The sequence below is a fragment of the Mauremys mutica genome, chromosome 20 (genome assembly GCF_020497125.1).
Source record: "Mauremys mutica isolate MM-2020 ecotype Southern chromosome 20, ASM2049712v1, whole genome shotgun sequence".
NCBI lineage: Eukaryota > Metazoa > Chordata > Testudines > Geoemydidae > Mauremys > Mauremys mutica.
The window spans coordinates 16,378,272-16,666,629 of NC_059091.1; the positions used below are offsets into that span (position 1 = coordinate 16,378,272).

The 288,358-nt window shown below is 46.0% G+C and overlaps 2 protein-coding genes and 1 long non-coding RNA gene across 13 annotated transcripts in view; 2 read left to right on the forward strand and 1 right to left on the reverse strand.

The window, feature by feature from the left end:
• Positions 1-2,460: 2,460 nt before the first annotated feature.
• Positions 2,461-31,914, reverse strand: LOC123353760. Of its 2 annotated transcripts, none has more exons than XR_006574571.1 (3): positions 31,739-31,914; positions 5,576-5,736; positions 2,461-3,320 (listed from the first exon to the last, which is right to left on the reverse strand). It is a non-coding gene; the product is annotated as an uncharacterized LOC123353760 (long non-coding RNA). The 2 variants fall into 2 exon arrangements; XR_006574570.1 differs by having other exon boundaries at positions 31,658-31,914.
• A 24-nt stretch (positions 31,915-31,938) lies between these two features.
• On the forward strand, positions 31,939-238,966 carry BRD4 (bromodomain containing 4). Of its 8 annotated transcripts, none has more exons than XM_044995162.1 (22): positions 31,939-32,070; positions 104,671-104,765; positions 138,967-139,285; positions 149,506-149,643; positions 157,403-157,538; positions 169,271-169,545; positions 170,860-171,225; positions 172,548-172,628; positions 173,728-173,856; positions 195,149-195,358; positions 196,172-196,371; positions 198,375-198,676; positions 200,431-200,541; positions 213,518-213,570; positions 213,873-214,164; positions 226,589-227,098; positions 230,361-230,473; positions 230,732-230,891; positions 231,150-231,280; positions 235,597-235,808; positions 236,977-237,196; positions 237,532-238,966. In XM_044995162.1, the coding sequence occupies exons 3-22, from the start codon at positions 139,001-139,003 to the stop codon at positions 237,598-237,600; spliced, it is 3,993 nt and encodes a 1,330-aa protein (XP_044851097.1). In that variant the 5' UTR covers positions 31,939-32,070; positions 104,671-104,765; positions 138,967-139,000; the 3' UTR covers positions 237,601-238,966. The 8 variants fall into 8 exon arrangements, with proteins under 8 accessions (XP_044851097.1, XP_044851102.1, XP_044851103.1 ...); XM_044995167.1 differs by having other exon boundaries at positions 198,378-198,676; XM_044995164.1 differs by lacking the exon at positions 31,939-32,070 and adding an exon at positions 32,394-32,415.
• A 45,969-nt stretch (positions 238,967-284,935) lies between these two features.
• Positions 284,936-288,358, forward strand: part of EPHX3 (epoxide hydrolase 3) — a 15,944-nt gene continuing 12,521 nt past the window's right edge. The window contains exon 1 of one of the 3 annotated variants that reach the window (XM_044995352.1): positions 284,936-285,059. The gene's annotated coding sequence lies outside the window, so the exon portion shown is untranslated. Of the gene's footprint in view, positions 285,060-286,498; positions 287,620-288,358 lie in introns of those variants that run through there. The other 2 variants (XM_044995353.1, XM_044995351.1) reach the window with 2 other exon arrangements.

The following is a 288,358-nucleotide window of genomic DNA, read 5'->3' on the forward strand; positions in this document are numbered from 1 at the left end:
GTGCTATTACACAATAGAAAGGGCACTACTCACATATCTACCTTCAAAAATGGAAGAGGTTCCAGATCTGGTGCCAGACCAAGGGTGACACCCCTAATTCAGCCACAAGTGGTCCTAGACTACCTGTTAACCTTAAAGAAATCGGGTCACTCTATTAGCTCGCTGAAGGGTCATTTAGCAGCAGTTGCAACCTCCCACCAGCAGGTAGAAGGCTACTCAATAGTCAACCACCCAATTATGAAGAGGTTTCTTAAAGGCATAGCAAACCTCTTCCCACACCCAGGCCCCCCACTCTCCAATGGGACCTCAATCTAGTGATAAAAGGACTGACGAGACCACCATCTGAACCCATGGCCTCTTGTTCACTAACAATTCCATGAAGACTCTGTTCCTCATCTCCATCACTTTGGCCAGAAGGATAGGGGAGAGAGCAGTTTTGATGGTGCATCTCCCTTTTACTGTGTTCTTCCTTGACAAGGTGACACTCAACCACATCCAAACTTCACCCCTAAAGTGACTTCTGCATTTAACATTAATCAACTTATTCAGCTTCCAACATTTTATCCCAAACCACTTGAGGACAACAGGGAAGCCATCCTTCATACACTCAATGTGAGAATAGCCTTGGCCTTCTATTTGGACAGAACAAAGACCTATAGAAAATCTCTGAGACGCTTCCTCTCCATTGTGGATAGATCGAAAGGTGCAGCTATCTCAGCTCAGTGGCTTTCCCCGTAAGTTGCTGGCTGTATTAAACTCTGCTACCAATTGCATGGGATAGCACCCCTGTCTTCAATATGCATGCATTCCACAAGGTCAGTCTCCTCATCTTCCCCAAGAGTTTCCCTATATCAGAGATTTGCAGAGCGCTAGCTGGGCATCTTTGCAGAATATTATGCTATCCTGGGGGATTCGACTACAAACGCTCAATTTGGTGCCACAGTACTGTCACCTCTTTCAGACTTGACTCTGAAGTCCCAGCCTCCAGCAGTGGGTACTGCTCAGTAGTCACCTACAGTGGCGCACCCATAGGGACACTACTCAAAGAAGTTACCTTGTGCAGTAATGATGGTTCTTTGAGATGTGTCCCCCTATGGGTGCTCCACTGTAGGTGACTACTGAGCAGTACCCACTGCTGGAGGCTGGGACTTCAGAGTCAAGTCTGAAAGACTTCTCACCTCTACTTCAGAGTTTCATTGGTCCCTGGAAAAATCATGGAACAGGTCCTCAAGGAATCAATCCTGAACCACTTAAAGGAGAGGAAAGTGATCAGGAACAGTCAGCATGCATTCACCAAGGGCAAGTCATGCCTGACTAACCTAATTGCCTTCTATGATGAGATAACCAGCTCTGTGGATGAGGGGAAAGCAGTGGATGTGCTATTTCTGGACTTTAGCAAAGCTTTTGATAAAGTCTCCCACAGTATTCTTGCCAGCAAGTTAAAGAAGTATGGGCTGGATGAATGGACGGTAAGGTGGATAGAAAACTGGCTAGATGGTCGGGCTCAACGGGTAGTGATCAATGGTTCCATGTCTAGTTGGCAGCCGGTATCAAGTGGAGTGCCCCAAGGGTCGGTGCTGGGGCCGGTTTTATTAAATATCTTCATTAACGATCTGGAGGATGGTGTGGACTGCACCCTTAGCAAGTTTGCAGATGACACTAAACTGGGAGGAGTGGTTGATACGCTGGAGGGTAGGGATAGGATACAGAGGGACCTAGACAAATTAGAGGATTGGGCCAAAAGAAATATGATGAGGTTCAACAAGGACAAGTGCAGAGTCCTGCACTTAGGACGGAAGAATCCCATGCACTGCTACAGACTAGGGACCAAATGGCTGGGCAGCAGTTCTGCAGAAAAGGACCTAGGGGTTACGGTGGACGAAAAGCTGAATATGAGTCAACAGTGTGCCCTTGTTGCCAAGAATGCTAATGGCATTTTGGGTTGTATAAGTAGGGGCATTTCCAGCAGATCGAGGGATGTGATCATTCCCCTCTACTCAGCACTGGTGAGGCCTCATTTGGAGTACTGTGTCCAGTTTTGGGCCCCACACTACAAGAAGGATGTGGACAAATTGGAGAGAGTCCAGCGGAGGGCAACAAAAATGATTAGGGGGCTGGAGCACATGACTTATGAGGAGAGGCTGAGGGAACTGGGATTGTTTAGTCTGCAGAAGAGAAGAATGAGGGGGGATTTGATAGCTGCTTTCAACTACCTGAAAGGGGGTTCCAAAGAGGATGGAGCTAGACTGTTCTCAGTGGTAGAAGATGACAGAACAAGGAGTAATGGTCTCAAGTTGCAGAGGGGGAGGTTTAGGTTGGACATTAGGAAAAACTTTTTCACTAGTAGGGTGGTGAAGAACTGGAATGGGTTACCTAGGGAGGTAGTGGAATCTCCTTCCTTAGAGGTTTTTAAGGTCAGGCTTGACAAAGCCCTGGCTGGGATGATTTAGTTGGGTTTGGTCCTGCTTTGAGCAGGGGGTTGGACTAGATGACCTCCTGAGGTCCCTTCCAACCCTGAGATTCTATGATTCTATGACTCTGCGATAGAGAAGGAACTGAGGAGGAAATCACTTTACATACCGGCTTGCCTCATGGCAGGTGGGAGTCATGCATGTGCCAGCGGGACAGACTGCTATTGAAATTCTCCAATCAGCAGCACAAGTCTTCACACACAGCTCTAGTGGAGCACCCATAGGGGAACACATCTCGAAGAACCATTGTTATTGCACAAGGTGAGTAATTTCTTGTACATAGCTCATAATGACCAAGTTCAGAACATGACAAGCATTCATAAAAGACCTTATGTGATGTATTTTTATACACAATAATATTGTATACAACCAGTTGCTTCAATTACTTATTTCTTCGGATTTAGAGCCTCTGTTCTTCTTTTGGGGCGTCTGGATCCTGATTGTCACAACCGGCCAACCTGAAGATATGAGTAGGTGAATGCTTTTTCAGCTCTGTTTTTTCTTCCACATTAAACAAGAGTCACTAGGCTTTGAATACTGCAGGGCAATATTTTATTTATCTTCAGATGTTCTTTCTTGCTGTTATCTCTAAAAGGAGGGGTCTGTTTAGTTGGGCTGAGGGTGCTGTTTCGTTGAACATGTATATTTGTAGAACAGGTTAGTAGTTGCTTGGTTTCAGGAGCTCTGGCTTTTCACACTGCAGTGTCTAGATCTCTCACTTGGCCACCTTCGTTAACACTGATGACTGCACAAGATCACATGGAGCAAAGTTAGTCACAGTGGAAAATATGTGCATATCTAATGCAGTAGCATCTTTTTCATGTCCACTTCTCTCCATATCCTTGCCCCCTGTAAGAATACATTATTTGCTACTGCATGTAACTGAAGTACACTTGTCTTTTAAACGTGGCATAAAATCATAGAAATGTAGGGTAGGAAGGCACCTCAAAAACTTATCTAGTCCATTTCCCCCACCCCCAACCTAAAACAGATTAAGTATCCCTTATCCATCCCAGACAGATGTTTTGTCTAACATGTTTTTTAAAAAACAAAGATGGGATTCCCCCAGTGTCCAAAGGTAACCAGTTCCAATACTTAACTATGCTAACAGCTGGAAGTTCTTCCTAATATCTAACCTAAATCTCCCTTGTTGCAAACTAAGCCGATTACTTCTTGACATAACCTAATTGGACATGGACAACAATTGATCATCGTCCTCTTTCTACCAGCCCTTAACATAGTTGAAGGTTATCTGGTGTGTCGTGTCATCCCCCCTTCCCCGTGCATTGTCTCGTCTCAAGACTAAACATGCCCAGTTTTTTAACCCTTCCTCATAAATGGTTTAGAAAACTTGACCTATCACTTTTTTGGTTGCTCTCCTTGATTCTCTCCAGTTTGTCCACATCTTTCTTAAAGTGTGGTGCCCATAACCCTGTGATCCTTTTCTGCAATACTGTTGCCTAGACACTTATTCCCCATTTTGTATTTGTGCATTTGATTTTTTCCTTCCGAAGTGTAGTACTTTACATTTGTCTTTATTGCATTTAATTTTACTGATTTCAGACCAGTTCTCCAATTTATCAAGATCATTTTCAATTCTAATCCCGGCCTCCAAAGTGCTTGCAATCCTTCCCAGCATGAGTTCCGCAAATTTCATAACTGTATTCTCCACTCCATCATCCAAGTCTTCAATAAAAAAACTTGGATAGTACCAGATTCAGAATAGACCCATGTGGGACCTACTAGATACACCTTCCCAGTTTGACAGTGTAGAGTTGACTCATTGAGTATGGTTTTTCAGCCAGTTCTGCTCCCATGTTACCATAATTTAATCTAGACCATATTTGCCTAGTTTTCTTATGAGAATGTGATACCTTTCTCTGCTAGATCAAAGAGCCCATTATTAGATAATTGTATCCCATGTAGGTAATTGCAGCCTGTAATCAAGTCTCTCTTTAACCTTTTCTTTGTCAAGCTAAATAAGGTAATGTGGGACCATGTCAAAAGCCTTACTAAAGTCAAGATATATCATGTCTGTTGTTTCCCTTCTATCCAGTAGGCAAGTTACCCTGTCAAAGAAGGAAATCAAATTGGTTGGTAATGGTTCTTATTTTATCCAGGTGCTTATAAATTGATTCTGTAATAATTTGCTCTAGTATTTTTTCAGGTGTAGAAGTTAGGCTGGCTGATCTATAATTTCTCAAGTCTGTCTTCCCCCTTTTAAAAGACAGGTGCTACATTTGTTCTTTAGTCCTCTGGACCCTCATCTGTGCTCCATCAGTTCTAGAAAATAATTGCTAATGGTTCAGTGACTCCTTCATCTAATTTCTTAAGTACCCTAGGATGAATTTCATCAGGCCCTGCCAGCTTGAATACGTCTAACTTCTGTAAATATTCTTTAACCTGTTCTTTCTAGATTCTGGTCTATGTCTCTTCCCCTTCGTAGTTAATATTAGTTGTGCAGAATGAGAGTCTTCTCTTCATTTAGGTGACAACTATTAGGGCTTGGTGCTCAGTCCTCAGTTGTTCCTAAATTCTGCACTAGTCATACATGCCCACCATGCTTTTACTTGGGGCATCAATTCAAGGAAACACCCCTATTTAGATCCCCATTAGCAAATTAATCTGTAAACTGTTCTTAAAATGCATCCGACGAAGTGGGTATTCACCACGAAAGCTCATGCTCCAAAACATCTGTTAGTCTATAAGGTGCCACAGGACTCTTTGCTGCTTTTACAGATCCAGATTAACACGGCTACCTCTCTGATACTTGTTCTTAAAATGAGACCCTTCTACCTGCTCCTGGGGTACTTCATGTTATAAAGCCAGAAGGGACCATTGTGATCATCTAATCCGACCTGCATAACACAGGCTGTAGCACTTCCTTGAATTAATTTCTGTTTGAACTAGGGCTATACTTAGCAAGCAGTCTGTTTAAAACTTATTTAGTTTAAATTAATCTAATCCTGCATTGCGAGTTCTTGATGGAACTGAGGAATGCTTCTCTGGCTGCCTGGACACCATCAATGCTGAGGAACAGGTTCCCTGGTGCTCCTGGTTGAATTACTTGATTTATTGACCTGACAAAAGGTCATCTGACTTACCTAAAGAGCAGACTTTACCTAGGCAGAAGTAGGGTTGCTTTGGCTCACAGGATGACTCTCTCTCTCTCTCTCTCTATGTTATGTGAATGGCTTGACTAAATCCATAAACTGCCAAAGCATTTGTACTGGTGCATAGAAGTCCAAAACTCTCAGCCTGTTGCCTGTACAGAGCAAATGTTAGTTCCTGATTACTTTGTAGTTGTATTCATAATAGCAGTTCTCTGCCCTCATAGGAATGCTTTCTCCAGACATGTGGAATGCATTCAACTCTGCGGAGGGGAGTTAGCTCAGTGGTACAGTCAGTCTCATTTTCTACTCCTCCTACCTTTATTCCTTAAAATTCCCACAGCTCCCTCTTTTCCAAAGGGCCAGGCAGGCTGCATTCCTTTCCCTACATTATTTTAATTGCTTTCAAGCACCCATCTATTGCAGTTTGTGTACGTGAAGGTTTCAAAGGCTTCAACTCTGACCAATCATTGCCGATCATTACAGAATCAGATACTTCAGGTATGTGTAACGGTCCGACACTTTCTGCAGCTGCTTTCTTCCCCCAGAGCTTTTACAAAACTAACAAGCTGGTATACACACAGGGACCAATGCAGCCATCCCTGGAGTAGAGCAGAGAAGCTATTGTACATCATACACAAGTTCAAGAGAGGAAATGAAGATGACTACTTTTACTGTCAGAATGAATCTCAAAATGTAACTGTTAATAATCTTCATCATAGTGACTCTCCTGATCAATCATCAGTGAACTGAAAGAAAGCATAAAGTCATTGCTGGTAAAGTTTGCATGTGCCAAACTGGTGAATTAGGTGAATAAAAATGTCATTAATACAGAGTGGGTAAGCTTGTGTACAAACAGTATACATTTAAATATATCTACATGCATTGTCATACATCTAGGAACAAAAACTAGGTCATTTTTATGGGATGGGGAACTGTATACTGGAAAGCAGTGACTCTGAAACAGACCTAGAGGTTGTGGTGGAAACCAACTGACCATGATAGAATTCAAGATCCTATGGAAAGGAGGACAGCAAAACAAGGATATTAGACTTCAGAAAGGCAGATTTCAACTGACTCAGAGAAACAGTAGACAAGGTCCCAGGGAAAGACTAATTAGGAAGAAAAGGAGTTGAAGGGGACTGGCTGTTCTTAAAAGATATAATACTAGAGACTCAACATCAAGTTATTCGCCGCAGAGAAAAGATAAGAGCCACTGGAGGTCAATGTGGCTGCACAAGGAACTTTTTATCTATCTAAAAACCAAAAGGGATACATATAGGAAATGGAAGGAGGGGCATTGTTAGAGGACCTTCCCTCAACCCTCCCACTTCCCTGGTTCTTGTCATGCAGACAGCAAGCAGCAAAAGACCAGAAGACTGAAGTGCAGACAATGTGATGTTTATTGGGGTTGGTTTCCAAGCAAGCATATTCCAAAGCCCTTCTCACCAGTCGGGCTTCTCTCTATACAATGATAGAGTCTGTTCCCCAGTGTTCCCTTCCCAGCTCTGATGCTGTAGAGTATTTGCTCCGTGTCCCTCTTCCCAGCTCTGACGTTGCAGAGCCTTGCCTGTTCCCTGTCCCCGCCCCCCTTAGCAAATGTGATTCCAATTTCCCTTCCTCCCACTTCCTGTTTGCCCCCAGTTTATATAGTAATATTCTCAGCTATACTTTAACCAATGATTTTACTGACATTTAACTAACCAATCCTAATATATTGTAACATATTTGTCTAACTAATTATATCCCACTACCCTAATTAATTTACACATAGCAATTACACCTGCGTGGGAGCTAGAGGTGGGACATGCTGCTGCTTCTGGGAGTTGTTCAAGGTAAGCACTGCCTGGAACCTGCACCCCTGAGCCTCCCCCCATGCCCCAACCCCCTGGCCCAGTCCTGATCCTCTTCCTTCCCTCCAAACTCCTAGATCCCAGCCCAGAGCCCTCTCCTACACCCCAAACCCCTTCTCCTCAGCCAGAGCCCTCACCTCCCTGGTGCCTCAACCCCCTGCCCTAGCCCTGATCCCCCTCCAAACCCCTGGGACCCAGCCCAGAGCACCTGCCTACATCCCAAACTCCTCATCCCAAGCCTCACCCCCCCAGCCTACACCCTCAGCCGGAGCCCTCACATAACACTCACACCCCAACCACCCCTGCCCCATCCTGGAGCCCCCTCCTGCACCCTGAACTCATTTCTGGCCCCACCCTGCAGCCTTCACCCCCCCCCCCCCACACCCCAACCCCAATTTTGTGAGCATTCATGGCCTGTCATACAATTTCTACACCCAGATAGGGCCCTTGGGCCCAAAAGTTTGCCTACCCCTGGAATAGTGCAAGCATGTAAGGTCAAAATCAGGAAAGCCAAGGCAAAGAATGAGTTACAGCTGGTAAGAAATGTTAGAAATAACATGAAGGGGTTCTTCAAATATAACAGACAAAAATGAAAGATCAAGGATGCTGTGAGTCTGCTGCTTCATGGAGAAGGTGATCTGGTAACTGAAGACAAAAGGAAGGCAGAACTGTTCAATGCCTACTTTGCTTCAGTCTGCTCACAAAATATAACGTTACTGAATGACTAGTGAAGTTACCGTAGACAATAAAGGGGAAGATATCATAGAATATCAGGGTTGGAAGCACCCCACTCCTGGGCTGTTCACGCACAGCCTCTGGTATGTAAACTGCTCCCAGGTACTTCCAATGGAATAACACTAGCCAATATCTCTGGTCCCAGATGCAACCCTAGGAACCACCGACTTGCAGTGTCCAGTTATGCCTATGCTTATATAAGTTTGTCAATTTAACAAAGAAATTGATATGTTATCCCAAGTGGAGTCTGACATGCTTCAAAGCAAACACCCTGCTTTATTTATTAACTATAGATTTTAAGTGATTATAAGTCAAAGAATAACAAGTCCGATTTGGTCAAATGAAATAAAAGCAAAGCACATTCTAAGCTGCTCTTAACACTTTGTGTCCTTACAAACTTAAATGCTTATCACCACAGGCTGGCTGGTTGCCCTTCAACCAGGCTCTCCCCTTTGTTCAGCACTTCAGTCGCTTGGGCCTGGTCTACACTGGGGGGGGGTTCGAACTAAGGTATGCAAGTTCAGCTACGCGAATAGCGTAGCTGAACTCGAAGTACCTTAGTTCGAAGTACTTACCCGTCCTCACGGCGCGAGATCGAAGTCCGCGGCTCCCCCATTGACTCCGCCACCCCCGTTCGCGGTGGTGGAGTTCCGGAGTCGACGGGAGCGCGTTTGGAGTTCGATATATCATGTCTAGATGAGACGCGATATATCGAACTCCGAAAAGTCGATCGCTACCCGCCGACCCGGGCGGGTAGTATGGACGTACCCTTGGTGTGGTGTCTGTAGATGTAGGTTGAAGAGAGGAAGAACAGGCAAATGTGTCTCTCCCTTTTATCATGTCCTTTCTTCCCTCTTGGCTTTGCCCCCCACCCCTTCAGAGTCAGGTGAGCATTACCTCATCGCAGTCCCAAACAGACCAAAGGAAGGGGGGTGACTCACTCAAGAGTCCAACAGATCCTTTGTTGTTGCCTAGGCCAGTGTCCTTTGTTCCTGTGAGGCTGGGCTGGGTTTGTCCCATACTGCTCTGGAGAGTTTTTGCCTGGGCTTGCTTTAAGCCATGAGGATACATTTTCAGCCTCATAACTATACATTAAATTACAACCTATAACAAACATTACTATAACAACAATGCTCAGTACATCATGAGCCTTCCAAAGACATCTGACATGACAAACTTTGCATTAGATACCACACAATCATATTATAAGGATGAACATGGAGGTGTAGGGTGTTCCCATGAGGTACAGAATGTCCGAGGTCTCAAGTCGGGGTTCCACAGTGATCTGGTGGTGGTCAACATCTTTATTAATCATCTGGGTGGAGGAATAGAGAGCATACTGATCAAGTTTGCAGATGACACAAAGCTGAGGGTAGGGCATGCCAATACTTTGGAGGAGAAAGCTAAAATTCAGAGGGATCTTGATAAATTGAAGAATGGGGCTATAGACACCAAAATGAAATTCATCAAAAACAAATGTAAAGTGCTACACTTAAGGAAGAAAAACCAAACACACAAATACAGAATGAGGAAAACTGGTTTGGCAGCCGCACTGCTGAGAAGGATCTGGGAGTTGTGGTGGCTCAAAACCTCAACATGAGTGAGCAATGCACTGCTGTTGCAACAAAAGCAAATGCAGTTTTTCGTTGCATTAACAGAGATATAGCATGCAATTCACGGGAGGTGATAGTACTGCTCTACTCGGCTCTGGTTAGGCCTCAGCTGGCGTACTGTGTCCAATTTTGCAGAGGGCACACTTAAGTACCCACCTGCCCAGGGCATGGTAACATGCAGGAATGTAACTTAGCAGAAACACAGTATTTGCATTTCACATGCCATGTTTTATTTGGGTCTGAGCAGAGCCTGGTAGACTCCATTCCTCCCGCCTGCACTACTATGGCATGGGCATTGCAAGGAGCATGCAACTGCTTAGTATTGTATGTAAGCACTCCAGGCCACACATGGCTCTAGCAAGCCTGCTGGGAGAGCATTGGGGACCGATTTCAAGCTGTGGATCACAAGACTGACCGTGGCTCCCTTTCCTCAACCAAGGAGAAGAAGGGCCTAAAGCCCCATTCCCTGATCAGGAAGTAGTAGGGGTTAGATTCACGTTTCTGGGGATAGTGCTAACCCCCTCAGAGGGGGCATGCAGGGATTAGCATTCATCTACACACACAATTTTTGAAGCAGTTTGACTCAGATGAGTTTTGATGAGGATGTACTTATTGTGGTAAAATCCACTGGGCAGACATTTAAAATATTTTACAACTGATTTATCTCAATTCAGCTATTGTTGGTGTTACCATAGTGCCCAGAGCCCCAGGACCGCACTGTGCTAAGTGTTGTACAAACACAGAAAAAGACATTCCCTGCCTCCAGAGTTTGCAATCTATGTACAAGACAAGAGACAATAGATGGAGACAGACAGCTGGATACAAATAAAGGTTGGCATGACCAGCAGTGGTCTCAACACACCAGCAGCGTAACCGTTGTCAAGCTTTTTGTAGTCATCACCGCAAAGGAGAGGTTTAAGGAGGGATTTGAAGGAGGACACTGAGGTGGCCTTGGGGATGTTTATGGGGAGCACCTCTCAGGAGTGAGGGGCAGCAGGGGAGAAAGCATGAAGGCACTTGTTTGACAATGTAATAAGTGGGTGATGGAGGCTGCATTATGAGCTGATCAGAGGCATGAGCACTGACACCTTGCTAGCAAATGAGAGATGTTAGCAAGGGCGGGGCTTGACTGCACAGGACCTGTAATGTGAAGAGTAGACAAACAGCTTATGTTTGATGTAATAGAGAAAGGGGAGCCGATGGAGGGCTGCAGAGATGGGGGTGACATGGTCAAAGTGACAGGCTGGGAAAATCATCTTTATGGCATTGAGAATGGAATATGAGCAGGGAAAGCCTGCATTTGTCAAGGCCAGAGAGAGGGGTGTTGCAGTAATTAAGATGCAAGATGCTAGGTGCTTGCATGGGTTTTAGGGATGGGGATGGATAGGAAAGGCCGAAGCTTTGATATGTTCTGCAGAAAGATTGTGCAAGACTTAGGCCTAGTCTACACTACAGCGTAAGGTCAATGTAAGATGCTTTATGGCGACCTAACTCTGTAAGCATCTACACTATAATGTTTCTCCTGCCAATGTAGGTCACCCACTACACTGACCTAACAACTCAACCTCCACGCGAGGCCTAGTGCTTAAGTCAAAGTAGTTGGGTCGATGCAGAGTCGGCATTGTGATGACTGTTCCAGCTGTCAACCCTGGCAACCAACAGATGGAGCCCTGCAACCCAGGGCAGACAGCCAGAGTCCCTCCTCCTTGGGAGCCCCAGGCAGTGCAGCGCTGGCTGTCAACCCTGTGTGGTGGGGCTCCAAGCTGTCAGTGCCCCACAATTCAGGTTACCAACTTTCTGATTGCAGAAAATTGAACACCCTCTTCCCCATCCCTTCTCTGAGGCCCTGCCCCCTGCTCACTCCATCCTCCCTCCCTCCCTCCCTCCCTCTCCCCCACCCTTGCTCACTCGCTCATTTTCACTGGGCAGGGGTTGGGGACCAGGAGGGGGTGCAGAGCTGGGGCTGAGGGGTTTGGAGTGAGGGAGGGGGCTCCAGGCTGAGGCAGGGCATTAGGGTGCAGGTGGGAGTGCAGGCTCTGGGAGGGAGTTTGAGTGCAGGAGGGGGCTCAGGGCTAGGGCCTGGGGTTGAGGTGTGGGGGTGCAAACAGCTGGTATGTCCCTGTGGCTCCCAGGTGGAGATGTGGCCAGGCAGCTCTGCATGCTGCCCCCACCCATAGGCATCACCCCCGCAGCTCCCAGTGGACACAGTTCCCGGCCAATGGGAGCTATGGAGCTGTTGCTTAGGGTGGGGGTAGCATGCAGAGCCTCCCTGTCCGCCTGTGCACCTGGGGCCCGCAGGAACATACCGGACACTTCAGGAAGCCACACGGAGCCAGGCAGGGAAACTGCCAGCCCCACTTCATCACCGACCTGTCAATGGTGGTTGACCACTGGTGGGGAGATGGGGGAGTTCAGGGAAATTCCTGAGGGGGCAGATTACCCCCATCACATGGGGCTTTAAGTAAAAACATCAACTCTCACAAGACTTGTGATAAAACACAAAGAGTTGGCAACACTTTGTGCTAATTTCCTTATTAAATTAGTCTTTAGGGCCCCAATTCTGAAAATACTTAAAACAAGGAGTAGCTTTGCTCATGTGAGTAATCCAATTGAGTTATCTGGAACTAATCCCACAATTACTCTCTTACAGAAGTGTTTCTAGGATCAAACCCATACAGTGAAACCCACCTCTGTGCAGAACAGGCAGCACAAGGCTGAGGCCTCAGTTCTCTCCCTCTAGGCCTAGGCACTTCACCACTGGGCTCAAGCAGGAGTTAAGTGGTACCTAGATCTGGTGCTAGCCCCTCTGCATAGGGGAAGAATTTCACCCTTTATATTCCTGGGTTCCAATCAGCCCTGCTCTCTGAGGCCTTTGGGGCTGCAGTATGTGGTTTAGGCACAAGTCCTTGGACAGCTGGTAAAATCCAGTGGCAGGTCCTTGGGGTGGTAACTGGTCACATCAGGAAGGTGAGGGCCTACTGGCCCAGTTATTATTAGTGTCAGTTGACCTAGGCATATGGCTGTAGTTTTTTTGCCCATGCACTTGCAGGTCATAACAGGTCCCTTTTTATACACTGTTATATAACAGCTTTCATAGAATATCAGGGTTGGAAGGGACCTCAGGAGGTCATCTAGTCCAACCCCCTGCTCAAAGCAGGACCCATCCCCTGACAGATTTTTGCACCATATCCCTAAATGGCCCCCTCAAGGATTGAACTCTCAACCCTGGGTTTCGCAGGCCAATGCTCAACCCACTGAGCTATCCCTCCCCTTTTGAGGAAAGGTTGTTTCGCCATGACTGCTGGAGCAGACATTCAGGACAAAAGGCGCATCGGAGCTAGGACTATTCCCTTGAGTGGCATTTACTATCTCTGAGCCAGCTCTGGACTGGGTAGCTCTGTAATGTCAATGGCACATATTTGATCATTATCCTATGAAGATCTGCTCCACATCTATGCATTATGGTCCCACACAATAAACTGTGTGTATATAAGCACAACAGTTAGGGTTGCTAAAGTGAAAACAATGGAGTCACCTGTTCCATCACCACTAGTAACCCCTAGAGTTTAAAAAAAAAATCATGAGTCAGACCCCCACCAAAATCCTGAGACTGGCTTCAGAATAATGAGCTCTTTCAAAAAATAATAGAGTTTTGAGCCTTTAGGGTGCACGTGGGTCACGTTTTCAGGCTACTCTCTGCAGCCACAATAGCTTAGAAAATTACTTTAAAAATAAAAGCAGAGATTCTCATTAAATCAACTGATTCCAGGAGGTAGGGTTTGAAGAAAAACACCAAATAGAACAAAACTCATGATGATATTGTGAGAGTTGGCAACACTGTAAAACTAAAGAAAATGAGAAAATCATAAATCATAGACTGTGCACATAATAAGAATAACAAGTTTCTATTTAACTCTAAATAAGGCAGATTTCAGCCCAGTACAACAGTATCCTTCGTTCTGATCCATTACTTGTGTTTTTTTTTTTAAATGTATAATTTTTCTTATTCTGATTTCAGGATCTAATTATTTTATGATAAAAGATACAGCTAATAAATGTCAAAGGACAAGGTCTAATAAAGAATATTGTATCATAACAGATAAAAGAGGAAATGATCACAGAACTAAAAATTAATGGTACCTTAGGTACAAGCAATCATAACTTCACCATATTTATAATGTGCTGTGATGCTATCTCACAGGTTGCCAGCAGGTTAATTCACTTCCATGCTCATAGAAATTAAAGGAATGTTAAAAGATCATGGTGTGTTCAAACAAATTCACTTGTAAAATGTAACTGTATTGTTAAGATGGACTATATGCTGTTGTTTATTTGCTATTATGCATACCCTGCAATAAGTAACCTTACATCAAAAGGTGTGTTAGTACAAGGATAAGAATTTACTTAGGCCTGGTCTACACTACGGCATTAGGTCGATTTAAAAATTAATGCATCCACACAACAAGCCCCGTTCGGTTGACCGAAAGGGCTCTTAAAATCGACTTCTGTACTCCTCCCCGGAGAGGGGAGTAGCACTAAAAATAGTAATAACCTCATTTAAAGAGGAAATGAAGGCAGCTATAAAAAATAAAATATAACAAATGGAAGAAAGAGGAAGGTGACTAATGAATATAAATCAGAAGCTAGGAACTGTGGGAAATGGATAAAGGAAGCAAGGGCCACAGAAATCTATGTCCAGCAGAGTTAAGGAAAACAACAAGGAGGTTTTAAAATATATTACAAACAAAAGAATCCTGACATTGGTATTGGTCTATCATTAGATGGAAAAGTAGAATTATCAATAAAATAATACAGAAGAGGCAGAGATGTTCACTCAATATTTCTGTTCTAGATTAAGGAAAAAAAAACCCAGATGTCGTCATCTCAGTCTTTCCATTCCACTAGTGTCTCTGGAGGATGTTAAACAGAAACTACAAAAGTCAGCCATTTTTAAATCAGAGGGGTCCAGATAACTTGCATCCAAGAGGTTTAAAAGAGCTGGCTGAGGAGCTCACTGGGGAAGTTGATTTTCAATAAGTCTTGGAGCACTGGGGAAGTTCCGGAAGAATGGAGGAAACTTTATGTTGTGCCAATTTTTAGAAAGGGTAAATGGGATGAACTGGGTAATTATAGGCCTGTCAGCCTGACATCTCTGGCCTGTGTTATCCAGGTCAGACTAGATGATCACAATGGTTCCTTCTGGCCTTGGAATTGATGAAATTAGCTCAACAGGACATATTCATATTTAATCAGAGGCAACAATGTTTGCAAGGCATATGTAACAGCTGTCGCTTGAGAATAATACTGTATAATTAGTTTAGCACGAAAAGTTAAACTATTGGTTTATGGTAAAGTGATGTATGTATAAGGACGTGCACTGAAGCTGGTCAGATTGGAGTTACTAACAGATATAGAAATACAAACCTTTTTTTGAAGGGTTTTAAGATTAGTGATTAAAAATAGTGTTTGTTTGGCATAAGTAGTGAGGCCCTGCTTTATTCAAGGTTACACTGAGCCATCAAGCTGCAGTTACCCTGAAAGGAAGCCTGGGCAGGAATATGCCTCATAGCACAGTTCTTCCTCAGCTCCTTCTCTTTTGGGAGAAGATGGAGAAGTAAACAACTTTGCTCCTTTTGGTCCAGCATAATCTGTGCACCTAATTAGCTATTCCAGGTGGGGAGGGAGGTAGCAACAGCTCCTCCCACTTCCATTCCTCTCCCCACCCCCTCACAGTGGCCATATTGTAATCCGTGGTGTTGCCCCAGACATACCAGATCCTCCCCAGTTCCTCTGTCCTGCAGATCCCTGAGCAGACAACAGGATAGTTCACATAAGAATCTCAGGACACTACCCCTGTGACGGGTTCCCCCCAGGGAACTGGGATACCTCTGGGCCTCCCTGAACCACCAGCGCAGGCTCCCTTTTACACTGTACTGCTGTGACAAGCTGCAAAGCCCTCTCTAGTCTGCACTTTCACCAGCATACATGCAGGTAGGGACAAACCCAACTCTGGTTACATGCAGGCAGGCTCTTTAACCAGTCCCTGCATGGGAAGGCTTCAGCTAGGGCACCTCCCAGTTCCTAAGGCACACCTCCTCTCTGGAGTATACACCCAAAATTATACCGTCTTGCGCTGCACAGGGAACTGTACAGCGTAAGCTCATCAAATTCACCCCCTCCCTCAATGTGGAAAGGAATATGCAACAGCTTTCTCCCCCCCCCCCCCCCCCGAGTTTTGATTCCCACACACTGGTTTTAGATAAAGCAGATTACCTAGCAAATAAACAAAAAAACACAAACTGAGCTTAATATACTACATAGATTGGATATGACTAGCAGATCCTCACCCTAAGTGATGATACAAGCAGGCTGCAGCTTTTTAAGGGGCAAACTGCACTTGCTTACAGCTTGGAATCCCCAGGTGTTCCATTCACAGGCTAGAAATCCCTTTAGCCTGGGTCCAGCACTTCCCCCAGTTCAGTCTTTGTTCCTCAGGTGTTTCCAGGAATCTTCTTGGGGGGGGGGGGGGAAGTCAGGAAAGAACCAAGATGATGTCACTCCCCTGCCTTATATAGCTTTTGCATATGGTGGAAATCCTTTGTTTCAAAGCTTGGTTCCCACACTAGTCATTGGAAAAATACTGACATCCCAAGATGGAGTCCACCTCATCACATGTCCCTGTAGAGTCACAGCAGCCATTCCCCACTGGCTGTTTGGAGCATTCACGGGAAGGCTCCCCATGTGGGAGATAAGCTTCTCCTAAGGCCTATCGTTTCTTCCTAATGGCTCATTAACCTGAATGGGCCCTTCCCAGCCAGCCATCTAGACTGAGAGCATTTTGTGTAGTAGGCGTTGCCCAGGAATAGCGACATGTGAAATAGATACATAGCCAATATTCATAACTTCAGATACAAAAATGATACATGCATACAAATAGGATAATCATATTCAGCAAACCAAAACCTTTCCAATGACACCTCACATGCCTTATCTTGCATAAAATACATCATCATTATGATATAATTATATTATACTAATATCACTATCAAGAATATGGGGTGCAGTGTCACAACCCTCACTACCAAGCAGGAGCCAGCCTTGCATAAGCACAGCCTCCACCTGGGGAGTCACAGGAGATTCCAGTTCAACCTCCTTTGCATTCCTACTCCTTATCGCCTGATGAGGCGGTGGTCTGGGGCATCCCCACCTCTTCAGGAGTTCCTAAAGAGGTTGCTTCCTCTCTGGAAATCTAGGTTGAAGTAGTGCAAGAGAATTCCCATAGGCTAGTGGATATACTGGGGTCAACACGCCCTTCTCACGTGGCTCTACTCATAAATGAAGCCCTATTAAAGCCCATAAGATTACTCTGGCAAACACCATAATCTCTGCTGTAAGGAACTGCCTCAGATTTCTGGGACACATGACCTCCTACACATGTCATCTGGCATGCCAAACTTCATTTCAGAAAGTTGTAGGGCTGGTTAAAGTAAGTGTACTCCCTGGCTCATCACCCATTGGACATGCTCATTCCAATGTCTGGACAGGTTATATCCTCAAATGCCAAATCCTCTCTCTTCCTGGGATTTGATTTGAGGGCTCCGCTCTTTGAATCGCTGGCTACCTGATCTTTACTTCATCTATACATGAAAGTAGCATTTTTGTACTACCGCTGTGAGAAGAGTGGGGAAAAATACAAGTATTGGTACCCTTCTTACACAGTCTTTTCTAAAGAGCAAAGTTTACTAACATCCTCAGCCAAAGTTTCTGACTAAAGCAATGTCTAAATTCCACCTCAATCAAGTGATAAGTTTACCAACTTTCTTTCCTAAGGTCTTATTCTCATAAAGGTGGAGAAAGCTCCCTACCTTGGATGTCAGAAAAGTATTAGCTTTTTACTTGGATAGAACCAGATTGTGTAGATTGTCATCTGAATTGTTCATAGCAGTTGCAGAAAGGATGAAGGGCCTTCCAGTTCTTCGAGTGCTTGCTCATATCGATTCCAATTAGGTGTGCGCGCGCCGCGTGCACGTTCATCGGAAGATTTTTACCCTACCAACACTCGGTGGGTTGGCTGGGTCGCCCCCTGGAGTGGCGCCGCTATAGCGCCGAATATATACCCCTGCTGACCCAACTGCCCTTCAGTTCCTTTTACCGCCCGTATCGGTCACTGGAACAGTGGAGCGCGGCTTAGCTGACCTCCACTTTCCTAGCTACTCGTAGTTCTCTCATTAATTCTTGTATATATAGTTCAGATTTATATAGTTGTAGTTAACTTTATTCGTTTATAGTATAGTTAGTGTATATAGTTCAGAGGGGTTCGGGGATTATCCTCGTCCCGGTGCCGGGGCCTATGCCCAGTTCACTGGGTTTCAAACCGTGCTCGGCCTGCCACAAGCCGATGCCGACAGAAGATCCCCTGACTCCTGTCTTAAGTGCCTCGGGGAATCTCACCTAACAGATAAGTGCCGCATTTGTAAGGCCTTTAAGCCGAGAACAAAAAGGAGCGGGACTTTCGTCTCAAGCAGCTCTTGATGGAGGCAGCTCTTACTCCTCCGCTCTCGGCACCGAGTGCTGGACAGTCTTCAAGAAGCGCTCCTTCGGCACCGGATCACGCCGGTGCCGGCACCGACGTCCGCTCAGCACCGATCCCTCTCCCTGACGGCGAAGAGGCACAAGACTCCTGCTGCGTCCGCGCCGCCTGCTCCGCAGCCCGAGCGCTCTACTAAGTCGGACCGCCCGGCACCGATACTTGCCGTGGCACTGACAACATCGGCACTGTCGATTCCGGCCACGCAAGAGCCTTCGAGTCCAGTGCTTGAATGCTCCCCAGTGCGAGCCGTGGTCGAGCTCACTATTCCCTCCACGCCGAAGACATTTTCCACGGGGAGGGAGTTGATTGCAATGACTGAGTCTGCACTACCTCAACCCCCGGCACCGCCGATGCGGGTTATACAGTCGATCGGCAAGCCTGCCTTGATCAGACCACCCTCCGTCGGCACTGCAGAGCGGCACCGTTCACGATCGCGGTCCCGCAGACGCTCTCGGTCCCGTCACCGATCCAGGTCCCGACGCCGCTCGCAGTCCCGGCACCATTCTCCATTTCGGCACCGGTCAGCGTCCCGTTCGCCGGCCCGGTACACTCGGCACCGCTCCAGCCACCATGACTCTCGTAGCCACTCCTGTCGTCGAGCCTCGAGATCTCGTTCGACCTCCCGGCACCGCCTCCAGTCGCAGGTCCCGATCTCGCTCCCAGTACCGGTATGCCTCCCGGTACCGATCCCCGGTGCCGCGTCGAGCAACGCCAGCTAGAGAGGGAGACTCTGCCCAAGGCTTTTCAGCTCCTCCATGGTCATCCAGACATGCATCAGTGTCGTCCGACGCGGGCAGTTCATACGCGCAGGACCGTGATTCGGATGTGCCCAACAGAGCCTTCCAGGAGCCCCAGGCCCAGGACCCTGGTCCCCCATCAGTGGTCATTCTGGCAACTTGGGCGTACCACCAGGCCCAAGGTGTACCTGTGATCCCATCCCACTCTGTTCCGTCAGAGCACCGGGTGCCAGAGGCGACTGTTAGCCATCCCCCTCCGACTGGTACGGAGGAAGCCCCGGTTCAGCCACCGGACTCCCAGATCCCACTGGAACAGGAGGTCGTCCAGGAGCACGAGCCCACGCAGGACCCGCTTGTCCCCGGCCTTTCTTCCTCCTCCTCCCCAGATGAGGCGGTGGCAGGAACGTCCTCCTCGGGCCCTCCTCCAATCGACTTGAGGGCCCATCAGGACCTCCTGAAACGGGTGGCACTCAATATAAACCTCCAAGTGGAGGAAGTCTCAGAGATAGAGGATCCGGTCGTAGACATTCTGTCGGCTGACGCCCCCACTAGAGTGGCCCTACCGTTCATTCGGACGATCCAAGCCAATGCGGATACCATCTGGCAGTCTCCAGCCTCTATCCCGCCCGTGGCCAGGGGAGTTGAACGCAAGTACATGGTACCCTCCAGGGGGTACGAGTACCTATATGTACATCCTCCCCCTTGCTCCCTTGTCGTCCAGTCCATCAATGACGGAACGCCATGGCCAGCACGCACCAGCCCCTAAATCGAAGGAGGCTAGGCGAATGGAGTTACTGGGCCGTAAAGTGTACTCGGCAGGGGCCCTGCAACTCCGCGTAGCAAACCAGCAAGCCCTGCTTAGCTGCTACAATTACAACACCTGGGCGGCGGTGGGCAAATTTACGGAGTTCCTCAGGACTCCCGTCAAGAGTTTCCTGCCCTCCTGGAAGAAGGGAAGAAAGTGGCGAGAACTTCCCTCCAGGCCTCATTGGATGCAGCTGACTCTGCTGCCAGGACTCTGGCCTCGGGTGTTGCCATGAGGCGCATTTCATGGCTCCAGGTGTCGGGCCTTCCCCCGGAGCTGCAGCATACTATACAGGACTTGCCCTTCGATGGCAAAGGGCCTGTTCTCTGAAAAAAACTGACCCTAGGCTACAAAGCCTAAAGGACAGCAGGGTCACTATGCGCTCTCTTGGCATGCACACGCCGGTGACTCAGCGCCGGCCTTTCCATCCCCAGCCCCACCGCCCTTACCCTCCACCTAGACAAAGACAGGACTTTGGCAGAAGGCGTGGCCGAGGCGGTCGTAGGCGTCAGTCAGGGCCCCAAGGGGGCCAAATTCAGGGTCCTTCTAAACCACCAGCGGGGCCAAAGCCAAACTTTTGAAGGCACGCCTGAGGACGGCGTACCAGTTATTACACAGGATCTGTTCCCTCCCTTTTACAACCACCTGTCCTTTTTCCTCCCTGCGTGGTCCCATCTATCCTCAGATCGTTGGGTCCTACGCACGGTGGAACTTGGGTACCGCCTCCAGTTTATTTCACCCCCCACCTCCCAACCCTCCATCCTCGTCCCTCTTCAGGGACCCCTCTCACGAGCCATTCCTCTTGCAAGAGGTGCGGACACTCCTCGCCATCGGAGCTATAGAGGAGGTACCAAAGAACGAAAGGGGCAAGGGGTTCTACTCCCGCTATTTCCTAATCCCCAAGGCGAAGGGAGGTCTCAGACCTATCCTAGACCTGCGGGAACTCAACAAGTTCATGATAAAGCTGAAGTTCCACATGGTATCCCTGGGGACCATCATCCCATCCTTGGATCCCGGAGACTGGTATGCCGCCCTCGATATGAAGGACGCGTATTTTCACGTCACCATTTATCCTCCACACAGAAGGTACCTCCGGTTTGTGGCCAACCGTCAACATTTCCAGTTTACGGTCCTTCTGTTTGGCCTCTCTACTGCCCCAAGAGTATTCAAAGTGCATGGCTGTAGTCGCCGCCTCCCTCCACCGCCGTTGGATACATGTTTTTCCATATCTAGATGATGGACCTCGGAGGTCCCTCGAATGAGCCAAAGTTACCCGTCATGTGGGCATCGTCAAGGACCTATTCCTGCGTCTAGGCCTGATGATCAATATAGAGAAATCCACTCTGATTCCCACACACAGAATAGAATTCATTGGGGCCATCCTGGACTCCAATCTCATCAGAGCCTGCTTACCTCAGCCTAGGTTTCAGGCGATGGAAACAATTATACAAGGTCTACGGAACTTCCCGGCAACTTCGGCTTGCACTTGCCTAGGTCTCCTGGGTCACACGGCTGCCTGCACATTCGTAACCAAACATGCCAGGCTACGCCTCCGTCCCCTCCAATCTTGGCTCACCTCGGTATACAACCCGGGCAGAGACAGCCTAGACATGATCGTCACGATCCCCCCGAGCATCCTAGGCTCCCTCGACTGGTGGTCGACGCCCTCCCTGGTGTGTGCAGGGATGCCGTTCCATCCGCCTCACCCCTCGGTGTCCCTGACGACGGACACCTTGTCTCTCGGCTGTGGTGCTCACCTTGGTCAATTTCGCACTCGGGGCCTTTGGTCAGCTCAAGAGCTGGCCTTGCACATCAATGTCAGAGAGCTGAGAGCAGTCCGCCTTGTGTGCCAGGCATTTCAGCAGCACCTACAAGGCCGTTGTGTCTCAGTGTTCACAGACAACACAACAGCCATGTATTACATAAACAAGCAGGGAGGAGCACGGTCCTCCCCTCTTTGCCAGGAAGCCATCCAGCTCTGGGACTTCTGCATAGCTCAATCGATAGACCTGGTAGCGTCCTTTCTCCCAGGGGTCCGGAACACTCTGGCGGATCGCCTCAGCAGATCCTTCCTGTCTCACGAGTGGTCGATTCGGCTGGACGTTATCCATTCCGTTTTCCAGAAGTGGGGCTTTCCCCGCATAGACCTCTTTGCTTCTTGCGAGAGCAGGAAGTGCCAGATGTTCTGCTCATTCAAAGGACTCTCCCTGGGCTCGATCTCGGACGCTTTTCTGATGCCGTGGACGAGCCATCTGCTGTACGCTTTTCCACCGTTCCCACTGGTTCACAGGGTCCTGCTAAAACTCCGCAGGGACAGAGCGCACCTGATCATGATTGCTCCAGCGTGGCCCAGGCAGCACTGGTACACCATGTTGCTAGACCTGTCGATAGCCAACCCGATACCCCTGCCTCTTCGCCCAGACCTCATAACGCAGGATCACGGCAGACTTCACCACCCAGACCTGCAATCCCTGCACCTCACAGCATGGTTGCTGCGTGGCTAAACCGATCCAAGTTACGTTGCTCTGCCTCGGTACAACAGGTACTCCTGGGTAGTAGGAAACCTTCCACTAGGTTAACATATCTGGCCAAGTGGAAGCGTTTCTCCTGCTGGTGCAAAATGCACAATGTTACTCCCACCAAGGTCCCGATCCATTCCATCTTGGACTACCTCTGGTCTCTCAAAACAGCAGGGCCTGGCGGTGTCATCATTGAGGGTGCACTTGGCCGCCATCTCTACCTTCCACCCAGGGGAGAGCGGCCGCTCCGTTTTATCGCACCCTATGGTTTCTAGGTTCCTCAAGGGCTTGGAGCACTTATAACCCCCAAGTTCGCCGCCCCGCCCAAACCTGGGACCTCAACCTGGTTCTAACCAGACTTATGACTGCCCCATTTGAGCCGCTGGCAACCTGCTCGCTGCTATACCTGTCCTGGAAGACAGCTTTCCTCGTAGCCATTACATCGGCCAGACGAGTCTCTGAGCTTCGGGCTCTCACGGTGGACCCACCGTAAACTGTGTTTCACAAGGACAAGGTGCAGTTGCGACCACATCCGGCCTTCCTCCCTAAGGTGGTGTCGGCCTTTCATATCAATCAGGATATCTTCTTTCCAGTCTTCTTTCCGAAGCCACACTCATCGCAAAGGGAGCAACAATTGCACTCCCTAGACGTCCGTAGGGCGCTCGCATTTTATATCGAGCGGACAAAGCCCTTTCGTAAAACGCCCCAACTCTTTGTTGCAGTGGCAGACCGAATGAAGGGCCTACCTGTCTCCTCCCAGAGGATTTCTTCTTGGGTGACGTCGTGCATCCGCACCTGCTATGACTTGGCCCATGTTCCATCGAGCCACCTCACTGCACATTCCACCAGGGCTCAGGCTTCTTCTGCTGCCTTCCTGGCTCACGTACCCATCCAGGAGATATGTCGCGCAGCTACCTGGTCCTCGGTCCACACCTTTGCGCCTCACATTATGCACTGGTCCAACAGTCCAGAGATGATGCAGCCTTTGGCTCAGCAGTTTTGCATTCTGCAACATCTCACTCCGACCCCACCGCCTAGGTAAGGCTTGGGAATCACCTAATTGGAATAGATATGAGCAAGCACTCGAAGAAGAAAAGACGGTTACTCATCTTTGTAACTGTTGTTCTTCGAGATGTGTTGCTCATATCCATTACAAACCCGCCCTCCTTCCCCTCTGTCGGAGTAGCTGGCAAGAAGGAACTGAAGGGCCGTTGGGTGGGCAGGGCTATATATTCGGCGCTATAGCGGCGCCACTCCAGGGGGTGACCCAGCCGACCCACCAGGTGTTGCTAGGGTAAAAATCTTCCGACAAACGTGCACGCGGCATGCGCACACCTAACTGGAATGGATATGAGCAACACATCTTGAAGAACAACAGTTACAAAGGTGAGCAACCGTCTTTTTCTACTGAGAAGGTCCGTTCATGGATTTCCTTCTGTATACATATGTGCTATGACATTACCAACGTTACCCTGCCAGGAAGCGTGATAGCACACTCAACAAGATCTCAAACAACTTTGGCAGCTTTTCTAGCCCAAGTGCCTATACAGGCAAGTCGCATCATACGCGCATTTAACTTACACTAAATACACGCTTGGAAAAAAAAGAAAAACCACAAGATACCTGTAAATAGTACAGGTGATTCCACCCAAGGAGCGTATGCCCCGGAGTGAGTGTGAGACGGGAGACGTGAATCTGCTGTTCGCTCAGTCGGTCTCAGTTCCCACATGACTCTCATAGTGTGAGCATCTCGCTGGGTTGAGTGTGATTCTAGTGTTTAAAGGATACGTATTTTTCATACAACATGGTCCCTAAACGCAAGCCAACTACTTCATCTGGTGCTCAACCGAAGAAACAGTGATCTGTTCCAACACTGGAGGAAAAACTGGCTGTGTTGGACTTATTGAGAGACGGTATGTCGGTCTCCAACGTGGCACGTAAATATGGCTGCAACGAATCTAGCATCTGTGCCATCAAGATTCGAGACAGAGAAATTCGTCAAGCTGTGGCATCAAGTGCTCCAATAACTGCTAAGGTGACGAGCCAGGTGCGTGATAAGACTTTAGTGAAGACTAAAAAGGCATTAAACTTATGGCTGGAAGACATGAATCGTAAACATGTGCCTATCGATGGCAACACGTTGCGAGAAAAGGCTCTTACCCTCTTTGTGCTGTTCAAACCTCCTGCCAAAGAGGGACAGCCTTCTGATGAGAAGGAATTCAAAGCCAGCCAAGGTTGGCTTAACAGTTTTAGGAACTGCTTCAACCTCAAAAATGTGCAGACTACTGGTGAAGCTGCATCTCCCAATGAAGAGGCAGCAAAAGCCTACCCCGAACAATTAAAGAAAATCATAGAAGAAAAGGACTATCTTCCAGAACAAGTTTTTAATGCTGACAAGACTGGGCTCTTCTGGGGGGGGGGGGGAAGCCCAACCGTACTTACATTTTGAAATCAGAAAGACAAACCCCTGGCTTCAAAGCAGCTAAAGACCGTGTGACTGTGTTGTTTTGTGGCAACATGGCTGGGCATTTAATAAAGCCGGGCTTGCTCTACAGGGCTGTAAATCCCTGTGCCTTAAAAGGCAAGAACAAAAATCTCCTGCCTGTGTTCTGGCAATCAAATAAAAAGGCTTGGGTGACGGCAGCATATTCCTGGATTGGTTCCATAAGTGTTTCATTCCGGAGGTCAAGCGGTACCTCGAAGAGAAAGGACTTGACTTCAAAGTGTTGCTGATTGTAGACAATGCTCTTGGCCACCCTGCGGCACTCTGGTTTGCACATAACGATGTTGAAGTCGTCTTTCTCCCCCCAAATACCACCTCCATCCCCTCGACCAAGGCGTGAGTTTCAAGGCCACATATACGAGGCTTACGTTCTCATGGATATGTAGCACTATGGATGCTGATTCCAATCTTAATGTGATGGAGTGTTGGAAGTCCTTCAACATTGCCGATTGCATCACTTATATTAAACAGGCAATAGATGCAATCAAGCCTGAAACAGTCAATGCATGTTGGTGAAACCTATAGAATGTGTGAATGATTTTAAGGGTTTCCCAACTATTGACAAAGAAGTGAAACACATTGTTCAGGTGGTCAGGCAAGTGGGTGGTGATGGCTTTGTTGACATCCTTGAGGAAGAAACTGAAGAACTGATTGAGAGCCAAAGAGAAACACTGACTAACAAAGAATTAGAGGAACTGATAAAATCGTCTACAGAAGACGAAGATGATGATGACAAACAGGAAGAAGGTCTAAAGGTCTTGAAGGTCTAAAGAGTTACGGTGACTATAAACTCTTTTACTGTCCAATATCACATGGTAATAAATAGATTTGGGGGTGGGGAAGTTCTACAAAGACCTTAGTTTACTCAGCAAACACCCAAAAGCATTCATTCATTCTAAAACTGAAAGCATATTGATCAAACACAAGAAAGAACAAGAAATTAAAACAAGCATTTATATTGAAACTGAAACAATCAAATCCTTTAACGTCTCTCTCATTTGGGAGACAAAATAGAGACTTATTTTCGGAACAACCTTTCATTGATTAAAAGAGTTAATTTTACTTCCAGTCCTGCCTTGTAAAGGGTATTTACTTCTCCTGTTTCCAAGACAGACAGACAGGCTCAGGGTAGAGGAGAGAGAGGGAGAAAGGTTGGGGAATACAGATTTTACAGATATCTTCAGAATATTGGTCAATCATGAATGGATGCTTTGGCTGGCAGGTCAAGCTTAGCACTTTCTGCTTGATCCCTGTTCATGCTCTGATTGGGGACATCATCTATTTGGATTCTTGCTCCTTAGACAAGGCACAGTTGTGGTCATCTCATCTTACTACATTAATACAAAAAGCTGAGAGAATGAGAGAGGAGATAGGACAAAAGAGGGAGGAAAGAAAGCAACACAACAAGGGAAGGGAAAATAATACAGGATCTTACATGCCTTTGCAGGGCTGGTAGACAGTCCCACTGGTGGGCTGTTGTGATTGTGTGGTGACTGTCAGCGCTCACAGGTGAAAATAAAGTTCCTTCAACAAGAGCAAGGCCAGCTGGCCACCTCCCTCTGTCCCCCAGGAAGTCCTTAGCCTGGTCTGCTCTGTCTGACTTAAGCTTGAGGAAGCTGAGATGAGTCAAGATGAGTTTCAATGCTGGCAGATTGATGGATGAGCTGAGGGAAGAAAACTATTTTTTCCCCAAAGTCTCATTTTAGGAACCCCGAAAAGGAGTAAAAATAGGTGGCATAGTTTATGCTCATTAATGTGTCCATCATTTAAGTGCATTTCTGTAAGGCCAAACTTGGCATAGGTACCTTTGTTTCCGTATTTTCTTGTTTACCAAGTATAATCTGGCATAGTCCTTGAATTATATCAGTAAGCCCTGGTTGTTTGGACTACTAGAGTTTCTCTGTTGGGTTTTTTTGCACCTGTTATAATATTAGTCATTGTAAACAACTTGACCTATTGATCATGGGTATTGCAACTTTTATGAACTTCCACATACTTTTTACAGTTGAGCTCATGGTAAGTTTGTAGGTCCAATAATCACAACAGGCAACACTTGAATTTAGCTTGAATTAACTCTGCAGTGAAGATGAACCCTTAGACATTCCTCAAGTCTGCTCATTACGGGGCAGTCCTGGCTGAACCATACTTACAGTATACCCTCAGTGGCTTTTGCAAGCTCCAGGAGCAGAGTTAAGGTTGGGTGAGGGCTGCTATGCACCTTACCTCTTTATTTTCTGGTTTTCAGAGATTTCAATCTAGTTGCACTCAACATTCTAGATGGGTACAAGGCACTGCCAGCCAACCATAACTCCTTGTTAGCTAAAGTTTTTTGGTAGTGAATGGAGAGCAGATCTCTGCTCCCATTTCTGCCCCATATTTCCTCTATAACCTTTTCCAAGTCACTTACATCCCCTGTCCTTTGGTTCCCCCACCCAGAAAGCAGGCCCACACACATTCCCCTCAACCAAAGGGTGTTTGGATGGCAAACACAGCAGGAGAAGTGCCAGATCCTAGACCCTCCTTTCACTTTGAAATATACCCTGTGTCGTTCACAGGCCAATGGTAGAAACACCCCCAGCACCAAGGGTGCTTCTCCATCAGCTTTGTTGCACCTAGTTTTCAAACAGCAATTCCTGAGACACTGGATTATTCCTGCCTTTGAAAATTGTCTCTGGTTTGAGCCAACTACCAATCCCACTGTCAGGGTGTCATGGCTTGGTCATGGGCAGTCAGACCTTGTAGTCAGAGTCAAAGTCTGCAGCCAGGAGACGGGAGTCAAGAGCCAACTGGGTCAGGATTTCGGGAGGTCAGTAGCAGGAGACAAACTGGAGATCAGAACCACAAGTCGGGAACTAGAGTCAGGCCAGGTCAAGCTATTAGAGGGTCAGAGATAGGAAACCAGCTGGAGGCCAAGAACCTCAAGTGAGATGCCAGGAGTCAAGCCAGGATATCAAGCAGAATGGGTGGGAAGCACAAGGTGCACAGTCCAGAGCAGGGTGAAGCCCGGTTGTTCAGATAGCTTCCTGTTCCTGCTGCTGGCTTAAGCAGGGCCAGTCAGCCATTCAGCTACTCTGACACTCCGCCAATTAGACCTCAAAGATGGAGCCTCACACGGGCTGGGCTTCATGGGTCCCAGGTAAGCCATTGTCAGCAGGCTGCACCTATGGACTTGAGTTTGATACTGGTGAGTCATGACCCATGGAGTGTTTCCACAATTTTCATCCTTATCTTCAGAACCCCTTCCTTTGTCAACAAGATGGAGCCCTAAAGTAAGGGGGAAGCCCCTTGTCCTCTCCTTCTTGGTTTGGGAGACCTGCACCCCCCAGAGCTTGCCTGTTACAAAAGTACTCTCTCTCTCTATGTAAATAGGGAGTTCAGGTACCAGTAGATGGGGTGCAGGCTCTGGGCTGCGCTACGGTGACCAGATGTCCTGATTTATAGGGACGGTCCCGATTTTTGGGTCTTTTTCTTATATAGGATCCTATTACCCCCCCCACCCCCATCCAGATTTTTCACAGTTGCTGTCTAGTCACCCTAGGCGGCGTGGACTTCAGGTGGTTCCCAGGAAGCGGCATCATGTCTCTCTGGCTCCTAAGTGCAGGGGCAGCCAGGGGGCTCCGCAGGCACCACCTGCCAATGGGAGCTGCAGAGCTGGTTCTCGGGTAGCACCTGCACCACTGGCAGGGGCAGCACGCGGAGACCCCCTGGCCACCCTACACCTATGAACCAGAGGGACATGCCAGGTGCTTCTGGGAGCCCTCCGCTGTGGCCAGCGGTGCTGACCAGAGCTGCCAGAGTCCCTTTTTGACCGTGCATTCCGGTTGAAAACTGGATCTTGGCCATCCTATCTCTGGTTGGCTCAGCTCTCAGAGGGTGCGTAGGGTATCGCCTCCCAGGTGGGTTGCCAATAATGAAAACTTCCTACACTGCCTCAGAAACAGATACTAAGCATGTCAGATAATTACCTAACCTTGTTCTGGGAATTTCTGGGTCCATGTAGCTGAGGTGCCTGCTCTCTGGACATGTGCAAATGGAAAACATTTTTAGGCCCTGTCGAACTAGGAAGGACTCAGACTGGTGATCTTCTGGAGAAAGTCTCTCCCTTTAGGCATCCAGTCCTCTGCTGAGTGTTAATTTAAGATTGGGAGTACATATGGCACTTTAGAGACTAACAAATTTATTTGAGCATAAGCTTTCGTGGGCTGCAGCCCACTTCATCGGATGCATAGAAGTGGGCTGTAACCCACAAAAGCTTATGCTCAAATAAATTTGTTAGTCTCTAAGGTGCCACACGTACTCCTGTTCTTTTTTGCGGATACAGACTAACACGGATGCTACTCTGAAACCTTAATTTAAGATTGGGGTCCCATAGTTGTAATAGGCTTTTGATTACTATATTTTCTTTATAAGAATAATAATGCAGGGAAGTCAACCATTCAGAGGTTTGAAAATGCCAGAATTGAGGTTACCCAGGGAGCTCTAGGGGTGAATTTCCCCATTGCCTGCAGCTCCTTTTGCAGTTCAATCCTTCCTCTGCCTCCTGCTTGGGATCTGTGAGCCACAGTTAATGCTATGGTAGAGATTTCACACTTCTCTTCCTGCCCCCACCACACGTGGCCAACAGACAGCCAATAGCTAACGCCATAGCTTTGGATAGCTATAAGAGGCCACATATTAAAGGTCTCCTGCTCAGATTGGCAAACACATATCAGTCTCTCCATTTCTTCCTCCTGACCACAGGCACAGAACTTGAGCCAAGCAGGACTGACTTTCCCAGTGGCATCACTATATTTGCACTTGAAGATCAGGGGCACAGCTGATCCTCTGAAAGATCATGGATCGTTTTAGGGAGACAGACCAAACAGATGGAGTCCTTCAAATCAGTTATTGGAGCCAAGATGTTAGGGACCAGATTGTAGCCAGCATGAGAGTGGATGTATAATGGGGAGGAGGAAAGGGAGTTCACATTGTGCCCTCAATGTAGATCTCAACCACACCTACAGGCCTGCTCTAGGCAGCAGATGGGGCAATGGCCATCTCCACATTGGCCAGCAGAGGGCATACTGTGCCTGGGCATGAGAAACAGGAGTGGGTAGGGTTGCCAACCCTCCAGGATTGTCATGGAGTCTCAAGGAATTAAAGATTAATATTTAAGATTTTGTCATGTGATGAAGCCTCCAGGAATACATCCAACCAAAACTGGCAACACCAGGAGTGGGTGCTCTCCCTCTTTGCGTCTGGACAGCATGGTCTGCCTGACTCACAGTGACTGCTGGGGCTCCTGATGGGGAAGTGAGGTGCCACCCCATGCTCAGCCTACAGTATGCCTACGCCAGACCTGAAAGGTGGAAACATAGCAGCGCGGCCCTGGCAGCACAAGAAGCTAGCTTCCTCAAGTACAATTCTGTCTGAAATTGTAGGTACATCCTCAGGACACCAAGCCCCTATTGCCACCAGGGCTACACTGCTCAGTCAGCGCTAGTGCAAATATGTCTCCTTGAGCTGGAAATTACACTTTCCAGTTCTGAGAAATTACACTTTCCATACACTGAGAGGTGTGAGTAAGCGTTGGCTACCAGGGGCTGCAGCAATCTGGGCAGTGCTGCATCCAAATCAATGAAGGGGAATTACATGATGCTTGTAGGTGGTCACACCCAGTGCCAGATGAGACAGATATTTCTGCTAAAATGATCAGCAGTAAAACAGTTAATATGGACATTTGTGTACCAGACTTCAGAGTCAACAGACACTGGGGCAGACCCGGAAGTGGAAGGACTAACAATTCTCCAGAGCAAATGATTCAGCCAGCAGTTTTCGGGAGAGGCTCTTCTCCCCATGCAGTGGATGATGCGCTATTCACAGGACAGATCTCCCCTCATCTCTTCATGCAGCATACACTGTGCTGCAGGGAATGCCCCCTACCTGTACAATACCCATCAACTTGCAGAAACTGCCTCCCCATGCAGTGCCCACCCACCTGCACAGAGTCGCCTTTCCCCTCCTTGTAGTGATCAGCGGGCTATAGAGGCTCCTCTCTCCGTGCAGTCACCGCCTGCTGCAGAGCTGCCCCGCACCATGCACGCCCCCTCCTCCGCACAGCTGCCCCTCCCCCCCGCACCATGCACGCCCCCTCCTCCGCACAGCTGCCCCTCCCCCCCGCACCATGCACGCCCCCTCCTCCGCACAGCTGCCCCTCCCCCCCGCACCATGCACGCCCCCTCCTCCGCACAGCTGCCCCTCCCCCCCGCACCATGCACGCCCCACACTCCCCCGCACAATGCACGCCCCCTCCCCCGCACCATGCACGCCCCCTCCCCCGCACCATGCACGCCCCCTCCCCCCGCTCGATTGTCGCACACTCGGCAGCACATCGGCCCCCCCCCCCGCACCATGCACGCCCCCTCCTCCGCACAGCTGCCCCTCCCCCCGCACCATGCACGCCCCCTCCTCCGCACAGCTGCCCCTCCCCCCCGCACCATGCACGCCCCCTCCTCCGCACCGCTGCCCCTCCCCCCAGCACCTTGCACGCCCCCTCCTCCGCACAGCTGCCCCTCCCCCCCGCACCATGCACGCCCCCTCCTCCGCACAGCTGCCCCTCCCCCCCGCACCATGCACGCCCCCACCACTGCAGAGCTCTCTCCCCCACCCCCCGCAACGTGGCTGCCGTGCGGTCCCCAACTGGCTGCAGACCCAAGAGCGTCCGTCTCCCCTCGCGCAATACCCGCTCGGCCGCGGCGCTCCCTCTTCCTCCCTAGCGCAGCGCCCCCCTTGTAGCGGCTGCCCGACAGCAGAGCGTCCTGACCTCTCTTCACTCCCGGCTCCGCCTTAGGGCTTGCGCTCGAGGGGTGGGGCTTAGGAAATGGAGGGGGCGAGGCTTAGGTAGCGGAGGGGACGCACGTAGCCTGCGCGGGATGCGTCGGTTGCGTGGTCTGTTGCGCCGCGACGCAGAGCGTTGCGCGGTGAAGTCAGTGCGGAGCCGCTATCGGTCCCTCTCGCTGCCCCTCAGTCTTTATCTGCCCCGCGGACGCCCCGGCCCCAGCCCCCGGTGCGACGCGGAAGAGACACCTCCCCCCCTCCGGGCCCCACGGCACCCGGTCCGGCGGGAGGGTGGAGAGCGCGCAGCCTGTCCCTCAGGTGAGAGCCAAGTTCGCGCGCGAGGGAAGCGGCTCCCTTGACTGGGGGGCGCGGTCGAGCGGAGGTGGGGGTGTCGGTATTCACCATCCTTGGTTACGTTGTCCTGCTAGCGTAACCCGCATTGCGTAATGCGGCCGCTGCGTCAGGGAGGCTACGCAGTCTTCGCTGGGACGTCTGTCTCAGGCTGAGGCCTGCTGCTCAAACGTTGTATTCCAACCCGCTTTTCTCTTGAGGGGAGTACTACGTTGTGTGCGTAGCAGGAGAGGCCCTCCAGGCCGCTTTTGTGCCGTTCACGTAGCCCGCGTTCTGCAGCCAGCGGTCTGCGTAGGTGGGGTATGAGAACGGGTAAGGGGATTGGCTTTTTCTGCTGTTTACGCATTTGGCGGCTCTTTAAACTGCAGCATGCTACGTGATTTACGTAGGGGCGTCTCTGGCTCTGTTGCGCCGATTGCGGTGGAAAGCGAACGCAGGGCATAGGGTGCGAGTTTGCGTGGGAGAGAGATTTGGCCCCATCTGTGGGCTACGCGATTTGCGTAGATAGTGCTTTCCCCACGCGCGGACTGCGGTTTACGTACGTTGGGTGCGATTCTTCGCTGAGGATGGCTGTTCCCTGGAGAAGTAGACGAATAGCGCTTTAGCGCTATTTGCGTAGCAACCTGAGTAGCCTGATGTATTTTTTTTAGCAGACGCGCTGTTTGCGTAGGAGCGTTTGTCCTCTGGTGAGTGGGGAAAAGCTTTTTGGTACCCGGTCTGCATAGGGGTGCCTGTGTGTGAGGGGCCGTTGCGCTGCTTGCACTGGGGCCGTTGCGCCCCGGTGGGGAACGGGTAGCTCAGTACGCGGATTGCGCAGCGTACGGGAGCAGGGGCCCTGGGGCGGGGCGGCGGAGCTGATGGTACTTCCTGCCGCCGCCATTTTGTCATCTCGCCGGAGGAGGAAGCGGTGGCTCTTGAGTGGAGGCAGCGGCCCGGCCTGGCCCCGCGGCTTGCGGTGAGTGAGGCGGTCACGCACCCCACCCTCACGGGCTCTACACGCCCCGGCTCCTTCGTGGGTCACGCCAGCCCGGGCCAGGCGGCCCCCGAGACCGCCGGCGGGGCGTGGGACAGCCGCGTCTCTCCGCGCCGTTAGGCCGGGCTGCGGCCGCCACCCCCGCGGGGTGGATGCGGATAGATCGAGCCCGGCTCCTCATGGCGTTCAGGCCCAGCCGCCCCCGAACTGCCAGGGTGGCTGGGCCCAGCGCCGACACGTGCGGGTCCTGGTGATTGGGCGGCCGGTCCGGTCTCTGCGGAGGGCCGGGCGGGGATAGGTCATTGGGAAGGGAGCGGCGGCGCTGGTGCAGCAGCAGGAGGCGGCTCGGCGTTAAACCCTGTTCACTGTAACCAAGTGATACAGCTTGTAGCGGCCTGCTGGCACTTTAATGTCCGGCAAACAGCCGCTGGCGGAAGGTCCTCTTTGGGATTGCATAGTAAATGCGGTACCAGCAGAGTCCCGTAAACTGGACTGAGGCGCTGATTCCGGTTTAAACGTGCCTGATTGGAAGGAAGACTTTGAACAATGCGTGCTTTTGATGAACCTTGACATTTTTTTTTGGAATTCTGGTGCACTTCAGAGTATAAACTGATGCCGCTTACTACACTGGCTCTTCAGATTTTGTCATTTTGCAGTGTAGAAAAACAAATGTTCTCTCACGGTGTGAAAGACTCAAATAAGTTGTAGTAACTATACAGTGATAAGAACGAGGAATATTTGTGGCACCTTAGAGACTAACAAATGTATTTGGGCATAAGCTTTTGTGGGCTAAAACCCACTTCGTCAGATACATGCAGTGGAAAATACAGTTCCTACTGTATTTTCCACTGCATGTATCTGACGAAGTGGGTTTTAGCCCACAAAAGCTTATGCCCAAATACATTTGTTAGTCTCTAAGGTGCCACAAGTATTCCTCATGCTTTTTGCTGATACAGACTAACACAGCTACCACTCTGAAAACTGTATACAGTGATAAGTATCAGAGGGGTAGCCGTGTTAGTCTGGTTCTGTAGAAGCAGCAAAGAATCCTGTGGCACCTTATAGACTAACAGACGTTTTGCAGCATGAGCTTTCGTGGGTGAATACTTGCATCTGAAGAAGTGGGTATTCACCCACGAAAGCTCATGCTGCAAAACGTCTGTTAGTCTATAAGGTGCCACAGGATTCTTTGCTGCTTATACAGTGATAGAAACAGTGGAACTGACTATACTGTGTATTTGGTGGTACATTCTGTATAGAGAATTTCTCAAACTACTGGTTTTAATCCTAAATGTTACAAGTAACACTAGTGAATTTAAAAAAAAATTCAGAACTGTGGTTTATTTTGATATGGACTAAAAATGTGTTGACACAGCTGTTTATATATTGTGAACTAGATAATTTGAAGTAGCCACTTAAAAGAAAGTTAAATGCAAAATTGTTCTACAACTCCCCATCCCCTCAAAAATATAGTTGATTGCATCTAAATCACCTGATTCCATAAATAAATAAATCATAGTTGTAGGACTGGAAGGGACCTCGAGGTCATCTTGTCCAGTCCCCTGCACTCATGGCAGGTCTAAGTATTATCATTCTAGACCATCCCTGACAGTATGATTTCTGCTAATATGAAATTATGTGGGCTAATATTTTCTTCCTGCCTGCAGTGCTTCTCCCACTCTGACTGATTTCCCCCCCCCCCCCCGCCCCAATTGTTGCCTAGATTATAGAATGTTCCTTGAGTGTAAACAGTCTGTTCAGAAACAGAACTTCTTATTAAGAAGGCTGGTCCATGTTTTGGGAAGGAGAGTTGGTAGTATGAGAGGAAAAGGAAGCTGACCATGTCCCTACTGACTGTATTGTGTGGAAGAGGGAAAACTGTTCTAACTTCAGTTAGACATGAGAACCAGAATTTGCCTATATAATATGCTGTCATTGCATTGTGATTGACTAGTGAATTCTACTTAAAATATAACCAGAGAAGTTAGATCTACTTGCACTGCTGGTAATGTGGCTAAAATTCCTCTCTCATAGCTACAGCAAAAGTATTTCAGTAATACTTTTATATTTTCATAGTTCCATTAACTGTTTATATAAAAATGTGAAGACTATTTTGCTTATTTTTAATAACTTTTTTTTTTTCTTTTCCTGCTGCTTGTTAATCATGTAAAGTGAAACTATGGTCTGTCCTGGAACTGGATTGATTTCAGGAATGGGTCAGGACACATCTTTATCTTCCTTTAAATACTACTGATGTTCACACTGTGTTCTTTACCTAAATAGTGCCTTATAGGTAGGTGATGTTAAAAACTAAAAAAGGCCAAAAATTATGTGTCACTTAAACAAATAGTTATAAATGATAAACATCAATTAACTCTCAATAAGCCTTGTTAGATTTTTTTTGAGACTCTGTTTCTGTGAAGTTCTTGTTTACCAATGCTTTTGTAGAAAGACTTGTTTTTAATCTAAAGTTTTAGTGTTCAGACTTATTGCACGTTTTATAAAAACAGACTGGGAAAATAGCTGGAAAATGTAGGAAGTGCATGTGCTGTAGATCTGTGTTTGAGATGCATACTATACTGGGATGGAAAGAATTAAACTGGCAAATATTTACCAGACAGCCAAGATCATGAATGATGACCAGTGGTTGTGTATGATACTGTTATAGTATGGATAGATGCATGTAAACTTAATTCTGCAGGCTACTTTGGATGTTGGGTTCTTTGTTGTATTTTTCATAAAAATAGAATGAAATGGTGGAGGGACTTTGAAAATCATCGATTTACACTAGATTTGTAGAGCCCCAACTTAATTTGAAAATTTATGGTATGGCTTGCAATTTTAGGTTTGTTTGATTATGAATTAAGTTTTATAAATTCTGGTTTTAAACTGTTCAGTGTCACTACCGTAGGATATCTTTGAATTGCCTGAAGCAGTTTCATAAAAACAACAAAAATGAAAATTCCATTGTAAAACACTTAAGCACTTCACTGCTTGGCTAGTTTGATTTCAGTAGCATAAGTGCTTTCATAATGGAGCCTTAATACTGTTTTTATTCAGAATTTATAGTCATACAATGTGGAATAAAATCTTCATCACTATGAAAGTTGCGTCATTGTTAACATTGAAAAGCTTAGTATTCCAAGATGTTAAAGTTCAAAATTGTAATTTTTTTTACACGTACAATCTTACAAATATGTTAACTTCAGTAATGTAACATTTTAAACAATTACAGTTCATGAGCAAAAGTCACAGTTGTTACTATTGCATCCAGTTATTGAAATTCACAGCGGGGTCTTGAAGTCATTCAGAAATCAAAGTTGATTTTTGTTTTCAGCATTTTAAGTTGTCCTAATGCAGTTTCTAGTCTGCATTAGGACACCAGGTGAAATGATGAAAATACTAATTTAAAGCCAGCAGAACCCTTAACAGTTAATTGACACTACTTTCATGATCATATCTTTTTCTCTCTGAGTATATACTTGAGATTATCACTACTGAATTGCTGTTACAATACTCAATTGGTGAATATGACTTTTTTTTTTTAAATTGAGGCAGCTGGCTTGCAGTTCAACTATTGTTGGCAGAAAACCTACTTTCATCATAAACATATTAATCTAAATAGTCAAGTGCAGGTGTTGGTTCTGCTGCTGTGGGTGGAACCAGCACATGCAGAAACTGGTCATATATTTTAGAAAATAATTAGGACTGCCACATAATACTTGCAGAACATGCATTTTATCATCAATTGCATTTCAGTAAATAGTTTGTCTTCCTCCACACTTCAACAGCTTCAGCCAAGGAACATGAACTTCTCTATACAAATTCATATGCTATTACTACTGGTTTCAGTATTTTGAACAATTTCTTAGTGATTTTTTTCTGGCCAGTAAAATCCACGCCCGAGTGACACAGTTATACTGACCTTACTCCTGGTGTAGACAGCACTGTATTGATGGGAGGACTTCTTTCATTGACATAACTACTGCTTCTTGGGGAGGTGGATTACCTATGCTGACAGTAGAAGTCTTCCCATTGTTTTTGGTAATGACTTCACTGAAGTGCTGCAGTGGCAGCCTTTTAAGCATAGAGAAGCACTCAGTCTACATTCTTCACAGATCTTTATTCACTTATATTAGTCTGAAACATAAACTTGTAGGCAAGCTGCAAAAGTATTTCATCTTATTACTTGAGATGTGACAAATATGTGCTGCCACCTTTCTGTTTGTATTTGGCAGCTGTAAAGTGGCTGTTGAAAAGTAACTTAATCACAAATCCAGTTGTAAGATCAAGGTCCTGTGTGGGTGGATCCCTGTACTTGTGCAAAGAAATGTTGAAGTCTGTGGGGTTACAGGAGTCCATTGTGTGCAATCAGGAGCATAGATAGTATCTCACCTATCCTTTCAGATCTTTTGACAGCAGATTTAGCATGTGTGCAGAATAGGCATTTACTCTGTCCTGAAAGCTTTCTTAATCTTAGCCTCATTGGCTTTGTTTTTCTTCACGAACTGGTTATGTCTTTTGTCTATAGTGATTGTAGTCAAATGTTCAGATGAATGTGGATGATTACAGGTATCAGTGCAGAAAGAGCTCTGTGTAAACTCAGAAACTTCTGTCCCGCCAACAGAAGTTGGTCCAGTAAAAGATATTATCTCACCCAGCTTGTCTTGAGTATGCAGCGTAAACAACGTAGATTGAAACTCCTGATGAGTATAAATTGTCCATGTTTTCCCACCATACATGAGTGCTGAGGTCACAAGCTTGGTACCACTAGCATTTTGGTCTTGATGATAAGCTTTGAATTGTTCCATGCTCTGTTAGTCTGCTGAAGGTGATGGCAGCCTTTCCAGTGCAAACATTTAGTTCTTCATCCAGTGAGAGGTTGGTGGTCACTGTAGAAATCTAAATAGCTGAACTTTTGGACCACTTCTAGCTGGTTTGTATTTAAGGTAATTGAATAATCTTGTGGAACCCTCTATCCTAATAGAACAGTTTTTGGATGCTGGTTGTGAGAGCAAATGCCTGACGGGTACTTGAAAGGTGGTCCATGAGTTCTTATACTAGACCTTCGTTGTGGGCTATGAGAACAGCATCATCAGCGAATAGAAGGTCCCTGATTAGCACGTTTTTGATTTTGGTCTTTGACTTATGTCAGGACAGGTTGAAGTGTTTCCCATCTGATCTTGTGTGGAGATACACTCCATCATCCTTCTTTGCATTTTGTTAAATCTGCAGTGACAGTGTTCATAGATCAAACAACATGTGCCATGTGAATGCCTGTTTTGACTTTCAGGTGACATTGTAAATAAGAAGCAGGCAGCAGTATCTCCTGTAAATGTAAACAAACTTGCATCTGATGAAGTGGGTATTGACCCACGAAAGCTTATGCTCCAATACATCTGTTAGTCTATAAGGTGCCACAAGACTTCGTTGTTTTTTACCAATCCAGACTAACATGGTTACCCCTCTGATGCTTGTTAGTCTTAGCGATTGGCTGAAATAGGACTGAGTGGACTTGTAGTCTCTAAAGTTTTACATTGTTTTATTTTTGTGTGTGGTTATGTAACTAAAAAACTATGTTTAAGTTACACTTTCACAATAGAGATTGCGCTACAGTACTTGTATGAGGTGAATTGAAAAATACAATTTATCATTTTTACAGTGCAAATATATAATATAAAGTATAATATAAGGAACTGTACACTTTGTATTCTGCGTTGTAATTGAATTCAATATATTTGAAAATGTAAAAAACCATCCAAAATATTTAATAAATTTCAGTTGGTATTCTATTGTTAAAAGAACGCTTAATCGAGATTTTTTTAATCACAGTTAATTTTTTTGTGTTAATTGCAATCCACAGCCTAGTAAATATAATCCCAATCTATAAAAATGGAAATAAGGACAACCCAGGGAATCACAGACCAGTCAGCTTAACTTCAATTCCCAGAAAGGTAATGGAGCAAATAATTAATCAATTTGCAAACACTTAGAAGATAAGTAACAGTCAGCATGGATTTGTCAAGAACAAATCGTGTCAAATCAACCTAATAGCTTTCTTTCACAGGGTAATGGGCCTTATGGGTAGTGGAGAAGTGGATGTGGTATACCTTGACTTTAGTAAGTCTTTTGATTCTCTTTTGCATGACCTTCTCATAAACAAACTTGGGAAATACAACCTAGATCAGGGGTCTCAAACACACGGGCCGCATGTGGCCCGCAAGGTTATTTTCTGCGGCATGTGTGGTCCTCGCGGCCCCCCCCCGCCCTCCCCTAGCGTTTACCTAGAGCGGCTCTGGCCCGGTGTGCACCAGGGGCAGGGGAGGCTTCCTGCTCTGCCCCCGCGCGGTTCCGGGAAGCGGGAAGAACGTGGGGGAAGAGAGGCACAGGGATGTGTGTTGATGTTGCTTTGAGCACCACCCCCAGCAGCTCCCATTGGCCGCGGTTCCCCATTCCCGGCCAATGGGAGATGCTGGGGGCGGTGCCTGAAGCAACAGCAACACACACCCCTGTGCCCTTGCTCCTCCATGTTCCAGCCGCTTCTTGGAGCGGCGCGGGGCCAGGGCAGGCAGGCAGGGAGCCTGCCGGGCCAGATCCCGCCCACCGAGCCCCTCCTGCAGTCGAACCCCCTGCCCTGAGCCCCTTGATGCACTCCGACCCCCTGCCACACCCCTTCTGCACTCCAGCCCCCTGCCGTACCCTGCACCCTGACCTCCTTCCCTGAGCCGCCTGCCACACCCTGCACCTGAACCCCCGCCGCACCCCAACTCCCTTCCCTGAGCCGCCTGCCGCACCCTGCACCTGACCCCCTGCCCTGAACACCCTGGTGCACCCCAACCCACTGCCCTGAGCCCCCTGTCGCACTGCTCCTGCACTCCAACCCCCTGCCCTGACCCCCTGCCTCACCCCTCATCCCTCCTGCATCCCACACCCCAACTCCCTGCCCTGAGCCCCTGCCACACCCCTCCTGTACCCCCTGGGGGCAGGGAGGGGGTGGAGTTGGAGTGGGGATTTCGGGGAAGGGGTTGGAATGGGGTAGGGAAGGGGTGGGAAGAGCCGGGGCCTCATGGAAGGGGTGGAGTGTGGGCGAGGCTGAGGGCAGCAGCGGGGAGGTGTCAGCAATGCGGCCTCGGGCCAATGTACTAGTCCTCATGTGGCCCTTGTGGTCATTTGAGTTTGAGACCCCTGACCTAGATGGAGCTACTATAAAGTGGGTGCATAACTGGTTGGAAAACCATTCCCAGTGAGTGGTTATCAGTGGTTCAATCAAGCTGGAAGGGGTATATCAAGTGGGATCCCACCGTTCAGTATCTTCATCAATGATTTAGATATTGGCATAGAGAATACACTTATAAAGTTTGTGGATGATACCAGGCTGGTATGGGTTGCAAGTGCTTTGGAGGATAGAATTAAAATTCAAAATGATTTGGACAAACTGGAGAAATGGTCTCAAGTAAATAGAAAAGATGACCTTTGAGGGAAGATTGAAAAAACTGGGTTTGTTTACTCTGGAAAAGAGAAGATTGAGGGAGGGACATACCAGTTTTCAAATACATAAAAGGTTGTTACAAGAAGGAGGGAGAAAAATAGATTTTCTTAACCTCTGAGGATAGGACAAGAAGCAATGGGCTTAAATTGCAGCAAGGGCGGTTTAGGTTGGACATTAGGAAAAACTTCCTAGCTGTCAGAGTGGTTAAGCACTGGAATAAATTGCCTAGGGAGGTTGTGGAATCTCCATCATTGGGGATTTTTAAGAGCAGGTTAGACAAACACCTGTCAGGAATGGTCTAGATAATGCTTAGTCCTGCCATGAGTGCAGGGGACTGGACTAGATGACTTCTCAAGGTCCCTTCCAGTCCTTTGATTCTATGGCCTATGTTATACAGGAAGTCAGACTCAATGATCGCAACTATCCCTTCTGGCCTTGGAATCTATGAAGGCCTTCCAAACACTACGTGGTGCAGTGCCTCAGACCTCAGTGGTTCAGGAGCCAAGTGAGCTATTAACATTACTCAAAAGAGCCACAGTAGTATGAATTCATTGTTTCATTTACTATAGTAACTATATATTCATATTTAAACAATATGATAGGAAAATACTTAGTTTATATATAGATATTATTCTCAGATTAAATGACAGACCAAGTATTTTATCAAATACAATTGGTTAATAACATAGTAAAAGCACCCTGATTTGGTTAATAAGTAAATATTTTAATACCAAGTGCTGCGAAGAGCTGCAGGAGACACATTGAAGAGCCATTTGCAGCTCAAGAGCCACAGTCTGAGTATCAGTGGTCTAGATGGGGTACGCAACCTATGGCACGTGTGCCAAAGGTGGCACGCAAGCTAATTTTCAATGGCACACTGCCCGGGTCCTGGCCACCAGTCCGGGGGGCTCTGCATTTTAATTTAATTTTAAATTAAGCTTTTTAAACATTTTAAAAACCTTATATACAACAATAGTTTAGTTATATATTATACATTTATAGAAAGAGACCTTCTAAAAACATTAAAATGTATTGCTGGCATGCAAAACCTTAAATTAGAGTGAATAAATGAAGACTCGGCACACCACTTCTGAAAGGTTGCCGATCCCTGGTCTAGATTGTTGTTCACTGATTACTACTGTGGTATGTGATCCCTTAACTCATTTAACTGGGCTTGAGTTAACACTGCATGTGTGCATAAAATGCGTGTTAGCAGGGAATCAACAAGATTTCTTGACATTTCAATATACTATCTAGCCAAAGCAAAAAGCGTCAAGTGGGCTCAAAGTCACTCAAGATGCTTATCTTCTATAGTAAAATCCTTTACAGTTTTGAATGATCTACACATATAACTTATGTGGAAGCTTTGCACAGTCAAAATTCATTGACTAGCCTATTCAGTCCCCCTTCCCCCCCCCCCCCCCAAAAAAAAAAAGTAATTCTGCACTTGAGCTCACTCCTGTTCACAGGATCATGCTGATGCTGATCAAAAAAAGAAAAAAATCAAGAGCAAGAAAAACAGATACTGCTGTTGTTGCTTTGGATAGCCCTTTTTTTCCGACAAAAGAATGGGATACGCTAAAGTTTGAAGGTGTCTTTTGACCATCCACTATTATAAAATCATAGAACTGGAAGGGACCTCGGGAGGTCTTCTAGTCCAGTCCCCTGAACTCATGGCGGGTCTAAGTATTATCTAGACCATCCCTGACACAACCTACCTACGTAACCACCCAGATAGGAAGTTTTTCCTAATGTCCAACCTAAGGTGCTTTTGCTGCTATTTGAGTCCATTGCTTCTTGTCCTATTCTCAGAGGCTAAGGAAAACAATTTCCCCCCCACTTCCTCCTAACAACCTTTTCTGTACTTAAAAACGGTTATGTCCCCCTCTGTCTATTCTCCAGACTAAACAAACCCAGTTTTTTCAGTCTTCCCTCATAAGTCATGTTTTCTGTACTTTTAATAATTTTTGTTGCTCTTTTCTGGAAACTCTCCAATTTGTCCATATCCTTCCTGAAATGTGGCACCCAGAACTGGACACAATACTCCAGTTGAGGCCTAATCAGTGCAGTGCAGAGTAGAGTGGAAGAAATACTTTTCGTGTCTTGCTTACAACACTCCTGCTAATACATCCCAGAATGAATTTGGCTTTTTTTTGCAACTGTGTTACACTGTTGATTTGGGGGGCAGGGATAGCTCAGTGGTTTGAGCATTGTCCTGCTAAACCCAGGGTTGTGAGTTCAATCCTTGAGGGGGCCATTTAGGGATTTGGGGATTGGTCCTGCTTTGAGCAGGGGGTTGGACTAGATGATCTCCTGAGGTCCCTTCCAACCCTAATAATCTATTCTATGATTCATATTTAGCTTGTGGTCCACTATGACACCTCGCAGTACTTCTTCTTAGGCAGTCATTTCCTATTTTGTATGTGTGCAACTGATTGTTCCTTCCTAAATAGAGTACTTTGCGTTTGTCCTTATTGAATTTCATCCTATTTACTTAGACCATTTCTCCATTTTGTCCAGATCATTTTGAATTTTAATCCTGTCCTCCAAAGCACTTGCAACCCCTCCCAGTTTGGTATTGCCCACAAACTTTATAAGTGTATTCTCTATGCCATTATCTAAATCATATTGAACAGAACTGGACCCAGAATTGATCCCTGTGGGACCCCACTTATTATGTCCTTCCAGAATGACTGTGAACTACTGATGATTACTCTCCGGGAACGGTTTTCCAACCAGTTTTGCACCCACCTTATAGTAGCTTTATCTAGGTTGCATTTCCTAGTTTATGCGAAGGTCATGCGAGACAGTATCAAAAACTTTAGTAAAGTCAAGATATACCACTTCCCCCCCATCTACAAGGCTTGTTACCCTGTCAAAGAAAGCTATCAGGTTGGTTTAACTCTCATAGACTTTAAGGTCAGAAGGGACCATTATGATCATCTAGTCTGACCTCTTGCACAACGCAGGCCACAGAATCTCACCCACCCACTCGTGTCACAATCCCCTAACCTATGTCTGAGTTATTGAAGTCCTCAAATCGTGGTTTAAAGACCTCAAGGTGCAGATAATCCTCCAGCAAGTGACCCCTGCCTCACACTGCAGAAGACGGTGAAAAACCTCCAGGGCCTCTGCCAATCTGCCCTGGAGGAAAATTCCTTCCCGATCCCAAATATGGTGATCAGTTGAACCCTGAGCATGTGGGCAAGACTCACCAGCCAGCACACAGGAAAGAATTCTCTGTAGTAACTCAGACCTCATCCCATATTTACCTGCTAATAATCAAAGATCAATTAATTGCCAAAATTAGGCTATCCCATCATACCATCCCCTCCATAAACTTATCAAGCTTAGTCTTGAAGCCAGATATGTCTTTTGCCCCCACTACTCCCCTTGGAAGGCTGTTCCAGAACTTCACTTCTCTAATGGTTAGAAACCTGCGTCTAATTTCAAGTCTAAACTTCCTAGTGTCCAGTTTATATCCATTTGTTCTTGTGTCCACATTGGTACTAAGCTTCTCCCTCCCCAATATTTATCCCTCTGATATATTTATAAAGAGCAATCATATCTCCCCAAACCTTCTTTTGGTTAGGCTAAACAAGCCAAGCTCTTTCAGTCTCCTTTCATAAGTCAGGTTTTCCATTCCTCGGATCATCCTAGTAGCCCTCCTTTGTTTCTGTTCCAGTTTGAATTCATCCTTCTTAAACATGGGAGATCAGAACTGCACACAGTATTCCAGATGAGGTCTCACCAGTGCCTTGTATAACGGTACTAACACCTCCTTATCTTTGCTGGAAATACCTCGCCTGATGCATCCCAAGACCACATCAGTTTTTTTTTCACGGCCATATCACGTTGGCGGCTCATAGTCATCCTGTGATCAACCAATACTCTGAGGCCTTTCTCCTCCTCTGTTAACTTCCAGCTGTTGTGTCCTCAATTTGTAACCAAAATTCTTCTTATTAATCCCTAAATACATGACTTTGCACTTTTCACTATTAAATTTCATCCTGTTACTATTACTCCAGTTTACAAGGTCATCCAGATCTTCCTATATGATATCCTGGTCCTTCTCTGTATTAGCAATACCTCCCAGCTTTGTGTCATCCACAAACTTTATTAGCACATTCCCACTTATTGTGCCAAGGTCATGCTGACTGTTACTTATTACCTTATTATCTTCCAGATGTTTGCAAATTGACTGCTTAATTATTGCTTCCCCAAAATAATTATCATAGAATCATAGAATCTCAGGGTTGGAAGGGACCTCAGGAGGTCATCTAGTCCAACCCCCTGCTCAAAGCAGGACCAAACCCAACTAAATCATCCCAGCCAGGGCTTTGTCAAGCCTGACCTTAAAAACCTCTAAGGAAGGAGATTCCACCACCTCCCTAGGTAACCCATTCCAGTGTTTCACCACCCTACTAGTGAAAAAGTTTTTCCTAATGTCCAACCTAAACCTCCCCCTCTGCAACTTGAGACCATTACTCCTTGTTCTGTCATCTTCTACCACTGAGAACAGTCTAGATCCATCCTCTTTGGAACCCCCTTTCAGATAGTTGAAAGCAGCTATCAAATCCCCCCTCATTCTTCTTTTCTGCAAGCTAAACAATCTCAGTTCCCTCAGCCTCTCCTCGTAAGTCATGTGCTCCAGCCCCCTAATCATTTTTGTTGCCCTCTGCTGGACTCTCTCCAATATATCCACATCCCTCTTGTAGTGTGGGGCCCAAAACTGGACACAGTACTCCAAATGAGGCCTCACCAGTGCTGAATAGAGGGGAATGATCATATCCCTCGATCTGCTGGAAATGCCCCTACTTATACAGCCCAAAATGCCATTAGCCTTCTTGGCAACAAGGGCACACTGTTGACTCATATTCAGCTTTTCATCCACTGTAACCCCTAGGTCCCTTTCTGCAGAACTGCTGCCCAGCCATTCGGTCCCTAGAGTATATGTTTTAGAAAAACATCCAGTCTTGATGATGGAGAATCTGCAAAGTTACTTAAGGAGGCTAAGTCCCATTTTCAGAAGTGATTTAGGCAGTTAGGAGTCTAAGCCCCATTAACTTTCAATGAGGTTGAAAGCTGAGCAGAGCATTATTGAAATACGTTTAAAAATCTGGGCCTGTGTATTAGATACTTCATATTCACTGCATTTTGAAGGTTTGGATCTCTCAGGAGGTAGCTAGTAAACTCAAATTCTGAATCTTCATTTTTCTTTAGATGTGCTTAGCCTACACAAAGGCTTAAGAGGGGTTATGGTGTACCCAGGAAGTATCCGTTCATATTTTGGTACATTTATTAGTAAGTATTAGGTATGAAAACTTTATGGTCCAAGGCAATAGTTATTCCTATTAACTAGGATTTCTTAGAAGGGGCTGAATTCAGTCTCTAGCATTCATAATTTCAGTACTGTGTGGTTGTATTTTAGTTTGTGAAAATCAAAGTAGTTACCACAGTTCACTAATTCTTGCATGTAGAAGAAAATAGCTGGATGTTAGTGCAGTAACTCCTCACTTAGTCATCCCAACAACATTGTTTTGTTGTTATGTTGCTGATCAATTAGAGAACATGCTCATTTAAAGTTGTGCAATGCTCCCTTATAATGTTGTTTGGCAGCCGCCTGCTTTGTCTACTGTTTGCAGAAAAAGCAGCCCATTGGCGCTAATTGGTGTGGTCTTGGAACCAGGGTGGATCGGCAGTCCCACATCAGCTCCTCTAAGTTCCCTGTGTGGCAGCTGCCCAGCAGGCTATCAGATGCCAGACAGTTCAGCTGTCCCTCCCCCCAGTGCCCTGGAGCTGCTCCCGGGAGCCTCCTGCTTGCTGTGCAGGGGGTGGGGGTGGGGGGAAGAGGGCTGCTAATGTCAGGATGATCCCAGCCCTCTGCTCCTCCGCTCTGCTCCTCCCCCCTGCTCGTTTACCCCATCTCCACAGAGCGGGGAGGGGGACGGGAATGGGACAGGACAGGGCTCAGGACTGAGGGAGCTTGCTGTCAGTAGCTGCTGTCTCAACTTGCTGATCTACTTAAAAAGGCAGTGTACTTAGAGTAGGGTCAGTGTACTTAAAGGGGCAATGCGCATTTCTCACACTCTCACTCTCACACACACACACTGTGTGTGTCTGTGTCTCTGCCATGCTGTCTCCCCTCCCTCCATTCGTGCTGCCTTGTAGAATGTGAGGCTACATTAACAACGTATTAATCCTTGAGGGCTCAGCCAAGTGCTAGTTCATCATTTAGCAGTAAGGCATTCCCTGGGAAATATCCCACCCTCTTACTTCACCACCTCAACCAAGCTGCACAATCATCATTGCTGTGTACAGTATTAAATTGTTTAAAATGTATACTCTGTGTGTGTGTGTGTGTGTGTGTGTGTGTGTGTGTGTATATATATATATATATATATATATATATATATATATATATATATATATATAAAAAAACCATACATATCTATACACACACACACACATACATAGTCTTTTGACTGGTGAAAAAATGTCCCTGGAAGCTAATTCCCCCTCCCTCCGCCTCCCATTACATTAATTTTTATGGGGAAATTGGATTAGCTTAACATCATTTCGCTTAAAGTAGCATTTTTCAGTAATGTAACTACAACATTAAGTGAGGCGTTTCTGTATATACAGAAACTTGAGAGAATGATGTAGTGTTTGTGGAAAAAACAGTGGGTATCTACAAGAATCCATGTTAGATATACCATAACAGGAACTTTTTTTTTTTTTTTAAGTAAAATGACACCTTGGGTCAAGGTCATGGTTAAATTCTTGCTGCAGTTAATCCTAATTTTGACTTCTGCAGGCCAGGAGTTACTTAGCAGCAATGATGATGATTAGTTGTTGACTAACTGCTATTTTGTGAAAGCTTCAGACAGTAGTAGTAGCATTACTAGAGTGGGTGGTCTGCCAGGGCTGTCTGTCTCGATGCTCTTGGGGAACAGTGCTTGCTTCTAGTTTTCTTTTATTTTTAACAGAGTGTTGCTCCATGAAGGTTTTTCCCATCACTGAGTGATGTTTGTTGCAATTAGTGTAACTCCTCAGCTGAATTTATATTAGTCTTCCATGTACAAGGAAGATTGCTAATTACAATTGAAAGGCTCTACACAATACACTTAACAGATGGACTGATGTCACTTAATGCAGCCAGGAAGCCTGAAGGATGAGCAGAATGGCATGTCTCCAGATAAAATATAGAATATATGGGGATATACCTATCATAGAACTGGAAGGGACCCTGAAAGGTCATCGAGTCCAGCCCCCTGCCTTCACTAGCAGGACCAAGTAGTGATTTTTGCCCCAGATCCCTAAGTGGCCCCCTCAAGGATTGAACTCTCAACCCTGGGTTTAGCAGGCCAATGCTCAAATCACTGAGATATCCCTCCCCCCTTAGAATATCACTAAAATGATAAAAACGAAAACAAGAATTGCTCACAGATAGCAACGAAGACTCAGGCAAGGACTCTAAAACCTTGACTTTAAGTGATAATTTGGGAATGAAAATGTAAGACTTCCTCTGGTGAGTTGGATACGTTAAATATTAAACCTATTCTTTTTAAAGCCATCTTTCTGAAACTTTAATTCCATGAAATCTTTCAAGGACTACATGACATTTCTGTATTAATATTTTTCTGCTAGAAAGCATACGGAGATCTGGGTGTGCCTGTCTTGTCTGCAAAGAAATCTGGTATCATATGTTTGTTGGTTGGTCATCGAAGTAGAATGTCGCAGTTTTAAGGAATGTGGGAAGACATCCTTTTTATGATCAGGATGACCGTTAAAGACTACAGTAATCCAATGCAGGATTGAGATTTAATGTGTCAATGAAATGTTTTTTAAAAATTAACTAAAATGAACCTTCCCTTATCTCCTGAGAGGCTATTCTGTGTTCTTATTGATAAGCTGGATTTCAGGTATATGGCCCAAACTTGTCTTTTTGCTAATCTTATTTCTCTTTGCTAATCTCTGAACGACCCTAAATAATTCCTCATGCAATGTTGATCCACTTCAAATAACTGTAGGTAGCTGTCAAATTGCCTCAAGGCATCTTTTAGCAAAGTTATGGATATTTCACTCACCTTGCTTGTAGGAAAAGTCTGTCATGTACTTGTTATCAAATGCTGTATTTTCATTTGCAGCCCATTGTAGAGGGAGACAAACCCTCATATAGTTATGCTGAAAATGTGACATAGAAAACTTGGCATTCACATGTTATCAGAGAGTAGGATTCTTACATTTTCATTATCTTGCCTTCACAAAAGGAATGTGCAAGGAATAGAATTTTTGTTCTTGCATAGCTGGCATATGAATTTTAGACCTACTAGTTTAAATTGTTTTTACAAACAAAATATGTGTTACTGGAAATGTTCACATAAAGGTTGCTTTAACAGTCTACAGTCTTGTAAATAATGAAACTTGGGGACATATTCCTAAATGCATTCACACTTAAAAATATTGGCTGAGGGCCCCATGCCATACACCCAGAATAACAATAGGAACCAACTCCATTGATGTCCACGTTACTGTGTGGGAGCATGGCTTGCCCATGCCTGAACCCAATAGCATTCATGAATACCGTATTGTCCCGAGTATAGGCCGCACTTTTTCCCCCTAATGTGAGTGTTTAAACTAGGGGTGCGGCCTACAATCAGGACAATAGCCGCGGCGGGAGCCCAGAGCCCTTTAAATCCCAGCCGCGACAGGGAATCAGAGGGCTCTGGGCTGCCGGCAGCCGCGGGGAGCCCAGAGCCTTTTAAATCCCAGCCGCGGCCGGGACTCAGAGGGCTCTGGGCTGCCCCGGCCCCGCGTCCCCGCCCCGCCTCGCCCGGCCTCGGCCGGCCCCGCCTCGGCCGGCCCCGCCTCGCCCGGCCCCGCCTCGCCTGGGCCCGCGTCCTCGCCCGGGCCTGGGCCTCGCGCTGCCCAGCTCCGCCGGCCCCGGCCACGTCCCCGCCGCCCGGCCCCAGCCCCGCGTACCTACCTCCGCCGGCCGTGTCCCCGCCGCGGTAATTCGGTGGCGGGGGCGCCCCGCGGCGGGTCTTCGGGACACTTCGGCGGCAGGTCCCGGAACGGATGGCCCCCCCCCCCCCCCCGCCGAAGACCCCGGGCCCCCGGAATTCTCTGGGTGGCCCTGCCTGGCCTCGCGTGTCCCCCGGCCCCGCATCGCCCGCTGGCCGCCCCCGCATCGCCGGCCGCCCCCGCATCGCGCGTCCCCCGGCCCCGCATCCCTTCCCGGCCGCCCTACTCTGGTCGGCCAGCTACCTGGCTCTGGCCATCCGGCTCCCGCCACATCCTCCAGCTCCGGGCTCTGGCTGCGTGACTCCTGCCCCGGCCCAGCATCCCGGGGCTCCTGGCTCCAGCCGCGGCCGGACTGTAGTGCCGCCAGCCACATCCAGGCAGTGCAGTAAGGGGGCAGGGAGGGGGTGTTGGAGAGAGGGCAGGGGGGTTCGGGGTGGGGGGTGGATAGTGGTTGGGGGGGTCAGAGGGCAGGGAACAGGGGGATTGAATAGGGGCAAGGGTCCTGGTGGGGCAGTTAGAAAGGATCAGGGGATGGATGGGGCGGTGGAAGGCAGTCAGGGGCAAGGATTCCAGGGGCTGTCAGGGGACAGAGAGAAGGGGTGGTTGGATGGGGCAGGGGTCCCTGGGCTGGGGGGAGGTGTCAAGGAACGCGGGGGGTTGGATGGGGCAGGAGTTCGGGGGGGGGCCATGATCCCTAACCCTAAGAACATTTGCTAATGTTGTTGATTGTTGTGCAGGGGAGAGGGTGAGAACTGTTCCCATCAGTCTCCTTGTTGTCCATTCCTTTTCCCTTCTTTATTTACAGTATAACTACAAAATAGTTTTCAATATTTCTGAGTATATAACATATGCCGTCAAAAGCAGGACTACCAAAAGTGTTAAAAGTGTTAAAAATACTGGTACATGTCTTCCTATTCATTAAATAAAATACTGTTTTACTGTTCTACTAATGTGTATATTTTCTTTAAGTTAAAAAAAGTTAAAAATTTAATTTTTTTAAAATAGCACCCCACTTTAAGGGTGCGGCTTATAATCAGGAGCGGCCTATACTCGGAACAATACCGTATTCTCTCATTGTGTACTTGACCAGTGCCTGGGGGTTCATGAGCCACCTTTAATGATCCACCAAATCTTGCCTTGTCAGGAAATAATCCTTCTTATTGATGTGCTTGTGAGCACCTGCAGAATCAGTGCTGTCAGCAGATAATGGGTATATGAATACCAACACAGTTTGGCCCGGCCACTGAAACACATCAGTTTTGATATATGAAGCACAGTGCTTTTGGTCTCACAAACCTCCACACAATGGGACCTGTTGACCCCAAACTGGCCCCCAACAAATCTGTAACAGACGAGCTTCTACAGGGTAACTATTGCATACCTCTGTACTGGTATTAGGGCTCTCATCCTGGTGGTCTCACATGCCTGGACCTGCAGTGACAGCTGATCATCTGAGACCCAGAGAACCACATGATCCTACCAGTCTGTGCTTCTTGGTCTAGTTCAAAACTGTTGCTTAATGGTGAATGATGTGCTCACTAAGATACTATGCAGCTACTCATGAACTGGTGCATTCAAGTCCTTTTCTTGTTGCTGGGCTCTCCACTGGTAATGATAGAACACTTCCCACTGCCTATTTGCAGCTGCTTCTGATGTCAACTGTATCCTCAAATCTAGGAAAACTTTCTTCTAGTGACGGTGCTTTTGCTTTGTATGCCACATAAAGCTGTTTCCACAGCTACCGACTGTCATCTGAGGTCTTCATTGCTTCTGGACTTACTCAGAAATATGAGGGGTGGTGATGGTGGTAGATATGAGAGTTATACCTCCGTCCAAAAGTGAGGGTTCCTGATGGGCCATAAGTAGGGCCCTGCCAAATTCACGGTCCATTTTGGTGAATATGATGGCCAGGGTTTTTTTAAAATGTAGTCAGTTTCATGTTTTCAGATCTTTACATGAGAAATGTCACAGTGTAACTGGGGGTCCCGACCCAAAAAGGGGCCAGGGTGGGAGGGTCCCAAGACTATTATAGAGGGGTTGTGGGATTGCCACCCTTACTTCTCTCCTGCTGCTCACAGAGGCACTGTCTTCAGAGCTGGGCTGCAGAGGGAAGGCTTCTGGCCAGGCGTCATAAGTGTATGGGTGGTGGGTTACCATGTGTCCAGTTTTCCCGGCAGTCTCCTGCCTGCATATGGAGGTGATGGAGCTGCAGCCTCCCCACGTGGGTCGGCCACGGAGCTTTCTGTAGCTGTGGGAGAGCTTGGAGGTGGGTCTGACTCACACCAGGAGCGGCACTTGGAGGGGAAGAGGAAGTCTGGTTCCTCCCCATCCCTGGCCAGGACTAGTAGCTGGAACCCTGCGCAGGGTAGGAGCCTCTGGCTGGGCACCAGATTTCACAGTCCATGACACGTTTTTCATGGCCATGAATTTGATATGGCTCTAGCCATAAGCAGTCATTCACAGTACTTTTAGTTTGAAGCAGAGAGGAGACTTCTGTGATATGTGCTTAGAAGGTATTGCTGCTAAAACAATTGGGTGCGGCACTAGCATTGAACATATTGCATAACTGCAATCCCGCTTACCATATGTGAATACTGTGTGCAGATGTAGTGATTCATAACAATAGTTTAGTTACTTGTAATAGTTAACTTAGTAGTGTAGATGCAGCTGCATTGTAGGGGCTTTTAAAACTCCCTCAATGAACCACAGGTATGGCTCCCATCCATGAAAGAGAATAGCAACTAAAATAAAATGCCATGAATTGGGTGGTGGGGACAGGCTAGATCAATTTGGTTAATGATTTTTATTAGAACTGGAAATGTGCCAAAGATGACTCATCTTAAATAACAGGCTCTAGGTTTTTAGTTAGACTTGGTTTTGAGTTTGAACAACAGCCAAGTGGCAGTATGCCTTTTTGAGATTATTTCTTAAGAAAATTGAATAGAGGCATAACAAAAAATGAATCTACATAAATGTTTAACAGTAGTGAACAAGTTTGTGTATAGCATTGTAGTCTGTCAGGCTACCAAAAAGTACATGTGTGGTAGTTGCTGTGGAGAGTAACTGTTAGCCGTTTGGCATTAAAACTTAATGTGGGATACCAGCATTAGAATTCTTTGTGTCACCCTATTGTGTCTGTCTGTCTGTGTGTGTGTCTCTCTCTCTCCCTCCTCTCCCCCCCCCCCCCTTGCAGCTGCAAACAGTGGGTATTGCATTTGAGTACAGAAGTATTCTTTTCTCTGCCATCCTTGCTGTTGAGTGAAAGTGACTAAGATTAGTTTCACTGGAGTGCAGTGAATTCTTCCTATACAGATGCTGATGTCTGACTGTCCTATAGACAGCTATTGATCTGGTTAAGTTAAAATGTAGAATTGGATTAATTATTGGACAAGAGCAAGGGCTTGTGGAACATGTATTTGTAGAAACAAATGTTCTTAAGTTTTTTTTACCCTATATTTATTTATTTTTTAAGGCTTTTGTCAATAAAACTTTTGTCAGTCAGGAGTGTGGGGGAAAAAAACACCCCTGACCAACGTAAGTTTCACCCATAAGTGCCGGTGTGGACAGCGCTATGTCAGCAGGAGACGCTCTCCTGCTAACATAGCTGCTGCCGCTTGTTGGGGGTGGTTTAATTATGCCCCGTCGGCATAGAGTGGCTACATGGGAGACCGTAAAGCGGCACAGTGCTGCTGTAAGGTTTGTAGTTAGACATAGCCTAATGCAGGGGTTCTCACAACATTTTTTGTGGCCTCAACTCTTACTGGTGGCTGCTCTGACAATATTTCCTAAAATACTTAATTAACGTTAGGAAAAACAAATAAATATGCACATATACATGTCCAAAGTATTTATGTAGGGGTTTTTTTCAGACTCAATAATAAAAATAATGTACAGTTGTCCCTATTCTTTACTGGACCTAAGCAGAATAGAAACACAAGGTGCTTCTATTCCAGACAGCCCTGGCAACCCCGGGGGAGGGGCCGCTGTTTTGCGCCCACCCCCAAACAAAACAAAAAACCACCACTGCCCAGGAAGCTGTGGCTGCAAGAAAAGCCCCTTGTGTCCACATTTGAGAAATGCTGGCCCAATGCACTGTAATTTAGGGACTAGTGGATAGAGCACTGGACTAGGACTCAGGATAGTTGGTTTCCCCCCCCCCCCCCCTTCTGCTGGAAGATCTTGGACAAATCACTTCCATGTCTGTTTCCCTGTGCCTTCATTTCCTCATCTGTAAAATGAGGATGATGCTTATCTTCTTTGTAAAGAAAGCACTGTGCGATCTGTGAATGAAGGAACTAATATTTGTTTACTAATCTAATGGGGTGGAGAGAGACATTTCCACCTTTTCGTGTTCTCTGTATGTATAAATATCTCCTGTCTGTGTGTTCCATTCTATGCATCCGAAGAAGTGAGCTGTAGCTCACAAAAGCTTATGCTGAAATAAATTTGTTAGTCTCTAAGGTGCCACAAGTACTCCTGTTCTATTTCCATCTCTGGTTTCATTCGTTCATATGTTTCGCAAGCACTAGTATTGCTAACTGTTTTGTTGTGAAGTGAAATGAGAATGAACTCATGAAAAAGATATGTAAAAAGAGCATTAGTATTATGTGGGTTTCTAATGAAGAACTCCATATGGATATCTTAGTCTGGCTAAAGTATTGTAGTTTTTCATGAAATATATATGAATAGGAATTTGTACCAGTTGGTTTACGAATGAGTAATTTTAACCGATATTTGTAGAAACACTTGAATTCAAGTTGAGTGAGTAGATTTGAATAGAATCTTAAATGTACACGTGTTGTTCAGCTGAATCTTAAGTAGTGGTGTTAAAAGTATGTACCAAAAGCAGCCTGTGGAAGTCTGTAATGTGGTCTGGGTCAATCATCCTTATTAATGTGGAGATTATAGTCAAGAGGCTACAGGTCCCAAGAGGCAGTGATCAAGGTAGCCTGGATGAATTGCATGTTGGGACCCCTGGTCTCAGGTAAGAGCAGCAGTATTTATGCATTTATATGTAGTTTTCCAAATTAGAGCTATAGCTAAGTGCCCTGCTCTAGAATGATAGGTACAAGTATGTCATTCATATCATTAGGTCAAAAATAAAAGTAATTTTTAGTTGAATATTTAGAGCATCCAGGGAATGTTCTATTAATCAGATTACTGCATTAGGTTGAATATTTCCATATTTTTATGAGAAACATGGGCTTTTATAATGGGTTAATTCTGATGCTCAAAACGGGAAAGAACTAAAAATGTTGAGGGATGGTGCATAATGTACCATGTTGCTTATACTTAGTTTGGGCAAGCCGAGAACAGCTCACTTTCACCTCGTATTCCTTTTGGGCTTTCCTAAATTGCTCTTGAGAGCTTTATTAGGAAAAGAGGCAGCTATTGTTTGTATTATCTATGCCAATACTGAAAATTGATTGTGGTGGAACTTGCCTGCAGCCCATTGAGAATCTTTTAAACTTACACATCTGATCTCAATTGCATCTGAGCCTTTTAGGGTGCTCCTTTGTCATTTTACATATACTTGTGCTTTAGTCATAGACTCATAGAAATATAAGGCTGGAAGGAACCTCGAGGTCATCTAGTCCAACACCCCAACTCACCCCATTCTGGGGCAGGAAGGAGCAAGTATACCTTGACCATTCCTGACAGATGTTTGTCTAACCCAGTGGTCCCCAACCTTCTACGTCTGGCGGGCGCCAGACGACGAGCCACTGCGGACTGTGGCTGGCAGATGAGCATCCATCGAAATGCTGCCGAGAAGCGGCAATGTCAATAGGCATCGCTGCCGAGAAGCAGCGTCATCCAGAGGTGTGTCCGCTGAAAATCAGCGGCATTTCGGCAGCGACGCCTCTGGATGACGCTGCTTCTCGGCGGCATTTCGGCAGATGCTCGTCCGCCGGCCAGTACGCGGGTACACATAGATACCCCAGCAGGCGCCATGGCATCCCGTGGGCACCGCGTTGGGGACCACTGGTCTAACCTGTTCTTAAAAACCTCCAATGATGGGAATTCCACAACCTCCTTTGGAAGCCTGTTCCAGTGCTTAACTATCCTTGTTAGAAAGTTTTTCCTAACATCCCTTGCTGTAGATTAAGCTGATTATTTCTTTTCCTGTCTTCAGAGGACATGGAGAACAATTGATCATTGTCCTCTTTATAACTGCCCCTAGCAGAGTTGAAGGCTGTTATCAGGTCTCCCCTCATTTCTCTTTTTTTCAAGACTAAACATGCCCAATTTTTTAACTTGTAGGTCAATTTCTCTAAACCTTTGATCACTTTTGCTGTCCTCTGGACTTAATTACCTCTTGTGTCTTACAGCACCCTATAATGGAATTAACCTTTTTTGCAACTGCATTACTTTATTAGTTTATATTCAATTTGTACTCCACTAGAACCCCTGGATCCTTTTCAGCAGTACTACAACCTAGCCAATTTTCCCCTATTTTGTATTTGTGCATTTCATTTTTTCCTTCCCATGCATAGTATTTTGCTCGTCTTTATTGAATTTCACCTTGTTGATTTCAGACCAGTTCTCCAATTTGTCAAGGTAATTTTTAATTCTAATCCTGTCCTCCAAAGTGCTTCCAATCCCTCCCATCTTGGTTTAATCTGCAAATTTTATAAGCATATTCTCCGCACTATTATCTAAGTCAGAATAATCCAACCTTTTCAGTGATGTGGGCCATGTGTAGTTGTGCGGCACCTCTTTAGGCCACAAATAAAAACAAAATGGTATCCTCCCTGCAGTGTGATCTCGCATGCACGCTGTGTGGAGGACACCATTTTGTCCTACAGCAGACCTGCTCTACAAAATGGTGTCCTCCATGTAGCATGACCTTTCACATCTGGTGTGTGTGAGGGCACCATATTGTAGAGCAGATCTGCTGTGTGGAGGACCCGTTGGGGGGCCGAACAAAATTGTCCTGCAGGCCACGAGTTGGACCAGCCTGATCAATTCATCAATGAAAATCTGAATAGTACTGGATTTAGGATTAACCCCTTCGGGACCCCACCTGATATGTCCTCCCAGTTTGACCGTGAACCATTGATAACTACTCTTGGGAGTACAGTCTTTCAACCAGTTCATATTTATAGTAATTTAATCTAGAACACATTTTGCACATGACATTCTCATAAGCAAACTAGGGACTATCAAAAGACTTAATAAAATCAAGATATATTGTGTGCTCATTCCCCTCATCCACTAGTCTAGGAACCCTATCAAAGATGGAAATTAGGTTGGTTTGGCATTACTTGTTCTTGACAAATCAATGTTGGCTGTTACTATTACTCAGTTATCTTCTAGGGCTTACAAATTGATTAATTTTTTCCAGTATCTTTCCAGGTATCAAAGATAGACTTTCCCCAAATCATTACATGTCTGGTTATGAAATGCTTAGTTTGTGCTCATAGAAGTGGGGGTTTCTTTCCTCTTTCCCCACTTTTTTGGAAAAAGTGGTGGAATTTTTTTTTTAAATATGTCTCTTGGCTACTAAAATCTTTCCTAAAATTAAGCGTTTATATGTGCCTGTTCTTTGTCCTCCCTTTGTCTTTTCCCTATCTCTGAGGATATTCACCTCTCTTTTTGTCTCTACTCCATTTACTTCCCTCAGCATGCTGAATCATGTTGATACTGCTGTTTCAGAATTTTTTTTCCAGAGCAATCACAGAATCATAGAATATCAGTGTTGGAAGGGACCTCAGGAGGTCATCTAGTCCAACCCCCTGCTCAAAGCAGGACCAGTCCCCAATGTGGAACTGATTTCTGCTTCTCCTGCGTCACTCTGGTAATCTGTAGGGGGCTTCATTCTTTGGGGAGTTTCACCTTTTAAGGACTCCCTACACACATACTAGTTTGGCTCAAGAAAGAGCAGTGTGAAACTGACTAGGCTCAAATCACTTTGGCTGTAACATTGCTCCTCTTGCTGGAGGCATACTGCCCCTGATATGCAATGTTGATATAGTCTGTGGAATTGTTCTGCAAGGGAATTTTGAAACAAGGCAACGATTGCAGGAACTCCATATTCCTTTACTGAACTTAAAACCCCCAGACACACTCTTTAATTGGTAAGATTAATGCTAAGAATTACCATCATTCATCATTTACAGGTAGTAATATTGCTTTTAAATTCATAGCCATACAGTCAGACATCAGTTCGCTTAAGTGCACTAGTTCCAGTTAAATTTGCTTCTAGGTATAAATTATTCTGGTTCCTTCCTGAAACTTTCTCAGAATATGTGGGATGATAATCAAATTGACATTTTGAAAATGTGTAAACAAAATTATACTCCCAAAGATCCTTAAAATTTTGGAAAGTCATTGGGGAATTGTTCTCAAATTATACAAAAGCCCTTTATACTGTTCGGGCAGTGTAAAGAGGTGGAAATGGCCTCAGAGGATGCTCCCTGCAGAGAGCTGTTCCACCTTCTATAGAACGGGCATGAAGGCTCTACAACACCATGTCTTCCATCCAGTCCCACAGTTTAAGGAGGGGACGTGTTGTAGGTATCAGAAGAGCACTGTACTATTATTATTCTCTGTTTCCTAGGGCCCTGGAAAGTACTGTGTAATGTTAGGGCAATCATGAAGCTGCCCTAATCTATATTGGTGTCTGGACTTCGTTTCGGAATGCAGGGAGCCCAAAACAGGTTTAAAGCCACCTTTGTGCCTTCCCCCCCTTCTGTCCTTGTCTCAAGTGCAGGAATGGAGTAACTAAATCAAGCCCATGCAGATTTTTTCCTTGTCTTTTGAAATCCATTTTAATTCAGATTGTATAAGTGACAGTGGATTGTTGAACATAAGGTGACGCTTCTTAAAATGTTTGTCTTATCTTTACCTTATTTTTTCAGCTCTGACTTTCCTTGTGTAAGAGTCAGTAGCAAACAGTGGATATTTTTTTTTTCTGTGCACTTCCAGCGATGGGCTTCTTGAATGCTAAAAGAGCCCAGTTTTCAAAACCTTCTGCAAACATTCAGTTACTGTCAAAATGTAAGAGATGAAGTATTCCCTGGGGGGAGGTGTAATTTTCAAGAGTGCAAATTTGCTAATAGGCACCTATAGCAAATACATATACGCTAATAGAAAACATTTGTGAACCAGTCATTCTTCCTTTTAAATATGCTGGTTTGTAAAAAGTGAGCTTGTTTGTAAAGAAGTGGTTTAATAGAACAGCTCCACTGAGATAGAAAACTAATTGTTCAGTGTCACTGCTTGGAAGTCTGTGTGCACAGAGTCCCATTTCACTAGACTGGTGCTTAATAGATGCAACTGGTGTGGACTTAATAGTTCACTTTTCTATGTTTTTGCAAAGCCAGAGCAATTTGAGGTTCTCCATATTTATCTTAATGTTTGAGTAGGTGTTTGTGCAACAGGTTTGGCATTGAGTAGATGATGAAATACATTGCAATAGTACTAGCATTGAAAATAGCGGAGGTAAATCACTTGGTCCCTCTAACAGGCTTGCTGCTAGGTCATTTTAAGTGTTGTAAAAGGTCACATTTCAATATTAATATTAGTGTGTGCTGGGCGGGGGTGGGGGTGAGTGGGTTGGTGAGGCTGGGGAGGTTCTCTACCTGGTTCCTGGGAAGAGGCGACCTTCAACTCCTAGATCCATGTGCTGCCTCCCTCCGCCTCAAGCCCCAGTTCTGCAGCTCCCATTGGCTGGGAACTGTGGCTGATGAGAGATGCGGGGGGTGGTGCCTGCAGGCGGGGGGTGGTGCCTGCAGGCGGAGGCAGCATATGGAGCTAGGAGCTGAGGGCCACCCCCCCCCCAACTCCTGCTGCTGGGTTGTGTGTGTGTGTGGGGGGGTGAGACTGCCCCAGCAGCGGCCAATGACAGAGAGCCTTAATCATGATTCCTACATAGACCAACTGATGGAAGCTGCCTTCACTCCACACTAGATAAATTTAAAGTCAGTGGCATTGAAATCTGGAAGCTTTCCATGAAGTTTGTGTTCAAACTGGCTTCCTAATCGCTCCAGATCTCTCTAGGTTTAGACTTATGCCCACTAGGATAAGTGAATCTCCCCTGACATCCTCTTCCCAATGTGCTGGGAAACCTGATAATCTTACATGTAGTGATGATCCTCAATGGATTGTGATCACCTTTAATGTTAATACTTTAAGGTTGGTGGTACTGGGGAATTAGTTGCCCCAAATCCTGAACATGGTCAAAGGAGGGAGAGAAGGTGTGGCCTGCACAGGTTAACTTTTGAACTGTGGTTGTAGATTTTTCTTTGTGGTCAGTTCACAATGTTCTAGTCATGGCATTTTGATAAACAGGAAGTACAAAATGTCAGTCTGAGCCTGGAATCAGGTCTTTGGCCTTGGTTGGTCTCATGCTACTATCAAGTAGCTTGATTATTTGGCAAGGATTCTCAATATTCCTGTTGATTGGCTGAGTAAATGCGGATTAATCCAGGTGATTGGGAGCTAGTAGTCCAGTCTGCCTGTTCTCTCTGATCTCATTTGTGCTAAAGAAAATCCAAGGTGATAGGGTTTAAATTATTCTCATTGCTTTTGTGCTGTGCTATATAGACCTGCTACTTCAATTTATCATGTTGTCAAGAGTTCATTTGCCGCCCTACTCAAAGTCCAGTCAGTTATAAGCACCTAATAAACCTTTTGCTAGTGACCAGTTCCTTTTAGATTTGAGACTTTATGGCCAAGTTATTGTTATTCTTTTCAAGAGCAAAGAACATTGCACTTTGACAGAGTCACTTTGTCTGGCTTATATAGGGCCCATGTAATCCTGAAAAGAGCCTTGATTTCCTACAGTTTAGGCTTCCTTCAGGTACAAGGACAAGGCCAGTCTTAGTATTGTATCTGAAAAGCTAGACTTGGGAATTATCCATTCCTTATATTTCAGAAGATTTTTTATTACCAACCCAAAAAGGAATGATTCTGGTAGATCCTCAACCTGATCTAGATTCTTTATGTTCTATCAATGCAGAATGAACTTCTTGTGGCCTAGCAAGCTCCAGATCTAGGTTGAAGGCTTACCTTTAAACTGTCCTATAAGGCGCCTAGTATTCTAACACATCTTCCCTCTGTCAGCTAAAGTGGGAGGGGATTTGCAGAAGATCTGTGTAGAAAGGTAGCTGATTCAACCAACAGTTAGATGAGTTACTTTCAAAGTCTTTCTTCCCTAAGTACAATGGGCTAGTGATCCCTTCTACTTAAGAGTCCATTGCTTCATGAGTGGATCAGGTACAGATAGGAGAATTTTTCCCTTCTTATAAATTATTTAACGTCATGGAGCCTACCCTTGCCTCCAGTGTACTTAATATCTTGTCTCTGGTTATTTTGTTAAAATGTTACTTGTTATGGAAGTTTAACTATGCTGCTATGGAAGAACTTGATTGATTCCTGCCTAATCTAGCGAGTAGAACAGCTCTGACAGGCAGAAAAAGCTAAATCTGGCAGTTTGTCCATCTGCCTACTGAAATGATGGGATTGGAGGACAGTCTGTTTTATTGAAAAGGCAGTTGGCACAAACCTAATTTCCATCAAAATCAACCTATTTCATTTTGGTACTCCAGGGAGGTGATGGAATGTGAGCTGTGCCTGTAACATAGTTGGTCATCAGCACAGCAGAATGTTTGGGGTCCTGAGTTCATGGTCCTGGTTGATATAGTACAGATCAAAATGGATGTGGGGAGATTAAGTGATTTTTCCTGAGGTTACATGAGAAGTTTGTGGTTTGTTTTGGAATTTTAACCCAGATTTCCTGAATCTTAGTTAAGTACATTAATCACAAAATCATTCTCCCTGTCTGTAAAATCTAATCTTTCCAAGCCTATATATTTCTTACACTAAACCAGCTGCCTGCTTTGCTTTAGGTGTGAATGTCACCTGTTTTTGTGAAACAAAAAAGTTCCTTAGAAGATAAAAGAAGGAACTGATTTTTAAACCTTTGGTTTATATTGATAACTCGAGACTAAATATGTTCAGCTGGCAATTTGTTAGCTGCAGAAGCCATGTTACTTTCTTTAAATGAAATTATAGTTTGGTTGTTTTTATGTCATACAACCTATGCTCAAAACACCTCATAACAGCATTCAAAATCACACAATCTTCGTATGTGGTGAATCTGAAGCTATTAATTTCACACTGCTGAAAAAACACTGATTTGTCATTTCAGTCTGGGGATGCAGGGAAGAGAATTTACAAAACCAGATGGGTAAAGACACATGAACTTATGTAGAGTTTGATCTCTTGATCTCTAAACTAGCAGAGTGGACAAAGACAGAGAGAGCACTTTCTATGGTGCTTTCTAATCAGTTTTCTAATGGTTGACTAAAAATGATCTCTAAGGCCTTGTCTACACTAGACAGTTTTGTCGACCAGTCTTAAACTCATAGACTTTAAGGTCAGAAGGGACCATTATGATCATCTAGTCTGACCTCCTGCACAATGCAGGCCATACAATCTCACCCATCCACTTCTATAACAAACCCCTAACCTATGTCTGAGTTATTGAAGTCCTCAAATTGTGGTTTGAAGGTTTGAAGACCTCAAGCTGCAAAGAATCTTCCAGCAAGTGACCCGTGCTCCATGCTGCAGAGGAAGGCAAAAAACCTCCAGGGCCTCTGCCAATCTGCCCTGGAGGAAAATTCCTTCCCAACCCCAAATATGGCGATCAGTTAAACCCTGAGCATGTGGGCAAGACTCACCAGCCAGCACCCAGGAAAGAATTCTCTGTAGTAACTCAGATTCCATCCCATCCCAGACCACTGGGCATACTTACCTGCTGATAATTTGGCAATTGATCTTTGATTAATTGCCAAAATTAGGCTATCCCATCATACCATCCCCTCCATTATCTTATCAAGCTTAGTCTTAAAGCCAGATATGTCTTTTGCCCCCACTACTCCCCTTGGAAGGCTGTTCCAGAACTTCACTCTGATGGTCAGAAACCTTCGTCTAATTTCAAGTCTAAACTTCCTAGTGTCCAGTTTATATCCATTTGTTCTTGTGTCCACATTGGTACCAAGCTTAAATAATTCCTCACCCTCCCTAATATTAATCCCTCTGATATATTTATAAAGAGCCATCATATTCCCCTTCAGCCTTCTTTTGGTTAGGCTAAACAAGCCAAGCTCTTTGAGTCTCCTTTCATAAGACAGGTTTTCCATTCCTCGAATCATCCTAGTAGCCCTTCTCTGTAGCTGTTGCAGTTTGAATTCATCCTTCTTAAACATGGGAGACCAGATGAGGTCTCACCAGTGCCTTGTATAACGGTACTAACACCTCCTTATCTTTGCTGGAAATACCTTGCCTGATGCATCCTAAAACTGCATTAGCTTTTTTAACGGCCATATCACATTGGTAGCTCATAGTCATCCTGTGATCAACCAATTCTCCGAGGTCCTTCTCCTCCTCTGTTACTTCCAACTGACGTGTCCCCAATTTATAACCAAAATTCTTGGTATTAATCACTAAATGCATGACCTTGCACTTTTCCATATTAAATTTCATCCTATTACTATTACTCCAGTTTACAAGGTCATCCAGATCTTCCTATATGATATCCCGGTCCTTCTCTGTATTATCAATACCTCCCAGCTTTGTATCATCCGCAAACTTTATTAGCACATTCTCGCTTTTTGTGCCAAGATCAGTAATAAAAAGGTTAAATAAGATTGGCCCCAAAACTGATCCCTGAGGAACTCCACTAGTAACCTCCTTCCAGCCTGACAGTTCACCTTTCAGTACGGCCCATTGTAGTCTCCCCTTTAACCAGTTCCTTATCCACTTTTCAATTTTCATATTGATCCCCATCTTTTCCAATTTAACTAATAATTCCCCATGTGGAACCATGTCAGATGCCTTACTGAAATCGAGGTAAATTAGATCCACTGCGCTTTCTTTGTCTAGAAAATCTGTTACCTTCTCAAAGAAGGAGATCAGGTTGTTTTGGCACGATCTACCTTTTGTAAAACGATGTTGTATTTTGTCCCAATTACCATTGACCTCAATGTGCTTAACTACTTTCTCCTTCAAAAAACTACTTTCTCCTTCAAAAGGAGTATACCAGTGGAGGTATACACACTGCAATGCTCCTTCTGCTGACAAAGCTCTCCTGCTTTACCAGCAAAATAAAACCACCTTGATGAGAGGCATTGAGCTATTTGCTGCAAAGTTATATTGGCTGGTCAGCAGTTTGAATTCTTCTGCCCGGCACACATGTACACAGGCTTTTGCCCTTCCCCCTTTAAAGACCTGGGAATTTTTGAAATCCCACTTCTGTTTCCTTGGTGTGGAGAGCTCACATTGTCTGTTCCCAGCTGATCATGGCAGCGCCATGCATCAATACTCTCTCGCTTGGAGCATATGAGTTGTTGGATCTGTTGGCACTGTGAGGAGAGAAGACTGTGCAGTCCCAGCTCCACTTCAGCTGTAGGAGCGTTGATACCTACAGTCAGATTTCTCGTGGCTTGTTGGGTAAGAGCTACTAATGGGACATGCATCAGTGCCATATGAAGATAAGAGCTGATGTTGGCATACCAGACGGCAAGAGAGGCAAACTGTTGCTCTGGTGCTTCGCTGAAGACCTGCTACTCCTAAAAGGAGCTGGACGCCATCCTGGGTGGCAACTCCACCTCCCCTGCCCAAGAGCCCTTTGGACACTTTGGTGGGGCTGGAGGCGGCAGACAGTGGACTCAACCCAGTGGACGAAGAGGTTGAATTGGAGGACGATGTGGAGCACATGGCAGGGTCATCCAGTGGTGTGGGGAGTCAGGACCTCTTTTCCACTCCGGAGGGGTCTAGCCAGTCCTAGCAGTCCTTCTCTGTCGTTGATGAAACTGTATAGTGTGGACAAGGCCTTAGAGACATTAGGGCTTTGATAATCAGAGAGGAAAGGGGAGGTCTTCAATCAGTCCTGTCCCAGAAAAAGTAGAGTGTCAAGAAAAAAGGTCAACACTGGCTTTTTGTCTTTCTCAAACTCTCCCGCTTTTCTGTCATAGATGGGAAGTTTAATGGGTAAAGGAGACAGCCAGAAAAAGGGTGTGGGGGAGAGGCATTGGAAAAGTGGATTGCATAACTTGAAAAGGGCAGGCATGAGAGTATTCCTGTTAGCTGAATTGGTAGCTCAAAGACACTTTAATTCACATGGAGCAAACGTACCTATAGGTAAGCCACCTCCACTAGGCACAACTTGAGATGGTAGTGGTGTCTGGGACAGTTAAAAGCTTTTAATTGCTTCTATTTGTGGGCATCTAATACTAAACAAAGTGCCCTGACAGAAACATTCTCAAACAGTTTCCTATTACAACAAAGGAACATTGTGTAGCCTTAATTTGAAGGCATATGTTTACAAATGTTGTTGACCTTGTGCATGTTGACAGATGCTTATTTGTACAATTCCATTGTACAGCCAGGTACAGATGATCACAGCAAACAGGAGCTCTGTTTGTTTTTTAGATAAGCAGCAGTGGCAACGGAGCTCCGTGCGGAGCTCGTTCATAACAAAACAAAGAGAGGCTGCATAACAAAACAGAGTAATTTATAAAAGCATTCTGGGATACATCCTTATACCCTGGAGGCCAATCACAGCGCTGGTGTGTGGCCACACTTGATGACCAGCGCTGCAGCACCAGCGCTGGAATCCTTATTCCCCATGCTGAGTGAGGTGTATGGCCAGCGCTGCAGCCAGGGAGTTGCAGCACTGGAAGTGCCCTGCAGGTGTGGCCACTTACTAATTGCAGCGCTGGTGGAGGCTTTCCAGCGCTGCAACTCGCCAGTGTAGCCATACCCTGTAGGTTGTATCCTTTTAATTATGCTGCATAGTTAAATTGGTACAACTTTTGTTTGTAGACAAGCCACAAGAGAATACTGTCACTAGACTTTGTTGGAAGTCCCATCCTTGGTATCTGCCTTGGCTTAGTCATTTGGCTAAGTAAGTATTTGATTAAAATGTTAGAACTCTGCTAGTTTAATATTCTGTATTAAAATGGTGGTTTCTTGGGTGATGAAGCTGTGTTGTGCTTCCCTTGTGACTCTGCAAATAAGGGGAAGAATAAACCATGTAACTTAATCGCTTTTCTTAGCCATCATCATGTTCCTATTACACCTCTGGCATTTAGGGCAGTGACGAAGCTTCTCCACTCCTGTCTGTTTCTCTCAAGTCTTTCAATAATTTCCCAGCTGTGCCCCAGGTTTTTCAGCTCAGCTTCGACAGCTCTTTGCCATGTAGTTTTCAGGCGGCCTCGTTTTTGCTTGCCTTCAGGTGTCCATCTTATTGCTACTCTGGTGATGGAATCAGTTTTCATCCATCGCCAATGCCTCCTGGCAGTGATGGTGCTCAGATCCTCTTGGCTGCACTGTGTCAATAGATCTTGATTGGAGATTGTTCTGGGCCAAAAGATACGGAAGATTTTTCTGAGGCAGGTTGTATGGAATGAAGACAGTTTGGACATGTCATACTTTCTCATTCTCCAGCATTCTGCACTATAAAGTAGTGTTGAAAGTACGCAGCTCTGATAAATCTTGAGTTTGGTTTTGGTGTTGCATTTTGATTTCCAGACTGTATTTAGGCTCCCGAAGCTGTTCCTGGCTTTATTGATTTTGTTTCAGATGTCCAACCACACACATCTTAAATATGTAACTCTTCACCAATAAGAAGGATAAAGTCCTAGAGTTAGAAACTGCTCTGCTTATAACTTCTGACATAAATACTATCTCATGTCCTGGTAGCATCCTGGCATCCTCAAATATGATTTGCCTTTGGTGAGGCAGCTTCTTGCTCTACTCTTTCGTCAGCTGCTTTTCTTCTTATTTTTCCCCTGCTGGGATTATTCTTTCATTTATTTTTGTCTGCAAGTACAGATCATTTAAGTATGCTGCATGTTTGACACCTATCTTCTTTTTGCCCTCATCTCTGATTAATTTCTATTTTTCAAATGTTTCCTTTGACCTGATTTTGGGTTGATCTTTTGTTCCCAGGGTTCATTCAGTTCTTCAAGAAACCTTGCCATTTGGGAGTTGGTGATCTTTTATAGATAATCAATATGATGTAAGTACACAACACTCCACAGTGTTAGTCATAGAATCATAGAATCTCAGGGTTGGAAGGGACCTCAGGAGGTCATCTAGTCCAACCCCCTGCTCAAAGCAGGACCAAACCCAACTAAGTCATCCCAGCCATGGCTTTGTCAAGCCTGACCTTAAAAACCTCTAAGGAAGGAGATTCCACCACCTCCCTAGGTAACCCATTCCAGTTCTTCACCACCCTACTAGTGAAAAAGTTTTTCCTAATATCCAACCTAAACCTCCCCCTCTGCAGCTTGAGACCATTACTCCTTGTTCTGTCATCTTCTACCATTGAGAACAGCGTCCTTGTCCACAAGAAAAGATACAGAAGAGGATGAGCACAAGAATACATTTGGGTTGAGGGAGAATATAATGAGATGAAGCCAGTAGAAAGAGACTAAGTGTAAAATTAGCTGATTATAGAGTTAATCTTAAAATTAGGTCTGGTTTAGAAGCTCTTTTCAGAGTTTAGTAGTTCACTTCCATAGAATCAAAGAATATCAGGGTTGGAAGGGACCTCAGGAGGTCATCTAGTCCAACCCCCTGCTCAAAGCAGGACCAATTCCCAACTAAATCGTCCCAGCCAGGGCTTTGTCAAGCCTGACCTTAAAAACCTCTAAGGAGGGAGATTCCACCACCTCCCTAGGTAATCCATTCCAGTGCTTCACCACTCTCCGAGTGAAAAAGTTTTTCCTAATATCCAACCTAAACCTCCCTCACTGCAGCTTGAGACCATTACTCCTTGTTCTGTCATCAGGTACCACTGAGAACAGTCTAGGCCCATCCTCTTTGGAACCCCCTTTCAGGTAGTTGAAAGCAGCTATCAAATCCCCCCTCATTCTTCTCTTCTGCAGAATAAAGAATCCCAGTTCCCTCAGCCTCTCCTCATAAATCCTGTGTTCCAGCCCCCTAATCATTTTTGTTGCCCTCCGCTGGACTCTTTCCAATTTTTCCACATCCTTCTTGTAGTGTTGGGCCCAAAACTGGACAACAGTACTCCAAATGAGTCCTCACCAATGCTGAATAGAGGGGGAATGATCACGTCCCTCAATCTGCTGGCAATACCCCTACTTATACAGCCCAAAATGCCGTTAGCCTTATTGGCAACAAGGGCACACTGTTGACTCATATCCAGCTTCTCGTCCACTGTAACCCCTAGGTCCTTTTCTGCAGAACTGCTGCCTAACCGTTCGGTCCCTAGTCTGTAACAGTGAATGGGATTTTTCCATCCTAAGTGCAGGACTCTGCACTTGTCCTTATTGAACCTCATCAGGTTTCTTTTGGCCCAATCTTCTAATTTGTCTAGGTCCCTCTGTATCCTATCCCTACCCTCCAGCCTGTCTACCACTCTTCCCAGTTTAGTGTCATCTGCAAACTTGCTGAGAGTGCAGTCCACGCCGTACTCCAGATCATTAATGAAGATATTGAACAAAACCGGCCCCAGGACCAACCCTTTGGGCACTCTGCTTGAAACCGGCTGCCAGCTAGACATGGAGTCGTTGATCACTACCCGTTGAGCCCGATGATCTAGCCAGCTTTCTATCCACCTTATAGTCCATTTATCCAGCCCATAGTTCTTTAACTTGCCGGCAAGAATACTGTGGGAGACCGTATCAAAAGCTTTGCAAAAGTCAAGGAATAACACATCCACTGCTTTCCCCTCATCCACAGACCCAGTTATCTCCTCATAGAAGGCAATTAGGTTAGTCAGGCATGACTTGCCCCTGGTGAATCCATGCTGACTGTTCCTGATCACTTTCCTCTCCTCTAAGTGCTTCAGAATTGATTCCTTGAGGACCTGCTCCAAGATTTTTCCAGGGACTGAGGTGAGGCTGACTGGCCTGTAGTTCCCCGGATCCTTCTCCTTCCCTTTTTAAAAGATGGGAACTACATTAGCCTTTTTCTAGTCATCCCGGACCTCCCCTGGTCACCATGAGTTTTCAAAGATAATGGCCAATGGCTCTGCAATCACATCCGCCAACTTCTTTAGCACCCTTGGATGCAGTGCATCCGGCCCCATGGACTTGTGCTCGTCCAGTTTTTCTAAATAGTCCCAAACCACTTCTTCCTCCACAGAGGACTGGTCATCTTCTCCCCATACTGTGCTGCCCATTGCAGCAGTCTGGGAGCTGACCTTGTTTATGAAGACCGAGGCAAAAAAAGCATTGAGTATATTAGCTTTTTCCACATCCTCTGTCACTAGCTTCCCTCCCTCATTCAGCAAGGGGCCCACACTTTCCTTGACTTTCTTCTTGTTGCGAACATGCCTGAAGAAACCCTTCTTGTTACTCTTAACATCTCTTGCTAGCTGCAACTCCAAGTGTGATTTGGCTTTCCTGATTTCACTCCTGCATGCCTGAGCAATATTTTTATACTCCTCTCTGGTCATTTGTCCAATCTTCCACTTCTTGGAAGGTTCTTTTTTGTGTTTAAGATCAGCAAGGATTTCACCGTTAAGCCAAGCTGGTCGCCTGCCATATTTACTATTCTTTCTACACATCGGGATGGTTTTTTCCTGCAACCTCAATAAAGATTCTTTAAAATACATCCAGCTCTCCTGGAGTCCTTTCCCCCTCATGTTATTCTCCCAGAGGATCCTGCCCATCAGTTCCCTGAGGGAGGCAAAGTCTGCTTTTCTGAAGTCCAGGGTCTGTATTCTGCTGCTCTCCTTTCTTCCTTGTGTCAGGATTCTGAACTCGACCATCTCATGGTCACTGCCTCCCAGGTTCCCATCCACTTTTGCTTCCCCTACTAATTCTTCCTGGTTTGTGAGCAGCAGGTTTAGAAGAGCTCTGCGCCTAGTTGGTTCCTCCAGTACTTGCACCAGGAAATTGTCCCCTAAACTTTCCAAAAACTTCCTGGATTGTTTGTGCACCGCTGTATTGCTCTCCCAGCAGATATCAGGGTGATTAAAGTCTCCCATGAGAACCAGGGCCTGTGATCTAGTAACTTCTGCTAGTTGTCAGAAGAAAGCCTTGTCCACCTCATCCCCCTGGTCTGGTGGTCTGTAGCAGACTCCCACCACGACATCACCCTTGTTGCTCACACTTCTAAACTTAATCCAGAGACTCTCAGGTTTTTCTGCAGTTTCATACTGGAGCTCTGAGCAGTCATACTGCTCTCTTACATACAGTGCAACTCCCCCACCTTTTCTGCCCTGCCTGTCCTTCCTGAACAGTTTATATCCATCCATGACAGTACTCCAGTCATGTGAGTTATCCCACCAAGTCTGTTATTCCAATACATCATAATTCCTTGACTGTGCCAGGACTTCCAGTTCTCCCTGCTTGTTTCCCAGGTGTCTTGCATTTGTGTACAGGCACTTAAGATAACTCGCTTTCTCAGTCTGAGACAGGAGTCCTCCCCTCTTGCACTCTTCTGCTCGTGCTTCCTCCCGGTATCCCATTTTCCCACTTACCTCAGGGCTTTGGTCTCCTTCCCCCAGTGAACCTAGTTTAAAGTCCTCCTCACTAAGTTAGCCAGCTGGCTTGCGAAAATGCTCTTCCCTCTCTTCGTTAGGTGGAGCCCGTCTCTGCCTAGCACTCCTCATTCTTGGAACACCATCCCATGGTCAAAGAATCCAAAACCTTCTCTCCAACACCACCTGCATAGCCATTTGTTGACTTCCACAATTTAAGGGTCAGGCTTGACAAAGCCCTGCCTGCTCCGATTTTTCAGAACGTTGTGCCCATAGACACATATCCTGACATCTGTCCAGGAAATCTTCATTTTCTCGTATGCAACGCAGGGTCGATACTTGTTGCTCCAGACCTCGAACCTTCTCTTCCAATATGGAGACCAGCTTGCACTTTGTACAGACAAAGTCGCTTCTGTCCTGTGGAAGAAAGACAAACATGGCACAACCTGTGCAGGTTACAACAGCTGAATGCTCACCTTCCATAATTTCTTCCTTCTACTTGCTTCCTCAGATGTTGCAGCAATTCACAGAAGCCCGCAAGATGAAAGCCTCACTGGGCTCTCCCCAGGCGAACTCCCAGGCAAACTCCCTCTGTTAGCCTCCGCTGTTCGCACTTTGTGCTTGCACTATTCATAGGCTATGTAAATACTATATTAATACATCATTCAATTTGAGATTAACTGCAAAAAACACAGAAAATTCACAGCTAAACATCAACTGCAAAAAAATTGTTTGCTTGTTGCTTTTGCTCCTTTATTTACAAAGACTGAGTTTTCTCTGCCCTCCCCCCCCCCTCCGTTTTCCTTTACTGCTCAAGTCTTGTCTTCCATATTTTCATCAGAGGGCTTTTGGGGGACCTCAGAACTAGAATGGGAACTGAGCCTTTCTCTGGGAAGGATTGGAGTGTTGCCTTTCACTCAGAGCTCTTCTCCCAAATACTTGTCAGGAGTTTAAATTAAACAAATACCCCAGTTCCCCCTTCTTCCTTTTGTTTTGAGGCAGTCCGACTAACTGCAGTTCCCTTACTTGCACAGGTGTCTCACTTGAGTTGTTGGCCATTAGTTTTCCAGTCATGATTCCTTAGCAAAATCAGGGAAATCAAGGCCTGATATGAAAAGTGCAGGGTGGGGGAGACGCTATGTATTTATCCTACCTTTATGCATTCAGGAAAAAATGTAGTTCTTTGTAGTTAAGCGTTAAGTTTCCCACAACTTCTATAACTATGCCCGCTTGTGAATTTGTATTCTAAAAGGACACATGCATTATGGGGGAGGGATAGCTCAGTGGTTTGAACATTGGCCTGCTAAACCCAGGGTTGTGACTTCAATCCTTGAGGGGGCCACTTAGGGATCTGGGGCAAAAATCAGTACTTGGTACTGCTAGTGAAGGCAGGGGCCTGGACTCGATGACCTTTCAAGGTCCCTTCCAGTTCTAGGAGATAGGTATATCTCATATTAAAATGAGCTTACAGTATATGTGCTCTTAAGGTTCTTTCTGTGCTGCATGATTGGCTGAAACTTTTGTCCTGCAACTATGTTATAACACAAGGTTCCATCTGCTTTACAAAATGGAACTGTCTCCTTAAGTCATGGATGTGTACATTTCTTTAGTAAGATTTGGGGGATAGGTCCCACCTATGCAACAGGACTCTGTGCCATGTTGTATTTAGGTGTTGTGATATGGTGGTAGCTGTAATGCAGATGGGGCCTAAAATTCTAGAAAATTGCACTGTTGTTGACTCTCATGTTAGTTGGTACTTTTCTTAAAGCCCTGGCTCCTGAAGTCATGTGAATTTTTTTCAAAGGAAGTTTATTGTGGAGAAAAGCTTGAAAACACAAACCCCGAAGAGGCTCAAAAACCAGAAGGCAAATCATAGAATATCAGGGTTGGAAGGGACCTCAGGAGGTCATCTAATCCAACCCCCTGCTCAAAGCAGGACCAATCCCCAGACAGATTTTTGCCCCAGATCCCTAAATGGCCCCCTCAAGGATTGAACTCGCAACCCTGGGCTTAGCAGGCCAATGCTCAACCTACTAAGCTATCCCTCTAACCTAATGAGTTTTAAGCAGTTGTATGACTTTGGGGTCAGAGTTATGATTTTTGAACACCTGTTGGCTTCTCTCTTTTCTCCTATAATGTATTTTTCCAATTATGTCACTGGAATGTATGCATAACAGGGATTTTATTTACATTGAAGATGGACCATCAAAATTGTGGTGGGAGTGCCTGGTCTGAATTTACTGACATCTGTGCATGAATTCTCAACATGCCATCTCCAAAAGGCTTCCCTATTCTTTGGAAGATTCCCATTCAGGTATTATCATCAGACTTAACATTTCTTTGTCTGGTTATGAGGAAATGAAACCTCCCCTCCAAAATCTTGTTAGTTAAATCATAATATTCAGAATTCATGCTGAAGCTTTGGGACTTATTTTCCTCTCAGGGAATGTCTTCACTGCAAAGTTAACTCCTCCACATATAAACCTCTGACCCAAGTATAGTTGTGCTTTCATCCCAAGGTAACTGGTCCACCTGGGTCTGGAGGCTAAAGCCTGAACAAGGCTTTCACTAAAGTTGATGACTCACCCACTTTGCAGTGTGGATACAGGCTGAACCGCTTGAATGCTGATAGTCCTCCAGTGTCTTCTCATAATTTCTTCAGTATGCCCAGGAAGACAGACAAGTTCTCTCATAATTTACTGGTGTAGAATCAGAATGGCTCAGCTTACTGCAGCACAAAGAACCATCGTATGTTCTCCCAGAAGTCCTAGTGGCACACACTGGCAAGTGCAGCATCAGTGAGGCCCCAGTAACTTGAGTGCAGCTTTGCAGTGTAGCTGCTCATACCCAGGGCAGGTTAACAGTACCAATTTCCAAGTTAACTCTGCAGTGAAAAGAGACAACCTAATTTACAGTAGATGTTGTAGAATCAGGGTCACCATCCTGTCTCTCTGTTGCCTAGGTATGAGTTGTATTACCTGCACTAGCCTCTTGCTGCAAGAAGCATCTTCCTCAACATCCTGGATAACTGTTCCAGTTTTTTTAGAAGGGCAGAAAGTCTTTAATTACACTGATTATGCACTACTGTAACAATTACATGTATTTCATAATGAGTGGTGATTCATTCCACTAATGGAATTCCTGGTAGAGGGGGTCAGTGCTAGTTGGTAGCTGAATTTTTCTTGTCTTTCTATTAGTATAGATCAGGCCTGCACAACATGTGGGCTCACTGTGCGGCCCGCGGGGGGGGGGGGGGGTGAGTAGGCAAGCGGTGGGTGAGGGAGGGGGGCTGAGGAGGCGAGCGGGTGGGCAGTGGCGGGAGGGGGTACGTGAGCCGGCGGCTGGCCCCAGCTCACTGCTGCTCCGCCTCCTACCCTGAACGCTCTGCCCAGTGAGGCAGAGACGGAGCCGAGGTGAGCTGGGGCGGGGGGGCCACCCGTGCCGCAGCAGGTAATCGGGGGGGGCCCGCGCAGAAGAACCACTCCCTGCCCCAGCTCACCTCTCCTCTGCCTCCCTGGGCCTGAGCGCGAAGCCACCGCACCGCTTCTCTGCCCTCCCAGGCTTCCCGTGCGAACCGCTGATTCGCGGGAAGCAGGGGGGCTGCGAGCTCGGCCCAACCCAGTGCATCAGGCGCTGCGCGGCAGCGACGTGGCCCAGCTCCAGCCGAGCGGTGCGGCTGTAGCATGGTCAGCCTCCTCCAGGCAGTGCTGTAAGGGGGCAGGGAGTAGGGGGGGTGGATAGGGGTTGGGGCGGTCAGAGGGCGGAGAACAGGGGGGTTGAATGGGGGCAAGGGTCCCGGGGGGGCCGCCAGGAAGGAGCGGGGGTTAGAAGGGGCAGCAGGGGCAATCAGGGGACAGGGAAAGGGGGTGGATGGGGCAGGGGTCCTGGGGGGGGGCCACGACCCCCTTGTGGGGTGAGGAGAGAACCGATTGTTAAGATTTTGGCAGCTCATCACTGGCCAGGGGGCTGGGAGGCTGAAGCGGCGAGCGGGAGGGCAGTGGCAGAAGGTGAGTATGCGAGCCGGGGAAGGGGGTGCTGAGGAGGCATGTGTGTGGGAAGTGGCGGGGGGGCGGGGCTGAGGAAGCGAGTGGCCTGGCCGGGGGGGGGGGGTGCTGAGGGGGTGAGCAGGGGGGCAGGTGAGCTGGCAGCGGGGGAGGGGGGGCTGAGGAGGCGGGCTACGAGTTGGTGGCTGACCTGTTCTACTGATCTGGTCTGGCTCCCATCCCCTCTCCAAGGGTTGCAGCTGTCTGGAGGTGCCTGCCTTCCTCAGTCACACCTCATTCATTCAACAGGGCAATTGATTACAAAGTGGGGGGAAGATCTTATTCTACTAATAGCAAAAAAACATTTTTCTTTTACCTTCATTAATCTACCTTAGGGGCCTGCTATAACATTACCAAGGTTTAATACTGCCGTTTCGGTGGGGCGGCGCTGGGGAAGGAGGGTTTGTTTCCGTGGGGCAGGCGGCGCTTGGGGGGGGGGTGTTTCGGGGGGGCTGGGCGGCCCTGCAGGGGGTTGTTTTCGCAGGGCGGGTGGTGCTGGGGGAGGGTTGTTTCAGGTGGGGTTGGGGGTTTGTGTGTTTCGGCGGCGCTGCGGGGGGGTGTTCGGCGGGGCCAGTGGGGTTTCGACCCTCAGTTGTTTTCTTAGGAGTAATATGGCCCTCGCCGCTTTACGAGTTGTGCAGGCCTGGTATAGATTGTGTCTGTGGTCAGACAAATGACAAACTACTAAAATAATGTATTGGTCTTCCATGTCCTGTTCCTTCTGTGATTCCAGATCAGAGGTATCTATTTCAAAAGAAGGATTCTTTATAATTGCTGGAGCAGCAAATGCTACCTTTGATTTGAAATACAACAGGTTCTTTAAGGTACCACGTGTAGGATCAAGGAACATGCATGGCAATTTTTTAAAATCTTCTAGACAGCAGTGTCTGGGCTGCTTACCCCTTCTTCCCTCTCCTCTTGGGCAGGTTTCTTGTTTATCCTTCTGGGCATGATTCCCTCTGTATTCTTAGAAGGTGCAGTGAGATGGATTATCACTTGATATCCTTAATTCTTACCTTATCATTTTTTTTCCTTGTTCTGCCCTTTTGGGAGCTGTTGTGTAGTTTTTTAAGAGGAAGGGTGCCCATATGTCAAAGATATTGTTTAGGACTTACCTTGCAGGTGACAGTAGGCTCTTCAGACCTAGTTGATTAAGTCAGGTACTGTGGAAATCCAGTATTGATTTTAGAAATCCACTTGCCAAAGTGACAGTGTGCCAGGTATAAACAGTGCTCTCCAGAATCTGAGTCCAATGCCGAGGATCAAACACTGTTGATTCTCAGAAGTCATTTGTTGGAGTGGCCAGTGTACCTACATCCAGGTTGAAGTTCAGTGCTGAGGATTTTGTCTTACATAAGTTGCACTGCAGTCCCCAGATCTGTAACCAGTCTGGTGCTGCGGTTCTAGTGCCATAAAGTGCAAGGAGTTGCTCACCAATGTGTCTGTACCAAAATGGACCTGAGAGTCAGTGTTGGGGTTTCTTGGTGACCCAGTCTCATCCTACACCTTCTGTGGCAAACTGCAGCTTGTTTTGCCCTTGATCCCTGTTTACTCCACATTTTGATTAAAAAACTAGAATGATTTAAAACTAACACAGTGCACATTAAATGGTTTAAAAACTGGTAATATTAAATGGAATCATCAAGTGGGTGTGTGCAGGGTGTGGCTCTTGGTCCTATACAGTTTAACATTTTTATTAATGACCTGGAAGAAACAAAAACCATTACTGATAAAGTTTGCAGATGACAGAAAAATTGGAGTGGTAAATAAGGTTCAACAAGGACAAGTGCAGAGTCCTGCACCTAGGACTGGAAGAATCCCATGCACTGCTATAGGCTGGGGACCGACTGGCTAAGCGGCAGTTCTGCAGAAAAGGACCTGGGGATTACAGTGGATGGGACGCTGGATATGAGCCAACAGTGTGCCTTTGTTGCCAAGAAGGCTAACAGCATATTGGGCTGCATTAGTAGGAGCATTGCCAGCAGATCAAGGGAAGTGATTATTACCCTCTATTTGGCACTGGTGAGAACACATGGAGTACAGTAACTCCTATTATGTTCCTGAAAAATGCTACTTTAAGCAAAATGATGTTAAGCGAATCCAATTTCCCCATAAAAATTACTGTAACGGGTGTGTGTGTGAGAGAGGTTCCAGGGAAATTTTTTTCGCCAGACAAGAGACAGGACTGACATGCACGCACAAATTTTAAACAAACAATTTAATACTGTATACAGTAATGATGATTGTGAAGCTTGGTTGAGGTGGTGAAGTCAGAGGGTGGGATATTTCCCAGGGAATGCCTTGTTGCTAAATGATAAACTAACAGTTGGCTGAGCCCTCAAGGGTTAACATGTTGTTAATGTAGCCTCACACTCTACAAGGCAGCAGGAATGGAGAGAGGAGACACAATAGACCAGGGGTCGGCAACCTTTCAGAAGTGGTGTGCTGAGTCTTCATTTATTCACTCTAATTTAAGGTTTTGCATGCCAGTAATACATTTTAATGTTTTTAGAAGATCTCTTTCTATAAGTCTATAACACAGAACTAAACTATTGTTGTATGTAAAATAAATAAGGTTTTAAAAATGTTTAAGAAACTTCATTTAAAATTAAATTAAAATGCAGAGCCCCCCGGACCGGTGGCCAGGACCTGGGCATTGTGAGTGCCCCTGAAAATCAGCTCGCATGCTGCCTTCGGCACGTGTGCCATAGGTTGCCTACCCCTGCAATAGACCATAGCAGTGGCTGCAGACATTCCCTGCGGAATCTGAATGTGATGATGAACCCACGCTATCCCACTGGAGAGAGAGACGCACATTGCCCCATTAAGTGCACTGACCCCACTCTGAGTACACTGCCTTTTTAAGTAGATCAGCAAGTTGAGACAGCAGCTGCTGCCAGCAAGCTCCCTCAATCCTGAGCCCTGTTGTCCCCCGTCCTCGCCCGCTCTGTGAAGATGGGGTATAGGAGCGGGGAGAGGGGGGACACCTGACATAACCGTTCTTTCCCCCGCAAGCAGGAGGCTCCCAGGAGCAGTTCCAAGGCAGAGGGCAGGAGCAGCACACAACCGTGGGGAGCGGGACACCTGAACTGCCCTGCAATTGATAGCCTGCTGGGCGGCTGTCGCTCAAGGAATTTAGGGGAGCTGATGTGGGGGCTGCTGGCCTACTCTGGTTCCAAGCCCCCACCAGCTAGCTCCAATGGGCTGCTCTTCCTGCAAGCAGTGAGCAAAGCAGAGGGCTGCCAAACAACGTTATAAGGGAGCATTGTGCAACTTTAAACGAGCATGTTTTCTAATAGATCAGCAGTATAACAACAAAACAACATTAATCTGAATGATGTTAAGTGAGGAGTTACTGTATTGCATCCAGTTTTGGGGCCCCCCACTACAGGATGTGGACGAATTGGAATGTGTCCAGCGGAGGGCAACAAAAATGATTAGGAGGCTGGGGCACATGACTTGAGGAGAGGCTGAGGGAACTGGGCTTATTTAGTCTGCAGAAAAGAAGAGTGAGGGCAGATTTGATTGCAGTCTTCAACTACGTGAAAAAGGGAGAGGGTCCCAAAGAGGATGGAGCTCGGCTGTTCTCAGTGGTGGCAGATGACAGAACAAGAAGCAATGGTCCCACATTGCAGTGCGGAGCGGCCTACGTTGGATATTAGGAAAAACTATTTCACTAGGAGCGTGGTGAAGTACTGGAATGGGTTCCCTAATGGGTGATAGAATCTCCATTCTTAGAGGTTTTTAAGGCCTGGCTTGACAAAGCCCTGGCTGGGATGATTTAGTAGGTGTTGGTCCTGCAGGGGATGGGACTAGATGACCTCCTGAGGTCTCTTCCAAGCCTAATCTTCTATGATTCTATAATGAAGAGGCCAGGTCATTGAGTCAGAGCAATCTGGGGCATTTGGTAAACTGTACATGCAAACAGGGTGCCTTTAGATGCAGCTAGATGTAAATGTACACATCTAGGAACAAAGAATGTTAGCCATACTTACGGGGTGGGGGACTCTATCCTGGGAAGCAGTGACTCTGAAAAAGATTTCTGGGTTGTGGTCAATAATCAACTGAACATGAGCTCCCAATGTTATGCTGTGGCTAAAAGAGCTAATGCTGTCCTGGAATGCATAAACAGGGCAATCTTGAGCAGGAGTAGAAACAGTTCAAAAAGGTTGTTGATAAATTGGAGAGAGTTCAGAGATGAACCACAAGAATGATTGAAGGATAGAAATATACCTTACATTGATAGACATCAGGAGCCCAATCTATTTAGCTTAACAAAGAAGGTTAGAGAGTGACTTGATTATAGTCTACAAGTATCTACATAGGGAACAAATATTAAGTAATTGTGTGCTCAGTCTAGCAGAGAAAGGTATAACATAATCTAGGGGCTGGAAGTTGAAGCTAGACAAATTCAAATTGGAAATAAGGGGTACATTTTTGACAGTGAGGGTAATTAATCATTAGAACAATTTACCAGGGTTTGCGGTAGATTTTTTGATCACTGTCAGTTTTTAAATCAAGATGGATGTTTTTCTAAAAGCTATGTTGTAGGAATGATTTTGAGGAAGTTCTATGGCCTGTGTTATACAGGAGGTCAGGCAGATGACAACAGTGATTCCTTATAGCCTTGGAATCTATTAATCTGTCCTAACTCTGGGATTCATATGCCTCCTGGAGAGTCTCTGGGAAGTTTACCTCTTGCAGCTAGCTTCTGGTTTCATAGATTCCAAGGCCAGAAGGAACCACTGTGCTCATGTAGCCTAATCTAAACCACCAGGGAGACGGATGCTCTTCAAGATCTACTAGCAGCTAGCTGTGTGGATTTGGCAGTTTGATGGAGTAGTTAGTTGGTCGTGGTTTGCCAGGAGATAAACTGTTTTTAAAGCGGATTAGAATAAATGAGCCTGTAATCAGCTTTCAATAGATATTTTATTAAAATGAAATGTTAATGACCAGTAGTTCGTAGGATCTGTTAAATGGTTTTTGGAAAATCAGAATATGGATTATTGTATTCATTTACATTTTGCAGTAAGTTTGAGCTGGAAATTGTTTGTTGCTGTGGGCCCTAAATTGACTTTCACTTTGATTTCACTAAAGCATTAGTACTGGGGATGTCTGCAAGAGCCAGATAAACAGTTGCAAAAATCAACAGATCGGTAGTCCCAAAATAGCCAGTAAGAATGTTTACACACACCTGGACTCTGAATATGTCTGTCTGTCTTTGAGGTATGTAACTTGCTACCAGAACCCTACACGCTAGATTTAAATCAAGAGATAAAAGTATCCATTATGGGAGTTTAGTTAAAATTAGACTTGTGTGTTGTCACCTGAACTGCAGATAAGCCTATAGTTACTTTCAAAAACTGAAGGCCTCCTTTAGGAAGTGCAGATCTCTAGCAGCAATGGTGCAAGCAAGTCCAAAGATAACACAAACTGTCATTTAGATGGTCTGTGATCTTTACTTTACAGCTAAGATACTTGGATTTATAGTAAAAAAAAAAAAAAAAAATCTATTAAATCTTTTCTAGTCACTTTATTAAATATATAAAATATACTTACAAACTAAATTTATTAGCATATATCTATCTAGGTGTAAAAGTTAAACAAAAAGTGGATTTTCAAATGTATGTTATGTAGCATTAGGAGATCCTCTCAATGATCAGATGGGAATGTATTTATTACTGAGACCAGAGTTCACAGTTCTGTTTTCTTTCTGCAGCAGCTGATTTACTTCCTTAAAAAGAACGGGAGTACTTGTGGCATCTTAGAGACTAACAAATTTGTTTGAGCATAAGCTTTTGTGGACTACAACCCACTTCATTGGAACATACAACAAGAAGATACTTATACATGCAGAGAACATGAAATGGTGGAAGTAGCCATACCAACTGTAAGAGGCCAATCAAAACTTTTTTTTCTCCTGCTGGTGATAGCTCATCTCAATTGATTGGCCTCTTACAGTTGGTATGGCTACTTCCACCATTTCATGTTCTCTGCATGTATAAATTTCTTCTTGTTGTATGTTCCAGTCTATGCATCTGATGAAGTGGGCTGTAGCCCACAAAAGCTTATGCTCAAATAAATTTGTTAGTCTCTAAGGTGCCACAAGTACTCCTGTTCTTTTTGTGGATACAGACTAACATGGCTGCTACTCTGAAACCTTTACTTCCTCAGTATCCAAAGCAAAATAAAGCATTCAGCTTTCCTGCCCTGCTGTGTTCAGGTATTGTATTGCAACAGACGCTAAGCCCTGATGGGATTGGTAGGGGAAAGCCTTTATTAATCACCTAATATAAAAACTTCAGCACTTCTTAAGATTTAAAAGAATGTTTAGTTTGTACTTTTCCCCCATAACCACATCTCTTTAATGGACAGTTGTCATGGTCTTGAATCCTGTATAGATTGTTTGTCCCACTATTTGTAGATATCTGTGGGTTACAGTTCAGGTTAGTGATCTTCACCATATATATATATTTCCTGGGACAAGTTCACATCCAGTACCGGACAAAATAAATGCTCTTCCCCTTTTCTAGGTGGGCAGGTCAGCAGACAGTGAAAACTAGAGATTGTCATTTCTGACCGGGTCACTGGGCAAGTAGGGTCAATTTCCTGCATGGGTTCAGGATTGGGCCATTCATTTCCATCTCTAGTTGGTCTGTGAAGATGTAGCTTTCTGCATCAGGTCAGGAGAGCAGTTCCACCAGGTTACCACAGAGGGTAGTGCTATGCAAAAGTCTTATCTAGCATAGCAGTTCCCCTTGTGTCAGGCTGCAGGAATTGCTTTCTTTGCTGTTGCGCAAAGTCCTACCTGGGAAGTGGCTGCTTTGCAGGCTTCAGGGTTGGACCCACAATTGGGCTGTTAGTGTGTGGTGTAGAGATATTATTGCTCCTGGGGGAATTCTGTGCCAAAATATTAAAAATTCTTCACATAATATTTTTAAATTCTGCAAATTTTATTTGTCAAAATAACACTATAATAATCACGTCAGTTTCAAGTATTTTGGTAATTTATTTCAAAATATCTGTCAGCAAGTATGTCTGTAACAATATAGACACACACACAAATTCCCCTAGGAGTGGAGAGTTAAAGAAACCCCTACGAAAACCCAGTTCTTGCTTCGCTGGCCTCTCCATCCCCTCAGCCGTGGGGCCAGACACTCTCACTCGCTCCCCCTAGTGCCCAGCTGAGGGCGCCCCAACCCCCCTGAAGCCCAGACACTCACCTCCTATCTCCCAGAGCTCGCTCTCTCCCCTCCCCTCCCCCCCCCAGTCCAGACACTCAGACACTAGCCTCCTAGAGCCCAGGCATCAAGAGGAAGAAACAGTCTGATGCTGGATCCTAAGCTTGCACAGAGTTTTCTGCAGGACACCATCTTCTTCCTGGTGCTGGGAACTGCAGCTCCTGGGAACCTGACCCCCCTCCACCTTCCGGGGCCTGGTCTTCTATTTGTGAGCTGGCTCTGCTGGTCCAGCGGCCTGCATCTATGGTCGAGTGAGGAGGAAAAGATGGAATACTGTAGTAAAGAGAATTGGAAGAAGCAATAGGTTACAAGATTAACAGGGATTGTGAAGGAGGAGACAAATTACTACTTAAATACTACAGTGATGGGTACTATAGACAGCCTGAAGACAGCTGAGAATGAGAGCTTGGAGTGGTGATGGGGAAAGGAATGGCAGATGAGAATATGGTGCCAGAAAGAAAGAGAAGTGGAGGGAGTAAGAGAAGGAAAGTAAGAAAAGTAGGAGGTTCAAGTTTTGCATAGTGTATGCTGTTTATCTGCTCCATGATCAGTTTTCCCAGATCTTCTACTTTGGCATGCATACTGGTCATGTCATCAATGTGTTTATTTGCCAACATAAATAAAAATAGGGCTGCTTGGCTTGTATTTTTAGTTTAATCACTTTTGTAATATCTAACATAATTGAGGGGTTCGGTTTCTGACATAATTGCTATTGTGCCTTCTATTTTGTTTCAGATTGTCAGTATTTGACAATTCTAGTGCACAGTTGTAAAATAAGGTTTCTTGCTTCCACTTGATGCAGACTATACAGTTTTTTATAAATTATAACATTTTTCACAAAATAAATCTTGGGAATTATATACTAGTCCTTGCATCCTGAATACATTATTTTTAGATATATAGTAATATGTTTTACAGCTTTTGATCATTCCCCATGGCACAGGGTGGATTTGATTTAAATCATTAGTCAGGAAGGCTCAATTTAATCATGGATTTCCACATAAAAGTGCATTCTTGTTGGTTGTTATAACCTTAATACATATTCTTTGCAACTCAGAGAGAGGTTTGCAAATGTAGGTTTCATTTTTAGAAGGTACACACTACATTTTTAAAGTACTTTATTTTGAAAACTTTTCAGATTAGTTTTACAGCTATATCAGAAAATGAATGATGTTTTTTTTCATTTACCAAAGGTAATTGAAGCAGATAGTTCACCTCCCTGTGACTTCATAAATATCTCCAGTTCAACAAGTTAATCATTAATATTTGGAGAATTTTCTTGCCATGTTGTATTAGGAGGAGACCATCACCAGACAGACATTTAAATTGTGTTTATTTAACTACAACAACAACGTTATGTGTTCTGGATTTTTTTCTTCATGATATTCTATCATGCAAACATGATATTTTAACAAAACAAGCGCATGCATTTTTGAATTTAGTTAAACATTCAAGTTTTTTAATATCAGGTTTGTTTTTGTTAAAATTGTTTTTAGCTAAAATAAGTTAATTTTTAAAATTTCATTTAAATCGACCATGTCAGCCAGGTCAGCATGAGAAAAATTAAAATATTGGCTTCTGCAGCTAACTCAGTCGTCTTTACCTTCATTTTCCTGTTTCTTCATAATCTGGAAAAGGAAAACAAGCTTTCCTTCTTTTTCAGGTCCCAAATGATTTCTCAATTTGGAATGAATTAGTCCAAAGGAAGAAAATATTCTTTCTACACCAGCAGGAGTTACTGCTGTTAAAAGTGAGATTATCACTTCAACAGTCTCTGAATCCAAGTGCCTAAGTGACTTCCACCAAGTTCACTGGTGTGACTTTCTTTAAAACATCATCAGCAAACATATATTTCTTGAATGTTTCTTATTCCAAACTGGGTCTCTTTTACGGCCTGCTGCCATTATAGGTTTTCCCTTCTAGTGAGAGAATGGTATGGTAGGTCTCAAATCAGAAGGCTACACTCAAAGACCTCAAGACTTCTGGAATGTGCTGCTCAAACAGTTTCCCTTTTGTTTCTACTGCCTGTCCCTCCTTTCTCACATTTATCTCCAGACTTATTATCCTTGTCCAGATCAATTCCACCTCCAACAATCTTATTCATTGAACTTTTTGAAACTTTGCACTTTTAGAGAGAGGTAAGTGATTGACTCTTTGTACACAAATTTGCAGATGGACAATAGGGTTGAGGTCTGTTATTTCTCACCTCTATATATTATTTATTTTAAAACATTTTTGCTGTTAACAAGCATGTTATCTGTGGAGAGACAAATCCAGTTTGAAAACTGCAAAACTAAGCCTCTCTGATGGTATCTTCTAGACTGACACGGAGTCCCATTGGGTAGCTAGAAAGATGAACCTAAATAATCTATACAGAAGCCCCTGGAATCCCATAAGATTGGGTCCCTAAACCATAAACTATTGGAACTCATTTACAAAACTTTTCTTAAACATTACATGAATATATTGTTTCATACTATAGAATTAGAATTTATAATCCCTGTTCCATAATGGAGACATCTTTGCGCTATATTGTATCTTAATTAAAACTATCTTTAGATAGGTTTTTCCTCAAAAAGCATTTTATTAAAAAAATTGATTTAAATAAAAAAAGGGTTTTTTTAAATCATTTGTATCCACCCTGACATGGCATAATTCCATTTAAAATCCTAATGTATTTTAACATTCCTACTTCCCTAATATATAGTTGTCTCAGAGAAGCTAATAATTAAAGGGTTGATATTAAATTCCCCTCATTTAGAGATCATCCCTCTGGTTGAGGCACATTAGTAAACTAGACTGGGAAAGTTAACAGTACTGCTACACCTGCCGTATCTGTTTGGTAGTTAAAGGATATCAGCCTCCAGGGTTGTCCATATCAGGCAGCTACAAGCATCTAGCCCTGTTTCCACATAGCATGCATGTGCTGAAGTCCCTTTTGTCTTCAATGGGATTTAAGCATTACCTCGATGGATTGCCGAATTGGGGCCTTGAGGGCCAGATTTTCAAAAGTTCTCAGCATCCATAATTGGAATCAGATTTTCAAAACATAATTCTTTCTTTTAGGCACCTAAAATGAAGTTGCCACTTTTTCAAAAATGCAGTCTTTAAATGGAATCCATTGAGTGCTGAGCCTTTGAAAATCCAGCCCTATAATCTTAAAAACCTAAAACCAAATATTTCCCAGGTGGGCTTGGATAATTGCTGAATGATTTGTGCAGAATCTAAGTGGGCAGACTCTTCTAGTGGTTTAACTTGATACAACCACTGTCATTCCCCTGAGAGCAGAGAGGCACCCCTGAAATGAAGGCATTTCCTATCTTAATCCAGAAACCAAATAGTCCCGTTCAGAAAAAATGTGGGGCAGAACTTCCTGGTACCTAGTAAGAATTTTATTAGAAAAAATGCTTTATTTTTGGATTGAAAGTGTTTTAATTCTGTATTTTAATTTGAACTCTGAGCAGAGAATTAGGAGCTAAGCTTGTCTTCTCATTCGAAGGAAACCCAAATGATCTGAAGGCAAGAGAGGCATGGCAGAGAAACAAAAATAAAACAAAAATTTCTGAAAATATACCTGGGATACCTGGTGTCTTAAAGAAAATAGTTTGAGAGAAACACTTTGAAGCATAGACATATACTGGTTGCCATAAATGGGAATTTTTACATACTACATGATGCATGGAGTATAATTATTTAACACAGGTAGTATTGGATATGTATTAATGCATGTCTTCTGATATAATGATGTATTAATGAGTTACAGTTGTGACCCAAGACATTGCTTGGTGGTAGAGTAGAATGTGCTCATTTTAAAATGTTTTTGGTTGTTACATAGGGCTTGTGTACACTTACAGTGCTGCAGTGGCACTGCTGTAGCACTTAGTGAAGATGCTACCAATGCTGACAGGAGAGCTTCTCTGTCTGCATAGGTACTCCACCTCTCTGAGAGGCTGTAACTGTGTTGATGGGTGAAGTCCACCCATCGACATAGCATTGTCTACACCGGGGATTATGTCAGTATTACTGTGGTGCTCAGGGTGTGGATTTTTCACACCTCGGAATAATGTAGTTATATTGACAGGGTTGGTAGTATAGACCCAAACCTAACTGCAGTGGCTGAAAGGAATGTGACAATGTCAGTTGAGGAGTTATTCAGATGGAAGTGTGCTCAATTGACAGACACCAATCATTTGCAGAATTGGATGAAGTGCCTTCAGTCCTTTGCTTCTATGAGCACCAAACGTGGAAGAAAGAACCAGTTCAGTAAGATGTTGCACAAGTTTAACTGTATTTTCTGATGAGTATTGCACATTTTCTCTAGTGTTGAAAAATCTGCGCTTAAAGACCTTAATTGTGTATTTATATATAATCATTGCTTTAAAAAAGTTGCTAGAATTGTAGCTATTACAGGTCTATTGGGTCAGTACTCTGGCACATGAGGTATAAGGTGTTGGATATTAAAGACTGCCGTTGGAAATCCTGTGTTTACTGCTTTCTCACAACTAATTTTTAATTTACAGTAGTGGCTGATCCTAAGACTTCCTTTGATTGCATCAAGTTGTGCCTTGCTGTTTCATCATCTCTTGTTCTGTAATATTGGCCATTATCTTGACATCTGCACAATACTTGGGTATCTGCCATTAACTTGTTGCACACCTGCCGCCTTAACTCCTGCATAGCCTTCATGGAAAGTGTGCTGATCAGTTTTCTGTCTATCCCTGTCTCTTTAGGTTCTTGTACAGTGCCCATCACTGTGGTATGAGTGACCTGAAAAGGTTCTATAAACTTTGAAAAACACAGATATGAGATGCTAAAAGGACGAGATTATAGGCAGGGCTGGCAGTGCCACTTATAGTTAAGGTTGTCTGACACCTTCCACTGTAAAATCTTATTTTCAGTTGCTTATAACTTCATCAGATTTTCATTATGTGGGCTTAAATTTCTGACTCTAGGTCTCTGCCTCAGGTTGAATCATTTTGGAAAGTTTCAGTAAAAACAGTTGTCGCTTCAGAGAGCGAGGTTAGGGAAAAATACTGTGCTTTGCCAGTGCTTGGAAAAAAACCCCAACCTTACAGCTGTTTTGTTAAGCTCTAGCATCTCCATTCTTTAGAGCTGAAACTTGAATTTTCTGTGAAGGAGATACTAGGGTCAGAGGTGTCACTGAAAATCCACCCAGATTTGGCCAGGATACAAGCCTCTGAAAATAACTGCACATGATCAGAAGGTGTGTGTTATAGGCTGTCAGTAAAAATCTCTGAATGTTGTTTGTGGTGGGTAGAGTCCACTGCTACAGAGCTCTGTGTCAAGTACATGGAATATGCTCCATCCCCAGTGAGCATGCTCTGTTCTGGGGCTGAGCAGGAGGTTTCCTGCAGTTGGTCTTCCTGGGTACATGGGACTGTTTTGACATCAGACACTTGGAACTGAGAGCAGGGAGTTTCTCTCCTGTGCTCCGTCTCTGCTAGTGCTCAGGCTGCATAGAGAAGGAAGAGGGGAAGGAGCCTGATTTGAAGGTAGAGGGTGAGCAGTGTGGAAGGAGAAACCTGAGGTGGGGACAGATGGAGTCAAGTAGGTTCTATAACCACTAGACACTGCCCTCCAGATCCCAGAACAGAAATTTGGATTCCCGAGTTCTTGCTTTCCTGTGGTGTCGGCAAATATCCATAAAACTCACTGGCAAAGTCTGTCTTTTCTGCCTCTGTGCCAGATGCTTAAGTGGTAGAAGCCGTACTATGGATCTAAAGGTTCCAACCCTGCTGATGACTTGTGGGGTCACTATGGTTCCACATGATGGAATTTTTTTAGTTTGCTTTTATAAAACCTAGGAGATTATAGAAATGTTAAGATTAAGTTGGCAACATAAAGCACTTAAGTTATGAAATGCCAGAATTGAGGTTGCCCATTCAACCTTAATTTGATCCCCCTGTGTGTATATATTATGATACAGTCTTTAATTATATAATACCATTTTTTCCATGGGATCATGGTCTCGTTCAATACATAGGATAGGCAATGCTTAGGGAATGAATCAGGTTATGTAGTGAATGAGGTTGTTTGTAGAAGCCCTGCCTCATTTGTTGCAGAAGCTGGAAGATGTGCAGTGAATGAAGCAAGGGTCTGCAGGAAGAAAAGGATGATCTCATGGTTAAGGCAATTGAATGTCACACTGCAAAACTACTCTGTCGCTGTCTGTCTCTGCCAGAATTTCTATATGATGCTGGCAAGGCACTTAAACCAAAGTTCTCTCCATTAGTCGCTGTGTTCCTCATTTCACCAGGGGCCCAACTTGAGACACCAGAGGCCTGATTTTGTTGAAGTGCTGAGCACGCTCAATTGCAACTGCAGTCAACTGGAACTGTGCTTTCAATATATAGAAGTTCTATATAATGCTAAGTGTTCAGAAAAATAAGTCCCTGTGTGTTTCGTTGGACGGCCATAAGTAGTGGACACTTGATAATTTTGTTGCTATTATATGTGCGTGCCTCAGTTCTCTATCCATAACATTGGTATAATACTATTTCACCTCAAAGGGATGTTTTGAAGGTGAATGAATTAATTAGTGTTTGAGAAACATGCAAGTGCCACAGTGGTAAGTGCCATAAAGCCCTTTCGGAAATTCTGTATTCAGTGCATGGCTTGGGTGGTGTACTATAAATAAGCTCTGGGATTGCAAACTGAATTAAGATAAAAAGAAATGTAGACTAGCTGCATATTCAGTGTATTCATCTATCCTATGCAATGAAGTATGGGTCCTGTGGAAAATAGTATGTGATCTTGTAATTAAAGTCTGTATCATAATGCATAAGCCCATGACGGCTGAATTAAGGTTACACAAGCAACTTTGTGGCACTTCTTAACTATTATGGGTGACTATGCAACCCTACCCTTTTAATATTCTTTTGTGTTTAATATACAAGCTTGCCATACAGTAGACTATGTGAAAAAGGAGAGGCTGAGAGAACTGGGATTGTTTAGTCTGCAGAAGAGAAGAATGAGGGGGGATTTGATAGCTGCTTTCAACTACCTGAAAGGGGGTTCCAAAGAGGATGGATCTAGACTGTTCTAGTGGTACCTGATGACAGAACAAGGAGTAATGGTCTCAAGCTGCAGTGGGGGAGGTTTAGGTTGGATATTAGGAAAAACTTTTTCACTCGGAGAGTGGTGAAGCACTGGAATGGATTACCTAGGGAGGTGGTGGAATCTCCTTCCTTAGAGGTTTTTGCGGTCAGGCTTGACAAAGCCCTGGCTGGGATGATTTAGTTGGGAATTGGTCTTGCTTTGAGCAGGGGGTTGGACTAACTGACCTCCTGAGGTCCCTTCCAAGCCTGATATTCTATGATTCTATGACAGCAGTCATTGTGGCAAATGTGATGCCTGTCTAGATATAGCCATCATTGGCATGCCCTGCCTTCTTGACTACGTCAGGAATACTGGAGGATATTAATTTTTGTTTCAGTTCATGTCCCCTCAGCCACTGAGAATGATCTTTCTGAATTTGCTGGCTGAGACATGGGAAAAGATAGGGGCTTATTGGGAACAGCACAGTAGTTGCTGTTTGCCAGTCAGAGAAATAGGCCCACCTCAGTGATGAACTAACCTTCCTGTAGAATGTGCCTTGGAGGTGTTTTGTGGATCACCAAGACTTTAAATTTGAAAAGGCAAATGTTTGGCCTAAAATATTTTTTTCAGGTCATTGGGAATTAGGTTTGGATTATTCTGTTGTCACAAGTACCATGTATCCTGTTATATTGTCTAAACGTGTATTCTGACTTCTCCCATTCACTTTGAAGGAATTTTATCAGGTGGGGAAATCTGCACTACTACTCTATAAAGGAAAACTGCAGTGACTAATTATAATATCTCATGTAAATAATTACCTGTATGTGAATTTTCATCGGTTTTTAGAAGCTAATGATGGGAGAGGTCCTGGAAGATTGTAGAAGGGCTAACGTATTGCCCATCTTAGAAAAAGAAAGAGCTGGGGAGCTATAGACCAGTCAGCCTGACTTTGATGCCTGGGAAGTTTACTAGACTGATGTTACAAAAGATTCAATTTGTGAATACTTGGGGGATGAAGGGGTAATCACTAGCCCCCCATTGTGTGTTTACCAAGAACAAATCATGCCAAATCAGCTTGATTTCATCCTTTGACAGAGTAACTGATTTAGAGGATGGGGGAACGGAGTGGACATAATATACCTGGACTTCAGCAAGGCTTTTGACAGTCCCACATGACATTTTGATAAGTAAGCTGGAGAAATGTGGGCTTGACAGAACTACCATTAAGTGGATACACGATTAGTTAAGCCAGCCGCAAACAAAGAGTAACCATTAATGGAATTATGTCAGATTGGAAGTTCTAAAGTGGGGTTCCACAGGGATCTGTTCGAGGTGTGGTATTGTTTAACATCTTTATTAATGACCTGGATGTAGGTATAGAGAGCATACTGATCAAGTTTGCAGATGACACAAAGCTTGGGGGGGGGCAAGGGGAGTTGCCAGAACTTTGGAGGAGAGAGCTAAAATTCAGAGAGATCTTGATAAATTGGAGAACTGGGCTATAGATGACAAACTGAAATTCAGCAAAGACTGAGGTAAGGTGCTACACTTAAGGAAGAAAAACCAAACACACAAATACAGAATGAGGAAAACTGGTTTGGCATCCACACTGCTGAGAAGGATCTGGGAGTTGTGATGGATCACAACCTCAACATGAGTCAGCAATGCGCTGCTCTTGCTCTCCCTCTTCTCCCCCCTGCCTTCCCCCCCGCCCCCCCCCCCAAAAAAAAGCAAACACAGTTTTAGGTTGCGTTAATGGAGACCTAGCATGCAACTCACAGGGGTGATAGTACCGCTCTATTCAGCACTGGTTAGGCCTCAGCTGGAGTACTGTGTCCTATTTTGGTCACCGATGCATAGAAAGGACGTAGCGAAACTGGAAAGGATCCAGAGGCAAGTGACAAATGATCAAAGGGATGAAATGTAAGCCATTTGAGCAAAGGCTGAAAGAACGGGGTGTGTTTAGTTTGAAAAGGACGGATTGCATTCTCAGATGGAGTGTCTGTTCCAACTACCACAAGGCAAACTCTGAGAGCGGCCTTCATTCTGTAGACTAGTACAGCACTTCTTTTTAGGACAACAAGGTTCTCTAGACAAAAGATGGGCATATTTTATGACAGTGTCTGCTTTTTGTTATTGGTTTTGACTGACTCAGGATTAGCTGGCCTTGTAAATTAAGGCAGTTGTTATAACAATCTTCCATGCAACTAAAGCAAGAATTGGAAACCACAAACACTTGTATGTAAGGAGGTACCAACCCGAATAAGGTCTTTCAGTTCTCTCATTTTGACATTAAATGTGGAAGGAAATTCTCTTAAGGGTGAGGAGCTGGATAGTAGATCATTGTGCTGGAGGTAATGTCCCTATAAAGGGCTTGTCTGTGCTTAAAATACTACAGCGTCAGAGCTGCAGCACTTCAGCCTAGGCACTACCTATGCCAATGAGAGGGATTCTCCTGTCAGTGTAGGTAATCTACCTCCCTGAGAGGCGGTAGCTAAGTCGACCGAAGAATTCTTCCATCAACCTTAAGCTATTAATACAGGGACTTAGGTCCTCTTAACTGCGCCACTGAGCGACATGTTTGTTTTTTTTTCACACCCCGAGCGACATGATTATGCCGACCTAATTTTCCAGTGTAAACAAGGGCTGATATGCTTCTACCCCGATATAATGCGACCCGATATAACAAGAATTCGGATATAACGTGGTAAAGCAGCGCTCCAGGGGGGCGGGACTGCGCACTCGGGCGGATCAAAGCAAGTTCACTATAACATGGTTTCACCTATAATGCGGTAAGATTTTTTTTTTGGCTCCCAAGGACAGCATTATATTGGGGTAGAGGTGTACTAGTGTGTTGTAATATTTCTTTCAGACTCTGCTATTCTGTTTCAAGTTCTGTGCATTCACACTTACAACTTCTGAGGCTGTGCATTGTGTCTAGTACATTTAATTGTGTAACTGTGAATAGCCATTCTTGCTCCAAGAAACAAAGGGAGTTCTTAAAAGTTACCTTAGGATATGTCTACGCTGGCAAGTTTCTGCACAACAAGTTATACCACATTTATTAAAGCACTGGAATTAATCCGCTGTTGCGTGTTCCTTGTGACAGTGGAGCACATCCACATTAGTAGCTCTTGCAATGGCAGAGTGCATTGTGGTAGCTATCCCACTGTGCAACTGGCTGCAGGATGCTTTGGGATGGGTTTGCAGTGCCTCATGGGGCAGGCACAGCATCACATGATGCAGGTTTCCTAATCCCATTGTTCCATGTTGCCAGCTGCTTTTCAACTGAAGTGGGGTGGAGGGAGAGTGTGTGACGGGTGTGTGTGTGTGTATGGATGGGGGAGAGAGACTGTATGTTTTGGGGGACAGTGTGTATGTCAGTATCCTAAGAACATAAGAAAGGCCGTACCGGGTCAGACCAAAGATCCATCTAGCCCAGTATCTGTCTACCGACCCTGGCCAGTGCCAGATGCCCCAGAGGGAGTGAACCTAACAGGTAATGATCAAGTGATCTCTCTCCTGCCATCCATCTCCACCCTCTGACAAACAGAGTCTAGGAACACCATTCCTTACCCATCCTGGCTAGTAGCCATTAATGGACTCAACCTCCATGAATTTATCCAGTTCTCTTTTAAACGCTGTTATAGTCCTAGCCTTCACGACCTCCTCAGGTAAGGGGTTCCACAAGTTGACTGTGCGCTGTGTGAAGAAGAACTTCCTTTTATTTGTTTTAAACCTGCCTATTAATTTCATTTGGTGACCCCTAGTTCTTGTATTATGGGAATAAGTAAATAATTTTTCCTTATCTACTTTCTCCACACCACTCATGATTTTATATACCTCTATCATATCCCCCCATTAGTCTCCTCTTTTCCAGGCTGAAGAGTCCTAGCCTCTTTAATCTCTCCTCATATGGGACCTTTTCCAAACCCCTAATCATTTTAGTTGCCCTTCTCTGAACCTTTTCTAGTGCCAGTATATCTTTTTGAGATGAGGAGACCACATCTGTACGCAGTATTCAATATGTGGGTCTACCATCGATTTATATAAGGACAATAATATAGTCTCTTTCTTATTCTCTGTCCCCTTTTTAATGATTCCTAACACCCTGTTTGCTTTTTTGACCGCCTCTGCACACTGCATGGACATCTTCAGAGAACTATCCATGATGACTCCAAGACCTTTTTCTTGATTCGTTGTAGCTAAATTAGCCCCCATCATATTGTATGTATAGTTGGGGCTATTTTTTCCAATGTGCATTACTTTACATTTATCCACTTTAAATTTCATTTGCCATTTTGTTGCCCAATCACTTAGTTTTGTGAGATCTTTTTGAAGTTCTTCACAGTCTGCTTTGGTCTTAACTATCTTGAGTAGTTTAGTATCATCTGCAGACTTTGTCTTGTAAATTCAGACAGAGGCAGGAAGCAACCAGCCCTGAGGCAGGGGAAGAGGGAAACCCAGTCAGCCCCCATCTCTCTCTCCCCAGCACAGCACAGCGCGCACACTCACTCATGCCTGCCTGTGCGTTCAACAGCATGAGCATTCCAAATTAACGGTTTGCTTTTGCCTGTCAGAAACAGAGCTTTGAAAGGGGAGGGGCGCGTGTCTCCAGGGCTGCGGAGTTCAAAACAATGAGCAGAGTAGCCACTTGAGGGACTATGGGATACTTCCGGAGGCAGTTGATTGCCTTCTGCACTGTAATGTGTTTACGCTGCCAGTGCTGTGCTGGAGCCTCTACACTTTAAGGCTTATGATGGAGCTGGGCTTTTTGCAACGCTGCAGCTGAGGAGTTTCTGCACACTAAGTGGCTTGGCAGTGTGTACACCTCAGGAGTTACACTGCAGAACGCTGCTTTACTGTGAAGTAACTTGCCAGCGTAGACAAGGCCTTAGGGTTAGAAGGGACTGCAAGGGTCATCTAGTGAAGTCTAACTCCCTGCCAAGATGCAGGATTTGTTGTGTCTAAACCAGGGGTCGGCAACCTATGGCACGCGTGCCAATTTTTAATGGCACGCGGCTGCCTGCTGGTACTATGCAGGCCATTAAAAATCCTGCCGACGCGGCAAGCCATGGGATCCGCGGTCCCAGGCCGGAGCGCCGGCCGAGCGCAGCAAGCCGCCAGCCCCTCCCCCGCCTTCCCCCAGAGTCCTGTTGCCACGCGCGCAGCGCTCTGGGGGCTGTAGCTGCGCGCTCCCGCGGGGCAGCGTTTGGCTCCGTGGAGAGGTAAAGATGCTCCCTGCTCATCCAGAGCCCTGCTGTTGTGTGCACATCGCTCTGAGGGGCGGGGCTGGGCTGTGCGCGCGGCGGCGGCAGGGCTCCAGATGAGCGGGGAGCCTCATGGTAAGGGGGTTGGGTAAGGGGTGGGGGCAGTCAAGGGATAGGGAGCAGGGTGGGTTGGATGGGGGGGTGGGATCCCGGGGGGTGGTTTGGGGTGGGGGTCTCCGGAGGGGGCAGTCAGGGAGCAGGGGGTGGTTGGATGGGGCATGGGAGTCCCGGGGTCTGTTTGGGGGGTGATAGGGGTCAGGGCAGTCAGGGGACAGGGAGCAAGGAGGGTTCTGGGGGAGCAGTTAGGGTGGGGGGATCTCTGGAGGAGGTGGTCAGGGGACAAGGAGCTGGGGGGGTTGGATGAGTTGGGAGTTCTGGGGGGGCTGTCAGGAGGCAAGGGTGTGGAGAGGGGTTGGGGCAGGCAGGGAGCGGGCGGGGGTTGTATGGGTCCAGAGTTCTGGGGGTCCTGTCAGGGAGTGGGGAGTGGTTAGATAGGCATGGGAGTCCAGGGGGTCTGTCTGGGTGCGGGGGTGTGGATAAGGGTTGGGGCAGTCAGGGGACAGGTAGGGGGTAGGGTCCTAGGGGGGCAGTCAGGGGACAAGGGGCAGGGAGGCTTAGATAGGGGGGTGGGGTCCCAGGAGGGGGTAGTCGGGACAAGAAGTGGTGGCGGGTTGGGGTTCTGGGGGGGGCAGTCACCCAGTCCTCTGCCCTGAGCCCTGCACCCCCACGCCCCCCCAGGCCCCTGCCCTGAGCCCTGTACTACCCAGCCCTCTGTTGACTCCTTCACCCCCCCCATGACCCCAGCCCTGACTTTGGTACCCCCACACATACCCAGCCCCCCTACCCTGACACCTGCACCCCTCTGCCCTGACTCTTGCACCCTCCACATCCCCAGCCCCCGCCACATCCCATGCACCCCGCACATCCTTACCCCCACCCTGAGCACCAAATGGGAGTCACATTCCCACCTGCACCCCTCACACCAAATGGGAGCTGCCCAGGTAAGTGCCCCCACATCCAAACCTCCTGCCCCAACCCTGAGCCCCCTCCTTCATTCTAGCTCCTGGCCAGACCCTTCACCCCCAGCCCTGTGCTCAGTGCACTCCCACCCTCAGCTCAGTGCGGTGAGAGGAAGAGAGGGCCAGAACCAGGGAGAAGGTAGGTACCCACTGTATGTGGGCAGGGCCAGGACCCCAGACTGGCAGCGGGCTGAGCAGGTCCAGCAACTGGGATCCCGGCTGGCAGGAGCCGGAGGATGGAACCCCTGAGCGGCAGTTGGCTGAGCCGCTCAGCCCACAGCCGGTCTGGGGTCCCTGCTGCCGGCCCCGCACAGCCCGCTGCCGGTCTGGGGTTCTGGCTGCCAGACCCTTCCCAGCTGGGGTCCCGGCCGCAGGCCCCACTCAGCCCACTGCCGGCCTAGGTGAACAGAACCCCAGACCAGCAGTAGGCTGAGCGGGCCGGTGGCGTAAGATCAACATTTTAATTTAATTTTAAATGAAGCTTCTTAAACATTTTGAAAACCTTGTTTATTTTACAATACAACACTGGTTTGTTATATTATATATAGACTTGTAGAGAGAGAGAGACCTTCTAAAAAACATTAAAATGTATTACCGGCACGTGAAACTTTAAATTAGAGTGAATAAATGAAGACTTGGCACACCACTTCTGAAAGGTTGCCGACCCTTGGTCTAAACCATCACAGATGGCTCTCCAGCCTCCTTTTGAAAATCTCCAGTGAAGAAGCTTCCACAACCTCCCAAGGCAGTCTGTTCCAGTGTCCTACTGTTTTTACAGTTAAGAAGTTTTTCCTGAGATTTGTTTCCTTGAGGCAACAAATTAGACTCCTTGTGATATTTGAGTCAGATCATAGTGTAGGATAATATGCAGAGCTCCTTTGTTGTAGTTCTTTGTGGAGTAGCAGGATTAGCTTGCTGGGAGAATAGAAAGGAGCTCATGAAACAGAAAGGAGTGATTTAATCTACATGACCTGCAAGTAATTCAGTGGTGACTCTTATGCTGTATAAATCTGTCTGGGTGGGAAGTTCTATTTTTGGAAATAGTTAAATTAGACCTTCTTTGTTGGGGAATGTATGTAGTCTTGCTAGTGTTTCTGCTCGGATTGTGATGTCCTGTGTGTGTTTACACCTGATTAGTTTTCAGAGTGGTAGCTGTGTTAGTCTATATCAGCAAAAACAACGAGGAGTCCTTGTGGCACCTTAGAGACTACTAACACATTTATGTAGGCGTAAACTTTTGTGGGCTAAAACCCACTTCATCAGATGCATGGAGTGAAAAATACAGTAAGCAGAATATGTATCACGGCACATGGAAAAGATGAGAGTTGCCTTACCAAGTGGGGGATCAGTGAATATAGTGAGAAGCAATCAGTTGTTCTCTGTGTAGTGATGTGGGAGGAGGCGGAAAGCTCCATAAAGTCAGTTGAACGACACAAATTGTTCTGTAAGAGAAACAGTTACATTTAAAACATTATTTAGGAGATTGTGTAGGATACTAGCACCATTAAACACTTTCTTGACAAATGAACTTTTTTCAGGTGTGTTTGGTTCTCAAAGTTCTCTGTGGAAAATAGAATATAATTAGTGTAATACAGATCATTATATGGCTCTGAAGGAGGTTATTAAAATTTCCATTGTTTGTTGTTTTGCTATTTTACTATATTTTATTACTACTATTTTACTATATAAACTAGAAAGTCATAATGAAGCCACTGGTGGGTCAGGTGTGATCCACAATTCTTTAATTTGGCCTAGTGCCTTAATCTTTATGAAGAAGTAGCTTGCAGAGACTACAGGTCCTATTGTGTTGGACCATGCTATCCAAGCAGACCACCTGTAGCTTGGACAAACATGGAGCATTACATGCTGGGAACTAAAATCTGTTTTGTCTCCCTATTAATAAACATTGTAATCTGCCCCATTTTAAGCAAACCCCTGGGCTCCTGTTGAAGTTGCCAGTGCAGCCTACAGTTGTCCAAAGAATGGGTTCCTGTATAAAATCTTTAACATAAATTGCTAAGGTAACACTAGTTTCTGACTTCAAAGGATATTCCACTTAAACCTTGCTAAACAGTTTTATTTTAGTTAATTACTAATTAAAAAAAATCAGGATACTGCTTTATTTACCGTTCACATTTGTTGCAGTTAAATAATGAAGACTGCCAAATTCTGTTTGTTTATTATTCATAGTGGTCTTAGGCAAGGTCTTCGTAAGAAACTTTTGTCGATCTAGTAATGATAGCAAGGGGTGTGAGTTTTTTGCAACATCTTTCAAACAGTATGCATTTTAATACAACCGTATGTAAAGGTACACATCTTGGAACAAAAAAAGTAGGCCATACTTACAGGACTGGAGATTCTAATCTGGAAAGCAATGACTCTACCACGACACATAAGTCCTTTTCAATCAGTTGAACATGAGCTTGCAGTATGAAGCTATGCTAGTAAGACTAAAGCAATCTTTGGATGCATAAACAGGAATCTCGAGTAGGAATATAGATTACGCTGCCCTTTTTGGCACTGCTGTGACAGCTGCTGGAATCTTGTGTCCAGTTTTGGTGGTACACTTCAAGAAGTATGTTGATAAATTGGAGTGTGTTCAGAGAAGAGCCACGAGAATGATTGATAGGATTGGAAAACATGCCTTATAGTGAGAGACTCATGGAACTCAAACTAGTTTGCTTAACAAAAAGGTTTAAGAGGTGATGTGATCATTCTGAGGAAGAAATATTTAATAGTGACTTATCAGTCTAGCAGACAAAGGTATAACAAGATCCATTGTGTGGAAGCTGAAGCTGGACATATTCAGACTGGAGATAAAGTGTAGATTTTTAACAATGAGGGTAGTTAATCATTGGAAGAATTTACTTGGGGTTGTGCTGGATTCTCCGCACTGGCAATTTTAAAATCAAGGTTGGATGTTTTCTAATAGATCTACACTAGTTCAAAGAGGATATATTTCAGAGAAGTTCTACACTCTATACTAGTAAGTACTGGTGGACATGCAGTTATACTGACGTAAAAATGCCTTTGCCAGTAAAGCTCATTTTGCTCAAGGAACTGGGAAAAGCTATACTAATGAAAGCAAAGTACAGTTAAACCCTGTTATCTCGACGGCCTAGGGGTTTGCCAAAAGCCGTCGAGATAACCAATGATCGAGATAAACCCCTATCCACCCCCCCACCCCCTCCCTGCCCCCTTACCGCGCTGCCTGCACGTGGCTGGATCCGGCAAAGCGGAGCCGGGCGGGCGGGGAAGCGGAGCCGGCGGGCGGGCGGCAGGCGAAGCCGGGACCAGGTATGTGGGGCGGGGACGGGCAGGGACCAGGTATGCGGGGCCGGGCGGGCGGGGACAGGCAGGGACCGGGTATGCGGGGGCGGGGAAGCGGGGACCAGCGGGCGGGGAAGTGGAGCCGGCGGGCGGGCGGCAGGAGAAGCCGGGACCAGGTATGTGGGGCGGGGACGGGCAGGGACCAGGTATGCGGGGCCGGGCGGGCGGGGACAGGCAGGGACCGGGTATGCGGGGGCGGGGAAGCGGGGACCGGCGGGCGGGGAAGCGGAGCCGGCGGGCGGGCGGCAGGAGAAGCCGGGACCAGGTATGTGGGGCGGGGACGGGCAGGGACCAGGTATGCGGGGCCGGGCGGGCGGGCGGGGACAGGCAGGGACCGGGTATGCGGGGGCGGGGAAGCGGAGCCGGCGGGCGGGCGGCAGGAGAAGCCGGGACCAGGTATGTGGGGCGGGGACGGGCAGGGACCAGGTATGCGAGGCTGGCGGGCGGGCGGGGACAGGAAGGGACCGGGTATGCGGGGGCGGGCGGGGAAGCGGAGCTGGGCGGACGGGCGGGCGGCGAAGCGGAGCGGGCGGGCGGGTACGCGGGGAACCGCGGGGCTGGGGAGCCGGGGAGCGGGCGGCTGGGGACACGGTGGGTCGGGGACGCGGGGAGCCGGGCGGCTGGGGACGCGGGAAGCGGGCGGCTGGGGAACCGCGCGGCTGGAGAGCCGGGAGCCGGCGGCTGGGGACACGGTGGGTCGGGGACGGGCTCGAGATATTAGGGTTCGGCAAATCGACATAACGGATGGGAAACTCATAAGACAAAGAGGGAGTTTGGCGGTTCCACTTGTAAACCGTCGACTTAATAGGATTGGCAAGTTAACCGAGGTCGACATAAATGGGTTCGACTGTACTTCTTACCAAAATAAGCTATGTGTATGCTAGGAAGGTTTGTCAATACAACTATATTGAAACTTTTTCTAGTGTAGACTTTGGCCTTACTTTCTGATTCTTGGTGTGAAATATTTTTTAAACATTGCAGAGGATTAGTTTTGTTTAAAAACAGTTGGAATTTTAAAATCATGGAAACAATCTGATTAGTCTTACATTTTTCTTAATAAAAACTGAGGCTCACTTTTTCCAACCTGACCATGCTTTTGCCTATTCTTTGCCAACCCTTTCACCTCATATTTCTGCTCAAGCCCTAACTTTGATATACATTTTATTCATGGGGTTTAAAATATTAGGACTGAATTCCCGCGCGCCCTTCCCCCATTAGTTACTAACAATGTTAAACTCAAAATGGACAAATCCTGTTTTGAGAGAATCTGCTCTTGCTATTTATTCTCCTGCTAAATGGCAATTTTACATTTGACATACTCAGGCCCACTGTAACTCACTGTATCTGACTTCCCCTCTCCTTTCTGTTATACCCACAGCTGTTGTATCTTTTTTTCAGTTAGTTCATAAACTCTTTGATGCAGGGACTACTGTACAATACCTAGCATGATTGGGCTGATGCTTATTTGTGTCCCAGGTGCTACTAGGACTGTTCTTATGAAACGAAGTATCTTGTTTTTCAAGTAACTGTGCAGTGCAGAATAATGGAAGGTTACAGAATATAATAATGAGGAAAACCCTAAACTAATACCACAGTATGACTGAGAATTTAAACTAGTCAGGTATTAACATGGCTACCAGTCTTTCAAATTGTGTAGGTGTTAGAGGCACATTAGAATATTTTAGGGACAGATGGATTGAGAACAAGAGGGGAAAAAATTAAAATGTTACTTCTGGTAATGAAATGGAAACAAATGTATTTTGTCCATGAAATCAAGGTCATTTGTTTTTTCTTTGACTGTTTTCTTCTACCTTCTGTTTTAAAAAATCTATGTTTAGCATACCCCTCCCCCACTGTGTGCCTCACCCCAGAAAAGTTAAATAGCTCTTAAAGGAATCCGTTTGAAGCAAGTAACAGAGTCCTTTCAGTAGACAGCCTCTTATAAAAGCCTTGTCATGCAGGGACCACAGATGTGAAAGAATCCTCTTAATTCTTATATAGTACATTAAAGGCCTTAATGACTGTCACTGAGTCTGAGTTAAGTCAACAAAAACTATTTTTACAAAACAAATGGGTTACTGGAAATATGACAGTAATCTTAATGTGAGTGAATGGTGTAGTATTTCATTTAATCAGTTACACAAATTGTGATTGTGAGCACTATATTAATATATATATCAGAGGGATAGCTGTGTTAGTCTGGATCTGTAAAAAGTGACAGAGTCCTGTGGCACCTTATAGACTAACAAACGTATTGGAGCATAAGCTTTTGTGGGTGAATACCCACTTCGTCAGATGCAGCTATATTAATATATGTAATTTATAGAATCAGTGAAATAAGCTTATTAATGGGAGGAATTCTTGCAACTTAGCACTTTCTAATATTCTGTGAAATGTTTCTCTGTTGCAGCTTTTATGGTCAATAGAGGAACCAAAGGTAGCTGAAAGAATAATTCTGTGGTTTAGTTTTTAGTAATACAGATAGTAATCCAGGCAGGTAACAACCACTGGGGAGAGTCAGTAGGCTCAAAGAACGAGGAATACTTGTGGCACCTTAGAGACTAACAAATTTATTTGAGCATAAGCTTTCGTGGGCTAAAACTCACTTCATCGGATCCATGCAGTGAAAAATACAGTAGGAAGATTATATATACACAGAGAACATGAAATGGATGGGTGTTGCCATACCAGCTATAAAGAGACTAATCAATTAAGGTGGGCTATTATCAGCAGGAGGGAAAAAAAAAAGTTTGTAGTAATAATCAGGATGGCCCATTTCCAACAGTTGACAAGAAAGTGTGAGTAACAATAGGGGAAAAATTAGCATGGGGAAATAGTTTTTACTTTGAGAGTGGATGGGTCATTACATAGTCTTTATTCAAGCCTAATTTAATGGGGTCTAGTTTGCAAATTAATTCCAATTCTGCAGTTTCTCGTTGGAGTCTGTTTTTGAAGTTTTTTTGTTGGAGAATTGCAACTTTTAGGTCTGTAATTGAGTGACTAGGGAGGTTGAAGTGTTCTCCGACAGGTTTTTGAATGTTATAATTCTTGAGGTCTGATTTGTGTCCATCATTGGCACCATCCTGCAAGGATAAGTATATTGGTCCGTCGATGCCGCAACTCCACCTTTTGCAATAACACTTCAGGTATCAAAAGGACTTACTGGTGATTGCTGAACCAGATTCTCCATTGCTGGCAGGTACTGTATACATCCTGGTACCGTTGCCTCCCTTTTCACTTGGAGCTCCCCCATTACAGGAAGAATAGGACAATGATGAAGACCTCCCTTCAGTACCATCATTTTCTGTTTAGGATTCTTCTACTTTCCCATATATGAATCCCCTTTCCTCCTCATTTCTTCTGAGAGCAATCCTGGATTCCACTCCTTTTTCCCTATGGTCTATAGAAATCTACAAAATCATGACTGGTGTGGAGAAAGTAAATAAGGAAGTGCTATTTACTACTTCTCATAACACAAGAACTAGAGGTCACTAAATGAAATTAATAGAAAGCAGGTTTAAAACGAACAAAAGGAAGTATTTTTTCCACACAATGCATGGTCAACCTGTGGAACTCCTTGCCAGAGGATGTTGTGAAGGCTAAGACTATAACAGGGTTCAGAAAATAACTAGATAAGTTCAGGGAGGGTAGGTCCATCAATGGCTATTAGCCAGGATGGGCAGGGATGTTGTCTCTGACCTCTGTTTGCCAGAAGCTGGGAATAGACGACGGGGTGGATCACTTGATGATTACCTGTTCTGTTCATTCCCTCTGGGGCACCTGGCATTGGTCACTGTCGGAAGACAGGATACCGGGCTAGATGGACCTTTGGTCTGACCCAGTATGGCTGTTCTTGTGGATTCCACTTCATTCCTCCTATGGTCCTCGGTGGCCATATTGGGTTTCCTGGACAACGTATTGCCAGCATTTTCCAGGGCCCTGACCTTCTTGTGTTGGGGTGATAGGGAGACTCAAGCTGCTTCTCCTCAGCAACAGAAGGAAATGTTCAAAGATCAAGAGACTTGAGCGGATAAAGTAGCTAGTCCTCAGAGTACCATCTTGTCTTCACTGGATAAGCTGGTAACACCGCCGCCTCAGTCTATAGTTCATGATTTTTGGCAGTTTTAAGACCTCTTTAAATGGGTGGTAGACTTTCTACATATAGCTCTTGAAGAGGTCAAAGAATCGTAACACAAGCTGCTGGATATTCACTGACACCATCCAGGGTTGAAAAACATTTGGCAAACCCCGGTTACAGTAACATCCACGCTGTAAGAGATCCAATAAAAGTATTATGTTCCTACCAATCTACTGGAATTCTTTGAGGGGGTCAACAAGCATGCGGTCAAAGGAGATCCAGTGGATATAGTGTATTTAAATTTTCAGAAAGCCTTTGACAAGGTCCATCACCAAAGGCTCTTTAACAAAATAAGCAGTCATGGGATAAGATGGAAGGTTCTCCCATGGATTGGTAACTGGTTAAAAGATAGGAAACAAAGGGTAAGAATAAATGGTCAGTTTTTCAGAATGGAGAGAGATAGTGGTGTCTCCCGGGGATCTGTACTGGGCCCACTCTTATTTTACATATTCATAAACAATCTGGAAAAAGGGGTAAACAGTGAGGTGGCAAAATTTGCAGATACAAAACTACTCAAGATAAAGTCCCAGGCACGCTGCGAAGAGCTACAAAAGATCTCACAAAACTGGGTAACAAAATGGCAGATGAAATTTAATATTGATAAATGTAAAGTAATGCACATTGGAAAACATAATCCTAACTTGACTTATACAATGATGGGGTCCAAATTAGCTGTTACCACTCAAAAAAGAGATCTTGGAGTCATTGCGGATTCTGAAATCATCCACTTAGTGTGCAGTGGCAGTCAAAAAAGAGAACAGAATGTTGGGAATCATCAAGAAAGGGACAGATAATAAGACAGAAAATATATTATCTCTATATAAATCCATGGTATGCCCACACCTTGAATACTGCGTGCAGATGTGGTCGCCCCATCTCCAAAAAGATATATTGGAAAAGGTTCAGAAAAGGGCAACAAAAATAATTAGGAGTATAGAATGGCTTCTTTATGAGGAGAGATTAATAAGATTGGGACATTTCAGCTTGGAAAAGAGGCGACTACAGGGGGATGTGATAGAGGTCTATAAAAACATGAATGGTATAGAGAAAGTAAATAAGGAAGTGTTATTTACTCCTCATAATACAAGAACAAGGGGCCACCAAATGAAATTAATAGGTATCAGGTTTAAAACAACATAAGAAAGTATTCTTTCATGCAATGCATTGTCAACCTCTGGGACTCCTTGCCAGAGGATGCTGTGAAAGCCAGTACTATAACGTGGTTCAAAAGGGAGCTAGATAGATTCATAGAATATCAGAGTTGCAAGGGACCTCAGGAGGTCATTTAGTCCAACCTCCTGCTCAAAGCAGGACCAATTCCCAACTAAATCATCCCAGCCGGGGCTTCATCTTAGTTTAATCTAGTGACTACAACTTCCCAGTTTTGACTGAAATGTGAATTAAAATCACATACCAGCATCTTTGGAACCTGCTTATCTCCATTTGTTCCTATTTAAAGATGGTCTGGTTCTAACGTCCAAGATTTTCTTTCTTTGAGAATTCAGTTGCAAATGAAGGATGGACTTTTTAGAAGAGTCAGTCTGAAAGGATATTCATAGTCCAATCCAGCAGTTGGATGGTGAAGTATGCCATAATATGCTGGAATGGAGCATGTAACTGCTGGTAGAAAGTAATTTTTCATTGGAGAAGCATACATTTTGTGCTCTGCTTTATCAGACAACTGAAAAGCACCATGAACAATGCTGTAGATGCCTGTTATGCTTTCCTCTGACATCTGTTAAATAGCAGTGTTTTAAATAATTTTTTGTATGTCTTGGGAAGGGGAAGTTGATATGCAAGTTGTAAACATAAGTAGGATGGCCGATGACTCTAAAATGGAGTAGTAACTTCCCTTAATAAAATTATATTCCAGGATGTATTTTTCGTAAGAATGTCTTGCATTGCATTGCAATGTCTGGCAAAAGTTGACCATAAGATTAAATTAAGGCGTCTGTCCAGGTCTGTGATACCCTTCATTGTTGACAGTTGTATTGCAGGTGGCCTACACAATTTCTTTTTTCCACCTGGGTTTCACAGTTGTTGATATCAATACCATTTCCAGCTGATGAAGGACATGACTTTTTACTTGTTTTAATTCCTAACTTGTGTTCACTCTCGTCATGAAATTACAAAGATAATAAACTTCAAAAAATAACTAGGTAAATTCATGGAGGATAAGTCTATCAATGGCTATTAGCCAGGATGGGCAGGGATGGTGTCCCTAACCTCTGTTTGCCAGAAGCTGGGAATGAGCAATAGGGAATGGATTACCTGTTCCGTTCATTTTCTCTGGGACACCTGGTATTGGCCACTGTCAGAAGACAGGATACTGGGCTAGACGACCTTTGGTCTGACCCAGTATGGCCGTTCTTGCGTTCACTTTTTGTGTGTTGGAGTACAGTTTTAAATACACCTCTAAAGGGCATGGCACAGGTCCTGGGATGGAGAAACTTAATTTGTCTTGGGATCTTTAGGTCTAATACTAATGTAATATACACCTTTTTTTCAATCCAGATCTTTCTTTCGATAATAAAAGCTGCAGAAATGAAGGTGAGAGGGTAACAACTGTGAAGAAAAACAGAACACACAAGGGTCATCTCTGCTTCAAGGTAACTATCATCATACATTTTACTTCCTTGTGAGCCAGGATGACATGACTTTCAGGCTGGATTTTTTTTCAATTGTGTTTTAGGGCATACAGCATGTCTGCAGGACCTTATGGAGGGTCTCAACTCATACCTTGAGGTTATGGCATAGCAGGCTTTTTTTCGTGGTAGTGATGGGAAATTAAACCAATTACAACAATCTTTTTTTAGTGCAGTTGTGTATAAATCTGAGCTTGTCATATCCTCTCAGGTCTGGTTTACACTTAATAGTTAAGTCAACATACTTATAGTACTCAGGGATGCGAAAAATTAACCAGTAGAAGAATTCTTCAGTTGACCAAGCTATTGCCACTTGGGGAAGTGGATTGCCTACATCAATGGGAAAAATCCCTTCTGTTGTTCTGGGACATACTATGATACTGCAGTGCAATGGCGCTGTGCCGCTGTAATACCTGTAACGTAGACATGGCCTTAGTAACCTTGTGTTCTTCGAGTGCTTGCTCATGTTGGTTCCAATTAGATGTGTGCGCACCATGTGCACAGTCACTGGAAGGTTTTTCCCCTATTAGTACCCATTGGGTCAGCTCAGGCGCCCCCTGGAGTCACACCTTCATGGCTCCGCATATAGGGCCCTGCTGACCCACTGCCTCTCCTTCTTACTGACAGTGACAGTTGTTGGAGTGTTCTCTTTTCTCTTGTTTTCGAACGATCCCCTAGTGTACTCGTAGTTCCTACCTGTAAATAGTTTCAGTAGTTAGTTAATAATTTTTAGTGTAGTGTCGTATTTGAACCCCCTCCTCTTGTTAGTCGGGATTCCCTTCCCCTACCCGGGGCTAGTGCATGCCTCGGTCCCAGGGGTTTAAGCTATATGGGGTCTACCAAAAGCTGATGTCAAAGGGCGACCCGCACACGTCCTGCTTAAGGTGCCTGGGGAATCATAGAATATCAGGGTTGGAAGGGACCTCAGGAGGTCATCTAATCCAACCCCCTGCTCAAAGCAGGACCAATTCCCAACGAAATCATCCCAGCCAGGGCTTTGTCAAGCCTGACCGTAAAAACCTCTAAGGAAGGAGATTCCACCACGTCCCTAGGTAACCCATTCCAGTGCTTACCTCTCTGATGCAATCATCAATATCCTTTATCTTGGATTGTCTGCTACATTTAAAGCAGCAGGGCTTGTTGATCTCGTTGATAAAGGTTCACTTGACCGCCATTTTGGCATTCCACCCAGGAGTGGCAGACTGCTTGGTCTTCACTAACCTAATGGTGGGGTCATTTTCTTAAAGCACTGAACAGGTTATACCCGCAAGTTCGGCAACCGATCCCGGCATGGGACCTTTAATCTGGTGCTTTTGAGGCCGATGGGGCCTCCATTTGAGCCCTTAGCGACATGTTCATTACTCTATCTGTAATGGAAGGTGGCTTTCCTGGTCGCAATAACTTCAGCTAGAAGTGTGTCTGATTCAAGGCCCTCACATCTGACCCTCCTTATACCATCTTTTACAAAGACAGAGTGCAGCTTCGGCTGCACCCAGTCTTTCTCCCTAAAGTTGTGTCTCAATTTCATGCCAATCAAGTCTTTTCCCCTAAGCCTTACGCTAACAGCCAGGAGCAGAGGCTCCACTCTGTGGATGTTCGGTGGACATTGACCTTTTCTATCAAGTGAATGATGCAGTTTCGTAAATCAAACCAGCTCTTTGTTGTGGTAGTGGACAGGATGAAGGGCTTCCTGGTGTCCTCTCAAAGGCTGTCACCATGGCTCACATCCTGTATCTGAGCATGTTATGATTTGGCAAAGATACCTGCCCTCGTGCTGATGGCACATTCTACAAGAGCACAGGCCTCCTTGGCCGCATTCCTGGCCCAGGTCCCAATCCAGATCTGTAAAGTGGCGATGTGGTTCTCGGTCCACACTACTTCTTCTCATTGTGCTATTACCCAGCATGCCAGTGCTTCAATTCAGTGGTTCCATGACCTCTGCCTCCTAGGTAAGGCTCGGGAGTCACCTACTTGAAATTGACATGAGCAAGCACTCGAAGAAAAAACAGTTACCTGCCTCTCGTAACTGTTGTTCTTTGAGATGTGTTGCTCATGTCCATTCCAGGACCCACCCACCTTCCCCTCTGTCAGAGCAATCCGGCAAGAAGGAACTGGAAATGCGGCGGGTTGGCAGGGCCCTTTATGTGGCTCCATGAAGGTACCACTCCAAGGGGCGCCTGAGCTGACCCAACGGGTACCGCTAAGGGAAAAACCTTTTGCTGACTGTGCATGTGACGTGCACACACATACTTGGAATGGACATGAGCAGCACATCTCAAAGAACAGTTACAAGAGGTAGGTAACTGATTTTTTACTTATAATTGAGTCAGTCTTGTACTACCTATGGTTATAACTTGCACCTCTGCTGGCTCTTCCTTAGCAGTCATGTGCCAGAGCCCTAACCCTCTCTGCTAGCCCTACCCAATGCACCTGTTTGACCTTTACATCTTTCTCTGTTGCCACGTAATCTGGCTTCTTCCTTTGTAGCGGCTACAATAAAGGTATGTGGCTATATGAAGATCTGTAGTAAATAGAAATTTCAATGGAAGTATGTAATAGACTAAAAACATTCCGAAAAGTGTTTTATTAATTATTGAAATGAATAGCAATACAGTATTGTTAGCCTTTTAACTATTGGAAAGCATGTTTTGCTGCTTATTTAAATGTGACCTGCAGAGAAGAAATTTGGGTTTGTTATTGATCTCAGATGTATAAATGTGGCCTGAAAGGGGGGGCGGGGAAGAGAGAGAGAGAGAGTGTGTGTGTGTGTGTGGGTGAAATTTCTTCTTGGGTTTTTACATTAGCAGTTATTTATTATAAAGGTCTTTACTTCTCTGTTGCTGGAAGATGTTAGAGAACTAGCTTGCTTATGTCTTACCAGAGCCTGAAACCTGAGCCTTTGAAAAGAGAGAGGATTTTTTGTTCAGATAGTTTAATACTCTGGCTTCACTTTAATGCCTGTTTAACAAACACTTGAAAGAAAAGCTCTCTGTGAAAGTGTCAGCATTCTGCCCCATAAAGTACAGGCTAAGGCAGTGAGCAAACTACGGCCCGTGGGCTGGATCTGGCCCGTCAGGGCTTTGGATCCAGCCTGCGGGATTGCCAGCCCTGTGGCGCAATGGAGCCTGCCTACCCTGGCCCTGCACTGCTCCTGGAAGCGGCCGGCACCACGTCTCTGCGGCCCCTGTGGGGGGTGGGGGCAGAGGGCTCCCACAGGGGCTGCAGGGGTGTGGTGCTGGCCGCTTCCGGGAGTGGCGCGGGGCTGGGGCAGGCAGGGAGCCTTCCTTAGCCCCACTGCATGCTGCTGCCACCCTGGAGCAGGCCGGAGCCTGAACCCCACACCTTTCCTGCACCCCAGTCCCCTGCCCTGAGCCCCTTCCTGCACACTGCACCTTCTCCCACACCCCAATCTCCTGCCCCAGCCCTAGATTCATGGCCCTGCATGCAATTTCCCCACCCAGATGTGGCCCCCGGGCTAAGGGCTAGTAGTCTGCACTGCAGAGGCTTTGTGTGGTACAGCTGTGCAGTGGCTATGCAGCATATACTGGCAAAAGGCAAGTATAGTTGTCAGTATAATTAAACTATCTCCCTGAATGACAGCTGGTGGTTAGGTGTGTGATTTTTTTGCTCTCCTAACCAATGTAGCTATGCTAGCAAAACTTTGTTGGATAGACTTAGCCTTAGACTTTCCCACTCATGTCCTCCTAGATGCCCAAGAAGAAGAGGGAAAACTATTTAATATTCCTGATATTGCCTGGGTAAAACACACAGAAAAAGCTTTGGGGGAAAATGGTCTCCTTTGTTCATCCCTAAAGAAGCAGAACAGGGGGCACAGTCTACTTTTTTTTTTCCCCTTTACAGGTCACCTTTTAATGCTGCCACATAATTTAAATCCAGTGTAGTGCAGAATAATGGGGCTATTGATCTCTTTGAGTTCTGAGTATATTTAATGAGGAACGTGGAAGGCTTCATGGCAGTATATTGTGAAAATCTGTTATGGGGCTCAGGAAAGAGTATAAAACTGTGAGATGTGCATATATGGAAGAAGTGTGCTTGCCATGGGCCAGGTGAGAATAACTGGGAACAGTGGGATGAATTGGAATAAAATTAAACTTAAAAAAAAGAAAAACTTCCGAGCAACCAGGCCTATTAAGGTGGAATAGGTTCCTTGGGAAAGAGTAGGAAAGTGCCATTGCTTAAGATGTTGAAGGTTAGACAAAGCACTGTATAGGGAGCTGCCCTGCATGGGCCAGAGCATGGACAAGGTGAGCTTGAAGGACTTGTCCATGTCATCTAATTCTAAAGTTTCTACCATGATCACAAAGCAGTCTATATCTCTAGGGGCAAAAGGACTTCGATAAAATGTGAGTAGTAAGCATCTGAATGAGATCTCTGGATATGGAGGAGAAACTATGCAGGTAACCATAGATGTCAGAGTGTACACATAATTGTGTGAGCAAGGATTAAGGATTCTAATAACAGATGATTGCAGTATGACTATTAAATTTGTTCCAGACAATGCTGTCTTGCTGGTGACATGAATGCTATTCTCACCAGCTGCCTAAATCAGTCAGATGGAAAAGTAATCCTATTTGTGATTCCCCACTGACACAGATTGCATAATTAAAATAGCGAAGATCTGCTGTGAATTTAAATTAGTTGTTTTTGTATTTTGCTGCTGCTGTTTGCGGATTTTAAAGCTATATAGTGAGGTGAAATTGCACCAATGTTTGCTTAAATGTTATAACTGTTGGACATAAGTGCCAACTCCATGTTGAGCCCATGGTATAAGAATGGATTTTTATATAGTCTTAGTAAAAGCAAATTCAGCCCATCCACTCCCTTTTTTGTAAGGGATATTCAAGAAATTGATGAAACCACATAAATTATCATAGCAGTTGGGTCTAATTAAATACTTTGCATCATATAGCTAAGGACATCAAACACATTCCCTTTGGAGTACATATTCGTAGATCCAAGACCAGACGGGACCATTGTGATCATCTAGTCTGACCTTCTGTATAACACAGACCAGAGAACTTTCCCAAAATAATTCCTAGAGGACATCTTATAGAAAAGCATCCAGTCTTGATTTAAAAACTGTCAGTGATGGAAAATCCACCATAACCTTTGGTAAGTTGTTCCAATGATTAATCATTCTCACTCTTAAACATTTATGCCTTAGTTCCGGTCTCAATTTTTCTAGCTTCAACTTCCGGCCATTGGATCAGACTGCTACAAATTAGGGACCAAGTGGCTAGGCAGCAGTTTTGCAGAAAAGGACCTAGGAGTTAGTGGATGAGAAGCTGGATATGAGTCAACGGTATGCCCTTGTTGCCAAGAAGGCTTAACAGCATTTTGGGCTGTATAAATAGGAACATTGCCAGCAGATCGAGAGACATGATCATTTCCCTCTAGTCAGCATTGGTGATACCTCATCTGGAGTACTGTGTCCAGTTTTGGGCCCCAAACTACAAGAAGGATGTGGAAAAATGGGAAAGTGTCCAGCGGAGGGCAACAAAAATGATTAGGGGCCTGGCGCACATGATTAATGAGGAGAGGCTGAGGGAACTGGGATTCTTTAGTCTGCAGAAGAGAAGAATGAGGGGGGATTTGATAGCTGCTTTCAACTACCTGAAAGGGGGTTCCAAAGAGGATGGCTCTAGACTGTTCTCAGTGGTAGCAGATGACAGAACAAGGAGTAATGGTCTCAAGTTGCAGTGGGGGAGGTTTAGGTTGGATAATAGGAAAAACTTTTTCACTCGGAGAGTGGCGAAGCACTGGAATGGGTTACCTAGGGAGGTGGTGGAATCTCCTTCCTTAGAGGTTTTTACGGTCAGGCTTGACAAAGCCCTGGCTAGGATGCTCTAGTTGGGAATTGGCCCTGCTTTGAGCAGGGAGTTCGACAAGATGACCTCCTGAGGTCCCTTCCAACCCTGATATTCTATGTTCATGTTATACCTTGCTCTGCTAGATTGGAAAGCCCATTATTAAATATTTGTTTCCTCTGTAGGTATTTATCGACTGTAATCAAGTCACCCCTTAATTTTCTCTTTAAGCTGAATTGTTTGAACTCCTGGAGTCTTTCACATCTTTTAATCATTCCCATGGCTCTTTTCTGAACCCTTTCCAATTTATCAACATTTATTGAATTGTGGATGCCAGCACTGGATACAGGATTCCAGCAGCCAAATACACCAGTGCCAAATACAGAGGTAAAATAACCTCTTCTGGAAATTTCCACTACATGCATCCGACGAAGTGGGTATTCACCCACGAAAGCTCATGCTCCAATACGTCTGTTAGTCTATAAGGTGCCACAGGACTCTTTGCTGCTTTTACAGATCCAGACTAACACGGCTACCCCTCTGATACTCTCTGTTGCTATTCAAGATTCACCTATTTATGCATCCAAGGATTGCAGTAGCCCTCTTGGCCACAGCGTCTCACTGGTAGTTCATGTTCCACTTTATCCAGTATGACCCGCAAATCTTTGAGAGTTGCCGTTTCCCAGGATAGTCCCTACATTCTTTCTTCCTAGTATGTATCCATTTACATTTAACTGTATTAAAATACATGTTGTTTGCTTAAACCCAGCTTACCAAGTGATCCAGAATGAACTGTGTCAGTCAACTGTCCGCTTCATTTTTTACCACCCTCTGACCTTTTGTCTCATTTGCTGGTGATTTTGTTTTCTTCCAGGTCATTAATAAAAATATTAAATAGCATAGGGCCAAGAACCAAACCCTGTAGAACCATATTACACACACCTCTTTGATGATGATTCTCCATCTACAGTTACATTTTGAGACCTGTCAGTTAGCCATCCATTTAATGTGTGCCAGGCTAAACAAAATGTTATGCGGTACCAAGTCAAATACCTTACGGAAGTCTAGATATATTACGTCAACTTTATTACTTTTATCAACCAAAGCTGTATTCTCCTAAGAAATCAGTTAGTTTGACAGGATTCATTTTCCATAAAACTATGTTAATTGGCGTTAATTATATTACCCTCCTTTAATTCACTATTATTGTTTAGTCCTGTATCTGTTGGTCTTGTATCTTGCCCAGAGTCAATGTTAGACTTCACCCTTTTTAAATATTGGTGCAACATTAGCTTTCTACCAGTGTTTTGGAACTTCTTTGATATTCCAAGACTTAAATCAACAGTAACGGTCCAGTGAGATCCTCAACCAGTTCTTGTAAAACGTTTGAGGGCAAGTTATCCTGACATGCTGATTTTTAAAATGTCTGACATTAATATCTGCTGTTTAATATTCTCCTTGGATGCTTGTGGAATGGAAAGATTGATATGACTACGTCATCTGTTTTTTCCAAATACAAAACAAATATTTGTTGAACACCTGCCTTGTCTGCATTATTATTGATAATTCTACCACTTCCATCTTGCAGTGGATTGATATCATGGTTCTGATTCTTTCTCTTTCTGATATTCTTAAACTTCTTATCCTTAACTCTGCTGGCCATAGACTTCCCCTTGTGTCCCTTTCCTTCCCTTATCATTTTTCTACAGTTCCTAACTTCTTATTTATAGTTGTTACCATAGGTATTGATTGCAGCGCACCCCCTAGTTGGCACCTATGGTTGTTACTATTAATTCCCTTTTCTTCCATTTGTTTTGTTTATATATAATTTTATAGCCACATTCACTTCCTCTCTAAACAGCGTCCATTTTTTAACCAGTATGACATTCTTCCTTGGTTGAGGTATTTTGGGCTTCTAGTAAAGTGTTATTAAACAATTCCCAATTGTCATTCAAATTTTTTTGATTAAATTATCTCCCCAAGTTGTTGAATAAGTACACAGTTAAACAGTACGCAGACAACACAAGTTGAGAGCAACAAGTGAAAAATATAACATGGAATCGAAACTGCATGGGCAATTTAGGTGTGCTGAGTGTAACTACCTAACTAGTAGATTCTTAAACAGTTCTCTGTCGAGGGCTTTCTGGTGTTCTATGGAGAGCATGCCCTCATTTCCGGCTGCTAAATTGGACAGCTGTAATACTTCTGATGTATGTAATTGCTGTAGTTGCCACAGGGATGTTATGTAATAGTCTGTTAAAATGTGGTCAGTGCTATGAACAAGTTTGTGATCTTACATGAGTTGAAATTTGGCCAGGGTACTTGGTCAGATATCCTCTTATGCAAAGTGCATTGGATGTCTAATGGCACAAATGTTGAGAAATTTTTAAAAAGGAGTCATTCAAAAGACAAATATCCAGATATATGCCACCCCAGCACCATGCTGGAGTGTTGGGTTCAGTATACGTTCTTTGCCTGGCACAGTGGGTTTATGGTCTGATTAGCGCTGCTAAAGTGAGAGTGCCCCATACTGAATCATAACTTTCCTCAATCTTGTGTGGGAGCCAGAGGTCTTAAAATAGTTTTGGTGTCTGTCCTGTATTGTGTACCTTACTTTAAGGATTAGCAATATAGTTTTCTTACATTTTTGCTGCACTTCTGAATTAACACCTCCAAATCATGGTTTCACTACCTTTTTATTGTAAGCAGATGCATGGATGCCATGGTGGAAGGTAAAACTATGCTGGCTTGCTCAGCAGAGCTGCAGTAAAGATTGGATTAAACGTGTATATTATGTAAATTGCAATAACGCTTTTATATAGGAGAATGATGTGTAAATTTAGATTTATAATTTGATACACGTTTAAAGGCTCAATACTGTTTCTTTCAAAAATATATAATCTTGTAGAATTCTTTCTAGAGACATACTTGAATAGCTGGGAGTGGAAGCTTGTATGTGGGAGCTAGGAGTTCTGTTCCTGGCTCTGCAAGACATGACCTTTTATGTGACCTTCTGTAAATTAATCTCCCAGCTTCAGTTTCCCTCTGTAAAATGTATATAATACATGTTTCTTAGGGTTAGTGAAATGGAATTCATTATAATTTCTAAAGCACACTGCGATCCAATGTATTTGAATGGCAAAATTGTATCTCCCTTTCTATGGAGACACTGTTCATTCTCAGCACTTTTAAAAATTATTCAGACTGTTTTGTGCACTCTTTGAGAAATTAAGATAGATGAGTTACCAGTCTTCAGTGAGGATCAGTTGCTCTGGTGAGTGAATACATTTATCAGCATTTGTGGAAGCACAATATGAATTTTCTACTAAATTAAGATGCACTTGTTTGTGTCACTAGAGTTGTGCAAAACACTGTTGCTCTGCTTCCCCATGGTACAGCTAGTGGTATAGTTGTATAGTGGTATACAGATTGATGCAGTTTTAAAAAATGCAGGGCAAAATTTTCATCTCGGCCTCTACTAGGCCTGGCCTCCCTTTTCTGTAACTGCAAATTGCAGGCATATTTAACTCAGTTATTTTCAGGTGCAGTTAAAATACCTTGAAACCACAAAATAGATATCCAAGTGACAGTAATTGCAAGTGCAAAGAGGCTGGCTTTTGAAAACCTGGCCCAGAATATCCCTTTACTCATTATAGACACAAAGTGGGTGTCAAGTATCAGAGGGGTAGCCGTGTTAGTCTGGTTCTGTAAAAGCAGCAAAGAATCCTGTGGCACCTTATAGACTAACAGACGTTTTGCAGCATGAGCTTTCGTGGGTGAATACCCACTTCTTCAGTAATGTGTGGTAATATATTTCATTAGACCAACTTTCATTCATGAGAGAGACAAGCTTTTGAGCCACACAGTTTTTATAGTTGCAGCTTTCTAAAGTATCACTTTCTGAGCTGAAATCTTCAATGTTTGTTCTTTGCACAGAAGGGGAACTTTCATGAAGTTGAGTAAAATCCCTTTCATTTAAAAAATTAAAGAATTGAACCCTTCCCTGTCTCAAGCAATGTGTTTTTGAAACATCCAACTTGACACACAAACAATCCTTAGTGAAGGACAGGTTATGTTAAATGAGGGGAGGGATTAAACAGTGATATTCTATTCTACAAGAATAGAAAATGCTGTTTACTATAAGTGGAGCTGATAGCAACAAGGCTTCCCTGGCTATTGGGTGGACAGGGGAAGAAAAAGAAAGCTGGGCCAAGCTTCCCCCCAGCTACCTCATGTACCCAGTGCATGGGCCAGCAACCTCCTCCTGTGTGTTCCTCCTCTGTGGCAACACACAGGGCAAGATCCCCTGCAACTTGTGAGCAAGCATGTGAATAAGGCTGGGCTGGGCTTCTCCTCTACCGCCCCTCTCCCCCACCCCAATAACCACTAGATCCAAGTACCCATCCCCATTCCTCTGGGAAACAGCCTTCAACTGCTGCTAGCTAATGCTGTTAGTCCTGTGGATCCAGTAGCAGTAGTCTATACTGCAATGCTGAAGATTCAGAGGTCAGATGCTGTAGATGACTGACATCCATATTGTAGGAGCGCTAATATCTGTGCTATCAGACTTATTTTTAAATGGATAACCTTAATATCACTTTAATGTTGGGTTTTTTATTTAACGTTTACTACATTTTTCCCTGGCAAGCTGTTTGTACGTATCATGGTTTTTCCCTTTTTACTTCCCATTTGCACCTTTTCTGCAATAGTTTGTGTTCAAATACATGTTTGTGGTTTTAGCAAAGCAATTGGGAAGACTCGTTATGATCTAAAACTGCATTTAAGCATTACCCTCGTTTAATTCTAACAACGCTTATTTGATATACAGGCCTGGGAATAGAAATAGTTGATTTTTTTGAAAATGGGAAAGCCAAAGTCCTGCTTTAAAATGCAGCTGTCATATTTGCCTTGTGCGATAACAGCATAAATCTCTCAGTATTAAGACCCTAACTGAATTGCGAGATGATCTTCAATAACTGCGGCTGAGTCGCGGACAAAGCATAGAATATTGCGGAAAAGTAATAATGGACCTTTATTAATAGGAGTAATTTGGAAAAGCGACAGTAGATGGATTTGTTTCAGAAAAAAATGCTGGAATGATATAAACATTCAACTATTAGTTTATGCCTGCAATTTTTTTTGCTAACCAGACAGTTTGGTGCAACTACAGGGCTGTCACTAGGGGGCAGGGCAAGCGGGGCAGCTGCCCAGCGTGCAAAGCTGGGGAAGGAGGGGTGGAAAAGTGAGGGGGGAAATGGTAGGGGATAGAACCCTGCAGCGGACATGATATTGCCAGCCTTATTTGTGTGCTGCTGGTGGTGGCAGTGCTGCCTTCTGAACTGGGTAGCCGGAAAGTGATGGATGTTGGCTGGGCATCCTGCTCTGAAGGCAATGCTGCCTTCAGCAGCAGCGCAGAAGTAAGGTGACAGTACTATGCCTGCTGCAAGACTCTACTCCCTACTGTGTGTTTCTCCTCATTTTTTCATCCCCACCCCATCCCTCAGCTTTGCACCTGGGCAGCTGCCTCACTTGCCCCGCCCTGGTTATGGCCCTGCCCAAAACTCTTCAAGATCATTTAATGTAATAATGAGGGAGAAGCGGGGAGAGGAGTGTGTGTGTTGCAAACCTCAAAATATATGCAAAATCATGGACTGTGCAAAGTAAGCTAATTTAAAACAAAATTGTGATGGAAGCCTAATATTGTGGAATCCACAATATCGCGAATGAAGTCGGACCTTACTCATTATAAAATGACCTAGTAACTTGGCCATTCTCCAGTCTGCAGTATTGGATTCCTTTTACAGGCTGTGAGTCAGCATTTTCGGGTGAGTCATGTTTTTAGTCATGTGCCCTTATTGTAGGGACTGATGAGAGGAAGACTCAGTGGAGGAGAAACTCAGTCTGAAGCCAGAGGACAGTATACTTCCTGTTTCCTGAGGCTAGTGGTGCACTTACTGATTACAGTGAGGATTGTTTTACTTACACTGACTTTTCTATCTGGAAACATCTGAGTTGCTGCTAATGGCTTATAATTTTAGTTCTTCAGATAAATTAGAAATGTGAAATGAACACTGTCAAATAAATCTTCAGTTTTTATTTTACACTCCATTCAACACCTTTTTGACCTTGACAGTTTACTTTGGATACAATTTTCAAAGCGCTTAAGTGATGTGATGGCCTGTCTCATGGACACTTGAATCACTTTTGAAAATGGAACTTAGGTGCCTAAGGGCTTGGCTACACTTGAGAGTTGCAGCGCTGGGAGTTACAGCTGTGTTCGTACAGTTGTGTAGGGACAGCGCTGGTGTGTGGCCACACTGACAGCTAACAGCACTGCAATGTGGCCACACTTGCAGCATTTGCAGCGCTGTATTGAGAGGTGCATTGTGGGCAGCTATCCCACAGAGCACCTCGTCCCATTTTGGCGCCGTGGGTTGTGGGAAGGGGACGGAAGGGTGCGGGTCATTCCGCTTCCTGTCCCAACGCCCCGTGGTGCATCGCTTCACATCCAGCAGTCAGTTTTTCCTGCCACGTTTGGCGCCATTGTGAGTCTCTTGCTGTGTTTTACACTCTCTCTCTGTGAAGCGCGATTTCTGTGGGAAATGGAGCCCAAGCTGCTGAGGACTGTGCTGATGAGTGTCGCCAGCACAAAACGTTTGGCAGTTGAGCTATTCCTTCAGCTCCAAAGTGACAGTGAGGAGTCCGATGATGATATCGAGTCGCCTGACGCGTGTGACACTAAATTGCTTGTGGCATTCACGGAAATGCTCAGCACCGTGGAACGCCGCTTTTGGGCTCGGGAAACAAGCACTGAGTGGTGGGATCACATCGTCATGGAAGTCTGGGATGACGAGCAGTGGCTGCAGAACTTTCGGATGAGAAAAGCCACTTTCATGGGACTGTGTGCTGAGCTCGCCCCCACCCTGCGGCGCAAGGACACAAGATTGAGAGCTGCCCTGACGGTGGAAAAGCAGGTGGCTATTGCAGTCTGGAAGCTGGCAACTCCAGACAGCTACCGGTCGGTCGGGAACCAGTTTGGAGTGGGAAAGTCGACCGTTGGAATCGTGTTGATGCAAGTTTGCAGGGCCATTAATCGCATCCTGCTAAGAAGAACCGTGACTCTGGGGAACGTCCAGGACATTGTGGATGGCTTTGCACAAATGGATTTCCCTAACTGTGGTGGGGCGATAGATGGGACGCATATTCCTATTGTGGCACCACCCCACCTAGCATCCGAGTACGTTCGTCGGAAGGGGTATTTCTCTGTGGTTCTCCAGGCGCTTGTGGATCACCGTGGGCATTTCATTGACATTAACACAGGCTGGCCTGGAAAGGTGCATGATGCACGCATCTTTCGGAACAGTGGCCTGTTCAGGAAGATGCAGGCAGGGACTTTTTTCCCAGACAGGAAGATCACAGTAGGGGACGTCGAAATGCCCATTGTGATCCTTGGAGACCCTGCTTACCCGTTACTACCTTGGCTCATAAAACCCTATACAGGGAAGCTTGACAGGAGCAAGGACCGGTTCAACTACAGGCTGAGCCGGTGCCGAATGACTGTGGAGTGTGCTTTTGGCCATTTAAAAGCTCGCTGGAGATCTCTGTATGGGAAGCTAGACTTGGGGGAAAGCAGCATCCCCGAGGTTATATCCGCATGCTGTACCCTCCATAATATTTGTGAAGGGAAGGGTGAAACATTCAGTCAGGCATGGACCACCGATGTTCAAGTCCTGGAGGCTGAATTTTCACAGCCAGAGAGCAGGGCTACTAGAGAGGCCCAGCACAGGGCTACAAGGATTAGGGATGCCTTGAGGGAGGAATTTGAGGCTGAAAGCCAACAGTAATGTTTGCTGCCTTGCACGGGAGTGAAGTGCAGTGGTTACACTGTTAGTAGGATTCTATTTTCCCTAAAATGATTTGCAGTGCCTGTTTCTTTACTGGGCTAAGGTATCTTTCACTTTCTGCAATAATAAAGACTGTTTTCAAAGCCAAAAATTATTTTATTGAAAAGAAAATAACTTCCTTGACAGACACACAACATTTTGGGAACCTAAAAGGGCAGGGGGGTGGGCTGGTGAACTGTACAGTCACAGGTTTGAATATGTCCTGGCTGGAGTGCTGTGCAATGACTGCTGCACTTCAGGGTGCATATACTGCATGGTGATGGGGGTTGAGTGCAGAGGGTAAGGGTCGTAGTTCTCAGGGCTGGTTGGTGAACATACAGGTGTTGGAGGCAGCTGGTGGAGGTAAGAACCTGGATGCTGGGGAAGGGGGTTTGGAGCTGACATTGGGGCTCAAGGGAAAAAGCTTTGGGACGGGAGGGGCAGGGGGACAGCACGGTAGTGCTCTGCCTGCATGGCTACGAGTGACTGGATAGAGTCCGCTTGGCGCGCCAGGATGCTTAGCAGCTGCTTTGTGCTTTTCCTCCTGGCCACTGCGTTTCTCTGGCGGATCCTGCTTTCCCTTTCTCTCCAGTCCTGCAGGTTTTTACTCTCTCTAGCAGAGTGATCCATAACTGCTTTCAGCATGTCTTCCTTGGTTTTTCGCGGCTTCTTCCTGAGGTTTTGTAGCCTCTGTGCAGTCGAGGAGACGGGCAGTCCAGCAGTCAAGGTCGCTATTGGAAAGGCAAAAATGGCAACAGTTAACAGGGGTAGCATTGCTCATAATCTCATCCAGACAGTAATTCCCACACACTGAAGGAGTTTACAGTCTTCACTTTAGCATACTTTTCCCATACCAAACAGCACACACAACCCAACAGGAGCCACAAAATGGTGAGTAAGGGGGACTGATTGCTTCAGGGCTGTGCAGGGGTTTCTGTGCGTTGTGGACAGCAAACAGCTACAGGGGGCATCTGCACTGAACAGTCTCCCAACATTTTCCACAGGAGTTAATCCTGGAAGATATCTCGCTGCTGCGGGTCACCAGGGAAGAGCGGGAAGGTCTTCTACAGCAATGCGGATTCCGCCCTGGCCCCTATGCAGCTTGCCTGTGTGCAGCAATGGTCCCCCCACCCCTCGCGGCACAGTGGCGCGGACGCGTTAGCCTGACTGGGACAAGGACCACAATGGCTCTCCCTATAAACTTGCGCAGGCGCATTGCCCACGCTCTGGCTGAAACTTTTGAGGAGATTACCGCAGCCGATTACCGCGACGTGATATACCACATCAATGGGCTATTCCACATCTAGGCATGCATGCATGCAGCCCTAATCCCCCCCCCCCCTCCCGAAACATTTTTATCCTGAAAATAAAAGCCGCTTACCGGTAACCCGCTCCTCTGCTTGTCCTTCACCAAGTACTGGCTGCTGCGATTGGCTACCTTCCTCCTGGCTTGAGAAGAGCTCCTGGCTGCATGCCTCCTGGGACTCTGGGGTGTCTCCCCCCATCCCAGTACCCTCACTCTCGGTTTCCTCCCCCCCCCCTCCTGTCCCCCACCCTGCTCAGAAGTGTCCATCGTGGTTGTCGGATTGGCAGTGGGGTCACCCCCAAGTATCGCGTCCATCTCCCTGTAAAAACGGCAGGTCGTGGGGGCAGCGCTGGAGCGGCGGTTTCCCTCGCGGGCTTTGTAATAGGCACTCCGCAGCTCCTTTACTTTAACCCTGCACTGCAGCGCGTCCCGGTCATGGCCCCTTTCCAGCATGGCCTTTGATACCTGGCCAAAGGTGGTATAATTCCTACGGCTGGAGCGCAGCTGGGACTGCACAGCTTCCTCCCCCCAAACACTAATGAGGTCCAGCAACTCGCCATTGCTCCATGCTGGGGCTCGTTTGCCGCGTGGAGGCATGGTCACCTGGAAAGATTCACTGATTGCTCAGCCAGGTGTGGAGTGCAAACAGGAAGGGGATTTTTAAAATTCCTGGGGCATTTAAAGGGCGGGTCACCTGAGGCCAGGGCAGTAGAGTGCAAACTGATGAGCAGAGTGGCTGAACAGGAATTCTGGGATATCTCCTAATACCCTGGAGGCCAATAACAGCGCTGGTGTGTGGCCACACTTGACAAGCAGCGCTGCATCACCAGCGCTGCACTAGTTATACCTCAAGCAGACCAGGTGTACAGCCAGTGCTGCAGCCAGGGAGTTGCAGCGCTGGATGTGCCTTGCAGGTGTGGACAGTTACTAAGTTGCAGTGCTGGAAAGCCTCCACCAGCGCTGCAACTCTCAAGTGTAGCCAAGCCCTAAGTCACTTAAGCACTTTTTGAAAATTTTACCCTCTCTCCACCTCCAGTATGTAAAGGGCTTGTTGATGTTGCCTCTATTTGCTTGGATTTAAAATGGATGGAATCTGGTTAAATTGAAATGTATTTTGAAAAAAAAAAAATCAGGCATGACCATTTCAGATGACCTCTCCCATTTTTGCTGTAAGGTTATGTGCTGAATACCTTAAAAATGCCCAGGTTGCATGGGTATTGGCACAGAAGAAAACCTACTACATGTACATTTGTGTGCTTGTGGTTGGGATGTTAAGTTCCCAGAAGTCATGGTGGGCTGGTCCCCATGCTTTTAGCACACCTCAGCATCCACCTGAAAACAAAGGAGGATCCATTTTCTGCCTGAATAACCTCTTATATTAAATTGTTTTAGACACAGGGTGCCTCAATAAGCTCATTTAAGAGAATATGCAGGTCATTTTAATTGCTGGATTACAAATAGTCCAAATAAAGAAGTGGGGGAAAAAAAGCTGTTTTTTTTTTTTTTTTGACTGTGACAAATAAGGGTGAACCTGGAGGCAGCTTGTTCAGAATGAGACTAATGCATTTGTCTTATTTTAAAAGTATTATACTTCCACATGTTCTACCCAGGAGCCACAGCTTTTTTCTGGAGCATGCCTTATTCACACATTCTTTTTTTAAACCACTTGGTTTTCCAGCTTCATGCTGTTAATAGAAGCATCTTGAAACATCTGACTAGTATAATTGCGCTAACATAGAATCATAGAATATCATGGTTGGAAGGGACCTCAGGAGGTCATCTAATCCAACCCCCTGCTCAAAGCAGGACCAATTCCCAACTAAATCATCCCAGCCAGGGCTTCGTCAAGCCTGACCTTAAAAACCTCTAAGGAGGGAGATTCCACCACCTTCCTAATCCATTCCAGTGCTTCACCACCCTCCTACTGAAAAAGTTTTTTTTCCTAATATCCAACCTAAACCTCCCACACTGCAACTTGAGATGATGCAACATGATGTTTTGCAGTATATCCTACCCTTAGCATCTTGAATGTTTTGTTCTGTGTTTCTAGGAAATGCAACTCAGAGCTCGCCCACTTGCTTAACTTCTTGTTCGCCTTTGACTTTCACAAGACTGTCGTCTCCTCGTGCTTTCTCCTTACCTGTGATTGTTTATTCAGAGTGTGTGTGTGTTTGTGTGTGTGTGTGTGTGTGTGTGTGTGTTGGTAAAGCTTCCTCTGACTTCTTTTTTAGGGGTCCTGTTTGACTGTCTTTGTCCTCTCCTCTTCTCCCTCTATACCCTATCACTGGCTGAGGTTATCCACTCACTGCATCAACCACAGTTTCTGTGCTGAACTTGCAGATCTTTCTGTTCCTGGCCCATCTCTTGATCCAGTCTGTCACCTCTGCCTTTATTGTAAAGGTATCCAGGATAACTAGGATATCTTCCTAGTTTATACCAACACTCTCTTGGGCATGGCTTCTCTCTTACAGAAACTTTCTCCAGCATGTCATTCTGGGGCTGGCCTTTTTAATTTGGCAGGACCATGTAGCAGCAACGTTAAAGTGACCATTTACAACTGACTGCTCAATCTCCCTCTCTTCCAACTGTCATGTTTGTAGTTCTTGTTTCCCCTAGTTTCCCTATTTTTTCCTTTCTAATTACTAAGAATTCACATCTGCTGTCAGTTTTAAGAGAAACTGCTGAGCTTCAGTTCATCTGCAAATTTGATACCATCAGCTCAGGATTAAACAAAGACTGTGAATGGCTAGCCAACTACAAAAACAGTTTCTCCTCCCTTGGTTTTCACACCTCAACTGCTAGAAGAGGGCCTCATCCTCCCTGACTGAACTAACCTCGTTATCTGTAGCCTGCTTCTTGCTTGCATATATATACCTGCCCCTGGAAATTTCCACTACATGCATCCGACAAAGTGGGTATTCACCCACGAAAGCTCATGCTCCAATATGTCTGTTAGTCTATAAGGTGCCACAGGACTCTTTGCTGAGTTTAAACTTTAATATGGCTAAAGCTGTCCCCCACTTTGTTACTGAACACATCACCATCCATCCTGTCACAAACCTATAACCTGTGCGGTCCAGATCATCCAGGCAGTATTCACATTCTGCTGCTGCTTTCACAACATTTTTAAGACCCTCCTGTCCATACTCCTATCCAGGCTCCTGTTATCTCCCACAACTTCTCTGGCTTCCTTGATAGCTGCTGCTTCATGCCTCTCCTTTAAACACAGAGCTCCTAAGATCACCTGGATCCATCATTCTGACCATGTCGGCCTCCTTCCTTTGAATCCTTTGTTTCGCTCCCTGTTCACCACCACATCAAATTCAAGCCTTCAAAGCCCTTCACAGCTATTCCTCCTCATTCATTTGACTGTTTCTTGTCAAACTTCAAAGGATGACAGCCTTAGAACCCATTTGTCCCATAACCACCTCTGTTTTTTCTTCTCCCTAACTCCCCTTATGTGTGAATCACTCAAGTCTTTAAGGTAGCTTTTTTCAGTGTAGCCTATCAGCACCCTCTCCTGACCAGTCTGATGCATTACAGTCACATTGTTTTCTGCATCTTCACTCAGATCAAGGGTCTCTCCAGAGCATTTCATGGCAGGCTGGAAAAAGAGAGTCCAAAGTCTTTCTGTTCTGCAAGGGTAAGTTTTTGAAAGACTGTTTTAAGATGAAAAGAGAAGCCAAAATAATTCAGTCTTTTTCCCTCTGAAAGGAAAGCCTAGCACATCTTTAGCAAACAGAACCTAAACATCAGAGGGGTAGCCATGTTAGTCTGGATCTGTAAAAAGCGACAGAGTCCTGTGACACCTTATAGACTAACAGACGTATAAACACTTTAGCCTTTTTGTCTGAAGATTAAATTGTAGTAAAACAGTCTATGTGAAGCTCTCTCCAGGCTGTCTACAATCCCACCATGAACAAATATAAAAGAAACATAATCTCTCTTCCTTGGAGCAAGTCTTTCCAGGCTGGCTATACTCACCATGTGAACAAATCAAAGAAAAACAAACTTAGTTTCTTCACTAACTTTTGCGGCACAAACTTTCCCAAAGACCCACCACACAGGATGGTCTATTTACTCCCAGCAATAGTAGCAGCTGCCTTCCTGTTTCAGTATTTGGTCCAGCCTATGTTGCTTGAAGGCTAACAGGCCCTAGCTGACTCTGAATCTGTTCATTGATCTGTGTCTCCCTAGCTTGAAGCCTCCTGGCTTCCTTCCTTGGTCATGTCTTGAACTGTAGTGGTCCCCTTAGGGACAGTATATTCTATCATAGCAATATTTCCCTGAACCCCCTAATTACACTTTTATCCATTTAAGTTTTTTAAAGTAGTTTTGAAATTGTCTAGTTGTAGTAATAATGCAGTTGTCTCATCTCTTATTTTCCATGTTGGCGCGCGCACACAAAAATCCCCTGTCAAGGGAGAAACTTTAAACATTAAATTGTTAATTATCATTTTACTAGGCAGAGTAATATTTTATGGGTGCAAAAAGTCACATTAGTGACTGTTAAACTGTCTAGTAATGTGCTTTTGCTCCTGGCATTATGGGTGAAAAATTAAGCTAGTAAAATGGTCTTGTTAATGCATAGTAAAATCTTAAATTTATACTTACCCTACTGCAGCTATTATTGGGAAATGCTGCTTTTTTTTGAGCACCTGTAGATCTACCAAATACAAATCTTAACAGGTTCTTAAGATTTTTTTGTTCCCTCCCAAGGTACCGCTATCTCATTCTGCTCCAGGGAAAGACTTGTATCCTTTCCACGAGAGAGGCGATAGTTCTGGGGGGGGTTCTGGTCAATTGCTAGAGACAAGATAGATGAGCTACTCATCCGAGACTCGACAATATTCAGATTACACCAAGTGGCAAATCAGTTCTGTGACTTCTGGCTTCTCCTTGTGAGACAATTCCATCATATTAACCAAGAATATTTGTATTTAATTAAATCTTAGCTGAACAGCTTGTCAGTTTTCATCCTTTTTGTTATGTATATGGAAAGGATGGAAAAGGTGTGTATAGAACAGAGCCCTCTCTGGCTCAAGCAAGTGCAAAACCCTTTAAACGTTTGAGATAAACTTTGAAAATGGAGATGCTATAGGTTGTCCCCTTCCCATGCTGAGTAACAAGGATTCAATGCAGCAGGTACTATTTGCCTTGATAATCACAGTTACAGTATCTCATGAATGATTTCAGGATTTAGTGAGCTCCATGCTTCTCTGGATAACTTAAATCTGTTATATGAAGTTGGACCATCTTCTTCAGCAGAGACTTAAGTAGGATTTGTGAATGGCTGGCCCAGAGAGATTGAAATAAATGACTTGGGTGCTAGGGAAAGACATGGAAATAATCCTTACCTCAGCTGTTTTACACTGAAAATTTATATTCCTCTTCGAGTGATGTCCCTGTAGGTGCTCTATTTTAGGTGTTCGTGCACCCCGGAGTTTGTAATCTCGCGCTGCTTCAGGCAGTTATCTGACACTGTGCGACCAACCCCCCCTCAGTTCCTCCTCTTCCGCCTTTGACTCAAGTCGGAACAGCTAGCAGCGCCTTTCAGCTTATTCTGAGTAGGATAGGTTTATCATTCGTGTGCTCCTTCATGTTTTGGCCACCATTCCAGAGGACATGCTTCCATGCTGATGACGGTTTGTTTTTTTTTTTTAAATGCATGAATTAAATTTGTGACTGAACTCCTTGGGGGAGAATTGTATGTCCTCTTCTCTGTTTTACCTGCATTCTGCCATATATTTCATGTTATAGAAGTCTCAGATAATGACCTAGCACGTGGTGTTCGTTTTAAGAACACTTTCACTGCACATTTCACAAAATGCAAAGAAGGTATCAATGTGAGATTTCTAACGATAGCTACCGCACTCGACACAAGGTTTAAGACTCTGAAGTGCCGTCTCAAATCTGAGCAGGATGAGGGGTGGAGCATGCTTTCAGAAGTCTTAAAACAGCAACGCTGAAGCAGAAACTACAGAATCTGAATTATCAAAAAAGAAAAACAACCTTCTGCTGGTGGCATCTGACTAAAGATAATGAAAATGAACATGTTGGTCTGCACTGCTTTGAATTATCAAGCATGTCCCCTGGAATGGTGGTTGAAGCATGAAGGGACATATGAATCTTTAGTTCAACTGGCATGGAAATAACTTGCAACGCCAGCTACAACAGTGCCATGAGTATGTATGTTCTCCCGTTCAGGCGACGTTGGCAGCATTATCTCCTGCAAATGTAAACAAACTTGTTTGTCCGAGCGATTGGCTGAACATGAAGTAGGACTGAACGGACTTGTAGTTCTAAAATTTTACATTGTTTTATTTTTTAGTGCACTTTTTTGGTACATAATTCTACATTTGTAAGTTCAACTTTCATGATAATGAGATTGCACTACAGTACTTGTATTAGGTGAATTGAAAAATAGTATATTTTACAGTGCAAATATTTGTAATAAAAAATAAATCTAAAGTGAACACTGTATACTTCGTATTGTGGTAATTGAAATCAGTATATTTGAAAATGTAGAAAACATCCAAAAATATTTAAATAAATGGTATATTATTATTTAGCAATGTGATTAATCGTGATTAATTTTTTAATCACTTGACAGCCCTAGTTTAAACTAGTTAGCTTTATTCTTTTGTCTCCGTCCTCTCCCCCCCCCCAAATTGTTTCTCTTCATAGGATTGCAGGTTTCCATTCAGCTGTTACTGTAAAGTAGTAATTTCTTTCTCCCCCCTGACCTCCCTTTACAGGGAGAAAATGCTCCCTGAGGGGCATGCGTGGCTCCCCAGAGTTCAAACACTGCCTTACTTACAGACTTTCAATACCATTTTCAGACAGATACTGTGTGTCTGCTGTCTTGGCGAGACCGGTATACCGCAGAAGTGCTTGCACTGCCACAACCTCAAAGCCCATACCAGGAAGGCGAGAGACCTTCAACTTAAACTCTTCCTCATGGAGAAGTCTCTCCACCCTGCTTCTGAGCTTGAGGTACACACCGTTCATGGCCGGAGATCTCCAACAACAGCCTCTGACAGGGCCTTTCTTCCATGGTCCAGGCTCCCAACCAACAGCCAAGAAGGCAGCAAAAAAAAAAAGGGTACAACGACCCTGACTCATGAGTTGGCCAATAAAAGGCGCTCCTCCAGCGGGCAAACAGCTTCAGTACCAACTGCATCAGCTCCTCCCATCACCAAAATAGCAAGATGATCTGGCACTGTTGGTGCCAAGAAAACAAAAGATGCCAAGCGGCTGAGCTCTGACCCAGGCAGCAAGGGAACACTGAAACCCCATACTGCAGTACTGGCGGAGCTGGTCAAACACCCAGTACCGAGAGTCTCAGCACTTCTGCAGATGATGGCACCACCTAGTGAAGGCACCACGCACCTGGGGGCGCACAATGGCACCGATGAGCAGATTGCAACATTTGGTACCAATTCCTATGATGCCGGCGGTACCAATGCCATTGACACCTTGCTGCTAGAGTCTCCCATTCTCGGTACCTCAGGAACACTCAATACCAAGTCAACCCACCTCTCCATGTCTTTCTGGTCCGCCATTTTCGAGCAATGATGAAGATGTTCTTCACTCTCCACAGCATTCCTCTCCTGTGAGTGCTCCTGTTAAATCAGTTCCTGCGCACAAGGGCTACCTAGTTGACCCAAAGTGACACCCCTGGATGCCACCTGTGCCCTTCTTTCCACGGTGGCCGTTTTGGAACCCAGGAACGGCTTACCCGCCACAGCAGCAACAATACAGACCTATCAGCCCACCCAGAGAGAGCACACATTCACCCTTATCAACGGCACAGGGACCATCTGAACTTACAGAACAGGGCTGAAGAGGAGGAGAAATTCTCTGACCAGGACACCGCACCTGAGGCTCACTTCTCATCTTCGCCTGATGACACTATCCTGTCCCATCCTCCTAACACAGGAGATTATTTCAAGCAATTCCGAGACCTCTGTAAGAGAGTTGCGAGTTCACTGGATATTTCGCTCGAAGTCCTGTAAGCAGAAAAAAAAACAGGAAGGTGGAGACCTGTTCTTGACCTACGACGAATCAACAAGTTTGTGAAGAGACAGTGATTCAAAATGGTCACACCATGTACCATAATTCCAGTGCTACAAAGGGGGATTGGTTCTCAGCCCTCAACCTCCAGGATGTGTATTTTCATATAACGGTCCATTCCTCACATTGGAAGTTTCTCCAATTTGCAATAGCGCAGGAACATTTCCAATACAAGGTCCTACCCTTTGTCCTATCCACTTCCCCTTGGGTATTTTCAAATGTCTTAGCTGTTGTAGCTGCCTGCCTCTGCAGAAAAAGGAATCATGATATTTCCATAGTTGGATGACCAGCTTGTCGAAGAAAAACTCAGTTCTCGCTTTCTGTTTGGGTGCAGCAAAATCAAATACTTTATTCTTTCTCTAGTAATTACAATAGAGGGAGGGAATGTCCTAGGAAACAGGGTTGCCCCTTGTCCCGGACAGGTCTCTCTCAATTAGTAAACAATTACTACAAGCATTTATACCTTTGTTACAGACAATAGCTAACAGTAATGGAGACAGTAAAAGAAAACATTTGCATTTGTTTATACATAAGCCTCTTTGCTATCTTATTTGTCTCACTACTAGAAAAAAGCAAGACTGCACATTGCAAGGTCGTAATGACTTTTCACACAGTTCACTCTGTCTCACATTATCTTACTTCTACAAATCTCACATCATTAGGATCACAGCTAGCCTAACTCATGCTAACTATTTCCTGGCCTCCACAGGCTGCTGAAACTACTGACACTGCAAGCAGCATTAGAGTCCACTGAACAGACAGTAACTCTATTTACGAGGTTAGGCCTTCAAATATATATTTAAAAAATCAACTCTGTCGCCAGTACAAGCACTAGAGTTTATTGGGTTCTATCTCAAGTCTCCTTAGGCGACGGCCTCTCTACCAAGAAAATGATTTCTGGTTTTAACCAACCTGATCTCCACGACATGTGTCGAACAAATAAGACTCCCTTATTTATCCACAGAGTCTGCAGGGGGGTGCAAGCTCTGGGAGGGATTTAGGTAGGGTGCAGGAGGGGGCTCTGGGCTGGGGCAGGGTATTGGGGTGCAGGAAGGGTTGCTGGTTCTGACAGGGAGTTTAGGTACAGGAGGGGGCTCCTGGCTGGGGTGCAAGAGAGGGTATGGGGTGCTGGCTGGGGGTTGGGGTGTGGCTCCTGCTGGGCAGCACTTACCTCGGGCGTCTCCCAGTCGGTGGAGCAAAGGCAGGCTCCCTGCCTGCCCCGGCCCCACACCACTCCCAGAAGGGGCCAATGTGCCCCTGTGGACCCCGGAGTGGGGCACGTGGCTCCATGTGCTGCCCCTCTTTGCAGGCACTGCCCTCGCAGCTCCCATTGGCTGCAGTTCTGTGTTCCCAGCCAATGGGAGCTGCGGGGGCGGTGCTTGCAGGCAGGAGCAGCACCCAGAGACCTCTGCCCCTTCCTCCCCTGTGGGCGTGCGAGCCACTTCTGGGAGCAGCATGGGGCCGGGGTAGGCAGGTAGCCTGTCTTAGAGGCAGCCCCACTGCACCACCGAACTTTTAGCGACAGGAGATCGCTATAGACTGGGAGAATCTCCAGGATCGACCAGTTGATCACAATTGACCTTTTGGTGACCACTGGTTTAGATCCATATGGACAGCGTGGCTTCTATGTTTTACATAAGCAGACAAAGGAGAACATGATCACACTCTACCTTGGGGGGTTCTCAACGATAGATCTCTCTGCAGTCGCACAAAACAGCAAATGCCCGCAGTTTTGCTCCAGGGTGGGACTCGGTCCACATTCTCTAAGTGATGCCTTCCTCATCAGATAGAACGCTCCCTTCCTATAGGCCTTCCCTTCCACCCTCCTCCTACCTTAAGAGATTCATACGTCAGCGTATGTCGACAACTGGCTTCTAGCTGTATGATTCAGGCAAGAAGCCCAAACATCAACCTCCATGGTTCTCAATTTCCTTTCATCCCTTGGAGTCAGCGTCAACGTTGAGAAATTGATCCTAGACCCCATTACAGTCTCTGGATTTCAGAGGGGTTATCATCAGTTCAGTTACAGCATGGGTCTACTTACCAAAAGACAGATTTCAGACAATGAGCAACGTCATAACTCACATCGTGAGCAGTCCTTGTGTACCAGCCAGGACTTGCCTATCCCTCCTGGGCCATATGACTTTGTGTACATATGTGATTCATATGTTCTATCCACAGCTCCGGCTCTGACTCGCAGTGTGACATCATTCACATCCCTTCCCCTCTCAGTGCCTCAGTTTCCGTATCAGTCCACCTCCCTTCCCCTCTGTGCTTCAAACTAAGAAAGGTGAATAAAGTTTCAAAAAAGGACTTATATTGCACACAAACAAATATTTTTGTGACAGAAGTGAACCTTACAAGTACAGAGGAGTAAACTTGGGAGGGGGAACGCACATTCATCATCCTTTTTTAAATACTGATCTTGTCTGTTGCACCTCAGTGTATTTGCAGCTGTGCTTGTCTGTACCCTCCCCCGGGGTGAAGTGGTAGGAATAATGCACCGGCCCCTGTTGCCAAATGGAATGTGGTGGCGGGGGGGACAATGCAGTGCTGGAATGCAATTCTGATCTGGTTGCAGAGGGGTCAGCCTTCAAGTTGTTTCTCCTGAAGGTCAGCCAGATGCATCAGTATGTCTGTTTGGGCCTTCAGAATTGCCATAATCTCCTGCAGCATGTCACGCTCATTCTCCTGAGCTTTTCGTTTGTTCTTAATTTCCATGTACTTTTTTTGGCCAGGAGTGCTCCTCCGCACCCTCTGCTCAGTGTCCGCTGTTCCAGAGGCATGCATACTCTCTTCAGGCGTCATTGTGTGTTCTTTCTTTTTGTCCTAATCTGGTTCAGTCTCTCTGTTGGTGTGGAGGGAGAGTTGAAGGCCCACATTCTAAGCTGCAAAACATGCAATGAACAGCGGCACCAATGTCAGTGCATAGTCAAGCTGTAGTGCACACTTGCTATATTTAAATCACTCCTCTGAATCTACGCAAGTGTAAAAAGTACACTTTCATTTCAGCCAAGTATCCATTGAACCGGTTGTCCCAGTAATGGTGAGCATGACCCAGGAGAGAGGGTGAAAGCTGGCATATGCGGGTGTGGGAATGGGATGGGGACACAGGCACTATTGCAGAGGTTCTCAAACTGGGGGTTGGGACCCCTCAGGGGGTCACGAGGTTATTACATGGGGGTCATGAGCTATCAACTTCCACCCCAAATCCCACTTTGCCTCCAGCATTTATAATGGTGTTAAACATATAAAAAAGTTGTTAATTTTTAGGGGGGAGGGTCGCACTCAGAGGCTTGCTATGTGAAAGTGGTCACCAGTAGAAAGGTTTGAGGGCTACTGCACTATTGCTTGCTGTTTGGGCAGTTGAACTGAATATTGGCACACTTACCCCCAGGAGTGAGATATCAGCTAAAGGCACCTGTGGGAAACAGGCGGAAAAGGAACAGCTACTGCTTGCGTCTGGCTACAGATTGGGTCAGTATGTTGCTAGCCTATGTGCTATCTGATGCCTGGCGAATTAATACAGGAGTGGTGTGGGAAAGTATCCTATTGTGGTGAAAGAAATTAAGGCAAGCCTCCCCGAAACCTTCTGCAATGGATTGCAGACTACCTTCAGGAAAGTTTCCTTAAGTTCAAGTGCTTTGCTTACTCATGTAGATTCCATTCTGAGTGCACAGTTGCTGGAGATTTTTCTCCTAGTGGTAGCCGTAGGCCTGGCTCTGGTGACCCCAGGAGGCCCGCGCCCATGTGCCGGTAAAAGGGCGCCGCTGGCCCCATGCCCTTTCAGTTCCTTCTTACTGCCTGTGACGGTTGTCAGGCTTTCATGAGGCAAAAAAATGCTGTTCTTTCTCTAGTGGTTTTGTTGAACTATATCGTTAATTAATTACTCAGACAATATGATGTCTGTGTTATATGTCAGCATATAACAAGGGGGAGCCCACTCCAATGTCCTGTGTCAGGAAGCCCTATGGGACTTCTGTGTGAAACGTAAAAAGAACAGGAGTACTTGTGGCACCTTAGAGACTAACAAATTTATTTGAGCATAAGCTTTCGTGAGCTACAGCCCACTTCATCAGATGCATAGAAGGGAACATAGAAGAAGAGTATGTATACATACAGAGAAGATGCCATACCAGTTCTAAGAGGCTAATTAATTAAGATGACCTGTTATCAGCAGGAAAAAAACTTTTGTAGTGATAATCAAGATGGTCAATTACAGACAGTTGACAAGAGGTGTAAGGATAGTTATAAGAAAATAGATTCAAGTAGTCTAATGACTCAGCCATTCCCAGTCTCTATCCAAGCCAGAGTTAATGGTATCTAATTTGCAAATCAATTCAAGCTCAGCAGTTTCTCCTTGGAGTCTGTTTTTGAAGTCTTTCTGTTGCAAAACTGCCACTTTCAGGTCTATTACTGAGTGGCCAGAGAAGTTTAAGTGTTCTCCTACTGGTTTTTGAGTGTTATGATTCCTGATGTCAGATTTGTGTCCGTTTATTCTTTTTCTCTTGCAGCACCATTCCCCAACTCCAGCACCGCGAAACCATTCCCCTGCACTGTACTCTTCAGCACCGCCATGGTTGTTGCAGTTTAGGTCCTGTTCATTGGACTTGGAGGCAGAGTCCTACTATTCCAGACACAGCTGGTACTGATCAGACTGACGTAGGTCCAGGCATGATGCTAGCATGGTGCTGTGGCAGGGGCCTGTACAGTTGCCATTTTGGACCCCGTGGGCCTATCACCAGGTCAATAGCCTCAGAGGAACATGTGCCCCCAACAGCCAGGCACTGTCCCCGCCGAGGGGTTCAGAGGCAGTGTCGGCTCGTGATGCTCAACAGGATCCAGCTCCCGCCACCCACTCCCGGCACCTAGACTGCAGTTGGCACCAACAGTCATGACACCAAGCAGGATGACCCTTGGGAGCTGGAGGGCCTGGTGCCGCCACTGGCTTCATAGTCTTCATCACCTGATGAAGCAGTGGCAGGGTCTTTCTCCTCTGGACCGCACCCTATTGATAACAGGGCACATCACGACCTGCTGTGCGGGATCACTTGCAATATGGAGCTACAGGCGGAGGAGGTGGTTGAGCTGGAGGACCATCTGGTTGATATCCTAACACCTGAAGGGCCATCCAGGGTCACTCTGCCCCTTATGAAGACAATTCAGGCCACTACAAAAAATCTGTGGCAAACCCCTGCCTCCATCTCCCCAACAGCCAAGGGGGTGGGGAGAAAATATTTAGTACCCTGGGTAAGAGTACCTGTTCTTGCATCCACAGCCCTACTCATTGGTGGTGGTGGCGGTTAACGAGAAGGAGAGATGGGCAACAGGGCCCGACCCCCAAGTCAAAAGACCCCCCCCCCCAAAAAAATCTTTTTGGCCAGAAGGTCTGGGGGGCTCCAACTGAGGATAGCTAACCACACGCAATCCTCAGCAGATAAAATTTCAATCCATGGTGAAATTTAAGGAACTTGTGCTGCATGACTCTAGGGCAGAGTTCGCAGCAATAGTGGATGAGAGCAAGGCAGTGGCACGGACCTCCTTTATAGGCCTCACTGGACTGGCTGCGCGAACCCTGTCCTCCAGCATAGCCATGAGGAGGAGGAACTCCTAGCTACAGGCATCTGGGCTTCCTCCCGAAGTCCAACAAGCTATCCAGGACCTGCCCTTTGACGGCATGGGCCTGTTCGCAGAGCAAACGGATTCCAGGATTTACAGCCTTAAAGATTCCTGGGTGACGATGAAGTCTATTGGGCATGCATTCCCCGGCAACCCAATGCAAATATTTTAAATCCCAACCCAGCACTGCTGCTCTCCTCCCCGTCCTAGGCAGGGCTTCTGTAGGAAGCGGGGCAGGAATGGTGGCGCAAGCCACCCCATCTAGCCAGGGCCAGGGCCCGACAAAATCATCATCGGGCTCTAAGCAGGCCTTTTGAAGGTGTGCCCGAGGATGGAACACCAGTCACAGTACCGGATCCTCAGCCCTGTTTCCTGAACCATCCGTCCTATTTTTACTGTGCTTGGTTCCAAATAACATCAGACTGCTGGGTCCTTTGCACGGTAGAAGTGGGATATTCACGCCAATTCTGCTTCTCCCCTCCCTCCTTCCCACTCCCCCTTTTCTGTCCCTCTTCAGGGACCCTTCTCATGAGCGTCTCCTCATTCTAGACTTTCAAGGCCTCAACAGATTCATTAATAAGTTGAGGTTTTGTGTGGTCTCTCTACGTGTGATTATCCCCTCTCTGGATCCGGGAGACTGGTATGCCGCTCTCAACCTCAAGGATGCCTACTTCCACATATCCATACTTTCTGCCTACCGACAATTCCTCAGGTTTGTGATCAACTGGAATCACTAACAATTCAGTCCTGTCCTTTGATCTGTCTGCAGCCCCATGAGTGTTTACCAAGTGCATGTTGGCCGTGGCAACCTTCCTCTACTGCAGGTATATCCGTACCTCGACAATTGGCTGCTCGGGGTGTTCCAGGGACCAGGTGGAGGCAAAGGTCCGCTTTGTCAGTTCCACCTTTGACAGGTTGGGTCTCCTCCTGACCAAAAAGAAGTCGACTCTGTTACTGACTCAAAGAATAGAGTTTATCGAGGGGGAAGGTGTTGGATGCAAGCTGGGCCAGGGTGTCCCTGACGGAGGCTGGTTTCCAAGCGATGACGGACATCACACCAGGCCTCAACTGGTACCCTACCACCACAGCAAGGGGTTGCCTAAGGCTCCTTGATCGCATGGCGGCATGCACATACGTAGTACAGCACATCAGGCTGCGGCTCAGACCTCTCCAAGCTTGGCTAGCATCTGCCTACTGTCTGGGGCAACAGCCTGGACATAGTGGTCCTTTCCGGTGCAGGTCCTTGAGTACCTCTGCTGGTGGCTCAACCCACAGGAGGTGTGCGAGGGAATCCCCTTCAACAGACCCCAGCCCTCTCTGTCCCTGGTAATGGACGCGTCAGCACTGGGATGGGGGACACACCTGGGGGAGCTTCAGACATGGCCTCTGGTCTCAGGATGAGCTCTCGCTCCATATCAACCGTTAGGAGTTGAGGGCGGTCCGACTAGCGTGCCAAACCTTCCAAGCCCATCTACAAGGGCAGTGCATGGCACTTTTGACAGACAACACAACTGCGATGTTTTACATAAACACATGGGGTGGAGCCAGTTCCTCTCCCCTATGTCGGGAAGCCCTCAAGCTGTGGGAGTTCTTCATAGCCCACTCCATTTTCCTGGAAGCGACCTACCTCCCAGGTTCCCAGAACGAGCTGGTGGACTATCTCAGCGGATCCTTCCACAACCATGAGTGGTCCATCCGTCCGGACATGATTCATGGCCTTTTCCAGAGGTGGGGAGTTCACCAGGTTGACTTGTTTGCCACATGAGGCCACAAAGTGCCTGTGACTCTAGTCCTTCCAGAATCACAGTCTGGGCTCACTTGCAGATACATTTCTCCTCCCCTGGACAGAACATCTGCTGTAGACATTCCCACCGTTTGCACTCATGCATAAGGTCCTGCTCAAGATCTGCAGGGAGAAGGCGGTGGTCATACTGGTGGCACCGGCATGGCCTCACCAACACTGGTACACCATGCTCCTGGAGCTGTTGGTGGACGCCCCATCGCACTGACCCTGGTCCTGGACCTGATTACCCAAGACTACGGTTGCCTTCATTACCCCGACCTCCAGTCCCTTCCTCACACAGCTTCATGGCTAAACCCCATGGAACTCGTGTGCTCAGAGCCTGTTAGGTAGGTCTTGTTTGGTAGCAGAAGCCCTCCACCAGGGTCACCTACCTGGCCAAGTGGAAAAGGTTTGCTATCTGGTGCCCTCAGGGCTGCACACCTCAGCTGCAGGTGCCCATATCTCTCATCCTGGACTATCTGTTGCACTTAAAACAACAAGGTCTGGTGGCATCGTCCATCAAGGTGCACTTGGCAACTATTTCTGCCTTCCAGCCAGGAGCAGCTGGGTGTTCCGTCTTTGCCAGCCCCATGGTTGGATGTTTCCTGAGAGGTCTGGAAAGGCTGTACCCTCAGGTTAGACAACAGGTCCTGGTGTGGGACCTTTACCTGGTCCTTTCTCTCACACACACACACCTCCTCCCCCCACGTTGGAACCCCTGGCGCCTTGCTCGCTGCTATACCTATCATGGAAGGTGGTCTAGTCACTATTACTTCGGCAGGGAGGGTATCGGAGCTTCAAGCCCTCACCTCCGACCCTCCCTACACGGTTTTCTTTAAGGACAAGGTGCAACACAGGCCTCATCCAGCATTTCTTCCAAAGGTGGTGTCCCAGTTCCATTCCAACCAGGACATTTTTCTTTTACCCTAAGCCTCACGCAAGTAGCCAAGAACAGAGGCTTTGCTCATTGGACATTTGAGCGCTGGCCTTTTACATTGACTGCAAAAAGCTTTTCCGTAAATCGAACCAGCTGTTTGTGGAGGTAGCAGACCAGATGAAAGGACTCCCGCTTTCGTCATAGGTCGTGTCATGCATCTGAACATGCTACGACTTAGCCAAAGTTCCAGCCCTGGCACTAATAGTGCATTCCACAATGGCGCAGGCCTCCTCAGCGGTGTTCCTGGCCCAGGTCCCAATTCAAGAAATCTGCAGGGCAGTGACGTGGTCCTCGGTTCATGTGTTCCCCTCTCATTATGCTATCACCCGGCACACCAGAGATGATGCAGCATTCGGCAAAGCGGTGTTTCAGTCACTACATTCTCAAATGAACTCTCACAGAAAAATGATAAAACAAAAACGCCTGTGGGCAAACACTTTTCATAAAATGGTCATTCCATATTTGATAGCTTAGTCCTTTTTCTCAAAGGAAACCTGCATAATAGCTCCCAAGCTCGTCTTTTGATGGTTAAATTAATTACTTTGCTAGACCCTAAAAATCATGGACTCAATAAAGACACTGCATTTATGGCTCATTACAACAATTTGTAACCCACTCACCTGCCTTTGTCCTATAACTGTCCATTTCACCTTGAATGGTCTCTTGCAAGGCGTGTTAACTCTTTATGCTTAAGTCTGTTCTACCTTTCATTTAGTTGTGACATTGAGTTCCTTTCCCAGAACTGAAGAAGAGCTCTGTGAGACAAAAGCTTGTCTCTTTCACCAATGGAAGTCGGTCCAATAAAAGATAATACCTCACCCACCCTGTCATTACTGTCATCCCTGGTCAGGGATGAAAGTAATATGAAACACTTACCTTTATGGGAGCCTGGCTCCAGGCCTTGAGCGGAAGGGGCGGAACAGGAGGTCAGCCTCCCCCAGCCAGCTCATCCGCACTGCCTGGCCTGCACCACCTGGCCTCCGGCAGCGATTTAAAAGGCCCAGGGGCTCTGGCCGCCATCGTAGTAGCACTTTAAGGACCCTCAGGAGCGATTTAACACTATGCCGCGGCAGCTCTTTAATGTCGGCTGCATACGGGCCGGTACTGGCTTCTTACCGGTATGCTATACTGGCCTACTTTCACCCCTGTCCGTGACCTGGTGGATGAGGTGCTTGACTGCATGTAGAAGAGACCCAATAGTATGGTCAGCTGACACTTTATTGTAACATCTTTATTGTACACTTTATTGTAACATCTTGCTATAGCTGGATTTTGATCTAGCATGAGTGGTTCAGGGAAGATGCTAACACTGCTTTGTGCATCTGAGAGATGTGGCGGTATATACTAGTGTTGCTTTCCAAGGTTTAGATGGATAGGAGAGGAGCTCTAGGAACAGGTCAGTACTTCTAGTCCAACAGATTAAGCACATAACTAGTTGGGATGTAATACTGTTGTCTAAGACCAATGCTTTCTCTGTCAGCTTCCTATGGTGTTATATGAAAGCAGTTTTGGTGAATAATGAGAGAAACTTATGTTTTGAGAGACTCATATTTTGATGAGATAAAAGTAGTCTGATATCAATGTCTGCTATAATCAATATCTTTGTATCCTAGAATTATAGAGTATCAGGGTTGGAAGAGACCTCAGGAGGTCATCTAGTCCAACCCCCTGCTCAAAGCAGGACCAATCCCCAGACAGATCTTTACCCCAGTTCCCTAAATGGCCCCCTCAAGGATTGAACTCTCAACCTTGGGTTTAGCAGGCCAATGCTCAAATCACTGAGCTATACCACTGAACTGTCAGTGTTTCTCAATGTTAAACTATAACAATTAGCAAAGAAGACACACCAAAGCAGATTTCAGTGATTAGTCACTACTGAATAATATGATTGAAACACTTCACAGAAATTGTTAGCTGTGAGTCTCATATGATTTGCCTGAATTAGGAAAAGTTTGAGTTATATTTGGGTTAGCTGACATGTTAGCTACTTTCTACCTAACCATGACATTTTCAGTATAACTTGTTGAGATATAAAGGTGTTAACCAGCATCTACACCACAGTAAACATTGTGGTTGGTTGCAGTTAATTAATGTGTTAGCTAACCCTGGCCCAACACAGCCTGGTCTCAGAAGTTAGAAGAACTGTTATAGTGAGGGGCTTAAATCTGATAATTAAGGTTCTTGCTCTTCATAGAAAATGAAAGGCTTTAAGTGGCAAAGGCAATGAAACATTAACTATGTCGCAGCTAACAATGCCATGTTAATTTGGTTCTCATTTGTGATACTAGGGAGGAGGCGATTCTTCTCTACACAGCATTAATAAGACTACTCATATTGAGGTATTCTATTCCTTTTTGGGCTCCTTGTTGAAAAAACTCACTCTAACATGGGCAAATACAAAAATAAAAGATATATCCTATAAGGAGACAGAAGAAAATGGCTAGGTGTGAAAAGAGGGGAACTAGAGTCAACTGAACAACGCAGGATATCCTTTTCAGCCTTGGGATCTAGGAATATGTCCAGTAATTTGACTAATACGTGTTACTGAACAACAGAAGGCTTTTACTGAACTATCCTGCGAAGGTTGCAGGCTGTTGGAAGTGCATCCAATATTCTCAGTAGATTTGAAGTATGCAGTGATTACCTGGTTTGTATTTAAGCAATATGTAGCTTGTAATTAACACTGTCAGTTTAAACTGACCTGCAGTTAATTCTGTTGCATTTGTCTTACAGAGTGCCTGGTGAGGAATGCGATGGGATCAATAGCATGTCTGTGGAGAGCGGCCCTGGGACAAGACTGAGAAATTTACCAGTAATGGGGGATGGACTAGAAACTACACAAATGTCTACAACACAGGCACAGACCCAACCCCAACAAGGCAATACTGTAGGCACTAACCCCCCTCCACCAGAGACTTCCAACCCTAACAAGCCCAAGCGACAGACCAACCAACTGCAGTATCTACTCAAAGTGGTGCTCAAGACACTATGGAAACACCAGTTTGCGTGGCCTTTCCATCATCCTGTGGACGCTGTCAAGCTAAACCTCCCTGTAAGTACAGATTGAGAAATCTGCTGCTGCTTCTCAGATTACACATTACATGTCTGTGACAGGTTCCCCCCACTTTGAGATGCTGCCTGGAACTGGGGTGCCATTGAGTCCGCCTGACCCCTCCAGCCTGGGCTCCATTTACACTGTATTGGTGAGGCAAGCCAGCCAAGCCCTCTCTTAGGCTTCACACTGCACTTTTCCAGCACACATACAGGTAGGAACACACCCAGCTTCAGCTGTACACACAGATGCTGAGATCAACTGTGCATGGGACGGCACAGCTAAGGAATTGCCCAGTACTCAAGTGCACACCCCGCTCAAGAGAATAAACGCACAATTGTACCGTCTTGTGCTGCACAGAGAACTGTACAATGTAAGCTCATGAAATTCGCGCCTACCCTCAATGTGGGGAGAGAGAGACACAGCTTTTTGCCCCAATTTATGATTTCCCCATACACTGGTTTTAGACAAGACAAAACAAGTTTATTAACTACAAAAGAGAGATTTTAAGTGATTATAAGGGATAGCAAACGGTTCAAAGCAGATTACCTAGCAAATAAAACAGACACACAATCTATGCTTAATAAACCAAAGAAACTGGTTATAAGTAGCAAATTCTCACCCAAAATGTTGTTTTAGGCAGATTGCCAAGATTGTTGAAGGTAAACTGCACTTGCTTGCAGCTTTAAACTCCAGATATTCTTTTCACAGGCCAGACACTCTCTAGCCTGGGCTCAGCCCTTCTCCCCTAGTCCAGTCTTGTTCTCAGGTGTTTCCAGTAGTCTCTTTCTTGGACAGGGAGTCATAGAAGTACGAACCACAGTGATGTCACTACCCTGCCTTAAATAGTTTTTGCATATGGCAGGAATCCTTTTGTTTACCAGTTTGATCCTCAAACCTGGTCAGTGGAAAAACACTAGTATTATTATGGAGTTCAGTACCAGATGACTTGGTCACAGGTCCCTGCAGCCATAACCCAGAGTCTGTTTGCATCATCCCCTGGAAGGTTTCTCAGTGGGTGATCAGCATTTTCTAAGACCTATTGTTCTCCCTAATGGCTCTTCCCAGTGAGACATCTAAACTGATTGCATTCTACCTAGTGGGCTTTCCCCAGGTGTAAAGACATTTGTAATTGATGCATAGACAGCATTCCTAACTTCAGATACCAAAATGATACATGCATACAAATAGGATAATCCTATTCACCGAATCATAACCTTTCCAATGATATCTCATATCTTACCTTGTATAAAATACATCATAGTTATGCCATAATCATATCCTATATAACAATATCTCTATGAAGTATATGGGGTGTAATACCACGTCTATGAAAAATATGAAGTCCTTTGTATCTTGGGTATTTTCTTCCTCCTTCTGAAATCACTGAATCAGTGGTTTTTGGAGATGGACACCGGGAGGGGTACACTCTCAATGATTCAGCCAGTCTTCAAATTTTGTGGAGCGGAGGGTATTTATTATTAGGAATAATATCCCTTCTGGTTTATAGACAGAAAATGCATTAGGAATAAATATTTTGAGGAGTTTAATATGTTAGGATACTATTCCCTCCTGTTCCCCAGTCCAGACTAGTAAATTCATTGCTCTGGCTGTCAAGCAGCAGGAATCATTAAGATGATGAGCCAAGGAATTTGCCACCCTGGACTTTACTCTTCCCTGCCACTCAGAATACTGTCACTTGCTTGATCTGTGCTATTTTGTATTAATTAGCATAGACCTTGATGGAAGCTAAAATACTCATGGCCTTAGTGGAGTGCCTTGGTACTCATACAGCCTACAGATTGCCTGCAGCTATGTTTGTTGCGGCCTCCAGTGCTGTTCAGTAATATTCAGTAATTTTATAAGGGAAGATTTTGAAATGTAAACATACTTAATTGGTTTACAGACATTTTGAAGCCTCTTGTGCCTCCATGGTCACTCCTTCACTGTCTGCCAGAGTCCCATGGCTCACATAACATGAGGGGGAAAGGAGTCCAGGAGAGCTGGCTGTATTTTAAAGAATCCTTATTGAGGTTTCAGGAACAAACCATCCTGATGTGTAGAAGGAATAGTAAATATGGCAGGCGACCAGGTTGGCTTAACAGTGAAATCCTTGCTGATCTTAAACGCAAAAAAGAAGCTTACAAGAAGTGGAAGATTGGACAAATGACCAGGGAGGAGTAAAAAAATATTGCTCAGGCATGCAGGAGTGAAATCACACTTGGAGTTGCAGCTAGCAAGAGATGTTAAGAGTAACAAGAAGGGTTTCTTCAGGTACGTTAGCAATAAAAAGAAAGTCAAGGAAAGTGTGGGCCCCTTACTGAATGAGGGAGGCAACCTAGTGACAGAGAATGTGGAAAAAGCTAATATACTCAGTGCTTTTTTTGCCTCGGTCTTCACAAACAAGGTCAGCTCCCAGACTGCTGCACTGGGCAGCACAGTATGGGGAGAAGGTGGCCAGCCCTCTGTGGAGAAAGAAGTGGTTCAGGACTATTTAGAAAAACTGGATGAGCACAACTCCATGGGGCCGGATACACTGCATCCGAGGGTGCTAAAGGAGTTGGCGGATGTGATTGCAGAGCTGTTGGTCATTATCTTTTGAAAACTCATGGCGATCAGGGGAGGTCCCGGATGACTGGAAAAAGGCTAATGTAGTGCCCATCTTTAAAAAAGGGAAGGAGGATCCGGGGAACTACAGGCCAATCAGCCTCACCTCAATCCCTGGAAAAATCATGGAGCAGGTCCTCAAGAAATCAATTCTGAAGCACTTAGAGGAGAGGAAAGTGATCAGGAACAGTCAGCATGGATTCACGAAGGGCAAGTCACGCCTGACTAACCTAATTGCCTTCTATGAGGAGATAACTGGGTCTGTGGATGAGGGGAAAGCAGTGGATGGTGTTATTCCTTGACTTTAGCAAGACTTTTGATATGGTCTCCCACAGTATTCTTGCCAGCAAGCTGAAGAAGTATGGGCTGGATGATTGGACTATAAGATGGATAGAAAACTGGCTAGATTGTCGGGCTCAATTGGTAGTGATCAATGACTCCATGTCTAGTTGGCAGCCGGTTTCAAGTGGAGTGCCCCAAGGGTCGGTCCTGGGGCCGGTTTTGTTCAATATGTTCATTAAAGATCTGGAGGATGGCGTGAACTGCACTCTCAGCAAGTTTGCAGATGACACTAAATTGGGAGGAGTGGTAGATACGCTGGAGGGTAGGGATAGGATACAGAGAGTCCTAGACAAATTAGAGGACTCAGCCAAAGAAACCTGATGAGGTTCAACAAGGACAAGTGCAGAGTCCTGCACTTAGGAAGGAAGAATCCCATTCACTGCTACAGACTAGGGACCAAGTGTCTAGGCAGCAGTTCTGCAGAAAAGGACCTAGGGGTTACAGTGGACGAGAAGCTGGATATGAGTCAACGGTGTGCCCTTGTTGCCAAGAAGGCTAACGGCATTTTGGGCTGTATAAGTATGGGCATTGCAAGCAGATTGAGGGATGTGATCATTCCCCTCTATTCGACATTGGTACGGCCTCACCTGGAGTACTGTGTCCAGTTTTGGGCCCCACACTACAAGAAGGATGTGGAAAAATTGGAAAGAGTCTAGCGGAGGGCAACAAAAATGATTAGGGGCCTGAAGCACATGACTTATGAGGAGAGGCTGAGGGAACTGGGATTGTTTAATCTGCGGAAGAGAAGAATGAGGGGGGATTTGATAGCTGCTTTCAACTACCTGAAAGGGGGTTCCAAAGAGAATGGCTCTAGACTGTGTTCAGTGGTACCAGATGACAGAACAAGGAGTAATGGTCTCAAGTTGCAGTGGGGGAGGTTTAAGTTGGATATTAGGAAAAACTTTTTCACTCAGAGAGTGGTGAAGCACTGGAATGGGTTACCTAGGGCGGTGGTGGAATCTCCTTCGTTAGAGGTTTTTAAGGTCAGGCTTGACAAAGCCCTGGCTGGGATGATTTAGTTGGGAATTGGTCCTGCTTTGAGCAGGGGGTTGGACTAAATGACCTCCTGAGATCCCTTCCAACCCTGATATTCTATGATTCTGTGATAACACCTTTATAGGCAGGGAGGGACGATGGGTTGTAAAGTATGCTATCTGCCTATACTGAAAGACCACAGAATGGTGGGGGAAGCCATTGAGAGCTCTTCTGAAGAGAGCGCCGTCTGACTATAGCAGTAGAAATATATTACTAACCACCTGACCAAGATGGTGATTGTGGAATGCTCAGGGAGATTAGAGAGGCTGTAAAAAAATAGAAATCTCAATAATAATGCAGGATTTCCACTATCCCCAAATTAATGGATACATGTCACCTAAGGATGGTATGTGAAGATAAAGTTTCTAGACACACACTATTCAATAACTCCTCCTTGGAACAGCTAGTCCTGGAACCCACAAGGGGAAAAGCAGTTCTTGATTTAATGCTAAGCAGAGCACAGGATCTGTTCCAAGAGGTGAATATAGCTGCATCGCTTGGTAATTGCAACCATAATATAATTAAATTTAACATCCGGGGGGGAGGAAGGACAGCAAAGTAGCCCACCATAGTAGTATTTAACTTCAGAAAGGTGAACTATACATAAATTAGGAAGCTAGCTAAATGGAAATTAAAAGGCACAGTCATAAAAGTGAAATGCCTGCAAGCTGCATGGAATTTTTTTTAAACCACCATAATAGAGGCTCACATTAAATGTATAGCTCAATTTAAAAACATTGTAAAAGGACCAAAAAAGTGCCACCATGGCTAAGCAATAAAGTAAAAGAAGCGGTGAGAGGCAAAAAGGCATCCTTTAAAAAGTGGAAGTTAAGTCCTACTGAGGAAAATGGAAAGGAGCATAAATTGTGGCAAGTCAAGTGTAAAAATATAATTAGACAGGCCAAAAAAGAATTTGAAGACCAACTAACCAAAGTCTTAAAAACAAACAGCAGGTTTTTTTAAAGTACATCCATTAGAAGCAGGAAGCTTGCCAAACAATCAGTTGGTTCACCGGACGATCAACATGCTAACGGGGCATTCAAAAAAGATTAGGCCATTGCGGAGAAACTAAACACATTTTTGCATCAGTCTTTGCAGAGGTTGTGAGGGAGTTTCCCATAACTGAGGCACTCTTAGGTGACAAATCTGACAGATTGAGGTGTCAGAGGAGATTTTTGACCAAATTGATAAATTAAACTAATAAGTTACCAGGACCAGATGGTATTCACCCAAGAGTTCTGAAGGAATTCAAATATGAAATTGCAAAACTACCCTATCATTTAAATCAGCTTCTGTACCAGATGCCTAGAGGATAAATTATGTGACACCAATTTTTAAAAAAAGCTCCAGAGGTGATCCTAGCAATTACAGGCCAATAAGCCTAACTTTCAGTAGCAGGCAAATTGGATGAAGCTATAGCAAAGAACAGAATTATCAGACGCATAGATGAACACAGTTTGTTAGGGAAGAGTCAACACTGCTTTTGTAAAGGAAAATCATGCCTCACCAACCTATTAGATTCTTTGAGGCAGTTAACAAGCATGTGGACAAGGGTAATCCAGTGGATATACTGTACTTAGACTTTCAGAAAGCCTTTGACATGATCCTTGAGCAAAGTAAGCTGTCATGGGATAAGAGGAAAGGTCCTTTCATGGATCAAGGACTGGTTAAAAGACAGGAAACAAAAGGATAGGAATAAATGGTCACTTTTCAGAATGGTGGGAGGTAAATAGTGGTATCCTCCAGGAAATGGTACTGAGAACAGTGCTGTTCATCATATTCATAAATGTTCTGGGAAAAGGGGTGAACAGCGAGTTGGCAAAATTTGCAGACAATACAAAATTACTCAAGATAGTTAAGTGCAAAACAGACTGTGAAGAGTTAGAAGGGGATCTCAGAAAACTGGGTGACTAGGCAAGAAAATGGTTGATTAATGCAAAATAATGCACATTGGAAAACGTAATCCCAACTATACATACAAAATGATAAGTTCTAAATTATCTGTTACCAGTCTGGAAAGAGATCTTGGAGTCGTGTAGAGTTCTCTGAAAATGGCACTCAATGTGCATCTGCAGTCAAAAAAGCTAATGTTAGGAACCATTAAGAAAGCGATAGATAGTGTGATAGACCCAGGCCAGTTGGGTACAGCAGAATAGCAGAAGGCAGATATACTGGCCACTGGATTAACAGTTTTCTGTTCCCTGACTGACCAGAGCAGGGGCTGCTCCAGGCTAATGAGAACACCTGACTCTAATTAACCTGTAAAGAGTCAGGTGAGGCCATTCAGTTAATGTGACCACCTGACTCTGATTAAGGCCCTGCTGTTACTATAAAAAGGGCTCACTCCAGTCAGGCAGGGGAGCCAGGGAACCAGAGGAGAGGAAGTGCGGCTGAAGGGCTGGTTACTGAAGACACCTCAAACCATCGTTAAAGGAGCCCTAAGGTAAGGGTGAAGAAGGGAGAAACAGGAGAGCTGTGGGGAAGTGGCCCAGGGAAATGTAGCAACTCTGGCAGTGAAAGGTTGGCTGCCAACAACTGTTACCATTAGGGTCCCTGGGCTGGAACCCGGAGTAGAGGGCGGGCCCGGGTTCCCCCCAACCCACCACTACAGGAACATCTCCTGGAAGGGGAAGTCAGGTCCCTGTCAGGACAGGAGGCTGAACAGAGACTGTGGGAGTTCTCTCACCAACCTTCTTGCAGGCCTATGATGAAAAGGGCTCAGTAGACGGTAACCCTGGCCCTAGAGAGAGAAGGGCTACGTGGAGGGTCACAGTGAGCCACTGAGGTTAGCATAAACCGCCTAGAAGCGCAGGACCCACAGGAGCAAGGTCAGAGCTCTGCCACAATAGTAAGACAGAAAATATCATTATGCCACTATATAAATCCATGGTGCACCCACACCTTGAATACCCCATCTCAAAAAAGATGCTTAGTATTGGAAAAGGTACAGAAAAGGACAACAAAAATGATGAAGGTTATGGAAGAGCTTCCATGTGAGGCGAGATTAAAAAGACTGGGACTTTTCAGCTTGGAAAAGAGATTACTAAGGGGGGATATGATAGAGGTTTATAAAATCATGAATAGTGTGGAGAAAGGGAATATGGAAGTATTGTTTATTCCTTTACTTAACATAAGAGCCAGGGGGCATGCAATGAAATTAATAGGCAGCAGGTTTAAAGCAAACAAAAATAAGTACTACTTCACACAGCATACAGTCAACCTGAGGGTAAAACGGGCACAGAGAGCACAGCTGCTGCTGGCATCCCAAAACTGCCCACGCCCATATGCCGCTAGCTCGTTGGCTGCAACAGTGCCTTCTGAAGTCGTCATGGAGTGCCATGAGAGGAAGAAATAAGGCTACCATCCTTACAAATTTTTAGGAGAGGATTACAGAGTACCATCATGAGGCCTCTCAGGAGGATACAAAAGATATGTCCTTATGGACATAAACTGCCCCTGCATGGGCTTTTACCCTGCACCTAACTCTGCCAGGGAATGAAAAGCAAATGACTCTACCTCTGTTTGTTGTACCACTACCTCCTCTTGAACGAGTAAAACAATGGAAAGTCAATACCTTTCTCCTGCTATCTCAGGGTTGGTCCAGGCATCATCTTTACATTTACATATTATAAGGAAAAATGTATGCACACACTTACCTGAAGTTCCTTACCCTGGATTGGGCTCATTCATGCTCAGCTGGTGACACTGACTAAACTGAGGTAGAGTCTCAAACTGGTTCTGGTTTGTGGCATAGCTGGACCCCTCTCCCCCCAGTACTTCTCCTCCTCCTCCTCGCTGTTCAAGGCCAGGTTCTCTGCCTTGGGCTCCTCAGAGGTATCCAGGTGGCTGGTGGGTTCTCTACTAAGTATGTCATGCAGCTTGGTGTAAAGGCAACAGGTCTGGCCTTGTGGTACGACTTCCACAATTCAGAGACGATTCCTTCAGTTTCACATGTCACTGCTGCTGATTCCTGTTGTACCCCTTCATCTGCATCACTTGTGCAATCATTTTGTAGCTGTCCACATTTCTGTGGCTGGTCCATAGCTGTGCCTGTACAGCCTCTTCTCTCCTCAGGGCCAGTAGATCCAATATCTCCTGTCTACTCCAAGCAGAAAAGTGTCTAGTATACAGAGCCGGCATGGTTGGTTGGGCAGTTGCACACAACAAAGGAGAGCTTCTAGATGTGCTTACCGAGGTGGGCTATCAGCAGGGATCCTAGTTTTCTGTGATAACTCAAAATTATCCGATGATAAATCCAGGCCTTTGGAGCAGAGCCTGGAGCTGGAGCGTTGAGCAGCTCCAGAGCAGTGGAGTGGCAGATTTTTGCCTGGAGCTGGAGCACAGCTTCAAAGCCCTGTAAAAATCTGTTTTTTTCTGTAATTAAAATGAAATGCTGAACTTTAGTTTTCCTAGCCATAGTATATAGGTATCAGTTGAACACAATGTTTTATTGATGTATTTACAATTTTTGTGCTGACAGACAAAGCTTCACTGCCTGGGGCTGGCAACCTGAGCCTCGCCTATTCTGCTGATTGGATAATCAAAAATTCTGTTACTCTGGCCCCAATCCCAATTAGATTGGGTAATCGGAGTTCCATAGTATGTTTTTAGAAATGTGAAAACTAAAGATTATCCGTAAAAATGCAAATCCCACGTTTTTTGGTGGCAAACGGATTTCTAGGATCTCTGGCATTTAAAAAATGTGGAGATTTTAACGGGTAAGGGAGTGTCTTCCGATCTTGATGCTTGGGCAGTGGAGTTCACAAATGTAACCAAGAGCAGTCACTGTTGGTCATTGTGTGACAACTGTTGAAGGGTCGAAAACCTACCTATGAGAGGAGACTCAGAGCTTCCCTTGTTTAGCCTAAGCAAAAGAAGGCTGAGGGGAGATATGATTGCTCTCTATAAATACATCAGGGGGATAAATAACAGAGGAGTTATTTTAGCACCAGTGTGGACACACAAACGAATGGATGTAAACTGGCCAGCAGCAAGTTGAAACTTGAAATTAGGCGAAGGTTTCTAACCCTAATCGTAGAGGAGTGAAATTCTGGAACAGCCTCCAAGGGAGCAGTGGGGGAAAAAACCTAACTGACTTCAAAACTGAGCTTGATAAGTTTACGGAGGGGATGGGATGATGGGACTGCCTCCAATGGCATGTGGCCCATCTGCGACTGCCAGAAGCAAAAATCCCCAGCGGCTGGAGATGGGGCATTAGATGAGGGGGGCTCTGAGCTTCTACAGAGAATTCTTTCCCAGGTATCTGCCTGGCCATGCTCATATTTGGGGTCAGGAAGGAATTTCCCCCCAGGCAGAGACCCCAGGAGTTTTCGCCTTCCTCTGCTGCACGGGTCACTTGCAGGTTTAAACTACTGTAAATGGCGGATTCTCTATAACTTGAAGTCTTAAAACCATGATTTGAGAACATCAGTAACTCAGCCAGAGGTTTGGGGTTTATTTCAGGAGTGGATGGGTAAGGTTCTGTGGCCTGCAATGTGCAGAAGGTCAGACTAGATGATCATGACTATCCTCTCTGACCTTAAAGTCTGACACATGTCATGCAGCATCTACACTCACTGTCAACCTCAGTAGATTGACCATGGCTCAGTGCAATTTAGGGAGGTGGTTTTACTACATCACTGTAATGGGGTGCTTACGTTCACCAAATACCATTTTATGCACAAATAGATCAACCCAAGATGATTTACATCAGCCTAACTTTTTAGTGTTGACCCGGCCTAAGTTATTGTAAAGTAATTGATGGTGGCTGAGGCAAGAACTGTTTGTGATAGATAGGAATTCTGACTATAGTTTTCATTTGAAAGCTTCCTGGGCTTTGGTTAGAGCAGTGGTGCCTAACCTTATGACACAGGAGGGCCACATAAACCTACGTACAACCTTGTGTGGGCCAAACAGATTTTACATCCTTGTTTAAACGAAAATGATGTAAATATGATGACAAAATGGTGATGAATCAGCCGTTAGTATATTGTGTTGAAGCAGGCCATGGGCTTTATCAAATCTTGTGGGCTGTGGATGGCCCGTGGGTCATAGGTTGAGCATCCCTGGGTTACAGTAATCAGTAAAGTTCAGTGATTAGAAGTAAGAGACATGAAAAAGCTTATCAAAGCTTTGCATTTATCCTATAGTATGACCTGTAAATATGCACTTTATGTACCAGCATTGTTGGATTTTTCCAGGTTCTAAACTGATATTTCTCTCTCTGATTTCAACAGGATTATTATAAGATTATTAAAACTCCTATGGACATGGGAACAATAAGGAAACGTTTGGAGAATAACTACTACTGGAATGCTCAAGAATGTATCCAGGACTTTAATACAATGTTTACAAATTGTTACATCTACAATAAGGTACATGACTATGAATTTGTGCCTGCCAAAGGAATGTACTGTAATCTTGCACCACTTCAGAACTGCATGTGGTTGGTTCAGATATTACTTATTATAACAATCCTTAAATGTAACTGAATCCAGATTAACAGTTGGTTTCTTGAGAACTGTGAATACTAATAATTTGATAGCCGTTTAGGCCCTCTTGCCTTTATGCAATGAAAAGACAAGACAGACCTGTCTTCCTGATATTCTCTCAGATGAGTTAATAGTGGATATTGACATTTAAATATCTATTGTTAAGAGGCAGGAGACTGCTGGGGAGTGAGGCTACATGCTTGGTGGTAGGAAGGAGGTGAGAAGTGGAATGCTGCAATGAATCTTTTGGGCCCAGTTGTGTTCTTACTATAGCACAATGAGATTCCCCCTTCCACAGTGTGGACTGTTCTGCATACTATTTTACAGGGGGGATATCAGGGAATTGAAAAAGATACAGAGAGCAGAAATGATCTCTAGGGTGGCAGGGAGTGGGGTGTTCATAATTGAGGATAGGTCGGGAAAAGAATACATTTATGTTTCTAAAACTGAAATAGGGAACGTGGCTGAGTTGTGAAACAATGAGGTGGAGAGAAGATGGAGGCCACCAAACTGTTGGAGAAGGTCACGGCTCCTTGGTCTTAAGACTGTTAACTTGATCTGGAACTAAGTGTTAAGAGACGCTTCCTTAGAGTGAGTTATTAGCTTGTAGGTTCCATAGGCAGCGAAGAAGCTGTGTGACCCACACAGGATTTTGTTCATTTGTTCAAAGATCTGGTGTGATCCTCCCACTACACTACACTTCCCTTCCTCCTCTTGCCCTTAGTACACTCTCCTTCTCCTCCCCCATCATTGGCACCAAGACTTCCTGCCTCCTCTCCTCTTCCTGCCCAACTGCCCCATCCACTCTTGTCTTCTAACCTCCCTTATATCTGCTCTCACCCTTTTCTCACTCTTATCATCCTCTTTCATCACATTCCTTTTCTCTTACAATGCAAGCATGTTTAGGCCTCCCTGTCTTCCCCCTCAGACCATGGTCCAATCTCTCTTCTCACCTTCATCTCCAAACTCATTAAACATTCTATCTGCAACTGCTGTTTGGAGTTTTTCTTCCAGTTCTGTTCTTGACCCTCCAAACTGGCTTCTGCCCTCTGCACTTCACTGAAATTGCACAGTAAAGTCTCTAATGACCTTTCCATGGCCAAAACTAAGTTTCTGTACTCTATCTTTATCCTCCTTGACCTCTCGGCAGCTTTAGACACCATCAATCACTCCTTACGTCTTGAAATTTTGCCCTGTGTTAGCTTTTCATGATTCTGACTTCTCATGGTTCTTTTTTCCTCAGACTGCTCATTCAGTATTTTCTTCTGCTGTTGTCCCTCAAGGCTTCCTCCTAGGGCTGTCTCTTTTTCTCCCTCAACACTCTCTAGGCAGTCTATCTGCAAACATGGTTTTAGTTATGATCTTTATGCTCATGACTCGCAAACTTACCTCTCCACTGATTTACTATCTCTTTTCATCCAGTCTGGTATCTCAGCCTGTTTTTCTGACATCTCTTCATGGAAGTCCAGTCATCATCTTAACTTTAACATGGCCAAAACTCAGTTCTTGATCTTTCCTTCCAAGCCCTCCACATTCCCCCTTCCTCTGTCACTCAGGCCCATAACCTGGGTGTTAGCTTTTGACTGTGCCTTGTCACTGGACCCACGCATTCAGTCATGGATGGTGGGTGGAGGCTCTTCTCTCCTCCTCCCCGCCCCCCGAAGCCTTGGGTTGGCCGAAGCTGTGCTATGCCTCCCCCTCACGGGACCCAACCTGCCCAGGGGAAAAGTGTCTGATATGCCCCATGCAAGTTCTGGAGCAGCTGAGGAGGTGGTATGTGCCTCCTCAGCCGCCTTGGAACCTGCAAGGGGCATAATAAAGCAAAAACTTCGCTGCCAAACCCTGCAACCGGGAGTCTGGCAGCCTGGGGCATGCAGAGCCTCCCTGGCCTATTATACCCTCCACTCATGAATTCAGTTCTTTTTTTATATATTGCTGTTTTCTTGCACATCTTAAAATATGACCTCTGTCCACACAGCCAAAACTTTCACCCAAGCCCTCATCATTCATGTCTTGACAACTGCAGTCTCCCCTCTTCTGCTCTTAATTGCTGCTGCCTGCTCCCATGAGGTCTATTCAGAATGCTGCTGCTAAAACGATCAACTTGGCTTGTTGCTCTGACCATATCAGCTCTTGTTGATTCCTCCTATTGACACCTTCTTCACTTGTGCATCACATAAAAGTTTCTTGTCTTCATCTTTAAGGATGTTCCTAACTTAGCCCCATCCATACCAAACTCATCTAGTAACCTTATCAGCATATTCATAGAATATCAGCGTTGGAAGGGACCTCAGGAGGTCATCTAGTCGAACTCCCTGCCCAAAACAGGACCAATCCCCATCTAAATCATCCCAGCCAGGGCTTTGTCAAGCCTGACCTTAAAAACATCTCAGGAAGGAGATTCCACCACCTCCCTAGTAACCCATTCCAGTGCTTCACCACCCTCCTAGTGAAAAAGTTTTCCTAATATCCAACCTAAACCTCCCCCTCTGCAACTTGAGACCATTACTCCTTGTTCTGTCATCTGGTACCACTGAGAACAGTCTAGAGCCATCCTCTTTGGAACCTCCTTTCAGGTAGTTGAAAGCAGCTATCAAATCTCCCTTCATTCTTCTCTTCTGCAGACTAAAGAATCCTGGTTCCCTCAGCCTCTCCTCATAAGTCATGTGCTTCAGCCTCCTAATCATTTTTGTTGTCCTCTGCTGGACTCTTTCCCATTTTTCCACATCCTTCTTGTCGTGTGGGCCCAAACTGGGCACAGTACTCTGGATGAGGCCTCACCAGTGTCGAATAGAGGGGAATGATTATGTCCCTCGATCTGCTGGCACTGCTCCTACTTATACGGCCAAAATGCCGTTAGCCTTCTTGGCAACAAGGGCACACTGTTGACTTATATCCAGCTTTTCATTTACTGTAACCTCTAGGTCCTTTTCTGCAGAACTGCTGCCTAGCCATTCAGTCCCTAGTCTGTAGCAGTGCATGGGATTCTTCCATCCTAAGTGCAGGACTCTGTACTTGTCCTTGTTGAACCTCATCAGATTTCTTTTGCCCCAGTTCTCTGATTTTTCTAGGTCCCTCTGTATCCTATCCCTACCTTCCAGCATATCTACTACTCCTCCCAATTTAGTGTCATCTACAGACTTGCTGAGGGTGCAATCAACACTATCCTTCATTAATGTTCTGAAGATAATGAACAAAACCGGTCCCAGCACCGACCCTTGGGGCACTCTGCTTGATACCAGCTGCCAACTAGACATGGAGCCATTGATCACTACCCGTTCAGCCCGACCATTTAGCCAGTTTTCTATCCACCTTATAGTCCAGTCATCCAGCCCATACTACTTTAACTTGCTGGCAAGAATACTGTGGGAGACAGTGTCAAAAACTTTGCAAAAGACAAGGAATAACACGTCCACTGCTTTCCCCTCATCCACAGAGCCAGTTATCTCCTCATAGAAGGCAATTAAGTTAGTCAGGCATGACTTGCCCTTCGTGAATCCATGCAGACTGTTCCTGGTCACTTTCTTCTCCTCTAAGTGCTTCAGAATTGATTCCTTGAGGACCTGCTTCATAATTTTCTCATGGACAGAGGTGAGGCTGATTGGCCTGTAGTTCCCCGGATCCTCCTCCTTCCCTTTTTTAAAGATGGGCACTACATTAGCCTTTTTCCAGTCATCCGGGACCTCCCCTGATCGCCATGAGTTTTCAAAGATAATGGCCAATGGCTCTGCAATCACATCTGCCAACTCCTTTAGCACCCTCAGATGCAGTGTATCCGGCCCCATGGTCTTGTGCTCATCCAGTTTTTCTAAATAGTCCTGAACCACTTCTTTCTCCACAGAGGGCCGGTCACCTCCCCATACTGTGCTGCCCAATGCAGTAGTCTGGGAGCTGACCTTGTTTGTGAAGACCGAGGCAAAAAAAGCATTGAGTACATGAGCTTTTTCCACATCCTCTGTCACTAGGTTGCCTCCCTCATTCAGTAAGGGGCCCACACTTTCCTTGACTTTCTTCTTGTTGCTAACATACCTGAAGAAACCCTTCTTGTTACTCTTAACATCCCTTGCTAGCTGCAACTCCAAGTGTGATTTGGCCTTCCTGATTTTACTCCTGCATGCCTGAACAATATTTTTATACTCCTCCCTGGTCATTTGTCCAATCTTCTTCTTCTTCTTGTAAGGTTCTTTTTTGTGTTTAAGATCAGCAAGGATTTCACTGTTTAGCCAAGCTGATCACCTGTCATATTTACTATTCTTTTTACGCATCGGGATGGTTTGTTCCTGCAACCTCAATAAGGATTCTTTAAAATACATCCAGCTCTCCTGGACTCCTTGCGCCCTGATGTTATTCTCCCAGGGGATCCTGCCCGTCAGTTCCCTGAGGGAGTTGTCAGTCTGCTTTTCTGAAGTCCAAGGTCCTTATTCTGCTGCTCTCCTTTCTTCCTTGTGTCAGGATCCTGAACTCGATCATCTCATGGTCACTGCCTCCCAGGTTCCCATCCACTTTTGCTTCCCCTACTAATTCTTCCCTGTTTGTAAGCAGCTAGAGCTCTGCCCCTAGTTGGTTCCTCCAGTACTTGCACCAGGAAATTGTCCCTTACACTTTCCAAAAACTTCCTGGATTGTCTGTGCACCGCTGTATTGCTCTCCCAGCAGATATCAGGGTGATTGAAGTCCCCCATGAGAACCAGGGCCTGTGATCTAGTAACTTCTGTTAGTTGCTGGAAGAAAGCCTCATCCCCTTGGTGGTCTATAGCAGATTCCCACCACGACATCACCCTTGTTGCTCACACTTCTAAACTTAATCTAGAGACTCTCTGGTTTTTCTGCTGTTTCATACTGGAGCTCTGAGCAGTCATAATACTACTCTCCTACATACAGTGCAACTCCCCCACCTGTTCTTCCCTGCCTGTCCTTCCTGAACAATTTATATCCATCCATGACAGTACTCCAGTCATGTGAGTTATCCCACCAAGTCTGTTATTCCAATACATCATAATTCCTTGACTGTGCCAGGACTTCCAGTCCTCCCTGCTTGTTTCCCAGGCATCTTGCATTTGTGTATAGGCACTTAAACTCACCGATCGTCCTGCTTTCTCAGTATGAGGCAGGAGTCCTCCCCTCTTGCACTCTCCAGCTCATGTTTCCTCCTGGTATCCTATTTCCCCACTTACCTCAGGGCTTTGGTCTCCTTCCCCGGTGAACCCAGTTTAAAGCCCTAGGTTAGCCAGCCTGTTTGCAAAGATGCTCTTCCCTCTCTTCGTTAGATGGAGCCCATCTCTGCCTAGCAATCCTTTTTCTTGGAACACCATCCCATGGTCAAAGAATCCAAAACCTTCTCTCCCATACCACCTGCGTGGCCATTCGTTGACTTCTATGATTCAACAAACTCTACGTGGTCCTTTTTCTTCCACAGGGCGGATGGACGAGAACACTACTTGCGCCTCAGATTCCTTTATACTTCTTCCCAGAGCCATGTAGTCTGCAGTGATCTGCTCAAGGTCATTCTTGGTAGTATCATTGGTGCCCACGTGGAGAAGCAGGAAGGGGTAGTGATCCGAGGGCTTGATGAGTGTCGGCAGTTTCTCCGTCACATCGTGAATCCTAGCTCCTGACAAGCAGCACACTTCTCGGTTTTCCCAGTCGGGACGGGAGGTAGATGACTCAGTCCCCCATAGGAGGGAGTCTCCGACCACCACCACCCGCCTCCTTCTCTTGAGAGTGGTGGTTGTTGAACCCCCATCCGTAAGACAGTGCATCTCATGCCTTCCAATTGGTAGTCTCCTTCTGCTCCCTTCCCTTGGATGTATCACCTAGTCCACTCTCTACATTAGTACCTGTGGAGAGAACATGAAAACGGTTGCTCACCTGTATCTGCATTGCTGGTATATGGATGCTCCTCTTTCTTCTCCTGGAGGTCACATGCTGCCAATTTTCTTCGCTGTCCTTTTGTCCCTGCTGCGCAGCCTGCTCTGATTCTTAAGAATGTTGTGCCTGCAGAAGCAGATCCTGATGTCTGTCCAGGACATCTTTGTTTTCTCTTATGCAATGCAGGGTTGATACTTGTTTCGCAGTCCTTGAACCTTCTCTTCCAATATGGAGACCAGCTTGCACGTTGTACAGAAAAAGTCACTTCTGTCCTGTGGAAGAAAGGCAAACATGGCACATCCTGTGTAGGTCACAACAGCTGATCGCTCACCATCCATATTACCTTCCTTCTAAGAGCTTCCTCAGCCTTTGTTGTAACTACTCAGAGAAGCCTGTAAGATGAAAGCCTCAGTGGGCTCTCCCCAGGTGAACTCCCAATCAAACTCCCTCTGTTAGCCTCTCTGCTATTCGCCACTCAGCTGGTTTGCAACTGGCTGCCTTTTTTATAATGACCCCTTCGTTCTCACTGCCAGAATTCCCAGCCTTTGCTGCCCACCATTCAGCTTCTTCCTTAAACAGCTGTATGCTTTCTCCCATAATTCCCCTTATGAGTGGGTAAAATTCCCTGATAAAATCCAAAGAGACTTTGCCATATTGTCCTTCAGATTCCTCCTTAACACACACCTGCCGTGATGCCTACAAAATGCAGCCTGATAATCATACCACTAGCAGGTGACAAACTGGGATTATTCCACTTCCTTTCTTTTCCCACTCCCTACTTCTCTCTCCAGTTGAAAAACCAAATTACAGTGCAGCAACAAAGCTGTTCTTCACCATACTCATTTGTCTGTACGTTGTATTCACATCTTTCTACCCGTCATCTGTTTGTGCTGTCTTTAGACTGTAAGCCCTTCAGTGCAAGGATAATGTATCTCTTTTCTGTTTGTTCAGCGTCCAGTGTCGTAGGACCATAGGCCTTTGGATATGATCATACTGTAAATACCACTACTACTCATAATGTAAACATTTAAAAAAGAAACGTTAGAGGAACCACTTGAGTGGGATCCAGAAGTAGTAGAGCAGAGGTCCCCAAAGTGTGGGGCGTGCTCCCCTAAGGGGTGTGGATGACAGTTTGGGGGGGGGGTGCGCGTGGCGGGGCCTGGGCTAGCCCCCACGGGGGCAGGGAGGGAGTGCCAGCCAGCCCCTAACTGTCCCCAACTCTGCTCTGTCCTCTACCTGCATCCCTGCTTCCCAGCCCCACATGTGTGCCTGGCCCCATCCCCAGCCTTGGCCGGTGGCCCCAGCTCCATTCCCAATCTCAGGCTGAGGCTGGGGGCAAGGCAAGGAATGGAGCCACACCCGACAGTGGGTCTGGATGCCGGCCCCCAGCCCAGCTGCAGCTCTGCTCCTGCCCCCACCGAGTTCCCCTTATCGCGGTCTGTGTCTTCCCCCACGCCGCATCCCCATTCTCAGCCCCAGTTCAGGGAGGTACCGGGGGGTGGGGAGGAGACACATGGAGTAAGGGGGGCGTGATCCTCAAAAGTGTGCAGATCGCTGTATTAGAGTGCAGGATAGGTGAGTGGAAGATGTATGTCTGTACTGAAATGGTTTTGTTGCGTTTTCAGTCTTGGTTATGACTAAACTCAGTATTAAAGGGAGAAAAAGACGGCGCAAAATCCTAAATGTGGCATTAATTTTCTAGGTTACAATCTCATGCAAACCTTGCTTCAAAAGTGTGTGCCAGGCCTAATGTATTTTATCTATCATTAATCCAGCCAGGGGATGACATAGTCTTAATGGCAGAAGCTCTAGAAAAGCTTTTTCTGCAGAAAATCTCTGAAATGACTGAGGAAGAAACTGAAATTGTAATAGTCCAGGCAAAAGGAAGAGGACGTGGGAGGAAGGAAGCAGGTAAATTACTTTACTGACCACTCTTGAGTTCAGTCCTTGTTCTTGTTCGGGCTACCCTCTAGTGCTGCCCACTGGTTGCAGGGTCCATGTAATTTGAATAAAATAGCAAAAAAATTGACAGCCACCCTCATGTAATCCTCAAACTACAAGTCACAACATACAGTGCTTAATCTTAATTTCAGCTGCTTATCTATATTGGATATCTGAGCTTTTGACAGCAAATGGATATGGGCCACATTTTAGAACTCCCTTGACCATGTTTGCCTTTGAGCACCTTGTTATGTAGTAGAAACCATACTAATATGTACACATTGTAATTAGCACAAGTAAATGGTTCTCTCCCTACTTTTCAATGAAGTTTAAAAGATGAGAACTATAGGAGTGAAATCTTATTACTGTCACTTCATTATATTTACTAAATATACTATCAATACATTGTGAAGGCCCATAAAAGTAAATTATAGTAGTCAAACAAGCAGAGTATTTTGTATTATATCATTTCCCTGAGCTTTACTGTGTTTTCATGTAACAGCTAATTTGCTTAATTAAGTCATCATGGCAAATAGCAGGTTCTACTGTAGTTAGGAAAGGATTAGTAACTGAGGGGAAACTGATTCTCAAAAGTCTGTTACTTGCATGTTTGTTTTGGTGACACCTACATAACCCTTCAAGAATATTAAGGTTTAGATGTAACCATGCTCCTAATGCAAAAAGCATCTGAAAACAGGGGCAACAAGTAGAATAATGCACTGAAGTCATTTTTGCACCTAAGAGGCATCCATATTGGTGACAGCTTTTAATTTTGATAAATCTGTCTACTGGGTGTGTTTTCCAAGTTTGTGTGTATACAACATATTTTTATTGCATTTTGTAATAATCTGCCATCATTTGAAAAAGTGTGCTTGCTACCTTTGAGATGAAATGCGCTTCACTGAAGATAAATTCAGCTTTGTTTAGACAGCTTACACAAGGCATGTGCCCTACTGAATTATCACTCATGCTCTATTTTGAGGGCTAAACTGATGCATTAGCTTTGTGTGGATCTTTGCAAGATGGGGGTTTCAGCCTGAATGCTTTATACTTTTGTTTATTTAAAGGTGAACTACATCACATTGAAGGATATTTAAAATTACAATCAGTAAAACTATGCATATAAACTTACGTTCGATATTTGTATTGTGTGCTTACATCTCAAGCCTACACATTTTTAATAATTTAGGTTTTTTGGCGCTTGGTTCATAGATTCATAGAGTCTAAGGCTGGAAGGGACCATTGTGATCTAGGACTGACCTCCTATATATTACAGGACATAGGACATCCCTACATTAATTCAGATTTGAATAAGACTAATTCAACCTTGATTTAAAAATTTCCAAAGAGACTCCACAACAGTTGGACTTGTTCCAATGGTTAATTACCTTTGGAAGACACCATGGTGAGTAAATCTAAGTACGTTGACTTCAGCTACTACAGTTATTCACGTAGCTGAAGTTGCGTAACATAGATCGATTTCCCCCCACACTCCCCCAGTGTAGACCAGGGCTGAGTTAAATAAATTGAGCTCCTTGAGCCTTTACCAATTTAGGCGCTCCAATTTTTCAACGTCCTGGAATTGTGGACACCAAAACTGGATATAGTATTCCAATAGCAGTTGCAACAGTGCCAAATTCTGAGGTAATATAGTATCATACTTTTAAATTTAAAAAATCAAGTTAGTTTGACGAGATCTTTTTTTATATGAATCATGTCTAATTGGCATTACCCAATTATTTTGCGCAGGCTCAGTGTCAGTCTGAGAGGCCTATAGTTACTTGAGTCATCCTGTGTATCCTTTCTAAATACTGGCACAACCTTAGCTTTCTTTTTTTCCTCTGTAACTTCCCCATTATTCCAAGACTTATTGAAAATCATGTTGAGTGCAGCAAGCTCCTCAGCTTGATCTTTTAAAACTTTTGGAGGCAAGTTACCCAGAGCTGCTGATTTAAAAATGTCTGACTTCAGCAGCTGCTGTTTAATGTGCTTCTTAGTTACTGTTGGAACAGAAAGTGTTTCATCATCTTACGTTGTGAATTCATCTGGCTCTTTTCCAAAAGCAGAACAGAAATAAATGACACGGTATTCTTGCCAGCAAGTTAAAGTAGTATGGGCGGGATGAATGGGACTATAAGGTGGATAGAAAGCTGGCTAGATCGTCGGGCTCAACAAGTAGTGATCAATGGCTCCAGGTCTGGTTGGCAGCCAGTATTAAGCGGAGTGCCCCAAGGGTTGGTCCTGGGGCTGGTTTTGTTTAATATCTTCATTAATGATCTAGAGGATGGTATGGACTGCATCCTCCGCAAGTTTGCAGAGGACACTAAACTGGGAGGAATGGTAGGTACGCTGGAGGGTAGGGATAGCATGCAGCGGGACCTAGACAGATTAGAGGATCTAGAAAATTAGAAAAAATCTGATGAGGTTCAACAAGGACAAGTGCAGAGTCCTGCACTTAGGACAGAAGAATCCCATGCTCTGCTACAGACTAGGGACTGAATGGCTAAGCAGCAGTTCTGCAGAAAAGGACCTAGAGGTTAGAGTGGAGGAGAATCTGGATATGAGTCAACAGTGTGCCCTTGTTGCCAAAAAGGCTAACAGCATTTTGGGCTGTATAAGTAGAGGCATTGCCAGCAGATCGAGGGACGTGATCACTACCCTCTATTCAACACTGGTGAGGCCTCATCCAGAGTACGGTGTCCAATTTTGGGCCTCACACTACAAGAAGGATGTGGATAAATTGGAAAGAGTCCAGTGGAGAGCAACAAAAATTATTAGGGGGCTGGAGCACAGGATTTATGAGGAGAGGCTGAGGGAACTGGGATTGTTTAGTCTGCAGAAGAGAAGAATGAGGGGGGATCTGATAGCTGCTTTCAACTACCTGAAAGGGAGTTCCAAAGAGGATGGATCTAAACTGTTCTCAGTGGTACCAGATGACAGAACAAGGAGTAATGGTCTCAAGTTGCAGTGGGAGAGGTTTAGGTTGGATATTAGGAAAGACTTTTTCACTAGGAAGGTGGTGAAGCACTGGAATGGGTTACCTAGGGAGGTGGTGAAATATCCTTCGTTAGAGGTTTTTAAGGTCAGGCTTGACAAAGCCCTGGCTGGGATGATTTAGCTGGGAAATAGTCCTGCCTTGAGCAGGGAGTTCGACTAGATGACCTCCTGAGATCCCTTCCAACCCTGATATTCTATGATTCTATGAAAACATCTGCTCAGGAGTTTCTTTCCAACAAAAAGCTCCAGCCATGACAATCATGACAGACGCTTCCCTAGTTGGTTGGGGGGCACATCTATGTAACAATATGATCCAAGGCTACTTGTCCCCAGCAGAGTCTAGCCTGCACATAAACTTATTGGAGCTAGGGGCAGTACGAAATACATGCGAATACTTTCTCCCTTTAATCAAGAACAATGCCATCAAGATCCTTACGGCCAATATAGCATGCATGTTCTATATAAATTGCCAAGGGGGATCGTACTCCCTATGTATCTGGATTTCCTAGCTTTTTAGTCTGAGGGTTTTGCATTTCAGTGATGAGGCTGCTGTAAATTGGTTTGCCAAGCTCCGCATCCAATAAGAAGAATGGTTGGGTTAGTGGTGGTTGTACTTGAGACATCTTAACTGCTACACAATGCCATGCTTTTGGGTTGGAATTGTAGCTATAATTTCTTCTTCGAGTGATTGCTCCTATGCATTCCAGGAGCAACACATCTCGAAGAACAGTTACTACGGTGCACTCCACTGTCTTTTATCAGTGACTAAATTTGGCCACAGCTTTTTTCCTTAATAAATTGAATCTGTGGAGACATCCCTGCTTACTGAAGTCATGCACATGCTGCTGCATGTCCTGCTAAAGAGTTTCCAGTGCTTTGCTGAAAGAGCAATACTGGGAAATGGCAGCCAAAATGTAGATACAGTAGAACTTCAGAGTTATGAACACCTCGGGAATGGAGGTGGTTCAGAACTCTAAACAAAGCATTATGGTGGTTCTTCTTCGCGTGCTTGTTCATATCCATTCCAGTTAGGTGTGCGCGTGCCGCGTGCACGTTCGTCGGAAGATTTTTACCCTAGCAACCCTCAGTGGGTCGGCTGAGCGCACCCTGGAGTGGCGCCATAACGGCACCGGATATATACCTCAGCTGACCTACCTGACCCTCAGTTCCTTCTTACCGCCCTTGTCGGTCGTTGGAACAGTGGAGTGCGGCGTAGCTGACCTCCACCTTGCCTAGCTTCCTTATAGATATCCTCTTCATTATTCTGTATATAGTTCGTTTAACTAGTAAATAAAAACTGATAAAGAAAAAATACAGTTAGTGTATTATTAGTTAGCGGGTTCGGGGATTAGCCCCTCTCCCGCGCCCGGGACTGGAGCGCATGCCTGGCTCCCCGGGTTTCAAGCCGTGCTCGGCCTGTCACAGGCCTATGCCTACAGGAGATCCGCATAGCTCCTGTCTAAAGTGCCTGGGGGAGTCGCACTTATCTTCTAAGTGCCCCATTTGCAAGGCTTTCAAGCCGCGCACCAAGAGGGAGAGAGACATCAGGCTCAAACAGCTCCTCATGGAAGCAGCCTTGACCCCTCCAGCTTCGGCACCGTCCACCGCTTCATTGGACGCCCGGAGCACCTCCTCGGCACCGGGCCACTCTTCTCTGCACAAGCCGCAAGCGCCGTCGGCACCGAAATCGACCACGAGACGCTCCCTTTTGCCGAAAGTGAAAAAAGCGAAGGCCGCTGCCGTCTCGGCACCACCCACTTTGGCATCGCAGAGTGTGCCCCGACCAGACCGCCCGGCACCGAAACCTGCCGCGGCGAAGATTACGCCGGCACCGACCACTCTGCCGGTACCGTTGACTCCGGTCCATCAGAGACTGTCGAGTCCGGAACCTGTGTCCTCCCCGGCACCCGCCGTGGTAGAGCTCCAGATGCCGTCAACTCCAGAGGCCTTCGCAGCGGCAAAGGACCTTATTGCCTTGACGGACTCGGCTGTGCCTCCGCCCCCGGTACCGCCGGTGCAGACGCTCCAGTCTATTGGCAAGCCGTCCTTGCTCTGTCCACCTCCTGGCACCGAGTTGGCCCGGCACCGCTCTCGCTCCCGCTCACGTGGACGCTCCCGGTCCCGCCGAAGGTCTCCCTCCCGGCACCGTTCTCAACGCCGCTCGCAGTCCCGGCACCGCTCTGCCACGTGGCACCGGTCAGACTCGCGGCACCGGTCGTTCTCTTGTTCCCCAACTCGGCACTCGCGGCACCGATCCAGATCCTGGTACCGCTACGGACACCGTGCCTCTCGGAGCCGTTCTAGGCACCGCGAATGGAGATCACGGTCGACCTCCCGGCACCGGGCCGGTCGTAGGTCCCAATCTCACTCTCGCTGCTGCGCTGCCTCCCGCCACCGGTCGCCTCAACGCAGGGAAACGAGATCAGTCGGCACCTCGGCACAAGGCTTCTCCGCTCCTCCGTGGCCCTCCAGGCATGCGTCGGTATCATCACAGGCCAACAGCTATTATGTGGACGAGCATGACCCTCAAGTGCCCTCGGGAGTCTTCCAGGAGGCCCGTTTTGCAGGCCAAGACCCTCGCCACTGGGGTTTTTGGACCCCTTGGGCTTACCATCAGGCCCAAGGCGCTCCACTGCCTTCCACCCACGCAGCCCCACCAGAGCCGCGTGCCCCGGAAGCTACAGTAAGCCGCCCCCCAGCTGAGACGGAGGTTCCGCCACCACCTCTCCAACATTCACCGGACCCTCTGGACCAGGAGCCGTCCCAGGAACCAGAGGCTGGACAGGACACCATCGTCCTGGGGGTCTCCTCTTCCTCCTCCCCGGATGAAGCAGTAGCGGGGTCCTCCTCCTCAGGGCCCCCTCCAATAGATTTGAGAGCCCACCAGGACCTCCTTCGGAGGGTGGCATTACGCATGGACCTGCAAGCAGAGGAAGTGCCAGAGGTGGACGACCCTGTGGTCACCATTTTGTCGGCGGACGCTCCAACTAGGGTGGCTCTGCCATTCATAAGGACTATTCAGGCGAATGCTGACAGCCTTTGGCAATCACCAGCCTCCATCCCTCCCACCGCCAAAGGGGTGGAATGCAAGTATATGGTCCCCTCTAAGGGATATGAGTATTTGTACGTCCACCTTCCCCCCTCATTGCTAGTGGTTCAATCCGTCAACGACAGGGAGTGTCACGGACAGCAAGCCCCGGCTCCTAAGTCGAAGGACGCAAGGAGAATGGACTTGCTGGGCCGCAAGGTCTACTTTGCGGGCGCCTTACAATTGAGGGTGGCTAACCAGCAGGCTTTATTGAGCCGTGATTGCCATGACACATGGGCTGAGGTGGAAAAGTTCAAGGAGCTGCTACCTCAGGACTCGCGCCAGGAGTTCGCGGCCTTCCTGGAGGAAGGTAAAAAGGTGGCTCATACATCATTGCAGGCCTCCTTGGATGCGGCCGATTCAGGAGCCCGAACTCTGGCCTCCGGCATCACCATGCGCCGCATCTTCTGGCTGCAGAGTTCAAACCTCCCCCCTGAATTACAATATACAATTCAGGACCTTCCCTTCGACGGCAAGGGGTTGTTTTCAGAAAAAACGGACCCCAGGCTTCAGAGCCTGAAGGATAACAGGGTTATTATCCGCACATTGGGGATGCACACCCCTGTGACCCAGAGACGTCCATTCCGCCCCCAGCTTAATCGGCCTTACTTTATGCCCCGATACAGGCAAGACTCTGGTCGGCGACGCAGTCGAGGGGGACGTAGACGGCAGCCTGGTCCGCAACCATCCCAGGGTCGCGCCCATTCCAAGCCACCGGCGGGGCCAAAATCGTCGTTTTGAAGATGCGCCCGGGGACGGCCTACCAGCTCTTACTCAGGATCCTTTCCCTCCTTTTTCCAACCGCCTTTCCTACTTCCTCCCGGCGTGGTCCCGGCTGACCTCCGATGCCTGGGTCCTCCGCACAGTGGAACGTGGATATCACCTCCGATTCGTTTCACCCTCACCTTCCCACCCTCCTTCCCGGTCCCTCTTCAGGGACCCCTCTCACGAGCAACTCCTCTTACAAGAAGTGCAGACGCTCCTCACCATCGGAGCGATAGAGGAGGTTCCAGGGAAAGAGGCAAGGGGTTTTATTCCCGTTATTTCTTGATTCCCCAAGTCCAAAGGGGGCCTCCGGCCCATCCTAGATCTGCGAGACCTCAACAAATACACGCTAAAGTTGAAGTTCCATATGGTCTCCTTAGGGACCATCATTCCTACCTTGGATCCTGGAGACTGGTATGCCGCCCTCGATATGAAGGACGCTTATTTCCACATCGCCATCTTTCCACCGCACAGGCGCTTTCTGCGATTTACACTCAATCACCTTCTCTTCCAGTTTGCGGTCCTCCCTTTCGGCCTATCCACAGCCCCAAGGGTGTTTACAAAGTGCATGGCCGTAGTCACCGCCCACCTCCGTCGGCGCGGCATCCGCGTTTTTCCCTACCTAGACGACTGGCTCATCAGGGGGGATTCGGGGACCCAGGTGCAGCAGCATGTGACAGTGATCAAAGACTTGTTTGTGCGACTGGGCCTGGTACTCAATGCAGAGAAGTCCATCTTAATGCCCACCCAGAGGCTGGACTTCATCGGAGTGACCCTGGACTCTTCTCTAGCCAGGGCCTTCCTTCCTTAGCTTCGATTCCAGGCCCTCACACAGATCGTTCAAGGGCTTCAGACCTCCCGCATGACCCCGACCCGTACTTGCCTCCGCCTCTTGGGTCACATGGCGGCTTGCACTTCTGTAACCAAACACGCCAGGCTCCGCCTTCGCCCCCTCCAGATGTGGCTCAACTCGGTGTATCGCCCGCACAGGGACCCTCTAGACACCCTGCTCACCGTTCCAACGAGCACCCTTCGCTCTCTGGACTGGTGGCTGAACCCATCCCAAGTGTGTGCAGGGGTCCCATTCCATCCTCCTTAGCCTTCACTTTCACTGACGACGGATGCCTCGTCCCTCGGATGGGGAGCTCACCTCGGCCACCTTCATACGCAGGGCCTCTGGTCATTGCAGGAGTTGAAGCTGCACATCAACGTCAGGGAGCTACGCGCAGTGCGCCTCGCGTGCCAGACGTTCCAAAATCAACTCAGCGGCCGTTGTGTCTCAGTCTTCACGGACAGCACAATGGCCATGTATTATATCAACAAGCAGGGGGGAACTCGCTCTTCCCCACTCAGCTACGAGACAATACAACTGTGGGAAGTCTGTATAGCCCACTCGATAGATCTAGTGGCGTTTTTCCTCCCAGGCGTGAAGAACACCTTAGCAGATCGCCTGAGCAGATCCTTTCTCTCCCACAAGTGGTCGCTGAGACCGGACATCGCTCATGTAATTTTCCAACAGTGGGGATTTCCCCAGAAAGACCTGTTCGCATCTCGAGCAAACCGGAAATGCCAGGACTTTTGCTCATTTCAAGGCCTGTCACCGGGGTCCCTGTCGGACGCTTTTCTCCTTCCATGGAATCATCATCTACTCTACGCATTTCCCCCGTTCCCCCTAATCCACAGAGTCCTGCTGAAGCTCCGACAAGACAGAGCACATCTCATCTTGATTGCGCCAGCGTGGCCCAGGCAGCACTGGTACACCACACTGCTCCATTTCTCTGTAGCCAGCCCAATTCCTCTGCCGCTTCACCCGGATCTTATAACCCAAGATCACGGCACTCTCCGTCACCCAGACCTGATGGCCCTCCACCTCACGGCGTGGCTCCTGCGTGGCTAGACGAGTCGGAATTGCGCTGCTCTGCTCCTGTGCAGCATGTCTTGTTGAGCAGCAGAAAGCCTTCCACTCGCTCTACCTACCTAGCCAAATAGAAGCGCTTTGCTTGCTGGGCTCAGGCGTGCAACGCTGGCCCCTCGGAGCTCCCTATCCCGGTTGTCCTCGACTACCTCTGGTCCCTGAAACAGCAAGGCCTAGTATTATCCTCTCTAAAGGTACACTTAGCGGCCATATCTGCTTTCCACCCAGGAGAGGGTGGACATACGGTTTTCTCTCATCCATTGACTGCTAGATTCCGAAAGGGCCTTGAGCGTCTCTACCCTCAAGTACGTCACCCGACTCCTACCTGGGACCTAAACCTGGTCCTCAACAGGCTCATGTCTCCACCCTTTGAGCCGTTGGCCACCTGCTCGCTGCTGTACTTGTCCTGGAAGACGGTCTTTTTGGTAGCCATCACATCGGCTAGGCGGGTCTCTGAGCTCCAAGCGCTCATGGTGGGCCCGCCCTATACTGTCTTTCATAAGTACAAGGTACAGCTGCGTCCGCATCCAGCGTTCCTCCCGAAAGTGGTATCAGCTTTCCACAACAATCAAGACATCTTCCTTCCGGTTTTCTTTCCAAAGCCGCATGCATCCTCATGCGAGCAACAGCTTCACTCTCTCGATGTTCGTAGGGCGCTTGCTTTCTATATAGATCGGACAAGACCGTTCCGCAAATCCCCTCAACTGTTCGTTGCAGTTGCCAACCGGATGCGAGGTTTTCCTGTTTCATCGCAACGGATCTCCTCGTGGCTGACAGCGTGCATACGCACCTGCTATGACTTAGCTTATGTTCCCTTGGGCCATCTCACCGCCCACTCTACCAGAGCGCAGGCTTCATCCGCCGCCTTTCTGGCGCACGTTCCAATACAAGAAATATGTCGTGCGGCAACCTGGTCATCGGTTCATACCTTCGCCTCTCACTATGCTCTGGTCCAGCAATCTAGAGATGACGCAGCCTTTGGCTCCGCGGTCCTACATTCCGCCACATCTCTCTCCGACCCCACCGCCTAGGTAAGGCTTGGGAATCATCTAACTGGAATGGATATGAGCAAGCACTCGAAGAAGAAAAAATGGTTACTTACCTTTGTAACTGTTGTTCTTCGAGATGTGTTGCTCATATCCATTCCACACCCACCCTCCTTCCCCACTGTCGGAGTAGCCGGCAAGAAGGAACTGAGGGTCGGGTGGGTCGGCTGAGGTATATATCCGGTGCCATTATGGCGCCACTCCAGGGGGTGCTCAGCCGACCCACTGAGGGTTCCTAGGGTAAAAATCTTCCGACGAACGTGCACGCGGCGCGCGCACACCTAACTGGAATGGATATGAGCAACACATCTCGAAGAACAACAGTTACAAAGGTAAGTAACCGTTTTTTCTTTCAGAAGTTTATAACTGAACATTGAGTTAATACAGCTTTGAAACTTTATTATGCAGAAGAAAAATGCTGTTTTTAACCATCTTAATTGAAAAGAAAGAAGCAGAGAAACAGTTCACTTACCTTTGTCAAATCTTTTTTTAAACTTTCCCTTTTTTGGTAGTTTACATTTAACACAGTGCTTTACTGTATTTGCCTTTGTTTTTGGTCTCTGCTACTGCCTGATTGCGTGCTTCCAGTTTCAAATGGGGTGTGTGGGTGACTAGTGTGCTCAGAACTCTGAGGTTCTACTGTCTTTGCTGGCCTGCACTGTGATCTCTTAATTTCAGGTTGCTATCCTAGTTAGAACTTCTGCAAGCCAAAAATCAAAATCATTTTTTGCTCATGATTAGGTTTTGTTAGTGATTGGGAATGGATGTTCCAAATAGTATGTAAGTTAAAATGTCAGGAAGTCCCTGTCTAGAATGATAGGTGCTCCTTTTCCTGGAATTTGCATATATAAAAATAGAACTGTTGCTAACAGACACAATGAAATATATCTGATGTCTGCTAGGAGGGTACTCTTGTAACGCCTGCTGGCCTGCAATGGGTGGATGTCTTTCTCAGAAGTACTGCCTCCTAGCATGAGATTACTGTGCTGGCAAACCTCACCCTGCAAACACTATCAGAAAGAGGCAGTGCTTCTGGTTAACACCAAGTATGGTACCAAGTATCAGAGGGGTAGCTGTGTTAGTCTGTACCCACAAAAACAACAAGGAGTCCAGTGGCACCGTAAAGACTAACAGATTTATTTGGGCATAAGCTTTCGTGGGTAAGAAACCCAGAAGAAGTGGGTTTTTTACCCACAAAAGCTTATGCCCAAATAAATCTGTTAGTCTTTAAGGTGCCACCAAGTATGGTGGAATTCCTCAATTACTTAGGGGCATGACTTTCAGAATGCCTTTCCCATCTTTTAATGTGGAAACCCTATGTTCACAGGTATCTGGCCTTTGCACAGGTATCTGAGGTTCTTGTTGCATTTCACTTTAAAAGTTGCCTCATGGGAGTTCCTGCTATCTGGCAGACTGATGATCTTTCTCTGAGACTGTTGCAGATGTGTTGATGTGACTGCTTATTGCCACTGAATAGCAACTGCCGCTGTTAATTAATGGGTATTGACTGCTTCTGAAGGAAGTTCTGCCCAGTGCAGTACCACAAGCCTGGTAACTGTGAAGTGTAGCCATGCGAATGGCCAGAAAAAGATAAGCAGGCAGGGAAAGGAGAATAGACTCTCACCCTTTCTCTCCAGGCTCTGATAGGGAGCCCTTTGAGGGCAGTGTGTCTTTGGACCTGATTCTACTTAAAATGGACCATGAAAAATTTGATTAGTACCTGTCCTGAATTTGATTATCCGGGGAGGGATGCGCTAAAGCATTGTTACCCAAGCACCACTATTTAAAAAATAATAATGACCATTATGAAATGTGCATTTGTTGCCTGATCAAAATGAGTACGTTTGAAGCATTAAGAGTGGCCCTTCTTTATTCCTTCATTTTTTGACAGTTACACCCAAGCCAGGAGCATCTACGGTACAAAATGTAACTCAAGCATCATCCCCAGCTCAGACGCAGGCCTCACAACAGAATCTTCAGTCTGTGCAAACAACTCATTCCTTTCCTTCTGTGACCCCTGACCTTATTGTCCAGCCGCCAGTAATGACAGTGGTGCCTCCTCAACCACCTGCACCTCCTCCCCCACCTTCTGTCCCCCCAACCCCTGCTCCCCAGCCCATTCAGGCACACCCACCTGTTATCCCAACAGCTGCACAGCCTGTGAAGGTGAGTAAAAGGACTCTGTGGAGTTAGTGAGTCAGGATTCTTTGTGTTCAATTTCCTCTCTAGAAGAGAAAAGATTTTATTGGATGACTATTTTAAAACATTCACTGTGAAGTCCCTTTCATCTTAGGGTTTAAAATTGCTTTACAGATTTTTACTGATTGGAGGGATGGGACTGAGGCACACAGAAGTGAAGGGTGGGATTTTCAAGAGCACTTAGGAGAGTTAGGTTCCTAACTTCTCATTTGCCTTTGAAAATTCCACCTGAGTTACTTGTCCAAGGTCATACTGCAGGTCAAGGGCAGAATCATAGAATGATGATTAGGGTCCAGGAGTTCTGATTCCCAGTCCTCTTCTCTAACCACTAAGACCCTGCCTCAATTGTCCTTATTGAGTAGAACTGTATTTGCTCACCAGAATTTCTACTAAACATATAGCCAGCAGCCTTGTGTACTGGAGTTAATAGTGTTTTTTTGAGGCTTTTCAAGGAAAAGAGAGCCATCTGGCTTGAAAAGCTGTCTCACTGTGACTAAGCTATCCAAAAGTGACTAGTAATTTTGGGTGCCTTAGTTTTTGGATGCGCAACATAATGTTCTTTAAATTTATTATTCAAAAAGAGCCAAGTTCCTACCCATTAAAATCAGGCTCCTTTATCGTGTCTCAAGTTGAGTACCTGAATCACTAGTTACTTTTGAAAATTTTGGCATACATCTTCAGCAGATCAGATCCTGCTAACTAATATTTCTTATTTTGAGCAATGCCTTTTATATCATTGCATCAGTAAGATTGCCATTTCCTTTCTCCTGAAACATGGCACTTCTGTGGCTGTCAAGTGCCATTTACAAAAGTTCTTGGCAGAATTAGGTACCCAAGTTATATGACCCTTCAGTGGGAGTTGGTCAGCTGATTGCCTTAGGTACTTCTGAAAATCCCATCCAGCAACTCAGCCAAAATAATCCAAGATCTGGACTTCTGTAAACACTGCACAAGCTGTAGAAATGAATCCTAAGAGGTTTACTTGACCCTAACATGGTTCTTAAGTAAAAGATTTTGAATACTCATTTAACCATCCTCTTGACCTTTGCTAATATAATAAAGATAATTTGTAGTTACGCATTTTCTAGAGGGCTCAGTACAAACTGCTTCCAGCATGCATATTTATAGAAAGCTTTTTAACTTTTTAGTCCCATCTCACCTGAGTACTTAGTGGTTAGACTTTAATATACAATCAGAGGTGGATCCTGTGAATACAATAGTAACAAAAGAGCACAAGACTAAATAAAATATTATAATGCTGTTGTATTTGTTGTTTTACAGACAAAAAAAGGAGTGAAGAGGAAAGCAGACACCACAACGCCAACAACAATAGATGCAATTCACGAATCCTCCTCGCTGCCCACTGAACCCAAGTCTGCCAAGATGGGTCCACGAAGGGAAAGCAGCCGGCCAGTGAAACCTCCAAAGAAGGATGTTCCGGACTCTCAGCAGCATGTGGTAGAAAAGAGTAACAGTAACAAAGTGTCTGAGCAGTTAAAGTATTGCAGTGGCATCATCAAAGAGATGTTTGCCAAGAAGCATGCTGCCTACGCATGGCCCTTCTACAAACCTGTGGACGTGGAAGCACTGGGACTGCATGATTATTGTGATATCATTAAACATCCCATGGATCTGAGCACAATCAAAGTAAGCTCAGTTTCACATAGCCAAAAAAAATAAAATAAAATAAAAAAATTGACTGTGCAGGAGGAATAACTTCCCTGGGGAAATGCAGTCTGTTTTACATGCCAATTCATGTATATGGGCGTACGTGTGCAGCTGCATGCTTAACATGGTGTGTTGTAGATATCCACCAAAAATGTGTGTTACAAAAAAGAGGATTCTTCTCTGGGACTCTGTCTGAAAGCAATTAACCATTCATTCTGTGTAACCTGAGAATTCTGGTTGGTGGAGACTCTCATCTGTCCATAGTGTGCTACTCTTTAAGTGACAGGTCCTGAAAAGAAGACAGTCCTTTCCAGAATGAGTCTTCAGAACAAACAAACAAAAAATTGCCTATGCATTTTTTAAAAGTAAATGTCCTCTACTATGGCAGCCTACACTGAATACGCTTAGCCAAGATAATGGGCTCAATCAGTCAGTACAGATTGCTGTAGTAGGGGAATTTTCTTTAAAAAAACAAAAAAAAACAAAAACCACCACCACATTGGCTATTCACCTTTAAAGGAAATGTTCTGCTTAATGTAAAGGACCATGTTTCCAGAGCATCTAAATCGAAGCCTTCTGCTGTGAGGACACAGCTAACTCCCTCTCATGGAGCATTTGAGAGTTACTTATCCAAGAGAAGTAATTGCAAAGCAGTCCATATCTCTGCTGAAAATGTCAATTCATTGTTTGGAGCACTGTAATTTTATAATCTCATCATGGACATAGCTTTAAACTGCAGAATTCTTTGGTTGTATCAATTTAACTCTGAGCCCTAATATTCTCACAACTCGGGTTTCTTTTTTAAAATACTTTAAGCAGAAGAAAGAGACAAATTTCTCTCTCCCCCACCCCCATATTGAGATTACACTAGGAACTTTTCCAGTATGAAGTGAATGAAGGAATATAGTTTTTCCTTCAACTGAATAATCAAAAACTGTGCTGAAAATTGAGCTGGTACCATCGCCCCTTTTTCTGAATATGCATAATAACTTTGAGCATTCTGTAGTATTCTCCAAATCTAACACACAAAAAAACCACACACCCCACAGCTAGGAAATTCTGAAAAAACACAAGTACAGAGAGGATCTGGATGGCTGAAGCATTGGTAATGGGATAACAAAGTTCTTTATTTCAGGTCACTGATTGAAATTTAGTTCAAGTTGGTTGTGAGCAAAAATAATTGCCCATGACAACTGTTTTATGTTTATATGAAATGCATTGGTGGGTCTTGTTCCTGTTGCTGATGGTCAGGTGTCCACCTCTCAAAAAAACACCATCACTTTTGGCCTTGTTGTTGGCAGGCACAGCAGAGAGGCAAAGGATTGAATGAGCCATGGAGACAGAACTATCCTCACCTCTGGCTCCTTCAGACAAAAATTGAGGTATATAATGAGATGGTGTGGACAACTGTCGATAAATTGAGATCTGCACACATCAGGGCTTCACACCACTACATTCACTTCATAATAAAATGAGGTTGCTGTGCAGGGAGTTTATTTTAAGGCTTGTGTTTTTGTAATGCCAGACAGTCTCACTCTGGACTGACTAAGCCTGCACAGTTCAACTGCCCTGTTTCTTTAATCAAGCTCTATCTCTTCCCCGGGGGTGGGGATAAGATTCATCCTTAGATCCTTGGGGGATTTGTTCCCACACTACTCTCAAAAATCCTGCGTTGCCAGAGCCAGTTGGATGTGGTTCCCTGTGTCTGACAGAAAAATGCCAAGCATGTTGCCTTCTTGAATGCTTCCAAGTTTCTGCTGACCTGAAGGAGGGACTATCCTGTGGTCCCAATTTCTAATTCCTCAAACTGTCACTGCTATGCTGGACTGACCCCACTTGCGGGATGTCTTTAACTGCTACTGACAGTTTGGGATTTATCTTATAAGAAAGTGATACAAAGATTAAAAACTTGTTTGTTTAAAAAAATAATTTCAGATGTGTGTGTGAAGTTTTAGCGCATTGTTGTTCAAACAGAACCCTGCACTGTGATTGGTAATGAGGTTCATGGGCATGGGGACCAGTAATCTAGTGAATTAGTTCCTTCATACTGTCCTTTGAATTGGTAGTCAGTGAAAGTGTCTGCCAAATGTGGGCTGTCATGTTCTCCCATGTAGCTTGCAGCTGCCCGTTATTATGGAGGGATGGTCTATGAAGGAATACCAGCTCCAGCATGCAATGTTCCGTTTTGGTCTCAGCAGTCTAGCTGCGTTGTATGCTATTTCTGTAGTCGTCTTTTGGATGCACCTCCATGTTATAGTTCAGGATGGCTGTAATCATCTCCATTTTATGTAAATCAAATGCAGATCTCAGGTTTCTGGCAAGTTTCCAAAGCAGTGCTCCATTTGGCAAAGGTTAGATATAGATGGAGATTAAGTGGAAGCCCAGAACTCAATGGATGCCATAGATCCAAGATATTTCTTGTCCATTCAGTAACTTCTTTTGCTTGCTCTGTTGATAGTGGAGTTTTGTTTTCCCTTCTAGTCTAAACTGGAGAACCGGGAATACAGAGATGCTCAGGAATTTGCAGCAGATGTCCGATTGATGTTTTCCAATTGTTACAAATACAACCCTGCTGATCATGAGGTGGTAGCTATGGCACGGAAACTGCAGGTAAAGAAACTGCTTTGTTAGAGTGCTTTTCTGTTTTGAACTCATACCTGAAACTTTTTCATAATGGTCTAGCATAACCTACTCCCTAAACATAAAAGTAAAATAAATTGAAGTACAGAAATATAACAGAATGGTACACTAAATTTTCAAAAACAAATCTTCCACATTGGAGTATTAGCATGAACTGTAGTTGCTATACCAGCTTGAACAGACAACTGGTAACTTTTTTTCTTCTTTGAGTAGTGTCCCTATAGGCACTCCACTTCAGGTGTGCATGCACCCCTTGCATCTTTGGAGGTTTTCAGTAGCAGTGCCTGTTAAGCCCATGCATGAGCTCCAGACATCCTCGTTTCCTGTCCCAACTATGAGTAGAGCTGTGTGGCAAACCTCCCTCAGCCTTAGAGAGCATCTAGCATGCCTGCTTCTAGCGTTGCCCTAAAGTTGCTTTAGGATCATCTATTTTTTAATTTAGTGTAATTATTCACTTCTACAAGTTGTATTTTATAATTTCTTTGCTTCATTTGTGCGAGCTTTTTTCAGTGCTTCTCCTTCTCCCCGCCTGAGGGGTTCCTTGTGGGGGTTTTTGCCTTGTCGCCAGAGTATGCCAGGATCTCTGGGATTCAAGTACATGTCTCAGGAATCTGTCCTACTCAGTGCTGGACATTGCCAGTACAATTACTGTTTGAGGTACAGTCATATCCCTCAAAAGTACAATACCTATTTAACCTTTAAGATCAAAGCTAGAAAAAAACAGGAGATTAAATTCAAGCTCCTCTATGATGGAGCACTTCCATCTTTGGATCCAGGCCATGGTACTCCCCTGTACATCAGCCTTTGAGTGAGCGTAGTACTTCATCAGCTTCTGCACCAGATTTCCCCCCACCTTCTCAGGGAAAGATGTTGGAGGGTACCAAATAGTCTCTTAAAAAGAGGAGTTCTAGTTCTCCCCATGAAGAGACTATTTCAAAAAAGCCTCAGTGTCTTTAGAAATTGACTGTGTCAGAGACCTCAGGTCCCAGACTGGATACTGCTGAGGCTCCAGGCTCCTGTAATACTGGGAAGTCTTCTAAGACTCAGAGCCCTTCAGAGAGCCACAGTAACAACCATACCTTGGTATCAAAGCTATACTCAGTACCGCCTAAACATGAACGCACGAGGAGAGACAATAAATTCTCTGCTTCCAGAAGCGCTGTACCGACAGGCCACCTGTGCTGCCTTTGGTTTCTAGACATGTGATCCAGGGTCCCTTGGTGTGTCCAAAGAAGTCGTCATCTTTGGTACCAATGACTTCTGCTAGACGGAACCCATCAAAGCAGGTCTCAGCCTGGTACAGATTGTGGAACATCCCTCATTCTCAGTACAAATCCACCTGATACCACAAGAATTTAGGTATTCAAGAGACTTGTTTGTCTCAGAAGAGCCGAAGTCTCCCCTTTCAATGGGGACTGCCTGTTGATACTGATATCAGCCGGGTCACCAGGATTAGATCTTTCTCTGGTGCCACCTGCTTCTCCAGTACTTTCTGAGCTAGGCTGAGCTCATCCTGTAGACAATGAGGACCTCTCTTCAGATTCCCAAATCTTTGTGCAAGGACCTGTCAGCATAGGGACATCTTTCCTGACACCTTTATGGAAAGAGGATCTAGGGGCAAGACAAATCTATGTCCCTTTTCATTGGTCTGAGCAGCATTGGATGCCATCTTCTGTGCTTAATGGCTCTCCTCAGTGGCTATACTAGAATCTTTGGGCCACCAATTAACGGTTTTCAAGAGCCTCATGCCTTTCTCATGGTGACCACTGGGAAGACCGTTGCTTCCAACTGCCAGAACACATGCAGCTTGTACCTTTGTAACATAACATGCCAGGTTACATCTTTGCTGTGTCCAGGGATGGCTGAGGATAATCTATAGCCTGACGAAGCACAGTCTAGCATCTTTTCCTCACTGAGTACTGGACTTACTCAGTTGGTGGAAGGACCCATCCAGTGTTTGTGCAGGTGTTCCTTTCATCCAGCTTCATGTGACCGTAACATTAGATGCATCCATGGTGGGGTGCAGGGGCACACTTGGGGATGCTCACCATTCAGGGCAGATTGTCTGCCCAAGTGTCTCTTCTACACATCAGCCTCTTGGAGCTGAGGGCAGTCAAGAATGCCTGTAGCTATTTCATTCCATTAATCAAAGGCAAATCCATTACAGTCATGACGGACAGCATAGCTTGCATGTTCTACATCAATTGTCAGAAGGAAAGGGGTGCAGGATTTCCCCCCTGCCCCCGCCTCTCCCATGCTGAAGCAATAAAGCTATAGAACTGATGTAATAACCAATCACGTCCTTATTTCAGTCTCACCTTCCAGGTATATAAAACACCATGGCTGACAATCTCAGCTGTCACTTCTCCCTAGATAACAATTGAGAGCTGGACCTATGGAGCTGCAATTGCATTTTTCTGACCCTGGAGTTTCCAGAGGTGGCTTTGTTTACTGCCACCACCAACAGGAAGTACAAGAAATTCTGCTCAAGAGGAGGGCAGACTCCTTTCTTCATTCCTTGGACAAAAGGCCCCTTCTCCATGCATATCCTCCCACAGCTTTGATCTTGAGAGTGTTGAACAAGATCAGAGAAGACAAACCCAGCACCATCCTGACAGAGTTATCCCATAGTGACCAAGTCAAGAGTGGTACCCTTAGCTGATTCGTCTTTGTTGTCTGGCATCTCCCCACTTGCTGTCTCAGGATTCCAGTTGGACTCTTCATCCCAACCTGGGAATTCTTCATCTCAGAGCTTGGTTCCTTGGTGGTTCTTGGGGATAGCATCTTCCTATTCTCCAGAGGTATAACAGGTATACCTTCAAAAAGGTAAGAGATTTTGTCACTGTTGTACTGGGCAGCAATTTTCACGTGTTCACTCTTTCCTCTTCGCTGTCCTTGACTACCTGTTAGAATTGAAAAAGTCAGGACTCTCCATGAGTTCAGTAAAGTTCATATGGCAGCCATAATACCCTTTCATTGCTGTGTTGAGGGATTCTCAGTGCTTGCTCACTCCAGGACAGCAAAATTCATTAAGAGGTTGAACCTTTTCCACTGAATAGAGCTCACCCCTAAACTAAACTTGGTCTAATTGTCCCCTTTGAGCCAGTGGCTGCCTGTTCTCATCTTCACCAGGCCATGAAAACTGCTTTCTTGGTGGCTGTCACTTCTTCCAAAAGAGTTGGGGAAAGGGGGCTATAATCCCAGACCTCCCTTTACAGTATTCTTGAGGGAGAGTTTCGTTATGATCACATCATAGCCTTCTACCAAAGGTATATTTTGAATTCTGTATTAACCATTAATATTCCTGGATATTCATCTTCCAGTCTTCTTCCCAAAACCACACCATACCACTGAAGATTTTTTCCTCCACACTTTGGATGTCAGAAGAGCATTAGCCTTCTATCTGGACAGAACCAAACCATTTTGAAAGTCTTCCAGACTGTTTATAGACAGATCCAGAGGATCCACAATCTCCACTCAAAACACCTCCTTCTGAAGTGCCTAGCCCATTCTACATGATCTCAGCATGCTTCTATAGCACTGCTGAAGGATATTACGGTGGCTGAAATCTGAACAGTGACAACCTGGCCTCCAAACACTAAGCTTTGATTCATGCTGCCAGATCAGATGCTGTATTTAACATTGCATTTATAACTTCAGTGTTGGTCTCAAATCCAAAGCTCCTTCCTGCTTCCAGGGATGCTGCTCGGGAGTCACCTGAAATGGAGCACCCATAGGGACGTTACTCGAAGAAGGAGAGGTTACTCACCTTGTGCAGTAACTGCACTTCTTCGAGATGTGTCTCTGTGGGTGCCCCACTACACACCCTCCTTTCCCTTTGGTTCAGAGTTTTGTCGTGCAGAAATCACAGTGGAAAAGGAACTGGGGGTAGTTTGCCCGCGCAGCTCTATATCTCAGTATAGGGCATGAGGCCATCAGGAGCGCTTGTGTGGGACAAATGGGCACTGCTGCTGAAACTCTCTGATCCAAACCTCATGGGAGGCATCTGAAGTTGAGCACCCATAGGGGTGGTGGTGGTGGGGAAATACCTTGAAGAACTGTAGTTACCGCACAATGTGAGTAATCTCTCCTTGGTCTCTATAACCGTGTACTTTGTTTACCACCCTTTAACTGGAGTGAAAACTTGTTTTGTTTCCCATCTTATACAGCCTCAGAAGCAAATAGCTTTATAAATAACTTTCTCGTACTTAGTACTCTGTGTTGCCGTCACAGTAATCCTTTATCAGAATTCAGAAATCCTTTGCGTCAGAGCCTTTCATTAAAATGTGCAGCTCTCCACTCACTTCTGCAGCCTGTAGGGCTTTTTAAAATAGCAGTGTAGCTTACAGAAGGGAAGTGTTTCGCTCAATATGGAAACTTCAGTATTCCATGAAAAAGTCTGTTTACATTCGTATTCTGAGCAGCTGGAATGACTCTCCTAGTTCCAATAGGCTGTGCAGGAACAGTCAGTTATCTTTCAATAACTTCACACTCTTGCATAATAGCTTGAGCTCTGCCCAGCAGTAACAGGAAGAAGATCCAGAATAAGAGCCCAAGGTTCCCATGGTGCTGTGCTATCTCATTTTGTATGCTGAAAACACACGTGCACACTCTGCATTGGGCATTTTGGCATGTAGTTTGTGGGTATTGCTGGCCTTAGAACAGAACAGAATATTGAAGGCCTCCTATAACTATTATGGAAGCAGCAAAGAATCCTGTGGCACCTTATAGACTAACAGACGTTTTGCAGCATGAGCTTTCGTGGGTGAATACCCACTTCTTCATCTGACTTGCATCTGAAGAAGTGGGTATTCACCCACGAAAGCTCATGCTGCAAAACGTCTGTTAGTCTATAAGGTGCCACAGGATTCTTTGCTGCTTCTACAGAACCAGACTAACACGGCTACCCCTCTGATAGTATAACTATTATGAAAGCTACTCCATTGTATTGCCCCGTACACCATACTATATTGATATACTTGGATGTTCTGCTTAATCTAGCCTTTTCAGTGAAGGCCAGATCCATCCAGACTGACAGCTTGTCAGGATGGCTTTTAAAAGGGAATTATATTTGGCTGCAACTTAACTCATCGTCTTGCTCCTGCATCCCCTTTCCTTTGGAGATGATCTTATATAGGAGAATTGACAGGCACTTAGGCCTGGTCTACACTGGGAGGGGCCGGGGGGTGTCGATCTAAGATACGCAACTTCAGCTATGAGAATAGTGTAGCTGAAATTGACGTATCTTAGATCGACTTAGATTGACTTACTTCGCGTCCTCGCAGCGCGGGATTGACGGCCGCCACTCCCCCGTGGACTCCGCTTCCGTCTCTTGCCCTGGTGGAGTTCCGGAGTCGACGGGGAGCGCGTTCGGGGATCGATGTATCCCCGATAGATTGATTACTACCAATCCTGTGGGTAGTGTAGACATACCCTTATTGATGTAAATGTGAACCGGAAACATGTAAAGTTTTCACCTTCCTTCCAAGAGGAGAAGAAACCTGAAAGCACTTTGCCCCTTCATCAGGTCTCGAAGCATTTTGTAAGGGTTGGATTACAAACTGTCTTCGAAAATATGTAGGCAAGCTACCCAAAGGAAAACTGAGGAGTTCCTCCTGAAGTGAGCCAAAGTACTTCTCTCCAAGATATGCTTTGAAAGACTAATCTCTTTTGGTAGATAATATTAAAGGAGGTAGGAGCCATCGGGTGGTCATAAGAAGGTTTGGCTATTTAGCTGGAAGTTTCACATCTTTTTTCCATTTTAGAGCAGTTTAATCAGTTCTTTCTGCTTTCCAACCCCAGATATTGGGTTTTAAATTCCAACAGATCTATTTTAGGTTATGCACTTTGAGGACAGGGGAATTATACATTTACTATTGTCCTAGGGATCATAGAATCATAGAATATCAGGGTTGGAAGGGACTTCAGGAGGTCATCTAGTCCAACCCCCTGCGCAAAGCAGGACCAATTCCCAACTAAATCATGCCAGCCAGGGCTTTGTCAAGCCTGACCTTAAAAACCTCTAAGGAAGCAGAGTCCACCACCTCCCTAGGTAACCCATTCCAGTGCTTCACCACTCTCTGAGTGAAAAAGTTTTTCCTGATATCCAACCTAAACCTCTCCCACTACAACTTGAGACCATTACTCCTTGTTCTGTCATCTGGTACCACTGAGAACAATCTAGATCCATCCTCTTTGGAACTCCCTTTCAGGTAGTTGAAAGCAGCTATCAAATCCCCCCTCATTCTTCTCTTCTGCAGATTAAAGAATCCCAGTTCCCTCAGCCTCTCCTCATAAGTCCTGTGCTCCAGCCCATTTTTGTTGCCCTCCGCTGGACTCTTTCCAATTTTTCCACATCCTTCTTGTAGTGGGTCCCAAATCTGGACAAAGTATCAAATAGAGGGGAATGATCACGTCCCTCAATCTGCTGGCAATGCCCCTACTTATACAGCCCAAAATGCCGTTAGCCTTCTTGGCAACAAGGGCACACTGTTGACTCATATCCAGCTTCTCGTCCACTGTAACCCCTAGGTCCTTTTCTGCAGAACTGCTGCCTAACCGTTCGGTCCCTAGTCTGTAACAGTGAATGGGATTCTTTCATCCTAAGTGCAGGACTCTGCACTTGTCCTTGGTGAACCTCATCAGGTTTCTTTTGGCCCAATCCTCTAATTTGTCTAAGTCTCTCTGTATCCTATCCCTACCCTCCAGCGTACCTACCACTCCTCCCAATTTAGTGTCATCTGCAAACTTGCTGAGAGTGCAGTCCACGCCATCCTCCAGGTCATTAATGAACATATTGAACAAAACCGGCCCCAGAACCGACCCTTGGGGCACTCCACTTGATACCCGCCAATTAGACATGGAGCTGTTGATCACTACCCGTTGAGCCTGATGATCTAGCCAGCTTTCTATCGACCTTATAGTCCATTCATCCAGCCCATACTTCTTTAACTTGCCGGCAAGAATACTGTTGAAGACGGTATCAAAAGCTTTGCAAAAGTCAAGGAATGACACATCCACTGCTTTTCCCTCATCCACAGACCCAGTTATCTCCTCATAGAAGGCAGTTAGGTTAGTCAGGCATGACTTGCCCCTGGTGAATCCATGCTGACTGTTCCTGATCACTTTCCTCTCCTCTAAGTGCTTCAGAATTGATTCCTTGAGGACCTGCTCCAAGATTTTTCCAGGGACTGAGGTGAGGCTGACTGGCCTGTAGTTCCCCGGATCCTTCTCCTTCCCTTTTTAAAAGATGGGAACTACATTAGCCTTTTTCTAGTCATCCGGGACCTCCCCTGATGAGCATGAGTTTTCAAAGATAATGGCCAATGGCTCTGCAATCATATCCGCCAACTCCTTTAGCACCCTCGGATGCAGTGCATCTGGTCCCATGGACTTGTGCTCATCCAGTTTTTCTAAATAGTCCCGAACCACTTCTTTCTCCACAGAGGGCTGGTCACCTCCTCCCCATACTGTGCTGCCCATTGCAGCAGTCTGGGAGTTGACCTTGTATGTGAAGACGGAGGCAAAAAAAAGCATTGAATACATTAGCTTTTTCCACATCCTCTGTCACTAGGTTGCCTCCCCCATTCAGTAAGGGGCCCACACTTTCCTTGACTTTCTTCTTGTTGCTAACATATCTGAAGAAACCCTTCCACTCCTCTTGCTAGCTGCAACTCCAAGTATGATTTGGCCTTTCTGATTTCACTCCTGCATGCCTGAGCAATATTTTTATACTCCTCCCTGGTCATTTGTCCAATCTTCTTCTTCTTGTAAGGTTCTTTTTTGTGTTTAAGATCAGCAAGGATTTCACTGTTAGACAAAGCTGGTCTCCTGCCGTATTTACTATTCTTTCTACACATCAGGATGTTTTTTTCTTGCAACCTCAATAAGGATTCTTTAAAATACATCCAGCTCTCCTGGATTTCTTTCCCCCTTATGTTATTCTCCCAGAGGATCCTGCCCATCAGTTCCCTGAGGGAGTCAGTCTGCTTTTCTGAAGTCCAGGGTCCGTATTCTGCTGCTCTCCTTTCTTCCTTGTGATGTGTACTTCTATATATTCTCAGACACTGGGTTTCACTGTTCCACTTTTTCAATGCTGGTTGTGCTTTTATGTTTTGACTCCAAAGGCACTATGGGTGCTTTTGTGGCTTCTTTCCTGCAATTGTAGGACTGTTTAAAGACATCATTAGCAATGGGCAGCACAGTCCCCAAAAGCTGCTTCTGATCCATGTATGCAGAGTTGTTGTAGTCGTGTTGGTCCCAGGATATTAGAGACAGTATGAGAGAGGTAATATCTTTTATTGGACCAACCTTCTGTTGGTAAGGGAGACAAGCTTTCAAGCTTGCACAGAGCTCTTCTTCAGGTTAAGAGAGACAGTGGCATTTGGTAGTAGCTGTCTTGTGCAGGGTAGGCATGTGTGTTGTGCTGTAATCAAAGCTACCTAGTGAAACCACTGTTTCTGCTAATGATGTCCTAAATAACAGTGTTTTCTTTCACAGTTCACAGACTAGTTCTGTTGATGGAGTTCTCCTTGAATGCATTATTTAAGCTTCATGTTTTTGAACGACCTGATGAGAACCCAATGAATTACACTCCTTAGTTAAGGCAGCCAGTGGTGACGTGGCAGATGTGGTCCTTATGGTACAGTGTCATTCATAAATAGCAGTGTTTTGCTGGATCCTGCCTACCAAATACATTTCAGATACATTTTGAAACTCAGCCTCTTCCCCTTGCTACTTTAACCTCCATTTTTGCACCCTCTTCTATATATAGCTTTCATTGCTGGTTTTCACAGCTTTTCCCAAGCAACAGCAGAGTGAGACTGGCTTCTTTGATACTGAAATTCTAGTCAATTTCTGAATAGCTGCATTGACACTGTGACCAGTCTTAATTTTGCTCAGCTCTGTTTTTGAAAGCCTTAAGCTGCAAGAAACACAGGGTGAAATCCTGGCCCTATTGAAGCCAGAGGCAAGATTCCTATTGATTTCAGTGGGACCAGGATTTCACCCACACGCTAGACCTGTCTGCAGACTCAAGAAGGCAAGTCTGCACATTGGGAAGGTTTCTTCCCAGCCATTAAAGAGTGAAAACTTGCTTTTGTTTTTTAAAATGAAAGGTTAAATGCCGCAGAAATTGTTGGCTTATATGCAGGGAATTTTTCCTATACGCCATTTTTAAATGTTTGTTTCATATTCCTCATGTATCTAAATTCCTATCACTTTTGCTGCTGTGTGCTGCATTTACTCAAGCTATATTTATGTCCTTCTATTCCCGTGTGGCTTTGGATAAAGAATCCCGCACTGTAGCTCAAAGGAGCATTAGCTCTTTTGACTGCACCATCACACTGTGTGTAACCTCTCAAGTTTCTTGTCAGTGCATCATAACTGTCTAGCTATAGCAATGCTCAAAGCACACTCTGAATTTGCATACTACTGAGTGATCTGCTTAGCATTTTAAACAGCATGTTACAGTTTTTAAAAACATGGTTAAAATTGTTAAAAGGAGAAAGATACGTTTTAAGGAGGAACTAAAAAAGTCACCACAGAGAGCCTGCAAGCATCAGTGATGCAGGTATATCTGGCAGGAAGCGGTTGGCTAGTGCAAGGGAATTTAAATTACAGCTCTCAGTTCTAAACATCAGAGCTTCGGTATATGAATGCTGTACCAGGTTGCAGGCTATTACTACATGGAGATCACTGTTCTCCTTCCTCCCTGCCTCTTATAGTAATTTATTTGAAATCCTGGCCTCCCAGTCTCAGCATTCTGGGCATTTTCGCATTAATTGTGTCCTCTAACTTTGTTTAGGAGAATGAGACTAAATTTATGAAGATGTGAAAAGTTAGATGCATGGAACTCCTCCTTTCAGGTTTTGAAGTGATGTTAGGGATCCATGTTAAATCATCTCTGTCGGATCTCTACCCAGTCTTCACTGTACAGTAATGCATAGATGGATCCAACAATTGCATGACAAGGTCTTGGGACAATCTGAAGATCAGTTTGTGCCCAGCCTTCTAGTGTAGCACCAGAAATGAGCAGTTTTAAGCCTGCTGACTGTCCTATTGTGTGAGAGGCTGGTCTTTTTCCACTCAGTGCCTGCAACTTCAGAATGTTCTACCCTCTGATATGCACCAAAATATATCAATGACATCTGTCATAAAACAGTTAGTTAAGGGTTAAGGTCTCTTTTACCTATAAAGGGTTAACAAGCTCAGTAACCTGATGCACACCTGATCAGAGGTCCAATCAAGGGACAAGATAATTTCAAATCTCTGGGGAGGGAAGGCTTTGTCTGTGTCCTTTGTTTGCATTGCCGTTCTCTCTTTGGATCTAAGAGAGGCCAGACATATTCTTCAAGTTCTCCAAGGTTTCCTGAAGTATTTTCTTCTATTCAGTATAGTAAGTATTAGAAGGCGATTTAGTCTTATAATTGATTTCTACATTTGCAATTGTGTGTTTGCTGAAGAAATATCTTTTTTTGTTTGCTGTTACTTTGATTATTCTGAGGAAGGAGGAGGGGGGGAAAAGCCTCTCCAGGCTTCTAAGTTAGACCCTGTATTTTTTCATCCTGGTAATACAGAGAGAGTGTACTTTTTTCTTTCTTTAATAAAATCTTTTATTTTTAGAACTTGATTGATTTCTTCCCTTGTTTGGATTTTCAGGGGAGGGGGAAGAGTGATTCCCTCTTTGTTTGATTCAAGGAGTTTGAATCAAGGTATCTCTCCCAAGGACAAGGGGAGGGGGAAGAAGGTGGGGGGAATGGATTATTTCCCTTTGTGTTAAGATCCAAGGAAGTTGGGATCTGTGTTCCCCAGGGAAAGTTTGGGGGAACAGGGAGTGTACTAGACACTGGAATTTCTAGTTGGTGGCAGCGTACCAGATCTAAACTAGGATTTAGTTTAGAGGAGTCCATGCAGGTCCCCATCTTGTGAACGCTAAAGTTCAAAGTGGGGAATAAACCTATGACAACATCCTTCCGGGCAAGATTTTAAAATAGCTTCCTGCTTTGTTTGCATTTTTAGGGGGATTTATTTATTGCCGAATGGTGGGTTACAAGGGTTTCCTATGATGATTCACCAACTTCTGGAAACTTATTAATTTGGATTGTTTTTTTTTTTCTTTTTGAGCAGAGCTCAATCCTTTGTTTTAAGTGAAGAAAAAATTGGTTGTACCTCACTTGTCTATAGGCTTTTTGGCTGGAGAACATTTTGAGCACTGTCAGTTTGACTACTGTTCTACTTGGAGCAGGTTCACAAGGACAAGAAGTGTTGATAGGCTGGTGATCATAACTGTCTCATTGCATGCAAAAGCAGTAAAGAATCCTGTGGCACCTTATAGACTAACAGACGTTTTGCAGCATGAGCTTTCGTGGGTGAATACCCACTTCGTCAGATGCAAGTAAGGAAGTGTTCCATGTTGTTTTTGTTTGTTTGCATTACCTTAGCACCTAGAGGCCTGAACTGAGATTGTGGAACCCATACTTACAGGAACCCATAAGGATTCTCGTCCATATCAGAGACAGTGAGATCAGTCCTGGGATCAGTCCCACCCCTTCTCCTGTATGGACCACTAGGGTCTTTGGGCAGCGTATCGGCAGCAATTTTCTCGACCTCTGGCTCCACTGCACCAGGAAACTAGGCTCAAACATTCTCCTCCACCAAACCCCCAACACCAGAAGACCTTTGAGGGACAGGAGGCTAGGGTGGACAGCAAGGCTACCCCTCAAACCCCTGTTTAATCTTTCTCTCTGGATGAAGTAGTCATGTTTCCATCACTATCGATGGTTGACCTTTTTTGCTGATTACAGGATATTGTGAAGAAGATGGTGGACACCCCTGAGATACCTCTTGAGGAGGTTAAAGACACACAATACAAGCTCCTGCACACTTTGTAGCCAGTGACACCTACCCAGGTTGCGTTACCCAATGAAGATGAGCTCATGGATCCAGCAAAGGCTGTGTGGAAAATGTATGGCACTATACTGGCAACTTGTAAATGGACAGATAAAAAATATTGTTACCCCAAGACTCAGGGTTTTTGTTTTGCCATCCTCCAACTAATTCCCATGTGTTGGATGCCGTAAACGAGCCAGGTAAAAAGCGTTATTCCAGGTCTCCCTCTTATGACAAGGACCAGAAAAGGATAGACCTTTTTGGGGGAAAGGTTTACTCATCCGCGACCCTTCAATTTTGGATCACAAATTATCAGGCAGACATGGCTAAGTATGATGTCACAAGAATTACAGCAAGTTTGCAACCTTTATTGAACATCTTCCACAAGAGCATAGAGAGCACTTTCAGGCTATCATTAAGAAGGGGCAGTTATTAGCCAGAAACTCTCTCCCAGCATTCTTCGATGCTGCAGACACTGCTACTAGATCCATCTCCACAGCAATTGTCATGCACAGGGTGTCATGGCTCCATCTGTTGGGGTTCCCGAGAGAGGTACAAAATGCAGTTGAGGACCTCCTGTTTGATGATCAGAAGCTTTTCTCAGGAATACAGACGAGTCCCTGCACATACTGAAGAACTCCAGGGCTACGGTGAGGTTTCTGGGTATATGTACTCCTACCAAAAAGAGATTTAGTGGGTCTCAAACTGCCCAAAGATCACACCCAACACAGTTCTCTGGATTTCACAGAACCTGCTAGAAAAAGATGGAGATTCCGGAGAGGAAAAGTTTCCCACCTGCCTTCAGCAAGTACCCAGTCATCTTTGAAATAGCTATTTTGACAGGATGGTCAAAGGTTCAACTCCTCCCTCATCTCTAGTTTGCAAGCTGCGACCTTTTGCCCACCTCCACACTTTTGGAGACTGCCTTTCCCATTTCCAGCAGATACACGTGTCATGGAGCTTATAACATTGGGTTCCACCATCCACGTTGTCCCTTCCTCCCTTCCACTCCCTTCCCCGTCCTCTTTAGGGACCCCTCTAACAAGACTATACTGAGCCAAGAAGTACACTTCCTTCTTTTTTTAGTTGTACCAGCCCCGCCCTGGTGCAGCAGTGGTTAATCCTTTTCTTTGGGCTGAGGAGGTCATGCTCCCTCAGCTCTGCTGGGCATGCTCCAGCTGGAGACGGTATAAAAGGAAGCAGAGCTGCTCAGTGTGGGCTGACTGCTGGCAAGGTAGGAAGTGCACTGCTGGCTCCTGTCTGAGGACTGCCTGCACTCCAGGATGCAGAGGCCAGCCAGACAAACCCCCAGGCTCAGGATGCCGCAGAGAGTGGAGAGACTGGGGGGACCCAGAGATGGCAAACTGCAGAGAATTGGGTAGGAAGTGACTCGGAAACTTGGCGAAGAATCAGTTGTAGAACTGGAGACTAGCTCAGCATGTTTCAGTAGGATCCCCGGTGAGCTGGTGGTGGGCAACCCCACCACCAACAGGGCCCTGGGTTGGGACCCAGTGGAGATGGAGGGCCCAGGTCCCCCAAACCTGGCCACCGCTCACCCCGGGATGGTGGCCCAGCTCACCCGTACTATTGACTCTGGCCGCTAGGCCACGCTGCCCTGGCAGCAAGGGCTGGGCTATTTACTCTGGCCGCTAGGCCGTGCTGCCTCAAGACCAAGGACAGCCCTACAGACTCAGCCACAGGGCTGTAAAGCAGCTCTCCCCTGCCCCCAAAGGGTGACTGGATGTACCAGCCTTGCAGTAGACCTCACAGGAAAGGGGTTTTACTCAAGGTATACTTTTGTACCACATCTCAAAAAAGTTCCAAATGGTGGCTCTGGCAGCCCTAATCTCTTCTCTAAAGGCAGGAAATTGGTTTTCGGCCCTCGATCTACAGATTGCCTATTTCCATCTAGAGATACATCCTGCAAACAGGGATACCTGCACTTCACCATGGGCCAGGATTGTTTTTAGTGCCGAGTACTTCTGTTCAGACTTTCTTTGGCCCCAAAGGCATTCTTAAAGGCTTTAGCAGTAGTAGTTGCTCATCTTTGGTGAGAAGCAATTTTAGTCATCCAGTATCTTGACAACTGGTTAGTCAAGGGCTGATCTTACAAACCGGTACTAACTTCCGCCCAGAGCCCTCTCTCTCCTCCAGGAATTGGGTCTCCAGTTAAAAATTAAAAAAAAAAAAAAAAAATTATCCACATTAGCCCCTGTAACAGAGAATACAATTCATAGGGGTATATGGTAGCCAGGGACTTCTTTCCCACATACAGATTCGTAACTTTGTCACATCTGGTTGGGACAAGTCAAGGAAGTCCCTGTACTACAGTAAGGAACTGATTGCAGCTCCTGGGACATATGACAGTTTGCACCTTTGTGACCAAGCATGCAAGATTATGCCTCTGCTGCTTTTAGGGCTGATTCAGGGAGACCTATTGGACAAACAGGTTAAGGTTCCCCTCCAGGTGAAGAACTCACTGGATTGATGGCAAGATTAATGCAAAATCTGTGTGGGTGTCCCGTTGATACAACCTGCTCCAATAATAAGTGTGACAATGGATGCATTGCTGTTTAAGATATACTCTCATCCCTCACTCATAACTCAGGGCAGGTAGTCACCTCAGTCAACTGGTCTCTATATCAGTTTGTTGGAACTCGAGGATTGCCTACCTTGAGTTCCTGCCCTCATCAATAGCAAAACAATCACAATCATGACAGACAATGTGGCTTGCATGTTTGATATCAACAACCAGAGGGGAGAGATTCTGCTTCCTGTGCGCCGAGGCTAGAAAGTTATGGAACTGGTATATAGCCGATCAGAGTCGGATCTCAGCTGTTTTGCCTTCCTGGAGCCCAGAAGTCACAGCCAGTTAGCTCAGCAGGCACTTCTCCCAGGACTAAGAATGGGAGTTGGACTGTCAAATCGAGGTACCAGGCATGGAGTCCGATCGAGAGGTAGGACGAAGCATAAGCTCTATGAGGAGGGCCCTTAAGCAAATATCCCGCTCCTGCTGAGTTTGAGGGTGAAAGTTTTTGCAGATCCTGCACTTATCCTTTCTGTGAGACTCCCCCAAACATTTTAAACAGCTCTCGTTGGGGATCACTAATGGGCATCGGCCGGCTACACAATGAACGTGGCTTAAAACCTGGGGAATGGGCATGCCCCCCGCCAAGCCGGGACTCTAACTCCTAAACAGCTACTCTAACACGTAACTTAAACAATGGACTGTAAGGACCACTAACACTCTTGTGATGCAAGACAAGGCGCTCCAACCAACAGTAAGAAGAAACGGAGAGGGCATAGGGTCGGCAGCACCTAATATACCATGAGCGTGGCAGATCCTACAGATACCACTAAGGCAAAAATCTCCCAACTGTGTATGTGGGCACACACACACACCTAGAATGGAATGTACATGAGCAACACACTGAAAGAACAACAGTTACAAAAAGGTAGGTAATTGGGTGTTTTTTGGTTTTTTGGCTTGTTTGGTGATTCAATACAAATAATTTTAGCTAGGAAACTCCATGCAAAAAAATTACATTAAGAAAATACCGATATTGTGAAGTTAAGCACTCGGAAGCCAGGAAATGCTAAAGTTAAGACTAAATGTGTAAAATCTTGTAACACTGGCTACTAATCTGTGTATAATAGAAAAAACAGACTTCACGAAAGTCTGTATAGTATGCAAACAATAGTTCCTTAAGTAACTACACATGTGCATTCCACTCTAGGTGTTGGTGTGCATGGCTGTCAGAAACTTTTCCCCTGTATAGTACTCGCTTAGCAGCTTGAGCCTCCACCCCATTCATCATTACATGCAGAAATAAAAGGTAGCCCCCCTCAGTTCCTTTTTATCATCCATGACAATCATTGGAACTCTGTTCTATATCAGAGCAATTCTTTCTGTCAGCCTTTTGTGAACATAATGTGTGTATATATACATAGTCTAGTCTTTAGTAGTATTAGCCATGGCCAAATGAGCAGGGCAGTTGCTGGCATTAATGTTGGGACTTCCACAGATGATCCTCTTTAAGGACAAGGTTTACCTGCATCCTCATCTGAAGTTGGTCCTAAAGGTGGCTTCCACGTTCCACATCAACCAGCCAGTTTATTTGCCAGTATTCCTCCCTGCTCATATGTGGTATTGGGTAGAAGATCATTTGCATATGTTGGACATAGAATCATAGAATATCAGGGTTGGAAGGGACCTCAGGAGGTCATCTAGTCCCTGCTCAAAGCAGGGCCAATTCCCAACTAAATAATCCCAGCCAGCGCTTTGTCAAGCCTGACCTTAAAAACCTCTAAGGAAGGAGATTCCATCACTTCCCTAGGTAACCCATTCCAGTGCTTCACCACCCTCCTAGTGAAAAAGTTTTTCCTAATAGCCAACCTAAACCTCCCCAACTGCAACTTGAGACCATTGCTTCTTGTTCTGTCATCTGCCACCACTGAGAACAACCGAGCTCCATCCTCTGTCTTACTAGACACTTATTACCAATTTCCTACATTATCCGACATAAGAGCCTTGCCATTTTACCTGGACAAACCAGTCACTTTCATAGATTCTCCCAGCTGTTTGTAGCATTGGCAAAGAAGGTAAGAGGTTTCCTCCACCCAGAGAATTTTTTCCTGGATTGCACCCTGCATATGCATGCGCGATGACTTTGGCTAATGTGTCAGCTCATTTGACGAGGTCACAGTCAGCCCCAGCGACCTTCCTGACACAAGTCCCAGTTGCAGACATTTGTAGTGGCAGCCTGGTCCTTGGTCCACATCTCCATGATCCACATGCTGTGCTTAAGACTCCAAAGACAATGCTAGAGGGGAACAAGTTGTTCTCCAATCTTTATTGAAATAGATTCCAATCTCACTTCCTGTCTTATTGCTTGTGAGTCACCAAGAGTGGAATGAACATGTGCAATTACTCGAAGAAGAAAAAGAGTTACTAACCTGTTCCATAACTGCTCTTCTTAGAGATCTGTTGTACGTGTCCATTCCATGACATACACTCGTACCCATCTTCATTTGGAGTTATGGCAAGAAGGAACTGAGGGGGCTAGAGGGAGCTCTGCTCTTTATACGTGCATGCAGTGACACACAGTAGCAGAGGACGTTTAAGCCACCAAACAGGTACTGCTGAAGGAAAAAGTTTGATGGCCATGCACTGGGCATATAGATTCCAAAAGCGAAATTGACATGTGCAACACATCTCAAACAGTTACGGAACAGGTTAGTAACAGTTTTTCGTACTAAGTCCTGCAATCCAATCTGAACCAGACTACAAGTGTCAAGTCTGGGACAGCTGAGTTTGGCTCTCCATTTGCCTGTGAGGTCAGCCTGTGGCGGTTATTTGTGACAGCAGCTGTGTGCCTTACTCCTGTCGTCTGCCATCATCTGCTGCTCTGTGTGTACGCTGCAGTGTGAGAGGTATTGCGATGCCTCGGCATACTCATTTTGCAGGGTACATACACCAGAGCATGGGTGACAGGACCAGAGCATGGGTGACAGGACCAGAGCATGCAGCTGCCTCTGTGCCAACCCCGCAGGCAGAAGGTAGCAACAGTCGCAACTCAGGTTCAGGAGAATGGAGTAGAAGGGTCAGGGTTGAAGTCAGGTCAAAAAAATGACTTGACCCTACTTGGGCGGGACCTAAAAATTAGGTCTGAGTAGACCTCTGGTAACTGAGAATACGATGATTGATCATAGATAAGGTTTTAAATTGCATGTTAGGAGACGCCGACATCATACTAAAAATGGAAAGTCAGTCTGTAACCACTGAGAATGTGCTAGAAATTGGTTCTTTCTGTGGCTCTGTGCTCAATAATGTCGTGTTTTGATATGACTAGTTAACCTTTTGCCCATTTCTGATCACTATTTTGTGCTGTTCATAAAGATGTTTGCTTGTATTTGAATATAAATTAGTGAATTTTTGTTAATAGGTTAACAGTGTATTTTTGCCACTAGATGGTATCTGTGTCAACTTCAAGCTGCTTTTATTGGATATTTTTTCTGCCTGTTTTATTTTTAATTATTACTTGATCTAGTTGGCAATTGTAGTTTTTAGTTTCTGCATTAACCTGCTGTGAAAGTGTTGCTTTTCATTGTTAAATACCTCAGATGCAGAGGTTTGTTTGTGGAGGGAAGGTTGTATGATTAGTAAAGCTTGTGAAGCACTTCAGGATCTTTAGAGCCTTGTCTGCAGGAGACCTTTTTTTGCCAAAAACTTGCCACTAACAGTGCTGCTTGTTAGGGCAGACAGGGCTTTAGGTGGCCAGCTATGATATGATTAATCAAAATTTGTCAACAGATTGGGTCCCTAATGTGATAGATATCCACATATAATAAATGGCAGTCCCTGCCCTCAAGAGTTTACCCCTCTGCATCATCTTAGACCTTCTGTAAGGAAAGTTAGATGATAACGGTAGTTAAAATGTAAATGCACGCCTGGAGTTACGTGTGCACTTACCATTGCTACCAAGTTGAGAAGCTGAACTGGAGGTAGCAACAGAGAATATTTTGGCAAAAAATCTAGTGTATACAAAGTCTGTGGGAAGGCAAATGATGCTATAATTACTTTGATTCATTTACAAAAAGCATATAGTGGAAAAAATCATACAAGTTCTTGAGGCCAAGACTGATGAGAGTTCAGAGACGGGTGCAAATGAATTAAAATGCAGGAAGGTGTCAGGAAAGGATTTCATTCAAGTCGTAGTGACAGCTGTGGTACAAGAGCCAAAGTAGACTAGTATAAGTCAGTACAAATGTCGTATCTCTGTTCCTTTGCCTGTACTCTAAGGGAGGACAAAGGAGAAGGAAAAGCATGTTGATTTTGTGTTCCCTTTCCTTATTTAAAAAGTCTTGTTAAATGTTTATTGTTCAAAGGAATCATTAGTCTCTTGTGTAAATATTTTTGATAATGCTTAATAGCTGTTGTGTGAAATGAGGTTATTGATTTATTTTATTTAACTGTGTTAAAATAGTTTCATATTTAAATAGTAATTTTTTATACTGCAGCATATTTTATTTGGTGAGTGATTAAAATGAGTTACATAAATACATGTGTAAATATTTATTTTCATACCAAAAGTATGCGTAACACCATGATGAGCAGACATGTGCCCTGTGCTAAAGAGTTTCTAATCTAAGTTGTATACACAGTAGAGTTCAGAGATGAAACTCTTATGTACACAAAACAACCTCTATAGGTTAAATGTTGAACTTCCAGGCAAAAGGTGAATTTTTGCCGCCTTCTTCTAAATGCATTCAAAACTTGATAGAGGGATGGCACTGAAAATCCTGACAGCAGAAGTGTGTCATAGAGAAAGATGAGAACTTGTGTCCTTCTCCCTCCCCCCCCCCCCGCTTTTTTGTTTTGTTTTTTGCAGCAGTTAATTAGGGCTGTTCATATTTATTATTTCAAAACTTCCTTTCTAACCATTGTATTTTTGTTTTACCCACATTTACTCTTCCTCTATATAAATACAGTTGAAGAGAAGAGCCGCAGTTATATTTTTTCTTCAGATCTAAATTATTCACAAGTTACGTTTTATTTGTAAAATCCTTCACCTTTTCTATGAAAGGGATTCAAATATGAATCACAAAGGTTTTGATAAGTAAAAAACTTGTTTATCTGATTTTAAAAGTAAAAAGGCTATGGCTCTTGAAAATACATATAAACAAAACTGTTCCTCTTAGGAGTCAGAAATCTGAGATATGGTCATCTTGGTCTCTCTGCTAGAGTGAGAGAGTTCACAAAGGGAAACAGCATAAGGTTTGTGAGAGAAGAAACTAATGTCTCTAAAGTTCAGTTTTTTTCAACCTCTTAAGGATATGGTGAGATGTTTCAAGTGTTGCTAAAATCCTATGTCATTGGTTATGTCGTCTTTTGGAATATTACAGGAAAAACAAACTTTGCAGTTAAACATTCAAACAAACAAAGTGGACAGATGTTGAAAAATACTTTTAGGCTTTCACATCAGACTCTTAAATCAAGGATGCTTGATTTAGCATAACTAATTTTGAGCCTTGCTTGGCCTGTTATTTTTGCCAAGTTGTCTGTCTTTGTAAGTTTTTATGGGCATCACTCAGTAGTGCAGTATCAGCAAAGTCTAGGTCTTCTAAGCATTTTCCATCTGCCCTTGCTGTTCTGGTGTTTGTGTTGCTCATGCACTTTGTTATCCAGTCTTTTGCAATGCCAAACAACAGTGGAGATAAAATGCAGCCGTTCAGCACCTGTGTCCACATTGAACCATATCATCTGGTTGTTCAGATTTAGTATTAGCCATTCTGTAAGGGGATTTTTTTCAACATTTCAGTACATCTCTGTACTGGGTTTTGTATTAAGGTCTTGACTCTGCAAGCATAGTTGTAATTTTTCCTTAGGACTTCAATCTACCATATCATCCAAATCTCAGGTTTACCTTTTGACTTTAATTTTGTTTAAAATATCAGTTAAGGAGCAAACAGACAGGTAGTCTAGTAGCGTAGTAAGATTTAAGCTGCCTCAGTTATTTTTAATCAAGGAAGCTAAAACATTGAATTCTACTCTTTAGAAGTAATTTTGAGGAATTGTTTGCGCCCTCTGAACTTTGTCTCCTAATAAGTAAGGAAGCTTCTGTCCTGAATTGGACAATCAGTGTTTCTTTTTGCTAATCCATAGAGCTGTTCTGCTATTTTAGTAGGTTTGATCATCCTGCATCTTAGTATTTATTGTGTAGATAGTATCATCAATTCAGCACTTTTACCTTATTTAGTTACATAAGTAGGCTTTGAAGGATCAGATTTTTATCGGTAAATGTCAGTAAACCTCAATTTCACTATACACACACAAACTCAATATTTCTAGCGATAATAGAAAGTTACAGATAAGCAAAGTAAGAAAAATGCTGCTTGAGAACTTAGTTTGATTTAAGGATATTTACTTTGTATGTTTGTATATGTGATATTGCAATTTGTATTTTAATGGTAATAAAGCTTTAACTTTTTGAATCTCTACATCTGCTGTCATTAAATAATTGTCTGACCACCCCATGCTGCCCTGCGACTGAGGACATTTAAATAGATAAATAGGAAAAAAAAGTTTAAAACTTGTAATTTTTTGCAACTGTGAAAAATTAAATGGACAAAAAAATGCTTAAAAATAAACATTGATATCAGAAGTGGAATTCTGCTAAGTCTGTACAGAACATATATTGAATCTTAGTCTGTCCTTCCTTCGTTCCTTAAAGGAGGAAAGCTTATCTGTGTTTGTCAGGTGCTTATGTTTCTTGAATAATAATCATTATTACATGCTGAGCTGCTTGTAAATGTGTATTTGTATAGTACATGCAAACCTAGCATTATTTTTCAATGTGTTTTTCTCCCCTAGGATGTTTTTGAGATGCGCTTTGCTAAAATGCCAGATGAACCTGAAGAACCCATGATTCCAGCCTCCTCTCCCGTAGTGGTGCCACCCCCAACCAAGGTGGCCCCCCCTTCATCCAGCGATAGCAGCAGTGATAGCTCCTCCGATAGCGATAGTTCATCAGATGATTCTGAGGAAGAACGAGCTCAGCGACTAGCAGAACTCCAGGAACAGGTAATGTGTTCTGTGGGTCTCGGGGCTAGAGCAAGGGGAACTTGGAGTCAGGCATTCTCAACTCTTCTACTGACTTGGGTGACCTTGGGCAATTTGCTTTAGCTCTTTGCCTTAGTTTATCCATCTGTAAAATGAGCTACCAGCTTCCATGGGGCTCTGAAGCTCAATTGTAAAGTGTTCTGACATCTGTTGTCGAAAGGGCTTAATGGGCAAAGTATTAATAAATATTGTGGTGTATTTCAAAACATTTGATTATGTTCTATTTAGTACACATATAATGTTCAAAAAAATCACAGCAGCACACTATACCATTGCCTTGAGTTAGGTAGCGTCATTTGAATGGATAGAATACAGTTTTGGGCTGGCTCAATTTAAGACTAAAGTGTGGCATGTGGACTTACAAAATGGGACCTGTAGCCACCACCTCTGATAGGGAGGTGCAGCCCCAAATACAGGCAGTGCTCCATCTGGAGCATTGTAGCCGCACAGGCCCTCCTCGTGCATTAAATCATTCATTGTTAATAGCATTTAGTGTCCAACTGGCGCTGAGGAAGTGGGCAGTCTGTTCTTGGCCAAAAGGTGAGGAGAGTAGTAACTTTATAAAGACTTCCTCCCCCCTGTCAAGCGGGTCAGGGTGCTTTAAAGTATAATGAAAAAAAAAATCAGTGTACAGTAAAAAGCATCTAGAACTGACCCACTTAATATTCAAAGAGGTGAAAGCAAGTGAAAGTAGCCAGGCCAGAAAGGAATGAATATGGGAGTGGAGGTGATGCAGAGCGAAAGTATCTTGATCTTTGTGTGTCTGCCTCTTAGCTTAAAGCAGTGCATGAACAGCTCGCTGCCCTGTCCCAGCCACAGCAGAGCAAACCAAAGAAAAAGGAGAAAGACAAGAAAGAAAAGAAAAAAGAGAAGCACAAAAAGAAGGAAGAAGTAGAGGAGAATAAGAAAAGTAAAACCAAGGAACCACCACTCAAGAAGGCCAAGAAAAATAATAGCAACAGCAGTAACTCAAGGTCAGCTTTGTGTCTGTCATATCTTGCAGTTTTTGTATTTTACTGCGCTGAGGCCTGGTCTACACTAGGAGTTTATGTCGAATTTAGCAGCGTTAATTCGACTTAACCGTGCACCCTTCCCCACCAGGAAGCTAATTAGTTCGACCTAGAGGGCTCTTTAGTTCGAATTCTGTACTCCTCCCCGACGAGGGGAGTAGCGCTATGTCGAATTAGGCTATGTGTGGACAGAAATCGACCTTAGTAGCTCCGGGAGCTATACCACAGTGTCACTCTGTTGACGCTCTGGACAGCAGTCCGAGCTTGGATGTTCTGACCAGCCACACAGGAAATGCACGTTGAATGATGACAGTTACCCAAGACCACTCTCGACACATTTTTCCCCCCAGCATGCATTGTGGGGAAATCCCAGAATTCAAATGGGCAGCAGGGACTGCGGGAACTGTGGGATAGCTTCCCACAGTGCACCGCTTCCAATGTCGACGCTTGCCCCGTTAGTGTTGACTCACAAAGTCGAATTAGCGTCCTTAGTGTGGACACACAAATTCGACTTTGTAAGGTCGATTCCACAAATTCGAATTAAGTTAAATCGAACTAATCTGGTAGTGTAGACATACCCTGAGGAACAATAGAGAGTTAGAGACAATCTTCTTGCATTCAGGATTACTTCAAACAGTAACCCTTAGTGCCTGTGGTGTAGTGATGGCTCACTCTGGGGTTTCTAGCTTCTGTAAGGGCCTTGGCATTGATAGTATCAGTTCCAGCAACACATGTTGGTGCAGCCCCCCAATCCGTTGTGCCTCAGTGTGACAGTACTTGTTTTCACTCATGCACCCCTGTGCTTCTTTGTCTGGCTTGTGGGGCTGCCATTAGTATCCAGTATGAGATATGATAGAGAACTAATTTTTGTTCCTCTGTATCTTCAAGTATTTCAAGGGCATAACCCCCAGCCAGGGGGAGGAACTATTTACAGTGCAACAAAGCATCATAACTTCGGGTAATGGGGATGAAATGAAGAAAGGGGAAAATGTAGTTTGCATATAAGTACAAACTGCTTGCAGTGAGCTTGATTAGGCTGCAAAATTGTCAAAAGTAAGGGATATAAGCCCATTTCTCATCCCCTACCCCCATCCCCCATTTAGGCTGAATAAAATACTGGACAATGTACTGTAGAGCTCAATTGTAAATTTTCCCCAGGGAACTGAACTGACTGTGGCCTAATAGATCTCTTACTTCTCTAATTTCATCGGTAATCCTTTTGCTACATAGGCTGTCTTTTTTTTTTTTTAATAATTGGAGATATACCAATCTCCTAGAACTGGAAGGGACCTTGCAAGGTCATCGAGTCCAGCCCCCTGCCTTCACTAGCAGGACCAATTTTTGCCCCAGATCCCTAAGTGGCCCCCTCAAGGATTGAACTCACAACCCTGGGTTTAGCAGGCCAATGCTCAAACCACTGAGCTATTCCCCCCCTGTGCATTCTGTATTAACGCTGAGGTGCTATGAATCTGGCTGAAGTGTGACCTCTTCAATTAGATACACATCCTTTTTATAACTACAAACCTAGTTTCTCAAACTCAGTGATAGTCTAATTTCTGTATTCTCAGAATAAAACCACAACCCTAGTATATGAAGTCTCTAACAGATCGTTACTTATTCTGAGGACAGGTTTTTCTTTATGCCTGCTGCTTCTTGCTTCCCCTCCTCTCCCACATACAGTATATAGATCAGCAAGTCAGAAATCGTAAGAGGGGTCCATATATTTAATGCTGAAAATGAATGTCACCAAGAAGCGCCTGTCTATCACGTTCTGTTCTCTCTGCCCTCTTACCCACCCATTCCAATTGTACTCTTAATAGCCTACTGAAAATAAACAACTTTGATCATTTTTAATTAGAGTGTAATGTAATCAATGTTACATTTAAGACATTAATATCAAGCTGCTGCTTTTTAAACTCCTCACAATTTTGGTGTTTCTATAATAATGTTTTATAATTATTCCTAAGTAGTAAGAAGGAGCCTGTGATGGTGAAGAACAGCAAACCGCCTCCTGTCTACGAATCTGAGGAGGAGGACAAGTGTAAGCCAATGTCCTATGAGGAGAAGAGGCAGCTGAGCCTGGACATTAATAAACTCCCTGGGGAGAAACTGGGCCGAGTTGTCCATATCATCCAGTCAAGAGAACCCTCGCTTAAAAACTCCAATCCTGATGAGATTGAAATTGACTTTGAGACATTAAAGCCATCCACGTTGCGGGAGTTGGAGAGATATGTAACATCATGTTTACGGAAGAAGAGGAAACCCCAAGGTACCTTTCATCCTCAAAGCAATTTACTTCACATTCCAGCGATGTAGTGCAAATCTTGTGAGAGAGAGAGAGAGAGAGACAGACACAGACGCACACACGTAGAGAGAGATGATGCACATACTGTGTATATAGGTATTTATATCCTCATGCCAGGGAAGAGAAGAACTCATTTCAAAACTACTACTTTTCTATCAAAAGATAGATTTGATTAATGGCACAATAGCATGTGTGTTAAATCTTACCACTGGACTTTAACTCAATGGCTTGTGATTTAGGGCTAATTTTATCTTAATATCCCTGTACTTTGATCTCTAATGTAAATATTTTCTTCACTCCAAACACTTGATACAAGGGACACATCATACGGCCAGCTAAATGGAATATTACATGCTGTTTCAATCTCATGTAAACTTTTCTTGTAAAACCTTTTAGTTTTCTTTTACTGTACAACAGTATTTGCTTTGGGATGCAAACTCACCTTCAGTGTGCCAAAAAAGCCCCAAAGCACCTCCTCTCACTAAAGAATGCTCTCATGCCAAACTGGGGCGTCGTCATGTGAAACAGTTGACACATGTATAGGCCTGGATTTGGATTGTCCCAGGCATGAGACTCACTACACTGGGGCTGCCATCCTGGATTCTCTCCACCAGTTTTTGGAGCTGTTTTTGGACTTTGTTTTAGTTTTTAATATATGGTTAGTGCTCAGAAAGGCATTTTAAAGTTGAAGTAAAGCCTCTTACAGAATCAAGTGACTGCGCACGTGTAGAGGGGAGTTTGCAGAACTCTCCAATTGCCCATTCCCATGCTTTTCTTTGTACTGATATATCCAAATAAAACCTTTACATTTGGAATTCAACAAGCCATAAGAAGATGTGAAATTGCCCTATGTGCTGCTGGCCTAAGCATCACTTGTAAGCTTATTTGGTGTATTGGAAAGAAAAATAGCCTAGAGCCTGAAGTGTAAATGTCAAATGCTGCATATGCATGATAAGCCTTCTCTAATACAGATTGCAGAAGGATTGGGTCATGTGCAGGATTGAGTATATTCAGTGTTGGACCCATTATAATTCATTGGGTCAATAGCATTCTTTTAAAAAAAAATACTATGCATTAATTATGGGCCAGTATAATCTAGTCAGTAAATAATGTGTGTGAACATTTCTAGCACGCTTTCCTTCTGCAAGAATCTGATACATGCATGTTTATGGGTTATTTAGGCAAAAGTTGTATTTGTTACCTCATTAGGGAATTGGGAACAGAAGGGCAAACTCTTCATTTCTGCCCTAGTTTGTAAAGTTCAGTACTAGGAAGGAACATGGGAACAGGGCAATGAGTTTGCTGTGCCCAATTGCAACAGTACTTTACTTAGTTAAAAAAAAAAACAGGAGTACTTGTGGCACCTTAAAGACTAACAAATTTATTGTAGCATGAGCTTTCGTGAGCTAAAGCATCCGAAGAAGTGAGCTTTAGCTCACGAAAGCTCATGCTACAATAAATTTGTTAGTCTTTAAGGTGCCACAAGTACTCCTGTTTTTTTTGCGGATACAGACTAACACGGCTGCTACTCTGAAACCTGTTACTTAGTTAAGCTACTTATGACCCCAACTATAGAGCATCAGCATACAAGCAGCCCTCCATGCAATAGAATTCCTGTTACGGGCGTTGTTGATTACAGGAGGACCACACAGCACAAGACTGGATTCTGGGTTATTTTTGTCATCCTTTGACAATATTGTACTATTATCTTGTTGCAGCAGAGAAAGTGGATGTAATTGCTGGTTCCTCTAAAATGAAGGGGTTCTCCTCCTCAGAGTCTGAGAGCACCAGTGAATCCAGCTCCTCCGACAGTGAAGATTCAGAAACAGGTTAGATGCAGCTTATTTAAAGACTCAGTCCTATACCTGTCTTCTGTATAAATAAATATGTTTTCAGTACTGGCTTGGTCTTTAATTTTTTTGTCTTTGTAATTAAAACAGTACACACAGTGTAGATCCTGCATGTTGCAGTTGCCTGTATTGGACCCGACATACGAAACTTGGAGATGGGGGTATGGCATCTTGCACTTCCCAAGATTACAAGATTTTATTGCCTTTCTTCCTTACTGTGGGAGAGCCAACCTGTAACATATGCCCAGATACTTTCTATCTGGCCAGTGATGTAATTACATATTTTTAAAAAGACCCCTTCTCTTTTCAGTTTGCTCTTAGGGAGTGTAAGTGTTTTCACCAGGAACACTTCTGCACCAGGGCATTTTTCTGGACAACAGCTGAGGAAATGTGGGTTTATGTATAAAAAATAAAAACAATGGCATGAAACAATTCTCTTCAGGAAAAGTAGGGTGAATTTAGTGAGCAGTAATGACTTTTTATAGCTTTTCTATTCTCAACTGATACGCCCTCAGAATTTGTGATTTAGGCATGTTAAGCTGAGGATGTTTTTGCACTTCTGAAATAGAGGAAGAACCACACTTTAAGAAACTAAAGTGACATTGTGGCATTAATGTGTGTCGAAGTGAGCAAAGCTGCATAGCTAAGAATTTGAGTTATTCTTTCCCGAACTGCCAGCTCTGTATGGGTTCTGAAAGTTAAGCTGGGTTCTTTCTGGCACATAAATCACCAGTAATAAAGTTTCTGCAACTTTAACTTTGTTAACTATGTCTGATGAAGTTGTATGAGGTAGAAAAGAGTTCTGCTTCCACTTCTATAGCTGGATTGACTGAAGTGCAAACAAGAGTAAAAATAAATAAAAATGCACTTGTAATGTAAGAAATTCTGTGACTGAAGTAAGAAATTTTCAGGCCTGCCATTGGGTTTGGAGGGGCCAAAGAGCACAGGTGCTGAATGCATACTGCTCTAAAACTTCAAAACAAGCCCCACATGTATGCTAAATACTCACCTCTGCTTTTCCTGTCCCCTCCACTCAGCAGAGATTAGTATTTATAGGAGTTGCTTTGGATGCTTACTGATGACACTTCCTACAGACACTCCAATTTTAAGCCTGTATTTTCTTTGGGGGAAAAAAATCTGCACTAAAATGTAGTTAAATATAACACATTTAAGTTTCATTATATTGTCAAGCATATTTTTAAGTTAATTTCAGTTTTTTGAAAGGAACTTGTGACCTTGGATGATAGTTCTTTAGAGGAAATTATATTTAATACTGGTCAAAATAAAACTTTCAGTGATAGTGAGTGCTGTCCTCTGTGTGTGTGTTAGCGGAGGGGAATGTTAGAAGAAAATGGTCTCCTGCTACTAGATAAGTCTTGAGGCAGAGCTGCCACATTTACACTCAAGCTATAGACTGTTATTGTACAATTGTTGTATTTCAGTGGCTTTATTTGACTAATGCAGGCTTGGGCTTGTCAAAGCTTCTGTGAAAAACTTGTTTAGAAATCAAGTTCTCTGGTCTTTCTTGAACGACACTTTGCTCATTCAGGTCTGAGACATTGGAATGAAAAAAGTATTGTTCCTCTCTGCCCCAGAGATTTATTCCCAGTGTGATGCAGTTGTCTGCAAAAGCGCAGTTGTGGATATCTCGGCCTGGTCTATGAAGTGTTTTTACTACTACTTGGCTTTACTACTACTTGGCTATACTATTATAGTTAAATCAGTGCAAAACCTGTGTGTAGAGAAACCCCAAGATGCCACAATATGGTAAAAACAGAACGTATGTTCTCGTCTGTCTTTTTCCATGGCAAGTGTGCATGATCCAGACAAAACTATTTCTAAGTTAAATGTTTCTAATAATATTCCTGAGAATGAGGCAGTGGAATTTGATTGGGTGGATATGAGTGAAATTGAGCATCACTTGCTCACTGTCCTGTAATTGACCTCTTGGATTGTGATTGGCTTAGGGAGCAGACCTCTTCTGTTCTTCTGTCATAGAACACTTTATCCTTAAGAATGAATTGCTTTATAGTTTGTTTTGTATTTTGAGTAAGCTGTCACTGGGCAGAGCTAATTAAAACCTTAGCTCTTTATAAGTTTTATGGAGTGTATGGTATGGAAATCTGTAAGATGACAGTTTGCTCAACTTTGCAACATGGCAGTCACATTAGTGCCTCTAGTGTACTTCCATGTGTACCATAACAGCACTTCCTTGGGGGAGTTCTAAACGTGACTGAGCTTTATCCTCTAATGTTCTCTGTTCTGTAAAACTATAAGAACTGACTGTAAAACTGCTCTTCCCAAAACATATCCATTCTCCTAGTCTGATTCCATCTTGACAGTCTTGGGATGACAGGGCCAGTGTTTTCAAAACTGGCCTCTTAATTTTGGTTGCCTCTCTTTTTGGGTGTCCATTTTGGACTTGATTATCACAGGTGCTGACGTGCTTCTCTCTTCTCTTCTCTCTCTCTCTCCCCCCCTCCCCAGCTCTTTGACTCGAATTGGCGCCCCAGTAGGTGCTCAGCATCTCTGAAAATCATGGCCAGGGTGTCCCATGTTGGCTACTGGAAATCAGATGTTTTTGAAAATGTTGACATTAAGTGATTTAGTGCTATAATTAGAGCCATTGGACAGCACTCCGCCTCTACGTATAGTGCAATGTGTGTGCTATGTGAGCCTTCTTTCCCTTCAAATTTATTTTGAAATTGCAAATGTTCCTTGGGATGCAATTTTTGGGTTTGTTTTAGCTTGTTGGCTCTTATCTTTCACTTTCTGTTCCAAAATGAATCATATAGTATGTTTGTAATTCTCAGTTTAAACACTTTTTAAAAACCAGCAACCCTTCACACAGTTTGTATTCTTTATCAAGCTTTCTGCCACATAATAAAGCTACAGTCACCAGATTTTTTTTAGTAGTCTTTGAATATGTACAAATGAATATACTTGTTTTGATAATACTTTGTTTCCAAAAAAAGAAACTAAATTTTTCTGGTCTAGAATATTTACAGTGATGTTTGTTTTGCTAAATCTTTCTCCTGCTTTTCTGATTTAAATATAGGAGCCCTTGTTGACCCTGTACTGCAGGATAGTAACTTAATAATTAACATATAGAATACTGTTGAATTGAAATGTAATTGTTTGTTTAAACATTTTAGAATTGTATATTTGACACCGTATGTAACTAATGTAGTTCATGATACCCTTTACTTAACAGCCCTGTCATTGGCCATCCTTTGAGCTTCTCTCTCTGTAATATTTAAAGGAACAATATGATTCTGGAGAAGTTGCAAAATATATATCCTGATAGGAGAATCTTGGAAACACCTGCACTGACGAAGTGGAAAATTAGATTTAAAATCTTACTGATAATCTTTGCACTTCAATTTATAATAAGATCTGGCTTCTTATGCTCCTCTTTTATCATAACTTGGTTTCTGTTTTTCCTTTTTTTACCCACTGAGCTGCTGTTTGGTGGGTGTACATGGTATTTTGTGCAATATATATATGGAGTTTTAAATCATCTAAAAATCTTAATACTATAATTGTAACTTATTTTATCTTGGTTTGGTTTATCATAAAGCACTTTGATACATGTAAAAATACACACCAGTTAATTCTATAATATATAAGAAAAAAATAGGTACACATTATATAACTAGTTATACTGAAATTACACTTCTGCTCCAGTCTCCTGCAGTTCACTCTCCATAGTCACTCAAGACAAGTTTTAATGCACTAGTACAGTACTCTCTTACAGCTGCCTGACTCATCTCTGTAGTCCAGATTTCTGAAAAGCTATTTACATTCTGGGTTGATTTTGCTCCACTCGCTTTAATCCACCTGTTGTTGCTAAACCTTAATCTAGAATTTAAAACAGAATTTATAAAGCATTCTTGTTAATAATCATGAGTACTATACTTTGAAAATCAGCCCTGGAAGATTTAATACCTTGAAGACAGATGATATTAGTAGAGAAAACAAATTACTGGGGGATGTTTTGCAGAAGATTGGACCAGGTGAACAGAATGGTCCCTTAGTTTTATAATCTATGAAAACAGAGGTACAGGATTAAAGGATTAGTGCAGTTTAATTTTAGTTGTGTTTTGATAGTATCTTTATGAATTGTAATGAGATTGAAATTCATCATGGAAACACCCACTTGTGATATAGACTAAACACGACCATCATGTTAGCTGGTAACTTTCTTACCTCCCGACTTTCTATGCTAGTACCGTGAAATTTCTAATAGATTCCATTGCCTCTTTCAATTATGGTTTTTGTATCTTCAGCCTTAGGTGAGGTTGCATGTAAGCAACCTTTTTTCTACAGAATACAAATAGTTTTGTAAGCATATCTGTTCTTTTGATAGTAATCATTCAGTCATGAATGATCAGGCTGTAGTACACAGTGGTGCATCTTTATGGCAGAGTGTGTCTAGAGCTCACAGAACACACAAATATATGTTAACAAGTCAGAAATTATCTTTAGAGGTGCAGTGCTGGGTCTTTCTGGCTTGAGTATCCTCTTACCTCTTTAGTGAAGCAAAGAGCTGAGGTTTTTTTCATACTGCGGGGGGAGAAGGGGAATGTGGGAGGCAATACTTGTGGTGAACTCTGTCTCCATGTTTCATAGCTATTGTTTCTTATTTCATAGCTTTAATGAATGAAGTAATATTGTGATGTTATGCCTCATCTGAAGATCTTGAGTATTATTTTGTGTTCATGCCTTAGCTAGCAAGCCTGAGATGTCTCCTGAAAAGCCTCAATGACCATTGATATGTAGAAACCATTCTACTAAAATTATTTCCATGGTAACAAACACTGAAGTTGAGGTTTCAGCTTGACTTGTGTCAGCTTTCTCGCAAATTTTGCCTTTGTTCTGAAACTTCCTATGCTGTAGTTCAGCTCAGAGGTAAACTTTTGGGTTGAACATTGAGTCCACTCCAATTCAGCTGTGTGCAAAAGAAAGAGATTTTTCCTGTGTTTGTAATATGTATTTTTATGCATGGATTAAATGGCTGACCTTTCAAACTTCAGACCCTGCTAAATTGTAATCTGTTCCTTAATAAAGTTTCCTGTTTCCTTATGAATCTGAGGGGGAAAAATACTTCCCTCCTCAACAGTACTTCACCCATTTGAATTTAATTGGCTTCTGTTTTGTCTTTATCAGGCATGAGGTAGCTTTTTAGTCATGCCCTTCTCAACAATCAAACTCCTTAACAACGTCAATATACTGTGGTGACTAAGAAACTTAAGAGAATGGGGGCATCTAGATTTGGGGTGGGGTGTCTCTGTGCAGAAATTTCCTCTCATCTTTTTCTCACGTGGGTGGAGCGCCTCTACCAATTTGGATTTAGTAGTCTTAATGCCTAGTAGTATCAAAGTTCCTGATCATCTGGCACCTAGGAAATTTAGATGAACTAGGATATTCTACCCTAGTGTCCTGCATTCAGGATGTAGTTTGAATGGTGCATCTGAGGAGGCATTCATATCCATACGCAGTGATTTGTGAACAGAATGCCAGGTGTCAGATTGGCAGAGCTTGTACACAGTAACTGACCTGCCTACTAATTCAGTAGGCCACCATTCCCCTCACAGTTGTACCTTCAATACCTCATATGGCTCTATATGAATAAACTTACTTTGCTAAACTCCTAGAGGTGATTTGGCTCTTGGAAACTTGATTCCCTGTAGTCTTAACTTACTGTGCAGATAATGTTTCAAAGTGCTCACTACCTCTGTTGTAGCTCCTCCCTGGGAAACACCAAATGGGGGAAGAAAAAATAAGAGATTAATTTTCTCTAAGTAGAATCTAGAATTAACTTTGTATTAATCACCAAGGACACTCCTAATAGCATCAGTAGGACGCTACCAAATTCATGGTCCATTTTGGTTAATTTCACAATCATAGGATTTTAAAAATAATAAATTTCATTATTTCAGCTATTTAAATATGAAATTTTATGATGATGTAATTGTAGAGGTCCTGACCCAAAAACGGGTGGGGGGGGGGGTTGCAAGGTTATTGTAGGGGAGATTGTGGTACTGATGCCCTTACTTCAGCGCTGCTGCTGGAGGTGGTGCTGCCTTCAGAGCTGGGTAGCTGGAGAGCAGCAGCTTCTGGCCAGGAGTCCAGTTCTGAAGGCAGAGCCACCGCCAGCAACAGCACAGAGGTAAGGATGGCATCGTATGGTATTGTCACCCTTCTTTGCGCTGCTGCTGGCAGGGCGCTGCCTTTAGAGCTGGGCATCCAGCCAACAACTGCTCTCTAGCCACCCAGCTCTGAAGGCCACGCAGAAGTAAGGGTGGCAGTACTATGAGTCCCCTAAAATAATCTTGTGACCCCACCCCACCCCCGCAGCTCCCTTTTGAGTCAGGACCCCCAATTTGAGAAAAGCTGGTCTCCCCTGTGAAATCTGTATACTATAGGGTAAAAGCACACAAAAGATCAGATTTCACGGGGAGAGACCAGATTTCATGGTCCATGACAAGTTTTTTGTGGCCATAAATTTGGTAGGGCCCTAAGCATCAGTAAAGGGGCTTTGCAGAAGAGCACTGCTTTATCTGTGGTCCTGCAAACCACTTGAGTAGTTACTCAGAGAACTATGCAGTTGGGGAGTTGACTATTGAAATTCAACTGTTAAGGCTCTATGACTGATCAAATTTGCACCCTGACCATTCCGATAACTGTATAAAATTTGGTTTAATATTCTATTTTAATGTGTATTCACCCACGAAAGCTCATGCTCCAATACATCTGTTAGTCTATAAGGTGCCACAGGACTCTTTGTTGTTAATTTAATGTGGTGAGTTTTAATAGAAACTCTTTTGTTGGGAGTTTGGGTATGGGATATTCTTCTCTTTATTCTTTTATCTTTTAACTGGGGATGTTCATTTTTTAAAACATAGTTTCCATATTTTCTAATGAGACGTCAGGAAAAGTGCTTTGGTTTTGAGCCCACTGAACAATTACAGTCTTGATACACCACGCTGATTCTGGTTGCATCTGAATTGAGGAAGTAGAACTAATTAATATTTGTAAAGCACTATACAGAGCTTCAAAGTCCACTAGGCACCTGCACTTGGGTGTAATCCTATTTTAAGAAACTATTCACTTGCATAACTGACTGCAGGATCTGGGCCTTAGTGTGTTTATGTACTGTGATGCATAGAAAAGCTAAGTACTATTTTTAATCACTGTTTTGCCCTGTTAAGATTAGGGTTTTGAAGAAAACACCCAACAACCGTAGTGTTTTTTAATGTAATAATTTGACAAATATCGCATCAGCATTTTTCTACTAAGGTGATAGTTCCATTAGAAATGCAATAAACTCATAAGCCAGCACATTAGAATATAGGTATCCCTTTTTCTGTAAAGCTAGATATACATCTTATCCAAGACCAATTTGAACCTTGGGCTTTAGTGCTCTTGCTACTGCTAACAACTTTCTTTAGCCACATTTTTAGGGAACACGTCTGCCTTACTTGACTGTGTCAGTGGCATAGAAGCCACAATGAGTTGATCTGCTCTCCCTGCACAACAGGGAAAGGGAAGCAGTTAGATTTAATTGTCTTCCAAGAAAGCATCACAACACAGTCTGGAGACCATGAGTCACTTATACACAGTATTCACATTTTGAGCTCATCTCTAATACCAGGGTAGTATGGAGGTTCTCTGTGCTATCAAGGGAAGTTTAATTTATAACCTAAACTATCTTGTAAAGTATTTACTTTAGTCTCTTAGCATTGTTAAAATGTTTTCTCCAAATCACATGATTGTTCCTGTTGTGTTTTATTTTTCTATAAACTGCTGGGGACTGGGATTGATTTTTTTTACTGGAATGTATAACTGCATGTTACTAGCAAAGCTGTAATCCTAGTTTCTCTGATGCACAAGTATGAACTGTTTGAAAGTAAGAATGCATTTGACAATGAATGGACTGTCATTACCATTTTGATTCAGATTCCTTTTAAGGCACTTCAGTTAGCATTTATCTACAAATAATTACTTTATACAAATCTGTTTATTTTTCTATTTTTATCTGCATGCTTTTTGATTTAACAGTAATGTAACCACAATATTTTTTAAAACAAGTTGTATAGTTTTTTTATATTTTTGTTTTTAAATAAAAATAAATAAAGTGTTTGGTTTGCTACAGAAAATGTACCTTTTGTATAATGGCATTGCAGTTTTAAGAAGTCATTTCAAAATGGAAAGAATATTTTTACCAAGTGTCTAATTGTATACTATTATATTGAGTATTTCACCTTACTCAGTGAAAGTGTGGGGAAGTAGCTAATAATTGGAGAAACTTTTGTGAGTGGGGAAGGATACCCTAGAACCTTCCAGAGAGGAAAGCTATTTGATAGCATAAGTTAATTGTAAGCAGAGGCTTCACTTACTGGAATCTGGGCTCTGATCTTCATGTTTCTACTCTGAAAAGTGACTTTGTGAGAATGGCATTGTGGAATCCCATATTTATTGTGTCTTGAGGATTTCTGTGTCAGATGTGCTGTGTACACAAGTAGAACATTTTTCTAATTACCAGCCTTGAAATCTCATCCTGGGCTCTAAGAGCCAAAGCTTAGTTGAAATGTGGTATGAAGAGAAAAATGGTTCTGTGAACCAGATTTAGTTCACGTGGAGCCCTTGGTGCCTTTCATGGACTTCCATAGGTGGAACACTGATTTGGAACTTAATAAGCAATTTTGTAAATACACAAGATGGAATAGAATCAGCAGCTCAGTCAGTCTTGGCTGTGTTGGCTCTGCAGGGTTAATAAGAATAAAAAGCAGCAAAATTTTATCTCTAAAATAGCTGATGTGACTATTCAGAGTAAAACTGCACTTTAAGTTTAGAAAAGTGATTTTTCTGGGCCATGTTTTATAACTTTGTCTTTTGTTTGCCTGTTCTTGCATTTCCGGAAACCTCATGGTTAGTTAAATGGCCAGAAGGTTAGTGTACTGTGGCTGGCTGGAGTGCAGCAGAGTGGAGCTGTGTCCATAGCTTCTTTAGTCCCACAGACTCACGGGTGTGATTCCAATATTAAACAGAACTGCTGATCCAAACAAACCAGGAGATGCACAACCATTTGCTCAGAGCAATATAAAGTGAATGGGGCTTCTTGTCAATCCAGACCAAACCATTTTCTCTTACCTAAGTGCAGAGCATGGTCCAGTATCTTGGCTAAACATGTGATAGTTTGTCAATAATTCAGTTTAAACTAAAGACAATATCAATACGAGAAATATGCACACCAGTAAGCAAACGTGCCGCTTCTGAAGAGCTTGGTTAGAAGCTAGCCATCACACCTCTGAGGAATATAGGAGTGAGAGCAAACACCTGTACAAAGAAGCAACTAGGGCAGAGTGACACCAGGAGTAATCATGTCAATTTTACAGGGCTTGATACCTTTTTAACTGCTTTTCAGGGTTGACACTTGCACATAGCCTTATAATATGTCTGATAGTCCCTCTTTTTCACACCTTTACTATTGTGAAATACATGTTGATCAGCTGCATGGAAACCATGAAGCTAGGGGGTCTCTGACATAAAGTACAATGAGAAATGTTATATATTAAACATGGCATTTTTGGCTGACTCCTGAAACAGAGGACTGTCTATGTATAATCTCCCATTTCCAGTCCCATTCACGTAGGAGTGCCTTTTTGCTGATAATGTTTACTAGTGCAACTTCCTTGTGTACTTATGCAGCAAATCTGCAACTTGTGGAGAGGAATTCTCTCAAATCCCATTGATTTGCAAAGATCAAATATTTCATAATTTTCATTCTCTTCCCCTCAAGTGGTGTCCTTTTATAAAACTCCTTTCCTGGAACCCCCCACATTTGTTTGTATCTGCCCTTTGGTTTCTTCCCATGGGTATTTTTTCTTCTGATTAAATGGAACATGACAGAAATATTGGTACCTTCAGTAACTTTTTTTACAGCCACACAGCTTATTCAGTTTCCTCCTAGTTTGGTATGCATGGTAGGAAGCTTCTTGTAATGCAGACAAGGTAAAAGTGGATCAGCAAGTAGAATGTTTATAGCAACGTGAGTCAGGTTCTGTTTGCTATATATATTACACTTGCATCAGATAAGAATATGGCGGTTACAGGCTCCACATTTGCACACCCCTCACATAGTGTATGGCTCACAGTAAAGGAGACCAGTCTCTTAGATACTTAACTGTTACAGAGAGTGACATCTGTCACTTTGACGACTTTTTCTGTAAATTTGATTTTAGTTTACTGATTAGTTATGGGGCTTCTATTTTCTGCCCTCAGTCATAGAGTAGGAACTCAGAAAAGACCTCAGTGAATAGTTGTAAAACATGATTTTCCTGAAGACCTACATGTTGCTGTGTTTCCTTCTTGCCTTTCAGTGGCTCGGTGGTGACTCTTCAGTTGATTGGTGTGGTGTTCCTGTGATTAATTCTCTCTCAGCCTCTCTCTCTGTTACCTGGGTTTTTGACTCAGGTGGGGAAAGTCTATGTGGGGCAAGTCACTTAATAGCAGAAAACATCAATCATTCTCTTTCTTCTTTGTGCAAAGTAATGTCAAAGTGGCTGGTTAAGATGGCTTTGTATATTTAAGTCAAAATCTACTCTTTTAAACAAATTTGCAAGCAGATTAACCATAATCATTTTTTTCAATTGTAGTCCAGTGGAAAATTCACTGGACTGGGATCCAATTTCCAGCTCTACCATATAGAGTTTCAAGAGAGACATTAAACCTCCGTGTTTTAGATTCCCTATCTGTAAAATGGGAATGATGATACTTGGCCGCATTTGTAAAACGGTTGGAGAGCCTCGTAGGAAAAGTGCAAAGGATTATTTATTTTTTGTTCCATCCACTGTATGGATGTTTAGCACATGAGCCTCAATGCATGTAACTTACTGAGGTTTTATTGGCTCTTTGAAATGTCTTCTGCTAGGTCAAGGCCTAGTTAAGTAATTATTCTTACCAAGTTAGACTGGCAAAGTATCAGATTTGTACAGTAGTCCTCAAACGACTAGTGGCCCCAACCAATGGTGTTGATGCTTCATCTCCCTACTGTAATGATGGAGCTCTACAATCCACCTTCCATTTACATGTTCTGACCTGCAGCTGAGCTTGGGCTGTTTCTAGTGGTCACGAAAACAGCCTGAACCATGGAAAATGTGAACAGTTGACTGGGAGTCTGTTGACACACTTGAGGTCTTGCTCTGGTAAAATATCGCTTCCTGAAAAGCTTAGGGAATCCCTGTAATGATAGACCCTGGTGGCTGAAGGGACTGTCAGGAATACTTTAATTATGCTGTGTTTACCTTATACCACAGGGAAACTCATAATGAGAGACACGTATGAAGGAAGCATGATATACATTGGAAGTGGGTCTGAATACTTACTAGATCATCTTAAATTTTGCTACAAAATGGTTTGACTTTGTATTGGCCTTACATAATTATGAAAATTTCATAGATTCCAAGGCCGGAAGGTACAAAAGTGATTATCTAGTCTGACTTCAATTTACCAGCCTAAGTACAAATTCTACCATATTTGCCTGTCCCCTCCCATGAGGATTCACGGCGGTGAAAATAGGAATACTTTACTTACCAATTTAAAAAAAAACAAACCTGGGGCATGAATGGGCCACTAGAATTTTGCCAAGGCTGTTTTAAACCTATGTTCAGGAGTAGTTCTTGAGTCTTAACCCCACACCACTAGTCATGCCAAATAATGATGAAGTAGAGCACGTTCAAGCAAGAGAATTGATTCAGGTGTTTGGCTGGAATTCTGCAGAGGAGAAAATTTAAGCCAGATGGTCAATACTGTGCCTTTCATTTTTGTTGATTTAATAAACTCTGAAGTAAGCTGTAAAGGAAGTCTTGGGAAGCTCTAATATATAACAAATTTTCACCGATGGAGAGAGGCTGACTGGTAGTGAAAGCTGCTGAAAGTCCCAGACAGTTTTGTTTTAGGGTGGAGAAGAAAGTTTCTTCTGTTGACTCCCAGTGTGACCTCTGATAGAAAGTGGTGAGTTTAAGCCCTCTTCTTGCTTAAACAGCAAGAGGCCCTTGGATGCAAACTCTTAACAATTCTCCAGTGTGAGAGGAAGGATGGCTTTCTGTGTAGCATCTGTTCTATCATGGCTGCTGTCTATTTATTTCCTCTTCTCCATCGCGGACATTGTAATGTTCAAATAAGTGCTCTTGAGCTAACTAATGGGCTGTGAAAACACTTGCTTCACAGCCAGCTCTCTGCAGCCCTGTCAGGTTGTATCTCCAATAGGCTATTTGAGAGATTTTTCCATCATTCCAGCTCCATCAATGGTAGCAATGGAAGTATTTTCAGTAGACCACTGGCATTTTTACCACCGTTATCTAACACTGGTCAGAATGGGTGTAGAAGACACCATGACACAAATTCTGGCAGCGCCCTGAGTCCTATCCACACTAACTCCCACTTTGGTTACCACCAGTGGCACTGCACTGGTGAGAGATTTCCAAGAAACTCTAATATAGGCAAGGGCTAACCAATTCTTATAGTCTGTCACTTTGGTGTCCCAAAGGCCTGCAGCCGAAGAATTAGTGTTGGTCAAAGTCTTGAAGAAATTTCTTTGTAAATCATGGTAGTTGATGTTTTGAAAGTTCTGATCCTTCCTGGTTTTGTGAAGGAACAAAAATGTAGCCAAGGAAACCGAATTTCTTTCCTCAGGAATCTGTAGTAAGTTTCAAAGTTAAAATCAAGAAAAAGCTGCCTGTTTTTGTGTCTGAAAATGTGTGCTTCACGAGTGCTTCAGAGAGCAGTTTGCAGTGAGCACCAAAACTTCGCTACTCTTCCTGTGATTTAAGTGTTATACTTGTAACCGAGATCAGTAATATTAGTTGCTCCCATATTTGTGTCAGTGATTCCTGGAAGAGCAGCACCTGGATGCTAACCCTTTTATTATCCCTTCTTCCTTTCTCCACAGAAATGGCACCAAAATTGAAGAAGAAAGGGCACTCTGGGCGAGAGCAAAAAAAGGTGAGTTTTGGAGAAGCCTCTCTCCTGGAGCCATGAGAGAATTCCTATGAGTTAGAGTCCTCAGTATACATTGACCACCGAATCATCATAGAGGTTGGGCTGGGCCGGGCACACAGGCTGTTAGGAGAACAATTTAGATCTCTTATTTAGATCAGGAGCTTATAGTCAACCACAGGCTCAGTCCCTCCGTTATTGATGTCTGGAATTGTTCTGAGCTGCCTCCCTGCATACCAGATGACACAAGGCTGGAAGCTTAAGTGAGAAGGTGTTCTGCTGATCTCATGAGTTTTTGTCTTCCGTAGCATCACCACCACCACCATCAGCAGGTGCAGCAGCAGCAGATGCAACCACTGCCTCCACAGCCTGTCCCTCAACAAGCACCGCCTCCGATGAAGTCCTCTCCCCCTCCTTTCGTACCTGCACAGGTCCCCATCATGGAGCATCCGCTCCCAGGGAACATGTTCGACACTATCACACATTTCACCCAGCCCATCATGCATCTTCCTCAGCCAGAGATGCCACCCCATCTTCCCCAGCAACCTGAGCATAGCACTCCTCCTCACTTGAACCAACATGCAGTAGTCCCTCCTCCAGGTAAGCACTTAATGGGCAATGCTGTGTGTCTAAAGCTGTAGCCCTTTCTTCTTCTTGGAGTAGATGCAGCCATGTATTCCATGTAGATGTGTGTGTCTCCCCAGCACACCAGAACAGGAGACATTTGCCCAGCAGTACCTGTAGAGGTGTGGCACTCGTGCCTTGTGGCTATAGTCCTCCTGGCTACATGAGGCAGTGCTGTCCTGATCCTCCCTCAGTTCCTTCTTCCTGCTCGTGACTGGCGTCGGAGCTTTGTGTGGTCTCAACCTCTCAACTAATTTAGTTTTTCTCTTGTATATAGTTAGTAGTACCCTTAATGTCAGAGTAGTTTGTGTTACCAGTCTGTTTCCCTAGTGATGCCCTTCTGGGGTTTAAACATTATCTTTTGTGCAGGGAAGCAATCCCCAGTAGCAAGGCCCATGTCAAGAAGCATTGCGCAGTCTGCTGATCAGTTTAAGAAACTGACTCAAGTGGCTCGGAACCTTTGCCTAAAGCAGCACCTGTTCGAACAGGCCATGTGGCCTGCTTTGGTCCCAAGGCCCTCAGTGGGTCAGAGGTTGCCCTTGGGCTCCAACAGCACTACCACTTCACGTTCTGGAGCAGGTACTTCAATAGGGGCTGTTCCCTGATGACTGTGCCGAGGAAAAGGTCGCATAAGACCAATCATAGAATATCAGGGTTGGAAGGGACCTCAGGAGGTCATCTAGTCCAACCCCCTGCTCAAAGCAGGACCAGTTCCCAACTAAATAATCCCAGCCAGGGCTTTGTCAAGCCTGACCTTAAAATCCTCCACCTCCCTACGTAACCTATTCCAGAGCTTCATCACCCTTCTAGTGAAAATGTTTTTCCTAATATCCAACCTAAACCTCCCCCACTGCAACTTGAGACCATTACTGCTTGTTCTGTTGTCTGCTACCACTGAGAACAGTCTAGATCAGAGTAGGCAACCTATGGCATGTGTGCCGAAGGCGGCATGCGAGCTAATTTTCAGTGGCACTCACACTGCTCGGGTCCTGGCCACTGGTCCGGGGGCCTCTGGATTTTAATTTAATTTTAAATGAAGCTTCTTAAACATTTTAAAAACCTTATTTACTTTACATACAACAATAGTTTAGTTATATATTATAGACTTATAGAAAGAGACCTTCTAAAAACATTAAAATGTATTACTGGCACGTGAAACCTTAAATTAGAGTGAATAAATGAAGACTCGGCACATCACTTCTGAAAGGTTGCCGACCCCTGGTCTAGATCCATCCTCTTTGGAGGCCCCTTTCAGGTAGATGAAAGTAGCTATCAAATGCCTCCTCATTCTTCTCTGCAGACTAAATAATCCCAGCTCCCTCAGCCTCTCCTCATAAGTCATGTGCTCCAGCTCCCTAATCATTTTTGTTGTCCTCCACTGGACACTTTCCAATTTTTCCACATCCTCCTTGTAGTGTGGGGTCCAAAACTGGACACAGTACTCCAGATGAGGCCTCACCAATGCCGAATAGAGGGGAACGATCACATCCCTCGATCTAGTGGCAGTGCTCCTACTTATACAGGCCAAAATGCTGTTAGCCTTCTTGGCAACAAGGGCACACTGTTGACTCATATACAGCTTCTCATCCATCGTAACACCTAGGTCCTTTTCTGCAGAACTGCTGTTTAGCCACTCGGTCCCTAGTCTGTAGCAGTGCATGGGATTCTTCTTTCCTAAGTGCAGGACTCTGCACTTGTCCTTGTTGAACGTCATCAGATTTCTTTTGGCCCAATCCTCTAATTTGTCTAAGTCTCTCTGTATCCTATCCCTACCCTCCAGTGTATCTACCATCCTCCCAATTTAGTGTCATCTGAAAACTTGCTGAGGGTGCAATCCATGCCATCCTCCAGATCATTAATGAACATATTGAACAAAACCGCCCCCAGGGCCGACCCTTGGGGCACTCCGCTTGATTATCGGCTGCCAACTAGACATGGAGCCATTGATCACTACCCGTTGAGTCCGACGATCTAGCCAGCTTTTTATCCACCTTATAGTCCATTCATCCAGCCCATACTTCTTTAACTTGCTGGCAAGAATACTATTGGAGACCATGTCAAAAGCTTTGCTAAAGTCAAGGAATAACATGTTCACTGCTTTTCCTTTATCCACAGAGCCAGTTATCTCTTCATAGAAGGCAATTAGGTTAGTCAGGCATCACTTGCCCTTGGTGAATCCAGGCTTACTGTTCCTGAGCATTTTCCTCTCCTTGAAGTGCTTTAAAATTGTTTCCTTGAGAACCTGCTCCATGATTTTTCCAGGGACTGAGATGAGGCTGACTGGCCTGTAGTTCCTTGGATCCTCCTCCTTCCCTTTTTTAAAGATGGGCACTATATTAGCCTTTTTCCAGTCATCCGGGACCTCCCCTGATCGCCATGAGTTTTCAATGGCCAATGGCTCTGCAATCACATCTGCAAGTAGGGACTGCTCCAGGTTTTGGGGTGACTCTTCCACCTCCCGCAGGAAAAGCATGGAACAGCGTGGAGCTGGTGCTTCTAACCCTTCCCTGGAACCTAATAGGGAGGTGAGAAACCATCTACCATTGACTTCAGTTCCAGCCTCTGGACATCCATTGAGTCTGGTACTGATGAGTGAGATGCCAGTACTGACTGTTTCTGTGTCAGCAGCATACCAAGTAGCTACAGACCTCCTTCTGCCTTTGGTCCAGGACTTGGCCAAGTCTCTGTCAACTATAGCCCCTTCTATTGAACGAGTCACTGAATCCTCGGGTCAGTTGGCAATGTGCCCCAATGTTCCCCTTCCACAAATTGTGGAAATAGGGCTGGTACTGTGATTGGTACGTGGGACCCCGGTACCAGGAACCTCGGCACTGCTGCAGTCGGCACAGCACATGTTTCCATGGTGGCTTTCACCACTCTTGACGGTGCCATCAGACACTCTGGTATGACTGTTCACTTCGGTACTGACACTGCGTCAAGCACTGGCATGCTTGGTACCAATGGTATTGCTTCCATTGGCAGCACTGTTTCCTGCCTCATTCTGGACAATAGACGAATCAAACATCTACTTGCTCCCTTCGGTTTTGCTCTGCCCTTATCTCCAGAATCCTGAGGCTCCTTTGAGTTGGCGTTGTCATCCTCCCATTCTCCATTGCCCAACCAGCATTGAGGGCCACTGATGAACTGTTACATGTAACAGGATTGGCGCATATCTCATGCTCAGGACGACGGTCCCTGGCCCTGCACCTGTTGGCAATCAATGCCTTATCCATGTCAGTGGAATCTGGGACACTCCTCGATTGCAGAGGTCCTATTCTTCATCTTGCTCAAAGGCAAGATTGCCGGCCAAGTCTGTGGTGGTGACCATCGATCCACTGCAGGCCAAGGCACTGGCAGTCCTCCCTGTGGCACTTCCAGAGGTGACCCATCTGGGTCCGTCATCCCTGGAACAGGATCTGGCTTTGGGTCAGTTAAGGGCCTCATCTTCATCCCCAAATGATGCTGTGCTGCATGGCTCATCCTCCCCTTCGGTACTGGATTTTAAGGTGTACCAAGACCTTTTGCAGTATGTAGCTGCTTTTCTTGGTATCCAAGCAGAGTTCTTTTAAGAGAACCCCTACAAATTGATGGACATTTTACAGCTCTATGCTCCTGGGAGAGTCACCCTCTCTGTTAGCAGTGTGCTCCTTGAACTGGCTAAGGCCCTCTGGTGCACTCTGGCTTGGACACCACCTATAGCTAAGCACATAGAAAAGCACTATTTCATTCCCATGCTGGGATTTGAGGGATTTAACTCCCATCTGGCCCCAAATTCACTAGTTGTAACTGTGGTGAACAACAGATTAGGGACTCTAAACTATTGGACTTCATGGGCAGGAAGATTTACACCACCTCTTCCTTACAGATGTGAATTGCCAATCAGCAAGCGTTGCTGTCCAAGTACAGTTTTGTTAACTGGACAGCTATGTCAGGAGGAATTGTGTGGCATTTGTCACTGAGGGCTGCTTGGTGGCTAAGATGCCTTTTGTAATCCACATGCGATATCATGGACACCTCGGCCAGGGTGGGTGACCTGTGTGGTCACCATGAGATGGGGTTCCTGGCTTTCTTTGGCCTTTGACAGCTGAACACTGTTCTCAGACAAAACTGAGGAGACGCTGTGCTCCTTTAAGAATTCCAGGGCTACCCTGCAGTCCTTCGGGATGCAGAGGTGCCACTGTGGCATCCAGCAGCAGCAGTATTGTCCGCAGTGCACATTTGGCCAGCCTTTCCCTCCTCTGAGGCCTGGTCTACATTGGGGAGGGATTGGTCTAAGTTGCAATCTAAGATGCAACTTCAGTTACGTTAATAACGTAGCTGAAGTCAACGTACTTAGATCTACTTAGGGCGTCTTCACTGCGTTAGGTCCACTGCTACCCCGTTGACTCTGCCTATGCTTCTCGCTCCGGAGTCGACAGGCGAGCGCTCGGTGGTCGATTTATTGCGTCTTCACTAGATGCGATAAATCGACCCCCGCTGGATCGATCGCTCCGGAGGTAAGTGTAGACATGCCCTGAGGCACAGGACTACACCAGAAAGAGGGATAGATCCCTCAGAAGGAAGCTGTTGGTCTTGGGGTTCGGCTAATCCCCACACCTTTCCCTGGTGCCTTTCCAAGTGCCCATTTGACTCCTTGCTCCAAAGCACTGTCCTAGTCATTGCTCCTTCCTCCTCATCTCCCTCCTTTGGGGACAGGCTGGCCCTCTTTCACAATGATTGGGGTCCAGTCGCTACTGAGAGCAGGGTCCTAAGCACTGTCAGATTGGGTTATGCCATCTAGTTCCTCTCCACACCATCTCCCAACCCTCCCTCCCTGTCCCTCTTCAGGGACCCCTCTCACGAGATACTGCTCCTCGAGGTGGTCTATTTTTTGCTGCCTTTGGGAGCAGTGGAGAAGGTTCCATTGGAACACAGGGCATAGCTTCTACTCCCAGTACTTCCTGGTATCCAAAGGAGAGGTAAGGCCTCAACAAATATATCAGGTACATGGAGTTCTGAATGGTCACTCTATAGACTGTCTTCCCTGCATGCTCTGGATCTTCAGGACACCTACGTTCAAATGGCAGTTATTTACTCCTGGGGAATTCTGTGCATGTACGGTCATGCAGAATTCATGTGTCCTGCAGATTTTTTTTCCAGCAGAAACTACATTTTTGCCCCAGAAGTGCTGCAGTTCCACCTTTCACCAACCAGAGGCCGCTGTGGCACCAGAAGAGCCAGCAGCATGAATGCAGCTGGCTGTTCTGATGCCACAGTGGCCTCTGGTGGGCAAAAGGCAGAATTGCAGCACTTCTGGGGCAGAATGTATTGGGGGCAGGGGATTCTGTGCATGCCCAGTGCTGCAGACTTCCCCCAGGAGTAGAAGTTCATCACAGTGCCGTGCCCGTGGAGCCAGGTTAGAACAGAGTGGGGCACATGGGGCTGCTGGGGGGGTAACAGACATGGGTTCAGAATGGCTACTGGGGGGAGAGACGGGGGTGTGGGCTCAGGAGCTAGTGGGGTGACAGCATTGAGACTGGGGATGGGGGAGGGGGACTGCAGGGACACATGGGGATGGGGAAGGAAGCGGTAGAGACCCCTGGGGATCGGAGGTGCGGGGACAGGGGCAGATGTGCCTGACTGAATGGGAGAGGCTTGGGTTCAGCCAGGATCTGCATGGGGAAGGTTCCCCAACTCCCTTACAATCCCACCCCTCAGCCTCAAAAAAACCTTTTCCACTAGGGCTGTCAAGCGCACCTGAGAGCCACCTCCTGCACTCCACACCCCTTCCTGCACTGTGCCCCTGCTCCTGCACCCCAACCCCCTTCCCTGAGCCCCCTCATACACCCCACATGCCTCCTCTGCCCCAACCCCTTGCCCTGAGCCCCTTCCTGCACACCACACCCCCTCCCAGACACCACACTCCCTCCGACAACCCAACCCCTGCCCCAGCCCTACATTCTTGGCCCTGCATGCAATTTCCCCACCCAGATGTGGCCCTCGGGTCAGAAAGTTTGCCCACCCCTGCTCTAAATAAATGCCAAAAGTCCACACTAATACCCGTGCAACAAATAGAGTTCATTGGAGTCTTCCTCAACTCTCTTGAGGCAATGGCTTCTGTACCACAACAACGTTTCCTCACATTGACCAACCTGATTGCTACAGTACAAATCAGCCCACAAGTCACCGCCAGAACATGCCTACATGGCTTCCAGAACATGCACAATTCCATATGGAATGCCTTCAAGCCTGCCTCCACTCAGTTTATGTCCCACACAGGCACAATATAAAAAAGCACCTCACAGTACCAAACAAGGTAAAGGAGTATCTTCCCTGGTTGGACTCAACCAGACAACATCTGCGTAGGAGTGCCTTTCACGCAAACTCTCCCAATGATGACCGTCACAACAGATGCATCACTTCTGGGTTGGGGAGCGCATCTACGTCTGTGGACTATCCAGGACCGCTGGTCACCAGCGGAAACTCTTCTGCACATAAATATCTTAGAACTAAGACAGGTTTCAGAGTAGCAGCCGTGTTAGTCTGTATCCGCAAAAAGAATAGGAGTACTTGTAGCACCTTAGAGACTAACAAATTTATTTGAGCATAAGCTTTCGTGGGCTACATCCGAAGAAGTGGGCTGTAGCCCACGAAAGCTTATGCTCAAATAAATTTGTTAGTGTGTAAGGTGCCACAAGTACTCCTGTTCTTTTTAGAACTAAGAGCCGTTCACAACACTTGCTCCCACTTCTTACTGATAATGGAAAGCAAGACTATACAAATCCTCATGGACAATGTAGCTTGCATGTTTTGTATAAACAGACAAGGGGGAGCAGTATCACACTACCTCTATAGAAGCCCTCAGACTCTGGCAATTATGCATGAGAGACTATATTCACATTACAGCACAATACCTACTTGGTTGCCAGAACACCACGGCAGACCCATTAAGCGGGAATTTCTCCCAGGACCATGAGTGGAAACTCAACATGCACGCTCTGGGACATCTTCAGACATTGGGGATTCCTGACAATAGACCTTTTTGCAACCATACAAAACACCAAATGCCCACAGTTCTGCTCTAGGAGGAGGCTCAGTTGCCACTTTCTGGGCAATGCCTTCCTCATGAAGTGGAACACTCCTCTCCTTTACGTGTTTCTCCCAACCTCCCTTTTGGCCTTGGTGATCCACAAGATTAGGCAGGACAACTCCAGGGTAATTCTGATAGCCCCCATGTGGCCTTGCCAAACTTGGTATCCTTACCGTCTCAAATTATCAGTAATCCCATCACGGACGCTTCCGCTTCTGCCTCATCTCCTATCTCAGGATGCAGGTCACGTTCTTCATCCAGATCCCCAAAGACTCCATCTCAAAGCGTGGCTACTCCATGGCTCAAGTGACCTGAAATAACATGTTCCAATGAAGTACAAAACATAGTCACAGAACAACCAGCCACACCAACTACCTCCATGAATGGAAACAATTTGAGGCATGTGCCAACAAAAATGAATTCCGGCTGTGTCAGCGTCTTTACCCTGAATATTGGACTATTGGAATATTGAGAAGTCAGGCCTCTCCATGAGCTCAGTTAAGTGCAGTTCTCCACTATCACAGCGTTCCACAGCAAAGTAGATGAATTCTCCATATTTGCTCACCCACTCACCAAAGATTCCTCAGAGGCCTCAGCAATTTCTATCCTGAAGTGGGAGAACCTATCCCACCATGGGACTCAACCTATCTTCCAAGTCCTAACTGGCCCTCCATTTGAACCCATGGTGACATGCTCTTTGTTACATCTTTTTATGAAAGTAGTGTTCCTCATTGCCATTACATCTGCCATATGGGTGGGAGAATTGGGTGCTCTTTTGGCAAATCAGCCAGATAGTCTTTTTCAAAGATAAAGTTTCCTTGAGATACAGCCTAAGTTTTTGCCCAAGATTGCCTCATCTTTTCACCTCAACCAGCCTATCTACCTTCTGACATTCTATCCTAAACCACACCAGGATAGACAACAATCCACACTATGTACCCTGGGTGTACACAGGGCAATTGCTTTCTACTTAGAACAAAAGCATTCTGTATGTCTCAGACACTGTCTGTCTCAATCACTGAATGATCCAAAGGGAACGCCATATCTACACAATGTCTCTCCAAATGGATTTCAGATTTCATAAAACTGTTACTCCCAATGTGGTCAACAACCCCCTACAGCAGTGGTGGGCAACCTGTGGGCCACACATGGCCCATCGGGTAATCCACTGGTGGGCCTCAAGATGGTTTGTTTACATTGACCATCCACAGGCACAGCTGCCCGCAGCTCCCAATGGCCGCGGTTCAAAGTTCCCGGCCAATGGGAGCTGCGGGAAGCGGCACGGGCCACAGGGACATGCTGGCTGCCGCTTCCCGCAGCCACTGGGAGCTGCGGGCGGCTGTGCCTGCGGACGGGCAATGTAAACAAACTGTCGCACGGCCTGCCAGCAGATTACCCTAATGGGCCAAAGGTTGCCCACTACTGCCCTATGGGGATTCACACGCGTTCCACCAGGGCCTTATCAATCTCTGTAGCATTTGTTAACAATGTCCCCATTGCGGAAATCTGTAAGACCGCAACCTAGGTGTCAGCCCATACATTTACTCAACATTACACTTTAGAATAACAGGCAACCTCCAATGCCCTGTTTGGACTCACTGCGCTTTTGTCTGCTACGACTTCAAATCTGAAGCCTTCCGGAGGGTACTGCTCTGAAGTCACCCAGAGTGGAGCGTACCCACAGGGACATCACTTGAAGAGAAAGTTACCTTGTGCAGTAACGTTGGTTCTTCGAGATATGTCCCCCTGTGAGTGCTCCACTACCCTCGCTCCTCCCCTCTACTTCAGAGTTATTGGTAGGCTCTGCAGTAGAGAAGGAACTGGGGGGGAGTTTATCGCACAGCGCTAATTAACCGCCTGAAGCAGCGCAAAACAGGGACTGCGCATGTGTGATCCAGCCAAGCACAGTTACCATAAATCTCTGGTTATGCACGCAGGGGTGCCCAGACACCTAGAGTGGTGCATCCATAGGGGGACACATCTCGAAGAACCTACATTACTACACAAGATGAGTAACTTTCTCTTTTTTTAGTGCAGAATTCCCCAGAGTCAGTTATACCGAGTCACAGAAAATTCCTTCAGTTCATCATGGCAGAATGCCAGTTTCAGTACACGGTGCTTCATTTGGCCTCTCTTCTGCCCCCAGGGTTTTTACTAAATGCACAATTGTTACGGCATATCTCAGGAAGAATGGAATTCACATCTTCCTGTATCTTAACAACTGGTTACTGAGGGGCAGATCCAGAGAGGAACTTCTTGCTCATGTCAGTACCACACTGCGGTTGCCTGACTGTCTGGGTCTCACCCTAAACAACAGAAAGTCAACTTTGGCTCCCACTCAGAATATTGAGTTACTTGGGGCCCTATTATATTCCACGACATCAGGAGCATTTCTGCTGACCGACCGTTTTCAAATAATTCGCCATCTTTGCTTCAGTATGAAATCTCAGCCTTCCATGACAGTTAGATCATGCCTGAGATTTGGGCCATGTGTCTGCTTGCACACAGGTGGTCCAGTTTGCAAAGTTATACCTCCATCCACTTTAAATGTGGCTCAGGACTGTCTTTGCTCCTACTCTTTATTCTCTAAACAGACTGGTTCATCTCCCTCCACTAGTCCTAGACTCTGCAGTGGTGGATGTGTCCACAGAATGTTTGCCAAGGAGTTCTCTTTGTCCAGCCCTCGCCAACCAAGTCCGGTTGTTACCAAAGCCTCCGTGATGGATTGGAGGGTGCATCTGGGGTCATTGAAAGTACAGAGACTGTGATCGGCACAGGAAGCCTCACTCCATATCAACTTGCTGGAGCTTTGGGCCATCTAAAATGCATGTCACGCTTTTTGGCAACATATCAGAGACTTGGTGGTTCGCATACTTACTGACAATATCACCGCAATGTTTTACGTAAACAACGGGGAGCATGCTCCAGATTGCTCTGCCTAGAGGCAATCAGACTGTGGCAGTTCTGCATCGAGAATAATGTTACTCTAGTCATTCACTTGCCTGGGGTTCAAAATAATGTTCAGACTATCTCAGCAGGTATTTTTCACTAAGACACACATGGTCCCTGAAAACAAGTGTCCTCTGGGTTATCTTCACAGCTTGGGGCATCCCAATGATCTACCTGTTCACTTCAAGAGACAAGAGGAAATGTCGTCTGTTCTGCTCTGAACTGGGCCTTAGTCAAGCCTCCCTGTCCAAACTCACTGTGGTCGTGATCCTGATCATCCTCAGGTCATCCTCTAGCTCAAGGTGGCTCAGGCCAAGATCATTCTTGGTGATGCGTTGTGGCCAAGACAAAGCTGCTTCTCTGACTTTCCCATGCTGTCTATTCAGCCTCCCATGAGGCTTCCTCTCCATCACAACCTGCTAAATCAGAATCACAGACGCATCTTGCATCATGTGCTCAGCTCTCTGCATCTCACGGCATGGCTTCTGCATGCCTGAATGAGGAGGAAGAGCAGTGTTCAGTGGCTATCAAACAAGTGCTGCTCAACAGTAGAAAGTCCTCTACCAGAATGGCCTACTCAGCAAAATGTAAACCTTTTTTGGTATGGTCATTAGCTCGAGGAATCCAATCGAAACTGATTTCTCCCCATGACATCTAGGAGTACCTGCTACACCTTCAGACGTGGGGGCTTGCACTTAGTCCAGTAGTTCTCAACCCACAGGCCACTTGTGCCCCAATCAGCACACAGTTGCAGCCCATGTGACATCCTCAGGGCCATACATGTAAAATATATATTGTGTGGATGCAGCCCGTATAACACACACAGACCTGCATATGTGGCCCACCATGGTAAATAGGTTGAAGACCACTGGCTTAGTCCATTGAAAGTGAATCTGGTAGCGATACTGGCATTTCATCCCCCTGTTCAGGGAAAATTAGTCTTCTCCAGTGCCATGGTAATGAGATTCTTAAGAGGGCTTCTTTGTCTATATCTTCCATTATGAGAGCCAGTTCCCTTGTTGGACCTAAACACAGCCCTGGCAACTCTGATGGGTCATCCATTGTAGCCCCTATTATCTTGTCCCTTTTTGCTCTTATGTCAGAAAACCGTTTCTCTGGTAGCAATAAGATCAGCAAGGAGACTGGTGAGAGTTGCAAGCTCCAATGGCAGAACCTCCTTATATACAGTCCTCTAAAGACAAGGTAACTTTACAACCACACCCCACGTTTTTGTCTAAAGTGGTTTTTGTTTCATTGGAACCAGGTGATGTATTTACTGGAGTTTTTTACTAAACCGCTTTCATCTTTGAAGGACCTGCATCTCCATACCTTAGATGTCAGGCAATATCTAGCCTTTTTATCTGGACAGAACTAAACTGTTTTGTGCCTCATCTCATTTGTTTGTGCCATATGCAGATTGCATGAAGGGTCAACTGCTCTTGTCACAGATCTCCAAATGAGTAACATCCTGCATTGACAGCAGATGAAATAGCCTTGGCTACACTCCTCAGTGCGTGTGGAGCTCATTGTACGAGGATGCAAGCAATGTCCAGAGTGTTCCTTAGTAATTTTTCCATACTGAATGTTTTCAGGGCTGCTGCGTGGTCATTGATACATACATTCATGAACCATTACGCCATCACCACATCTTCCAGGGCAGAAGCAAGCTTTGGTAGAGCTGCCCTGCAATCCTTGTTTAGGTAGACTCTGAGCCCCGCCTCTAGGGGGGGGTGGTATTTGTAATTCACCTAAGTGGAAAATAGAATACACAGCTGCATCTACTTGAAGAAGAAGAAATGGTTATTTACTGTACTTGTGGTTTTTCAAGATGTGATGCAGGTGTGTATTCTGCGACCCGCTGTCTGTCCACTTTGCGTCAGAGTCTCATGTCTGGGCATTCAACGCAAAGGAACTGAGGGATGGTTGGGGTGGTGCCGCCTCATATAGGCATGAGCGCTGCCCCTCTACGGGTACTGTTAGGCAAATTTCTCCAGCTCCAGTGTTCTGGGCACACATACACACCTAAGTGGAATATGCATCTGCATCACATATCAAAGAAACATGGTTACAGTAAGTCATTGTTTCTTCTACAGCCCTGGGTTCCCTAACTGGCACCACATGGTCCCAGGCTGTGCAAGTCTGGGGATAACTTGATGTGTTAGAGAAGGACGTATGGTCACATGATTAAGAAATGGGGTTAGATGCCATGAGATCTTATTTATATTCCATGGGTATTCTGTGTGACGTAATGGCACAGCTTTTTCCTCTGTTTGGCGTGGACAGTCTAATAAGCAGAACAACTTGTGCAGTTTTGCTGTGGGGAATTGTGCTCTCTTTCTTCTGTTGTATGTGATGCCATGTATTCCTGCTCTTCTTCCCCAGCTTTGCACAACGCTCTGCCTCAGCAGCCATCGAGACCCAGTAATCGAGCCGCAGCACTACCCCCTAAGCCTTCGCGTCCTCCAGCAGCATCACCAGCCATAAGCCAGCAGCCCATGCTCCCCCAGCCGCCTTTGCCTCAGCCTCCCCAGGTCCTCCTGGAGGATGAGGAGCCTTCCACGCCTCATCACAGCCTGCCTCTGAGCACCAGCCAGATGCAGCTCTACCTTCAACAGCTGCAGAAAGTGCAGCCGCAGACTCCTCTCCTCCCTTCAGTGAAGGTCCAGTCGCAGCCTCAACCACCCCTTCAGCCTCCTGCTCATCCCTCAGTACAACAGCTGCAGCAGCAGAGGCCGATGCACATGCAGCCCATGCAATTCCCTCCTCATATCTCTCAGCCTCAGCCACCTCCACAGCAGCATCCACCCCCGCAGCCGCAGCCAGCTAAACCTCAGCAAGTCATCCAGCACCACCCATCACCACGGCACCATAAGCCCGACCCCTACTCAACTGGTGAGTGCTGAAATTTCCCCTCTGAGTTCTTAACATCAGCGCAGCTAAAATTAGTAACAAATTAAGGGCGGTGGATGCCTGGTTGGAATATGATTGTTCCACAATCTTCTAAGCTTTGCGAATACTGTTGGTGAGCTGGCATTGGGCTTGGAGCACAGACAGGTCATCAATTAATGTACTTAGTCTCTGAGGAATTCCTTGATAACTTGATAGCCTATTGAGGACTCTAAGCTTTTCTTCTGGGAGCTTAAATCCCAATCCATGGGGGAAACCAACTGTTGTAGGGCTCAAAGTTAGGAAGCAGATTCTAACTAGCAGTGCTGTGCCCTGTTAAGATTCATCCCATCCCATTTCAGCCCAGAAGTCTAGCCTGTCCTGAAATCAGGGTACAGTTGGCGAGCTCCAGCTAGAAAAGGGGTTGTTTGCTCCCTTTGGCAGGACATTTGGTTTGTGATTTCATAGTAATAGCATAAATCACCACCTCCCCCAGAGCAGATCCTGCTAGTGAAGGCAGGGGGCTGGACTTGATGACCTTTCAAGGTCCCTTCCAGTTCTAGGAGATTGGTATGTCTCCAATTATTACCTTATTACCTAGATCAGGCTTCCTGAGTCTGTTTGGATTTAAAGTTCTGTGTGCTATTGGCATGCATGTTGGAAAGTTCTTCATGAAAGGATTGAAAGTGCATGACTGCCAGCGTAGTATCCAGTAAAAGGAGATAAACTGAAGTTAAGGAGGATGGCTGCTGAGTATTGTTTACTAGCCAAGCACTTTAAGTTGTCCCCTTGAGTAGTTTATTAGATGTTAAAATACAAATACACGTCTACCTCGATATAACGCTGTCCTCGGAAGCCAAAAAATCTTATCACATTATAGGTGAAACCACATTATATCAAACTTGCTTTGATCCACCGGAGCGCGCAGCCCCTCCCCCCCCCGCCCCCACCCCCGGAGCACTGCTTTACCGCGTTATATCCAAATTCGTGCTATATCGGGTCGCGTTATATCGAGGTAGAGGTGTAGTTAGAATCTGGTGACAGTCAAACTCTGGAAAGAGCCAGCATCTCCAGAATAGCCAAGCTCGCATTACAACACTAAACATGTACATGTATGCTAGCCCCCAGCAAGTGATCAGATGGCAAGCACCCTTCCCAACGTGCTTTCCCTGCCTTAATGACAGCCCTTCAGGAATATGCTCCAGTGGAGGCACAGCTGAAAAGGACATAAAGTTCCTATGACTGCGTGAGTGGTTCTACCCAGATTGGGCGAGTGGAAAGTCTCAAGCGGAATGCTCAGACTGGTCCCTGAGACATAGACAGGGCCTTGTCCCTCCTAGCTATGGGCATGTTTTAAACCCTCGTAAGATAATTTGTGCTGATGATGGTGTAGCCTAGTCTCCCTCATAGTGCCTTTGATCAAGAATATTTTCTCTACAATCTCTAACAAGCTTTGTTATAGGATAATAGGAAGATGGGTATTCATTTTTTGTGTGAAGGACAAATATATATTTTTTCTGTCTTAAATATTTAGCATGAATTCTTTTTGCTTTTCCTTACCTTTGTGTTGTTTTAGATATGTTATGTAATGACCCCTGGCTGTTGGGTGGAGTGCTGTTTTCAGAATGTGCTTTTAATTTTTTCCTCCTATGCTAAACATTGAACTGTGTCATTGGCCTTCAGCCATCATACTTTGGGCTGTGACCTTCTCAGATGTCAATAATAGGTATATCTCTCTCTATATATATATATCATAGAGCTGGAAAGGACCCCGAAAGGTCATCGAGGCCAGCCCCCTGCCTTCACTAGTAGGATGATGTACTGATTTTTTGCCCTAGATCCCTAAGTGGCCTCCTCAAGGATTGAACTCACAACCCTGGGTTTAGCAGGCCAATGTTCAAACCACTAAGCTATCCCCAGATGTTAGAATGGGTTGAGCAGGATTTTGATGGGAGAGGAAAGGCCTCCAAGAAAAACCCAGGCATTGCAAAAAGTGTTACAGGTCATTTAGCGATTCAGGAGGTGGTTCTCTTTAGCACCAGGCTGGGCCCCCAGCAGGGTGCTGCTGGAGTGCTGTCTTTCCAATTAAATGTAAAACTGAGGATCACTTTGGTTCATTAAAGATATCTAGTTGGGGGGGGGGGGGGGGTGTTCATGGTGCCTTGGTTAAATTCTAATTGGAATTACTACATCCTGCCTCTTTCTATCCCCCACCCATCCTCTCTTTTTCCCCCCCGCCACCGCCACCTGTAGTTTCAAATGAATGCAGGATTCTTCCATTCCTGCCATAAATCATCATATAGGATTTCTGTGAGCTGTTACAAGCCGGGGAGATATAACAATAGAGGGCAGACAAATAAAAAAGGGTACAGGCAAGTGAAATTCAGTTGCCCCCCACCCATAATACAATCTGCTGAGCACCTCTTTAGTGTCTTAGTGTGTTGGCTGAGTCCAACCAGAGCTTGAAAAAGGAAAGCTCACTTCCCTTATAAATTTCAGTGAACAGCAAATGAAATGGATGTCCCCAGGTGCTCCCTCAGTTCTCTGTGCCCTAAAGTCCATGTGTGATTCCTGAACAGAGGTCTTCAGGGACTCTGGTGGCATAGAAATGTAAGGGGAGAGTTTTTTAAAATAGTAAATGTTCAGTGATTCTCAAATGTTCAGTGATTCAGTGGAAGAAATTGCACAGGGGAGCTTACAAATTCTTTAAAATATGAATGTGTTTTGGATGGAGTTTTTCCTTTCCTCAGAATGAAGTCCATAGGCTTCATGGCCAAATCCAAAAGGCAATCCAACAAAATCCTTTTCACTTCCCAGTCACCTACAGCCCTTGTGCATTGTGAATGTGCCTGTGACAACCATGGCACTGGCCTGACACCGGACAGTAAGAAGGCTGGTGGGAGGTTCTCCCTATCTGAATACCACTCCATGCAAGTCTGGCAGGCTTATGGAGAACAGTAAATAGATGCAATTAAGTGTATGGCTGTTTGTGTGCTGATCTGAGTGACAGAGTCCTAAAGTTGCTTCTAAATTAGTGCATGCTGTGTGGCAGTGCAGCCCATGTGACACCTGGAAGTACTGAGGGGTAGGACTAGACTACAGAAACTACCAAACTGGTGTGGAGTCTTCCTATGTCTGTAAGGTGTGCCTGGGCTAAACTCAACCTGCATGCTGCTCGATCTGACTCAAGGACAAGTTCTCACATTGGTTAATGTTTGGATAAATGATAGTGATGACCGGTTAACTGACTGGTGCTGAATTGTTCCAGGTCACTTGAGGGAAGCGCCTTCCCCTCTCATGATGCATTCCCCACAGATGCCCCAGTTCCAGGGTCTGGGCCACCAGTCACCACCTCAGCAAAATATCCAGCCTAAAAAACAGGTAAAGGAAGGCATAGCCTGAATGTGGGGTCCCAAAGGGCCTGCTCTCAAAGCACATGGTTCCCAACCTGTGTGGGTAGCTTGGGCACATGCTAACAATGGTGTACACTCCATGAGCATGCATTAGAGGCTAGGCCAGCCCCACCCCATTGTGGGACCCTTGTTCAGGATGTTACTGGCTCTGTGGATGTGGGATGGACTTGCATCAAGGAAGGTGTTTGGATAGTGACTGATCCATCTCAATGTGCTAACGTGGCAGGAGCTGAGAGCACCCTCTGTCGTGCAATCCCAGCCCATGGCGGCAAAGGAAGAGAAGATGCATTCACCAGTCATCCGAAACGAAACATTCAGCCCCACGTTGCGACAGGAACCTCCCAAGCACCCAGAGAGCATCAAACCCCCTGCACATATCCAGCAAAGTGAGTTGGAGCCCCTTCACTGTTAGTGTTGAAATGTGTATTTTGGGTGTAACATGGGCTAGTCTGTTTCCCTTTGAAGGCTGAGATGGAGAAATGGACTGCTCAGCATGGTGAAAGCCTTAGAGTCTACACCTCAGTCTATTGGCCTGCCCTCGACAGTGGGGAAGGAAGGGACAGGATTACTCCCTAAATGCTCAGACACCCTGGCAGCCTGCAGGAATGGTCTTTTGCCCTTACCGTGGTGTGTGTGTGTTTCAGGAACAGAAATGAAACCAATGGAGGGTGGGCGGCCTGTAATCAGACCCCCTGAACAGAATGTGCCACCACCTGGAGTACAGGACAAAGACAGACAAAAACAGGAACTGAAAACACCCGTCGCCCCTAAAAAGGTAACAGTCCACCACACCTGGATGCAGTCGGTTTGGGGGAAGGGGTGGTTTAGTGGCCTGGTCTGACCTGCCTACACTCCAGCATTTGGTCTATATTCTTTGTGCGAATGGGGCACAGGAACTCTAAGCTACTAGGAGAGGCTAAACTCAGTGTAAAGCTCTTAAAAATTCTAGGCCAAAGCTGTCCCTTCTCTAACAGTTTGATCTACTCAGCTAGATCCCCCATCCTCTTCTGCTTAGGACACAGGTTGGGGTGCCTCGAAGTGGACTTGGCCTCATGTCTTATCCCAGATTGAGCAGACCTGTCCCTTCACGCCAGGGTGAGGCTCACCAGAGTAAATTAGTTTTAGTGCGCTCGCGCTCTCTCTCTCTCCCTGATGCTGTGCCCTGCAATGGTTTCTGAGCTATGGGGATTAGTAGTCAATATTCTGGATGCAAAATAAAATACCAGCTGAACAGCAGCAAAAGTCAAAGCTCACTCGCAGTGTGATCTACTGCTAGGTCACTTAGTGACATAAAGGAAAAGGAAAGTCCTTTAACTGTACTGAACAAATAGACACTGGTGCGCAGTCCTGCACTGGGCCATGGGAGATGTGCCTGGTGTCTGATTACTTGGGGAATATGCATGGGTCCATTCCTGGGCCTTGCTCTTCACATCATATGGGAAGGGTGTTTATGTTTCCCTCTCACCACTGGTAACCGTTTCAGTTGCCCAAGTTAATGAAATATGCTGTCTGTTTTGGGTGCAGAAAATGGATGCAGTGGATGCATCCTACTACCAGCAGGGGGCTGTCCTGGACTCCTGCAAGGGTAGTGCAACTCTGTGTGCCATAGAGCCAGTAAGCACAGAGCTGTTCTAAAATACACTGAGACTCGGTAGGTGAGGTAATAGCTTTTATTGAACCAGCTTCTGTTGGTGGAAGGTACAAGCATTTAAGCTTCATAGAGCTCTTTTCAGGTCTGGAGAAGGAAATCAGACTTCTTCCTTCCCAAGACATGGAGAAGAGCTCTGTGAAGCTTGAAAGCTTATACCTTCCACCAGCAGAAGTTGGTCCAGTAAAATATATTACCTTTCATATGCTGAGGCCAACATGGCTATAACAACACTTAAAATACCATTAATTAGGCAAGTCTGGTCACAGCTTGGGGTCTGGGGAAACAATCATGAGGCTCAGTGGGCAACAGCTTTCACCTGTGAGCTTCAGTGTCCCCATTTCTAAAATGATGAGATGATACCTGCCCTGCCCATTGCAGGGGGAAAAGTTGTGAAGTGTTTGAGACATTCAGCGCTGGGTGCACCAGTGCTGTGAGATATGGCTTATTCGGGTGCAATGGCTGCTTGGGAGCTAAAGAATGATATTGCCATCAGTGTATCCTAGCTCATATTTGTATGGGTGCTGGAATATCCTTGGAGTCCCAGTTCAAGGATCAATCCCTATAGTAATTAGTTCAGCTTCCCCTGAGAACTCTTGGTTCACAGAGTATGCAAGTGTCGGGGGTGGAGGGACACCATTAGCCTCACTGCTTCATTTAGGTTTGGGCCCAATTTTTTAATGTTAAAGTGATTGTACAAGAGAGTTTGTCCTGGCTGAGAGCTGTAAGAACTTATGGCTTCTATCTGCAGATCAGGAACAGCCTGGGCACAGCAGGGCAAGTGTCTCCCACCTGTGTCACTGGGATGCAGAGGGGACTCCCTGTGCATGGGAGGGGAGCTCAGTCTTTGTTACCCATTCAGCCCTACACTTCTGACCACAAATGGCGGGCACAGATGTGGTGGTTTGACAATACAGGAACCAGGAGCCATAAAGTGAGACTACCAACTCATTTCATACATGCCACTGTGAACAGCCTTCAGATGGTAACATCACCTTCTTCAAGTAATAGTCCCTATTTGTGTTCCACTGAGGGGTTAAGCCATGCACACCATGTGCCCAGAGTTGGAGAATTTGAAAGTAGTGTCTGTTGGTCCTTTCATGTGCCCTGGCTCACCTTGTGCTTCATCTAAGGTGTTAAAGGGAGGGGCTGACCAAATGCATCTCCAGTTCGTCTCACTGCCGCATGGTTCAGGTCGGAACTTTCAATGTCCTCCTCTCTGGTGCATCTTTAATTAAGATAGTTGTACATAGTTTTAGCCAGTTTTATGGTATTTTTACCAGTTTATTACAAGCAGCAAAGAGTCCTGTGGCACCTTATAGACTAACAGACGTATTGGAGCATGAGCTTTCATCTGTTAGTCTATAAGGTGCCATAGGACTATTTGCTACTTTTACAGATCCAGACTAACACGGCTACCCCTCTGATACTTGACAGTTTATTACAGTTTTTATTGCAGTTTTAGCACTTAGTTAAGATAAGATTGGGGCTTGTTTTTTTCTTCATCCAACACACCACCCAGTACCAGTGTGCAGGTACTGGACTATGTCCAGGATTCTGGGCTTCAAACTCTGCGCCTCGTGCCCGTGCTGCTTCTCCATCAGTGATGAACCCAGTACTGTCTCTACTGCTTGGGGGAAGCTCACATCACATCCAGATGCAGTATTTGCCAATCCTTTCCCAGCCACACCAAAAAAGACCAGATCCTCCGCTTCCAAAAGCACCACATGGAGCTTGCCATGAGGCCTCACTTGGACCCAGGCAGAGAAACTCCCCCTGTGTATCAGCCTGAATCAGCGAGGAACATGCACCTCCCATTACCACATCCAAAGCCAGTATGGCAGAATCACCCCCACAAACCCTATGGCAGCGTCTAATTGGGAGGTAAGGAAGCATACCCATAAGCATGATACTAAGTCTTCCTCAAAGCCAAAGAAAATGGACACTCCTTCCACGAGTTAGAGCCATGGGGATGGAACTCACACTAAGTCCCATAGGCATGAGAAGAAGTCCCACAAGCAATGGAATCTGGTACTTCCAAGCACCTGTCCAACAGTATCGTCATCACCAACCCTCCACAAGACATGGAGTCCTCCTGTTCTGGGAAATTCCATGCCACCGGCACTGATACGAGCCCAGGGAAAGGGTGCCTGTGACACCGGGGAGATCTGGAATTGTACCTGAACCCCAGGACATATTCGCCTTGCTGGACCCAGAGTCACCCCAGCCAGCCCTTCCACCTTTAGAGAGAGGATTTCTCCACCTCAGGATATGTCCCCAGTATAGGTTCTCTCACCATCTGCTCCGATGGTCTACACTCTTCCGCCAGTTCTGACGGTACCACCATTTGAACCAGTCTGCCTTCTCCTCCTCTGAAGAATTGGAACCAGCTATGTCCTATCACCGGTACGTGTCTTCACAGAGACTGCTACATCCATGGCAGCATCCACCATTTCAACGGCCTCAGAGCCTTTGGTACCATGGGGGCCACCACAGCCTTCCTTGGATCTGGCCTATTGGCTATACTGGGGACCTGGTCCCAATACCCCCCCTTGGAACCAGCCTGGTCCACGGAACGTTTTGCCTGCCTCCTGCTTAAAGGCTCCTTCTAGCAGACTCTTGGATCTGTTGGTAGAGGAGGAACACCTCAGTCTGGTCCTGGCGGTGCTGCCAGAATTGTTAAATTTTTCCTCTTCATCTCCGGATGAAGCAGTGACTGCAGCATCCCCTATGCCTCTGGATGACTTCAGGCAATTTCAAGGAACTGTTGCAGAGATTCTCAAGGGAACTCCAGTTTCCGGTGGAAGAAATCTAGGACCCCGGGACCAGTCACAATTGCACTACCTATTACTGAGGCTATTCTGGAGCCTGCCAGGACCATGTGGCACACCTCTCCCACATGTATGGCTACCCCAGAGGGACCAAAAAGCATTACGTTCTTGCTAAGGGATCTGAGACCTCCCTCCCACTTTATTTTTTTTAATTTTTGCATCCTCCTCCAAACACCCTAGTTGTCCAGGCAACAACTGCACAAGCCAAGCAACAGCACTCTCAATCTTCACCTGCTGATCAGGAGGGCAAACATTTGGACCTTTAGGGACGCAAGGTATTTTCCTTAGCCAGCCTTCACTTACGCATGCATAACCCCTCAGTGGAATACAAATATGGACCACACATCTCAAAGAACCTCCAGTTATAGGTAAGTAACCTCCTCTTTCAGTAACTATCAGTCTGTGCTGGATTGAAACAGGTCACAACCTTCAGCAAATGCTTTTGGGGGAGTTCTGTGGCCTCTTACTGTGACTCTCTGAACGTAACCATAATGCCTAGCACTAAGGTTCATGCCAGACTCATCATGCTACTGTGTGCTGTTAACATTAGCTGGGAGGCTTTGTCTGCTAGCTATGGCCCAGTTCAACACTAATGCCTTCTTGACTTCACAGGATCTGAAAATAAAGAACATGGGCTCGTGGGCAAGTTTGGTCCAGAAACCCCTCACGACTCCATCCTCCACAGCAAAGTCCTCCAGCGACAGCTTTGAGCATTTCAAGAGGGCAGCGCGGGAGAAGGAGGAGCGGGAGAAGGCACTCAAAGCTCAGGCAGAACAGGTGGAAAAGGAGAAGGAGCGGCTGAGACGGGAGCAGGAGAGGATGAGGTGAGAGGCCTGCACATCTGTATTTCATTGCTCCTAAAACTTGTCTCCCCAGAGTACCAAAGTGCTGTGAATGGGGTTATGTCCCCATTGGGGACAGTCACTTCTGTTTTTTGCTTCACTTGTCAGCTTGGTGCCTTGGAGCCACTGCTGATTCCTTGGGAAAAGACAGGTTTTGCAGCAGGATCAGCCAGAAGACAGTGAGGGTAGAGCTGTCTCCACTGCCCTTTTGAGGGGTATACCCGACATGGCCCTGTTGTCCAGGCCACCTTTTCTCTAGCTCCCTTGGGTTGTACCTGGGCTCTGTTTGCCTAGACACGTGGCAGCACTTACATGCTGCAGTGCAGGAACTCTGAACATAATCAGTGTGTGTAATATAGCCACTGCTTCCATTGTGGGCCCACGCAGGAGCCAGTGCAAGTTGTAGAGTTCCAGCATCATACCAGTTCTGTTCACAGTTCATACCAGTGAGGTATCTGGGTGTGCCGCTGGATAACAGCTGCTGTTTCCTCCTTCTCAAGCTGGCTAACAGTACTGTTAAGCAAGAAGCAACATGAGCAAAAATATCTTGATGCTAAGCACTTCCCATTCCACAGTGTGGGTGTTGCAAAATGGGTGGCTTGACTATGCAACAAACTTCACAGGGAGAAACCCCTTAGCTGCCCATTCTCCAACTGGGATCCCCAGGGAGCACTTGCTGGGGGAGATGGCTGGACACATGGTGCTGGCTGCTCTTCCTCGTTTCCAGTTGCTACCTGGCATTAAAAATGTAATACATTGAGTCTTTTCCTGAGAGACTTCACTATGTCAGTGATTGCTGGAGTTCCCACAGGAAGGTTATAGGATCACAGAGGGGAGGCATCCATGAGACGCTCTAAGGTGCCACAAGTACTCCTGTTCTTTTTGCTGATACAGACTAACACGGCTGCTACTCTGAAATCTAAGATACGGGTCACACTAGGAACAAGTTTGAAACAGCCAAATCTGAGACATCCCTTCCCACTCTAAAATGGTGTTTCCTCAAATAGTCCATCACAGCAATGATGAGCCAGCCCACGGGGTGGAAGAAAGACCCAGCAGTACCCCCATAGAGCTGCTTAAGAAACTTCTATGCCTTATGGGGTTGCACAGAGCACCCCACCATTCTAATGACACTCTTGGGTCTTGGCAGGAGTCGTGATGACGAGGATGCCCTGGAGCAAGCTCGCAGAGTTCAGGAAGAAGTCCGAAGACGCCAGGAGCAGCAGCACCAGCAGCAGCAGCAGCAGGTGTCAGCTGCAGCCTCTTCACCCCAAGCACCGAGCTCTCAGCCACAGTCCTCTCAGTCTATGCTGGATCAGCAGAGAGAGATGGCCAGAAAACGGGAGCAGGAGCGAAGGCGCAGAGAGGCGGTGAGTGGTGGTGGGGGGGTAATTGGGCACTCTGATGGGGGCAATTTGAGGCAGATGTTCAGGCAGAGTGCTTTTGCTGGGATGCCGATACCTTGGTGAACTGAGTGAAGACTCCCAACTTCAACAGATTGGCAGACAACTGTGCCAGGAAACTTAGGTCCACTTTTATAGGGCAAAAGTACTAGATTATACCAGTAAAAAGTTTAGGTAGCCCAGCAAAATCCCTGGCCCCTAATGCCACCCCATTGAGTCAAGTGCAGCATCCCTGCAATGTTGCTCCTGTGAGCATCAATCCTGCAGCCTTTGTAATTCTCTTATCTCCTCTCCCCCTTCAGATGGCAGCTACTATCGACATGAATTTCCAGAGCGATTTGTTGGCAATATTCGAAGAGAATCTTTTCTAATAGCGCCTGGTTTTCTTCTCCTGACTCTTTAATTTCCCGGCGAATCTTTGACTCTCCATAGTGTTAACGGCGGCTGGGAGGGGGAGCGTTTCTGCAGCCCTTCTGCATGTATGACCATTGCAGATCTTTCAGTCAAGGCCTCAGAAGGATCAGCAGAGTCTGCCTTACAGTTTGACTTTTGCCGCCCCCCCCCCCCCCCCCACACACACACACTGAAGAAAGACCGACCAAGACAAGCCAACTACGTACTAGGTTTGATTGGACATGCAGCTGCTGGGAAGGGTGCCCTGATCACTCGACATTCTCTATGCCAAACGTATTCACAGTATATCCAGGACTTCATGTTCTTCACACCTTTTCTATCCATAAAGGTTCTAAGTTACAGAATGTCTATGAATAAACAGTGCTGTGTCATGACAGCAAGAGATGCTCTTCACTGAGAGGCTGCCTATGGGAGTATCCTGGCAGGAATGGGAGACCTGGGGTCCAGCTGGGAAAATACACAAGCTGTGTCTGGTCCTTTCATCACTGGCTTTGCCTTTAACTTAACTTCCCACAAGCCTTTAGCTGGGAGCCATTCTCTGTAAGTGTTCGCTTGTGCAAAAGGGAATAGTACAGTGGAGGTGTCAAGTGTAACTGGCCATTTGAGTGAGGTTTTTGTTTTAGCATTGTGTGAAGGTCCGGGAATTGGAGCTAGACTACCAACCAAAGTCAGTTTCTTTCAGTCTGTTTTTTTCCTCCAGGCAGTTTGTCACTGCTCAACTCTTGACTGGGTATTAATTGTCTCTTTGTTATAGAGTGGAGTGGGGAAACCAGTAACACCAGGGGAAGCTACCACCCTGTCACTAGTGTTTGACTGTGGCTGTATTGTATAGTGACTATAGTTGGCATATATTTGTTTGAGGGTTTTGGTGAGCCACCAAACTCGGTGTAAAAACACTGCTTATATTTTGCTCAGTTTCAAACTTTTAGTCTATATTTTTAACTGTAAAACCAGAAAGCTGCATTTTGGTTTTTTTTAAATGTCATAAAATATGGTTAAAAAAAAAGTTTTTATACCTAAAAGGAGTGGCTGAGAGGAGGGCAAGTGGAGGCGGCAGTTTTGGAAAGGCTCCTTCCACCACCTATCAAATCTCACTCACTAGCAGCGGACGCTTTCCCATGCACCTTCAGTGTGTATTCTTTTAATTTTATTTTATGAACTGTTAAAATGTAATGTGCCATAAATACCCACTATACAGTACAATACTGGTGTGTCAGTATGGGGTGAGCGCTGGAGTAATTGATTGGTTTTACTTTAATACGGTGAATATGCATTTGGTCTGTACTGATCATGGAATAAACTCATCTCTTTTTTTTTAAAAGATGGTGTCGTACTGACATTTCTTTGAATCCTACTTGTGATTGAGTTGTTTAAAGGGGTGAGAATTGTTGAGGAAAGGTTGTCCCTATATCTTGACTGTGCTCTAGGGGAAAGGAAGGAGTTCTCATGCTCCTGTACCCATCCTGGGGGGAAGCTTGTCCCAGGTAGCCAGTGTGCATTTTCCCTCCTAAGCGAGGGCCAGGAGAGCTGCCATGCTAAATCAACGTGATCCTGGACAAGGTGTAGTGAGGCTGATCTTGTGTGAAGGCTTCATCCTGCTGTTGGCCCCCCCTCTCTCACCTAGAGGGCACATCAGGACACCAAGCACTGACACCCACAGCGTCTCAGACAACCAGCGCAGTCCCTTCCCAGTTTCTGAGATCGTGATGCAGACGTAGCTGACACTATGTAAAGCAAGCACAAGAGCCTGCCTAACTCCAGAAGTGACATTTGTCCTACTGAGCAAGAGCTGGGATTCTCCAAGCCTTGGTCAAGCTATTTATTTTGAGAGCTGATGGCTTCCATTGATACTTGCTTTCTGAGGTTTGAATGTGGGGGGTGGACGATGGGGTGGGAGGGCCTTCTCTTCACATTCCAGACCTAGTTCAGTGTGAGAACTGGGTGCAGCTATCCCTGGGAAGATCCAGTCAGGACGGGACAGATTAGATGGCACTAGTATGGATAAACTCCACTTTGCTATTGTCTCAGTGACCAAGCAAGCATTGAAATAGCAGCCTCAGGTTGTAGGGTTTGACTGTCTGCCATAAGCTGACTTCAGTGTTTTCTAAGCTACTTTCTTGTCATCCCTTAGAGCTCTCTGCTGCCAGTGGGGAGAGGAATAAGTTTAGAAGAAATCAGCCTGATAAGTAAGTTTCTTTTAGCTAACATGATCGACCTAGTGCTGTGTCTGAGGCTGGGGTAGTGGGGAAGCTGCAAGAAAGTCTAGAAATCCATCCCAGAAACCTGCCCAAGTCTGTCCCCTACCCTCCACTCTAATGAAGCAACACTCAGTCAAACCTGATAGGCTCCTCCTGATCGAAACTTGTACTGACCAAGAGAATGGTCAGGACATTCAAGTCTCTCATCTCTATAGCTCTTAATCTCTGGCCTCCCCACTGTGCTATCCATAGCCACAGGCAAGCCCAGAGAAGCAGAGTCCAAGATTTGTCTGGTGATGGCATGAGGAATAGTTCTTGATTCTATCTGATTATCATAGGGAGCTTATTAACTGCATCAGGTGAGGATCTCTTTGTGCTTGGGAATGTAGAGCCCCACTTTTCTGTTGGCTATTTCAGGAAATCATCCCAGTGGACTGCCTGTCTCATTAGAGCCCCTTGGTGTTCCTAGTGGAAAAGTCCTGATTTCCGTTGTCTGGGAGAACCTGCACCACAGAACTTCATTAGCAGCTGATCCTGCTGCTGTTGCAAAGAGAAACCCAAAAGAGCAGCATCCCTGTTCTCCTTGCTTGGCAGAGCCCCAGGCTGGACCAGTGACTGGCTGCAGCTTAGCCTCAAAGCTCAGTGGGTTTGTTTAGATGAGATGTGCCCGTGTGGATCAACAAGTGGTGGCTGCCCTTAACTTTAAAATACAACTGCAATCTGAAAGGTCCTAGTGGCCTGGCCAAGATCATTGCATGCTGGGACTTGTAGTATTCTTGTGAGCCAAGGCCCCCACCCATGATGATAATGGACAGAACCGGCATCATTTTATGCAAATTAGGAGCCACCCTTATGTTGCTGGCAAATGGTTGATAGGGCCTCAGGTTGGGCAAAGTGTGGGCAGGCTCTCCTGGCTTGGGCAGATTCTCTGTGCTGTGCCGAGCAGGGGAATAGGGGATATGCTTGATTTTACTCTGATCCCCAAGAATTGGCAGGAGCAAAACCTCATGGCACTGTAGGGGATGAAAGAGACGTAGGGAACATGGCATTCCCATGTCCCGAGGGCTAGTAACAGTCGCTTCTTACAGTCCTTTCCCAAGGCTTCAGCTGCATCCTCTGCAGAACAAGCCTGTGTCACAGTCTGTAAATTGCCTCTGGATTTCAATCTTTTTTTGGTTGTGCATTGTGTAAGATCGTAGTGGGGGAAATCTGAACCATTGGCTTCTCCTCTAACCTCTTCCAACGACATCTCTTGAACCTCATGCAGAGCCATGAGGTGACCTGCTTCCATCTCTCACCTTTCTTGGGCAGTATTCCTCTTTCCAAGCGCTCTCCTCTTCTTATGAAAGCACTTTGGGTGATCATCTCCTCCCTCCTTTAATTTTAAGCTCAGGGTTTCCGGGTATTTTTAAGTGCACATCCGCTGTAAGAGTGACCACACACACACTCATCGCAATTGTACATAAAATCCACCACATTGCAAACAAGAAAACAAACCAATTGGAAGTGCTGGAACTTCTAAGAGAGCACCCTAGGTTGTAAAATAAAGAAAACAAATATTATATAATTTATATGTATGCAAAGAACAAACCCCCCTGTATCTAGTCAATAGCGATATTAGTCCTTTTTTTAAATGTTCATCCCTTTTTTGCATTTGAAATTTGCCAAACCTTTATCGTCAGTAGTTAATAATTCGGAGTAGTGGTAGCATTTTTTAGACTGGTGGGTTAATCCAGTAGTCTCTTTTCTTTTCTTTTCTTGCTCACCTCTGTATTGTTTGCAAATATCTGGAAACGTTTACAGGTTGCAACTACATACTCTGTAACTTTAAATATTTTTTTAAGCTGTACTCTTCTTGTTCTCTTCTTTGCATTTTTTTTGTTTGTTTTTACACGTCGCCGAATGATGACCATAACGTGGTATCTTTAGCTGGAGAAATGGTTCCTTCAGTTTTTTTTCTGCCAAAGGTTGGTTGGGGTTTTTTTGTTTTTTGGGGTTTTTTTGCTATTCTCATGTTTTTTTTCCCTGTTTTACTGTGTGTGTTTATAATTGGGTTGTAATTCAGATGATACACTATTTAATTTCCTCCACCCCATCCCCTTGTGTATGATTTAACAGTTATGGACTTTAGAATGCATCTTCTTGCTATAGAAGTCTAGTCTAAATGATGTAATCCTGGTTATTTTCTCCTCCTCTTTAATCCTGTACAAAAGAATAAGAGAAACGTACAATCCCACTGTACTTTTTGCACGGAACGCTTGGCAAATAATTCTGTCAGTGAATTTGAGACTTGTATTAAACACTTTAGACATTTGTAGAAGGGAATTCATAGAGTTTTCACTTATATACTAAAGGTTTTTTGTGCGGTTCTCATTGCAAAAATAAACATTTGTACTGAATATAAAGCTAGAACTACTTTGTCTGAAATTTTATCTGGTTTTCTGAATTGAGACTGGATTCCCCCCAAGACTGCGATAGTGTTTGGGCCCCAGCTCCATAAAGGGCTTATTGTAGGATCGATACCTTAATCATCGTGTTTTATATTCCAAAAAACAGCTAACATGGCTAAATTGCAACAGTGCCACTGACCTCACTGATAAAACCCCAGTACTTAAAGCAAGGCAATGGATAGTGCTGGCTATTCTAACCTGTTTGCTGCCACATGGTTGTCAATGCGCTGGCCAAGAATCTTCACAGTGATGAATGCTTTTGGGGGCCCAACAGGAGACCCCTTGAACGAGACTAGTTTCATGTAAGTGCCAGATGTACCCCCTCTGAAAATGTCACTCCTGTGTATTGGAGCATAAGCTTTCATGTGTGAATACCCACTTTGTCAGACGCATGTGGTGGAAATTTCCAAAGGCAGGTATAAATATGCAGGCCAGATTCAGTCTGGAGATAACGAGCTCTGTGCTATCGGAGGATGAGGCCCTCTTCTAGCAGTTGAGGTGTGTTGGAGATAACAAGGTCAGTTCAATCAGGGAGGATGATTTCACACCTCTGGAAATTTCCACCATATGCATCTGGCGAAGTGGGTATTCACCCATGAAAGCTTATGCTCCAATACAATACGTCTGTTAGTCTGTAAGGTGCCACAGGACTCTGTTGCTTTTTACAGATCCAACTAACACGGCTACCCTGCTGATACTTGACTCCTGTAAGATATCACAAACTGGCACCTAAGATCTTAAGTCTGGATTGAATCATGACCATCCCCCTCACATGGGCAGGGCAAGCTTTCTGCTGTCCTGAAAGGCTCTGCTCCTTGCTCTAAACACTTGTGTTTTGGAAATGGTGCGATATTGTATGCAACTACATTGTGGTTGTTCAACACCTGACGGAGGGTGCAATCCCTGGCCCTGCTGATGTCAGGGACAACACCCCCAAAAAGTGTGTCAGCTCCCTTCACTATGAACACTGAGAAGGAAAATGCAAAATAAGTGTCAGCCCCAAGACTAGAGCCCAGTTCTCATGGCTTCACAGCTGATGCCACCCACTGGGGCCATGTGACCTCCCTGCCATGTTACTGACCTTCTCTGGGCTTAATGTCTGAGAAGATGGCTAAGGGCACTCCATTGCACTTGCACGGCACACTGTTGCCTACAGATCTCAGTCTTTCACAAAGGTGGGTGAGAATTGTTAGCTCCATTGTGTGGTGGTCTGAAGTCAGCAATTTGAAGTCTGTTGTGTGAGGCCCGGTGCTATTGGCTCAGACCTAGAGCTGCTGCCATCGAGAGCAGAGCTCTGTTCCCCATTCTGCCCTGCATTTTCTATGTAACCTTTTCCAAGTCACTTACGCTGCCTATCTCTCTGTTTCCCCCCACTGGAAAATGGGCCTGTGGACATTTCCCTGGGCCAAGGGGCATTTGGTGGTGAACACAGCAGGAGAAGTAATTGCACAAGATCCTAGAGTAGCCTTCCACTTTGAAATGTCCCCATTGCTGTTCACAGGTGGGAATCATCCCCAGCATGGGGGAGGGGGGCCTTCTGCATCATCTTGATTGAAAGAAAAGTGCATCTAAACAGACATGGGACTATTCCTGCCCTTGAAAACTGCCCCCTGGTGTGTACCAGCTACCACTCCCCCTGGGGTTCCAGTGCCACCAGGGTGAGATGAAGTGGGCGGGCACAAACATCAGGCACATAACAGGCTTCATAGGCTTTAATCCCAGACAGCACTTCCCTGGTGTGTCCACCCATGACACAGACCTCTAAACATTTGACAGCTGGATTTTTAGTTTTCCCTTTTATTTGATGATGTTTTGGGGGATCGTGGGCCCTATTGCACAACATTCACCTTTGAGTCCCCTTTGAATAACAGTCCAGCTTGGCGTCTCCCTCCTTTGCCTTTGTCCAGCCAAAGGCCATGACCTGCAGAGCCTGGAATCCCGATCTGAAATTCCTTCTGCTTCCAAGCACTGAGATGCATGGCCCAGCTGAGCTACTTCAGCTGCTGAGGGCCAGTGTAAATAGCATGTGGCCAACTTGGGCAATAGTTGGTATTTGCCATTGTTGGGAATCTTTATCCCTTCCCCATAAGGTTCAATGAGTCTACACCAGGGGTAGGCAAACTACGACCCACGGGCCGCACACGGCTCAGCCCTGCTCTGGGGCTCCAGCTGGGACACTGGGTCAGGGGATGCACCATGCAGCTCAGTCCCGCTCAGGCTCCAGCTGGGGCACTGGGTCAGGGGACTCACCATTTGGCTCGTTCCCGCTCTGGCCAGGGCCACACCACGCAGCTTGGGACTGCTCTGACGTTCTGGCCGGAGCGCTGGGTCGGGGCTGCACCACACTTGAGGTAAGCGCCACTCGGAGCCTGTGCCCCTGAGCCTCTCCCCACGCCCCAACCCCTGCCCCAGCCCTGATCCCCCTCCTGCCCTCCGAACCCCTCAGTCCCAGCCCAGAGCACCCGCCTACATCCCCAAACTCCTCAGCCCCATCCCAGAGCCCGCACCCCCTCCCACACCCCAACCCCAATTTTGTGAGCATTCATGGCCCGCCATACAATTTATTTCCCGATGAGGCCCTTGGGTCAAAAAGTTTGCCCACCCAATAAAGGTACTTTAACTGAAAGTACCTTTATTAGTCCAAAGGCTGGTCAGCCCAATAGCATATTAGATGATTATATGAATTAATTGTCCCCACCTAAATACTGTAAGGACCCATCAGATACAGCAGAGTCCGAAACAGAACCCATCACATCTTCCAGTGGTTCCGTGATTTTGGCTGTCGATGGACCTTCTGAGCTGCTTTTCCTAACTTACCCCCTACACCTCTTGCCCGCAGGTTCAGCTTTACTTGGGCTGTGTCTGCCTGCAACTGCTTGCATAGCACTCACTGGTGTGGAAGCAGGGAAAGAAAGAGAGGGTTCAAGTTGCCATTTAAGTGTAAAGCCTGGTCTACACTAGGCGTTTAAACCAGTTTTAGGAGCGTAAAACCGATTTAACGCCACACCCGTCCACACTGAGAGGCCCTTTATATCCTAACGAGAGGAGTAGCGCTAATATCGGTATTACCATATCGGATTAGGGTTAGCGTGGCCGCAGATCGACGGTATTGGCCTCCGGGCGGTATCCCACAGTGCACCACTGACCGCTCTGGACAGCAATCTGAACTCGGATGCAGTGTCCAGGTAGACAGGAAAAGCCCCACGAACTTTTGAATATTTCCTGTTTGCCCAGCGTGGAGCTCCGATCAGCACGTGTGGCGATGCAGTTAAAAATCAAAATAAAGAAAGAGCTCCCACATGGACCATGCGGATGTGATCGCTGTAAGGGCAGGCAAATCTGTTCTATCAGCGCTCCGTTACAGAAGACGAAATTCAAAATCATTTTTTAAAAATCTCCAGACAGACGCCATAGCAGGGGCTCAGCGCACTGCTGCGTGACAAGCATAACAGAAAGCCAAAGAATCAAATGGACGCTCATGGACTGGAGGACTCAAGCTATCCCACAGTTCCTGCAGTCTCCGAAAAGTATTTGCATTCTTGGCTGAGCTCCAAATGCTTCTAGGGTCAAACACAGTGTCCGCGGTGGGTCAGGGCATAGCTCGGCAATCTACGCACCCCCCCACCCACCCCCAGAAGTGAAAGGGAAAACAATCCTCTGTTGACTCTTTTACATGTCACCCTATCTTTACTGAATGCTGCAGATAGATGCGATGCTGCAGCACTCAACGCCAATATCCTTACTCCCCTCCCCCCCCCACCATGGGTGGCTGATGGTACAAAACGACTGGTACCCGTCCTCATCATCAGCCTATTGGCACATGGGGCAGTGCAAAAGGACTGGTAACCGTGCCGACTAGCATCGGTAAGGTCAATCAAGGGCGCCTGGTCCTAATTTTTCCTGGTAGATGGTACAGTATGGCTGGTAGCCATCGTCATCATAGCAACGGGGCTGAGCTCCATCAGCCCCCACCCTTCATGTGTAAAGAAAAGATTCAATTGCCCCTGGACTAGCAGAGGGATGCTGGGCTCCTCTCCTCCACACTCCTTACTGTCCTGTCTGGACTATCATAGCAGCTGGAGGCTGCCTTCCACTCATTTCTCACTAACAAGTCACCGTGTCTTATTCCTGCATTCTTTATTACTTCATCACACAAGGGGGGGTACAATGCTATGGTAGCCCCAAAAGGCTGGGGGAAGAACGGAATCAACAGGTGGGGTTGTTGCAGGAGCACCCCCTGTGAATAGTGTCGAAGAAAAACTCAGTTCTCGCTTTTTGTTTGGGTGCAGCAAAATCAAATACTTTATTATTTCTCCAGTAATTACAATGGAGGGAGAGAGTGCCATAGGACACAGGGTCGCCCCAGTCCTGGACAGGTCTCTCAACTGGTAAACAATTACATCAAGCCTTTATACCTTTGTTACAGACAATTTCTAGCAATCATGGAGACAGTAAAAAGCAACAAATACATTTTGTTTATACATAGCAGAAAGGCTTATCTTATTTGTCTCTCTCTTAAGAAAAGCAAGCCTGCATTTTGGTTAGTGATTGCAAGGTCGTAATAACTTTGTACACAGTTCTTGTCCTGTCGCCTCGCACTATCTTTGCTCCTACAAGTCTCACGTCATTAGGGTTACAGTATGGCCTGACTCTTGCTAACTGACTGACACACATTAAAATCCGCTTCAAATCCTTATTGAAGCTTTCCCTGCTTCCACACTCCCCCCTTTTGTACTTCTAGTACAACAAATATTTTCAAATCTCCATTTGCATTAATCCATGGATTTCAGATTCTACAGCAGATATGTCAACCTTAGGGTTTTTCATGGGATGTAATGACAATGCATGATTAGCATGAACATGAAAGGTATTATTACTATCATTACGTCTTTTACAACAACAACATAATCCTAAACTAACTAACAACACTACAAACAATAACATTCCCATAGGAATAAAATAATGGGGTTGTTGTACAGTTTTGGTCACAAAGCACAATACATCATACTTAATACATAAAGTAGACACTCTATAAGCTGTATGAAAGGCATTCTGTTCAGCATGATATATATATTCCGAAGCATATGAATTTGCCCTTGCAATTCAGAGATTCTTCGAACCTCTGGTAATAATGAAAGCAAATTTTGAAACCGATCAGGCACTACTCTAGTCCAATTAAAATATACCTGAAATCTAAGAGCTACTTGCAACATTCTATCTGCAGGCCAGGAAATATGATTGCCTGCAGCAGTGGTAAGATTAATATGTATATCTTGTAAAGTGGTGACATCAACGTACACATAGCTATCATTAGCTTAAAAAAAAAGTGGGTGTCCCATCAGGGTAGTTCCTTGACCTCCACCCTCTCAACAAATATTGTCATAAACAGTGACAACTTCCCCTGGCTTCAGTTTATAGATACACTGAGCTGTGGTGGTTCTAACGGCCAAAATGTCCATTGACTTTCTATCCTTATCCAAACGTCAGGTGTTATTCTATGGGTACTGTCTAGAAAGCAGTTGGATATACCAGGTGGTCTAATTTCCCAGATGTCTCAGTAAACAATTACAGTCCCACAGGCATCCTCCGCACGGACCCAGCAGGATTCGGTATGTGGGAGCCCACACCCATCCTAACCGGTCCATATGCTTGGAAGGAGCACTGTGAATGTCCACACTTCCATTCAGAAAGTGTCCAAGTATGTCTCCATGACCACAGATCAGATGGTACTCCTGATGCGTCTGTAAGGGCAGTGGGCCAAGTCTGGTCTAGATCCCACTGCAATGCCTTCCCAGCCTCAGAGATATTCAATACCATCTCTGTCAGTAACTTCTGGGTCATAGAACTAAGGGTGGAAATGATATGTAACTCACCAACTCCAGCCTGTACTTAAGATAGCTGAGTTTCAAGAATAAGGCTAGTAGCCTGTTCCAGTTGGCCCAATTTCTTATCATGTTCTTGGCTTTTAAGATATTGGGCCACAGGGATCTGCTCAGTTCTCTTTCTTTCCAGAGGAAATAACCCAGGCCCTCTGTTGTGCTAATCTAATAGCAGCCCCTTGTGAGCAATCTGGGTATGTAGAAGTGATTTGAAAACCTGATAAGGGCAATGTCATTTAAAATCCAATTGGGGAGGGCAATACATCCTGATGGATTTATCCAAAACACAGGGCGCAGCCTGTAGATCAAACCCCAAAATCCAATTAATACCACATCCCCAAGCATGGGTCCCATAACTTCTTCCTGCCAGTGTACAAGTCTTCGTACAATTCTTTGTTTCTTCACCAGGGTCAGTTCTCAATGTCCTGTTCTCAAATTCCTGGACTTTGGCAATGTCAGTGGAGTGAGTGTTTCTTCTTCTTTCCCAAAACAATTGTGGTTTAGCACCCTACAGGGAGAGGTTGCCATCACATATCACCCTGTAATGGCTGTGCTTTTTCTAGAAAAGTCTAAAGGCACAGTTGGTCTGTCAGTGGACAAGGGAGAGGTTGCCAGTACGTCACCTTGTCCTTTTTCCCTGCTGTCCAGAAGCACAGTCGAGCTAGAAGAAGAATAGGCTAATCATCAGTAGGAAAATTCATCTGATGTGGAGGGGTCTTTTTGCAGTGAGAATCCTGGGTCCAGGCAGTCAGTCCTTGGCACTTCACAGCGGTGTTGGTAGACAGCAGGACTCGGAAAGGGCCATTCCAGCGTGGAGCCAAGGCAGTCTTTCGTTGATGGATCTTTATGTAGAGCCAGTCTCCTGGTTTCAAGGAGTGGCAAGGTTGCACAGGATCCTTCGGTAGTGCTTCCTTCACCTGTGTATAAAAAGACTTAACACATTTCATTAGTGCCTGACAATACTTAAGCATTATGTTATCCATCAAATGAACGTCCATCTGAGCTGGGGTTAGTGGGGGTGCAGCTGGTAGTCACATTGGGCGTCCTGTCAAAATTGCATGAGGGCTGAGTCCAGTCTTTCGATTGGGAATGGCTCTCATACTCATCAGTGCCAAAGGAAGGGCATCAGGCCACTTTAAGTTTGTTTCAGCACAAATCTTGGCCAGTTTATTTTTTTTAAATCCCGTTCTGGCGTTCCACTGTCCCAGCAGACTGTGGTTGGTGAGGGCAGTGAGCTGCACATAACTCCTTTACAATCTGTCCAGTAAAATGAGTTCCACGATCACTGTTGATACTCACAGGGATGCCAAAACGTGGCACAAAATCTTTAAGCAAAATTTCACAACAGTCCTGACATCTGCTTTCCTGCAGGGAAAAGCGTCAACCCAATTGGTAAATACATCAACTAAAACTAATACATATCCATAACCACAACATTTAGACATTGAAATAAAATCAATCTGAATATTTACAAAAGGTCCCCAAGGAGGAGGGTGGGCTGCCCGCTGCACACCAACCTCGTTTAACTACAGCAACCATCCCCCCTTTCCTAGACTGAGCATGTTAGCTATTCTCTTTTTTCTCCCTTCTTGGCTTTTTTTTTTTTCGTTAACATACAAAGGAAACTTTTACTCTTTACTTATACACCTTCTTTTATACCATGAACACATAAACATTACTGTTATACAGTACATTAGTCATATTATTCAATGTATGCCACATATACCCTTTCACGAAAATAACCTTATTACAGAACTTTGGAATAACAAGCCAGGACAAGCACACCCACTTTGAGAAGTTCACTTAATATAACCTCTAGTCCAAAAGCTTTCCACCATCCCCAGCCCTCTGGCTAAAAGTCTGAGGTAGCCAGAAGGATCCCTTGTACAATATGTGGAGTGGGTTAACTTTTCATGTCCTTGCTTCCAAAGACTGTTGGTATGCAAATTTTAACAACAATTCTTAATTAAAAGATTTGGCCAATGTAGTTTCTTTCCCTTACTGAAGAAAATGTATTAGACTTTAGTATATCACATTTTTCTGATGTAACCAAACACTTTGTATTCTAAGTTGAACAAAACAAGTATCTGCATTTCAAGCCAACACTTCCGCTTGAGTTCAAATCAGACCATCCCATGAAAATATTAAACAACAATCCTGGCCACGAGACAAACACCACAAGACAGAACATAGAACACACAACATAATTTTCACTGTGCCAGTAAATCATGGTACGTTGAATGCTGTTCAGCTGGCATTAGTTTTCTTTGATTATCTGAAAGACAAAAACAGAGGTCTACCCCTTCTGGGCAGTCAATCATTGCTTAAAATATACAAATACCCTTGTTGATTTTAGGCAAAACAGGGGAACTACCCCATATTACCTCGTATGTGTTTCTTAGACAGCCCTGGTTCAGCGGCCTCTACCTTATCAGTTAGTTAATTTGCATTAACACAGATGCTTTCTGGCTTGCTTTTTTTACTTTTAACTCCTGCTTTGAAACACTGACAGAAAACATCACCTCTTACAGTGCCGTTAGAGCCTAATACAATTTTAATTACATAGCACTATATCCATTTGTCAGCCAATTCAACAAAATTGGTCACAGCCAAATTATTACAATCTAATAAATTTATTTGCCTGAATTTATTTACAAACATGTCAAAGACACCAAAAAACTGTTCTCTTTAGCATTTTTACAAAGTTCAACTGCTGTTCCCTCCAGCAACTCCCTTCCAACAGCCACTTTACCAATTCAAATCACCATTCCAAATATCCTTCTGAGTATTTGAAATTCTCATGCTCATATTCACTTACTCCTTCTTTCCACTACACCCTCAAAAGTTTCCAACGTGTTTTCCAATCTCTCTGTCTGTTGCCTGCCCGCCTGGGCCCGATCCTTTTTTTCTCGCTGAGCCGTCCCTATCCTAGGCACAACTTGTGCCACTACCAGTTTAGCTAGGAGGGTGGGCTTCACAACTAGCCCCCACCCTTCAGGTCTTTTCCCTAAAACATTTTTACTTACAAGACTACCCGAGTCCTCCCTAGTAAGGCTTGCCACCTGGGCAAAAATACATGGCCATTGGGTAAAGGCCATTTACTTAACACATAATCCAAACCCCTTTGAACAGAGCAGAAAAACAACAGTAACCGGTAAAACAAAACAGAACAAAACCAGATAGTGTTTCCTTATTCTATTAGGGCTCACCTTTAATCATGCTATTCTCAACAAATAACACCAACAGCACCAAACAAAACAAACATAAAATAACAAGGGTAAAACAGATAGATGGTGTAAATTCTGCAGGGCTCCCCCAGACATAATTGCTCACCAAACTGTGACAAATTCCTGTTACTAATTTATCCCTCATGTCAGGTGATCAGACTGACACTGCATATAATCAAATTTTAAAGCTTCATTAAAAATAATAAAACAACAATGGAGAGTGTTGGGAATGCTCCCACCTCACACAGGAAAAATATGAATGCCCCAAGCCTTAAGCCACTTTAATACTTACACACATCCAGACTGGCCACGTCTGTGTATAACGTTCAGAGAAGGGAAATAGGTGGACGGGAGATTATCCTGTATACAGCTTGTCCAGAATTTCCAACATGCTTCTGCTCTTGGGATGGGTGTTCTTTTACACCCTGGAGTCTCCTGCGGCGTCTCTTTCAGAGATTCCAGTTCAGGTCAGCTGCCTGTCCGGCTTCGGGGTTGCAAAAACTGTTGGATCTCACTGAACCGTCAAGCTTTGCAAATGCAATCTCAGTTCTGTAACTTGTACTGCCTTTGGGTTGCCCCGTCTCTATTTTCCACAAGCAGCTGGGGCTGAAAGCGGTTTTTCTTTGCACTTCGCATAGTCCGCACTGATTCTTGACCTTGAACACAAAACAACTTCCCCTTTATCTCTGGGCTAAGCTGAATTTCAAATTAACCCGTTCCTAGACAAATTGCTCACACTGTGTCAGAGGCTTTTGTTTGGTAATTAAAAGCTCCTCTGAGATATATGATCTTATCTAGATTGAAGGTACCTTCTAATGGGCATTGTTTAGATGGCTTTTCACGCGTGTGAAGATTCCAATTCGCTAAATACCTGCAGGTTTTAGGACCATAATGTACGTACATGTAATATGCTGGGGTACCCTTAGGGGGTAAGGTGGAATGTTTAGACAGTCCCTTACCCATTTTCCCCTTACACACAGAGAGAGGGTGCCCTGTCCGCGCTAGCGGCTCAGAAACTAAGGATCTTTCCCTACAGGGCACTCACACAGGAGAGACTCACAAGGAAGACTACGACTCTCCTACACCTCCCTTCAGCAAAGAGCGTCGGCTAGTCTCTGGGAGACGGCGCCGCGTACTCTAATTGCATCCAGTGAGACGAACAGATTGTCAGTAGCCCACACAGAAGGGAAAGGGGAGGGAAGATGGGTTCACACACCCCTAGACCCAGGCAGCTTCCTCGCCGGACTATGCCAGGCTGAGTCAGCCCACCGTGGGTCGGATCTCCTAAAGATCCACTAGTTACTGGGCTTGCGTTAGAGCAGTCCTGATCATTAGCTTCCGCTTCACAGGGTACTCTGGGCGTCTTCCGATAACGATCACTCACACTGGTGTACACACACACACACACACACACACACACCAAGGCCTGTTTTCTTCCTTTTTAACCCTTTTTTAACCTTTTTATCTCTTTTTAAATTTTTATTTATTTATTTATTTATTTTTTAAACCACGATGCATCTTTACCTGGTCCGGACCAATACCATGAGGCGGTATGACAACCCCTCTTGAGGCGGTAAAAACCCCTCAGCACCGGTGCATTCTAATGCATTTACCTATGCATTACCTTATGCATTACCTTATGCATTTCCTTGGCCAACTCAGCAGTTCCCAGTACTGCTATAAACTAACCTTATTGGGGCCTCTCCCCAATACCACTTTGCATCTGATCCTGCTGCACAGTCAATAAGTTCAGATGGCGTGAGCCCAACAGAGACAGACGTCCTCACGGAAAGTCCTCCTCCGATACCCCAATAGAGATTTCAAAAGGTCTCATACCTCTCATGTGGCGCCATGGGGTTCGAAGGGGAATGATCCGTAGTAGCCGTCTGTGGGTCCGTGGGCGTTGCCATCCCGGATGAGCCCCCAAATTGTCGAAGAAAAACTCAGTTCTCGCTTTTTGTTTGGGTGCAGCAAAATCAAATACTTTATTATTTCTCCAGTAATTACAATGGAGGGAGAGAGTGCCATAGGACACAGGGTCGCCCCAGTCCTGGACAGGTCTCTCAACTGGTAAACAATTACATCAAGCCTTTATACCTTTGTTACAGACAATTTCTAGCAATCATGGAGACAGTAAAAAGCAACAAATACATTTTGTTTATACATAGCAGAAAGGCTTATCTTATTTGTCTCTCTCTTAAGAAAAGCAAGCCTGCATTTTGGTTAGTGATTGCAAGGTCGTAATAACTTTGTACACAGTTCTTGTCCTGTCGCCTCGCACTATCTTTGCTCCTACAAGTCTCACGTCATTAGGGTTACAGTATGGCCTGACTCTTGCTAACTGACTGACACACATTAAAATCCGCTTCAAATCCTTATTGAAGCTTTCCCTGCTTCCACAATAGCATACAGCTCATAATTTCTGTTGGATCTGACACAGAGCAGCTGTGCTCTCTGGTTCTATGATACAGTGGTTTTCTAGTAAACTTGCCCATATTCTAGGCAGGACTGATTCTATTTTTAGATACCAAAAAGGAGGGATTGACTCAGGGAGTCATTCCCAATTTTGGCTTTTGCGCCCCTGGCTGATCAGCCAGGGTCACTTATGACAGCAGCAAATGGCACAGTGCAAAAGGACTGGTAACCATGATCATCTTATTACCAATTTATGGTATGGTAGATGGTACAGTATGGCTAGTAACCATCTCTGCTGTCATGCAAAAGCAAAAGCATGCTTCTGTGTAGCGCTGCTGAATCGCCTCTGTGAGCGGCATCTAGTACACATACGGCGATAGTCACAAAAGGCAAAACAGGCTCCATGATTGCCATGCTATGGCATCTGCCAGGGCAATCCAGGGAAAAAAGGCACAAAATGCTTGTCTGCCGTTGCTTTCCCAGAGGAAGGAGTGACTGACGACATTTACCCAGAACCACCCGCGACAATGATTTTTGCCCCATCAGGCACTGGGATCTCAACCCGGAAATTCCAAGGGGCGGGGGAGGCTGCGGGAACTATGGGATAGCTACGGAATAGCTACCCACAGTGCAACGCTCCAGAAATCGACGCTAGCCTCGGACCGTGGACGCACACCACCGATTTAATGTGTTTAGTGTGGCTGCGCGCACTCGATTTTATTCAATCTGTTTTGCAAAACCGGTTTATGAAAATTCAGAATAATCCCGTAGTGTAGACGTACCCTAAGAAACAGAGCAACCGTTGAGCTAAGTCTTAGCCTAATATCGTGAGACCTGTAGAAGCAGGGCTCACGTCAGAAGCGAGTGGAAAATGCAGAGTAGTCAGTGTGACCTAGCCTTGAGATAACGATGTTTTGAGACGAGAGAGTGAGAAAATACTGGAATAGAGAGCAAATAGCCTAAATAAAATGCAGATGTTTTTAATTAATGCACGTCACAAAGAAGTATAAATGCTTGCGTGATTTTGCTTGTGTTTTGGAGAAACTGAGACACTGATGCTCTCTGCCAGCTGTATTCTTCCCTTGCAATTGCTTGAATAAAGCTGTCTCTGATTTTATTGCTTCCAATCTGAGAGTGGAGTTTTTCTTCCACAGTTGTCAACTGTTTCTGTGCTTAGCAGTTACAGCTAGCTCCTGCTAAGTCTCTGGCTCTGACAGAGAGTCCCTCACCTCCCCAGAAAAGGTCTAATTTGCCTAACAGTTACAAAGTTGACTATAACCAATTTGCCTAACTTCACCTCCTGACTCAGGCACCATTTTACTAGCAACCCCCCTATCCCTGCCCATTTCTCAAGGCCTTGATAGTGCCTTGTATTCCTTCAGCCATAAAGACCCAGCTCCCAGAGTCAGGATTATGGGGGAATCATAGATTTCATTTAAATATGAAAAGCAAGTTCTTCAAGTGATTATGTCCATTCTACATCAGGTATGTGCATACCGTGTGCACCATTGCCAGAAATTTTTTCCATAGTGGTATCAGTCAGGCCAGCTCTAGTGCCTTTTGGTGCCACACGCTTTGCTTATGTGCCGTTATAAGGGGCACTGCCAGCCCGGCACCCTCTCAATTCCTTCTTACTCCCCGTGACAGTCGCTGGAACAACTCTTGCTTCAGCAAAGTGTTATTCAGTGGTTTCTCTTCAGCTTAGTTTTAGTCTTAGTTTTAGTAGTAGTGTAAATAGCATTGGCGTAGATAGAGCTCCCTCTCTTAGCATAGAGGGGCTGCCTTTGCCACTGGGGCTGGGTATGTCCCTGTCCTCTGGCTTCAAACCCTGTGCCTCCTGCAGCAAGTCTATGCTGGTGAGCGACCCACACTCCAGCTGTCTGAAGTGTCTGGGAGAGGCTCACATATGAGAGCATTGTCAACTGTCGAGACTTTAAGTCTTGTGCAAAGAAAGACAGGGAGGCTAGACTAAGGGCTATCCTAATGGAAGCCGCATTTAGGCCAGTGTCCAAGCCAAGCCAGTTGGATTTGGCACTGAGCACCTCAGCTTCAGTACGAAGTGCCCCTCCAGCACAGCATGTTTCTTGGCACTGTTCTCCATCTACAATGACAAGAAAGAAACATAAGAAGCAACAGTCTGAGGCCTGGTCTACACTAGGACTTTAATTCGAATTTAGCAGCGTTAATTCGAATTAACCGTGCACACGTCCACACCAGGAAGCCATTTAGTTCGACCTAGAGGGCTCTTTAGTTCGAATTCGGTACTCCACCCCGACGAGGGGAGTAGCGCTAAATTCGACATGGCTATGTCGAATTAGGCTAGGTGTGGATGCAAATCGAACTTACTAGCTCCGGGAGCTATCCCACAGTGCACCACTCTGTTGACGCTCTAGACAGCAGTCCAAGCTTGGATTCTCTGACCAGCCACACAGGAAACGACCCGGGAAAATTTGAATTCCTTTTCCTGTCTGGGCACTTTGAATCTCATGTCCTGGTTGGACATCGGGGCGAGCTCAGCAGCACCTGCAACGATGCAGAGCTCTCCAGCAGAGGAGTCCATGCAATCCCAGAATAGAAAGAGGTCCCCAGCATGGACAGACCGGGAAGTCCTGGATCTGATCGCTGTGTGGGGCGATGAGTCTGTGCTTTCGGAGCTGCGCTCCAACAAACGGAATGCAAAGACCTACGAGAAGGTCTCCAAAGCCATGGCACTCAGAGGATACAGCCGGGATACAACGCAGTGCCGCGTGAAAATCAAGGACCTGAGACAAGGCTACCAAAAAGTCAGAGCGGCAAACGGACGCTCCAGAGCACAGCCCCAGACCTGCCACTTCTACGAGGCACTGCATGCCATTCTAGGTGGGTCTGCCACCACTGCCCCACCAGTGACCGTGGACTCTGAGTATGGGATAGTGTCGAGGGGCAGTTCCTCAGCGATGTTCGCCGATGGGGAAGATGAGGAAGGGTTTGTGGAGGACGACGCAGGCGACAGCGCTTACAATACCGCTTTCCCCGACAGCCAGGATCTCTTCATCACCCTCACAGAGATCCCCTACCAACCCTCCCCGGCCGTTAACCCGGACTCAGAATCAGGGGAAGGATCAGTCGGTAAGTGCTATAAACATGGAAACATTTATTTTTTAAAAAACAGGAATAAAAAATATGTAAAAACTATATGAAACCTTTTGCTTAAAAAACTATATAAAGAGAAGGTCCACACAGATAGGGATGGAACAGAAATCCTCCTGGGACAGTTCCACGAAGCTCTCAGAGAGCAGCTCGAAAAGTCTCCGCAGGAGGTTCCTGGGGAGAGGTGCCTTATTTGGTGCTCCGTGGAAGCACACTCTTCCGCGCCAGGCCATCCTAATGTACAGCGGAATCATTGCCTCCACCAGCATTGCAGCGTACGGTCCTGGTCTGTGCAGGGATTCGAGCAGCATCCGCTCTCTCTCTCTCCGAGTGACCCGCCTCAGGCTAATCTCATTCGGCGACTGCTGCATCTAATTAGGGCAATTAGTGTTCTGTTACTATTGTGAATGCTTGACTTTTACTTTGCATAGCAATGACCTTCGCTTAACAGCCACGTGTTGGAGGCCACAGAGGAAAAACATACAGTGATCTTTCCCGTGCACAGCCGCGAGGGGCTGGAACAGGGTCAGACTTTATGCTTTCCAGATTGCCTTCAGCGGGAGGGCACAGCTATCCATTAACTGTTAAGCAGCCTATAGTGTAGTGCTTACCAGGCCTGGCTGCTACACGGATTCAGCTGTACCGCCCCGCTTGTCCGATCTCCTGTGCAAGACCGCAGCCAATGAAAGCGTATTCCGAAATCTCGAACTTGTCCTGAGAGCTCGTGAGACTAGGTGCCCTGTATGGTCTTGTTCACAGAAACTGACTAGACTGTGTTCAGTGTTCGCAAACATGTATCTTTTCAAGGAAATCACTTCCTTTTTCCCATCACACAGCTGTGGCTCTTTCACGAACTGCCCCAGCATCCCCCTCACAGAGGCTGGCGCAGATTAGGCGGCGAAAGAAAAAGACTAGGGACGACATGTTCTCGGAACTGATGGCTTGCTCCAGAGCCGAGGCGGCCGAGCAGAGACAGTGGAGGGAGACCCTATGTCAGCAGCAGCGCTCACACAGTGAACGGGAGGACAGGTGGCGGCAGGAAGACCAGCAGGCGACTCAAACGCTGCTTGGGCTAATGAGGGAACAAACGGACACGCTCCGGCGCCTTGTAGATGTTCTGCAGGACCGCAGGCAGGAGCAGAGAGCCCCCCTGAACTGTATCTGCAACCGCCTTCCCCCGCCACAAAGTCCTGTCCCCCCTCACCCAAAATCACAAGAAGGAGGGGCGCTAGGGGCCGTGAAAACTGTCACTCCACCCCAGCAGAGCGCTCATGTACCAAACAGCTCTCATTCCCTAAAGTGTGAGAAGTGCTTCCCTTCCAGGATCACCCAGTCCCAAATCCAAGTTTCATCCCCCCACTGTGTAGTTGAGTATTAAAAGTAGTTTGTTGTTATTCACTGTTTCCGTCACGTTTTCCTTGTCAGAAGACTTTGTGTGAAGGGGGGGGAGGGGTTTTTTAATTGCATAGGACAGCCTCCATTACCAGGGTACAGACTTGGGGGCAGGATCAACAGCAGGACACACACAGACTGCAGTCACTAGGCACTAGGGTCATTCTGGGAGGTGAATGCTGCCCCGGGTCAGTATGTGAGGTGTATGCTGCCCCAGGGTCCTAGCGCCTGACATCCACAAATGGCAAGGCAGGCTGCCCTTACCATGCCCTTCCCCCCTAGCCACGAGCCTCTCCGATGCCCTGAGCCCCAGCAAGAGCCCTCATCCACGGACACATACTCACCCTTCCCACACACCCCTCACCCCTTCCTACGCCCCAACCCCCAGTCCGGAGCCTGCATCCAAACTCTGTCCCAAAGACGGCACCCCTCACCCCTTCCTGCAAACCCACCCCTTCCTGCACACCCACCTGCAACCGTCCTCCCCCCAGAGACCGCTGTAGGAGCAGGAGCCTGTCATTCCTCTAGTGTAGAAGCGGTCTGGACATCAGTGCACACCGTACCCACCACAGTCCGCGTCCATGTTTCAACCCTTGAACAGGAATTCATAATTAAAGAAAACTTTATTAATAATCAGTGTTCCATTAAAGTTATTTTAAAACGTGTGTTGGAAGGGGGGAAACCCGGAGAACGGGGTATGTAACCGCAGATCGAAGTCAACAGTCACTGAAACAGGCTCAGGTTCAGCTTCTCTGTAAATCAATTGGAGAGTCATAGGTTACCCTGCTCTCCGAGGAACCTATCTTTCAAAGCCTCCCGGATGCACAGCGCTTCCCGCTGGGATCTTCTATCGGCACGGGTGTCTGCCTGAGCGTAATCAGCAGCCAGGCGATTTGCCTCAACCTCCCATCCAGCCATAAAGGTCTCGCCCTTGCTCTCACAGAGATTGTGGAGCACACAGCAAGCAGCAATAACAACGGGGGTATTTTTTTCGCTGAGGTCCGAGCGAGTCAGTAAGCTCCGCCATCTCCCATTGAGACGTCCGAAAGCACACTCCACCACCATTCTGCACTTGCTCAGCCGGTAGTTGAAGAGTTCCTTCTCACTGTCCAAGGCGCCTGTATAGGGCTTCATGAGCCAGGGCATTAGCGGGTAGGCTGGGTCCCCGAGGATCACTGTAGGCATCTGCACATCCCCAACAGTTATTTTGTGGTCTGGGAAGAAACTACCTGCCTGGAGGCGTTTAAACAGACCAGAGTTCCTGAACACACGCGCGTCATGAACCTTGCCCGGCCACCCCACGTAGATGTTGGTAAAACGTCCCCTATGGTCCACCAGTGCTTGCAGCACCATAGAAAAGTAGCCCTTTCGGTTAATGTACTCGCTGGCCTGGTGGGCCGGTCCCAGGATAGGGATGTGAGTCCCATCTATAGCCCCACCGCAGTTTGGGAATCCCATCGCGCTGAAGCCATCTATGACGACCTGGACGTTTCCCAGGGTCACTACCTTTGAGAACAGTTGCTCAACGATTGCGTGGGCTACTTGAATCACAGCAACCCCCACGGTAGATTTGCCCACGCCAAAGTGGTTCGCTAGTGACCGGTAGCTGTCTGGCGTTGCAAGTTTCCAGAGGGCTATGGCCACTCGCTTCTGCACAGTCAGGGCTGCTCGCATCCGGGTGTCCTGGCGCTTCAGGGCAGGGGACAGCAAGTCACAGAGTTCAAGGAAAGTGCCCTTACGCATCCTGAAGTTTCGCAGCCACTGTGATTCATCCCAGACCTGCAGCACTATGCGGTCCCACCAGTCCGTGCTTGTTTCCCGGGCCCAGAATCGCCGTTCCACACCATGAACTTGACCCATTGCCACCATGATCTCCACTGCGCGGCGTACCCTGCTTTGTGAGAGGTCTGCGCCACTCTGTGACTTCCTGTCCTCACCGCGCTGACGGAGCCTCCTCGCCTGATTTCTCAGCAGCTGACTGTGGAAGAGGTGGACGATAAGGTGTGAGGAGTTGACAACGGCCATAAGTGCAGCGATGATCGCAGCGGGCTCCATGCTCGCAGTGCTGTGGCGTCCGAGCTGTAACCGACCAGAGAAGGGCGCGAACAGATTTCCCGCCGGCGCTTTCATGGAGAGAGGGCGGGAGTGACGGTTCAATGATGACAGTTACCCAAAACCACCCTCGACACATTTTTCCCCCCAGCATGCATTGGGGGAAATCACAGGATTCCAATGGGCAGCGGGGAGTGCGGGAACTGTGGGATAGATTCCCACAGTGCACCGCTTCCAAAGTCGACACTGGCCCCGTTACTGTGGACTCACACAGTCGAACTAGTGTATTTAGTGTGGATACACAACTTCGACTTCATAAGGTCGATTCCACAAATTCGAATTAAGTTGATTCGAAATAGTCTTGTAGTGTAGACGTACCCTGAGAGGGGATGCTCCCTGGTCCCAAGGACAAACAAGGGGAGTGCAGCGGAGTGTGACCCATGTCAGGCCACTGTTAGGCCTGAATAAAGATGTAGCACAAAACCAGTTATGCCAACCTGACTGAAGTCAGGCTAACAGAGGTTTCTGGGTAATCCCAGAGTGGAAAAGTACTGAGAAGCAGCATTGTTTTACAGAGCCCTGGAAAACGTGAGATAAGCCAGGGATTGCATTCCTGGCATAGCATTAGCTGTGCTAAGGACAGTGTTTGAAGAACTGATAAGAAACTCTAGCATCCCACGGTTCAGATTCTAACTCTCTGGTTGAGTTATAGGTTTGTTTAAAACTCCCCTGTATTTCTAACTTTTGGGTGGTGTTAAGATATAATTAATAATCTAAAGTTGTAGACATAAAGTCTAGGCATGTGTGTATATTAAAAGTGTCTAGTTTTAGTTTGTTAAACAAAGGGAGGTGGGTTTTGCTCAAGTGAGTGATGTATGACGTAATAAAACTGTCTATATAGGCTAATACTAAGCTGTAAAGAGCTGGCTGGTTCTCACTGGAGACGAGCTGCCCTTTACTGACGCGTGCACTTGTCAATAAAGGGCTTTTGATCGGACCTTGCTGGTGTTGCTTGTCTCTCTGGGATCAGACAACGAATTTCACTGTCGGGGATAAAGTCCCCAACACCACCACTCCACCTCCGGTGCCCTAGCAGCACCATTGACTTCACCCTGCCCACAGGTGCTGTTGAATCTGGAGTGGGATCACCCATTGATGCCAGGGAGTCATTGTGACGCCACCAGGATCACGGTGCCTTCCACCCTGGAGGCCTTTGCAGTGGCCAGGGACCCACTGTCCCTCCTGGTACTGCCAATGGGGACAACCACTGGCTCCCATGAGTGTGACGAGCAGAAGGGAGCATGGGGCTTCGAGCTCTTACCTGGCACCAGGGGCCTCAGTACTGACCACAGGCAAACTGGCCCTCCTGTGGTTGACAAGGTCTTCCCTGATCAAGCACCGATCCCCAGTCCCTCATGACTGACCAGGAGAAGTAAGGGGCACCACTCCCCCATGGTCACCTCAGGAAAGCTCTTCTTTGGAGTTGGAGATTGAGCCCTGCACCCAGCCTAAGAGCTGCTGCCACTACCCATCCTACATCCCTCCGGATCCCGGTGTAGGTCCACCTGCCAGCACCTGGCCTGGAGGACAATGGCCAATGCAGGTCCAGTGGCCATTCTTGAACCTGTGGGGCTTCCCCCCAGTACCAGGACTACCATCCAACCATTCCTATTTGCTTGTGTCCAAGAGGAGGGCCCCTCCACCTCACCATTCTGCATCTGACCCAGACTCTGGTACTAAGCCCAGTACCAACACACAAGATGTGCGCCTGGGGAATGTAATTGGGGCCAAACAAGAGAAGGAAGACCCCACTGCTTCAGGCCTCTTCCTCTTTCTCCACAGATGAAGCTGTCTTGGGATTGAGCAGCGTGGTGCCACAAGATGACTTTAGAACCCATCAGGAGCTTCTAAAAAGTGTAGCTGCTAACATGGGGCTGGAGGTGGAGGTACTCAGAGTTAGCGCATAGCCTCATTGACATTTTGTCCACAGCAGTCCCATCCAAGGTTGCTCTACTCATTAACAAAACTGTTATGGGTCCGGTCAGGTCCCTGGGTGGCACACTCCATCTTCTCTGCCTCCTTCTTCAAAGAAGGCAGAAAAGAAATCCTACGTGTTGGCCAAGGGGTACGAATACTTGTATTCTGGCCCTCCTCCCGGGTCTCTTGTGGTCACAGCAGCCAATGAGAGGGACAGGCAAGGCCAGGCAGGCAGCAGACAAACTTAAGGAAGCTAGACTTGTTCAGCAGAAAAATGTATTTGCTGGCTGGGTTACAGCTTCGTATTTCCGGCCAACAAGCCCTGCGTGGGAAATATGATTACAATATGTGGGACTCTATGGCCAAGTTTAAGGACTCTCTGCCTCAGGACTCCAGCCAAGAGTTTTCCATCCTCTTAGAGGAGGAGAAAACTGTAGCCAGAGCCTCACTCCAAGCAGCTCTGGATGTAGCTGACCCAGCAGCCAGAACGACAGCTTCTGCAGTGTTTGTGAGGCAATGCTCCTGGCTTCAACCCTTGGGGCTACCACTGGAGCTCCAACAGTCAATCCAGGACCTCCCATTCGAAGGTACCACCTCCTTCACAGAGCAAATGGACACACAGCTTCATGGTCTGAAGGACTCCAGGGCCACCCTCAGATCCCTGGGCCTCTACTCCCCAGCTCCTTCGAGGAAGCATTTCATGCCCCAGCAACCAGCCCACTTCTCGACTCCACTACTGTGTCAGAACCTGTTCGAGAAAAGGAGCAGGGGTTAGAAGCATAGGCAACCACACCAATCCACCTCAGCCACACTACCGGGGTCGCACAGATCCTCAGGAGGCCCCAAACAGAGCTTTTGAAGGTGTGCCTGAGGGCAATATATCAGTTCCTGCCTCGAATCCTCCCCCCAAACCCTTTTGTTTTCAGACCAACTCTCCTACTTCAGTCCAGCGTGGTCCCTCATCACCTCGGATCACTGGGTGCTGAGTATGGTGGCGGACAGTTACCCTTCAATTTTCTTCTGCCCATCCCTCTTAAGGGACCCGTCTCATGAGCAACTTTTAGCCCGAGGTACAAGCCCTCCTATGGGTAGGAGCTGTGGAGGTGCCGCCCCAGAACTTGAGAGAGAAAGGGGTTTTACTCCAGATATTTTCTAATCCTGAAGGCCAAAGGGCATCTTTGACTCATCCTGGACCTGCGTCACCTCAACAGTTATCTCAAGAAACTGAGGTTCTGCATGGTCTCCCTGGATCCAGGGGACCACCCTTGACTTGAAAGATGCATATTTCCACCTTGTCATCTTCCAAGGCCACAGAAGTTTCCTCAGGTTTATCATAAACCAGACCCATTATCAGTTCACCATCCTCCCCTTTGTTCTGTCTGCAGCCCCTCGGATTTCTACAAAATGCACAATGATGGTACCTGTACCTCAACGATTGGCTAATCAAGGGCCGCTCAAGTGAAGAACAGTATCAGCCTGGTCCAAGCCACCTTCTGAGCACTGGGCCTGTTGGTAAATGAGCAAAAGTCAACATTCACTCCAGTCCAGAGAATAGAGTTTATTGGGGCACTTCTAGACTTGACCCAGGCCAGAGCCTCCCTTCCAGAGGCTTGATTCTGAAGAACATTGGATCTTGATATCCGAGGTCAAGCCCACCCCATCTTGACAGCCTGGTTCTGCCTCAAACTTTTGAAACACATGGCCATGTGCACTTACATGGAACGGCGCTCAGGGCTGCACCTTAGATCCCTGCAGATTTGGTTGGCCTCAGTGTGCTCACCAAATCCACTTGGACTCGGTGCTTACAGTTCTCGCCCTGGTCCTCACCTCCCTTAACTGGTGGAAGGACCCACAGTCAGTAACTGCAGGCATTCCCTTTGTTACCCCCCCAGTCTTCATTGTCTTTAATTTTGGACACATCTGATCTAGGTGGGGAGCTCCCCTCAAACACCTCAGGAGACAGGGCCTGTGGTCTGAGGAAGAGCTCTCCCTACACATAAACATCAGAGAACTCAGAGCAGTCCTCTTAGCTTGCCGAGCGTTCCTTCTCCAGATCATGGGCAAAGTAGTACGAATGCTAATTGACAACACGGCAGTCATGTTCTACATCAGCAAGCAGGGAAGAGCGCACTCCTCCACCATGTGCCAGGAGGCTATCGGTCTGTGGAACTTCTGCGTGAAGTACGCCATCCACCTCGAGGCTTCCCATCTTCCGGGAGCCTGGAATGCCCTGGCAGATCACCTCAGTAGATCTTCCTCCTCTCACCACAAGTCATCCCTTCACCCAGAGGTGACCAGATACATCTTCCAGAGTTTGAGGGTCTCCCCAGGTAGACCTGTTCACAACCAGGCTGAACAGGAAATGTCAACAGTTTTGCTCGCTATGCAGACACAGCCCGGGCAGCTTCTCGGACATCTTCCTGCTTCCAAGGACAGAGTTCCTATTCTATGCATTTCCTCCAGTTCCTCTGGTGCATCAGGTCCTTCTGAAAGTCAAGTGGGACAAGGCAAGGGTTATTCGTATAGCCTTTGCATGGCTGCGCCAACGCTGGGTTGACACACTACTCAACTTGTCAATGGCACCCTGGCTGCCACTCCCACCCCTCCTGGACCTGCTCTGACAAGATCACAGCTGCTTACTCCACCATGTGGAAGCTCCATGGTTGAACCCGGATGAACAGGCCTGTTCGGAGCAAGTTCACCAGTTTTGCTGGGTAGTAGGAAGCCGTCTACTAGAACTATTTACCTGGCCAAGTCGAAGCATTTCTCAGTATGGTCTTCCCAACAAGGTCTTTGCCTGACTGAGTCTTCCCTCCAGTCTGTGCTGGAATACCTGCTCCATCAGAAACAATAAGGTCTGGCCCTCGCTTTCATCAAGGTACATTTAGCAGCGATCTCGGCCTTCCACACTCCGGTGAGCGGTAGGTCAGTCTTCTCACACAAGATTTTCATTTGCTTCCTTAAAGGATTAAGACTTTACCCTCAAATTTGCAAAGCAATTCCACCATGGGACCTAAACCTGATCCTGTCAAGACTCTCAGGCCTTCCCTTTGAACTGCTAGCATCAAGTCCTCTGCTGTACCTCTCCTGGAAGTTTGCCTCCCTGGTGGCAATTACCTTGGCCAGAGGACTCTCAGAATCATAGAATATCAGAGTTGGAAGGGACCTCAGGTGGTCATCTAGTCCAAGCCCCTGTCTCGGCAATCAGGACCCTTACATCAAAACCACCGAACATAGTGTTTTTCAAGGACAAGGTTAAACTATGCTCCCACCCAGCATTTCTTCTGAAGGTGGTCTTGCAGTTCCACAATAACCAGGCTCTTTTCTGCCAGTTTTCTTCCTGAAAATGCACAGGAATTCAGAGGAGCGATGTCTTTACTCTTTGGACATTAGATGTGCCCCAGCCTTCTGCATTGAGAGGACCAAGCCATTCCGTAAATCCATGCAACTCTTTGTGGCAATAGCAGATAGGATGAAAAGCCTACTGGTTTCAGCCCAGAAAATCTCATTTTGGATAACCTCCTGTGTTCATACATGCTACAAGCAGTTGGACTTCCCACCTCCTGCCATCTTGACCGCCAGTTTGTCGAGAGCTCAGGCCTCATCAGTGGCATTTCTGGCACAGGTCCTGATCCAAGACACATTCAGGGCTGTGACCTGGTCATCAGTGCATACTTTCTCCTCCTACTACACCATCGCCCAACAGGCTCGAGATGATGCCAGGTTCAGAAGAGCAGTGTTGCAGTCAGCATGTCCATGAATTCCGAGCCCACTTCCTTAGGTATCGCTTGTGAGTCACCTAACATGGACTGGACATGAGCAAGCACTCGAATTAAAAATGGTTACTAACCGTTATGTAACTGTTGTTCTTCAAGATGTGTTGCTCATGTCCATTCCATGACTCACCCTCCTGCCCCTGTGTTGGATTTAGCTGGCAACAGGGATGAGAGGTGTGGGGCTGGCAGTGCTCCTTATACCAGCGCATAAGCGTGTGGCACCAGGGGTTGCTAGAGCCAGCCCGACAGATACCACTGAAGGGGAAATTTATGGCGACGGTACATGCGGCGTGCACACACCTAATGTGGTATGAACATGAGCAACACATTTCGAATAATGGTTATGGAAAGACTAGTAACAGTTTTTTCTGGCCCTTGTGGTTGCAGAGGGAATCGGAAAATGCCCTCACTCCCCCAAAAGGCTCAGAAACCAGTCGGTAAAGAACAAGCCCCCACCCCCCCAAGCAGAGGGGCAAAGAGACTAGGATCAGGACTAGCTGTGCCCCCAAAAGACCAGGCCAACCCTCCAAATCAGACCAGACCCACATCCCTCCCCAGACCAAACGGGACCAGACCCGCATCCCTCCCCAGCCCAAACCCCCCCGAACTGGACCAGACCCACATCCTTCCCTAGACCAGGGGCACTCACGTGGGGATGGGGAAGGGGGCACTGGGTCTCCCCCAGGGGCGCTGGTGGGGGGATGTGGCAAAGGGACTCCAGTTGTTTTGCAAGGCCCAGGCCAAGAGGGCTTACCTGGAGCAAGGAGCGCGCGCTGGTTGGGGTGTCCGTCCACTGGGTGCCGGTGCCGCCACCTGCCCAGCATAGTCCAGGACCCCCATGCTTCCTGGCCTCCGCTTTTAAATAAAGGCGGGGCTTGGTCGGGGGGGGGGGAGCTGCATGCTCAGCACCCTCTGACCAGCGCTGCCCCAGGCCTGGCAGGGGCCCAGAGCCCAGGGAGGAGGCAGGAGGGCCGCACCATGACCCAGCTGTTTGCAGCACACAGCAGACAGAAACCCCTGGGCCCACTGTCTAGCCTAGCCTCCCCCTTTCCTCCTCCCCACTCGCTCCACCAAGCGGTATGAGCCTCTGGGGGCAGGAGGTGGGGTGGGGCCAGAGCAGAGCCACAGCAGCTGAGGGCTTCTCTCCAACCCCATCTGGCCAAAAGGAGCAAGTGAGCAGGGCCGGGTGGAGAGGAACAAGCGCTGCTTGGCCGCAGCGCGCAAGTGGAGCACCGGACCAGTACATGGCGCCCTCTTTGGCGGGTTGCCCTGTGCATCATTGCAGGAACCCCTGCTCTGACAAAGATCCTCGCCCATGTCAGGAATGGTGGCATCAGTCCTGGATACCACCCCCTCCTGTATGCCCCCCCTCCCAATATGGCCATGCTGGGCTCCTTGGGCAGCGTATTGGCAGCAATTTGCCAGACCTCTGGCTCCACTGCACCAGGAAACTAGGGTCAAACATTCTCCTCCACCAAATCCCCAACATGAGGAGACCTTTGAAGAACAGAAGGCTAGAGAGGAAAAGAGAGGCTACCCCTCAAACCCGTTTTGTCTTTATCTCCAGAGAAGGTAGTCCTGCCTCCCCCACCATGATTTCTGCCAATTCCAGGACCTTGTGGAGAGGGTGGCAGACACCCTCCAGAGATACATTGTGAGGAGGTTAAGACTCAAACACAAGCTCCTGAGCATTCTGCAGTGGGCAGCACCCACCTGGATTGCACTACCCATTAATGAAGTGCTCCTGGATCCAGCAAAGACTGTGTGGCAAATTCTTCCACCATCCTGCCACGTTGCAAATGGGCAGATAAGGAATATGTTCCCCCCAGGGACTCAGAATTTGTCCCCTCCACTTCCCCACCACTACCACCTCCTTCCCTGGTGGTGGATGCTGTAAACGAGTGGGATAAACAGCATTACTCCAGGGCTACCCCTTAACTTAAGGACCAGAAGTCAGCAAAGAATCCTGTGGCACCTTATAGACTAACAGACGTTTTGCAGCATGAGCTTTCGTGGGTGAATACCCACTTCTTCGGATGCAAGTAGTGGAAATTTCCAGGGGCAGGTATGTATATGCAAGCAAGAAGCAAGCTAGAGATAACGAGGTTAGTTCAATCAGGGAGGATGAGGCCCTGTTCTAGCAGTAGAGGTGTGAAAACCAAGGGAGGAGAAACTGGTTCTGTAGTTGGCAAGCCATTCACAGTCTTTGTTTAATCCTGAGCTGATGGTGTCAAATTTGCCGATGAACTGAAGCTCAGCAGTTTCTCTTTGAAGTCTGGTCCTGAAGTTTTTTTGCTGTAGGATGGCCACCTTAAGATTGAAAACCAAGGGAGGAGAAACTGGTTCTGTAGTTGGCAAGCCATTCACAGTCTTGCCACAGCACAACTGGTTGCTGAGCTCTGTGCCTTTATCCTCACACACAACTATTTCAAATTTGATGACAATATATATCTCCAGATCAGTGGCACCGCTATGGGCACCCGCATGGCCCCACAATATGCCAATATTTTTATGGCCGACCTGGAACAACGCTTCCTCAGCTCCCGTCCGCTCACGCCCCTTCTCTACCTATGCTACATTGATGACATCATCATCATCTGGACCCATGGGAAGGAGACTCTGGAAAAATTCCACCAAGATTTCAACAGCTTCCACCCCACCATCAACCTCAGCCTGGACCAATCTACACGGGAAGTCCACTTTCTAGACACCACAGTGCAAATAAGTGATGGTCACATTAACACCACCCTATACCGAAAACCTACCGACCGCTATGTCTACCTTCATGCCTCCAGCTTCCATCCCGGGCACACCACAAGATCCATTGTCTACAGCCAAGCACTGAGGTACAACCGCATCTGCTCTAACCCCTCAGACAGAGACCAACACCTACAAAATCTCCACCAAGCATTCTCAAAACTACAGTACCCGCATGAGGAAATAAGGAAACAGATCAACAGAGCCAGACGTGTACCCAGAAGCCTCCTACTGCAAGACAAACCCAAGAAAGAAACCAACAGGACTCCACTGGCCATCACATACAGTCCCCAGCTAAAACCCCTCCAACGCATCATCAGGGATCTACAACCCATCCTGGACAATGATCCCACACTTTCACAGGCCTTGGGTGGCAGGCCAGTCCTCTCCCACAGACAACCTGCCAACCTGAAGCATATTCTCACCAGTAACTGCACACTGCACCATAGTAACTCTAGCTCAGGAACCAATCCATGCAACAAACCTCGATGCCAACTCTGCCCACATATCTACACCAGCGACACCATCACAGGACCTAACCAGATCAGCCACACCATCACTGGTTCATTCACCTGCACATCCACCAATGTAATATACGCCATCATATGCCAGCAATGCCCCTCTGCTATGTACATCGGCCAAACTGGACAGTCTCTAAGGAAAAGGATAAATGGACATAAATCAGATATTAGGAATAACAATATAAAAAAACCTGTAGGAGAACACTTCAACCTCCCTGGCCACACAATAGCAGATCTTAAGGTGGCCATCCTCCAGCAAAAAAACTTCAGGACCAGACTTTAAAGAGAAACTGCTGAGCTTCAGTTCATCTGCAAATTTGACACCATCAGCTCAGGATTAAACAAAGACTGTGAATGGCTTGCCAACTACAGAACCAGTTTCTCCTCCCTTGGTTTTCACACCTCTACTGCTAGAACAGGGCCTCATCCTCCCTGATTGAACTAACCTCGTTATCTCTAGCTTGCTTCTTGCTTGCATATATATACCTGCCCCTGGAAATTTCCACTACTTGCATCCGATGAAGTGAGTATTCACCCACGAAAGCTCATGCTGCAAAACATCTGTTAGTCTATAAGGTGCCACAGGATTCTTTGCTGCTTTTACAGATCCAGACTAACACGGCTACCCCTCTGATACTTGACCAGAAGTCAGACTTTTATGACCAAAAGGCTGCCTGCATCCATGACCTTCCGATTTCAGGTGGCAAACTATAAGGCAGTCACAGCCAAGTCCGATTTCACAAGAATTACAAGTTTGCAACCTTTACTGAACATCTTCCACAGGTAGAGTGACCAGATGTCCCGATTTTATAGGGACAGTCCCAATTTTTGGGTCTTTTTCTTATATAGGCTCCTATTACCCCCCCCCCCCACCCCCGTTCTAATTTTTCACACTTGCTGTCTGGTCACTCTATTCACAGGGGGAGGGATAGCTCAGTGGTTTGAGCATTGGCCTGCTAAACCCTGGATTGTGAGTTCAATCCCTGAGGGGGCCATTTAGGGAACTGGGATAAAAATCTGTCTGGGGTTGGTCCTGCTTTGAGCAGGGGGTTGGACTAGACAACCTCCTGAGGTCCCTTCCAACCCTCATTTTCTATGAATGCTTCCAGGCCATCATAAAGGAGGTCAATTATTGGACAGAACACAGGTTCCAAACCACACCCTGCCCAAACAGCTCTGTCTGAAACAAAAGAATGTGTGCCCTGCTTCATTTGCATTTCAGCAGTAAACAGAGTCCTCAAGCACAAAGGAAGTTCCAACTGGTGGGGAAACCAGCAGGAGACATCCTCCCCTGGAGACTTTTTGACTCCTGAATCACAGGTGGAAATGTTTTCTAAGATGGGCCTCACACTATAAAAATGTAGGACACACAACCCAAGGCACCCCTCCTCCTTCTATCTATGACCTCACCCAAAGTTCTTACATAAGGCACTGATAGATTTCCATCCAGTCTATTCTTCTGCCAGTATTTTTCCCTAAACCATCTAAATCTCAGTGGGAGAATTCCCTTCACATTAGCAATGTGATGGGCATTGGCCTTTTGTCTGGATAGGACCAAGCAATTTTGGAAATCACCTAGATTCTGTCTCCATCGCAGAAGGGTCAAAGGGGCCCATGATCTCTTCACAGAGATGGTGAGATGGATTTCTGAGTATCTTACTGCTTGCTAGGATGCAGCTGGTGCCTTTCCTCTCCACATGATTATAGCACACTCTACCTGGTCACAGGTAGTGTTGCATCGCAGGCGTACATGAACAAAGCTCAGCAGTCAGTATGATTGATAGCAAAGTCATTTATTTCTCTCCAGCATGCTCTTATATACAATTAAGGCCAAGCAATCAAGCAATTGCTAATTGGTTAATAAAATACACACAAGCACAGCTGTAACTTCATTAGATAATTGCCATTCTATACGACCTTCTAATTTATTATCCTGTTTACTGCCTACCAGCAGATAAGAACTAGTCTCATCCTTGAAACTTGCATGTCAGTTTCTCACACTCTCATGCACAACAATCCCACACCTCCCCCCTTTTCTCATAATAAAAAAGGGAAGGCACAGCAAAACATTCCCAGCTCATAGCATCACATTACTACAATCTATTACACAGCAAAACTAAAAGCAAATCTAAACACCAGCTGCCTAACTAAACCGTAACAGAATCTTCCGTGGTTCCCTAGCCTCCTACATTCCTCCCCTCGCTTTCTCAAGCGCTCCGGTACAACAACAGCAGCATAACCTTGAGCTAATCTAGCAATACAAGCACCAGCATTCCCATTAGTCTGCTTGCGCTTAAACAGAACAAAAAATTACACAGAGAGCAGAAAAAAATTACAGTCTAAGCCAGATTTTTCCTACTTCCATACATTATCCGTTACAGGGGGCGGGACTGAAGAATCCCAAAACAACCTCAGAGCTTCATCGCACACATGGCTTCCACCCTGAGGAATTACGAACGAGAAATCCAGTTCCGCCCACACACCTAACGCCCAAATGAACAGAGCAGAAAAACAACAGTAACCGGTTAAACAAAACAGAGCCAAAGCTAAATAGTGCACCCAAACCAAATAGTATTTCCTTAATCTATTAGGGCTCACCTTTAATCATGCCATTCTTAACATATAACACCAGCAGTACCAAACAAAGCAAACATAAAACAACAAGGGTAAAACAAATAAATAATGTAAATTCCGCAGGGTTCCCCCATTCTCTATTGCACACCAAATTGTGACAAAATTTCTATTACCAATCCATCCCTCATGTGTCAGGTGATCAAACTGACACTGAGGGGGGGGGGATTCACAGCAGAAAACACAACATAAACCACATAAACATCTCAACAACACCACAACAATTCTGGCCAGAAAACACATGTCACAAACAAACACAAGACATAAAACATAAATGTAAACTCTATAAATAAATGCATGGTACATAAAATGCTATGCAGCTAACACCAATTTTCTTTAATATCTAAAAAACAAAAACAAAACTACCCCTACTGGGCAAGCAATCATTACATACAATATACAAATACCCTTATTACAACCAGGCAAAAAAAGGAAAATTACATCATCAATTAAATCATTTACAATAATACAATTGCTTCCTAGCTTACCTCTAAAATCCAAAGCTAATCACAGCTTAAAATTTCTTACTATCAGCTTCTGCTTTTAAACACTAAAAAAAAATAAAAAAAAATCACCACTTATATGCCCATAAAACCTAATACAATCTCAATTACATAGCACTATATACATTCTTCAGCTAATGCAACAAAATTATTCATAGCCAAACAATTACAAACTAATTTCTTTGCCTAAATAATTTACAAAAATTTCAAAACACCAAAAACTTTTCTCTCTCAGCATTTTTACAAAATTCAGCTATTATTCCCTTTAGCAACCACAAAATTAACTTTGTACTCTCCTTAAAAATTACTAGCTTGTCTTCCAACAACAACCTTTCTCAACTTAAATCACCATTCCAAGTATCCCCCTGAATATTTGAAATTCCCAAGCTTTTGTCTGTAGCCTGGCCGCCTGGGCCCGATCCTTTTTTCCTTTCCAAGTTCTCTGTCTATTGCCTGCCTGCCTGGGCCCGATCCTTTTTCCTCTTGCTAAACCGTTCCTTTCATGAATACCAACTTATCCCACTATCAATTTAGCTAGGAGGGTGTACTTCTTAACTAGCCCCCACCCTTCTAGTCTCTGCTGCGAGCAATTATCTGTACTTTCCCACCGTGGGGGCTACATTCTCATGCATATAACTTTAATTACAACATCTGCAATCAGCCTATCTATTTTAAATATAGGCTACATCTAGTATCAAGCAATCTACAACAACCAATAATCAGCACATAACACAAAATTAACAAAAATCTAATAAGGCTAACAAAAGCACTTTACATAAAGGTACTTTGGGTCACATAAATTCAAAGCCATTCTCCCAAATTACCTAAATTTATGCCTAAATAACCCACAACTCCCCCCTTTGAGAATACTCAACAAACCTTTTGGCTGAGTTTTCTCAAACTCTAAAAACAAAAAACAATTAGGCTCTAAAAAAACTGGGGTTAGTAATGGGGGGGTAATATCATTTACAATCCAATTGGGGGGGGCAATACATGCTAAAATTTTTATCCAAAACACAGGGCACAGCCTGTAGAATAAATCCCAAAATCCAATTAACATCACATTTCTCAGCAGGAGTCCCAAATTTCTTCCTGCCAGTGTACAATTCTTTGTTTCTTCACCAGGGTCAGTTCTCAATGTCTTTTTAGTCAGGAATTTCTGGACTTTGGCAATATCAACAACATGAGTGTTTTTTCTTCTTTTCCACCACCGTCGTGGTTCAGCTTCTACGGGGGAAATTTACCAGGACATCATCCTGTAGTAATTTTGCTTCTTTCAAAAAAAAAAAAAAAAAAAAAAAGAAAATCCAATAACACAATGGGGGCTGCAGCGGACAAGGGAAAGGTTAACCAGCACGTTACCTTGTCCTTCTTCCCTGCTGTTTAGAAGCACAATGGAGCTAAATAAAAATATATATATATAGGCCAATCATCAGTAGCAGAATTCTCCTGATGTAAAGGGGTCTCTTTGCAGTAAAAAGCATGGGTCCAGGCAATCAGTCTCCTGGTTCCAAGGAGTGGGGGGGGGCTGCTAGAATCTTTGGGCAGCTCTTCCATACCTGTGAGAAGAGACAGCCAACACATTCCGTTAGTGCCTGGCAGGGTTTTTTAGCTCTCATTAGCTTTTTGGGCGGTTTTTCAGCTCTCATTAGTCTTAGCTGTGAGCAATATGTCCTTGACCGGGGCCAGAAAAGAATGAGCTGTCTCCAATTAGCTCATCCTGTTCCTTTTCTTTCCCTGCTTGGCTTCTTTTAAACTGTAAATCCTGTGTCAGAACACCCAGCTGTTGCTGCTCATACCGGAGAAGCATAACGGTTTTCCCGGCACTGTCCCAGGCTCAGACCAGCCAGCGTAGGATGCCTTCTCCGGGCTTCTGCCAAAACAACTTACTTGCTTGTAGGTCCAAACGACCTCCGGGGCCACGGCACAAGCCTCTGCCTGCGCCGTGCACTCCAACGTCTTCCCATCCAGGGCTCGCTTCCAGCGGAGCACCTCCTCGTCCTGTGCCCGAAGGCCGGTCAGGAGGAGCCTCCCCAACTCCCCCTCTCTTCTTAATAAGTGAATCAGTGCAGCAGGGGAAATCTTTTCCCCCTGTCGGTTCATAATGTGCAAATAAAGCTTCTGTGTTATCTTTTCTTCAGCTGATACAGCGGTACTCATGTTAGCTGCTCTGCCCTTCTCCACCGCGGCTTATAGCCGCTCTCCTCAGGGCTCAGGTGCGCCTCTCTTTTCGGACGCCCGGGGGCTTCTCCAGCACTCCCCGCCGCAGCTCCTCCGCTCGCCTCTGGGCTCAGGCTCCTGGCCGTTCGCCTCTGGGCTCAGGCTCCCGACACTATCATCACTCGATACGAGTCACGTCGGATAAGCACTCCCCGCCTCTGGGCTCAGGCTCCTGGCCGTTCGCCTCTGGGCTCAGGGCTTTTCCGCCTGGGTCAGGCCACCGACACTTTCATTCGATACGAATCACGTCGGGGTCACCATTTGTTGCATCGCAGGCGTACATGAACAAAGCTCAGCAGTCAGTATGATTGATAGCAAAGTCATTTATTTCTCTCCAGCATGCTCTTATATACAATTAAGGCCAAGCAATCAAGCAATTGCTAATTGGTTAATAAAATACACACAAGCACAGCTGTAACTTCATTAGATAATTGCCATTCTATACGACCTTCTAATTTATTATCCTGTTTACTGCCTACCAGCAGATAAGAACTAGTCTCATCCTTGAAACTTGCATGTCAGTTTCTCACACTCTCATGCACAACAATCCCACAAGGTAGTTTCCACAGCGTTACTCAAAAATATTCTAGTGCCTGAGATATGGAGAACTGCTACATAGGCTTTAGTGTACACATCTTCTAAACACTATGCCTTGGTCCACACTCTCAGATCTGTTGTGCTGTTTGGTTTTGCTGTTCTGTCTTGGACTTGATTCCGAAGCCCCCTTCTCCCTGTGAGGATACTGCTCAGGAGTCACCTGAAGTGGAGCACCCCTGGGGACACTACTCAAAGAAAAGGATACTCACCTTGTGCACTAACTGGTTCTTTGAGGCGTGTGTCCGTATGGCTGCTCCACTCCTTCCCCTCTGCTTTGGACTGTTTTTGTTGGATGTTTGGATGGAGAAGTTGCTGACGGCAGTTGGACCACACAGCCCTCGGAGCGCGGTTGCATAGAGCGCATGAGCGGACTGAAAGGATTCTAATGGAAAATTTCCAGACAAGGCCTCAAGAGGCGCATATGCACCTGAAGAGGAGCCCCTATAGGGGACCTGTGATGGGGTGTTCATAGCACATCAGCCTAGAAGGGGTTAATGAGACCAATTATCTGGATAGGCCACAGCTGAGGGGAATTAGCTGGCCTGAGTAACTCCGAAATAATGCTCCACCCCAGATGGGAAGGAGCAGGCAGGGAAGGCTAAAGCCAGGAAGCTGGCAGTAGAATGGTGCTGCAGTGAGGAGTCTGTAGCCACTCTGGACAGTCGAGAGAGAAAGAAGGAAACTAGGTGGCAGGGTGCAGGAAAAGGTGGCAAGGTTTAAGGGGGTGCAGACCTTGGCTGCTGATTAGAGGCTCCCTAAGATGGAACCCAGAGTAGACAGCAGGCCCAGGTTCCCCTACCAGCCACTGGGGAAAAGGCCTGGTCCAGGAAGTGAAGGGGTGACGGCCATCTTGGAGGAAGCGACTTTGATACCTCAGAAAGGGAAACACACACATGACCTGCCCGGAGGGCCAAGCCACGACAACAGAGCACCCTGGCAGAAGAGGGTGAGAGAGAGGAGGCAGCAGGTGTGTGGTGACGAGCAGAAGGGGGTGTCAGACCTGGAAAAAGCTAATCCCATTGCGGCCAGGAGGAGGCGTCCTAGCAGTGAGAGCATCCTACGGGGCAGGGAGACATCTCGAAGAATCACAGCACCTGTCCAAGGTGTAACCTCGTCTTCCTTTTCCCTGACACCCACAGAGGCTTCAGGAGCTCGTGGCCGGCTGGGTTCTTGTTGGACCAGGTAATTTAGAACCAGTCTGGCCAGATCTCAGGGTGCAGTCCTGGAGCTGGTGCCATTCAGGATGGAAGAATGCTTGGAATGCATTGCTCAGTTTCAGAGACGCCCTGCATGTGAATGCTAAGGAAAGTAGAGGAGAGTTTCAATCTAAGGGATGAAATTTAGCTGCCAAGGGGTCGGGAGGGAAGGGTGGGTGTGGTGGCATTTGCATGGCAGTGCCATGCAACTGTGCCAAGCTGGAGGGGCCTGTTGGCTCTGGACAAGTGTGTATGGAGACAACACCATCACCATGCTGAAGAGCAAACACCGGGCTGGTGGGAAGAGGCACAGGCAGGTACCTCCCTGGGTTGGTGCTGGGAGGCTGGAGGGAGGGGCAGGTTATCTTGTTCAACCCCACGCCCGCCCCCTCACTGATCCCTGGCAAACAACAGCTCTGGGCCTGGCAGACGCACATGCTGGCTGGGCCTTGGGTTTCCAGCCTTTGGAGCTGAGCTGCTCCATGGCCCTTTAGGTTGTGGCCAGGCTTGAATGGGCCACTGTGTTTCACCACTTGGTAATGAACCTGCTGGTGAATGTGGCTCGGTGCAGGGCTCCAGCATTGCCTGCGGGTGGCACTGGGCTCTGGCTCATGATGAGCCATAAACTCTGTGTCCGGTATGCACCCGAATTCCCAGCTGCATTATCAACATGAGACCAAGTCCCAGTGCAGCTGGCTCCATGCCGAGGTGGCTGTTCTGAGTCCCAGCCTGCAACATGTTTGCCCCTGTTCCAGCTGTTGATGGCAGCCATCCCAGCAACTGCCCCAGGGCTGATCCCCCAAGGGGCAGAAGGCTCCATGCTGGGCAGGGCAAACACCAGTGGGGCAAATGGTGGGTGAGCCTGTCTCAGGCCCATAGCCCTCAATTTCTTTGCCCTGCCCCCCCCCACTCCCCTCAGAAGAAGATGTGTTCCAGTCCCCTCACCCCTGTTTCTTAGTCTGAGTTTCCTCAGGTGAGTGCTTGTAGGCCTAAGGCCAGAGCCCCAAATCTAGGGGCCGGTGGGCCGCATTACTGACTACATTTCAGCTAAGTGACGTTTGGCAAGTGCATTGTGTTGCTGCTGCAATAAAAGATGGGTAACCCTGGTAAGAAAGCGTCTGCAGGGAGGGGCCTCTGCAGGGAGCCCTACAAAGTGGGGGCGCAGGGGGCGACGCTAGAGTTTCTGTGCCAGACCCTGCCTACCTGTCTGGAGAGGAACGAGTCCTTTCAAACTGTGGGAGAGGAGAAAGCTGCTTTTGGATCACATGAGAGAGTGTGTGGCTGGGCTGCCCAGAGCTGGAAGGTTCCTCTAGAGCCCAGAAGCAGCCTTCGAAGGACTGTCCAGGGACTGCAACACTACTGCAGGGTCAAGGGGAACTCCTAGGGCTTGTCTACCCTTGAAACGGTTCAGCAGCGGCAGCACCGCAGCTGCGCCATGGTAGCGCGTCAGTGTGGACACTCATCACAGCGACGGGCAGGGGGGTTCTCCCTTTGGCGCCATTAATCCACCTGCCCAAGAGGTGGTAGCTAGGCTGGGAGAAGAATTCATCCATTGACCTAGCTCTGGCCATGTCTATGCTACAAAATTATGTTGACCTAACTTATGTCGGCACACGGTCATTAAATCGCTTGTGTGCGCGCACGCTTGGCTCCTTGAGCAGGCCTCACCAGGAGCGCTTGTGTTGATGGTATCATCACGTGGGGCTTTGTGGGACAGCTCCTGAAAGCCAGTAACAGTGACATAAGCAACCCAGCATCTACACCAACACTGCATCAACCTAGCTACAGCGACCACAACTGTCTGCCGCTCGGTTATAACATCGGCGTAGAGAGGCACTTATGTCAGCTGGAGCCAAATTTGAGTGAAGATGCTTCACAGCGACGCACAAGGTTAGGTTGATGTAAGCTGTCCTTTCATCACCCCCAACCTTGTCGTGTAGATCAGGCCTCTGTTTACACCAGTGTTGCCAGAATCAGGGGCGCCAGGGCCCTCCTACTTTTCAGCAGGGCGGACGGATCCTGCCCCCTTCCCCCTGAGACCCCACCCTACAGCCAAGCCAGCCAGGGAGCCTGGGCAGCTGTGGGGAGCCGCAGCGAACCCTCCACCTGCCTGCAGTGCAAAGAGGCTTGAGAGCAGCCCCCGGCTCCCCCCGGTAGGTGGAGGGTCCATGACTCCGCAACAGCTTCCCACAGCTGCCCGCATGGCTCTCCTCAACCCAGCTCGGGGTGGGGGTGGGGCCCTCAGAGCCGCAGCCTGGCCCTGGTAAGAGCCAGGTGGGCAGCTGTGGCGAGCCTGGGTCCCTCTACCTGCCCTGGGCAGGGGGTCTGGAGGGCAGGCAGTAGACTTTTGCCCCCCCACACTCCACCCCACCCCAGGTGTGTGTGTGGGGGGTTCCCCAGCCCTGCTCCAACTTCCAGCTTGGCTGGGAGTGGGGTCTGAAGGGCAGGGGTGGGGACGCCCCGGCCCCATCACTTTTGGGAGGACTCTGGCGCCCTTGGTCTACACAGGGTGCTAGGTCCACCTAGCTACGGCACATAGGGGTGTGGATTTTTTACATCCCTAAGCAATGTAGCTGGGTCAATTTAACTTTGGATTGTAGACCTGGTTCTATGTTGACGGGCAACGGGGTTGTGAGCCCCATCTCTGTTAAAGCTGATAAGGCCTTTTGTTTTCCTTGGCCAATGTATGCACAGCCTGGCAATGCTGGTGGAAGGGGAGCTGATGTGGTTTTTATCACATCTGGATTTTGCAATTGGAAAAATGCCCTTTCTTTGGGCAAAGGCTTAATCAGATATGAATGCAATGGCTGATTGGACTGCAGCAAGGAAAAGAGAATCTGTTGCTATTTCTACATTTCTGTGACTATCAGGGTCCAGACACCACAAGGGGAGAACAGGGGATCTGAACCCCCAAAGAATGTGCAATTTAATCTACTGGCTGCATGCACTGTGTGCAAATATGTCAGGTCAAGTCTCTTATGAAGGCTTGTAATGTTCTGACCCAGACGGTCATCATGAGATGTGAACAGACTGAATTTGTGTATATGTAACACTCATAATTTGTGCTGCAACATTCAGCTCCACCTCACTACAGGCAGGGAGGGGCTGCCTTCCCCCCCAGAGACTAGCTCCTAGTAACTAGCATTGTACGACCCAGGAAAAGACAATGGTGGGCTATTAAAGTTAATGGGAAAACACTGCAACAGCTTGACATTGGAAAAGAAAGCCCTAGTCTTGGAAAACTAAGAAAGGGGGGATTTTTTCGCACCCTGAATAACCGAGTGACTGTGCCAAGAGAAGGAGAAAAAAAACTTTTCCAAACAGGCTCTTCAGCCCCTAGAAACTTGAGGAAACTCCAAGATTTGATGTGGCAGATCCAGCATACAAAACATTGACAAATGTTATGATTTCAGTTTACTCACTTGCTCAATAACGTTACTGAATTATGAATGTGATGCTTATTTTAATCAACTTTTTTTCAGGCGCTACAATTGCTGCTTTTGTCTCATAATCACGAATGGAAAGAAACAGTTTGCTGTGATAAACAAGTTGCCTCTGAGAGGATATCACGAGGTCATAAACTTCAGAGACTAAGGCCAGATCTACACATCAGTTTAATGATGTCACTTACTTACACTAACCTGAGCGACTTAGTTATACTGACTTAGCCGCCGTGTAGACAGTGCTATGTCAACAGGAGAGCGGCTACTGTCTCTTGGGGAGGTGGATTAACTATGCTGTTGGCGTAGGAACAGCTTCACTTGAGCAGTGCAGCTGTGCCGATGCAGCATTTTAAGTGTAGACTTACTCTAAACAGTTCATCAGGAATTTTCTTCTATCTGCATAGATTTACTGCAGGACAAGAACCAAAATTCAAGGATGCGCTGAAAACCACTCTGAAAAATGCAAAGTACTGAGATTCAGAATGAAAGAATTGATATTATGAGGATGGTTTTGAAAGATATTGTTGAAAATATTCTGAAAAATGGTGGTGTCCATGTAACATGACATGGGATGCTGTGAATATAGAAAATGTTCCGCCATTTTATGCTACTCTGTTGATGGCAAAGCCAAGGACTTACTGGACTAGCCCCATTGCATGGCCTCACTGCTGAAGATCTCTCACAACAAATTTTGAAAGACTTCCACTGAGTCTTGACCCTCAAAATACTTTGTTCTTGCTCTGATGGTGCCAAAGTTATGTCCAGGTGCAAAGGAAGGGCACAGATGCTTTTGCAAGAGAAATTAAACAATCAAATACCTGACACTCACTGCATGACTCACCAGTTACATCTAGTGGTTCCTCGTGTGTGGGAAGAAAGAACTCAGCAGTGCCAAATATGTTCTAAAATTGTAACTCTATACACATTTTCCAGGCCCAAAGTGAGTGTTCTGTACATAGGGCAGCACCTGCAGAAGCTCATGGAAACAAGCTGTACTGGTCACTTGAAAACCTTGGGAAGAGATTCAGAGTTTTCTGTCAAACTTTGTGAGTGGATATGTCCACTGAAGCAAGAGGGTTGGTGGCAGTTACAGAATCATCCAAATCCTTGTTCTTAGCTGAGGTTATAAGAATGATTTTAAAAGTTTTTGCTCCTGTGAACAATTACCTTCTAAAGGACCCAATGTGCCTTGCTAATGTAGGTGAATTGATAACTTGCCTGTGAAGAACTTCAACAAAAGAGACATTTGAAGATTTTTTTTCTGAGATTTCACCCAAGCACCATTTTGAAAGATGCATGTGATGAAGCATCAATATTAAGAAGTGCCACCAAAAAAGCCAAGGTACTGCCCCCAAAATGTCAAGATTTCATAGTCATTGAGCACTTACCAGGATTCCAAAGCATAAATGTGTATACAAAGCATAAATGTGTTATACAAAAGCTTGTCAGCAACCACCAGCTCTCCAGGCGTCTTGAAATTGGAATCGATGTGTGCTTGCTCGGATTAGATATTGAGAAAGGTGAAAGCAGAAATGTCTTTATTTAAAGCACTGATAGATATGAGAAATTGCAAAGCATTTGAAGAAGTTTGAGCTGTTGCCAAGGAATTAGAGGAGGCTTTCCTATGGCATTTAAAAAATGTCTACAGTAGTCTTGTTGTTTGGAGCATCAACTGTAGCTTGTAAAGTTTCCTTTTCTTGTTTGAAAATACCCATGAAAGAAAGAGAAACCTAATTGTCCTGTCATATGAAAATGCTTTTACTTCAGAACTGACCCTGGATGTCTTTGTGGAAGAAGTCAGACACCATCATCCAAGAAAATGCCAGGTTTAGTTTTATGACCAGTGTTTGTTACATATGTTGTTTTCATGACCAGCACTTTCATGTTAAGATCCATAGTTTAATATTTCTGAATCTTTGAATTATTTGAATGCTTGAATATTTTATACTGAATAAGTGCATGAATACATATCTTGTACGCAGTTTTGTTGTAGCTGTGTTGATCCCAGGATATTAGAGAGGCAAGGTGGGTGAGGTAATATCATGTATTGGACTAACTTCTGTTGGTGAGAGAGACAAGCTTTCAAGCCACACAGAGCTCTTCTTCAGGTCTGGGAACCCCAACAGAAGGTGGTCCAATAAAAAATATTCCCATCTTCTCTCTTGTTTTTCTCATCTCATAAAGTTTTTTAAAAAGGGTTCTGATTGCACTTTTTTTTTTAACCAAGTACAATAACTTCTGCCCAGAGGTGCTGGAACGACTGGTATACAGGGAGTGCTGAGAGCCACTGAACCAAACTGTAAACCCTGTATATGATGGAAACCACTTCAAGCCAGGGGCTTGGCAGCATCCCTAGTTCCAGCACCAATGCTTCTGCCCCTAGGGATGAAATGGCTCTAGAGAGGTGACACAGTGGCAGAGGTGCTGGAGGGATGAGCAGAGATCTATTTAATTTGGGCACCGTGGCTGAGATAAAATGGCCCCCAGTGCTGGGATGCTCCTTTTCGCGGGGACAGAGCGCCCAGTATCAGAGTCCCTCCTTGTGCTGGGAGCTGGGAAGTCGCCACTGGTCCTTTCCCTAATCCAAAAAGATGTTCTGGCCAAGCCAGGTGGGCAGGTGCCAGACAGAATCATTGGTTGTGCAATGGAGTCCTGAGATGGGAGTTGAAGGTTCCACCCAGAGCAGCTGAGCCAGGGGGTGGAATTTCCTCACTGTCTCAGAGCCCGTGTGATCTGCCTTAGATCCCCATTGTCCAGCCTCAGCCACACAAGCCCTGCTCCCCCCTCTGTCTGCCTGTGACCTAGGCCCTGAAGCGATCACAGTAAATACCAGGCCTCCTGGAGCCCAAGGGGGGGGAGAAAAGCATTAACCTAGCCCCATGGAGTGTATTAGGCTCCCATTGTGTTCCAGGGACCGGGTGCTGGCTGCTCCCCCAACACACACACAAGGGCATGTTCAACGCAAGAGGAAGGCAGCTCATTCGGAACAGATACAAGATTAGTTTTCATTCAACGTGTGATTTGCCTGCCATGCAATGGGGTTGAGGTGGAGAATGTCACACCATTCCCTGACAGACTGGACATTTGTATGGATAATGGGAGTATCCGGAGTTAACAGTTCTGCTGACAGTTTGGAAGGAAGAAAGAAAACTTCCTGCTGCTGAGCTTATGACCCAAGATCTTCATAGGGGTAGATTATCCCCCAAGCAGTTACTGCAGGTCTCAGACACCTGCCTCTGCAGCAGCTAGTGCTGGACCCTGGGCTAGATGGACCTTAGCTCCAATCCAGTCCAGCAGCCCCTGTGTTCTGCCACCCCAACTCCCGTTCTCCCTTGCAGTACAGCTAGGTCTGGGCTGTGATGAATGCAGGTGACTCCATGCTGCTGGAAACACAGACCCTCAGGCTCCCTAGATCCCTGCCCATGCTGCCTGGTGTTACCCATCTGCCTGCTTAGCCCTTGAGCTGGAAACACCACAGCTCAGTTACCCAGGAAATGGGATCCCACCTCCTCTCCCTGAGTTTTGCAATCTAGCAGTCTGCCTGGCTAGGCTGGGGCACTTCTCACAACCTCAGGACATCTTGCACAGCAGTTCTGTCTGGCTAACTCTGTGGGAAGAGTCTGTCACCCAGGCCTGGCATCCTGGTACGCTAAGGGCATGGTGATTTCCTGTGTCTGCACTATGGGGCACTGAGGGTACCCAACAGCTGATCCCAAACCCGGCTCCCTGCCTAGCCCGACAGGCGCACAGCCCTCGTCTGCCCCAGGGCTTAGTCTGCCTCACAACCACAGACTGAAGGGAGGGTCGGGTCAGTCCTGTCTAGGGCTGCCAACTTTCTAATTGCACAAAACTCAACACCCTAGCCCTGCCCCTTTTCCCCGCTTGCTACATTCCCCCTCCCTTGGTGTCTCACTCTTCCCCCACCCTCACTCACTTTCACTGAGCTGGGGAGGGGGAAGGGCTCTAACTGGGAGTGGGGGCTCTAGGGGCTGGGGCAGAGGGGTTCAGGGTGTGGGACGAGGCTCTGGGCTGGGGCAAGGAGTTGGAGTGGGGAGGTGAGGGGTTTGATGTACAGGAGGGGGCTCTGGATTGGGGTGGAGCGGGGTGTGGGCTTACCTCCAGCGACTCCCACTCAGCGGCGCAGTGGAGGCATTAAGGCAGTCTTCCTTCCTGTCCTGACTCCGTGCTGTGCTCCAACAGCGGCCAGCAGGTCTGGGTCCTAGGCAGAGGCACGGCAGGCAACTCTGTGCGCTGCTCTCACCCGTAGGCACTGTCCCTGCAGTTCCCGGGGTGGGGGTGGGGGGCAGCACATGGAGTCAGGACAGGTAGGGACTAGCCTGCCTTAGCTCTGCTGTCAGGGTCCTTTTTGACCACAGGTTCTGTTAAAAAACCAGACACCTGGTCACCCTAGTCCTACCCCACAGGGCAGTTGAGCAGGCAGGGAGCTGGCCAGAGTGTGCAGTCGGAGCTAGATGGACCCTGGCAGGCAGGGAGGGAGGCAAGCAGGCAGGGAGCTGGCCAGAGTGTGCAGTCAGCCAGCAGCAGAGCTGGGGCCAGAGCCAGGTGTCCTGGCTGCCAGCCCCCGACCGCAGGCTGGGAAAGCGCCCAGCAGTCATTGCTCGGGGTGGTATGGCTGCAGCAGGCGGCCCCAGTGCTGCTGGGTGCCGCACAGACTGAGAGATGGGCCCTGCCTGGGGCGCTCCCCCCGCCCCCCAGCAGCTGGGCAGTGGGGCGCTGAGCGCCACCCAGCAGGCCTGGCCTTGAACCACGTGACTCATTTGGCCGGGGAGGACCAGGCCCAGCACGTGCAGCCTGTGCCTGGCCAATGGCCATCGCGCTCTCCCCAGTCCCGTGAGCGCTTCCCTACGTGCGTCCCCAATCAGGGGGCGGGGCTGAGTGCGCTGATCCCGCCCACCCCCGTTCTCATTGGCTCCCAGCCGCAGAGCGCTCCAGCGCTCACCGACTGCTCCCGGGGGCTCCGAGAGTCGAGTGGCCAATCATTGAGCCTGCGCTGGAGCCGGAAGGGAACGGGCTGGCTGGGCCGAGAGCTCAGGTAGGTGGGGCTGGGGGCTGGGGGCTGGGTCAGAGGGCGGAGCAGGATCAAAAGGGGACTGTAGCTGGGGGTCGGCGCTGTGGCTGGGGTTAGGGGGGGCAGATTCGCTGGGGGTCGGCGCTGTGGCTGGGGCTATGGGGGGCAGGTTCACAAGGGGCTGAGGGTCGGCGCTGGGGCTATGGGGGCAGATTTGCAAGGGGCTGGGGGTCGGCGCTGGGGTTAAGGGGGGCAGGTTCACAAGGGGCTGGGGGTCGGCACTGTGGCTGGGGTTATGGGGGGCAGGTTCCTCTAGGGCTGAGGGTCGGTGCTGTGGCTGGGGGTATGGGGGACAGGTTCACAAGGTGCTGTGGGTTGGCGCTGTGGCTGGGACTATGGGGGGCAGGTTCGCAAGGGGCTGAGGGTTGGCGCTGTGGCTGGGGTTATGGGGGGCAGGTTCACAATGGGCTGGGGGTCGGCGCTGGGGCTATGGGGGGCAGGTTCGCAAGGGGCTGGGGGTTGGTGCTGTGGCTGGGGTTATTGGGAGCAGGTTCCCCTAGGGCTGAGGGTCGGCGCTGTGGCTGGGGTTAAGGGGGGCAGGTTCACAATGGGCTGGGGGTCGGCTCTGTGGCTGGGGTTATGGGGGGCAGGTTCCCCTAGGGCTGGGGGTCGGCACTGGGGCTACGGGGGGCAGGTTCACAATGGGCTGGGGGTCAGCGCTGTGGCTGGGGTTATTGGGGGCAGGTTCCCCTAGGGCTGGGGGTCGGCGCTGTGGCTGGGGTTATTGGGGGCAGGTTCCCCTAGGGCTGGGGGTCGGCGTTGTGGCTGGGGTTAAGGGGGGCAGGTTCACAAGGGGCTGAGGGTCGGCGCTGGGGCTACGGGGGGCAGGTTCACAAGGCGCTGGGGGTCGGCGCTGTGGCTGGGGTTACTGGGGGCAGGTTCCCCTAGGGCTGGGGGTCGGCGCTGTGGCTGGGGTTATTGGGGGCAGGTTCCCCTAGGGCTGGGGGTCAGCATTGTGGCTGGGGTTAAGGGGGGCAGGTTCACAATGGGCTGGGGGTCGGCGCTGTGGCTGGGGTTATTGGGGGCAGGTTCCCCTAAGGCTGGGGGTCGGCGCTGTGGCTGGGGCTATGGGGGGCAGGTTCACAAGGGGCTGGGGTTTGGCGCTGGGCCTATGGGGGGCAGGTTCACAGGGGGCTGAGGGTTGGTGCTTTAGCTCTGGGGCTGGGGTTATGGGGGTCAGAATCAGAGAGGGCTGTGGGTCGGAGCTGTAGTTCTAATGCTGGGGTTATAGAGGGCAGATTCAGAAGGGGCTGGGGCTATGGGGTGTTGGAGCTGTAGCTTGGGTCTTTAGGGTGCAGGATCAGAAGGGGCTGGAGGTCTGAGCTGTAGCTGTGGGGCTGGGGGCATTACTGGGATAGCTGACCCTAGGAACTGGGGATGGGGGGGCAGGTTCAGAAGGGTTTGAGGGATGGAGCTGCAGTTGCTTTGGGAGGCTGGGTCATGGTGGAGAGTGGGTCACTGGCAGCCCCTTTCCAGTTTCTGGAGACTGCACCGACCCCTGGAGTTCAAGGCTGCAGCTGGGACCCAGCTGCCTGGGGAGGCTGTCCCCAGCCACAAGCCTGTGTAGCCCATGAAGAGGTGTTCCCTGGTTGGAGTGCCATCTCCCCCAGCTGCACCCATGTCCTGCTAGTGTCACCACAGCCTTGTCTGGGCTGCACCTGATTCAGGCCTTGGCTCTGGAGGCAGCAAGCTGGGTGACCCTGCTGGACAGAGTGCACTGTGTCCCCAGGAGCCTCATGGCTGGATCAGACTGACTGTCCCCCTGCCCTGCCCTGCCCCCTGGAGTATCTTGCAGAGAAGGGACCAGGTGATAGGGTTGCCTGCCCTAGCAGGGCCTGGACTTGTTGCCCCAAGAGGTCCCTTCTGGCTCTACGTCCTGTGACCCCAACTGGATTCCATGAATCATTGTGGCTGCCCCGGCCGAGTCTCACTGGGGGTAGAGCCTCTGCCTCAGGCCTGAGCCCTGACCTGAGCTGGGGGGATCGTGCTCTGTAGGGCCAGCCACAGAGTGGGCTTTCAGATGAACGGGCCCATCCCCAGTTGTCGGTGAGCTCATGGGTTCAGCTCTTGATGCAACTCCTGGTCATGGCTGGACAGACATGGCCCTGGGACGTGACACTGTGTGTGATCTCTTCCTCCTGGACCTGGATATGATGGGCAGAGGGGGCAGATGTGAGGGAGGTCACACACACCCCAATGGAGGAGGAGCTGGGGGTCGAGGCGGGCATGGATGGTGCTGTACAGTGAGCCAAGTCCTGCCCAGAGGAGCTGGTGCTATCCAGTGCTGTACACTATGCAGTCTCGTGCCATGACCCCTGTGACCTGGGTGGGGCAGTGGTGCGGCACTCAGTGCAGGTGCCATGAAATCGAGTGGGTGAAGGAGATTAAAGGGTGTGAGGCAAGGAATAGTGGAAGTGGGAGGGGCCTGGAGCTGGATTGTAATTGTGCAGAGCCTGGAAAGCAGGCTGGACGCAGAAGAAGCTGGTCTGCAGCCAGGGTTAGATTGGACTGGAGCAGAGCTGAGGTGAGATTTGGGGGTGGCCAAGGGGAAGGGAGGCTGTGGCAGGTGAGAGAGACCCAGAGGTTTATCAAAGGGGAAGGATGTGGTAGAGAAAAGCACCAAGACTTGGTTACAACCTGGGCAGAGGGGCTGAGCCCTCGGGGGTGGGGGAGCGAGTAGTAAAAGTGTGGGGAGAGTGGGGGCAACCAGAGGCACCAAATGCAACTGGGGAGGAGGTGGCTAGTGAAGAGGGCAGGGGTCAGACATTGGGTGGGTGGATGTTGGCAGTTGATAGACACCTCCCCCTCTCCCCCCCCCCCATCCTGTGCTGAGGCAGTCCACTTTCGGCAGGGGCGGGAGTGTGGTTCCTGCTGTGTGGCCAGCAGGGTGAACACAACATGTCTGGGGGTCAAATCTGTGGGCCCCTGGCTTTTAAAAACAATTCCCTTGTAGGCAGATCATTATTGTCCTGTTGCACCATCTGAGAGGCCAGGGTGCAGGTTCGAGGCTGGGGCTCCTGGACACTGGATGGACCAGTGTGCAACAGTGGGTCCAAGTGAGTCACACCCCCCCCCCAAGCCAGTGCCTCCTGAGCCAGTGCACTGCCGGAGCGCTTTGCTTTGGAGCCCAGGGAAAGGCACTGGGCTTGTGCCCTTTGCTCCTGCTCATTGTGGGATACAGAAGCGCTGGGAGAGTTGGAGACAGACAGACACACGCTCTCTCATTCACTTCTTGCACTAGACATTCAGTTCCAGTTTAGCCT

Coding starts and splice junctions, on each gene's coding strand:
- BRD4 (XM_044995162.1), top strand. CDS start 139,001: ATGTCTGTGGAGAGCGGCCCTGGGACAAGACTGAGAAATTTACCAGTA. Junction 173,857..195,148: donor CTATGGCACGGAAACTGCAG/GTAAAGAAACTG, acceptor TTTCTCCCCTAG/GATGTTTTTGAGATGCGCTT. Junction 196,372..198,374: donor AGCAACAGCAGTAACTCAAG/GTCAGCTTTGTG, acceptor ATTATTCCTAAG/TAGTAAGAAGGAGCCTGTGA.